At 48.6% G+C, this 233,738-nt stretch overlaps 7 protein-coding genes and 1 non-coding gene across 19 annotated transcripts; 5 read left to right on the plus strand and 3 right to left on the minus strand.

Moving 5' to 3' along the window:
* Positions 1-6,132: 6,132 nt before the first annotated feature.
* On the plus strand, positions 6,133-22,838 carry FAM131C (family with sequence similarity 131 member C). Its single transcript, XM_032303006.1, has 7 exons — positions 6,133-6,458; positions 17,050-17,165; positions 18,175-18,210; positions 18,462-18,555; positions 20,612-20,794; positions 21,041-21,151; positions 21,956-22,838. The coding sequence occupies exons 1-7, from the start codon at positions 6,437-6,439 to the stop codon at positions 22,237-22,239; spliced, it is 846 nt and encodes a 281-aa protein (XP_032158897.1). The 5' UTR covers positions 6,133-6,436; the 3' UTR covers positions 22,240-22,838.
* A 455-nt stretch (positions 22,839-23,293) lies between these two features.
* Positions 23,294-35,363, minus strand: CLCNKA (chloride voltage-gated channel Ka). 4 transcript variants are annotated; one of them, XM_032302914.1, is made up of 20 exons: positions 35,270-35,363; positions 34,579-34,731; positions 33,752-33,880; positions 32,859-32,987; positions 32,113-32,252; positions 31,752-31,829; positions 31,580-31,658; positions 31,014-31,139; positions 30,603-30,687; positions 30,384-30,485; positions 29,694-29,778; positions 29,257-29,430; positions 28,726-28,795; positions 28,448-28,555; positions 27,955-28,168; positions 26,913-27,046; positions 25,149-25,237; positions 24,914-24,994; positions 24,075-24,161; positions 23,294-23,722 (listed from the first exon to the last, which is right to left on the minus strand). In XM_032302914.1, exons 2-20 carry the CDS (start codon positions 34,676-34,678, stop codon positions 23,675-23,677), a joined length of 2,058 nt encoding a protein of 685 aa, XP_032158805.1. In that variant the 5' UTR covers positions 34,679-34,731; positions 35,270-35,363; the 3' UTR covers positions 23,294-23,674. The 4 variants fall into 4 exon arrangements, with proteins under 4 accessions (XP_032158805.1, XP_032158803.1, XP_032158804.1 ...); XM_032302912.1 differs by having other exon boundaries at positions 28,448-28,558; XM_032302913.1 differs by having other exon boundaries at positions 28,448-28,558; positions 34,579-34,724; positions 35,270-35,362.
* Positions 35,364-39,812: 4,449 nt separating this feature from the next.
* Positions 39,813-43,229, plus strand: HSPB7 (heat shock protein family B (small) member 7). Its single transcript, XM_032303011.1, has 3 exons — positions 39,813-40,102; positions 40,590-40,723; positions 41,940-43,229. Exons 1-3 carry the CDS (start codon positions 39,901-39,903, stop codon positions 42,117-42,119), a joined length of 516 nt encoding a protein of 171 aa, XP_032158902.1. The 5' UTR covers positions 39,813-39,900; the 3' UTR covers positions 42,120-43,229.
* Positions 43,230-51,608: 8,379 nt separating this feature from the next.
* SRARP (steroid receptor associated and regulated protein) lies at positions 51,609-53,716 on the minus strand. Its single transcript, XM_032302515.1, has 2 exons — positions 53,574-53,716; positions 51,609-52,446 (listed from the first exon to the last, which is right to left on the minus strand). Exons 1-2 carry the CDS (start codon positions 53,605-53,607, stop codon positions 52,019-52,021), a joined length of 462 nt encoding a protein of 153 aa, XP_032158406.1. The 5' UTR covers positions 53,608-53,716; the 3' UTR covers positions 51,609-52,018.
* Positions 53,717-64,699: 10,983 nt separating this feature from the next.
* On the plus strand, positions 64,700-96,041 carry ZBTB17 (zinc finger and BTB domain containing 17). 3 transcript variants are annotated; one of them, XM_032302510.1, is made up of 17 exons: positions 64,700-64,832; positions 66,738-66,824; positions 76,496-76,607; positions 89,434-89,640; positions 91,092-91,280; positions 91,917-92,057; positions 92,389-92,514; positions 92,881-93,113; positions 93,198-93,340; positions 93,437-93,737; positions 93,970-94,057; positions 94,167-94,283; positions 94,365-94,485; positions 94,729-94,859; positions 95,168-95,377; positions 95,475-95,564; positions 95,654-96,041. In XM_032302510.1, exons 2-17 carry the CDS (start codon positions 66,741-66,743, stop codon positions 95,935-95,937), a joined length of 2,577 nt encoding a protein of 858 aa, XP_032158401.1. In that variant the 5' UTR covers positions 64,700-64,832; positions 66,738-66,740; the 3' UTR covers positions 95,938-96,041. The 3 variants fall into 3 exon arrangements, with proteins under 3 accessions (XP_032158401.1, XP_032158403.1, XP_032158404.1); XM_032302512.1 differs by lacking the exons at positions 64,700-64,832; positions 76,496-76,607; XM_032302513.1 differs by lacking the exons at positions 64,700-64,832; positions 66,738-66,824; positions 76,496-76,607 and having other exon boundaries at positions 89,531-90,298.
* Positions 96,042-97,271: 1,230 nt separating this feature from the next.
* Positions 97,272-194,901, minus strand: SPEN (spen family transcriptional repressor). Of its 7 annotated transcripts, XM_032302503.1 has the most exons (17): positions 194,885-194,901; positions 194,058-194,778; positions 164,514-164,834; positions 160,927-161,403; positions 141,106-141,207; positions 128,648-128,808; positions 126,923-127,123; positions 123,127-123,278; positions 119,055-119,180; positions 117,837-117,950; positions 116,911-117,024; positions 115,653-115,753; positions 100,645-108,847; positions 99,735-100,244; positions 99,384-99,578; positions 98,928-99,086; positions 97,272-98,454 (listed from the first exon to the last, which is right to left on the minus strand). In XM_032302503.1, the coding sequence occupies exons 2-17, from the start codon at positions 194,138-194,140 to the stop codon at positions 98,323-98,325; spliced, it is 11,151 nt and encodes a 3,716-aa protein (XP_032158394.1). In that variant the 5' UTR covers positions 194,141-194,778; positions 194,885-194,901; the 3' UTR covers positions 97,272-98,322. The 7 variants fall into 7 exon arrangements, with proteins under 7 accessions (XP_032158394.1, XP_032158396.1, XP_032158395.1 ...); XM_032302505.1 differs by lacking the exon at positions 126,923-127,123; XM_032302504.1 differs by lacking the exon at positions 141,106-141,207 and having other exon boundaries at positions 194,885-194,900.
* Positions 194,139-205,283, plus strand: LOC116568241 (translation initiation factor IF-2-like). The gene is made up of 4 exons (XM_032303754.1): positions 194,139-194,166; positions 194,318-194,503; positions 204,473-205,090; positions 205,122-205,283. Exons 1-4 carry the CDS (start codon positions 194,139-194,141, stop codon positions 205,238-205,240), a joined length of 951 nt encoding a protein of 316 aa, XP_032159645.1. The 3' UTR covers positions 205,241-205,283.
* A 6,655-nt stretch (positions 205,284-211,938) lies between these two features.
* On the plus strand, positions 211,939-212,071 carry LOC116568383. The gene has a single exon (XR_004276590.1). It is a non-coding gene; the product is annotated as a small nucleolar RNA SNORA70 (small nucleolar RNA).
* The last annotated feature ends 21,667 nt before the right edge of the window (positions 212,072-233,738 follow it).

Below are 233,738 nucleotides of genomic sequence, written 5' to 3' on the forward strand. Positions count from 1 at the left end.
GAGGCCTGGAGAGGGTTGGGGCGAGCCCTGGCGTGCCTCCGGCAGATCCAGAAAAGAGTGTAAGTTTGTTTCTCCAACCCTCTTAGTTACAGATGAACAGACTGAGGCCCAGAGGGGCATAGACTTGTTCACACGAGTCCTGGGCCAGACCCCACTGTCCTAAATACTGTTTGGGGCTCTCCCACGACACTGAGATCTCTGCCCATGGCTCAGGCAGGGTCGGCCAAGTCATTAAACAGAAGGAGCCTCTGTTGTCCCATTTGTAGAAGGAACAGTACTTCCTGCTCTGTCTGCCTCCCCAGGGGCCCAAGAGATGGAGGACATGGAGGCCTTGAGGCCAGGCGAGGTCAGATAACGGGAGAATGAGGGCAGTGGTCCAAGCCGCAGACACCAACAGGACCCTCACCTCTGTCTGGCATAAACACAATCCTGGGGGTTGCTCCCATCCAAAATTTGACCTTCCAGTGGGCTGGCATGTCCTGCCCTGGATGACCTGGTCAGGGTATCAGGGGTGCAAGGTGAGAAGTGGTGGCCAGTCTAACCTTACATCTCAGTCCCCGCCCCGTTATGCCCCTCCTGGCTCTTCTCACAATTTGTCAATACATTCATTTCAGTGACTTGCTACTATCTCTCTCTCCACCAAACTAAGTCAGTGTTGGCAAGCTTTTTCTGCAAAGGGCCGGAGAGCAATTATTTCTGTCTTTGAGGACTGTACCATTTCAGTTGCAACTACAAGACTCTGCTGTTGTGGGGCGCCTGGGTGGCTCAGTAGGTTAAAGCCTATGCCTTTGGCTCAGGTCCTGGGATCGAACCCCGCATCAGCCTCTCCGCTCAGCGGGGAGCCTGCTTCCCCCTCTCTCTCTGCCTGTCCCTCTGCCTACATGTGATTTCTGTCTGTCAAATAAATAAAAAGGTGTTAAAAAATTTAAAAAAAAAAAGACTCTGCTGTTGTAAGGTGAAAGAAAGCCATAGGGGCGCCTGGCTGGCTCGGTCAGTAGAACCTGCAACTCTTGATCTCAGGGTTGTGAGTTCGAGTCCCACACTGGGTGTAGAGATTACTTAAAAAAAAAAAAATCTTTAGGGGCGCCTGGGTGGCTCAGTCACTTAAGTGTCTGCCTTCAGCTCAGGTCATGATCTCAGGCTCCCAGCTCAGCAAGGAGTCTCGTACTCTCTCCACCACCAACCTGCCCACTTCCCTGCTCACACTCTCTGTCTCTCTCAAATAACTAAATAAATAAAACCTTTTTAAAAAAGGTGAAGCTCTCAAATAACTAAATAAATAAAATCTTAAAAAAAGGTGAAGCAGCCATAGACAACAGGTTAACCAATGAGCATGGATATGTTTCAATAAAACTTTATTTACAAAAAGAGGCCAAGGGCCGGATTTGGCCCAAGGATCATAGTTTGCTGAGAACTGCTCTAATCTCCAAGACAGCTGAGACGTGCCTGATTACTCTCAACTGTATCCCGTTGTTTGGGCAGACAACGCATTGCAGGCACAGATTTGATCAGTATTTGATGAACCATGGAGTGAAACAGGAAAGACCTACGTGGTGAGACTCGAGGGACATGTGTGGTGCAGACTATTCAAGGTGGGTGCAGAGCTTGTGCGAACATCACGAAGAAGGAATGCAGGGCATGTTGTCCATCTCCGGGAGTCACCAGGCTCGGAATCACCCCAGAGGTCAAGAAAGAGGGGGCGGTGTGGCCACGACTCGGCCCCACCCTAGGGTTGCTGGGAGGACTGACGGAACGGGTCTCATTGGGTTAAGAAAAAGGCACCCCACATGGGGGCAGACACAGCCCAGGGTTTGCTGAGCAGAGCACCAGCAGGATTTTAGTGCCTTTCCCCTCAGCTGGGCACCTTTGTGCAGGTCGTACGATGTGGCTCGGTCCGAGTTGAGTTGCCAACGTAGTATTTTCTGGGTCAGTCGGCCAAGGGAGGGGGGAAAGGAAGATGAAAGTAAAGAATGATGCTGTCTCAGGCTGCCCCCTCGTGGCCACCTCCTGTATGACACTCACAGCTCAGGAAAGGCACGGCGGGAGTCTTACCTGTCTGCCTTGGTCCTAGCGGGGGGGGGGGGGGGATTGGGGGGGGGGGGCTCCTACCTGCCTGCCGAGAGCCAACACCCAGAAGGCAGAGTATCACCTTCTGAACCATGAGAAATGGATCCCGTCATGAAGCAGCCGCTGTGGACCAAGCCTGGGACAGGCAGTTAAGTGAGGAATTTAGTGTACCTGTTTACTCACCAGGCTGGAAGCTTCTCCAGGGTAGAGGCTGGTCTCTTCCCGATGTCCCCAGCATCTGGCACAGTGGCCGTGTCTCCTCTGTCGACTTAGAGCTCGCTGAGGACTTTGCCTCCTCCCCTATCAGACGGGGGCTCCCGCTCCTTGCTCTCTCTCCCGACCCCACCTACTTCACCTTGTCCTGGGGGCGGGGGTCGTGGTGGGCGGGACTCCGGCCTATCACCGCCCCCCAGCTAGAAACCCTGAGTCCTGAGCGTGCAGCTGAGAATGGGCACAGTCTGAGGTCCGCCCACCGCCTTCTTTCTCAGGCTTCCCCAGAAGGGCCTCGCCCTGGGGCTCTGGACCCCCACGCAGGGCTGGGCCTCCAGAGAAACAGGGAACTGGACTGGGAGGCTGGTGCGGGCCTCAACCGCCCCCCGAGGGCGACTGGAAGGAAGGAAGCAGAGGATGGGGCTTCCCATTGCTCTTTGGATAAAGGCCAGATCCCGTGTGAGGCCCCATGGGAAGCGGCTCCTGCCCCCTCCTCCTGCTCTGGGCTCCAGCCACTAAGGCCCTCTCTCCCTCCTGGGAGTCTGTCCCTCGTCCCGTCTCCAGACTGTTCAGACCGCTGCCCGTGCCCGTCTGGCTTCCAGACCAAATCCCGCTCCACCTTTTTAGCTGTGATTCAGTCACTGTCACTTCTACTGGACACTCCCTCCGGGCCCTAGGCAGGATAAAGGGCTTCTTTTTCACACTGTGCTTTCTCTCTCCTAGTGCTTTTTGGGGGTCGTGATTCTCAACTCACCCAGGTCGTTCCTGGATCAATACCCGCCTCCTGCCAGCTCGCTGCCCTTCCCCAGGGAGCAGGAACCTGGTGTGTCTCATCTATGGTTAACCAGCGCCGCACAGAGCTGGGCACACAGCAAGGGCTCCATGAACATTGGTTGGATGAAGGAAAGGTTGCGTCAGTCAGTCTTGGCCATAATCAGCTTCTACATACGTGACCTTGGACAGGTCTCACTTTCTGGGATGCAGTCAACAAACCCCGACTGAGCATCTGCCACGTACCGTTCTGGGCACTGGAGTCAAACCCAGGTCTGCTGGGCTTCCAGTTCTGCTCTTTCTGCTTATCCAGCTCTGCCTTTCCCGAGAAACCGGAGCTGAGATGCTGTTCGAGGCCTGGAGCTGGGCAACCCCAGCCAGAAGCCTTGTCCTCTCCTGCTGGCCCCCCAGACCTCAGATGCTCCGGTCCCCTGTACACCCTCCAGCATCCCTGCCTCCATGGCCTTGAGCACACAGAGCACTCCTCCTTGTCTCCCTGCCAATATCCCATTCAGCCCTCACATTCCCAATGCAGGGTCACCAACACCTTGCAGCCATCCCCACGACCCTTGAAAGAAGGGACTCTGCTCTTACAGTGCTCAGCCGGCATGGGGACATACCACGATCCTCACTGACCCAAACTATTTATGCGCATGGCTCCCCCCATACCATGCCTGCCCCCCTCCCAGGAGCATCTGGGCTTAGACTGAGTCTGATTCATCCCCGTAAGGCTCTGCTTGATTGATCTTTCTCCCATCAGGCCCCGCAGCATCTGCTCTCCATGCTCTAGCGCCCAGCCCAGGACCAGGCACTCGGGCCGGCTATGAATGTTTGCCACTGACTAGGAAGAGTGGGGGCAGGCCACAGGAGCGGGGGCTCTGGCTGGATCCCCAAAGTCAGGGTGGGAGAATGGGATTCAGGGCACTTCCTGGGCACTCCCACTCCTGGTCCCCTCATCCACAAGGGGCTCCTTCTCTTCCCCCATAGAGGGCTCTGGGAGAGGGTCATGGAAGGTCGCAGGACAGATGGACTGTGGGCTGATCTGGGAAAGGACAGCCTGCCCCTCCCCCGGGAAGGACAACCACACATCTTAGAGCTATCTGGGAATCTGGGAATCGTCAGCTTCAGCAGAATTCCAAGGACTGGAAAGGTGAATGTGGGCATGCAAGGGGGAGCTGCCCACCCCTGCAAGGCCCAGTCTTTAGTTAGTGCCAAGCTGGGCCGACAGGCAGGACACCTGGATTTGACTCCTTTAGCCATTTGCTGTGTGACCTTGGGCAAGCCCTTGCCCCTCTCTGAGCACCAGTCAGTACCAGGAGAAGATTGAGTCAGTGTGGAGCTGCTGAGCACGAATGCTGGAGGCAGGGAGAGCCAGAGCCACCTCACCCCACCCTGGTCCCTTCTCTGGGATGGTGGGGGACTGGGGGGGGCCACTGCCCAGCCTCACGCACCTGTCCCTGTCTTAGGCTGAAGGGGACATAGTGGGCTCCCCAGGCGTCCTCTCCTCTGTCAACTGCCCTGTGTCTGCCGGGGTCCCCCTCCCAGTCCCCCCTGCCCCCAGAGCTGTTAGGCTGCCAGCTGGGAACATCAGCAGCTGTGACAAGCGTCCTGCGTCATGGTGAGTCAGAGCCATCCCTCAGAGCCAAGTCCAGTCTCCCCACCACAGGAAGAGAAAGGACACCGGGGCTGCCCCTTCTCTCTTGCTCATACGGGCACATAGTAGGTGCTTCACACACAGTCATCGAATGGAGACTCTTCAGGCTTCCCGTGGGTGTAGGGAAGCTTGGTGACATAACAAGGCAACATATCTATGTTCACTGTCACTGTTATTTCTTTTCAGCCCTGAGTTAGGTACCTACTATGTGCCGGGCATTTTCACATATATTTCTCATTAATGTGTATAGTAATCCTGTGAGGTGAGATTTCCTTTTACCCCCAGTTAACAGATGAAAACACTTAGGCTCAGAGAGGTGAGGCAACTTGCCCAAGGTCACACAGCTTTGTGTGAACAGAGCTGGCACTTACACCTGGTCTGCCTAGAGCCACTCCCCATCTGGCCCCCACTCCAGAGAGGGTCAGCATGCGCCCCCACCCCCGGCACTGCCACCAGGCCTGACTCTGTCCTGCTGGAGGCCTCCAGCTCCACTCCACTTCAGGCTCCTGCCCCAAAGCTCATTCATCCCTGAAAACCCACCAAGTGGGTGTTTGAGGGGAGCCAGTGAACCTGGCTTCCTGGCCTGTAAAATGCACACGGGTAGGGGAAGGTGTAAAGACTGAAAGAGATGTGTTTGTGCACCGGAAGGTTTGCTCAGGAGCTGGCTGTGTGCACGTGTGTGTGACTGTGTGTCAGTGTGAATGCAGATGGCTGCGTGTGCACGAGCGTCTGCGAGTGTGTGTGTGTGTGGGGACACATGTGAGTGGGCTTGCAGGTGAGTCCCTGATAGAGTCGCTGTTACCGCCAGAGACAGGAGGCCCTGGCTGAGAAAAGGCGCTGGGCCTCAGTTCTCTCCACCCTGGGTAAGCCCAGAGAAGCGGGGGGACCCTGCTAAGGGGTGCTTGACTCTTGTCTGGCAGGGAACCCACTGGTACACTCGGGCCCCTCTGGACGCTGGCGGTGAGAAATCGCTGTCCCTCACAGCCAAGGGACATCAGGCAAGGCATCTGGCTTCTGTGAGCCTCAGTTTCTTCCCCTGCAAAATGGGCGTAATGGAATTAGTGTTATTGAGCTCTGGTTGTTAAATTAAGGTTGTGTACTCTGTGCCGCAAATGCTGGCCTCTCCGCGCCTCTCCCCTCCGCCCCCTTCCTCGACCTTCAGCCAGGGTCACCGGGTGGCGAGAAGTGAGGGCCAGAGAATCCCTCCCCTCTCCCCGGTTGCCTGCTCCCCACCCTACCCCTTCGGTCCCTCCTCCCAGCCCTCCTCAACCTGCCCCGGGGCCCCGCCCCCGCCCCTCACCCCTCCCGACCCCCCGCCCCTCACCCCTTCCGACCCCCCCCGCTCACTGACCCCGCCCCCCAGCCCGGGCTGCGGCCACAGGTGCGCAGGGCGGGCGGCGCCGGGGGCCCGGGAAGGGGCGGGGCGGCCTGCGCGCGGCTCGGGCTCCGGGGCTCGGGGCGAGCGCTCCCCCGGGTCCCCCCGCCCGCCGTGCTGCCCGCGGCTGGTAGGAGCGGGCGCGGCGCGGGAGGCGGCGGCGGCGGCGGCGGGGACGACCCGGCGGGAGCGGCGGGGAGCCGAGCGGAGGGAGGCGCAGCCCAAGCCCCAGCCCCTGTCCCGGCCCGACCGCCCGCCTGCCGCGCCGGCGCCGCGCGTGAGCCCCGGGCCCGCGGAGACATGAGCGCCCGGCGGCCCGACGCACCCGAGGCGCAGCGGCCCGGCCCCGCGGCCCCGTGATGGGCTCCTGCGTGTCGCGAGGTGAGGGGGCCGCCGGCCGGGTGGGGGTCGGGCCCCGGAGGAGCCTGGGGGTTGCGGCTGGGGGGCGACCCGGCCTTCCCCAACCGGCAGCACGCCCCCCTCCCGCCCCCACCGAGACCTAGGGGACACGGTGCCCCCGGGAGGACAGGGGACGGGGGTGGCAGCGCGGAGAGAGAGCGGACGGAGGTCGCCGCACCTCCTGCCGGGCTTGGAGCCACACCCAGGCAGGGGGCAGGAAGCGGGGTCGCTTCCAGCCCTGCAGCCACACGCCCCCTGTCGCGTGCTCTGGAGGGGAGGAAAGCTTCTGGCCGTTCCTGGCTTCTCTGGAGGGCAGGTGGCGGCCCCGGGAGAAGCAGCCGACTGTCCTTCCCACACTCCCCCGAGACACAGGCCTGACTTGCTCAGCGCCCCCACTTCTGTCCCCTTACCCCTGCGCTGTCTTCAGAGTCCCCGAACCCCATCGACAGCAGTGGGTTAATGGAGAGGAACAGGTTCTATGGAAGGTATCCCTTCCCCCACTCTCATCCCTAACTCCCACCCCACCCCCATCCTCGGTCAGGGGACAGGAAGGGACACAGAGAGCCGTGTGTCTGCCAACTTCTGGGCGTTTCTTTCTGCCTGGGGGCTTTCAACGGTGCCTTGCCCTGGCTCCCTCTGCTCTCCCCTTGTACTGCCCAAGGTGTCACCCCAGGAGTTGGAGTTGGCTGTCCCTTGGGAATGGCAGTGGAGTCCTACACAGAGCAGGGGGACTGGGGGTAGAGGTGACTGAGGCCTTGACCCCAGCTCGGCAAACCCACTGACCCCCAACCTTGGGGGCTGCCACCCCACCCATCACCCCCCAAACTTACTCAGTTGTGGAGGGATGAACAGGCCTGGGGGGTGCTGCACAGGCTCTGGGGGGGCGGGGGGCTTGTGCTGAGGGACACTGGGCAAGGAGCACGAGGCTTCCCCGCCCTCCTCTGGCCTCTCAGGGGCCCACCAGTCCCTGTGGGACATTTGGGTAAGTGGCTTAGGATGTCTCAGGAGGGTGTCGGGCTGGCATCATGGGTGGGAGTTAGGTTGTGTGAGGTTTGTTCATTTACTCATTCATCAGGCTGATATTAGCATGATACCTACTGTGTGCCAGGTGCTGTGTACATGCTGGGCATCTAGAGGGGACAAGTCTAGCACAGCCCCTGCCTTTGTGAGACCCACAGCTTGCCAAAGGGGAAGACAGTTTTAAGAGGGAATAGTATTTAGGGTTCTTTAGGACTGACAGGCTCTTAGCGTGTCTCCAGAAACCCAAAGGCTCTGGACAGGCTCTGGGTGTTGGGCATCTGGGATAGGGTATTTCCTTGGTGACGGTGTCCCTTCCCTGTCACTTGGTCATCCCGTACCGGGGGCCCAACCTGTGAGCCACAGACCCACTGAACACAGTACGAGGCCAGGGAGGAAGAGATGCCTGCCAAGGTCAGGCTGGTGCTTGGGTCCTTGGGCCGCCCCCGCGCCCCACCAGGGCCAGCATCCTCTGCTGTGCCTGTTTGAGGTCACACAGACTGAGAAGGGGGACTTCCTTCGTCCTTCCTTCTGTGGCTTGGGCTCCCGAGTGCCACCTCCAGATCTAGTTGTGTATTCGAACCTTGTCTCCTTCCTGAGGGGGTGGCACTTACCGTCCCTGCAGCAGGCAGAGCTGAATAAAGGTAAAGAGGGGACAGGACACTGGAGCAGAGGACAACCATGATCTCAGTGACTGGACCACTACGTGGAGGGCACATGCCCCTCTGACTGTCACTAACACTGTCAGAGCAATTGTCACCAGTACTGCTTCCGGCTTGCCAGGGACTGGTTGGAACGTTTTAGGCACAACCAGCCCAGTTGGGGTAGGTGCTGTCCTAGTCCTCGTTTTACAAACGGGGAAATGGAGCGGGGGCAGGGGGGGGAGCTGAGTGACCTGTAAAAAGCCAGGCCTGTGCCCCAAGCCTCTGCACTGCACCCCCAGCCCACAGCCGGGGGCGCCTGACCTGCTCCTCTCCAGCTGCAGGCTTCCAGGAGCTTCTGGGCCCGGTGCTAATAACCACTCCTTTCTCCAAGCGCTTCCCTGTGCCTGGTGCGCCGCCCTAAAGCCAGGCCAGGGACTGGGAGCCTCCTGCTGGTGCTGATCCCTGAGTCTGCAGCCAACTGGGGCCGCCCTAGCCAGACGCTGGGCCCCAGGTACAGGCCACACCTTGGAGAGCCTCCCCAGGCCAGCATGGGGTGGCAATTCGCTTCCCTGTGCTGGGCCTGAGAGGTTAGGGGTGCAGACTCGGGAGCCGGCCAGCCTAGGTTTCCATCTGCCATTCCCTAGCTCTGTGACCTCAGCAAGTTACTTAATTTTGAATGGGTATCTCAGTGTTCTCATCTCTAAAATGGGACCAATACCAGTATCGATGTCGTAGGATTGCTGGGCAGGGATTACAGGACTTAATTCATGTAGAGCATTCAGACCAGTACCTGGCATGTTTAGCTATTTCTTTAATTTTAAATTTGTTGCTATTACCCTTCTGTGCGGCAGCTAAGCCAGCCCCTTTCAGCTGGGAAAGGGGAAGACACGGAGGCTTCCAGCCCCATCCTGTCTCACGGATGCCTCATGGCAGGCACTTGAGGTCCTGAGGACTTGGGGAAAGTGACAGGCACCAGAGTAAGACGACACATGCTGTTTCCAGGAGCTATTTTGTGTTGTTGTCTACTTTTTTTTTTTTTTTTAAGATTCTATTTATTAGAGAGAGAGATCAGGGGGAGGGGCGGGGGGGAGGGAGAGGGCTAAGTAGACTCTGCTGAGCTCGGAGCCTGATGCAGGGCTTGATTTCATGACCCTGAGATCATGACCTGAGCCAACCTCAAGAGTCCGACGCTTAACCGACCAGGCACCCCATTCATTATCTACTATTAAGTTACCACCTGTCGGGGGCTTATCCTAAGCCAGGCTGAGCCTTTTTACTCTTCCGATGTAGTTCATCCTCATTCAACCCTGGGAGGGGAGACGTGGGGCTCAGAGACAGGAAGGGTCTTACCTGAGGTCACACAGCCAGGACACGGAGAGGCAGGATTTGGATTCAGCTCTGTGTTAGCCTAGCGCCTGAGCAGGGAGCCCCTGCCCTTTGCTTTCAGATGCGACCCCCAAGAGAGAGGCACGGAGTGCATGGCCAGTGCTCCGAATTGCTGCCCTCTGCAGTAACTCTCAGGGTTGGTATTTGATTGGGGCTTTGCTGCCACCGCAGGTAACAATGTGCACAGAGCAGGGGAATTAATATCTAGCCCCCTCTCTCCAGCTCCAGAGTCTCTCAGGGCCTGCCCCATGCCCCTGGCCCTGAGAACCTCTCCACCCGCCCAGGGTTGTCCTCCAACCAACCTATCAGCCTCCTGGCCTCACTGTGGGGGTCTCAGTGCCCTGGGCCCTGGGGAAGTCTTTTTTTCGGAAGGTCAGACATCTCTTATGTCTGGAAGAAGGCTCCAGCTCTGAGGGAACTGGGCAGAGCACCCCACAGAACACAGGGCCCACCGACTATGACGTCTTCCCAGCCGCCTTGCACTGTCTCCCCTTCACCCCTGCAGAACCAGTGAGCAGTCTGACACCGGGCACTGGGGGAGACTGAGGAAGGAGTAGATGGGACCTTGACCTTGGGGAACGCACTGTCTGAGAAGACAGACACAACCTTGTCCCAGGGGGTGGTCTAGTTGGGGAGGCAGGACACGGACATGGACACACACACACACACACGGAAAAACAGCCTGAAGAAGAGATCAGTACTGGCTAGTGGTTTGAGCGCAAGTTTTGGAATTTCAGACTGGATCAGGTTTGAACCCCATCTCTGCTGCTTATTAGCTGGTGACTTTGGAGAAGTGATTTAACTTCTCTGAGCCTCAGTTTCCCCATCTTTAAAAATAGGCATAATGGGGTTTAGTGAGGGTTAAACAAGAGATAATGGATGAAAAGGCCTAGGACAGTACCCGACACACAGTAGGTGTTCAATAAATGGTGGCAACAAATCACTGCAGGCTGGAGTTTGCTCATTAAGGCTGCTGGTGGCCTAATACAGCGGAGGCCAGTCTAGGTAGGCTTCCTGGAGGAGGTGAGGCTAGAGCAGGATGGGCTCTAGGATAGCTCGTCAAAGAGACTGAGCCCCAAGATGGCAAAGGAAGGAGAAAGGAGCTGAGGTATGTGGAAGGTCCAGGAGAAGAGCCTGTTGTCTCCCTCTATCCTTGGTTGGGGATAGAAACTGACCCCCATCAGCCCTCTGATGAAGTTACCACTGTGGGCCTGGTGACCTATAAACACGTGCCCCAGGGAGCAGGAGGGCCCTTTGTCCACTCGAGGCCAAGCCTCCGCCAAGCTCAGCGGGACGGCCTGCTGTCACGTCAGTGACTCACCAGGCAGAGAGGCCAAGGGCTCACTCTTGGTGGCCTCCCTCTGCAGGGCTCCCAGGGGGACTGAGATCTGTCCCGTGGTCTAGAAAGGGGACCAGATCTGGGAGCGGAGAGGGATGGAGCAGCTGCAGTTTCCAGAGCACCTGCTGGGTCAGGGGCTTTATCCTCCAACAGCTCCTTCCTGGGGCGGCAGGTTCATGGCACAGGTGAGAGCCCTCGGCGGCTCGCAGGGGCTGGGCCACACGCCCGCAGCCCGGGCTGGCAGCAGAAAGCTGGGATAGACCCAGGGCAGGGACTGTGAAAGGAACACTGGGCCCGCTGTGTTCTCCTCAGAGGCAGGGACAGGGCCTGGACCTCGGTGGGCCACCAGCACACCCAGGGCTGGGCGAGGGGCTTCAGACCCAGGCTGCTGCTCTGTTACTATGTGCTTTCAAGGAGAAGTTTACCCTGTCTGGGCTGCTGGGAAAAAACAGGGTTAACCTGGGGCCCTCCCTGCCCCCCCTGGGGTGCAGAGCCCTGGGAGACACCCTGGGGACAGATGGCAACTGCAGTGTGTCGGAGGGGCTGGGACTCCAACAGCAAAAGGGACTAGGTGGCCTGGAGGCAGGGGAGAGGGGACCGAGCTGTGGACTGACCCGAGGAACAGGGTGGGTGCTTTGCAGCCAGACGGCTTTAGGGGAGACATCAGGAGGAGCTGTCTGGGTGGCTGGGCTCTACAGCAGATAGGGAGCTGGTGTGAGAAGGCGGCAAGCATCCTTGGTCGGCAGAAGAGCGCCCTGCTTGGAGGCAGAGGGATGCAGGAGATGTCCCGGTGACAGTCCTCTCCTTGAAGGACCGAGAAGGCCTCCAAGTTGCCAGGGCAACCAGAGGCTTGTCACTGCCTTGGCTGGGGGAGGTGGGGGAGGGGACAGGTCTGAGAAGGGGCCTCAGGTCAGAGGAGTAGGGTGTGAACCTAGGAGGAAGGAGGTACCCGCAGGAGCAGTGGCCAGGGGTCCCCTCAGGGGACCCCCAGCCCCCAGCCCACACGAAACACTGTGTTTTTCCAGTTGCTGCTGGTGACGTGGCCGCCGGTCCCAGCTGGGCGAAGAGCAGCCTGTGATTTCACCCTGGGCTGCTCCATTACCTGACGTCTCCATGGCAACCAGCCCGTGACATCACGGGGCCCAAGTCCTCGGGGGAGAAGGCAGCTTTGGCGGAGGCTCCTGCACCCCAACTGAGGTGGTGGTGGGGGGCAGGAAAGCTGGAGAGGGGCTCAGAGCCAGCAGTCCTCCAAGTCCCCCTTGACCAATGACCTTGTTCAAGTCCTGTGTGCTCCAGGCCCTTGACGCTGCCTACCAGGCCTCAGCTCCCCTCACTCCCCAGCCCGCAGTCCACGGAGCTTTAGGGACGGCCAGGGGCCCTAGAAATATCCCAGCACCCGTCTGCCTGCACCCTGGCGGGCCCCGGCTTCTGCGCTGGAATCTTAGGAGTGGTGACTTTCAAACGTTTTGACTAGAACCCGTAGGAATACATATATTTTGCGTCATGACCCAGCACACGCTTAGAACATTCTCGCCGCACGTGTGTGGGCACACGCGGGCCTGTGTGGTTTAAACTGAAGTTTCGTGAAACAATACTTAACCTGACTCCTCGATAGATTCTGGTATTTTCTGTTCAATTCTATTCTATTTATTTATTTTTTAAGATTTTATTTATTTATTTGACAGACAGATCTCAAGTAGGCAGAGAGGCAGGCAGAGAGAGAGAAGGAAGCAGGCTCCCTGCCGAGCAGAGAGCCCGATGCGGGGCTTGATCCCAGGACCCTGGGACCATGACTTGAGCTGAAGGCAGAGGCTTTAACCCACAGAGCCACCCAGGAGCCCTCTATTTTATTTTTTAAACACATGACCTAGTAAGTGGCTAACATGACCCACAGAAGGACATCCCCCTCCCCTGCTGGAACCTGGTATTTGTACATCTGGAGACCCTGAAGCTCGGGGAGGGGCAGGACTCACGCAGGGCGCACAGCCTGGACTCTGGGTGAGGAGCCAGATGAGCTGAAATCCCCGGTGTGTAAGACACGGCTCAGCCCACACTGCTGTCGGTTCCTGGGTAACAGAGCTCCGAGTTCAGGGCATGGGGGCATCAGTCCTGGCTCTGCCTGCCTTTTCTCGCCCTGTTTCAGACAGGCTCATTCAGACTCCTTCACCTGCCTGCCGGTAAGAGTCTCCAGGCCCCTCTCAGAACTCTCTGGTCCCTTAGGGATCCTAAGCCCAGTCCAGTGTGAACAGAGACTTCCACCCCATACCTTGTTCAGTGTTCGCTTCGGCCCTCCGGCCAGGACTGCTGGCTTCCCTCCTCTCCGGGTCCCGTTCTCCTCTGACATCTTGGGGTCTGGCCTGAGGAACTTGAGAAAAAGTGGCCAAGATACATTTATTTATCTGGAGCTCTGGTGGTCTCTGTTAGCCACCACTGGCTCACTGTTGAAGCAAAGTTTCAACAAAAATGAGCAATGTGCCAGGCCCTGTGGCAGGAGGTGCTAGGGCTATGGTGGCGACTAAAGCTGACGGAGGACCAGCCCTCAGTGAGCTCATGGTTTGGTGAGAGATGGTGAACAAGGAAACAGACACATAATAACGTAAAGAAGGAATGTCGCTTTAGAGAAGGAATGATGGAAAATTAGGAGATAGGAAAGGACGGGTGCCATTAAACAAGGTGGCTGGAGGCCTCCCTGAGGTTCTAAAGTTTGAGTAGAGACCTGAATACAGTGAGGGAGTGAGCCTGCAGCTCTATGGGAGGATGGAGTTCCTGCTGGAGGAAAGGCACAGCCAGTGCAAAGGCCCTGAGGCAGGAGTGTGCTGGGCATATCTGAATGGCCAGTGTGGCTGGAGTGCAAGAGGGAGAGTAGTGGAAAATGAGAGGGCAGGGGGGCCACGGGCCCCAGGTTAGCATGTGTGAGTTCTCTCAGAGTCTGTTTGGGGGGCCTGCCTGCAGCAGGACCCCTGTCATGGGACCTCTGACCTGGTTTGACCTCTTCCCCTCCCTGCCCAACTCCCTTGCCCGCTAAAGTTGCCCACCCTCCAGCCTCTGGGATCTGGGGTCCCGTTGCCCTGCAGGCAACCCTCCTAGGGGGCACCCGCAAAACTCAAACACGGCCCCTTCCTTAGTGTCCCTTGAGAAAGTCACAGTCCTTGCTGTGCAGGGGGAGAGAAGACAGGCCGCTCCACTGCCCCTTTGCGTCCCAGCCATCTCTCCCCAGCTGTGCAGAATCCGACCCAAGGCGGGGTGAGGGTGTAGGATGCTGGCCTCTCCTTCCCAGGATCCCCTGCCTGCTTCCATGCTCAGCTCCTGCAGCTCTGCCCGCGGATTGTCGAAGCCGGGAAAGGGTGCTGGGAGCCCGCATCCAGGGCAGGACAGGCTGCTGGCTGGGACCAGTGCCCTGCAGCGGCCTCGCCTCCCTGCCATGGTGCCGACCCCCTGCTCCTCGTGTCTCCTGGACCTCACAGTTTCGTGCAAGCTGCACACCCCACCCTCCTCTGCCCTCACCCCCCTTCTCCTGGCACCCCCCCCCCCCGCCCGGCTAGCTCCCCCATCAGTGCTTCTGTGTGGCCTCTGACCCCCACAGAACTCATCAAAACTCCTTTTGGAGTTTGGAAGAGAGTAAGCCTGGGCATCAGGGTAACAGGGTGCAGACCCTGACTGCCTGCCACGGGCTGGGTGCCTCTGGGTAGTTTATGCCCGCCTGGGCCTCAGCTTCCTCCTCTAGAAAGCGGAGCCATGGATCCTTCCTCTTTAGGTCCGTCAGTCAGTATGAGGAGTGGGTGCCATCACACCAGGGGAAGGGGTGCTGCTGTCCCCTGGGGTCAGCCTCGTGTTTGCATAAGGGGCTTTGAGGCTAGTTTCTATCAGACTGGGAGCTCCTGGAGGGCCGGGGTGGTGTCTTAATCCCACCTCTGTCCCCACATGCTTGCACGGTAAAGACAAGAGACGGGTGCTCCTCAGGTGAAGGAATGAAAGGTGGTTTCGGTGAATGAATGACCTAGAATGTCACTCTCACTAGAATGTCAGCTGCGTGAGGGCATCACGCAGCTGACATTCTAGAGTCTCTTTCTCATTTGCCAGTGTTCCTCGTGTGCAGAACAGCGCCTGGCACATAGTAGGTGCTCAGCAAATACTTCTGAATGCCTCAGAAATAGATGCTTACTCCCTGTGCTATGGTCTCCATTCCCTCGGCCTCACACTCACCATGAGGGAAGGGACCGGACACTTCACAAAAGCTTGACCGTGTTGGGGAGTGACTGGTGCCCATTGTGGGGACAGGAAGGGCCTCTCTGAGGAGGTGACCTTGAGCTGAGACCTGAATGACACGGTTCAGGAAGGTCTGAGGATATGTTCCAGGTGGAGGGGAAAACAAGGACAAGGAACAAGGGGACCATCTGAGGAGCAGCACGGAGGCTGGCGTGCGCGCCCCTGAAGGCCTTGGTGGGGGGCTGGCTGTCCTCCTCCAGGGCAGTGGAAGGAAGCCAGGGGCCGGTTTTCAGCAAAGATGCAGTCTGACGTGTATCCTCCCTGTGTAGAGGGGTGGGGAGTGGGGGAAGCCTGTGGCCCATGGCCTCCAGGTGAGAGGGCGGTGCCCCCAGGTGGGGAGCGGCGGTGGGGACAGGGAGGGCGGGGTCTCTAATGGAGGTTGGAGAGAGCCAGTAGGACTTGCTGGTTGGGGGGGGGTGGTTGGGGGAAGGCAGCTTTCAGAGAAAACTGGATTTTTTGGTTGGTGCAGCTGGGTGGGCTGTTACATCATTTGCTAAAATCAGGGAAGAGGAGGAAGATGGACCTGGGTCTCCTCGAGACGGCGGTCGCCTGTTGGGCATCCGTGAGGGGAGGTGGCTCTTCATTCGGGGGCTCAGGCAGAGTCAGGGGCATAGGGGTAAATGCGGGGTCAGCCGCACGCGGAGGAGGTGTCCTGGGAGAGACCTGGGGGCGGGGTGAGAAGGGGCGGGGCTGCAGCAGAGAAGGGGCGGGGCTGCAGCAGAGAAGGGGGACCAAGGGGGGTGGTGGGAGGGAAGCTGGAGATGGGCGTGGCTTGAGGGGGAGGGAGGCCCGGAGGGGAGGAGACAGGAGATGTCCCTGCTGTCTCAGGGCGGTCTCAGGAAAGGCTGCCTGAAGAGGATAGAGGAGAAAATGGGGGGGGGGGTTGGGGGGTGAGGGGGGGAGTAGAGGTCGGGCACAACTCTGAGTGTGGTGTGGGAGGGGGCAGAGGAGCGGGCAGGGAGCTGAGGGGAAGCAGGGTTGAGGTCTTTAAAGGATGGGAGATGCTGGGGCTGCTGGGAGGTGAGGGTCTCATGGGGGGGGGCGGGGGGCACTGGATGGGTGGGGAGAGCAGGGATGCAGCTGAGAGTCCTGAGGGGAGAGACACCGCAGCACCTGCCGTTGGTGGCCAAGAGGGAGACAAGGGCAGCCCACCAGAAGAGAGAAGACAGGGGGCAGGGCCCCTGGTGGGGGGCGGGTCAGGCTGGGGGGTGGTCTCTAGGGTGTGGGGGCTGGTCTTGGATGGAGCAGGACAGCTCTTCCTTTGTCACAGGAAGGAAAGCAGATGGTGTGAGCAAAATGGGGGCAGGACAGTGATTTCAGGTAGAAGAATGGGGTGATGGGGTAAGGCCTGCTCTGGACCTCCGTGAGGGATGGGGGAGCGGCCGGCAGCAGGCTGTGGTGCCCGGGTGGCAGGTGTGAGAAGTAAAGCTGCGTGAGGTAGTTAGCCGGGTTGGAAGCAAACTTTGCGGGGACTGGAGACCTGTAGACGGTTCCCTGGTCCGTGTCCTGTGGGAGGCTGGGGACCTTCTCCAGCAACGCACAGCCCCGCGGGTCCCGGTGTGGAGCAGGTGGACGGTGAGACTGGGCAGGGCTGGGAGTTGAGGGCCTCTGTGAAGGCGAGCTCGTAGGCTGTGCCAGGGAGTGGGTGCTAGCTAACCAACCAAATGGAGGGACAGACAGATGGACGAGAATTCCCACCTCATGAGGGCACCAGGCAGGCAGTCTGGCAGGAATCCCCACCTGCCGAGGGCTTGCTTTTCTACAGAACGGTCTTTGTTTTCTACAAAATGACATTGGTGGCCATAAAGTAGAGCCCAGCGCTACTGGGCTGGGCAGGGCTGGCTTGAACAAGCCTGGTAAGTAGGGAGTGCGGGGCGGTGGGGGGGGGTTTCCTAAGTTCCTCCTGTCGTCATATTTCCAGATCTGTTCACAAGTGCCCACAAGGACTGCCCCATGCCCCAGGGCACGGACCCCCGGAACCCGGACTTGCCCTCCAGCCACCCCCACACTGTTACTGCAGACCATGTCACTGGCAAGGTAACTGGTCCCACTTGATCCTTTCCTTCACCTGCCACGCTGGTTCCTGGGACGCCCCCTACAGCGCTCCCCGGGGAGCCGCAACTGTTCCCATCTTCCCTCCTTGGATCAGAGCCCCTAAGGTTTGGTATGCATTTGGGTGAAAGTCTGAATCGGGCTGGGCATCCAGGGACTTGGACCCGGACCAGAAAAGAGAGTCCTGCTCTGGAGGTCTTTCCACACAAAGTACCTCAGCCTTGCAGATAACAAGTTCCCTGACCAGCCCACCACCTTCCTACTTAGCAGCCTGCCCTGCCTTCTGGAAGGTAAAGGAGTGGTACTTTTTTTTTTTTTTTTTTAAGTTTATTTATTTAAGTGATCTCTATACCCAGCATGGGGCTCGAACTCACAACCCGGAGACCAAGAGCCGTGTGCTCTGCGGACTGAGCCAGCCAGGCACCCCAAGAGTGGGATTCTTTGTCCAGATGCCTTAGGAAGAGCTTGCCAGGGGCCTCAGATCCTGGTGCATCATTTCCACCCCACCTCCAGAGGTTGTGGCTTGGACCTACTGGTTGACATAATCACTTTTTTTTTTTAAACACACACCACATGCTAAGCTTTATGCTGGACACTTTGTCTCTATCATGTCACTTGCATCACCACAATCCCTGAGATAAATGGCATTTATCACCATCTTACAGAGGAAGAAACTGATGTCCTGAGCTGTTAAGGTGCTAGTCTAAGGGTACCCAGGTAGAAAGGGCAGAGTCGAAGCTCGAACCCAGGTCCGATCTACCCCCCGCGCCTGCTGCCTTCCTGGCGGAGCCCCCACTGCTCCCCGCCGCCCCACAACATCTTTCTCTGCACAGTGACGGAAGGCCGGGGGGCCGGACCAGGGGTAGGCAGAGCCCGGACCTCAGACAACAGCAGAAGGCTGACCCCCCACCACCACCCGGGGCTCAAGGACTCGTGCCATCTGCTGGCACCGTCTGCCAGGCCCTGCCTGACCCTCTTCCTCCTCTCATTATAGGACAAACAGATGGATTTCTGTTGGGATCCTTGGCAGGTCAGTGCGCTTTGCCCATCCCGCAGTCCAGACAGCCGCCGCGGACACTGTGGCCCCTTGCTCTGCGACCCCAGCTCGGGCACACAGTCCTGCCACCCTGGGGAGGGGGCCTGATGACAGCAGCGGGTGGGACGGTCCTGTGGGTGTGGGCAGGGTCGCCTAGGGAGGGGGCTTCGTGGGATGGTAGTGGCCGGGAGATGTCCTCTGGCAGGTCTGCCCTGCCCTACTCCCCCCTCCCCTCCTTTCTGCAGAGGTGCTTCCAGACCACCAATGGCTACCTGGCCGACTCCAGGTCCTGCTCCAGCAACTACAACGTGGCAGCTCTGGCCACCTCGTCCCTTGTGGGTAGGTTCCAGGGTCCCTCCCCTGCCCCAGGGTTAGCACAGCCTGTCCCTTGCCCTTGCTGTGGCTGGAGGGGATGCAGCCTGTGGGAGCCAACATTTCCCGGACCCACGCTCCATGCCAGGTTCTGCAGGGACGAGGGACTTAGGGTTCCTGGCCCCCACCCCTGCTGTTAAATTGCTCGAAGCCGGGAGGGAATGGACCCAGTCTTTCGGAAGTCTGCCTGGCGTGGCCTCCCGGCCTCCACGGCAGGTGCAGTCTGCCCGTCATCCTGCCATGGGTGGGCTTCCCTGGAAGCAGAGCCCGGACGCGAATTGGGCGGGTGATTTATGGAGGGATCGTTCTCAAGGGCAGCTTGTAGGAGTGAGGGCAGCAGGACCGGGCAGGGGAAGGAGCTCAGCAGAGATGGGGCTACAGGAGGACTCTGTCTCCGCCTCATCCCTGGGAGCTCAGGAGCACGAATCGAACCTCAGAACTTCCGGTGGGCGGCGTTGAGGCTGGCGGCTGGTTGGGTATCACTACCGAGTTGGTCAGCGGTGACTCCTGGAAGGCTCTCCCGCCTCCCAGGCATCTCCGGGTGAGGCCACTCCCATGAGCTAAGGGCAAGGCTCCGGAGAGGGCAGCCGGTGGGAGGCACGCAGGCCAGCAGAGGGGCCTCCAGGGGCTGCCACCGCATCTGGCCCCAGTCACCCACGGCACACCCAGGCCATTCCCGTGCTGCCCTCCCCCCTGTTTGCCCTGACTCTCTCCCACCCACCACCCTTTCCCTCTGCCTCCCCTGCCCTGCAAAGGCCACTCAAACCGCCTCCTCCAGAGCTTCCTCTGGTTGCCTGTGCTCCTGGCTCGGGGTATGTGTGGCGGGTTCTCCCCCCCTTCTTCCTCATTCCCATCTTTCCCATTTTCTCAGTATTATGTCTCTAGCTTCCTTTCTTAAACATTGCCAGTCCTCACTTCACGGCTCTGAGACCCCAGTGATGATATGCTCAGCCTCGGTTCAGAGAGATGCTGAATCATTTCTGACAGTCTTCTCTGTCAGCTTCCACACCGAGGTAGTCTACTCCTAATAGCCCTTCAGGTCCCCCGCCCCGCTTCCCAGCTCCTGTCCTGTCTCTCGCTGCATCCCTTCAATCATCCCTCCTGATGGTGCCCCATCTCCACCCTTGGCCCCATCCCCTAATTGGGGTGCTCTAAACAACGGCTCTAACCTGCCACTCTTTTGCTTATTACCCTGCTGTGGCTCCCCATTGCTAGAAGGAAAACTCTGGAGTCCTAGGCTTGCCTCTCTCAGTCCTAAGTCTCACCCCTGATGGGCTCCCCAGCCTTTTCTGCCATCCCAGCCTTAGTATGGTCCCCATATCTCATCCCCGGCAGTCCCAGAATCATGCCAGATTCTGCCATGCCTTCCTCCTCGTCTCATCTCTGCCTCCATCTGCCCATCTGTCCAATACACCTGCAAACCACCAACCTACCTGTAAAGCTCAACCCCAGTCCACCTCTTACAGGAAGCCTTCCTGGCCTGCTGCATCCCACATAGGTCTCCCGCACAGCAGAGCTGGCACTGGCCTTGGCACAGGGGATGCTCTCTCGGAACTGGTTAATTAATAGATAAAGGGAGAGGGCTGGGTGGACCTTGAGTGGATCTTCTGGGACAGAAGGGTCTAAACCTGGTCAAAGGGAATGAGGGACGGGGCAGGTCTGGGAAGAAGCACCAGGTGGAGGGGGACATTGCTGGGAGTAGGATATTGGGAGGGCTTGGGGCCTCTGCATGGATGGGGACCTAAGTGAGGTGGGGCCTTGGGGCTTGGGGAGGGTGTGGGGTGCTGAGTGGGCATGGGCTCTTGTTGGGCAGGAGGACCTGCTGGGATAGATTCAGGCATTGTGAGTATGGGGCTGGGAGGACATGGGGCATGGGGTGAGTACAGAGCCTGAATGCTTGTGGGGTACAGGCCATTAGATGGGCCTGAGTTGTGGGGGGGCAGGGAGCTTGGGGTTGGGGGGGCAGGCCCCTGGGCAGGGTTTTATGTCAGAGCAGTCACCCAGCTGCCCTCAATGCTCCCAGGGGTGGTGCAGAGCATCAAGGATCACATCACAAAGCCCACGGCCATGGCACGTGGCCGCGTGGCCCACCTGATCGAGTGGAAGGGCTGGCGCGCCCAGCGGTCAGGCTGGGAGCTGTCCCCCGCTGAGGACGAGCATTACTGCCGCCTGCCCGATGAGCTGCGGGAGGCCCGTTTTGCTGCAGGTCAGTGGTTGGGGAGCCTGGGGACGGGGACTGGTCGGGGTTCTGGTCCTTAGGGGACCGAGGGTCGCCACATGGGCATTGTCGAGACATGGCCATGGGTGGACAGGCATTCGGGGGAGCCGTCTGGTCACCAGGGCCCAGATGGACAGTTGGGTGTTGGGTGCCAGCCCATCCTGGTGCTGAACGCCCCCGGCCCCCGCCGTGTCCCTGCTGAGCTGGTCTGGCTGTTCCCCCACCCCCTCACAGGGGTTGCCGAGCAGTTTGCGATCACAGAGGCCACGCTGAGCGCCTGGTCCTCGCTGGACGACGAGGAGCTTCACCTCGAGAACAGCCCTCAGGACATGGTCCAGCTCCAGGGTATGACCCGAGTGGGCGCCAGGGCGGGGTGGGTGGAACAGAGCAGGGGCTGGGTGCCTGCCTCCAAACCACGGTGACCTCGGACAAGCCCCTCCGCGTCTCAGCCTGGGTTTCTGCATCTGTGGGCGGGAGCAAGGGGTCTCCTCGCCCCGCCCACTGCCCACCGAGCGCATGCGCGTAAGCGTGGAGGCGAGAACGAGCGCTGTAACCAGTTAGGGGATGACGCGCTTACCCACTTCGGTGTTGCCCTGTGCCATTTCACTTCCTCCTCACCACGCCTCTAAGAAGGGGGCCCTGTTATTATTTCCTTTTACAGATAAGGGAAACTGAGGCACCGGGAACCTTGCCCTAGGTTACAGCTAGAGGCGTCAGAGGCTGGATCTGATCCTTAATACCAAGCACAGCCAGCCCAGGTTACTGCTGCGGCTTCACTGGCCCTGGGGCCTCGGTGACACCCACAGGCCCATCATTTTACTTAATCCTCCGCCTGACTGAGGGGAAGGAAGGGAGGGGAGGCCCAGGAAGAACAGCCGTTGTCCCAGCTGTCCCAGCGCCGGATTCGAGGCCGGCAGCGTAGCCTGCTGTTAACGTCTCCAGCTTTCTCCACCACCCCTGTAATCCCCAGGGAGAAACGGGGGCTCAGAGAGGTTCGGTGACTGGCCCAAGGTCACACAGCTCGGCAGCGACAAAGGATTTGGAGATCAGTCTTCTGTCCCTGACCTTCCCTCACGCACCAGGAGAGGGTGAGGAGCAGGGCTGGGACTCCGTTCCTCACGCTCCCTACCCCTCCTGTTGGTTTTCCAGACCTGGAGAGCGTCTACCTGCAGGACAGTCTTCTGAGTGGCCCCTCACAGGATGACAGTCTTCTGGCCTTCTCCTCCTCTGGCCTCTCCCCCGAGGGCTGGCCCTCACCCGACGAGCCCCCCATCACTGCTGTCGGCCCCCAGCCCCCCAGCCTGGAAGAGGAGCATCAGCGGAGGCTGCCTCGGGGTCTGGGGCCTGAGGGTGGGGCCCATCTGCAGGGTTCCCTCCCCTCGGTGGACAGCATCTCCCTCTCAGAGGAGGAGGACGAGGTGTTCTATAACTGAGGCGGGGGCGGCTGTGTGCCTCGGAGCCTTCTCATACTGTGACCTTGCCCGGTGGGCAGCCCAGGCGTATCAGGATGTTGGGGTCTGGGCCGGGTATTTCTGGACTCCTCAGGGCAGGCAGGGGTGGGTACAGCAGGGACGGGGGCCCAGCCCTCCCCGTGGACCAATCGGTGCCTCCGTGGACCTGCCCCAGGAGTGGGAGCCATAATCCCCCTTCTCCTTTCTTTACTTGGCTCAGCAGGGAACCTTCCCCCGTGGGGTTTCCGCCAGCGGTGAGCTCGAGGCCTCTCAGCAGGCATCAGGGCAAGCTGCCACGAGGAGCCAGCCTCTGGGCCCCTGGGCAGACGCTCTCAGAAGGACTCGGGAGACCCACTTGGAGTGGGGTCTGGGGACCCTGCCTTGACCCCGGGGCTCAGTCCTGCCCCCTCCCTCTGTGTTTGTGTCCCCATCAGAGGTGGGACAGCCTCTCTGGTAGCTAAGCTCCTCGGCTCCCTCCACGAGGATCGCCTGTCCCTGGTGCCCCTGCTCCCTTCCTTGCACCCTCCTCCCACCTTCCAGAAGGTTCTCTACAGACATTAAAGTGGTGGATTCACCCTGGATAAACTTGGCCTGGTCTCTGGGGGAAGGTGTGTCCTTGAGCCTGTGGGGTAAGGGGCTTATAGAGGGATTTAGGGGAGGGCCCCTAGCCACCCAACACACACGCAGGTAGTCAGCCTCTGCCACCCAGCCAGGAGAGACCCCATGGAAGATGCCTGAGGTTCTGTGGATCCCCCAGGAGCCATACCTAGGGACCTGTTTTATCAGCCCTGGCTCAGCCAACAAGGAAGCTGGGGGTGGGGTGAGGGTAACTGGGCCACAGGGTCCTCCTTATACCTGAGAACAAGCATCCTAAGACCTGATGGGGGACCTGCTTACCTACCAAGGACCTATCTCCCTGCCAGGAGGAGCAGTGGGAGGCGGGGGACCCAGGCTTGCAATGCCCACATGGCCACCAGGGGGCGCCAAGACCCCACTCAGGGCCAGCACTGAGCTGTCCACATCCTTGGAGCTGAGAGAGAGTCTATAGCTCTGGGAACCAGCTTTATTTTTCTCAGAAGCCTCTGGTTGGGAGTCCTAAACTCCCAGAGGGCATCTGTGCCTGCCCTTGCCGATAGCCCTACACCAATGTCTTGACTGTGAATTTGGTGAATTTTCAATGAGCACCCACTGTCTGCTGGTTTTCTGTGCTCTTGAATTCTGCTGGGTCCAGGGTGGGATTTGTCCTTTACAGTATGCAGTGCTTGTGTTGCCCAGGATGGAACACGGTGAGCGTGGGGCCCTGCTCAGTGCTAGGTTAGAGCCGCCTGCTTCACCGAGGAGATGAGCTGGGCTGGAGGGCTGTGTTGTGACGGGGGAAGAGAGGCAGGGTCTCGGCCCAGGGTCTTGCGAGGCTGGCTCACTTTGGAGCTGGTGGGTTTGTCAGGCTGGAAATTGCTTTCTTCAACTAGAACAGAGAAAGAGGGATTTGGGGGAGGGAGGGTGTAGAGGAGGCTGAGAGTGGGGATTCCGGGACTGACTGGCTGCCCTAAGGGTTGATTCGGGGGAAAGGGGGTAAATGTTAAAGCCAGTTCCTCCCCATTATACAGATGGCATCATTTAGGCCCAGAGAATGGCAGGGCTGGCTCCTGGCCACAAAACAGTGGCCAGGCTCTCTGGGCCAAAAAGTGGGGCTCATCAGAACCCAGTGAGGCCCCTCTAAGTTGGGATGGGAAGATACTGGTGCCCCCCCCCCAGCCCCGCGCCAGTCTGCTCGAGCATGGCTCCTCTGCCTTGCTTTGCCCCTGGGATCCTCATACCTCCACCCAAGACACAGAGCCCACAGCTCTGCCCAGAGATGTCACAGGCAGGGACTGAAGTTTCAACAGCTCGAAGAGGTTGTGTGCCTAGAGGAGAGGGGTTGTTAGTAAACAGTGGAAGATAGATGGTGCTCAGCCCTTCGCTCTGGTTTCAGTCTCTCCCTAGCCTGGGGCCTGTGAGCTGAGGTGGAGGCTCTGGCCAGAGCTCTGTCCCAGGGGTGCCCACCTCTCTATCTCAGAGCCTGGGAAAGGGGTGGGGCGCAGTAACAGTGGGTGGGACATTAGGGCCTGCAATGTCCACTATGACCACCAGGGGTCTCCAGAGTCCACACAAGGGACCAACGGGAAGGCCAAGTTTATAAGCATGCTCCAGCGTGATTCCCCCCCCCCCCCCCCCGCACAGAGGGGCTGAGGCCACCTCCGCGTCCCAACCTGCTTCTGCCCCTCTCTGACCCCATACACCAAAGCCCCTGTTTTGCAGGATGGGAAGGGATCAGGATTCAGAGGGATTAATTTGCCCGGGATCACACAGGGAGAATGTGGCGGACCTGCAATTGAGACCCATGTGTGCCTTGATGCAAAGACATATTTTTCACTACAGTCTCTCTCCACCCAGAGCCTTCTGCTCCCTCAAGCTCTCCCTCTTCCCTGGTCCATGCATCATCCCAAGAACCCTAGAAATGAGGGACAGAGAGAACAAGGACTACTGTGCTCATTCTACAGATGAGGAAGCTGACCCAGGAGGAGCAGAGAGCCTTGGCCACAAGGTGCCAAGAAAGCTGGAGCTTCCCCTCTATCCCACTGCCTGTCTGCCTGCATGCCCAAGCCCTCCCCATTACCTGATGCAGAGAGGTCTCCGGAGACAGCTGCAGGGTCACGGGCTCTATGGGACAGCCCCCAGCCAGGAGGTCCCGAAGACACTGCCAGCGATGCAGGAAGGCTCATGGGGGGCTGGGCCAGCCTCCGCCATCTCCAGGCTGTCCCTCTCAGACCCCCTTTCCCCGAGGTGCCCCCCTCACTTCCCTGCTGACCACTCCCCAGCCTGACACCACCCCCCATCCCAGGAGTACTTACCGGGTGCCCTGGAGTCCAGGAAGAAGGCTCAGCCCGGAGTGCCTGCACCAAGTCCTCCCTTCCCACAGTGCCCACCAGTATCTGAGACTCTGCACGAGTGGAGAGGGAGTGAGCCACATGGCATTTACTGGGTGTTCTCACGTCTCTCAGGAAACTACGGCAGCCAGTGGGTTGGGAGCTATGACCACCAATTTTATATAAGAGGGAACTGAGGCTAGGAGGCACAGAGAGCTTATTTATCTTGCCCAAGGTCACTGACTGCTGATGTGGAGGTTGGTAATGGAAGGCAGCTGGGGAAGGCTGCCCACCCTGATTCCCCCTGTGGCCGGGTCTCTCGAGGCAGGAGCAGCTCTGGGACATGGGAATGAAGATGTCTATGGGTCAGAGCTGGGCTTTGCCCCTCATTTCCCTCAGCAAGTTCCACATCTGACTCAGCCCAGTGCAAGTGTGAACCCAGAAGACCACCACGTTGGGAGGTTGTGCCGTGGGCTGAGGGCTTGGCACGCCTCCCTCCAAGCTGCCACTGGAGTTGGCAGGTGTTGGGTTTTGAGAGGGGTGCCTGGCATTTTTCCTTCTTGTCAAGTAAAATCAAAACTTTACAACTAGATACATAAATGCTCTCCCTTTAGACAACAACAATTAAAGCTATTTCTTAGGTGAGCAGCAGGGTCCAGCAGCCTGGGCCTGGGCTGGTTGGGAGCTCTTTGCTTCCCGTGGCTCTGAGGGTAGAAGTGGTCTTTTTCTTGGGGGCCAATTTTGTCTTTGTTCCAGGAGGTGGAGCCTTTTGGAGGAGTCATCCATATGCAAACATTTCCAAATGACATATTTGGTGTATTCTGTGGGATCATGTTAGAGATATCCCAATCTGAGTGGGGAGAGGGTGTGGCATTGGGGTTGAGAACCTCTGATAACTCCATGTCGGTCCCTAGTTTCCAGGTGGGGAAACTGCAGTTCACAGCGGGTTTGCCCATGGTTCTGCTGTTCACAAATGGCTTTATAGCCTCTTGGGGGTGGGTATGGTGGTAACCATACGGTTGTGCAGGTTGATAACTGAACAAGATACCTGCCCAAAGGTTCAGTAGGAGTCAAAATCCAGCTGTGCTATGCTTGCCAAGCGTGTACCTTGTCTCGTTTGCATATGTGTGCTGATGGGTGCCCCTGAGTGGACAGGGCTGCCTTCCGTTCCCTCCTACCCCCGTAATCTTTCCTACTTTTATTGTACTTGTGTCCCAGTGGGAAATGATGCTGTAGCTAGATCCTTCCCCAAGACTCAGCTTGTGTGTCTTTTCACAAGGTCAACCATTCATTTTTCTTTAAAAAGATACTTTTCTCGTGGCAACAGGGTTTCAGGAGAGGTGAGTTAGCTGGGAATGCTTGAAGGGGAGACTGAGATAAGGAGTCTTCGGACACCTTGTAGCGTTGCCGTCACTTACCCCCACTCCCAAGCACACCAGGCCTGGCTTCTAGAATTTCTAAAACTACCCATGGAGCGCCTTACAAGCCTCCTCTCATCTCATTTAAACATGTCAACCACCCCAAGTTAGGGAGGTCATTGTTTCCACTTTACCAGTGAGGAAATTGAGGCTCAGAGAAATGAAGTGACCTGCCCAAGGTCACACGGTTGCAGAGACAAGATTCAGAGTCAGGTGACGGACAGGTCCAATGCCCTGCTTCCCCTTTCCTGGGCCTACCCCTCCAAGGCCAAAGGTAAAGGTAGAGTGAATGTCCCCTCCACACCCATGCTCCCTCCTTCCTGCTGGGCACCTGTGCTCTCCACCAGGAAATACTTGGCCAGGTCTGTGGAGGTCACCACCCTGGCCACTTCCTCCAGCGGTGCGTCCTTGGCCAGCGTGGTGATGGCACAGTTCATGAAGTGTTCCACGATCACACGGTGAGAGCTGGAAGCAGAAGGGTGCTACCCTCAGGTCCTGGGGTGAGGGGACCTCCAGACCCCAGAACGAGGTAGGGGTACCTGGGGGGAGCTGGTTCTGGGGTGTGGGCAGGCACTGAGAGATTTCTAGGATGAACAGCTCCTAGAACCCCAAGGTGGGGAGGAACTTGGAGACAGTTCACCTATGGCCTGATTCTGGATTCCCAGCCCCTGAACCCTTATCCCACACCCCCCAGACTGATTCCATTTCAGTGTCTTTTACTCAGAAGTCTTCCCTGGAGAATTTCATCTGAAGAAAAGTTTTATGGCAGAAAGGAAAAAAAAAAAATGGTTTAAAGTTTGAAAATCACCAGAGTGGCTTCCCCCATTTTACAGATGGAGAAACAGAGGTCTGGACCAAGGTGCCAGTTTGCACATGTTTGGATCTGGGTCTTGGACCCAAGACTCTTAGAGCCTCTTAGTCCTGCTTCTCTGGGAACAGAAGCTGCTCTGGTCCTGTCTGGCCAGGGGAGATTCCAAAGCCTGATTCCAGTCCCAGCGTCACAGCGAGGACAGCAGGGCAGGGGTGGGAGAGAGGAGGGGACGTCCCAGATCTGGTGCTGACTCTCTGTGTGATGGGGAGCAAGGCACGGCGCCTCTCTGAGCCCCAGTTTCCAGCAAATGGGCAGCATCAGTCCTGTCATGCAGACAGAATGATGACTAAGAAGACACGGAGGCCCTGGAGGCCAAGCACTTGCCCAAGGTCATGCAGGGAGTGGAAGAGAGTGGAGATGAGGTGGCTGTGTATCAGCCCCTTCCACACCACCCACATCCAAGGTCAGCCACAGGGAGGGTTTTATATGGGGGTGGGGGATTTACCCCAGCCCACCCAGGCTGATCACCCCCATCAGCCAGCCCAACGTGGGTACCTCTCACCTGATTTTTCGGCCTCGGATCCACGGAAGGTATGGCAGCTTCTTGACAATGATGGTGCCGTCATAGAAGGAGGGTTGGCAGCTCTGGGCGATGGCGTTGGCCGCCAGCACGGCCATCAACACGGGCAGCGCATGCACTATCTGGCCAGTCAGCTCGAAGGCCAGCAGCGCCGTGGAGATGGTGTGGGTCACGGCCCCCGAGAAGGCCGCAGCCCCTGCAGGGGGTAGAGCCAGGGTGAGGTGGTTCAAGCCACAGGGGCCATCGTCACACAGAGGCCACACGCTGGCCACTGCTGGAAGTGCCCTGGTGCCTGGGCTCGGGGGGCGGGAGCATGTAGGGACAGGTTGGGGTGTCAGGGACAAGACGGGAGCTAGAGAGAATAACAGCGGCTCGGGGGACGGGGCTCAGGGAGGGGCTCTCTGTGCCCTGACCCTCCGGGTCCAGCCCAGCGCCTCCAAGGTCTGCCCACCGCGTGGGGACCCAGCCCACTCACCTGCCAGGGCGTACCCCCCAGGCATGATGGGGTTGGTGACCCCTCCGGCCACGATGCCCTCGGGGAAGGCAAGAGCGAGGGCCTCTCCTATGAGACGCCCGATGCCAGCTCCTGGCCAGAGAGAGAGGGGGGCGGGGGAGGCAGACTGACGCGGCCCCCACAGGCTTCCGTTCCTGGGGACCAACCTCAGTGCCATCGGAGGAGGAAGGGAGAGAGCCGGGAGCCGCGGCCCTGCCCCAGTAACCAGGAAACTCGGAGCCTGGGAACCCCAGACTCACCAAAGATGAATATGGGCATGAAGTACCCAGCAGGGATGGGGATGGTGGTGGCCAGAATCAGCATCCAGAACTGTGGGGGGTGGGGGGACCCGGAGGGGCGGAGGTTAGAGGCAAGGGGACGAGAATGGGCAGGGGACCTGGGCACTTCCCAGACAGCAGGAGGCAGCCCATGCACACGGCCATCACCAGCGTCTGGTGTTAGGAGGACACTGACCAACGGAAGGACACCCACCCTGACGAAGAGCCTACTACGTGCCTGGCATTGTGCCAAGGGCTTTCCTTTCTTCCTCCTCAACCTTCCCTTGGAGGTAGACACACAACGACTCCCCCATTTTAAAGATGAGGAAACTGAGGCTCAGAACTGAAACCACGTGGACTGGGGTCACACAGGGGGCGAGAGAGAGATCAGACAGTCTGGGTGGAAGGCCCGGGCGCTGTGCTGCACCCAGTGGGAGGCCTCGCTCTGCATCCCACCCAAGGCCAGTCTCCACTCTGCGCATGACCCCGGCGGGGGGAGCCCGCGGCACCCACCTTCATAACCAGAAAGAAGGCGAGGGTCCCAAAGATGGTGAACCGCGGGTGGTACCATTCAAACCACAGGTTCTGGGGGTCGAGCTCCTTGGGCCAGGGTGGGGATGAGTTGCGGGTCATCAGCGCCCACGAGTGGTTGTCGAACAGTGAGTCCAGATGCTGCTTCATGGACAGCTGGCGCAGGGGACAGGTCGGGACTCTGCAGCGGGGGACTGGGCAGCCGCTCCTGCCTCCGCCTCCCCCTGAGCCTGCCTTAGATCCTCCCACCTTGGGATGGGCTCTGACCTCCCAGAGCGGCAGTGTCCTCGGCTAGAGCTCGAGGATGACCCGCAGGCTTCCCCTTACAGGGGTCATGAGGAAGAAGTGAAATGACAGGCACATTGTGGGTGAGGGATGGGGGTGCCCCGCTCCCACCCTCCCGGCTCCGCGCCCCTTACCCGAGAAGCCAGAAAGCGGCCCACGCCAGGGGGGTAAGTGATGGAGGCGAGAATCAAGGCCGCCAGAGCGGCATACAGAGGCTTGCTGTGGGGCGTGGGGTGGCGGGGTGAGCTCGGGGGCTGGTCCTCCTCTTCCCCCACCTCCCCCACGGAGGGGGAGCCGGGCAAGAGCAGGGCCCACCCCCCTGAGGCAGAAACCGGAGGAATGGGGGACACAGGCCAGACCCCCTCCAGGGGAGGAAACCAGGGCTGCTACAGGAGTTGGGGACAGAGCTCCGCCAGGCCAGGGCGGGCCATGCATGGCCAGCCTGGGGCAGATGCCAATGCCAGGGGGCAAACAAGATCTGGGGAGCAGAGGGGCTCAGGGCTTCTGGCTCTGTGGGGAAGGAGGGCTTGTGGGGGGCCAAGCCCATTGATAGGGTGAGGACTCAGGGGGAGAGGGGAGCCCAGCAAGCTGGGGGTGCGGGTGTGGAGCGGTGACTGTGGGGACCTGGAGAGGGGGCTAGGAGGCAATAGAGGCTCCGTAAGTGGAGTGTGGGCTAGGCAGGTTTTGGGGGGCTCAGTAGGAGGATAACAATGCCGTCAGAGAGTGGGGTTCTCTATAAAAGGGAGCTGTGGGCTCAGGGGGCTGAGGAAGGGAGCAGGGCTGTCCTCCCTGAAAGTCCTCCCCAGTTCCTGTCCAGAGCCTACCTGGTGGCCAGCAGTTTGGAGATAAGCCGGTTGGTCTTGACAAAACCAAGGAATGTTCGCTGACAGAAGAGGTACGCGCAGCTCACGATGCCACAGATGGCCCTGGGGTGGGAAAGGGAGGCCAGAGCTCCGCCCCAGAAACAAGGGCAGCGGCTCAGGCCTGGGTGAGCCCCCCCCCCCCCCCGCCGGGCTCTCGAGGGACCCGAGGCACTCACTCACCCCAGGGCCACAAAAAAGAAGATCTCTGGCAGGTCGAACGGGACATCCACCCTGAAATTGGTCTTGTAGAGGGAGGTGATGGTCTCTGGGGCAGGAGGGAAAGATCAGGGACCACACCCTGGCCCCAGCCAAACCCAAATCCCAGACTTGACAAAGAGCAGTGGAGGTGATGCTCAGTACTGCCCCTGAATACCCTTTCCTGGCATTCAAGGCCCCGAAAACCAGCTCTTGCCTCCTTGCTCAGCTTTGCCCCCCTGTACTCTCGGGGGCGGGGTGGGGGCTCCCATTCCTCACGCCCAATACAGGTCAGCAAGGAAAGGAGAGAGGGAGAGAATATGGGAGGAGGGGGGATGGGGGCGGGCGGGGGGGTGGGGAGCCAGGGCTGGGTCCAGCGGTCTCACGGGGACTCACCCTGCTCGCTGTTGAAGACGGACAGGAGGCGAAACATGAAGGCTCCGCAGGTGGCCGCAAAAAAGCCCCTCCAGTAATCCCAGACAGAGAAGTGGGAAGACATGACCTCGATGCTGAACAGGATCCCTGAAGGTGGTGCTGAGCTAAGGGCAGAGCCCCGCCTCCGTCCACCCCAGCGCCCTGACCCCTCCTATCCTGCTCTCCCTGCAGCCAAAGTGAGAGAGGCCAGGCAGGAGCCCACGGAGGGCATCTCCATCCCTACAACGGCCCTGTGGCAAGGCGCGAGCATCCCCGAGGCTCAGAGAGCTGAACCCACTAGCCCAGGTCACACAGGGGAGCTGGATCTCCAGCCCAAGTCTGTCTGATGTGACCCTGAGGCGTCTCGACAGCCCCCTCCACCCACCCCCCCCACTGGGGCGGCTGTGCCCTCCAAGGACTGCAGTGAGAACCGAGACCTGTGTCAGCCCACACCTCCTCCAAGGCCCTCAGCGGGACAGGAGTGAGGGGGTGGTCCGCAGGAGGGGTGTGGGGGGGCCCCAGGGCGCAAAGGAGGGGCACAGTCTCACCACTGAAGGGCGCTGCGAACACCGTGGCCACGCCCACTGCTGCTGCCACCACCAGCATCTCGTTCTGCTTGCTCTTGTTCTGGGGGGATCCCGAGTCCGGGGCTCAGAGTCAGCCCCCACCCTCCCCTCCCTCTCATTCCTCCAAGGGGGGGGTCGTCCCTGACCCCCTTACCTCAGACTCTCCAATGGCCTTGGTGTGCACCCGGCCCAGGTAGGCAGCGATCATCACAGACAGGTGCACGAAGGGGCCCTGCAGGGGAGGTGTGGGCACCCGGCACAGGGCTCGCCTCACTCCTCCCCACTGGGGCCCGGGGCTGGGGGGCCGAGAGCCTCATCCAGAACCGCACAGCTGCCCCGCCACACCCTCGTCCTCTGTCTCCCCAGCTCTTTGGTCACACTCTGGGGACCTGGCCTGCCTCCTCCCCAGGCCAGAACCCTTAAAAGCAGGCATTGGCCTGAGTACCCACTGACCCTGCTTCTGTGGGGCAAAGTGGGGGGATGGTGTGGGGGGGTGCTCTCACGCCTGCCCGTACCACTTTGCCCAGGAAGATGGTGCTGCCAGCGGCCAGGGTGCAGGTGAGGCCGGCCACCTTGGCCCCAAAGTTCTTGATGTCCAGGTAGTCCTCCAGCACCACGCCGGTCAGCATAGTCTTCAGCTCCGGGATTCCAGAACCTTGGCAGGGGATGGACACAGGGCCAGACAGGGGCCGTCTCTAGATTACACTCTGAACTCCTCACCTGCCCAAAAATTTCACATCATGATCTGGTCAGGTTCTCCAAAACCCTCAGTTAAGATCTGTGAACTCATTTGCAGAGGAGGAAGCTAAGGATCAGAGAGGGGCCGGGAGCTGTCTGTGTCATTCCAGCAGAGCCTGGCAGACAGCTACGGCAAAACGGGGGGCACCCAGGATAGACTCTCAGACCACCCCTGGATGCACCCCCGGAGGTCCCCAGTGCTGGCCTGGAGCTGGAGGCAGAGCTGAGAGGCCTGGGAAGGCTGTGCGCCTCCCTCAGCCCCTCCCTGGGGAGCCTGCCACCAGGGCTCCCCATCACCGGCCAGAAGCACCCTCAGAACGGAAGCAGAGCCAGCAGTGACGCCAGAGTCAAGATCTGACCTTCTCGCAGTGTTGCTTCGGTGCAAGCCACACGAAGCTTCTGAGCCTGGCTTCGCTGGCTGTGACATGGGGTCACTGCTTCCCGCCTCCCCCCATCAGATGCCCAGAGGGGTATGAACAGGCTCCCGGCACACAGGCCCCCGGCACACAGGCACATGGCTCACCTCCAGAGAAGGGCGTGATGCTCTGGGAGAAGCCGGAGGAGAAGGAGACCAGGGCCACAGGGTACACGGTCCAGGAGAGGTACCGGAGCAGGTGGCTGTCCCCAATTTCCCGGTATAACCACTTGTGTGCTGGAGACACCCGGGAGTCAGGAAGCCAGTGCAGGCTTTGCAGCCCTCAGGTGTCCACTAACCCAGAAAGTGAGGCTCGAAGAGGGGAGGCCCCCCAGTGAGCGGCAGATGCCCAAATGGAGGCAGGACTAAGACCCTGGATCCACCTCCCAGTGTTGCCACACCCACTGAGTGACCTTGGGCAAGTGACTTAACCTCAGTGAGCCTCCGTTTCCCCATCGGTCAAATGGGCTACCGATGGGAGCTCCCTCATGGGGTCATTGCGAGAAAGCACTCAGATGATGTCCAATGTTTGAGGCGTAGCAGGTTCTCAGGATGGCACCTGACCAAGTCTACCAGGGGGTGTTAGAACCTTCCTGCCCATGCTCCCCCGTTCCTGGGAGAACTCAGGGTGCAGAGAGCCCACTGGAGCACAGGGAAAGAAAGTTCTATTTCTGGTGATCCAAGCAAGTGCCGTCCCTGGGCGTTACTGAGGCGAGAGCAAGGAGGCAGGAGGAGGAGAGGTGGGCACAGAGCTCAGGGCAAGAAGGGCTCTTGGGAACATTCAGGTCTTTCTTGCTCATTGTGCAAGGAGACCCAGAGAGGGGCAGGAACCTACCCAGCGTCACACAGCAAGTCAAGAGCAAAGCTTGGACAAGCCCCAGGCCCCCTCCCTACCCCAAGCCCTCCTCCACCCACGATGCACCTGACAGCCCATCTGGCATCCTGAGAGCGTGTGTGGAAGCCTGTGTCCAGAGCAGGTGTGTGTGCCCGGGAGGGGTTACCTCGCACCACGCGCCCGATAGCGAAGTTCATGGTGTAGCTGATCAGGGCCATGAGCACCCCGAGGGTCATCAGGAAATACCAGTCCTCCCCCACGCGGAACACCTTCTGCTTCAGCCACTCCAGGCCACCTGGGGCAGGGGCACGTGGTCATAGCCCAGGGCCCGAGATGGCGCATGGACAGCCCCTTCCCTGGAGACCTGCTGGGGCTCGGGGCAGGGAGTGCGGGGGCAGCATGGGACTGGGTCATGCGGCAAGTCCAGGGTGGCTGAGAAGGGGCTCTGCGCATGAGGGGCAAAGCAAGAATTAAGGCAAGGGAAGGCAGCAGCACGGTGGATGCCAGGCCTATGGGCCCCACTAGGGGACCGTTGACCTGTGCACCCTCCCCCACCCCACCCCATGCTGGATGCTCAGGGAAGATTGCCGGAGCCGGCTGGGGCCGGGGAGGGTGTGCTGAGAGCTACAGCTTTCTCCAGGGTCTCCACAGGGCACAGCTCAGAGAACGCAAGAATCAAGCAGAAGTCCTCCTTGTCTCCAGACCTGTGGGCCTGTGCTACAGGCCATGCTAGGGTCAGGCCAGGTGGCACCCACTGGGCGCAGAGCGAGGCCCCTAGCATGGCCATCAGGCTTTGGGGTTGCTTTCCCCAAAGGCAGAGAACAGACGAGGGACAGGCGGACAGGTCCCTTCCCTCCCTGCCACCCGGAGACTGTGGGCAGGTGAAGGCAGGGCAGCTCTTGGGTTTCAAGGTGGAGGGGGGAGAGGGAATCCAGGAAGGGGTGATGCCCTGAGGGGTCTTCGACAGGCAGAGGAAGGGGACCTCGCTCTCACCTCGAATGGCTCGGCGGACACGGGGACACGGGCCCCACAGCTCCCGAAGGCTCACAGGGCTCCCCGAGGAGCCCTCACGCAGCCCCACCAGCTCTTCCATTGGGTCCCGGAGCAGACGGACAGACAGCCTGTTGGTACCCAGCCACCTGGCACCTCTCAGATAAAAAGGAACTGAGGTGTTTTCCTGTGCACACATTTGCTTGCACGTGTGTGTGAAGCTATCAGGAGGGGACATGGGTCTGATGTGTCCTCATCACTGAGGGAGGGTGCCGAGGGTGCACATATCTGTGTGAGGGTACAGGGGTGGGGGCCGGGGTACCAGTGTCCTCCGTGTCCAGGAGCAGATTGGTCACGGCGGGGCCCCAAGCCTCAGAACTCCCTTCTCTGCTGTTGACATTACTCCTATCCTGCCTCCAAGCACCGCTGCCTCCCCTGTGCAGAGAGATCTCCTTGCCCAGCAGAGTCGCTCGCATCGTGGGGTCCCCATGGATGGCTCTGACTCCCCATGCCCGTTCCTGAGCCCCCTCTCTCCTGCTCAGGCCACAGAGGGCAGGGAAACAGCAGATCCATGGTGGTTGTAAAGAGGTGCTGGCTCCCTCCCGCCAAGCCTCCTGCTCCTGTCTGGCCTGCCCTGGCTCGGGCAGGTTCTACCCCAGTCCAGGCCCCCACTCGACACCCGGCAGCCCCTCACCTCTGTCCGTCGGTCCTGCTGTGGCCCCAGCCGGCCCTCCTCTAACAGAGACTCCTTTGCCTGCGGCCCAGGTGCGCCTGGACAGGTCTGTGCTCCACCAATCCACACCCTGGGTGCCCCCCCTCCCTCCCCGCCCTGCCACAGGGTTGACCCTGGCCATTAAGAATGTCCTTGACAAACCACCCAGAACTGCCCAGGCCGGTTGAGCCATGCAGGCCAGAGGAGCCACGGGGGACCAGGAGCTGGAGCTCCCTAGAACCCAGGAGAGCCACGCGGAGGGTGGCACTCGACCACGCTGGGGGCTCCCCGCTGCTGGCTGGCTCGGGGACATGGAGGGGCTGGAGAAGCTCCTGTACCCAGCAGCAGAGTGTGTGTCGGGGGTCCTCTGCGGGGGCTGGATTCTCAGAGCTGGACACAGAAAGGGTTTGAGGAAGCAGAGAAAGGAAAGGGACGGAAGCCCACGGAGCTGGAGGAAGGCCTTGGGCAAAGGCGAGGGCCCCCTTACTACCGCACCCTCGCTGTGTGCCAGCCTCTGTGCTCAGCCCTCCCCCCCCAATCGGTGCTTGCTCACCGAAACCCAGCGAGGTGGGAGGAACTAGATCCCGTGTTAAAGACATGGGGGTCTCTGAGGGGTGATGCTGCTCGTCCAAGGTCACAGAGACCAAGGGGCAGAGCCGGAATTCTCAGCCAGGTGTGTAGGTCTCCAAAGCCTGCACACGGCTCCACCACCCACCTTGCTCGGGGTGGGGGTGGGGCGGGGGGAGACCGACACACAGGAGCAGTGCGGTGATGTGGGGTGCTGCATGCCTCTGAGGCTTGGGGAGGAACTTGAACTTGATCCCCAGGTCCAGCCCCTCTAGCCTCAGGGAAGGACCTCTCAAACCACAGTGCTTCTCAGTCCTGCCCCAGCAGAGGGTAAGGGTGAGGGCATGAGGGGGAGGGAGCAAGCACAGGTTATGTGCCAGCCGCACACCAGGCCCTCTAGGTCTGCAACACAGTTCATCCTCCTGCATCCTTGTGAGTCAAGGGCAACATCACCATTTGTCAGATGACAGAGGACCAGGGAGGTGTAGTGACTTCTCTGAAGTCACACAGCAGAGGCTGAACCCTGACCTAGACTGTCTGGCTTTCCCCCTCCCTCGGGCTCCTCCAGCCCTTTTGGCTTTCATCAGTCAGGATAGGGGTTTGGGCACAAAGCAGAGGATTTGAGTCTGATGTCACTTTTGGAAAGATTTGGGATAACTGTCCTCTCTCACTCCCCCAGACAAAGCTCCTTTCTGAAAATCTTGATGACCCTTCGGTGACTTGCCAAAATCCTGGGACCCTGAGCCACCCTCTGCCCCCAAATGCCTGGCCAAGTCCATCCCAAAAGGGAGCCCAAGTGCCTGTGGTGGGGAGGTGGGCGGGGCTTGCTGCTCCGCAGGGGCTGGGCCCACTGTCACCTTGATGCGCCAACCTGGCGACTGCTACAGTAACAGGGTAACTGCCTGCCCTGTTGACACCCCAAACCCCAGCCTCTGGCTCCGGGCAGCCTTAGGCTATAATCCCAAGCCGGCCTCGGCCGCCGGGCAGGTGCTGCCTGTCCACACCCTCACCTTCCCGCCCTGGGAACACCAGGAAGCTGGGGAGAGAATAGCAGAGTCCCTCCCAAAGCCATTTCCCTGCATCCAGCCCCAGCGCCGTGGAGGGTAAGAGCAACCTTGGTGTTAGAACGGCTCTGTCACCCTGTCACTGTCACCACAGGGCTCTCCACCGCTCAGAGCCTTGGTGTCCTCTTCTGTCCCATGAGGAGAGCCGGAGAATCATGGACGCATTCCTCATTCATCATGACTCCCCCAGAGCCTAGAACAGCCCCCGTCCCCCACATAGCAGGTGTTCAGCAAACATCTGCTGAGCAATGAGCAGTTTCCAAACACTGGCCTATGGGCCAGCTGTGCAGCTGTGTGCGGAGCTGATGGGAACAGATACCCAGACCCTTCCCAAGAGCCCAAGTCAGAATCTTGGTGTGCAGAGGGAAGAGTCTGTGTGCATTTAAGTTTCCTCCAGGTGACCGGGATGCCCTGGCAGGTTTAGGATTCAAGGCATTGGATCATCTCGGAAGTTCCTTCTATCCCTGTGATCTGGAGGGTTAGCATGCCCAGAGACAGGGGCATGGCCTCGATGACCTTCTGAGGTCCCTCCTGGCCACAGAAGTCAGGCAATCCAGGACATTTATGGGCCATGTCTCAGGGACAGGGGGAAGGGGAGGAGGAACGGTGGGCGGGGGTGGGTAACGGGATCTGACGTCCAGGAGCAGTGACTCAGGCCCTCAGCACCATGACAGCGTGTCTGCATTTAGCCACTGGCTCCTGTTTCCCTGGCGGGCGGGAGGCCTCTGGGCCCCCCACCCCCGCCCCTACCCTCTTTCCGTCTTGCCTCTTGCTGGTCACTTCCTGGCAGCCCCATTGGAACCCCTCGGCCAGGATGGGTGACACGGGCCCAGCAGGAACATTCACTAGGATGCAGACCCCCTCTTGCTCTAGCCACTCCCCCCAGCTCCCAGCTCCACACTGCCCCCACCCACAGACCACCAGCACCAGTGATTATCCGTAGAAGGAGCCCCCCAAGGATGGTGCTCTGTGGGAACCCAAGAAAAGAACAGCCCCCACCTTCAGGAGCCCCTAATCTAATGGGGAAAGTGGGGACCCCTGCACCAGTTGAACCGCCACTCTGACCTCTGTGTGGCTGCAGCAATCACAGAGGCCTTCCTGGAGGAGGAGGAATCACAGCAGGTCTGGGCAGGAAGGGCAGGATTTGGAGAGAAGAGCAGAAACCCCACACTGTAGCCTGGGCAGCGCCCACAGCCCAGAATAGCCTCCCCTGCTTCACCCCTTGCCCCCCAACCCCATGATGTCAGTCCTGGCTCTGCTGAGCTGTGGGTGGCCAGAGAGGGGCTTCTGGGCCAGTCTGTCTCCATACGTGTATGGTCAGGTCACCCCAGGCTCCTGGAGGGTTGTTGTGTTTTTGTTTTGTTTTTTTAAATTTTTATTTATTTATTTGTCAAAGAGAGAGCGAGCACAGCAGACAGAGTGGCAGGCAGAGGCAGAGGGAGAAGCAGGCTCCCCACTCAGCAGGACTGAGCAGGGACTCAATCCCAGGACCCTGGGATCATGACCCGAGCTGATGGCAGCGCTTAACCAACTGAGTCACCCAGGCATCCTGGATTGTTTTTTTGTTTGTTTGTTTAATTTTATTTGTTTATTAGAGAGAGAAGAAATAAGCAGGGAGCAGGGGAGGGGCAGAGGGAGAAGCAGACTACCTTCCCCAAGTCTGAATAGAGAGCCCGATGTGGGGCTGCTTCCCAGGACCCTGGGATGTTGACCTGAACTGAGCCACCTAGGAGCCCTTCCTGGAGGGCTCGGAATCAGAGGCGCCTGGGTCTGAATCCCAGCTCTGCCACTTACCCGCATGCAAGCCCCGCCCTCTCTGTGAGGCTCCACTTTCCCACCTGTAAAATGGGAACAACAGCTCTTTCCCCAAGCCCAGTCGCGTGGGGATCAAGCGGGGCCTCGCTGGAAAGTTCACAGGCAGGAGGCACTCCAGAAATCAGAGCTAGAATAGCATCTTGCGGAATTCTTCCTTACCTCTCCCTGAAATCCTGCCCCCCACGGCCCCGAGCATCTACACGGAGCTGGAGCTCAAACAGACAGTTCCCAGTGACATAACCTTCTAGACTTTTAAGGACACTTATCAAATCATCTACCCCTGTCCCCAGTCCTGGCCCAACCCCCACCCCGGCCAAGGGCCACCAGCTTCCTCCTCTTGGGGCCCCAAAATGTTCTGAGAGTGGGGAGAGGGCAAGCACAGAATCTGGGTCCCCGTGGGAGCGGGCGGGGGCACAGCTGCACATTCTAGCCCCCCCCCCCCCCCGGTCCTCCCCAAGGGCTATCTCAGGCCTCCCTAAGACTCGGCTATAAACATTATCTGTCCTGAGGGAGGAGTCTCTCACATGGGGCCCAACAGGTGGAGGGTTTCCACCTGCCCCACCTTCTGACCTTGCATCTCCTGCTCTCCCCAGAGCCAGGACCTTGGGACCCTGCTGACCTGACCGTCCACCACCCAGATCCCCTCTTCCCAAGGATTGGAAGTTTGAGGGAGAGGGCACAGGAAGCAGAAAACCCTATCCTCAAGAAGCTTGCAGTCTGATGGGGGAGGCAGAGTCCCTAGCGAGCACCCCCACCCCAGGCTGATGGGGGAGGCAGGTTCACAGAGACACCACACACCCCCCCAAGGTCCTGCGGCAGGCACGCGGGTCCGAGTGGTGAGGGGAACAGGTTGCCCCCGGCCCGTCAAGCTGCGGAGGCCCCAGGCTGGACTTATCGGCCTGGAATGCCGGGCCATGAGCTCAGCCTGGGTCTGCGTGTGTCGGACTGTCAGCAGGGCCGCCTCACCGGAGAAGATTTCCAGCCCCCTCCGGGCCGAGGCGAGGCCTAAATTTAGCTCGGAGACAAGGGGCTGGCCCCAAGCCCAGGGCCGGTCGGGCCTTATAAAGCGCCGGCAGCCAGGGCCCGGCACGCTCCCCCAGAGCCCGCCGCCCGCACCCTCTCCTGTCCCTCTGCCCGCCTGGCCAGCGCCCGGCTGCCGGCCCGTGGATGAGCCACAGGACCTCCTCCACCTTCAGAGCGGAGAGAAGCTTCCACTCCTCCTCGTCCTCATCCTCGTCCTCGTCCTCGTCCTCCTCAGCCTCCCGTGCCCTCCCGGCCCAGGACCCGCCCATGGAGAAAGCCCTGAGCATGTTTTCCGAGGATTTTGGCAGCTTCATGCGGCCCCGCTCAGAGCCCCTGGCCTTCCCAGGCAAGTCGTCAGGGCTCGGAGGGGAGCTGCTCAGGGAGGGGACCCCCTGCTCCAGGGCACCTGTGAATGCTGCTGCCGAGCTGCCCAGAACAGGTGCTGCCCGACCGCAGCCACGTGTAGCCACCGTGACAGATGTGGCCACAGAGACAGATGTGGCCTTCAAGGAACAGCTGAAGGCCCAGGGGTCCGCTCTGACACCAGTGGCCACACAGGGCCCGGGGCCAGGTCCTCCCTGGAGCCCTGGAGGACTGGACGGGGTTGAGGGGTGGGAGGCACCGTCCAGCCTCCAGGCCCGGGCGGGCTGCCGCCCACGGGGTCACTCAGCTGCCCACGGGAAAGGTGGGCTGCAGGAGGCGAGGAGAGGTTGGAGGGGGGGGGCGTGTAGCAACAACAGCCAAGGCGGAGACCAGGCTTGTGGGGAGGAGCTGGAAACCTGGGTTCTAGAGGCAGGCCTGCCTGGGTCAGCTCACAGCAGATTTCCCCACAGCCCGGCCCGGGGGACAGGGCAACATCAAGACCCTCAGGGACGCCTATGAGTTTGCGGTGGACGTGAGTGACTTCTCACCTGAAGACATCATCGTCACCACCTCCAACAACCAAATCGAGGTGCGGGCTGAGAAGGTGAGCCTGCCCGCCCAGCCCGGACCCTCATTCCGCCGGACCCTCCGCGCAGTGTCCCCACCCCCTTGCCCCTGCTGGGACCCCAGACCCGGACCGCAGACCTTGCTGCTGTCACTTGGAGGCCGAGGGCCACCCCTCCCCACCCACCGCTGCTGCCCCTCCCTGCCCCAAGGCGTGGAGACCCCTCCTTTAGGAGCCAAGGGCAGCTGAGGGAGCCATGGGGAAGGCGTGCAGGGATGCAGGCAGGGGGCACCAGAGGAGGTGAGGAGAGGAGGCAGCCGAGAGCATGGAGATGGTAGCTGAGTGCGGACAGCTTTTCTGACAGACATGTGGGTAGGTGGGGAGAAGAGCCCCCCCACGTGACACCCTTCAAGTTCCTCTTTCCTCGCCCACTCGGAGGCTCAGCCCCTACCCTGGGATCCCAGCTGGACCCAAGGCTGGGCTGAGACCTTGCCGTTCAGGGTCAGAGGCACTCCAGACCTCACACTTCCTGCACCCAAGGGTCTCAGGGTCACTGGATCACCAGGGTCTCCGAGTCCCAGCTCCCAGGAGGCCTCTACTGGGAAGGAGGGTGTGGCCCGGCTCGCCCCCAGAGGGCCACAGCCACCACGGCCCAGCACACAGGGTCTGTCCAAGGCTTCCTGCAGATCCTCTGTGACCTGACTTCCTGTGCTGAGCACAGAGGGCAGGCCGCCCCAGCGCCCCGGCCAGAGAAGCCGAGGACTGTGGGCACCAGGACCAGCGGGCTGCACGTGCCAGCCGGCAACCCCCGCCAGTGACTCAGCCACCCCAGGCTCCTCTGGACACTGTGTGCTGGCCAAGCCACGGGGGGAGGGGCAGCCCGTCCAGCCAGGGCGGCGGACACCCGATGTGTCTGGGCATCCCAGGGGGCATGGCCCTGCTTTGTGCTGTCTTCTCTTTGCTGCTCAGGAGCTCCAGATTCCGCCACTCAGCTGCTTCCTCCCTGAGCTAGCCCCCCTCCCCCAGCCACTTACCCCCCCACCCCGGGGAGCGCTGGGGCGCCTCTGAGCACCCTGTTGTGCGAAGTCCCGGCCAGCCACAGCCACCCAGGCCAGCCCCTCTGCACCTGAGACTAGAGCCCTCAATGTGGACGCGCGGGGGCCTGGCTGGCGCGAGAGGAGAGGAAAGGGCTGTGGCTTGACCCGCACAGGACCGGGTCGGGGCACCCAGCCCTGACCCATCACCCCTTCCCCAGCTGGCAGCTGATGGCACAGTCATGAACACCTTCGCTCACAAGTGCCAGCTGCCTGAGGACGTGGACCCCACTTCAGTGACCTCGGCACTGCGGGAGGACGGCAGCCTCACCATCCGGGCCCGGCGCCACCCGCACACGGAGCATGTCCAGCAGACCTTCCGGACGGAGATCAAAATCTGAGGGTCTCCCCCTCCCTGTCCCCTCCCGTTTCCCCTCTTCTGCCCCCACTGGCCTGCCAGAGACGTGTTCCTCACCCCTCATGACAGCTTGCAGGACATCTCAGCTCAAGTTCCAGGCCCTGAGGTGGGTCACCCCCTACCCCCTCCCCCCCCCCCGCTAAACGGAGGCCTTCTGCTCTCCAGGGCAGGCCAGGGAAACTTTTGCCTCACCGATGGCCCCCAGATTCCAGATGTGGCCTCTTTCACTGAATCCGGAATAAAGGGATTTAGATGGAAAAGGAAGCTCCCAGAGAACCCACTTTGGGGAAGGGGGACAGGGACAGGCACGATCCCCAGGCAAAAAATCTGCAGGACAGACAGACAAATCCTTTGATCTCTGGAGTTGCAGGGCAGGAGCGGAGGGGACAGGGACCTGGGGTCCCCTTGGCCAAGGGGAGCAGGGGAGGCAAAGGCAGATATTAGGCAAAGCTGCTGATCCGAGCCAAATCGCACAGGGAAGCCGGAGGGGACAGCCACGGCGGGGACCCTCCCCTCTGCCATGCCCTATGCCCCAAGCCCCAAGTCTGCTGCCGGGCTGCCTGCCTGTTTCTCCCACTGGCCAGCTATGCCCGGGGGAGAGCGGGGGCACACAATGTCTGTATATCGCTGGGGTTTTTCCAATACACCTGGTCGGTGATAAACTGCACAACAGCCCCGCCCCCCTTACCTGTTTGTGCCCTCCAGCAAGGCCTCCCTGCGGGGTGGGGCTGCCTTCCTCCCGCTCAGAGACTCCCCCTGCAGACGGGTCACCCAGCTGAGGCGGGAGACAGCATGGACAGGGCCTTGGGTCTTCAAGGTTGGGCCCCAGCTTCTTGTCACCCTTCCCCTGTGGCCAGTCACCTCCCCCACCCTACCCCCTCTTTAATGGATGAATCTATAGGCTTGGTGTGTGTATATACCCCACACGGGCCCACGGCCCTGTCCTTCAAATACTGAGCAATACTGTTATCTAAGTCTGAATTCAGCACATTCAGAAATCAGATTTTGCCATCTCTACTTTTATCAAAAGGGAAACTGAGTCTCTGAACGGTTGAAAGCCCAGCTCCCTCATTAAAGGCTGGATTTGAACCCAGGCTGTGAAAGCTACTCTCAAACTGCGCCGCCCGCCCCCCCCCCGCCCCTCTGAGTGCCAGGGGGTGCTTCCCCTCATTCTGCCTCTCATGGCCTCTGCACCCTGCCCCACAGCTTCCTGCTGGAGAGAGCCCCGTCATAGGAAGAGCCCCCAACCCAGTTCCCCTCTAGTCTTCAGTCCAGGGCAGGGGACCTCCAGGCAGCTTTCATCCTGGGGAGTCCCACGTATGCTCAGTGGCACTGGCTTGTTCTCCAACATACAGAAGCAGGGGTGTGGGGGGGAGGAAAGGGTGGTTTGCCATAGGTGAGGCCTCCTGGGGCAGGAGGTGGGGCCAGCTTCTCACTTCTGCAGCTCTTAGGTCAGTGTCCTATGGGGTGGCCTCTCACCCCTGCCATTCTGGGGCCCTTAGGGGACGGCTGGGGGTGGTGGGAGGGGGCATGGGAGGGCCCTAGCATTGTACCCTGCACACACAATAAACAAGAGAAACACAGACTTCTGGAGATCACCTGCCTGAAGTTCTCAAACTTGAGATGGGGCTGGAAGCAGCCAGGGGGAGAAACCCCAGAACAAGCCGACATGCCTTCCCGAGACCTGGGGCCAGTCCTGGCAGCTCAAGGACACGTGAGTTTGCTCTGGCCTCCTCCCTGGGCTCCCAGACCCACCTGAGCAGGAATCCCAGAATTATTACCCTGAAAAACCTTGCAGAGACTTCTCTTTCAACTGCCAGGCACCGTCCCAGGCATAGGGACTTCGAAGGCGGGCCAGCTGTCCTGTGCCGCCTACCCGCTGGAAGCCCGTCTTGTGCGAGGACCAGACTGGCAGAGTGAGCCGCTCAGGGTCGCACAGACCCAGCGGCAGGCCAGGCTGGACCCTGGTTGGAGGACTGGCTGGTTCAGGGAGTCTGGGGGCGCTCCGGAGGGACCCCCCCAACACCAGGAGACGCCACTGAAACCCGAGTGCCAGGCGCTCCCCAGAGCAGCTCCCGCTGCAGGCGGGAGGGGGAGAGACCGGAGGAGACGGGAGGAGACGGGAGGAGACGGGAGGAGACGCGAGAGGGGGCGCGGTATTTCCAGCCTCCGTGACTCACTGATTCCACTGGGCTATTTGCAGCCCCGAAACTCATCGGCTCGGGGGTTGGGGGTGGAGCCGGGCCAGTTTCCCCGTCTCCTTCGACCCCCCACCCACGGACAGGCTCACCTTGGCTTCGAGACCCCAGCGATGTCCCTCCCTGGGTCGCGAAGGGGGCGGGGGCTGGGAGGCGGGCAGCCGGGGCTGGGAAAAGGGGCAGCTCCCCCTACGTGGGCGGTGGGGCCCGAATACGCCCTACCCCACCCCCCAAGCCCCAGCAGCCCTCTCCCCAGACCGAGGTTTGGGGAGATGACGATTTAGCAGGGCGCAGAGCAGAAGCTGTGTCGGAGAGAGCCCTCCCACCAAGGTGACCCTGCGGAGGAGGAGGGCCGGGAGGTGGGGAAGGCAGGCCCTCTTTCATCGGCCCCGCCCCCCCGGGCTCCAGGGCTGGCCCTGGCGCTTTGTCTCCCCGGGGGGCCCCCCCACCCTTTCCTGGCTAAATATAGGTCTGGCTACAGGCCCTGCGTCCCACCCCACCCCCTCCCCGTGAAGAATAATTTTAGCAGCCCCATTCATCGAGCGCTTAGTGTGCGCCAAGCATACTGCTCATCCCCACAATAATTCTGCAAGGTAGGTACCGGAGAGGTTCAGAGAGGTCAAGCAACTGTCCCAAGGTCACCCAGCTTGGAAATGGCATGGCTGAAATTTGAATCCTTGTCCTATGGCTCTAGGAAGTTCTCTGCTGAGTCTAGAAAGTCCAAATCAGCCCCTCCTCCCCGCCCCCCCCAACACAACACTACCTGAGGATTAAGTCAGCTCCCCTGCCCCAACCTGGTGGCATCCTGTACAGGGAATGCAAATTTGTACATCTTATATAGTTTTTGAGGCAGACCTGGGCAGGAGGGCAGGGGAAGTCGAAAAGATGCAGCCTTCCAAGGCTGGAGACCTGAGAGAAGGTCCAGGTCCCGTGGTGCCAGAGACCCGGAAGGGTGCCAAGGACCTAGAAAGTTCCGTCTCGTTCAGGTCCAAAGCTGCCTCCTCCAGAAAGCCTTCTACAGCTACCAGCTCAGGGGCACAGACAAGCCCAAAGAACCCTAGGTCCAGACTTTGTGTTCAAAAGAAAGTGAAACTCGGATGACGGGGGTGCTTGACTCAGGGTAAGGGCAGACCCTGAGACCACCCACTTGGTTGGCCGGCCTTGTCCCCTTAGGGAGTCACTCCAAACTCCTCCTGGTGTGGTGGGGAAACTGGAGCCCAGGGCGAGAGCCTTCCCCAGGGTCACACAGATGTCAGTGGCAGAGGTGAGATGAAGACTTGGGCCTCTGGAACCTCAGGCGGGGGCATGTCTTCCAGACCAACCCCCTTCATGCCCATGGCCACCTTTCCGTGTCCTAGAGGTAGCCCCCACCTCCACAGTGTGCCCCCCCAAGCCCATCTCCCTTCTCCTCAGTCTCCTCGGATCCCAGTTCTGCAGTAGCAGAAGATGCCTTTTTCTGTCTTCTTGCTCCAAGCCTGGTCTGGGAAGGGAGGGAAGTGCGTGTCTGTAGGATGTTTTGAAAAGCTAGCGAGCCTCAGTAAACAGTGGAGGGTCCGCGCAGACTCTGGAGCTGCGGCCCCTGGGTTCGAATCTTAGCTCTGCTGCTTCTGAGCTGTGTGATCCTGAGTAGGTAACACAATCCGCCTGTGCCTCAGTTGTCCCATCTGTACGTGGTGCTAATGAACTCCAAGGCCAGGCTTGATTTTTGATGCATGGAAAGGGCTTGGCACCGGGTAGCCAACTGGAGCTCACGTATGCCATGCTCTGGAAATGCCCAGTAGGGCTCAGCTACCGTGACTAAATCTAATTCAAATGTACCTGGAATTCCCAGTATCAGCCACACTGTCTGGGGCTCTCTCGAGGCCAAGGCTCAGGCCAGAGGGGCAGAGGGGCTGCCTGGGTAGCCGTCTCCTGTCTATGAAAAGCCGGTAAGGGCAGAGCGAAAAGATCCCCTGGCCATCTCAGAAGATCTTGTCTGGGCCCTGAAGGTGGAGGTGGGGGGGGAAAGAAGCCTCTGGAAGCTTTAGTTTCCTCATCCCACAAACAAAGATCAGGCACCATCCTCCCAGGGCTGCTAGAAGGAACCGGAAAGAGATGGTATTTTACTATAAGCTCAATAAATGCTAAAGCCGGGACGCCTAGGTGGCTCATTTGGTTAAGCAGCTGCCTTCAGCTCAGGTCATGATCCCAGCGTCCTGGGATCGAGTCCCACATCAGGCTCCTTGCTCGGCAGGGAGCCTGCTTCTCCCTCTGCCTCTGCCTGCCATTCTGTCTGCCTGTGCTCGCTCTCTCTCCCTCTCTCTCTCTGATAAATAAATAAAGTCTTTTAAAAAAAAATGCTAAAGCCTTATTAGAATTGTGCTTGTTTCCTGAGCAAGGAAGCCAAGTTTCCACCCACTGGGCACTGCCCTCAGGCCGCAGAGGGCCCTGAGGGGCACGGTCACCGGAGTCTGCAGGTGTCCCAGGTAGGAGCCTCTGGGCAGGGGAGGGAGTGATATTTACAGTCAGCACAGCTGGGCAACCCACCCCTGGCCTGGGGCTCACCATGACAAGCCAGCTGGACCAGTCCCCAGCTCCGAAGCCCTCCAAGGCCTCAAGACTCAGGGACAACTTCTCATGGGAGTCTGGGGGGTACTAGATTGGGTGTGGGCCCTCTGGGCACAAAGCAGGGCTGCAGGCCTTCGGAGCCCCAGAGGAGAAGACAAGACAGCAAATCTGTTCCTACCTTCCATCCTTCTGAGACCTTCCCTCCCTCCCCTCCTTTTAAGAAAATATATATAATTTTTAAAAAAGATTTATTTAGAAGCACCTAGGTGGTTCAGTCGGGGAGGCATCTGCCTTCAGCCTGGGTCCTGATCTCGGTCGGGGTCCTTGGATCAAGTCCCTCATTGGGCTCCCGGTTCAGCAAGGTGTCTGCTTCTCTCTCTCTCTCTGCCCCTCCACCCACTTATGCGCACTCTCTCAAATTAAAATATCTTTTTAAAAAATAGACTTCTTTAGGGGCACCTGGGTGGCTCAGTGGGTTAAAGCCTCTGCCTTCGGCTCAGGTCATGATCCCGGGGTCCTGGGATCGAGCCCCGCATCGGGCTCTTTGCTCAGCAGAGAGCCTGCTTCCCCCTCTCTCTCTGCCTGCCTCCCTGCCTACTTGTGATCTCTGTCTGTCAAATAAATAAATAAATAAAACCTCAAAAAAAAAAATAGACTTCTTTATTTATTTTGCAGGGGAGACAGAGAACCAGACAGGGAAAGGCAGACAAAGAGGCAGAGAGAGAATCCCAGGCAGACTCCGTGCTGAATGCAGAGCCTGATCCGGGGCTCGGTCTCGTGACCCTGAGATCATGACCCGAGCCAAAACCAAGAGCCAGATGCTCAACCGACTGAACCACCCCGGCCCCCATCTCCCCTCCTTCTCACACCATTCTCGACCACCGCGTATCATGCATAAACACTTTAAGGCACTGGAGACAGCCCTGGTGAACCACGGCTGCCAGGCTGGAAATACAGTCACTCATTCACACTTTAACTCACTGGTTCACTTTTCTTCTATTTATCGATTCATTCCCACAACAGAATTGTTCTGAGTTCTTGCGATATGGGTGGTAGGCAAAGTTCTGAAGCCTAACAACCTTAAGTTCCTTTTTTTCTTATAAGATTTTATTTATTTATTTGACAGAGAGAGATAACAAGAGAGGGACCACAAGCATGGAGAAAGGGAGAGGGAGAATCAGACTCCCCACTGAGCAGGGAGCCCGTTGCAGGGCTCGATCCCAGGACCCTGGGATCATGACCTGAGCTGAAAGCAGAGGTCATGATCCTGAGCCACCCAGGTGCCCCCCCAAATGCCCTTAATTTCAACCCTGATTCTGCCACTTGCTAGCTGTGTGACCTTGGGCCAGTGGCTTTCCCTACCTGAGCCTCAGTTTCCACATCTGTAAAATGGGACAGTGCCTCACAGAATTGTGGGTAGAGAGACTAACTGAGCTCTCTCCTCCCCTCCCTGAGTTCCATCTCAGTGAGGGCCATGCTCACCCATTCAGCCCCACACACTCTCTGGACACAGTCCTGGCCCAGGCTGGGGCCTCTGCCTATTGAACAAATGTGAACACAGTGCCGGCCGCCTGGCTTGGGGTCATGGTGGCTTATAGCTGCGGAGTCACACTGCCTGCGGTTTGGATTTGGGCTCTGCCCCTTTTCTTATTTGCAAAATGCCCATAAAAGTCATACCCACTGCTCTGGTCTGATACGAGAGGAACAGAGGCAGTGTGTGGTGCATATGAAAAAATACATAGTCATGGGGCACCTGGCTGACTCTGTCAGAGAGCAGGCGACTCTTGATCTCAGGGTGGTGAGTTCGAGCCCCAGGCTAGGTATAGAGCACTAAAAAATAAATACACTTAAAATATATATAATAGGGCACCGGGGTGGCTCAGTGGGTTAAGCCGCTGCCTTCGGCTCAGGTCATGATCTCAGGGTCCTGGGATCGAGTCCCGCATCGGGCTCTCTGCTCAGCAGGAAACCTGCTTCCTCCTCTCAATCTCTCTGCCTGCCTCTCTGCCTACTTGTGATCTCTCTCTGTCAAATAAACAAATAAAAAATCTTTAAAAAAAATTTAAAAAATAAAATCTTTAAAAGTATATATATAAAATATATTTTATATGTAATATAATATATTGTATATGTATATATGCATACGTATAGTCACTGTCGGGATGAAGGGGGTGTTGGTTAGAAGCAAGTTTGGCCTCTGGAAGCATGGACCCCATTGGGCGTCTGCCCAGGACTCTGGCCCCTTGCCCAGCAGTTCCCTCCCCTACCCGCCCGGCCAGGACAGGCATGGTGCCCTCCAGTCTGATGCTAGGGCGGCACCTGCTGTTACAAAGCTGGACCTGCAGCCACTGGCCCACCCTCTTCCTTGAGGGCCTTGCGATATGGGTGGTAGGCAAAGTTCTGAAGCCTAACAACCTTAAGTTCCTTCGCAGCGGCGCCTTCCCGCTCTTCCAGTCCGTGCTTCTCCTCCGGGGGAGGAGGGAGGTGGGGCAGACGTCGTCCAGATGACTCTTGTCACTACCCGTCTAGACCAAGCCGCCACCCCCCGTTCGTCTGGATTAGAGGCAGGCTCTGAAGCTTCCCAACCCCCTCCTGCGCCCTCACCCTTGCCTTCTGGTCCCAGCACAAGTGCGAGGGAAAGTTTTGTTTTGTTTTTCAGTAAACTCTACACCCGACCTGGGGCTTGAACTCACAATCCCAAGATCAAGAGTCATAAGCTCAGGGTACCCAGCTGGCCCAGTAGGAAGAACATGCAACTCTTGATCTAGGGGTCTTGAGTTCAAGCCCCACAATGGGTGTAGAGGTTATGTAAATAAATAAATAAATAAACTAACTTAAAAAAAAGAGTCACATGCTCTACCCATGGATCCAGCCAGGTGCCCCTACAGGAACTATTTTTTTAAAGGTAGGTCTGGGCATGTCACTCTCCGCTCACAATTTCCAACAGAACCTATCTTACAATAAAATCTGAAGACCTCATCACCGCCTGCCAGGCCTCACATGATGAGGTCCCTGCTGTGTCTCCGGCCACTGTTTCATGTGCACATGCACACGTTGTCTTCCCCCAACCAGAGAACGAGCTCCTTCAGGGTGGGCCCTTGTCTGTCTTATCACGGCTCCAACTGAGGGTCTTGCCCAGAGCACACAGTAGGTGCCCAGTAAACACCTGGTGAGTGAATGAACACTCCAGCCAGACTGAAGGACTCTGTTCCTTCTTCTGGAACACTCCCTAGCCCTGTTCCCTTGCCTTTGTGTGGCTCACTCTCTGGTCACATCTTAGATACCACTTCCTGCAGGAAGCCCTCCTGGATCTCTTCTCCCCAGAGTGGGCTGGACGCCCTCCTTCAGCCCCAGCATTATTCTGTATGCTTTACTGTTGCACTTATCAGAAGGCATAGTAACAGTCGTCTTCCTTTCTTGCCTTCCCCACCAGGCAGGGAGCTCCTGGAGGACGGAGTTATGGCTACTCCCTCTGGATCCCCTCTGCCTCAGAGGGATTCCGCGGAGTGGAATCTCTGTGTAATCTCTTAGCTCTGTGCACCTCAGCTCCCTAACCTGAGCTTCCTCACACAGGCACGCCCAAGGATGTCGCTTCCCTGGTACAGAGCAAACCGCCAGTACAACTTGGCTACTAGGGTTTGTAGGAAACTAGCAAAATAGTTGTTAAATAAGTACGTGAACATTTAGCGGTTTTGTTTTTCAGAGAGGGAGGGGATAGGGGCAGAGGGAGCGGGAGAGAGAGAAACTTAAGCAGGCTCCATGTCCAGCACAGAGCTGATGTGGGGCTTGATCTCACGACCCTGAGATCATGACCTGAGCTGAAATCAAGAGTCAGACGCTTCACTAATGGAGCGCCCCAGGGACGTTCAGCAATTTTAACAAGAAATCCTGGAGACGTGCTTCCTCAGCTGAGTTGATGAAGCATTCCGCACACCGCCATCCATCTTGGAACATACACACAACCTCACACACACGCCAGTGACCCCGCTTCCCGCTGGGTAACGTGACTGCCCCCGTGAGGCAGGGACCCCCCCCCACTCACCCCTTGTATCCCTATGGGCCTGGTATGCAGTAGCTGCTCAGGAAATAAGGCTCTTATGTATCTGATCAAACACGAAACCCCATTACCTTGCCGAGCCCCTCCCGTGCCCTCTCGACCGACAGCTCCCCTTAGCTCCCATTTTGGGTCACCGGGCCCTGCCTGGGGGCCTGAATTTCCCCACCTGGTGTCCGGGTCTCCCAGGGACCCACACACTGGCCCAAGAGCCAGGATGGCAGCAGACAACTCATTGGGCCACCCTGGGGCAGCCTGATGCCACGCAGGTCGCCCCGGGACAGGACGCCAGCCAGGTGGCGGAGGGGAGGGTGGATTTTCACGGTGCCGGCTCCTTCTCGTCTTCTACATCATACCTTGTGACCCGCTCAGAGGTCTTTCCCTCCCACCGTATCAGAAAATCTCCGTGCCTCCCATCACCTCCCAGCCCCGCACCCCACGTCGGGTCCTACACAGCACTTGTTCCATCACTGTTCAAAATCACCTTTATTGATTCATTTATTTTTTTTTTAAGATTTTATTTATTTATTTGACAGAGAGAGATCACAAGCAGGCAGAGAGGCAGGCAGAGAGAGAGAGAGGAGGAAGCAGGCTCCCTGCTGATCAGAGAGCCCGATGCGGGACTCGGTCCCAGGACCCTGAGATCATGACCTGAGCCGAAGGCAGCGGCTTAACCCACTGAGCCACCCAGGCGCCCTATTGATTCATTTATTTATTTAACCCTTCACCCACCCCCACCGCCCCGAGGATAAGCTCCGAGAATGCTGTGCTGTCTTTCCTAGTACTCTGCTGAGCCTGGCGTGCAGAAGATGCGACATTAGGATTTGCTGTAGGATGAACTAGTCTCTTTCCCTACGCAGGGGCCTTAAGGCGAACAAAGGTAAGTGGGAGGAAGGAGGAGGCCTTCGAGCGTGTACGTGACGGCTGCTTCGGATGTCCTTGATCGTTCTAATGTTGTTCCTTGGCTCGGGTACAAAGACTTCTGCTTGGCTGGGGAAGGGGGGCTGGGTTTTGGGAACCTCAGTTCGGAGCTCTCCAGCCTGCTGTGCCAACCCCTCCTCCTCCAGGGCCAGGCTCTTCTAGTTACTCTGCCTGCCTGCAGACACAGGAGGAGAGGGCTTTGAGCGAGCCGATGACCGTGCCCCAAGCTGAAGACCTTGAGGCCACAGCCTTCAAGGGATTCCCCTTGGCTTCAGGAGCCTCCTGGGGGACCTGTGGACTGGCTGGGGAGGAAGCTGGGGCCACCGGCCCTCTGTGGGCTGGCTGGGCCCCCCCGGGGTGGGCCAGGAGTCCCCCACCCACAGGGGCCTCCTGAGTCAGGTGGGGCGGGTTTTCGCCACAGAACAAGATATAGGTCTTCATTGGAGGAGTGACAGGTCCTGGATGAGGACCGGAGGCTCGGGGGGGCACCGGGGGTTCCACCAGGGAGAGCTGTTTGCCACGAGCACAGTCGATGACAAAAGTGAGGTGAACGGCAGGGATGGCCTTCGGACGGCAGGCGGGCTTCCCACCTGGAAGGAAGGAGACCGGAGGCTTGCGTCAGCACAGTCCGCCCGTTGTGGTTTCCTTCATTCACCTGTTCCTTCCGCCGGGGTTTCACTGCCCAACTGGCTGACACACAAAGATGGGAAGAGAGTGGGGTCTAAGAGCATGGATTTCAGCACGAGGGAGACCTGAGCTGAAATCCCGGCTTTCCCCTACTCAGCCGTCTGCCTTCTGGAACAGAGCCCCGGGGATCAGAGCTTCTGTGTGTAGGAATTTCCCAAGTGGACTCTGGTATGCTGGCGGGGCCGGGAGGGGGGCGGGGGGTGTGGCGCGTGGTGCTAAGGCTCTGCATTTTTTTTTTAAGATTTTTTTTTATCTATTTGACAGAGAGAGAGACATCAGAGAGAGGGAACATAAGCAAGGGGAGTGGGAGAGGGAGAAGCAGGCTCCCCGCTGAGCAGGGAACCTAATGTGGGGCTCGATCCCACACCCCTGGCATCATGATCTGAGCCGAAGGCAGAGGCTTAATGACTGAGCCACCCAGGCACCCCGAGGCTCTGCATTTTTAGCGATTCCCCGGGGAATGCCCATGCTGCTGGTCCACAGACCACACTGTTGAAGTGATGAGGTCCTTGAACAAGAGGAAGGTCCTGCCATCTTTTACAGATGAGGAAACTGAGGCTCGGCTTGTGCAAATGGTGGTCCTCAGGGAGCACCAGGCTGCTCTCCCCTCCCCTCCCCGAAACAACCTCATCCCTAGCCCTGGAGGCCACTGGTAGTGCCTGGGGCCGTCTTCCTGCAGTCTTACTTTTGTACCCTCCGGACTCAGCTCAGGGAGAAGCCATGAGCCAGTCCTTCCCCCTTATCAATGAAGTGAGGACCAGAGCAGCTCCATGCAAATCCAGAGCCTGGACTCTCCAACAGTGCACTTCTTGAGTTACCTAAATAAATTCTCTTTGCTATGTGTTTTTCCTCACGACACAGTCTTGGAAGGAAGCTCATGTTCTGGTAGGTTCGTTAACACAGGGAATCCACCAAGCCCACCAGCCTGGCTTGAGAATCCTGGCAGTTCCAGGGAGGGTGTCTGCCCTGCCAAGCCCCACCTCAGCTGGTCCTTCTGCGGTGCCGAGGACCCCTGCCCACCACCTCTTACCTGAGCAGGTCTCCAGATCTGTCTCAAGGCCCATGACTCTGGCGCTGGCTTGTTGGTCGCTGGGGGGTTTCGAGAGCGGGTGGTCACTGCTGCAGCCACAGTGGGAGAACTTCTAGCTCTGGAAGGAGCAGAACGTCTCAGGAGCTTTTTCCAGGATGTAGTTCCCCACCCAAGGATCAGACCTTTTATATTTACCGGACCGGATCCGGATCTGCTGAGTGAATTCCACCAGGAGCCGCAGGAACTGGCCTGGGGCAGCTAGCGGATCGCTTTGATGCTCAGGGTTATGTCAACAGAATTGTTGTCAGGTCACCACTGGGAGGCTGTTTTACCGAACAGACACCATTTCTCTCCACTCCAGCCACTTCCCACCCATTCTGTACATCAGTCTGCCCAGACTTCAACAAGTAAATGGATTTCTCAGGGCACCTGGGTGACTCAGTGGGTTAAGCCGCTGCCTTCGGCTCAGGTCATGATCTCAGGGTCCTGGGATCAAGCCCCGCCTGCATAGGGCTCTCTGCTCGGCAGGGAGCCTGCTTCCCCCCTCTCTCTGTCTGCCTCTATCCCTATTTGTGATCTCTCTCTCTCTCTCTGTCAGATAAATAAATAAGTAAATAAATAAAATCTTTAAAAAACAACAAAAAAGAAAGAAAATGGATTTCTCACAACCCTGGATGCTGGGGCCAGGTCAGGATTCACCAGGGATTGGAAACGGCAGGGTCTTCATGGGGCAAAGTGGGCAGAGGTGCTGCCTGGAGTCCCTTGTATCTGGGCACCAACCTCTTCACGAGGACTCCATGCTCATAATCTAATCACCTCCCAAAAGCACCACTTCCAAAACCCACCACACTCGGGAATCCACTTCAGTATATGAATTTGAGGAGGACACGTTTATCGACAGCCTCTTTTAAATCAACCGACTGTTTTTATTGAAAAAAAAGAAAGGTATTTACTTTATTAGCACCATTTTTTAAGGGGAATGTAGTTGACGTGCAATATTGTGTCAGTTTCAGGTGCCTGACAGAGACGTGATGATTTGACATTTACACATAGTAGGAAATGCTCACTGCGGGAAGTGCAGTTACCATCTGTCACGAAAAAAAAAATTATTACAATATTATCAGCTACGGTCCCCATTCCCACACTGCACTTTTCATCTTTTTTTTTTTTAATTTTATTTATTTGTCAGAGAGAGAAAGGGAGAGCGAGCGAGCACAGGCAGACAGAGAGGCAGGCAGAGGCAGAGGGAGAAGCAGGCTCCCTGCCGAGCAAGGAGCCCGATGCGGGGCTCGATCCCAGGACGCTGGGATCATGACCTGAGCCGAAGGCAGTTGCTTAACCAACTGAGCCACCCAGGCGTCCCTGCACTTTTCATCTTTGTGACTTCTTCATTCTATTTTTAAGTTATTATTATTGTTGTTTTAAGATTTTATTTATTTATTTGAGAGAGAGAGAGCATGCGAGTGAGGGGGAGGAACAGAGGGAGAGGGACAGGCAGACTCCATACAGAGCACAGAGCCTGATGAAGGGCTCGATCTCACGACCCTGAGAGAATGCTCTGAGCCGAAATCAAGAGTCAGTCGCTCACCCCCTGAGATCAAGACCCAGCCACCCAGACACCCTGGCTTATTCGTTTTAAAACTGAAAGTTTGTACCTCCTTATTTTTATTTTTATTTATTTTTTAAAGATTTTATTTGTTTATTTGACAGAGAGAGATCACAAGTAGGCAGAGAGTTAGGCAGAGAGAGAGGAGGAAGCAGGCTCCCTGCAGAGCAGAGAGCCCGATGCGGGGCTCGATCCCAGGACACTGAGATCATGACCTGAGCCGAAGGCAGCGGCTTAATCCACTGAGTCACCCAGGCGCCCCTGTATCTTCTTATTTTTAATTAAATATTTTATTTTTAAGTGATTTCTACACCAAAGGTGGGGCTCAAATTCAGAACCCCAATACCAAAACTCACAACCCTGAGATCAAGAGAGATACATGCTCTAGCAACTAAGTCATCCAGGCCCCCCAGTGTTGTAACTGGAAGTTTGTACCTCTTAATGCCCTTCACCTATTTTGCCGAACTGCCCACACGCCCCCAACCAACCCTCTGACAACCACCAGTTTGTTCTCTGTATTCGTGAGTCTGTTTCAGTTCGTTTGCTCATTTGTTGGAAATATACTTTGAAATGAAAATCAGTATTGTTTCATTAAATGTAACAGTATCACCTCTGTACATTACCAGTAACTCTGCATGGCGTAAGAATAGTGCTCCCCCAAAGAATAGTGCTCCCCCAAAGATAGCCCTAGGGCCATGCGCTAGGCCCCGGAACCTGTGAACACGTTTCCTGACACAGCAAAAAAATGACTTCAAAAAGTGATTAAGGGCATTCCACTTCTAACATCAATTCTTTTTTTTTTTTTTTTTTAATTTTTTTTTATATTTATTTATTTTTTTTAAGATTTTATTTATTTATTTGACAGAGAGAGAGATCACAAGTAGGCAGAGAGGCAGGCAGAGAGAGAGAGAGAAGCAGGCTCCCTGCTGAGCAGAGAGCCCGATGCGGGGCTCGATCCCAGGACACTGAGATCATGACCTGAGCCGAAGGCAGCGGCTTAATCCACTGAGCCACCCAGGCGCCCCTCTAACATCAATTCTGATGTGTGTGTCTGATTTCTCCCCACGCCAGCAAGCGATTAACTCTACTCTGACGCTGTCTACTTAGAGTCAGCGAGATTCTACAGATGAAGGGCTCATTCCAACATGACTGCCAGTCCCCCCACTGCTCATGCTAATTGTAATTCCACACTGTCCTCTGTGATTCTGATTTCTAGATCAGAGCTTCCCATGACCCCCTCTTATATGCTAGAGTGGCACACAGAAGTCAGTAAAACATTTTACTTACTAGATTACCAGGTTTTTGGTTTTTTTTTTTTTTACGATTTTATTTATTTATTTGACACTGAGAGAAAGCACAAGCCTGCAGAGCAGTTGGCAGAGGGAGAGGGAGAAGCGGGCTCCCCACTGAGCAGAGAGCCTGGTACAGGGCTCCATCCCAGGACCCCGAGATCATGACCTAAGCTGAAGGCAGACACTAAACTGACTGAGCCACCTAGGTACCCCTAGGGTTCTGTTTCATTTAGTTTATAGATTTTATTTATCTATCTGAGATAGAGTAGTAGCGAGAGAGATCACAGAGGGCAAGGGAGAAGGAGAAGCAGAGCACTGCTGAGCAGGGAGCCCGACACAGGGCTCAATCCCAGGACCCAGAAATCAGGACCTGAGTCAAAGCAGACGCTTAACCCACTGAACCAGCCAGACACCCCTAGATTACCATTTTATTATGAAAGTGCACAACTCAGGAACAGCCAGGTGGAAGAGATGCACAGGACAGAGGGCGGAGAAAGGGACGGAGCTTCTAACACTCTCTAAGGCCACCATTCTTCCTTGATCTCCCCCAGTCTGTTCATGGAGGATTAAATCATTACCCATTAGTGACCGAACTCCACCTCCAGCCCCTGCACCCTCCTTGACGTTGGTGGGTGGGGTTGAAAGTTCTAATTGGTTCCCCTGGCCACCAGGTCCTTAGGTGACTTAGGGTTTTTCTAAAAGCAAGGTAGGGGTTCCTGGGTGGCTCAGTGAGTTAAAGCCTCTGCCTTCGGCTCAGGGCATGATCCCAGGGTCCTGGGATTGAGCCCTGCATTGAGCCCCGCATCACATGGGGCTTTCTGCTCAGAAGGGAGCCTGCCTCCCTCTCTCTCTGTCTGCCTGCCTCTGCCTACTTGTGATCGCTGTCTGTCAAATAAATAAATAAAATCTTAAAAAAAAAAAAAAAAGCCAGCTCATGGGGTATCCCAGTGGCTTGGTCGGTGCAGCGTTTAGCTCTTGATTTCAGCTCAGGTCCTGATCTTGGAGCCCTGGGATTGGGCCCGTGTGGGGCTCCGTGCTCGGTGCAGAGTCTGCTTGTCCTTCTTCCTCTGTTCCTCCCCCTGCTCACGCTCTCTCTTTCTCTCTCTCAAATTAACAAATAAAAATAAAAATCTTTAAAAAATTTTAAAAATAAAAGTTACCTTGTTAATACATAACAAAAGGTGCCTTTTTTGGGGAAGGAAAGTAAATCATGTTTTTTTTTATTTTTTAAAAGATTTTATTTATTTATTTGACAGAGATCACAAGTAGGCAGAGAGGCAGGCAGAGACAGAGAGAGGAGGAAGCAGACTCCCCGCTGAGCAGAGAGCCCCATGTGGGGCACGATCCCAGGACCCTGGGATCATGACCTGAGCCGAAGGCAGAGGCTTTAACCCACTGAGCCACTCAGGTGCCCCAAAGATACCTTAAAAAAAAAAAAAAAAAAGATTTCATTTGTTCATTTGATAGAACATAAGCAAAGGGGCGTGGCAGCAGAGGAAGAGGGAGAGGCAGGCTTCCCGTTGAGCAGGGACCCCAATGTGGGGCTCCATCCCAGGACCCTGGGATCATGACCTGAGCCAAAGGCAGAGGCTTACCCGACCGAGCCACCCAGGCGCCCCCAAAACACACCTTTCTTGCTCTCAGCACCTGGGCAGTTTGAAAGGGTGAGAGGAGTTCTGTGCCAGGAATTGGACAAAGAGCAGATAACATATATTTCTTATGATAAATCACATTGTCACAGGTGTGCACTTTGAAAGGAAGAGATTATCCTGAATTATTTGAGCACAATTCAATCACACTAGTCTTTAAAATTGGAACACATTTCCTGGCTGGGTTATAAAGAGATGTGTTGATGAAAAAAAGGCCAGAGACAGGACGTGAGACTCACCTGTCATTGCTGGCTTTGAAGAAGGTGTAAAGGGGCCATGAGCCCAGGAATTCGGGCGGCCTCTGTAAACTGGAAAAGGCAAGGAAAGGGATTTTTCCCCCCCAGGACCTTCATGGAGGAACCTCCCTGACAACATCTTAATTTCGGCACAGTGAAACCCATGTCAGGCTTCTGACCAACCGATAATAAACACATGTTGCCTTAAGCCACTAGATTGTGGTACTTTGCTATAGCAGCGACAGAAAACTGATAGTCCCTGCAAAAGCCAAAGAAAATACAATTAAATTCTAGGTGGATATTGTTGCTTGTGTGATTTGACTGTGGACACCTGTGGACACCTGTTCTCCTACGATCGTGTGATGAGAAGGGGAAGCCCCAGCTTCCCACCAACGCCATCACCCAGGTCTAACCACAAGAAAAATATAGGGAAAACCAAACCAAAGGACATTCTGTCAAATACCTGCCTGGTGCTCCTCAAGCAGTCAAGATCATGAAAAAATAAGACGGAAAAACCATCACGGAAGGAAGGAGACTAAGAGGACAAGGCAATGAAACGCTTTGTGGGATCCTGGATTGGATCCTGGAATCAAGAAGGGATGTTACGGGCGCACCTGGGTGGCTCAGTCGGTGAAGCCGCTGCCTTCAGCTCAGGTCATGATCCCAGGGTCCTTGGATCGAGCCTCACATCCGGCTCTCTGCTCAGCGGGGAGCCTGCTTCCTCCTCTCTCTCTCTGCCTGCCTCTCTGCCAACTTGTAATCTGTGTCTGTCAAATGAATAAATAAAATATTTTTTTAAAAAAAGGAAATGCATCATTTTACAACCTCTAATGAAATCATTGATTCAGGCAAGGATCTTCAAAAGGAAGGAACTGCTAAATGGGAAGTTGATGGGAACTTTCCAAAAAAGGAATCGGGCTGCTCCCACCCAAACCCGCTATTGATCTTAGCACCACTGAAGGGGGCCCTGATGTGACTCAGCAGCATCTAGAACATGCTCTCACCGCAAATGTTGGACCTGAACCTACTTATCCCTCTCCCTTGAATTTGCAGGAAATGGAAGGAGAGAAGTGTTATTCAGATGACGCACGAGGAAGCAAACAGAGAAATGTGGGATGGCCTAGAGGATGTGATTCCAAAGGACATTCTTTAAAAAATAAAAAAAAAGATTTTATTAAAAAAGAAGATTTTTTTTTTTTTTTAAATCTTACATCATGGATACGTAAGAGTCGCGCGCTGAGCAATAGGAGGGTTGAATGACCTACTTGGGGTTTGCTTTAAAATACTTCGGAGCGTGGAAGGGGGTGCCTGGATGGTGCACTTGGTTGGCCATCTGAGTCTTGTTTCAGGTCAGGTCATGATCTCAGCGTCGTGAGATGGAGCTCTGTTCAGGGCTCATGCACAGGGCAGAGTCGGCTGAAGTTTCTCTTTCTCCCTCTCCCTCTGCCTCTGCCCCTGCCCCTCCCTGCCTCATGGCTCTCTCCCTAAAATAAATAAATAAATCTTTTAAAAAATAGTAAATAGATAAATAAAATACTTCAGTATTTTTAATTTTTATTCACCCAGGGGCACCTGGGTGGCTTAGTTGATTGGGCATCTGACTCTTGATCTCAGTGCAGGTCTAGATCTTGGGATCGTGAGTTCAAGTCCCACATTGGGCTCCATACTGGGCATGGAGCCTACTCAAAAAAATAAGAGAAAAGAAAGGATGATGTATTAAGTATCTATAGGCAAATAACTGTTGAATCTGGATGGTGGTCAAATAGAAAATATTTTGCTATTTGTATCTAGTTTAATATTTTATTATATTATTTTATATAGTCCTCTATTTTTTTTAAAAAAAGATTTCATTTATTTACTTGACAGAGAGAGAGATCACAAGTAGGCAGAGAGGCAGGCAGAGAGAGAGGGGGAAGCAGACTCCCCGCTGAGCAGGGAGCCCAATGTGGGGCTCCATCCCAGGACCCTGAGATCATGACCTGAGCCAAAGGCAGGCACTTAAACCCCTGAGCCACCCAGGTGCCCCTTTATTTATTTATTTATTTTTAAAGATTAATTTATCTATTTTAGAGAGAAAGAGACAGAGAGTATTGGGGGAGAGGGATAGAGAAAATCTTAAGTAGGCTCCACACCCAGCCCAGAGCCCCCTGTGGGGCTGGATCTCACAATCCTGAGATCATGACCTGAGCCAAACTCAAGAGTCTGACACCGAACTGACTGAGCCACCCAGGCACCCCTTCTTTCCTTTTTTTTTTTTTTCTTTTTAAAAGTAAACTCTGTGCCCAACATGGGGCTCAAACTCATGACCCTGAGATCAAGAGTCACACACTCCACCACCTGAGCCAGCCAGTATGCCCTATTCTATCTAGTACTTTATAACATTTTCAGAATGGACGTGAATTTAAAAAGTGTATGTCAAGGATGACTGTGAAGAGTGGAGAAAACCATTTCATGACGAACAGGCAAAGAAAACATCGTTGCATTTATAAGTTAATATATTGTTACATAGTTCATGATTTTCAACCTGTGTGCGATCAAATTGATAAGCTAAATTGCATAAATAGACATTTGTCAGTTTATCTACAGCCTTTCAAGTTTATAGCCACACGTTAGCCAACCACTGAAGTTCTCCTCTTTGGGAAAAGACCCACGTGTAAACGATAACTGAGCTTTGGGACATTAGGGTAGGGGGTGGGTGGGGTTTTGGCTGGAGACTCCAGAGACAGTGAGGGGCCCCGTGTGTCCCTCAGACAGCTAAGGGGAGAGGGGATTGGACCGGAGGGGAGGAGTGGGAGGGGGTGGTCTGAAGTAATAGACTGCAGCAACACCCCTCCCCACCTCCCAACCAGTAAGAAATCAGGCAACCAGCATCCTTCACTCATTTCAGCAGCAGGGTATACTGAGCTCCTGCTCTTGGCCACCTAGCCTGAATTTGTAGATTTCCTCCTTCTGGATTGTTCTAAGGAATTTCTGGCATCTCACCTTCATTTAATGAAGACCACTATTGGGTCTCAACTATCAATCAACCAACTGTGCTATTAGAACCATTCTCAGCTGTTGGATCTGGGATGTTAAAACCCCAGGGTCTCTTGGGTTCACTAATATTTATAAATTCAGCCAAGTTTAATCTTATGTTCCTTCCTCCCTGACTTAACATGTCTAAGTTACAGGTATATTCTCTATGTTTCAGCACACAGATTAGCGGGGGTTTGCTTCTTTTTTATTTCCCCTCCTTGCTTGCTTGCTTTCCTAAATCAGTAATTCACCTCTTGGTCAGACCACGTGCTTGTTCCCTGGGGCACTTTGGACTGGGGCAGATCTGGAAACCAATAAAGGATAATGATCTCTAAGCGGAATCAGCATCTCTTTGCAAAGGAACTTCCTCAGATAAGGACCTACGTGCTTTCCAAGGAAAGCAGGGTCAGTCTCACTCAATGAAAAGAGGGTGCTGCATCCAAGGTAAGAGTTTCACTGAATTTTGGATTTGGAGAGGTCAGGGAACTTAGTCTTTTGCCTCCACCCAAACACCCCCCATCTTAATTGCTAAGTGCCACTCTTCCCATTCAATGCACCTAGCCAGCCTGTGAATACAACTTCTATTGTAATTGTATTACAATTCAGCAGTCCACAGGATCAGCTCTGTCCAATTTTTGGCTACATAAGCCCTGTAGCTACAAGAGAGGAGATAACGTTTTTAGAGTTGTCAGGAATGGCCCTTGTTTCTCTGGTCCTGTCTTGAACTGAGAATTTAAACCCTAAATATTTCCTTTTTGAAAGTCTTCAGTGCAATTATAAATAGACAGCCTACGTGATAGTCCTTACGGTCCTCCTCCTCTAATGGTAGGTTGTAGCTACTACTCCATCTACTAAAGCCTATCTTTATTAGGCACGTTCCCCCAGGCAACAATACTTAACTGTGATAAGTGATAATATCTTTAATGCCTTGACCCCCTTGGAGGTCAGTTTCCTGCAGAAATAGAAACCTTGCTGGGAATTCTCTTTAAACTTTTTATTTTGAAAAAAAAAAAATGTAGGTTCACATGCAATTGTTCTTGTGGGTTTTTTTTTTTTTTTAGATTTTATTTATTTATTCAACAGAGAGAGAAAAAGAGCACAAGCAGCGGGAGTGGCAGGCAGAGGGAGAGGGAGAAGCAGGTCCTCTGCAGAGCAAGAAGCCCCATGCAGGGCTCTATCCCTGGGATCATGAACTAAGCTGAAGGCAGACTCTTCACCAACTGAGCCACCCAGGTGCCCATGTTTTTGTGTTGAGAAAGAGAGAGAGAGCGTGCTGACCGCAGAGCCCACAACCCTGAGATCATGACCTGTGCCCAAATCAAGAATCATAAAGAGTCGAACGCTCAACTGACTGAACCACCCATGCACCCCCAGTTCACAAGCCATTGTAAGAAACAATACAGAGCGATCCCACCACCCTTCTTCACCCACTTTCCTCCATGCTCTCATCTTGTGAGGCTATAGTACCATCATATCACAACCAGGATATTGACAGCGATACACAGTCAAGGTACAGAACATTTCCATTGTAAAAGGATCCTTCATGTTGTCTTCAGACTTCTTTTTAAGCAGAAAGGGATTTAATACAGAAAATTAAGTGTTTAACATTATCACGGGGGTTGAAAGAAAGGTCTCTAGAGGGTCCTCTAGTAATATGACTCCCAGAACACCATAGAACTCACCAACCAGAGGCTATTACTTCTGCCACAATCAGGAAGATAAGGAATCAAGAAGTTATCCCCGAGATTATTGCATTCAACATATCACCAGCAAGATCACCATGGGTCTAAATCTGGGACTAGAAGCTGGTTCCCCCACACTAGAATGCTGAGTTTGGCTTCACCATCTCACAGATGTGTCTGAACACTCATGAAGCTGGAGACTAGCTGCCACGTGCTGCTGCAAACCCTCACATCTGCATGACCTTGCTTGCCAGGGGCAACCAGCTGACGTCGGGAGGACAAATAGCTATTGCCTCCCTTCTTCCTTCCATCCAGTCTTACTAACTGGCAGAATCCATCTGTATCTGGAATTCTAACTGCACCTGAGTCTGGGAAATGGAATTTTACCTTTTTAGATTCTGGAGGAATAGACGTTAAGTCTGAGCTGACTACATCCAACACAGATGGACACAGAGGTGTATTTGTGTCCTTTGTGTTGGGAGGACAAGAGGGGTCCTATCAGATTTGCTATGATTTTCCTGTAAAAGAAAAGGGGGAAATCAACTGCTGCTGAGCTTTTTAGGGTCCCTACCGACTGTGAAGGGAAGAGGAGTGACTTGGCCAGACCGACATTTGTTGAAGTTCCTCTCCAGGCTAGCGATCATGAATTTGGAGGGAACAGTCTGTCCCTTAGGGTACTTTGTCCAACTGTGCATGGCTGTTTGGGTGCCAGCAAAGAGAAAAGGAGTGGTTGCATTAAGTGAGGGTTGGAAAGCTTACCAAATCCATGTCACAGAAAGACAAGAGACCAAAGAAGTTCATGGTGGTGGCAAGAGTGTTATTAAAACCCATGGGAAGGTGCCAGGGTTGCTCAGTCGGTGAAGCGTCTGCCTTTGGCTCAGATCATGATCTCAGGGTCCTGGGATTGAGCCTGCTTCTCCCTGGCCCTCTGCTCCCTGCACACATACACATACACTCTCCCCTGCCTGCGACCCCCACCCCCAGCCAGCTCACGCTCTTTCTCAAATAGATAAATAAAATCTAAACAAAACAAGCCCTCCTGGGAAATAAACAGGATCGGGAGTAAAGCAAAGAGAAAGCCCACGAACTGTGAGGAAGTAGAGAAGTCAATGGTGTAGAGGTGCTGCAAAGCTGGAAAGAGGACTGTTGGAGTCTGCAGACACTTTTGTTCCCAGCACCCTCCTCAGGCAGGCTAATCCTGGATCTGCCCTAAATAGGAAATGGGGCAATGTTTGGCTCAGGAGGCAGAAAAACATAAGCGGGGATCTGCAACTTGGGAGCCACAACTAGGTTCACGTCTGTGCTCCTCCACTTCTAAGACACTTAACAATGGACAATTCATTTACTCTTCCTGAGGCTCCGTTTTCCCTTCAAAAAGGGGGAGAAAAAGACGATCCATGGTTAGCGAGAAGACTTAATGAGATCATGCAGGTAAAGTGCTTAACACAGTGCCTGGCACACAGTAATCGCTGAACGCGAGAAAGCTGTTACTGTTATATTTGGAATAGAAAACCAAGGAAGGGTTACAATGAGGACAATTCTAAGTGCAGAAGTATTGTAATACAGAACTTCTGGATACGTGAGCGCATGCGCCTGTCCGCGGTCCTCGGGGTAGCGCAAGCGTTGCGCATGCGCCGGAAGTTGCAGCCGGGAAGCCAGCGAGGTCGGTTCCGCCCGACTCTGACATGGCGGCGCCCTTTGTCTGCTGTGAAGTGCCGTCCCCGGCCTTCTCGCGGCCGTGATGCACCTCCCTCTACAGTGGGGTCCGGGACATGGCAGGTGAGGGTCAACAAGCGCCCGGGGCTGGCCGAGTCCCAGGAGCTGGGCGGAAGCGGCGAAGGATGGGGCGCGGCGGGAAGCCGGGGACGGTTGTGTGGGGGAGGGGAGGGAAGTGGAATGGGAAGGGAACCCGGACTGGGGGGACCCCGCGGGGCAGGAGGGTGCGAGGCAGCTGGGGTGGGGGGCGCCGCCAGGCGAGCGGACGCGGAAGGGGCGAGCGGACCCGCAGTTCCTGGAGGGAGCGCGGGTCGCTTCCCGGGTTGGGTGACACCCCAGCTGGTAGCATCTCCGCCCCCGCCGCCTGGCTGTCACCGTCTCTTGACCCCCCCTCCCCCGCGCGCCGCGGCGGGTGGTCGTTCTGCGGCCACAGGGTGACGGGGTGCCGGGGCAGCTCACTTCAGCGGGTCGGGGCAGGAGGGCATGGGCCTGCCACAACCAGGAGGTGCTGGCAGAGTGGGAGGTCCACACTAACCCCTGTATGAGATTATTTCATTCATTCCTTCCTTCCGCAGACGGTGGCCTGGCACCTGATAGGTTGTGAGGATAGAGCTAGTGAACCGGACCGACTTGCTCCTGGTCTAGTGGTTTAAAGTGTGAACTGTGGAGCCTGGCAGCCAGGGTTTGAGTCCCGACTCTCTGCTTCCCAGTGGTGTTCTGAAGCACCTTGGGTTCTCGCTCTCTGCCTCAGTTTCCTCAGACCTAAAGCAGACATAGCAATAAAACCTGCCTCCTAAAGTTGTTCTAAAAGGCCGTAGGTATAAAGTGCTGAGAACATTTCCTGGCACAAAGTAAATGCTCTCTGTGTTCATTGCTGCGATTATTCGTTTCACGATCTGGCCGGATGGACAGAAAGCAGAAAAGTTGGAAAGAGTAGAGGCACCTCACTCAGTCTAGGCGAATCCAGGCAGGCGTCTGCTCCCCAAGAAGCAGAGACCAAAAGGATGCTTAGGAGAGTGGAGGCAAGAAACGGGGGGAGTGTTCCCAGTTGAAGATGGGGTTTGTGAGAAAGCTCAGGGGCCAGTGTAATAATTAAGTTTTTTGCCTAGAGACAGAGCTAAGAGGTAAGACTAAAGAAGCTGGCCAGTGGACTGGTCCTAGGTGACCTTGTAAACCTAGTTAAGGACTTGAAGTTTTAGGTTAATGGGAAGCCATTTAGGAATCAGAGGGGATTAGAATAATCACCTGGCTGTGTGAAGGATGTGTTGAAGCGAGCTGGCCTGGAGTAATCCAGGCGAGAAATGAGGGCGGTCTCCAGTCAGGTTAGAGGCAGAGGGTGGGGAGAGAGGTTTTGGAGAACTGACAAAACTTGGTGATTACTTAGATGAGGGAGTTAGAGGCAGAGAGGTGTCAGGATTGACAGGGAGCAGGTGTGAGAAGGGAAGATACATTTAGTTTTGAACATGTGGAAAGTGGTGCCTGTAAGACATTCCAGGGGAACGTCCAGTGGTGAGGTAGTAGTTCTCATTCATCAAAAGTCCCTAAAGTTGGCGGGGGGGGGGTGTGTGTGTGTGGTCACTGAGGGTGAGGGTATGAAATGAGAAGTGAGGGCATCTGAGACATCCTGGGGGTGATGCTAATGCTGTAGCAACTCGGGAACCTGGGCACAGTCTTGTTGCTCTTGCTTTTTAATGTTTCGTTATGTCTCTTGGTGAGCAGGTATTCTGAGTGTAGAGACTGGGAGTGGTTTACTCATCTTTATGTCCCTGGTGTCCAGCCCCGGGTCTGGCATGCAGCAGGCCAGTAACGATGCAGACAAACTTGTACTGAGTGCTTACATTGTGCCAGGCTCTTGGCTCAGGGCTCCGGGTTTGCCTGTGTTTCTTGGATGCGTGAAAGGGCAGCTTTTAGGGAGCAGGTGCCTTTCGGGTTCTCATCAGATTTTCTGCTTGGGTGTCTTTGATTCAGGTAATGAGCTGGAGGAAGAGAGCCAAGCTGGAGTTTACGCAGACACACTGTCAGAAAAGAGTAGCCTGGGCTACTTGGAAATCTGAGGTATGTCTGTAATGCTCAAGGATGAAACAAACCAGGAGGTCAGTTTGTTTGTCCTCCTTCTCTAGGCTCAGCGTGACTCAGATCACCCTTTCAAGATAGCTTTTTCTTTCAAGTTATATAGTAATGACAACATCTGAGTTTGGTTGGGAAATTGTGGCTACAGCTACATCATTTATGCTTGGTTTACCAACAAAGACCAGACTAGGGCAAATGCTCACACCTTGTTTTAATCACGTACAACCCAACCTAACATGCTCCAGCAAAGCAATTCTGAAATACAGTGGCCAAAACAAACTCGAAGTATATTCCTCTCCTCTCTTCGAATGTTTGGAGGGCAGCCAGAGCTGGTAGGGCCTCCTGCTCTATTCTGTGAAGTATCCAGGAACAGGGTTCTAGTGATCATGTGGCTCTCTTTGCTCAAACCCAGGCTTTCATCTCATGGTCAAATTTGGCTGCTGTAGCTCCTGCCATTGTGTATGCACCCCATCTGGCAGAAAGGGAAAGACAGAGTGGGGAGCACATATTCATACCTTTTAAGGTTCTAATGTTTAAAGATACATATTTTTGTGCAGCATGTCCCCAAACATAAGCATCTGGTGTACAACCAAAAAGAACGAATCATGACTGTTCAGGCTGGAGGGAAAGCTGGCTGAGAGAGCCTGCTGGGTCCCCTGTGTGACTAAATTGCTGTCTCTGAGGCTTGGCCCCAGCCTCAGGGGAAAGTCCACGGCATCGGTGGAAGAGGCATGCTGCTCTGGCTTTGGGTGGGTTGATGTTGCTTGGGCCCAGGGAGTCCAGACTCGTGTATGTATCAGCGTTTTCTGGGGTAAGTGCTAGGGATGTAGACTCGATGCTGGGAGCAGGGAGCTCTTAGCCATGTGGATGATCACAGTCTAGTGCAAGGAGCACTGCGGGGGAGGCACAAAGGAGAAGGATGCCTGATGCTGGAAGGCCCTGCCGGAGTCCGGAAGATTCAGAGTGAACAGCGTGTTCGGACTGACACCCATATGGGTCTCCTCAGACAGAGACAGCGAGGACTCTGGTGTTGAGTGCGAATCCCTGCCTGCCCGTGTCTTGACTCTCTGAGGGCCAGTTACTTCACTGTTGTACCTCCATTTCCTCATCTGTCTGACAGGGCCGACAGCATCTAGCTCACAGGATCGTTTAGAGGATCCTGAGAGATGAAGAGCGTACTTCACAGGGTTTGCCATGTAAAGGGGACTTACATCCTGCTGCGGGGCGCGGGGTGGTTGGAAGCCAGGGAGGCCGGCGAGGGCTGCAGTCCACGAAGGCCCGCACCCATAGGGAAACCGGGTTGTGGCCTCCCTGAGGGCAGGAATTATCCAGATGGCGCAGAGGGGATCAGCGACTGCTCTGTGAGTTCTACCGAGCTCTCCGATGAAAGGTGTCCGTCTGTGGATTCTCAGAGAGCATGCTCTGAAAGGTCTGGTGAAGGGTCCTTTGGGAAGGGAAGGATTGCCTCTGCCTATTTAATTCCCACAAGCTCAAATGCTTCTGGAAAGCCTTCTCCGGGTGCTGCCTGGCTACCTGCTGCTGCTGCTGAGGTCGGAGCTCCTCCTCTGTTGATTTCTTAGTACCCTGCCCTCATCTCCCAGTGCATTCGGATCTCCCTTTATAATCGTGGGTTCCTTTGTCTCCCTGTTGGCCCACCAGCATCTCGCAGGCAGAGACAGGGGATCATTTCTTCTGGTAGCCCCACTGTGTACCTCATTTCCCGGGACATAGCTGGTGCTCAGTAAACGTTGTTGGAGGGCGGGTGCTCAGCCTTGCTAGGCTGAAGGGGAACTGGCAGTTGGGCTGACCAGAACTCCGGTGTGATGTGCGGTTGGCGTGCTATTGCCAGAGGAGAGGATGGGTGATCTGGTGTCTGATGGTGGATCTCGTATCTGGCGGGAGTGTGGACATAAACTTGGTGAGCTGTGTGACCTGACGATGAGCGTTTACGTCGGGAGATGGTTTTTCTGTCTTTTTCCAGTAGAGCATGGTTTCTCAGCCTTGACATTATTGATCTTTGGGGCTGCATAAATCCTTGTTATGGGCTATCCTGTGCACTCCAGGATGGCTGTGGCATCCCTGGCCTCCACCCAGAGATGCCCGTAATACCCACCCACCCACAGCTCTGGTGGTGGAACGTATCTCCAGACACTGCCAAACATCTCCTGGGATCAGATCATCCCCAGCTGGAACCCCGCAGTACTTCTAAGTCAGGCATCCCTGGGCTTGGACTAGTTCTTGTACTTATCGGATGTGTTCCTTTGGGCAAAATACTCGGCCTCCAAGCCTCAGTTTTCCCAGCTGCAAAGTGGGGATACTGATGACTTCACCCATAACTTTACTGGCTGGAATTATCGAAGAGGTGATGGATGTAAAATGCTTATTGGAGGGGCGCCTGGGTGGCTCAGTGGGTTAAAGCCTCTGCCTTCGGCTCAGGTCATGATCCCAGAGTCCTGGGATTGAGCCCCGCATCGGGCTCTCTGCTCCGTGGGGAGCCTGCTTCCTCCTCTCTCTCCGCCTGCCTCTCTGCCTACTTGTGATCTTTGTCTGTCAAATAAATAAATAAAACTTTTTTTTCCCCCAAGATTTTATTGACCTGAGCCGAAGGCAGAGGCTTTAACCCACTGAGCCACCCAGGTGCCCCAATAAATAAAATCTTTTTTAAAAAAGTGCTTATTGGAGCCCTTGACCCATCATTGGTGACTGGTGTTATGTGTTAGGAGAAAAGGACCCTTGAGAGGGTCAAGCAAGAAAGTTTGCAGAGGAAGAAAAAGAATGTTTGGTCGAGGGATATGCACAAGGTGCACAAATCAGGAGGTTCTGAAGAATGCAGCGTGGAGGGGCATCGGGTGGCACCGCTGGTTAAACGTGTGACTCTTGGTTTCCACTCAAGTCGTAATCTCAGGGTCGTGGGTTCAAGCCCATCAGGCCCAGCGCTCAGTGCAGAGTCGGCTTGAGATTCTCTCCCTGTTCCTTTGCCCCCCGCCCTCCCAACTCATTCTCTCTCTCTCTCCCTCTCTCTCATGTAAATAAATGAATCTTAAAAAAAAAAAAAAACAATGCTTGGCTTCTGTGCCTGATGCAGTTCCCTCTCAGATAGCTGTTAGTAGTATCCGCGGGTCCTTCCAAAGCTCTTCTGTCCATCGGTCTGTCCCTGTGTTGTCCTGGGAAGACCATTTTTAAGGAGTCACATGGTTTGATTAGGTCGCATGGGCGGAGCCCCTGTGGGTCTGAGGGCAGCGGCTGTGGGCGGGGCTTCGGGGTGCGGCCAGTTTGCTGTGTAAAAGACTGGGAGGCTCACTCTTTCCCGGAATTCCTCAAAGGGTGGTGCCCGGGTGGTGGTGAGAAGGGACCCAGACTCCCAGACATCGTGTCTCGGCAGGGTGGCACCACAAAAGGGAGGGACCCAGCCCGAGAGAAAATGAAAAACTTCAAATACATTGTGTGCCCCAAACATGTTGTCTTCGAGACCATTATCTCCTTTTGCCCATCGCAGTTTCTAGATGACTGAAATAATAAAGGTCAAAGAGGAAGCCTCTCAGCACTGAGGGGTTTCTGGGTTGTCTGCAGGCGTGTGTATTGAGCGTCAGCACGGGGGCCTGGCCTTCTCAGAGGTGCTGGGGCCAGCAGCAGCTTGACCTCAAGTCCAAGGGCTACTCCCTCATGTCATCACCACCGCTTCTACAGGAAACCAGGGCTTGGGCTCAGGGAGTCAGGCCTACTGGTGGGGAACTGGAGACTGAAGCCTTGAGCTTCAAAGGAAGAAAGCCAAAGGTCTGTTTAGAATGGAGAGTTGCTCACTCCTGTCTACACAGCCGGCTGCAGGCAGAGCTCAGAGGTGGGGTTCCAGCTGAGGGTGGGACTGGCCAGAAAGCAGATGTGGTGGGTTTTGTTGTAGCATCAGAAACCTGCCAGAGGACTTGGTGAGGAGAGCTGACACTGCGGGACATCCAGGCGGGTTGTCGAGAGAGTAAATGCTGCGAGCCCTCATCACAAAAAATATGTTTTCTTTTCCTTTCTGTGTCCCTATGAGAAATGGCCTGAACCTGCCGCGGTCATCATGTCACAGCACATGGGAATTCAAACCATCCAAGTTCACCTTCAGCGGACACAGTGATGTGTATCAATTATTTCTCAGTAAAACTGGGAAAAAAACAAACCAAAAAAGAAAGAAAAGCACCGAGCTTCTTATCCTAAGAGCCCTGGCAGTGGAGCCCGTCTCCCCACCCCACCCACACCACTTCCCATGCTGGAACTGTTCAACCAAGAGGCCACCTTCCTGTCCCGAATGGGAGGCGCTGCCGCCCAGCGGGAAGCTGTGTCTCCACCGGCTCAGAAGCCTGGTGGGTGAAGCCCTTCTCATTCCGGTAGTCCCAGGGCGGCCGTGGGCCCGGTCACGGACTTTCCTGGTTCACTGTAACTCCGCTGCCCAAGTTCATGCTTCCAAACATTGTTTCAAGTCAGAAAGAACATTGTTTAATTTTGTAAGTTGTTAAATATTGAGTAGATACAAAGGAACATGCACAGTATAAAGAATAAAGATACAAGGAAACCCATGTGCCCAGCAGTCAGTTTACAAGTAAGAATGTTACCATTAGCTTTGGACGCCCCCTCTCTGATCCTGGTCGTCTCACCCCCAGGTCATCGGAGTTTTGCTTTTATTACTGACTTGCCTTTGTGAAGTTTGACCGTGTGTGTTCGTATTCCCAAACAATGTATTGTCTCATTGTGCGTGCCATTGAACTTAACATAATGGCGTTGTTTCCTTTGGTGTCTTATGTTGTTGGCTTAGCGTGTGTTCTGGAGGGTAATCCATGGTGCCCATAGTTGCACTTGCTTTCTCAGATGGGTATGTCCCATTGCAAGAGAATTTATTTGTCCTTTCTCTTGCTGACGGACGTTTAGATTGTTTTCGGTATTTGCTGAGACAGTGATGCTATAAACGTTTCTGGAACGCACGTGCCACGTCTGCAGGGTGTGGACCCAGGAGTGGGGCTGCATCACAGCGCCTGTGAGCTTCAGCTCAACCAAATAATGCCTGACTATTTCCAGAATGCTTTCCCCAGTTCACAGTTGAACTGACAATTCTGCTTGTTTCACATCCTCCCAACTCTGGTTTTACTTGACTTGAAAATTTTTAGCAATCTGATGGGAGTGATATCTCATGTGGTTTTGATTTGCATTTTCATGATTATTAGTGGGCTAAGCATCTTTTCATATACTTATTGGTCACTCAGGCTTCAGCTTCTGTGAAACAACTGCTTAAATCTTTTGCTCAGCTTCCTTTCCCGTTGTCTTTTTCTTGTATATAGACTTCTCGTTTGTTTTTGGTTTTTATTTTGTATACAAATCCTTCATTAGTTATATGTGCTTTAACTCTCTGCTTCCATTTTATGGCTAGTCTTTTCACTGGAGTTTTGTTTTTTTTGTTTTGTTTTTTTTTTTTTAACAAATTCTGAATTTTAAGGTTCATCACTGTTTTTCTTTTATGGTTAGCGCTTTACATTCCTTTTGAAGAACTTCATCTCTACTTCAAGTTTATAAAGGTAATCCCCTAAGTATTGTCTTCCAAACATTTTATGATTTTGTGTTTTACATTAAGGTTTTCAGCCCATTTAAGATTATTTTTGTGTGTATTATGAGGTAAGGAGCTCATTCTTTTTTTTAAGTAAGTGTACCAAATTGTCCTAGTACTATTTATTGAAAAAATGCATCCCTTTCTTGTGGATCTGTGTATGTCACCAGTAACCATTATAATATAGTGAGTGTCCACAAATGTGTGGATCTGTTCCTGAGCTCTTTACCATTTGTTCTCTATCTCTGTCCTGATATCACACTGACTTAATGACTAAATTTTTATGTAACAGTTTCTTGGCAGCTGGTAAGGTCTTGGCCCTTTGCTCTTCCATCTTCATTTTATTTTAGGAATTTATTTATTTGACAGAGAGAGACACAGCAAGAGAGGGAACACAAACAGGGGGAGTGGGAGAGGGAGAAGCAGACCTCCTGCCCAGCAGGGAGTCTGATGTGGGGCTTGATCTCAGGACCCTGGCATCATGACGTGAGCCGAAGGCGGAAGCTTAAGGACTGAGCCACCCGGGCGCCCTATCTTCACTTTAGATTATGTCAAATTCCATAAAAATTCTTGCAGTCTTTTATTAGCATTGCTTTCATCTTATTCCACATCAATTTGGATAGAATTAACATTCTTATGATATTGAATCTTCCATGAACATGGTATATCTCTTAGTTTATATAACTTACCAAAGTCTAACTTTAGTCTCTCACACCCTCCTCTCAAACAGTTAAGGATCTTAGCACACTTTAATTCCCATCACTCCTTCCTTTTATTCTGTAGGTGGGTATTTTAGTTCTTTCTAAAATTTTAGAAGACATCATTAGCTCAGTATTGTTTAGATTTACTCATTTATTATTTTTTTTTAAAGATTTTTTATTTATTTATTTGACAGAGAGAAATCACAAGTAGATGGAGAGGCAGGCAGAGAGAGAGAGAGGGAAGCAGGCTCCCTGCCGAGCAGAGAGCCCGATGCGGGACTTGATCCCAGGACCCTGAGATCATGACCTGAGCCGAAGGCAGTGGCTTAACCCACTGAGCCACCCAGGCACCCTACTCATTTATTATTGACTAGATCTCATTCCTTTTTGCATTTAATACTTTCATTCTGGCATCATTTTTTATCTGCCTGAAGCGTATCTGCCTGACTTAATCATTATGATGTGTGAATTTGGGCTCCCATCTGTTTGGGGGCCATCTAGGGATTTTACCCTCCTCCCATTTGATGCCAAGATTTGATATAGGCAGTTTTCTGTGCAGTCTTTTTTTTTTTTCCCCCCACTGACTTGTAACTCTCTGTGGCCCCAGCTTTATTCTGGAGGGCACTCCCATGAGACCTCTGCCCTTGGGAGGGAGAGGGAACCCCTGCTTGCTCCGTCCTGCAGATGGCTTTGACGCCCACCCTCAAAGCTCCACTTACTCTCCATACTCCAGCCTCTGCTTGACTTTGACCCTCAGTGTTCCTTACTGACTTGCCAGTTCTTTGGTGCATTTTAAAAGCTGTCTCACAAGTCCTCTTCAGCATTTGCAGATGTTTGCTCTGAGACTTGGCTTGGGTACCTGCTGTGCCATGCCTCCAGAAAATCAAGATGTTTCTGAGTCTTAATTTTGTGTTTCATCTGGAAACAGATTTGAATGAAGACTTAGTGATGTCCACTTAGGGCTTTTATGAGATGTTTTGTAACCTTATTAGTATAAGGAGAAGGTGTGGGTAAGTGCCAATTAATGAAAGAGAATTTGCCCTTTTGGGACAAGCTAAGGATCTGTAGAGCCTAGTATTCCATGTCTGTCTATTTGTCTATGGAAATTTTTGTCTTTTTCTGAAGTGGAAAGTTCTTATCTTTTAGAGTATCTGGACGTGGCCTTGAATCTGGTGTGTCAGTGCTACCTAGGTCTGCTGACAACCCCTTTAAGCTTGATTGGCTTATCTGCCAGGTGGGGGCCGTTGGGGAGCCTTTCCACAGGATCACTGCTGGGATGGATGAAGTAGCCTGTAGCCTGAAACCCTTTGCAGGCAGCCCCGGCAGCCATTCCAGTTACCCCTTCAGAAACAAAGAGCCTCTGATTTCTGTAACCTCCCGCTGCTTCACAGGGTGGCACTTACATATTAGCAAGGCTGTGTTTTCTCTGGGCACAGCCACACAGCCCCACAGCCCTTTCCCAGGACTCCCAGTTTCCCTCCAGCTGGGTGAAATCCTCAATCAGACTGGGAAACCCTAGCATCTGCACTGTGGGTTCTCGGATCAGTTACCAACATCCAAGCATTAGCTTTTACCCAGCGAACAAATGAATTCAAACTTTGCCTCATGTGGGCAGGCTGCCATCTAGACAAAGGTACCATTTCATTGAACACGCCCTGGCCCAGGGTGGAAACTGTCTTTTAGATTTTTGCCAGTTTGATCCTGGAAGTGGTATCTTGTACTTCTTTTCTTTTTTTAAAAAAAGATTTTATTTATTTATTTGACAGAGAGAAAGAGATCACAAGTAGGCAGAAAGGCGGGGGTGGGGTTGGGGAGCAGGCTCCCCGCTGAGCAGAGAGCCCGATGCAGGCCTCAAATCCAGGACCCTGAAATCATGACCTGAGCCAAAGGCAGAGGCTTAACCCACTGAGCCACCCAGGCGCCCCACTTTATATTTCTTTATTAGTCAGGCTGAACATCTTTTTCCCATACAGAATATATTGACCACTGATGTTTCTTTTATGAACTGCCTCTTCATTTCTTTGACTCATTTTGCTGTTGGGAGATTTTTTTTCTTACTAATTGTTTGTAACAGCTTTGTTGAGATATTCACGTTGTGCACAAGTCACCCATTTAAAGTGTACAGTTAAATGGCTTGCGGCACATTCGCAGAGTTGTGCAGTTCTCACCACTATTTTCAAGGCATTGTCATTATCTCAGAAAGAAACCCACCACCCATCTGCAGTCACTCCCCCCTCCTCTGTCTCTGTCAGCCCTCAACAGTTGCTTTCTGTCCTTAGGATTTGTCTGTTCTGAGCATTTCATGTAAATGGAATCATGTAACGTGTGGTCTTTCGGCTGGCTTCATTTAGCACAGTGTTTTCAGGGCTCATTAGTGTTGTAGCGTGTGTCATTACTTTTCTATGTCCCAGAATCCCCTTGCACGGACAGATCACGTTTTATTTACCCATTTGTCAGTACATGGATGTTTGGGTTCTTTCCACCTTTGACTATTACGAGTAACACTGTCACAAACTTTTGTGTACAAGCTTCTTTTTTTTTTTTTTTTCTTTTTTTTAAGTGTTCCCTACCCCCAACATGGGGCTCAAACATACGACCCCGAGATCAGGAGTCACGAGCTCCACTGACTGAGCCGGCCAGGTGCCTCCGAGTACAAGCTCTTCTGGGGACATCTCTTTTCATGGTTGTTTGTGCGAGGAGCCTTTTGTATAGCCAGACCACTCACCCCTATTTACAACATAGGCTATAAATATTCACGCCAAATTTGTATTTACTTTTGGGAAGGTGGGACCATGAGGGTCATATGAATGAAACAGAGCCAGGAGGGGCGCCTGGCTGGCTCAGTCGGGGGGCGCGTGTGATTCCTGATCTCGGGGTTGTGCGCGTGAGCTCAGTGTTGGGTGTAGAGATGACTTAAGGAAGGGAAGGAGGAGGGGGAGGGAGGGAAGGACGGAGAGAGGAAGAACATTTAGATTTCTTTCTTTTTTTAAGATTTTTATTTATTTATTTGACACAGAGAGAGAGATCACAAAGAGAGACAGGCAGAGAGAGAGGGGGAAGCAGGCTCCCCGCTGAGCAGAGAGCCCAATGTGGGGCTGGATCCCAGGACCCTGGAATCATGGCCTGAGCGGAAGTCAGAGGCTTTAACCCACTGAGCTACCCAGGCGCCCCATTTAGATTTCCGACCAGCCTTTCATACTAAGAATTAAGCTCAGGTTCCGCGCCTTCCTCCCTGAGGTCCCACCAAGGGGCCCCTGGGGGCTGGTCTGCATGTTACAGTCAGTCCATGCACGCACTCTTTCCGTCTCTGGCCCACTATACCTCTGTGTATCCATCTGTCCCTCTTTCTGTCTCTGTCTCTGTTTCTGTCTCTCTCTCAGGCTACCTGCGTTCGGACTGGGAATCGGGAGCCGGGCAGCAGTTGGGGGTGCGTTCCAAGTTTCCCTCAGACGCTCTCACTTCAAAGTCACTGGCTGAAAACCCGCCAGGGAGGCAAGTGGTCCGTTCCAAGGCTTCCGGCTTCTTTGCTGATTCACGGCTGTTGCCGGTGGAGGGGATGTGAGGGGCTGGAGGCCGGCCAGCACTGTTCGCTCAAGGGCAAGGGCAAGCCAGGGCCCTGAGCTTCCTTAATCTTAACTCCCAGGGCTCCTGTCCAGAGACTGTTCTAGAGCTGCACTGCAGCCGCTGCAGTTGAGGAGCCCAGCAGTTTTTAAAGATGCTGGGAAGTTGAGATATTGAGTCCCTGACTGCTCTTTACCCAGACCTAACGTGAGTTTGTGCGCTCTCCCCAAATACTCCTCCAAAATACCCTTGCACTCATTTAGTTTTCCCCAGTCAAGTCTCACTAAATATTTTTCAGTTTAATCCTATCAGGGGGTAGTCAGTATACAATTTCACGTTGGCTTCTGCTGTATACATCCTCCGTCCGTATAGATACACATTCTGTGTCAGTCCTGTTCAAAGTTTCCAGTACAGGGAAAGTTTTCAAAGAAAATGTGTGCTGGGTAAAGGTGTCGTTTTTATCGTCAGGCGCATGGGATCTGTTTTACTTCAGATGCGCGCATTTGCAATCTGGCGATCATGTTAATGAAATCGTTTATTTAACACTTACTATATCTTCCCTGGAAGGGAGGGGACTTAGCAGTCACCCATCCTGGGGAGGAAGCAAGGCCAGTCAAAGTCAGCCATGTGAAACGCGTGTGCTGCCTTGAAGTCCAGACACATTCACCTCCAAACAGCCGGTCTTCAATCTTGTAGGAAGCAGGAGGCTTTTGCCCTCCAGGCTGAGCACCTCTGTCTTGTGTTTCGGTTATCCCTGAGTAGAGTCAGCATTGCCATTGGCAGACCTTTGTCTGGTCTGCTTTTAAGCTAAAACTTCATTTGTCTTGGGGGACTGATAAGATTTCACCGCCCATTTTTAAAAGGGCAGGGGTTCCAGCATGCAGTTCCACTGTTGTCTACAGCTCACCAGTATCCCTAGTGTGGCTTCACACGTGACAAACAGGAGTGATGGTGACCATGGCTGCTTTATGCGGTGGGAACGGGTGTCATCACCCCCATTTTATAGCAGGGAAAGTGAGGTGCAGAGGGTTACATCCTCTTGTGCAAGGTGCTCGACTGGCTTTGGTTTGATGCCAAGGCAGCAGAGGTAACTGGGTCCAGGATCTTGTCAGCTCCCTGGGACTGCGTGCAGAGCCACATGTGTGTGTGTGTGTGCGCGCGCGCGCGCTCACACACGTGCCTCATCGCTCATTACATCCGAGCGGCTCGGCTGGGGCTGGCAGAGGCTGCCAGCTGCTCATCTAGGGGATTTTCAGTTTTGTCCCCGTAAGGAATTTCTGCTCATGAACATTTCTCTGGTGACACATTCTTTGTGCAAATTACCATAATTTTCCATTTCCCTTCTGAGAAATTTTTTCCTGTTGAGAAGTTTTGAGTCATCAGGTCTTGTAGAAAATGTCTTCAAGGTTTTATAATAAATAGAAATGAAGAAGCTCTGACTTTGGGGACAGTTTCGTTCTCTCTTTCTTCCCTTCCTTTTTTTCACTTAGTTTCTTGAATAGCTAACATTTATAAGTGGTAAAACAAAATGCAGAAATGGTATGCGTGAAAAGTAGAGCTCCGTCCTGTGCTTGCCCTACTTCTCTGAGCACCCCCCCCCCGCCCCCGCCATCTCTTGTATGTCCAGAGACATGAACTTTTTGTTTGCTTATGAGCTAGGGTTTCATGGCTTGGGTTTATGGTTTCGGACAAACCACCTGGCCCAGCTTCCCCTGGGAACGGTCGGGTACTGTTTGTTGTTAAGGGACTTTGAGCCACTCCAAGAAGAGGTACTTAGAATTTTCGAAGGATATTATCATAATTAATTGCTGGGCCATTAGCACAGCTGCTCCGAATGGGTCGTGTGAGCGTGCAGCAGATCCTGAGCCACCAGCCAAACCCTCCCGGTGCCAGCTGGGACTGACATTGTCCCCTTTTCCCAGCCCAAGGGTCCAGCACCGTGGGACTTTCTAACTTACTTTTTCTGCTTCTGATCCTTCCCCTTCCAGTCTGTTCTCCATACTGATGCGGCCGGAGTGACTTTCCTGAAATGTGAGCCTAACCATGGCCCTCTCCTGCCCAAGTCCCTGGCCAGGCTCCCAGCATGCGTGGGCTGTGTGGGGTGGGGCACATGAGGGGAGGTGAGCGCTGGGTCCTGGCGTGTGGGCGTGGCCCTGCGTGCCGGCTCCGCCCCGTGTCTCCCCACGTGTTCCGGTCTCTCCCTCCGCGTGGTCTCCAGGCTCACACGCCACCTTCTCTCACGCACGCCCTGAGGCTTATGCTATCCTCCGTCTGAACAGCCTTCTCACCCTTGTTCATGCGTCTTACTAGACGCGGCTAGGTGCCCTATCTTCCTGGGGGTGGCACCCCCTCAGAAGTCATCAGAAGGTGCTGACAGCATCTGGGACTTGCTCCCCAATGGCAGGTCCTGGCCGGGGGTGCACTTAGGCAGAGCTGGCCTTGTTGCTGGGGGAGCTGGGGCTCCCAGCAGGGCACCGGCCCCAGGCAGCGCTCCGCAGTGGATTGGGAGTCCGTGTCCACCAGGCTCCGTCCTGTAGCTCACCAGATGTGCAGCTGCGCCCCCTGAATCTAGCCATATTTAACTTGAATGGGCGACTCTCCCCAGGCTTTCTGCCCCGAGTGACACAGTAACAAAGGCCTCACAGCAGATGTTTGAAGCCAGATGGGAACAAAGTCCGAGGGCTGTGGTCACTTTGGACCAGACTGTGGCTTCCTCCTTTTCTCTCCACCTGCTGTGAAGAGGGGCCATGGATTCACGAGTAAAGGGGGTGCACTTAGGATAACCTGGCTTGTTTTAGTTCATTTTTTTTCCCGTTTTGATTGCCTGTGTGTCAGTCAGACTTCTGGTAGACAAGTAATGTGTGATTCCACTTCTGCCAGGATTCGTGCAGTACTTCCTGTTGTTTCGGTCCTCCCAGTTCTGGTGTGTGTGGTGGTTTCCTGCTGAACGGGTGAGCGGTCTCCAACTCGGAGAAGCTTGCCTGAGGCCGCCTGGCTAAGACTGGAGCCCCGTTCACGTGCGTGTCCTTGGATCGGAGTCTTTTGGTGTTTCCTCCTCTTCTTCGTTTTCTTTCTTTCTTTCTTTCTTTCTTTTTTTTTTTTTGAGAGGCCGGAGAGGGGTTAGGGAAGACGGAGAGAGAGAATCTTAAATAGGCTCCACGCTCAGTGCAGAGCCCGACGGACGTGCTGCTGCGTCTCGTGACCTGAGCCCGAATCGCCGACCGAGCCCCCGGATGCCCTTGTTTCCTCTTCTGGTCCAGTGTTTGCTCCCGTGGGGACCTCGGTCCATCTTGTGACCTCATCCACCAGCCCTGGAGACGTCTCAGCTATGTTGGCCCCACAGAACTCTTGTGCGCCCTGCCCTCCCTTCGCCCGCCATCATTCCTCACTTCAGCAAACGGCGCCTGTGCTCAGCCAGTTTCTCTGGCCGACAATTTAGTGTTGTCCTCGACTCCTTTTCTCATGACATGCCTCCGCTTGATCAGCTGACTGTTGGCTCTCCCGAGCAGCTTCCGGCTCTGACCACGTGCACCCCAGCGCGGGGCCTCCATCTCCTGCCCCTCCCGCAGTGTCCCTCTACCCCCTCCTGCCCGCTGGCCATCGCTCCTCTGCACCCAGTCTGCCAGGGCACCGCAGCATACTTGGAAAACTCCAGAGGCTGACTTGCCTCTAAGACCCGGGCAGATCTCAGCCTCTGGTGCTGACTCTTCTCATTCTCCTGCTGGCTTCCTCCTCTCCAGGCAGGCCAGCCCCTTTGTCAAGGTCACGCCAGCCCCACGGCCTTTGCATTTGCTCTTCTCGGTGCCTGCAATGGCCCCTGGGCTTATGGTGGCATGGCTTGCTCTTCATTCAGGTCCTTGCTTCAGTGTCATCTCCTCCGAGAGGCCTTCCTTGACTGTTTTCTGAAATATTAAATAGCCTCTGCCTCTTGACTCCACACTTTGTTTCACGTTCTTCACAGCGCCTAGTCTGTGAGCTTATGTATTATACTTATGACCTGTCTTCCCCACGACGCTCGTAGCTCTAGTTAGACCTAAAACCGGCACAGGGGAGATGCTCATTCAGCGCTTGGGAAGTGCTTTTGCCTTTTCTGTGTGTCTGTTTCCTGATTTAGGGCCCACTGACCCTGAGAGGGGACGGTGATGATTAGGAGTCCCTGCCCAGCTGTCTGACCCCACAGACCTTCGGTATATTGGAGGACATTTCTCATTCTCGTTACTTCTCAAGTACGGATAGATGCCGTTGTGATTAGTGGAATGGAAATGCTTTCTTTCATGGTGGTCTTGCCCATTAGTTTCTCAGTTAACAAGCACTCAAAGTACAATGATTATTTCATGAAGATCCGCAGAATATTTTGACCTTGAGTTAGTTGCACTCAGAAAGGCCAGGAATCACCACTCGCCAGGCCTGTTCCCGGACTTGATTTACAGCCCTGTGAGAGCAAGGTTGTAGGGTAGGTGCTGTCAGCGACCTTGACCGTGAGGAGCCAGTTAGTAAGCAGTCCCGCCCCAGCAGTGAGTTTATTGAACCTGATAGGGGAGGTGGGGCAACATACGGGCCTCCTTTCAGGCCAGGTCAGGGAGCACTGGGGTGGAGGGCGGGGTGCTGGGAGACGGAGCAGATGCCACCAAGTCCCACATATTCTGAGTTTGTCTTTGTGGAAGCAAGGCCCTTAATTTACCCTGTGTCAAGAGTTTAGAGTCCCCATAGCAAGTCCTGGCATAATGGGTCCTGAACTGGCGCGGGGACAGGGGACCGCCCTTTCCTCAGGACCGGCCAGCCTTCCCACTCAGCCCCGTTCCTGGAGCAGTGGGGGTTCATCGGGTGTCAGGGAAGGGGATGGCCATTCCCTCTTCAGAAGTGTGGTTACGTGTTAGAGGTCATGGTAGTTGTACAATTAGAAAAGCAAAGGCAGTATTACAATTTAATTTTAGGGGCTCCTGGGTGGCTCAGTCATTGGGCGTCTGCCTTTGGCTCAGGTCATGATCCCAGGGTCCTGGGATGGCCCTGCATCGGGCTCCTTGCTTGGTGGGGAGACTGCTTCTCCCTCTCCCACTCCCCCTGCTTGTGTTCCCTCTCTCGCTATGTCTGTCTGTGTCAAATAAATAAAGTCTTTTAAAAAAACAATTTAGGGGCGCCTTGGTGGCTCAGTGGGTTAAGCCGCTGCCTTCGGCTCAGGTCATGATCTCAGGGTCCTGGGATCGAGTCCCGCATCGGGCTGTCTGCTCAGCAGGGAGCCTGTTTCCTCCTCTCTCTCTGCCTGCCTCTCTGCCTACTTGTGATCTCTCTCTGTCAAATAAATAAATAAAATCTTTAAAAAAAAAAAGAAAAAAAACAATTTAGGGGCGCCTCGGTGGCTCAGGGGGTTAAAACCTCTGCTTTCTGCTCAGGTCATGATCCCAGGGTCCTGGGATTGAGCCCCACATCGGGCTCTCTGCTCAGCAGGGAGCCTGCTTCCTCCTCTCTCTGACTGCCTCTCTGCCTACTTGTAATCTCTGTCTGTCAAATAAATAAATAAATAAATAAATAAATTTAACTTTATACTTATTTATTATTAGTTTTAAAGATTTTTTTTATTTGTTAGAGAGCACGCACTGGCAGGGGGAGCAGCAGGCAGAGGGAGAAGAAGGCTCCCCAGTCAGTAGAGTCTGATGCCGGACTCTATCTCAGGACCTTGGGGTCTGACCTGAGCCAAAGGCAGTCACTCAGCCAACTGAGCCACCCAAGCATCCTAGTTTTATATTTAGGTACAATTTTTAGGTGTTTAAAAATCCATATTTTTTTGGTAGTACAAGCTTCACAGAAAATACAGCTGAATCTTGGCTGGTGGGGTTATATGGGAGGTAGCAGTGATTTTCAGAGTGGAGCCATTACCCAGTAGAGGATCAAGTATCAGAAATCTAGGGCTGTTGGGAAGGGCTGAATGAGTTTGTGTATTTACCCTAAAGGGGAAAGTGATGTTAGAAGTTTGAGAAACGGGCTCCTGGGTGACTTAGTCATTAAGCGTCTGCCTTCAGCTCAGGTCATGGTCCCAGGATCCTGAGATCAAGCTCTGCATTGGGCTCCCCACTTGGCGGGAAGCCTGCTTCTCCCTCTCCCACTCCTTGTGCTTGTGCTCCCTCTGTCAAATAAATAAAATCTTAAAAAAAAAAAAAAGTTTGAGAAACATGAGCTTAATATAAAAGCTGTATTTGCAGGGCCACGAGAACAGTGCCAGAAGGGCTGGTTGTTGGTACTTGCCTCTGTGGTGTTGCCCTGACAAGGGAGAAGGTGTCACACGGGGTGGATGGTGGGTTGGGCCGGTATGTGTCCCGGTTGCAAGGCTTAACCACACTTGCATTTGCTTGGCCTGAGTTTGTGTGTGCTAAGCTGGAGATGGGAACCACCTGCGTTTCCAGAAAATCTGGAATGCCAGGTATCTGGAAGCAGAGTGGTGATCCCTGTCCCTTGCCCCTGGACGTGAGGCGGCTGTGTCCTGCCCAGGCCTGTAGCTGGGCGCAGCGGTGTTCGGGGAGCCAGGGACTTCTTGTGTTTGTCAAATCAGCAGCTCCTTGTGCTGGGCTGGTTGTTTTCTGGCTTAATGGCTTCCCTCTGTGTGGCAGTTTGGAAACCCTGAATGCCGTGTAGTGCTTGCTAATAACCTGGGTAATCTTTCATGTTAGACAGATGCCCCTGTGACTCTGAGATGGGGCCATGCTCTGCGGACCCACTGAGAGCTCTGGGCAGGCGCTCTGGCCTTCCCCCGGGAGCGCCCTTGGGGTTTAACAGAACAGTTGTTCGATATAAAGTGCTTCCCCGACAGAGAAAATTGCTCTGAATGGTTCTTGCCCAGTGCCCCTGCTTTCCCTCCCTCCCTCTCAACGTTAATTGGGCTCTGGGATTTTTTCCAGATTGCTTTTAGAAAGAATAATGGGTTATGATTACAGTGTCTTAACAAGGTCAAGTCACTAAATAGTTACCCAAGGTACCCAGCAGGAAAGGATATGTAGAAACCATCTGATACGGTCTTCGGCCTAAAAATAAAGCTATAATTTGCATCTCTGCTTCCTGCTAACAGTAGTTTGAGGAATGTTTACCACCAGTCAGGCTCCGTGCAGGCTCTGTGCTTACGGTGGCAAACCGAAGCTGTGCCACACCTGGGAGGCGGTCCTATCGGCCCCATTTTGCTGGAGGAAGGGCTTTGCTGGGGATCCACTGCTGATGTGGTCCACTGCTGATGTGGGAGCGCGGCCCAGCTGGGGCCCGGGGTCCTCCCCAGGCTGACCCCAGGGGCTCTGCCGCCTCTGCACTCAGAGCAGAGCCTGACAGCAGAGTACCCGTGTTCTTAGATTTTAGGTGATCTGTGGTGCTGCGTGTGCCCCCTGTTGTTGGCCGTGTTGAAGAGACTCCCGTAAATGCCATTTCGTAGTTACTGGGAGCGGGGCTGTGGGGTCTGGGATTTCACCACCCAAGGGGAGCCCTTCCTTATGTCATCGTGTGCTTGCAGGTGTTCTGGAACTGAAGCATGGGTGGGACGGGTTGTGTTTCCCCAGGCCAGTGCCCCTGCCCCCAACTCGGTGACCCTGAAACGTGAGGCCTGGGCCCCAGCGCAGCCCCAGTGCGAGCGGTGGCAAGCATGCTTCTGCACAGCCCCGTCTCGGCAAGGTTGAGGTTGGCACCTGTTCCTCACTTTTTTCTTATTCAAAATTTTGTCAACTTTTGTCAGCTTTTGAAGCATGTTGCCCTACAAAAGTATATGAAATGTATATGTTTAATTTAAATTTAATTTAAATAATCAATATTTATTATTAATATTTATTTTTAAATTTAATTTAATAAGTAAGTTATAAATAATAAATCTAGGTGTATCTAGGACAAGAAATAGAGCACTCCCAATGTCTCGGAGGACCCCTCCTCCTCCCTCCTCCCCCCTCCTCCTCCTCTTTCCCCCCTCCTCCCCCTTCCTCCCCTCTCCTACCTGTCTCCCATCTACACAGAACCATCGTCCTGGACGTTTTGTTACTCATCGCCTTTTCTTTACAACTTTACCATCCGTATTCGTTCTCTCTTGCTGTGAGCAACCATCTCAAAACTTCGTGACTTAAACCGCCAGCAGTTTATTCTCCCAATTTTGTGGGTTGACTGGGCAGTTTCTTTTGTTCCACGAGGTGCTGGGGTCACTTGTATGACAGCATTCAGCTAGTAATTGGGCTGGAAGGTCCAGGAAAGCACCTCGCACGCCACTGTCCAGTAGGGCCTCTGAGTTCATCATGTGGCCTATGCCTGTGGCGTCTCCTCCAGGGCCCCAACAGGAGAGCCTGGGCATCCCTGCGGTGGGGTGGCTGGGTTGCAGGAGAGCCGCACGGAGTCTGCAGCCCTCTTAAGGGCCAGGCCTGGAGCTGGCACCGAGTCCTTGGCTCTGGTCGGTCAGAGCCGCCCAGATCCAGCCGGGATCCCCTAGCAGGTGTGCAGGATGGGGGTCTTGTCGGTGGCCGTCCGTGTTCACGTTGCTTAGTTCACACTGCAGGCTTCTCCAGGTCCCTCGCTTTTCTGTTCCCAGACGGATTCCTTGTGAGGCAGGCCAGGGCTGTGTGTCCGGCCAGACAGCTCTGACGCCAGACGTTGGCCCCTTCGTCAGGGATCAGCGCTGAGCAGCCAGCAGCGTCGTGGGAAGTGTCGCAGGGCAGGAGTGAGGAGTGCAGTGGAGAGTTTCTGGAAGGTCGGGCCGTTTCCGGAATGGACAAGTCATGTGCCAGTTTGGGGCTTCGTTTTCTGCATCTAACCTGAGGGCTTTGGGCTTGGTGGGCCCCGTGGTCTTGTTCTGTTTGCGTTTTCTGTAGTTAGGGTCTGTAGTAGCTTTAAGGCCACATGATCACCCTTAAAGCAGGACGAAGTAAGGCAGAGGGAACCCCTCCAGTTTCACTCCAGTGAAGGCCCTGCACTGCAGGGGCGGGGCTGGGAGAGTCGCACTTGATCAGACGTTAGGTGGCGGGGCTGTCCGTCCTACTGAGCTGCAGCGGCCCCTGGGTGCGTGCACTGACTGGGGTGGGCAGCTCCCGGCGCCCGCGGGCCCCCACGTCCAGCTGTGTGGTTCAGGCAGGTGCCCTCGCCTCCTCCCGAGCGCCTCTGAGCTTGGCCAGATCGCCGTGGGTTCCTTTCACTGTGGCGCAGAGAAGGAAACAGGAGACGGTGGGAGGATTGCGGTGATCTTCTAGATCTTCTAGATCTTCTAGATCTTCTATTGTTTCACCTAGCTCTGGCAGTGGGGCACTGCCCGGTTCTAGTGCGGCCTCTCTGACAGGAGGACCATGGCAGGGGGCCCCTCACCTGCTCACCCCCTTGCCTTAGGGAGAAAAGAGCTGCTGGAGCTTTCTAGTGGGCGGCCAGCTGGCGGAGGTGAGCGCAGGAGGCAGCTGGGGGGACCTCTGAGCTCCATCTGCCAGTTGGGGGGTTATAACATCCCCAGTGCTGCTGACAGCCTGAGGGGGGGACCCTGTGAGCACTCGGGGAGCCTCCACGGCCGGGACGGGGCCCGGGACCTGTGTTTCAGGCCCCTCTGCGTTTGCGGCCTCATCCTTCCTTCCTTCCTTGTGGTTCTGCTCCCGCCCTTTCCCGGTCTTCCGCCGCTTCCTGTCTCCCCCTCTCTCCTGTTTTCTCCCTTCTTTTCTTTTTTCTTTTTATTTTCTAAAAGATTTTATTTATTTATTTGAGAGAAAGTGAAAGCAAGAGAGATCACAGAGGCAGAGGGAGAAGCAGACTTGCTTCTGAGCGGGGAGCTCGACCCCAGGACCCTGGGACCATGACCTGAGCCGAAGGCAGACGCTTAACCCACTGAGCCACCCAGGCGCCCCTCGCTTCCTTTTCTTTCTTCGATTTTGTCAGACCAGATCCACCTTAGAAGTGTTTCTCCGTTGGAACAGCTTTGGGGGCAGCCTCGGGGGGCTCCGCTCCCTACACCCATGTCCAGGCCACAGCTCACATCGCAAGAACGTGGTTAGCGTTCCCTGCCGGCACCTGCTGCTGTCCAGGGGTGGGGTCTAGGGGGTACCCGGCCACCAGCCACACTCTCCCAGGACCTTTACTGGCCCCTCCAAGGTCTCTGAAAGGAGAGCTCCCCGCCGCGTCCAGCCACAGGAGGGCCAGCTCTGTGCCCTTCCCGCGGCAGCTCGAGGGCTCCTGGCAGCCCCCTTCCACTCTGGGGTCTCGTCTCGTCTTGGGGTTCGCTTCACAGCAGGCCAGATCGCCTTCCAGCTGGAGGGCTCTGCCTTCCCTGCCTTCCACCGGCTCCCGCCCAAGGGCCTGGACCAACTCTGTACCTTGGAGGGGGAGGGGTGCGGTTGTTGGGGGGACGCTCCCTGATTGTTTCTAGACCTGGGAGACACTTCTCCCCCTTCTTTTCGGGTTGGCTGCTGGGGAAGGTGGAGGAGCCGGGTTGCTGCCAAGTGCCGGATGGGCGTGTTCTGAAGCTGAGGGAGCATCTGGCCCTCCGGGTGCTGGTGGTTCTCCCTTTCTTGCATTTGGAAGGGGGTTCTGCACCTGGGCTTCCCGGGACATAGGGAGTGACCAGTGACAGGGACTCGGGGGCGGCCCGGGTGCACACGCGCTCACATCTTCCCCCCTGGCCCTGGCGAGAAGGCGGATCCGGGGGTGAGCTGGCCCGGCCTCTCTTTGCCTACCACTGTCATTCCGTGTACGCCTTGCCCGGTGTGTACTGCCTTTGGAACCCAGGCCTGAGTGGCCCGGCCTGGGGGTTTCAACCCATGGACTGGACATTGGTTCTTTTCCATGTTCTCCAGAAACATCTCTGTTTTTGTGTTTACCAGCTCAGGCACAGAGCAGCCAAGAATTCTCGCGTTCATTCCTTCAGGTCACAACAGGAACTTGCTTGTTCCGGGGACTGAAGACCGAGAAGGATGCCTTCCGGGGGGTCGTGTGGCGGTGGCGGCTTTGGCTCCGCCAGCCTGACTCCGGACTCTGCTCCCGGCCTGGCCCCGGCCGTGGCCCCCGCGGCTGCTCCTCTCAGCTCCCCCAGAGGCGCGGGGCCAGAGCGGAGAACCAAGAAGCCGTGGGAGTGTGGAGGGTGGGACTGAGGCTGAGCGCGGGGGTGCTCGAGGGAGGGAAAGGCCGTTTCTGGGTCTCCGGCGACGGCTGCTCTGAACTCGTGGCTCAGACAGAGGCTGGCATGTGGCTCACAGCCCGTTGTCACCCCTATGCTCCCACTCCCCGCCTGGAGCCCTGCCTGCCAGGTGACCACCCCCCCCCCCCCGCCCCGCCGCTCAGCAAACACCTAGCCCTGCTTGAAAAGTTTCCAGATACCACGGGGTGGGTGGGCTTTGCAGCGATCAGTGCCACCTAAGGCCCCCGGCGGGGGAGGCAGTCATGGCTTTCCTCGATGCTCATCACAGCCAGACCACCATACATGGTCAGGGCTCCCGTACGGTGACTCACCCCCAGGAGGCTGATGTCACAGAACAGCGGGAATCCATGAGGGGCTGCAGAAGCCTGGGGGCTGGGAGCCCCAAAGTGCCATTCCCACCTGCCCAGAAGCAGCCTGGGGCAGCTCTGAGCAGACCCAGGCCTCTGATGCCGGACCGGGGCCTGCCAGCCTAGCCCCAGGTGGGGGTCTGTGCAGTGCCATCCCGGGAGTGGGGGTGTTGGCTTTTACTTTGAAACTGGGTCTTTCTTGAACGAGGGCCTGCTGTTTTCCCTGTAAAATGCTGGTCCAAGCTGCACTCTGGTGTGTTGCTGGGGAGGAGAGAACTGTTTTAGATACTTATTTAGTCATGGCTTGGTGGTTTGTGATTATTTGGCACCAGGCCATGGAATTTTTCTGAGCATTTTCACTTGAGACAGTTGTAGGATTTGCAGGCATTACGTGAGGCCTTTGACAGTGAAACAGGCCAGCCCGGTGGCTCTCAGGGTCGGGGGCCAGAGTTCACTCTCCCTCCTGGGACAGCCTGGAGAGGTTGCTGGAGGCACAGGACACCCCAGCGTCATGCAGTTCCCTGAGCCTATGGATCAGAGAGAGAGAGAGAGAGAGAGAGAGAGATCTCTGCCCCCAAGGGCGGGAGCCAGAGCCCTGTGGGTGCCGCAGGAGAGGGCCAGTTCCTGAAACGATGGGAGGGAACATCCGTCTTCCCAGACACACATCTCACCTGTGCTTGACAGAATGAGGCAAAAACCAAAATAGAAAGGTTTACATCAAGCCAAACGTATCAAGTTGAAAGATCTGTCCTCCTAAGATTATGTCATGCATTCTTTTTGTAAACGATGTTAAACTGACCACGTCTTGTCTTTTTTTTTTTTTTAAAGATTTTATTTATCCATCAGATAGAGATCACAAGTAGGCAGAGAGGCAGGCAGAGAGAGAGAGAGGGGGAAGCAGGCTCCCCACTGAGCAGAGAGCCCGATGCAGGGCTCGATCGCAGGACCCTGGGATCATGACCTGAGCTGAAGGCAGAGGCTCCAGCCCACTGAGCCACCCAGGCGCCCCTCATCTTTTCTTTTTTAACAGTCGCCGTCATCAGGGTTTTGTATGTGTTTTTCGACTTTCTAATGTTGTTACCTGGCAAGACACAAAGTTGGCTGTTTTGTGTTGGTCCCTCAGTGCTTTTGGTTTTTGGAACTTTGCTGGCCAGTAAACCCAGGGATCTAGGAGCCGCTGATCAGCCTTGACTTGCAGAGGGAATCTGGCATTATCAACCTTCCATGGTTTTCCTTCTCCCATTCTCCATTGCGTTTCTCTGTGCTAACACGAAGGCCCTCCGGCTTTCCGCAGCCATGGATTTTCCCCAGCACAGCCAGCACGTCTTGGAGCAGCTGAACCAGCAGCGGCAGCTGGGACTGTTGTGTGACTGCACTTTTGTGGTGGACGGTGTTGACTTCAAAGCCCATAAGGCAGTTCTGGCGGCCTGCAGCGAGTACTTCAAGATGCTCTTCGTGGACCAGAAGGACGTGGTACACCTGGACATCAGTAACGCGGCAGGTACCCCGTGGGGTCCAGGGCCACGCTGGCGGAGGCTCGGAGGCTGTGGTCGGATCTGTACCATGCACGGCCCTCCTGACATTCCCGATGTGGCCCCTGCCCTCCCGGGGGGGGGGGCATCTTCGAGCTGTGGGCTGCACCAGGCCTCCCATAGGGGACCCAGGCCATGAAAGTGTGGGCACCGAGTTCCTTCCACCTTCGAGGGGCCTGTTTTGACGGGGACCTGGGTGGTCAGAGGAGAACAGACAGGAAGGACTCACGGTAAGCTCTGGGCTGGAGTGTACCCAGTATAGCTCATCAGGAGGGACAGAGAACAGGGGCGCTCTTCCCAGCCCCTGACCCCTTCCCATGGTCGAGTCCGTCCTGCACCCCTACCCCTGTGCTGACCATGATGGGGATGGCCATGGCTGTAGCTCGGAGGGGTGTCAGGAACACCTGGGGATTGAGAGGGAGAACTGGTCTTGGATTTGGCTCCTAACCCAGAATGGCAGGACCTGCCATGAGAAGGTTAGGGTGAGGTGGTGTTCCCCCAGTTTACAGATACGGAAATTGAGACCCAGACAGGTCTCAGTGACTAGCTTGGAGGTCGGATAGTTGTGACAGAGCCCTCGTGAGAGCCAGTGCTGATACCCTCTTGTTGGAGTGTCCTTCAGTTGGGGGGGCGTGGTGGCTGAGCAGCAGAGAGTATCCTTGGGGAAGGGGATGCATTCACACCACTCTCCTCTGCGGGGAGGGTGTTTACACTCTCATTCCTCCGTTCACACCTTCTGTGCAGAGCGGGTGTTCACACTGTCTCTGCGCAGAGCAGGTGTTCACACTGTCTCTGCGCAGAGCAGGTGTTCACACTGTCTTTGTGCAGGGTGGGCGTTCATACTGTCTCTGTGCAGAGTGGGTGTTCACACTGTCTGTGCAGAGCAGGGGTTCACACTGTCTCTGCAGAGTGGGTGTTCACACTCTCTCTGCAGGGTGGGCATTTATACTGTCTCTGTGCAGGGCAGGCGTTCACACTGTCTCTGTGCAGAGTGGGTGTTCACACCGTCTGTGCAGAGCAGGGGTTCACGCTGTCTCTGTGCAGAGTGGGTGTTCACACCATCTGTGCAGAGCAGGCGTTCACACTGTCTCTATGGAGAGCGGGCGTTCACACTGTCTCTGTGCAGGGCAGGCATTCACACTGTCTCTGTGGAGAGTGGGCGTTCATACCCCTCTCCTCTGTGTTAAGTGAGCATTCACACCTGCTGTCCTCCATACGGGGTGGCTGTCACCCCCTCTGCCCTCTGTGGGGGTACTTCAGAGGCTGTGGTCTGGGCCCTAGTACGGGAGAGGGGGCACTGCTGGCCTGCCACTCTGCTTTCCACAGATCCCCCGGTCCTGCTGCCCAGTGGGGTGGCTGGGCCAGCTGCCAGTGCCAGGTCTTGAGGCAGGTCCGTTATGGCTGTCTGTGTCCTTGGCAGGCCTCGGTCAGGTGCTGGAGTTCATGTACACAGCCAAGCTGAGCCTAAGCGCTGAGAACGTGGACGATGTGCTGGCCGTGGCCAGCTTCCTGCAGATGCAGGACATCATCACAGCCTGCCATGCCCTCAAGTCCCTTGCGGAGCCAGACGCCAGCCCTGGGGAGAGCGCGGTGGCTTCGGCCACGGAAGGTAAGAGGATTGGTGGCTGTTTCTGAGCAGGCGGCTTTGGGTGGCCTGTTGCCTCTGACTCTCTTGTTTCCTCTCTCTGGGCTTCAGTTTCCTTACCTGGCCTTGCTCGCCCCATGGGCTGCTAGTAAGAGTCTCGGGAAGGCCTTCAGAGGGGCCCGTCTGCCTCTCCCTTCCCCACCTTCCCCCTGCTTGCTTGCTTTGTGCTCTGCTGCCCCACAGAGCCGGGGGGTGTGCCTGGCCCAGGCCTCTGCACACGGGGGTCGCCCCTCCGGCAGCCCCTCCCCTCTTCTGCCCTTCCTCCTGACACTGGGTATGGCCAGATTCTCATGGCACCCTTTGCAGAGAACCCCGCTCCCCTCCTAAGTGTTGACTCTGACGAGTGGCATGGTTTTGCGTGTGAGGTATGTCCCCGACCAGCGTGGGAGCCCCACAGGAGCGGCGGCCAGGCCTGGTGATCCTGGGCCTGGCCGGCAGCCTGGTGTGTGGAGCAGGTGCCCAGGGAACAGATGGGCGAACCACTCCATAGCAGTATCCCCAGGGAGGATCTGGAAGAGCAAGCAAGTGTGGGGCCACCTCACCCCTCCAGGTGGTGGCCACGTGATGGGAAATGGCAGGTCTGTCCTGTTCCATCTCCAGGAGGAGACAAGAGAGCCAAAGAGGAGAAGGCGGCTGCCCCCACGCTGAGCGAGCTGGACCCCGCCGGCAGCGGTCCCCCCACAGGCCTGGGCAGGGAGCCCAAGGAGGAGCGGGGTGGCCAGGCCGAGACCACGGCCAGTGGTGAGCTGTGGCACCGAGGGCCCGGCCATCCGTCCCACCCGCTCCCCGCGGCCCGGGCCCTGGGGCGGCGAGCGGCTTCCTCGGGGGGTTCCTGGGGTCGGGAGGCAGGCGACACTGACCTCTGTTCCCTTGGAGCGCTCGTCACCCAGAGTGACATGTTTGCACCGGGTGCCTGCTCCAGCCAGAGCAGAGGCATAAGCAGCCCGAGTTGGGGTGTGCTGGGCCGCCATCCCGGGCCTTAGCCACTGCTGGGAACCTGGTCCAGGAGAGCCTTCCAGCCCCTGCATGGCAGGCCCTAATCCCGCCTCCGGTGTTCCCACGCCACACCCAGGGGCCGAGCAGACGGAGAAGGCTGACGCCCCCCGGGAGCCACCGCCTGTGGAGCCCAAGCCCGACCCAACCAGTAGCATGGCAGCCGCAGAGGCAGAGGCTGTGTTGTCAGAGAGCTCGGAGCAAGGTACCCTGCCCCCGGCCGGCCCAGTAGCTGGCACTCACCTGTCCCCCTGGGTCCCCCCCGGACCCCTCTAGCGGATCCCACGGTCAGTCCCGCTTTAGCTTTGGGCCCGAGTCTGGCCTCTGGTTCTCAGGGATGTACCCGGCCGTGCTTCTGCTAGCCCTGGGGACACAGGCCCCCTCTGAGCAGCCCAGAGCACCCTCCCTGGTGGGTGCCCAGCAGGCTTGTCTGCGGATGGGACCCAGCGGGCGCCCACGGTCAGAGGGCGGCGGAGACCAGACCCCTGCCTCTTGCTGGCTCTGAGGGCACCACGGGTGGAGGCCGGTTCTCGCCCTCCCAAGGCCTCAGTGTCTGCCCTTCTCGCGGCAGAAATGGAGGTGGAGCCCGCCAGGAAAGGAGAAGAGCAGGAGGAGGAGGGCGCGGCTGAGGTCAAGGAAGAGGGGCCGCCGCTGGAGAAGGGGGAGGCCCCCGAGGAGAGCGAGGAGTCGGCCAGCACGGACTCGGGCCACGAGCTGGGCCCCGAGGCCCGGGGCCTGCGCTCCGGCACCTACGGCGACCGCACGGAGTCCAAGGCCTACGGCTCGGTCATCCACAAGTGTGAGGTGCGGCCCTTCCTCCCCTCCCCCCAGTCCCCCTCCTCCGCCGCCCACTGCGGGTCCCTGACGCCCCCGCCCCCGGCCCTGCAGGACTGCGGGAAGGAGTTCACACACACCGGCAACTTCAAGCGGCACATCCGCATCCACACGGGCGAGAAGCCCTTCTCGTGCCGGGAGTGCAGCAAGGCCTTCTCGGACCCGGCCGCCTGCAAGGCCCACGAGAAGACCCACAGGTGCGCTGCGCCCCCTACCCCCGCAGCCCTCCCCCACCCCCCGCCCCCCCCCCCAGCCCCGCGACGCTCCCCTCCCTGTGGCCCTGTGCCCCGCAGCCCGCTGAAGCCGTACGGCTGCGAGGAGTGCGGCAAGAGCTACCGGCTCATCAGCCTGCTGAACCTGCACAAGAAGCGGCACTCGGGCGAGGCGCGCTACCGCTGCGAGGACTGCGGCAAGCTCTTCACCACGTCCGGCAACCTGAAGCGCCACCAGCTGGTGCACAGCGGCGAGAAGCCCTACCAGTGCGACTACTGCGGCCGCTCGTTCTCCGACCCCACGTCCAAGATGCGCCACCTGGAGACGCACGACACCGACAAGGAGCACAAGTGCCCGCACTGCGACAAGAAGTTCAACCAGGTGTGCGCGCCCTCGGGGGCGGGGCGGCGCCGGTGGGGGGAGACGTGCGGGGGGGTGGAGGGGGAGATGGGAGGGGGCTGGGGGGCTGGCGGAGGGGGTGTTGGGGCTGGAGGGGGAGACCCCGAGTATGGGCCGGGTCTCCCCGCTTCGCTGCTGGCGTGGGGTGGGGGGCGAAGGAGGTCTCCGCCCGCCATGCCACGGGGCGGCCCCTCTGACCCCCGCCTGGGCGCAGGTGGGGAATCTGAAGGCTCACCTGAAGATCCACATCGCCGACGGGCCCCTCAAGTGCCGGGAGTGTGGGAAGCAGTTCACCACCTCAGGTAGGGCCGCCCCCGCACCCCGCCCTTCCGGCACCCCGCCCTCTCCCCCCCTCCCCGCCCCACCCCGCCCCTCAGCGCCTCAGGCGGGCCCTCCCCGCGTCTCCCACAGGGAACCTGAAGCGGCACCTGCGGATCCATAGCGGGGAGAAGCCGTACGTGTGCGTCCACTGCCAGCGGCAGTTCGCCGACCCCGGTGCCCTGCAGCGGCACGTCCGCATCCACACGGGTGGGTGAGCGGCCCCGGGGCGGGGGCAGGGCGCGCGGGGAGGCGTGGGTGCCGACGGCCTCTCCTGCCGCCCGTCCCCAGGCGAGAAGCCGTGCCAGTGCGTGATGTGCGGCAAGGCCTTCACCCAGGCCAGCTCCCTGATCGCGCACGTGCGCCAGCACACCGGGGAGAAGCCCTACGTCTGCGAGCGCTGTGGCAAGAGGTCCCGCCCTGCCCTGCCCCAGGCCCCAACGGGTCCCCCCCCCGCCCCCCGCCCCCCGCCCCGAGCTTGGATGGGACAGGGGGCCAAGTGCTGCCCCGGCCCAGGCCCAGGCCCAGCTCCCTGGGTCCGCCCCAATCTAGAAGAGGAGGCGGGAGGTCCCAGCCCAGCTCCACGGCCCCCACACCCAACCCTCCCCGCCAGACGGGCAGTTTGGTGCCAGCCCCTCCCTCTGCCGCCCCGCAGATTTGTCCAGTCCAGCCAGTTGGCCAATCACATCCGCCACCACGACAACATTCGCCCTCACAAGTGCAGTGTGTGCAGCAAGGCCTTCGTGAACGTGGGGGACCTGTCCAAGCACATCATCATCCACACCGGTGAGCTCTCGCTGCCTGCCTTATCTGGCCCTTGTTGTTGGGGGTGGGCTGGGGGGAAGGGAGGTCCCTCCAGAGCCCAGCCTTGGGTGCCAGTCCTTGCTGCAAGGGGCCTGGGAGGTTCAGTTTCAATGAGGACCCCATTCTCCTGGTTTCCAGAAGGCGCGGTGGCCACTGGAGGCTCCTGGGCAGTCCCGGTGGCCACCCCAGAGCACTTGCTGCTGGAAGAGACAGGGCTCTGGGGGAGCTGGAGGCCACTGAGGTCCTCCCCCCCCCTCAACGGCAGGCGAGAACCTTGCCTTCCCCCCCAGGAGAGAAGCCTTACCTGTGTGACAAGTGCGGTCGTGGCTTCAACCGAGTGGACAACCTGCGTTCCCACGTGAAGACCGTGCACCAGGGCAAGGCGGGCATCAAAATCCTGGAGCCCGAGGAGGGTGGTGAGGTCAGTGTGGTCACCGTGGATGACATGGTCACGCTGGCCACTGAGGCACTGGCGGCAACGGCCGTCACTCAGCTCACAGGTGCGGGTGCGGGCCGCGGGCCGCTGGGGGGTGGTCACGGGCTGCGTGCCTCCCATGATGGGGCAGGTGCCTGAGGCCCCATGGACTTTGTCCGCAGTGGTACCAGTGGGGGCCGCGGTGACCGCTGATGAGACGGAAGTCCTTAAGGCCGAGATTAGCAAAGCTGTGAAGCAAGTACAGGAGGAAGGTGAGAGGGACCGCCTGGGGCCTGAAAATTGGTGCCCCCCCAACCCTGAGGGCTCTCCCCAGCCTGACCACGGCCTCTACCTCCCACAGACCCCAACACCCATATCCTCTATGCCTGCGACTCCTGTGGGGACAAGTTCCTGGATGCAAACAGCTTGGCCCAGCACGTGCGGATCCACACGGCCCAGGCATTGGTCATGTTCCAGACGGACGCGGACTTCTACCAGCAGTACGGGCCGGGCAGCGCGTGGCCAGCCGGGCAGGTGCTGCAGGCTGGGGAGCTGGTCTTCCGCCCTCGGGATGGGGCCGATGGCCAGCCCGCTCTGGCAGAGACGCCCCCCACAGCCCCTGAATGTCCGCCGCCTGCTGAGTGAGCAGGCGTCCCTCCTTGTGACTGTTTATTTAAGGATGGATGGCACCCTGGATCTGAGAGGGGTGGCCCCGTTCCCTAGAGAGAATAAATTTGATTATTTTCTAATGCCGCCTAGAGCTCCCTGTGGGGGTGTGGGGGGGAGCTGGCAGAGCTGTGGCCCACGCCACTGAAGGGCTGCTCCACCCAGGGACCGGCCGGCACCGACCTATTTCCCGGCCAAGCCAGGCTGTCCCTCCTGCAGAATGGGACTGGTGACTCTGGACCCGTCTGGAAAAAGAACTGGCTTCCTTGTCCCGAGTCGGGGTCTGGGCAGCACGCTTGGGGCCGGAGAGACTGTGGCTCCACGCACCCCATCCCCTCATCTGGTCTCCTCCTTGGGCTTCTCACCTGTTCAGCTTCAGGACCTGAGCTCCCCTCTCCGCCACGGAGCACAGCTGTGACCCTGCTGTGACCCAGTGGGGTTGGCTTACCAGGATCCAGGCACCCCAAAGAGAGCCCAGCTCAGAAGCCCATTCAGCCAGAGCAAGGTAGGCAGAGAGCCAGGCCCGCCAGGCCACGGGCCCAGTTCTCTTGGGCTTGGGGAAGCAGGAGGGCTTCACACTCACTTCACAGGATCGAGGCCAAGCCCGTACCCCACTCTCCATTGGTTGGCCTTGAATCGATGGGAGTCTACGACCAGCGGAGGGTCAGAAACGCGTGGCCAGGAGCTTTGATGGGGGAGGTGGGGGGCCCAGCTAGCAGGGGCCGTGGAACAAACAGCTCATCCTTGACCCTCTCGGCAGGGAGAGCGGACGCCGTCTCTGCCCCTCCGGTTTGCTCCAAGCAGCTGTAACCCCTCATAGAGCCCCATGATTATCTCAAGCGAGACCATCAACTCTGTGGTCCCTGTCCCCACTACCCCCCACCCCCAGCTTGTAGTAGGTCCAACTGCAGGGGAAGCCGGGCCTGGCAGCCCATCCTCCTTGCTGGCACTGGGCCTAGCTGTACGTCTGCTGCTGCCCAAGCCAGCCCGCTCCAGACCCGCCCGAGGAAGGGGCAAAGAGCCAAGACACCAAAGTTGGCCTATGAGGTTTCTGAGTTTGCCTGGCAGGTGATTCCTCCCCCACCCCAGCTCTGAAGTGCCTTCCACGTTACCCGAGAATAAGTAAGTTCAGTCTGCGGCAGAACCCTCTTGTACAAGAGAACACGGCGCTGGGGGAGGATGAAGTGGCAGGAAGGGAGCAGGTCCCGTGGACAGACTTGGGGAGGGAAAGCAAAGTGGGAGGAGGACCAGCTGTTCCCGTAAGCAAAGGACCCTTGGTCGTCCCACTCAAGTGACAATCACATCCACACAACGTGTTTTGTATTTTTTAATAAAGTTTGTAATCCAATGGACACACAAAACAAAACTGCGCTGAGAAAACCAGTTTCATAAATTAATAAGTGTTAGGAAGTTGGGGGGGGAAGAGGTCAAGGTAACAGGAAGAGGGGAAGCCAGTCTTTTTTGTACAGTCTTTTTTGTGTGTGTGACACTTCCAAATCGCGGGGGCAGGGCCCGTGCTGTAACGAAGCGCACTTATACAAATGAGTGACAATACAAAGTCTGAGTATGAAAATAAGATTTTTCTCTGAAAACACATTTTTGGCACAGATTAAAAAAAATGTATGTCAGGGGAATTTGATTTTTTTAAGTCAGTATTATATATATTTATATATATTATATATTTATATATACACACATCCCAAGTTCTGCATATCCCACCAGGAAAGAAAATCCTTCTGTTTGCTCTTTTGCGATTGTAAACTGTACATCCGGGTGAATCAAAGATGGTGGTAGGAGAATTAAGAAAGGTGACACATCCAAATGAGCAAGGGGAAGGGCAGGGTGGGGACAAAACAACCCAATGAAATGTTCCTTGACCCCAGTGTTTCAGCAGAAGCCTGAAGTCCTGCGCTCGAGTCCTCGATGTGTGTTTCAGGTTCACCAAGACATCCAGAGTGTCACAGCCTGTCTTCACTGTGCAAAAGTCCAAGTCACTAATTTAGTGCAAAGGCAGTTCTGTTTTGTTTCTTAAAAACAAAAACAACAAAAAATTAATTCCACTGCCCAGTTCCTTTTCTCCCAAAAGAGGAGAGAGAAACCCAGCCCCAAGGTGTCTGCAGAGTCCATCGGTTGGTGGTCTGTCCTCGGGCTAATGTCATGTAAACACACAGGTAGCAGCACCACTGCCCAGAGGGGTCTGTCCCCCGGAGCCTGGCGGGGAGCGGGCTCGAGGGCGAGGCTGGCGGCTGGCAGTGGAGGGTGTCCCCTTCAGCAGCTGCTTCCTCCACGCGACTGGGGGGTCCTGGGTTTACTTTTTGCTGCAGAGCCTCAGGGAAATACACTGAGTGGCGACCATTCAGTGGCTCACACGGAGGCGATGACAATCATAAGATGGGGAGAAATGTTGGAGATGCTGGCAAGGAGGTCGGGGGCCAGACGGGACAGGTGGCTCTCCGAGAACTCGCAGGGTGGGAAGATCTGCAGCACATAGGCAGGCTGGAGAGGGGGACGAGAGAGAAGAGTGGGATCCCCTGTGTCCACCTCAGCCACCCCATTACCATTCTTCAGCACTTCCAACCGGGGCCCTGAAGGGGCGCAACACACAGAGCCTGGGTGAGTCGGCTTCCCGGTCAGCTCGTGCCCTCAGGACACTTTCCACCCTGAGGAGCCTAGCTGTCCGCAAACGACTGTACCCCCCAATTCTCCTGGGAACCTGCTCCTCCGCACAGAGCTAAACACCGCTGCGGTCTCAGCTGTGTCTCAGCTGTCCAGGGGTTAGATCTGGGAAGGGCCACAGAGGCCCCACCTCTACACTCGAGTTCTCTCTTCAAAATGCCCTCCTGCCCACCTTTAAGAAACCTCTGGCGGCCTCTGAGTTGGCACCAGTAGCCCAGCCCACCCGATTAGACGGCCTGACCAGCCGTGACCGGCCCCCACGTGTGCGCCACAGGTGAGGACACTTGGCTGACCTGATTGGAGCCAGGGTTGGGGACGTTGATGATCCCTGCTGCCTGCTTGGCCTGCAGATAGGTGATGAAGGCTGCCTTGAGGGACTCGGTCTGGCTCACGACATCCTCTTGGTCACGGCCACAGGGCAGAGCCAGCAGCAGACAGTAATCCGTCTCCACCTGTGGCATCAGCAGTCGGCAGTCATCAGCGACCTCCCCTCCAGACAGCAGCCCCATGCAGAGGCCTGTCCAACCTCGGGGTTCAGCTGCGGAGTCCACAAAAGCCCCCACCCCACTGGGGTGACCTTAAAGTCCTATTTGTTGCCTGAAAAAGCAGTTTCTGAGCCTAGAGGCATGTGACGTGCCAGCGGGAGACACAACATGCCGGGTGGGCGCGCCAGGGAGACGGGCAGGTCGGGGCGAGCCACATCCTCCCTCAAGGGCACGGCCGGTGCTCGCCCGGGCCCCGAAGCTCACCGTCATCCTTCGGGCAACCCCTTCCAGCTGCGAGGCCTCTAGCCGCATCCTCTGGGCGATCCTCAGCGGGGGGCCGCCTTCAGAGAGGGGCAGAGACCGATGGGCCAGCACGTTGTTGCCAGAGACGAAGTGCAGCTGCACGGCAGCCGTGTCGTTCTTGAGGGCCAGGAGGCCCTGCCACACGATGGGGTACTTCTGCTCTCGGGGAGACACACAGAAGTAAGCTCACGGCTACAAAGCAGAGCCATGCTGGACATGGCCCCAGGCGACAGCTGACTAAGTGGGGACCTCAGGACAACACTCAACACGGCACAAAGCTGGGGGGAGCGGGAAGCCCCTGCACGGACTTACCTTCAGAAGCTGGACCATATCCACCGGCCTCTGGGAAGTCAGGTGTGGAGCAGAATCCGGTTTGGGAGCAGGCTGGGCTTCGGTGTGTGTCAGAGCCAGTCCTGGAGGGGTGCTGGGGCTTGAGGTTGTGGGGACGAACAATGGCTGCTTTGGGGCAGCCTGAGCAGGGAGAGGGGCCGGGAGGTCAGGCTTCATGGAGACGGACACGGGGGAGGGGTAGGAGGTCTGGCTCGTTTCCGCCTGCGCCCTCTGAACCTGCACATGCGGCTCGGCTGGCCTGCTCGCAGGGACGGTTGGGAGGCGAGGCTGGTCTACTCCTGTCTGGGTCCCCTTCGCCTCCTGGGAGACCTGAGGCATCTTGCCGCTTGGGGGTTGGCCCGGCTGGCTGAGCTGGGTGGGCTGGCAAGGCTGCGTGGGCTGGGCAGGCTGTGTGGACTGCACGGGTTGGGCAGGCTGTGTAGATTGTGCAGGCTGAGTGGGCTGCAAGGGCTCACCTTCAGGAGCTGGGCCCTGGAGTTCAGCAGGGGAGAGGGGAAGGGAGTGGAGCGCGCGTCACACACAGCACCCTGCCCCCTGGCCCCCAGCTGTGGGCTCTTGGGCAGGATCCGCTGCAGGCATCCCCGAAGTCAGGCCCACGCAGTGATCCTCTTGGGCACTCAGGATTGAAGGTTCCAGGAAGAGGTCACCCACCCACTCTCTCCCACACCCCTGCACACAAGAGGCAAACCCCCCCACCCCCAACCACGAGCACCATGAGATCCCTGAGTTCGTCCTCTGCATGGTGATTGGATTCCCGAACCCTGCAGTTTCAGAAGCGCCTCTTTAAACTCACAGAAAAGGGCACCACGTGTCTGGAATGGTGCCAGCAACTCAACCACCACAGGGAGGACGGCTGCTGTGTGGCACTTACCTGAGCGGGAGCCTTGGTCCGAGGAGGTAGACCGATGGAGGCAGCGGCAGGAAACTGAGTGTGCGTGAGCTGAGCAGGGCCGTGGTAGGTGCGGATATCTCCGTATCTGTACTCCTGGAACAGCTCCCCACTGGAGTGCACGATCTGCACGCCGTGGGTCACCACCACAGGCGGGGTCAGAGGCAGCCCCTGCAGCTGGTTGCTGGGGGTGACCGTGAGGATGCGGGCCTCCCCGTGGGGGGCGGGGGCCGGGGCAGGGGCTGTGGCTGCCTTGGCTTCCGCCGTCTTGGTGGCGTCCTTCCCGGGCTGCTGTGGGACCTTGCTGGCCGGTGGCACCTTCACCACCCCGTCGGCGGCCCGGGGCTGCTCGCTGACCGCCGTCACATGCGGATGTACCATGATCCTCACGTCCCGGGGCACGGTGTAGGGGTGCAGGCGGTACTCGGACTGCATGACCAGCACCTCGGACTGCACGGGGGCCGCAGCTCGAGCGACAGGGAGGTGGTAATGCACTTCCTCCTCGGGAGGGTGCTGGGGGGCCAGGGCCGGCACGCCAGCTGCGGCCGGCTGCGGTGTGCCCGCGCGCTGCGGGGCCCTGACCTCTATCTGCTGGGGCTGCAGAGGGGCCCGCGGAGAGTGAAGGGTCTCGGGCCGGATGCTATACGTGATGCTGGGTAGCGCGGGAGTGTTCATTCTCACCTCGCCCTGGGACAGGTGGCTCAGGGACACGGTCTGGGTGATGCTGTGGGGCGGCATGATGACAGACTGCTCCGGGTGTATGCTGGAGATGAACTGAGGCACGGGAATGCCCGCAGCCAGCATGACCGTGGCGTTCGTGGAGAGCGCGGCGGACGCGGTGCTGCTGGGGTGGCACGTTCTTGGGAACGGGGCCGGTGCCGGCCCGCTGGGCCGAGGAGAGTGCGCATCTGGCTTTGTGGCTGCCAAGTGGGTGACCGTTCGATCTGTCGGGGTACTGGGCCCCGAGGCGACATGGTTCACTTCTGCAGGCAGTTTGCTGGGCAGAGCAGGAGGGTGGTGGGGATTGAGGGCGGACCCCAGATTCGCTGGCTGGAGGACCTTGGTCTCTATTTTGAGGGTGACAGGGTCAGCAAGCTTTTTATTAGTGGTGACTATGCTTGGGGTGAGGACCAGCTGGTTGTGAACCAGCACTGGGGGTGTGTTTATGCCCTGGGTGAGAACCTTCACTGTGCCCCCCTGGGTGACAGGTGTGGACACAGAGAGGTGAATGGGCTCGGGCTTCTCCAAGGACGGACGGTCCGCCTTCACGGATGAAATCACAGGAGATGCGTTATACGTCTGCGCCGTCAGTACCAGAGTAGAGTGAGTGGCCACATTGGCATAGCCCGAAGGAGCCTGGGGGCCTTTGGGCGAAGGCTGTGACGGGGTGACAGAATCAGGCTTGACCTGGGACTTGGACACTGACTGTTGGAATTCGATGTCCATGGCACTGGCCGGGGGGATCTGGCTGATCTTGGCGCTTATCCGCTGCGGGCCTTCAGTCTTCTGCCCCGAGTAGCTCAGGAGCACGACCCCTTCAGACGTGTTCACACGCAGCCCGGCACCAGAGCCTGTGTCTGCCGGGCGGTCGTCGATCACGGACATAGACCCCGGGTGAAACCGACTGTTCTCATTAGTGCTGGCTCTGGGTTTGCACTTGGCCGACGGTGTGATCACTGCACCTGCCACCGTCACTGTGCCTGTTGTAGTGGCGGTCGCACTGCCAGATGCAGCAGTCACTGCCCCCGCTGTGACGGTCACGGCGCCTGCATTCATGGCGCCGGCGGTGGCGTTCACGGTGCCCACAGTGGCGTTGACCGTGCCCGCGGCGGCATTCACCGCGCCCACGGCGGCATTCACCGGAGCAGTGAGAACGTTCACCGGCCCCGTCAGAACATTCACCGGCCCCTTGAGGACGTTCACGGGACCCGCAGGAGTGTTCACCAAACCCTTCAGCGTGGCCACCGAGCCCTTCACGGGGCCCTTCAGGGCGTTCACGGGGCCGGTCAGGGCGTTCACTGGGACCAAGGAGACGTTCACCAGGCCCGTCAGAGCACTCACCAGGCCAGTCAGGGTTTGCGGAGCTGGTTTTGCCAGAGTTATCTTCTGCGAGTTCTCCAGATCAATGCTCACGGGCATCCGGCTAATCACAGAAGTGATTTTGGGAGCGATGACCGGAGCCACCTTTTCCTTTTCAGCCGCTACTGGAACCTCTGGGGCCTGCGTGTCAGAGGTGTTGGGTACTGGAGCTGCTGGTTTTTCTTCTACAAGTGGCTTTTTAGGCTCAACTGGAGGCGGGGGTGGCACCTCGTGCAGGCAAGGGGCAGCGCTGACAGGCTCCGCAATGGCAGTGGTGACACTCGTGGAAGTGATGCCAGTGGCAGAGACGTATTTGGGGTCCATGAGGATCTTTCTCAGCGTACTGGAGCTGGTGTCAATGTCAGAAGCTTTTGTGTCTGGGGGAAGAGCTGGAGATGAGGTGGACTGAGCCCGAGGCTCCTCCTGCCTGGTGATCCACTCCGTGACCTTAGGAGGGGGACTTGGGTGTGGCACACCACCAGAGGCAACAGGGGGTGGGAGCTTTGCTGCAGTTACCAAAGGGACCGTGGGGGTGGGTGTGCTTGAGTCACTGGGTGGGGTCACGGGGTCACTTTCGATGATGGAATGCACCTTGAATCTGGCTTGTGGCTCCTCCTCCACTGGTGCGGGCTGGGAGGGAGGAGGAAGGGCTGGGGGCGCAGGCGCTCTGGTGGGAGTCTTTGCTTCAACGCTGCTCTCCTGGGACAGATTCTCGATGGACGGAGTCTTGCTTGGGTCGGAAGCACAGGACTCGGGTGGAGCAGACTGGGGCTTTTCTCTCTGCTGCTCTTCCTGTGGAGTTTCTGGGGGTGGCACCGCGGTCCCCTCAGCTGTAGCGGGACTCTTGCTTTGTACTTGGTCAGGTTCGGCGACCTGGGTCTCTGTAGTGCCCCCCGTTTTCTTATTTGTATTCCGTTTGCGACGTGATCGACTTGTCTTCTGACGCCCTTTCTCTTTCCGAGCAAGAGGGACTTCTGCTTCTTTTGGTCCTCTGGCTTCTGGCACTGGCTGGGAGGTTTCACCACTATTCCCCCCAGCTTCCTTGGTGTCTGCTGGGCCTGCTGAGGGGTCAGGGGCACTGGCTGGTGGCCCAGAAGATTCTGTAGCAGCTTCGGTCTCCAGGAGGCCAGACACGGCCTCATTGGTCTCGGGCTCCATTCCTTCCCCAGGGGGCTGCGGTGCCTGAGAGCGGGGCTGCAGATCTGTCTGGGATTCTGCAGGGTAAGGTGCAGCTGCTGGGAAGCTCTCTGCCTCCCCAGAAATGTCATTGATGATGGAGCCAATGGCTGCAGCCAGTTCTGTCTCACTGGCCTGGTGTGCCGGCTTGTCCCCGTCCTCGGCGGAGAGACCCTCTGGTGCATCTGCGGCGGCCGCCTTGAAGGCCGCGGCGGCGCTTTCGGTGAGCTTTGCGATGTTCTCCACAGCCTGCTCCAGCTCCATCTGCTTGGCTAACTGGTTGGCTTCCGGGGAAGGCGCAGAGGCCGACACCCCTTCCTTCTCCTCCGCTGCCGTGTCCGGAGGGGCTGGACCACTGCTCAGCTGGGATGATGAACCCCCTTCCTTCTGCGGACTCTCGCTCTTCTCGGCGGGGCCAGCGGCCACCGCCGCTTCCTTGTCCGCCGCCAGCCCCCCGGAGCCTGCCGCCGCACTCGGACTGACGCTGGTGTCCACGTTTTTCAGATTTGCAGCCTTGTCCGCTGCCGACCTGGAGTTTCGAGATCTTCCTCTCTTGGACTTGGAGTTCTTTTCAGGCGCTGTTTTTTTCTCCACCACTTCAACTGCAGGGGCTTCTGGTGCATTTTTGTCTGTGCTAAGTTCCTTTTTGTCACGTTTTTGTTCACCTCCTGCTTCTTCTTTATCAGCTTTGGCTTTTGTGTTTTCTTTCACGTTTACTTGGGGACTCACCTCAGCTGCGGCTTCCAGACGTTCAGCATCTACTTTTGGCTCATTTTTTCCCCTTTTGCCTTGTGGGCCGCCAGCAGCTCCTGACTTTTGGGCTCGTGGGGACCTCCATCCCTCGGCTGGTCTGACGGTCTCAACTGGTTCTTTCACCTCGGTCTCCTCCTCTTCTTCAGCACGGCGGCGTGTTTTCGGAGGCCTCCCCCTCCTCGGGGTGGTGGGGACCGCCGCGGCCTCCTGCAGCTCTCGCTCCAGTCTCTTCCTGGTCACTCGTGGCTGCTCCGTGGGCTCCTTGACAGGAGAGCGGCTCTCGTGGTCAGCCATGGTAGCATAGACACTCCTCACGTTCCGGCGCCTTGTTCGGCTGAGGGGCAGACTTGGTTCAGGGTGTTCCGTGTCGGCGGCTGAGTTTTTAGAGGCCGTCCTGGTAATTTTCTCTGCCTCCATCTTCAACTCTAGAAGCTTCTGGGCTTCTCCCCGAGGAGAACTGGACCGCTTGAGTTTCTCCCGGTCTATGCGCTCGCTCTTCCTGGTGACCGGCTTCTCCACAGTACTTGCCGCGGCGGCCTGGACGGGGGTCTTGGAACGCTTGCTTTTGTTTGGCCTTTTATCTTTTGTAGCCACCGGAGGCTCAACCTCAACGTCTTCAGAAGCTTGAGGCTGAACCTCGGGGACAACTTCAGCTTTCTGATTTGCATTAGGTTCAACGTCAGCAGCGGAGTTTGGCTTTTCCACTTTTGGCTCATCGGCTTCCTCAGGCGTCTGGGTCGGTTTGGAAGGCGGCTGGGCACTATCAGGTTCCGGATCTGCGGGGACCTCCGCCTGGGAAAACGAGGCCCCGGGAGTCGGAGGCTTGGTGTCCAGGTAAGGCAGCGGGTCGGCGGACGAGCCCTCTTCCGCAGCCGAGGGAGGCCCAGCAGCATCTTTCCTGGTGTCCGCTCCTGAGGGCAGGTCGGCCTGTTCAGGTTGCTGCACCGCGGTGGCCGCCTGCTCAGACACGGGCTTTGCTTCTTCTGAGGTGGAGGCCAGCTCCCTGGGTTTCTCTTCTGTCTCCAGTGGCACCTCCCCTGCTTTTTCACTGGCTGTCGTCTTCTCCAGGGACGACGAGGCTGACTCTGGAGCTGCAGCCGTGATGGCAGGAGGCCCAGTCGGAGGGGGAGTCTTCAGTTCTGACTCTTTACTCTCAGAAGCCGGTTCTGGGGTCTCAGGATGATCCTCGCTATCTTCCTGTTTCTCAACCTCTTTGGGTTTTTGGTCTTTTTCCTTTTCTTTCTGTTGCATTCGCGTGAGTTCCATAAATCTGCTATGGAAAAGAACTACGGGCTCTTGGATCAAATCGGCTGTGCTGTTTGCACCATCGGATGTCTGCCGCCCATACAACCTACCAGAAATGAAGTCTGAGTCTTCATCTTTTCTCTCTAGATGCTGCAGTCGCTTGGAATCTTGTTCGAAGATCGAGCTGTGTAAAAAACGAGATGCAAATAATTCCTGTCTTTCCTGTTCTTCTTCTTTATGGTCCTCTTTCTTGTCATCCATTTTTCCTTCCGAATCAGTCCGAATTTTTTTCTTTTTCATGTACCAGGACGGAATAGGTCTTGGGGCAGAGTCAACCTTTTCTTTATCTTTGTTGTTTCGAAAATTAGCAAAACGGGAGTCCCAATCAAGAAAAGACCAATTTTCTTCTCGAGATGAAGACAGCGATTTAGCTCTCTCGAGCAAAGCCTTGGTGTCTGGTGTGATTGTCTTATCCAGTGCAAAAGAATAAAATTTGTTCCTTTCTAAAGAACTGGAGAGTCTTTCATCTCGCTCACGCAGTTTATCTTCTCTGTCCCTCAATAAAAAAGACAGCCGAGAGCTCTCATATAAAGCAGAGGCTCTGGGGGAGTGGGGCTTGTGCTCACCATCTTCATCAGAATCAGAAGGCACCTCACCAGGTTCCAAGTCACGTACACTCCTCTTTCGAAGGCTGTCTCTCTTAATTATGCTGTTCGGGAAACTCACGTCCAATCTGCTGGCATCCTGTTTCATTTGAGAATCCCACCGATTTAGTTCATCTTCAGAACTCAAGACAGAGAGCTTTATTTTGGCCATGTCTGCCATCTGTTCTCTCCTGCTAGAATCATAAGGATTAAACTTTAAGGACTCTTCTCTGACTGTTATGTTAGAATAGGGGAGACCTTTTTCATCTACTTTAGGAGACCCTTTTACTGACACGAGCCTCGGGGAGCCCACAGGGTCGTCCTCCTCATGGAAGGAACCATGCCGGATACTGGGAGAGCCGCCAGTCCTTTCGGAGTCTTCACTGATTTGGCGTGAACTCCTGTAATTCCTCTCTCTCTTGGTGCAGATATCAAAATCAACGTGGTCCATCCTTTTCTTTTTGCTGGGAGGAGAGTCATCTGTGACATCTTGGGGGGGTTTGCCCACCTCGTGAACCAGACTCCGTCTTTCATATTCATCTACATCTTTTTTAGGACTGCCGAACTTCTCAGACTTGGCAATTTCCATCTCCATCTGCTGTTTTCTACGACTCTGCTCCATTTGTTTTCGGTAACTCTGCGTGTGATCAATATCAATGCCAATTTTTTCTTCAGTATTTACTGACTGTGGTTTCTCTTGGCCTGATTTACATTCAAGTGTCTCATCGCGAAGACTGCAATAGTTTTTCCTAATATCTTCTCTCTCTGGTCCTTGATCATCTACTAACTGCAGCTGTTTGAGTTGTGGTTTTGAGGGAATGGGTTTTTTGGACTGGATTTCTTGATTTTCCACAGATTCGCACACCAGTTCTCCCAGCCTCGCTTGCAGGTCTGAGGTGGGCCTCGAGCCAGTCCCGGCAGAAACACTGGCAAGCTCCTGACAGTCTTTGGGGCTGGGAACAGCATTAAGTCTGTCTAGTTTGAGTTTTTTAGATTCTCGTTTAAGAATTTCTTTCCTCACGGGCTTTCTTTCTGATTCTCCTTCCCTCAGCAGAATGACATCTCTAGATGATAAGTCAGGCTGCTTTTTTAAAAGTACCCGAGTGTCTTCCATCTCTGGACTACTTTTCTTGACTTCGGATTTTTGCCTTTCTGCTTTCAGATTGGAATCGGCGAAACGCCTCTTCCTTGCTTCCAGTTTTTCCAAATCTGCAGCGCTGACCCCATCGGCAGTCTGCTCTGGTTTTAGGTGCTTCCTGGGCTTAAGCCTACCTTCCTTATCTACCACCTCTATGTGGCTTGACAGTCCCTTTTCCTTTGGCACTTTCATTCGAACAGATTCCAGTTTAGACAAGTCAGACTTAGCAGGCTCCGTCTGACAGACCTGGAGTTTCTGATCTAGGGCAGAAGACTTGGCAGTGTCATTATCAAGCTTGGCTTTCAGCTTTTCCAAAGGACTGTGGTCAATAACTTTCCCCTCTTTCTCTTTCACTCGAGTCAAAACCACACAGGGCATGAGCTCCAGGCGGTTTTTTGCTATTCCTTCTTTGTCAGCTTTCTCTCTGCTCAGTTTATTAGAACTCCTTGATTTTTCAGGGCTCTGTTCTCTCTCATTTTCTTGGTCTGTCTCTGAAGACTGAGAACTAGGGGAATGAATTTTACCTTTTCGTTTCTGCTTTTCGGTTTTGTCCTTTTCCACTTTTTCCTTCCTTATTAAGCGTCTCTCTCTTTCCACTCTCTCAGGATCAAAAGTCCTTTCTTTATCTGTCTTCTCATTTTTACTATAGCGTTCCAAGCGAGATTTGTCAAGTTTATCGTATCTTGGAGGAGAAAGTGAGCTACAGCTCCCACTCCGGTCTGAGGATCGGCTGTAAATCCTCCTTTCAGAATCACTTGGCAACCGCTCCGACTGTGAGGGGGATGCTCCAGGACTCTGTGGGCGCCGCAAGTGCACTGGGCTCTGACTGCGCTCAATCGGCCTCCTCTCGTGGTCTCTGTCCCGGTCAGACTCAAACCTTTCGCGTTCTCGCTCTCGTTCCCTTTGCCGGTAACTGTACTCCCGAATATCTTGTTCATAAGGGTCACTTCTGTAATCCCTGTACTCGCGAGGATCGTCATAGTATCGTGATTCATAGTAGTCTCCTTGGTAAGTTTCCCATTCTGAATAAAATTCTCGCCCTCGGGCTGGATAGTCCCGTCTGGAATCCTCAGGATAGGCGCCTGGAGTACGAACATTCTCATAATATGTACGATCTTGGCTATAGTCGTAAGATCCCCTTCGTTCCTCTCTACCAAATATGAAAAAGAATGTATTAGTCTTTTGTGTTTTCTTGTCACTGACACATTAAATATACACATGAGATTACAGAGTCCTAGGATCGAGCACATGGGGCTCCCTGCTCAGCAGAGAGTCTGCTTCCCCAACTCTCCCTCTGCCACTCCCCCAGACCCTCGCGCTCCCAAATAAATACAATCTTAAAAAAAAAAAAAAACTTTGCCATTGTTTACTCTTTAGTTAGACACGGACCATCCAATAACATCTGTAGCCAAAATCTATGCATGGCTATTGAGAACTTGAAATTTGAGATGTGAATACAGAATACACACTGAACTTGGTAGATTAAAAAAAAAAAAAAAAGAAAGAAATGCTTCAGTAATTTATTTAGCTTGAATATATGTTGAAATATTATTACTTTAGAAATACTGAGTTGAATAAAATTAGTTTTACCTTTTCATTTTTTTACTGTGTTGACTAGGAAATTTAAAACCACAAATTTAGTTTGCATTATGTTTCTACTGGACAGCACTTCAGCCCTTGCCATTCCTTTGGTTGAGGTGTCATGACTTCTAATGAGCACTAGTAACCAATATCACATCCCCACATTTCTAAGTCTCTCATAATTACTTTTCCATCAAAAGATTCTTACCTCAACTTGGGAAACAAATGCATTATTGGGAAATAACGAGAATAATTTAACTGAAATCCTCCTACCTAACGTGACCCATATGATACTGATAATAGTGCATTTTCTCAATTCGCAATTAAAAAACAAAAAAACGGGGCAGGCCAGTCTCCCTGAGCTGTCTCCTCACTTGTAAAACAGTGGTAACCTTTCCTCATTAAGGCTCTTAAGAGGATTAAATAAGATACCAGTTTTAAGAACTTTCCTGACATAGTGTGAGGCACATACTTGACCTTCAGGAATGTTACTTTTCCCCAAGCCACCAACTGAACACAAGCTTTGTGAGAGGATTCCTCAACTGTAAAGGAATTCACCATAGTTTTCTTTTATAGTGACCGATCCGGAGGCATTCAAGATAGGATTAAATGTACACACAAGAACATGTATGACAGATAAAAATTCACCCATAACAGAGATCAATTCTTTCACTCTTGTTCACCCTCCATTTCTTTTTTTTTTTTTTTTTAAGATTTTATTTATTTATTTGACAGACAGAGATCATAAGCTGGCAGAGAGCCTAATGCGGGACTTGATCTAAGGACCTTGAGATCACGACCTGAGCCAAAGGCAAAGGCTTATTAACCCACTGAGCCCTCCAGGTGCCCTCACCCTCCATTTCTGTTCCCTCAAGCAAGTCATACATTCTATGCAGTACTGCCACTAGTGGCTTACTGAAACATAAAAAAATCCAAAATTTAAGCCCCTAAAGTCATTAGCTTTTTTGGGGTCTTCCTGTAACAGTGTTTGGCTCATAGGAGGCACTGAAGTAACTGCTGAAAAAATGAACCTTAGAAAAATATGTCAAAGCTACTCCTAGGTGGTGTGCTAGCCCACTCTCCAAGAATGTTCTCTTAGATGAAGCATCTAAGACAACATTCAGACACTGGGAACAACAATAACACATTATTCCATGAACTCACACAGAATTTCTCGGTCCAAAGAGAACATTACAGTATATCTGTATCATTTTGTTTAACTGGATTCAAGATGATCTTTCTGAAGTTTCAGAGAAATCAGATTCTTTGCCTAAACAATGACCAGCTACCTTAAAATAAATGTTATAAGGCATGGAATTTGGCTAATTTAATTCATCACCAATGTAAATTCAAACTCCAAGGAAGCACGTTTTCATACATAAAGGTAAACACACTGTATGCTTTCTAATATAAAGTGATTGAGACACCTAGAATAGTCACTGGCTCACTGCCCACGTTAACAGTAGGCTTCAAATCATACTATAAAAGCAGTCTCAAGTATGTTTTAGATTAATCAAACTAAATAAAACTACATCCAAAAATACGAAGTTACATAAATCAAAGGCATACGTGTGAATAATTGATTTTGGACATATTTTGCAGGGCTCCCGACCACCTAAAGAAATGAGTGTTCCTGCCTTTAAAGAATTCAAGTCAAGCAGGAGAGTACAACTGCACACTCGTACCTTGGACAAAAAGGGTCTCCAAAGAACCTGGAAAAGCCAGGTTTTGAGAGAACTCTGTTCACATGACTGTACGATATCCCAACTCCCCTAAGTAGGTGGGAAATTCACCTAAAGCATAATAGGATTGGATCCTATAAATTCACCTTGAGAATCATTTTGGTCAAGTGTAAAGCTCAATGCACTAGCAGGTAGGAGCACTGGGCTTATCTCCAGCCCAACGTCTTAGCCTGTGACCTTATCAGGAAGTCATGGATCTTCAGTTCCCACCGAAGGTAACACAGGAGAAGAGTAACCGCCCTCCCTCTCTGACACAGTATTTAAGGGAATAAATGAAAAGGTACTTTTAAACTGCAGTGCCCTATGCAAACTGGTCCTGGATTCCTGAGCTAAGCTATCATTAGAGGGGAAGCATTTTTTTCATTCCTGCATTAACTATTCAGTGGGATGACTTCCTTCCACTCTACAGAAAGGGCAAAGATCCTCAAGTTCTACTGCAAGGAACGCATTCTGTGAGCACTGCCATCCGAAACGAAATGGGGCAAAACTGAGTCAGAGTTAAGTCCCACATCTGCCTGCTTCCTACATTAGGAGAAAAACTCCCCTCAGCAGGGATAAGTAACCACGGGTAAGAACCAAAGAACAAAGCCAGAGGCAGATCATCAGTAAAATGAGTGAATTTAAGTGTTAATTTAAAAGAAAGAAAGAAAAAAAAAAGGGAACACCCACACAGCATTATCCAACCCTCACAAGACACTAGTCTTTGAAAAATATTTAATGTATGCACAGAAGATTCTAATGGATGTTTTATGTCTTAGGTGCCACTAGAACACCAACAAACTTTCCACTAGCTTAAGGAGAAGGATTCCTATAAGCACTTAAAATGTTTTTTTTTTTTTTTAAATGGAAGGTTTTTTGTTTATTTATTTATTTATTTATTTATTTTTAAGATTTTATTTATTTATTTGACAGAGAGACAGACAGTGAGAGAGGGAACACAAGCAGGGGGAGTGGGCAGAGTTCGGGGAAGCAGGCTTCCCTCTGAGCAGGGAGCCTGATGCAGGGCTCGATCCCAGGACCCTGGGATCATGGGATCATGCCCTGAGCTAAAGGCAGCCACTTAATGACTGAGCCACCCAGGTGCCCCAGCACTTAAAATGTTAACAATGACTTCAAACTGCTACTTGGGGAGCCAGGATGGAAAATGTTTTCCTCTATCTACAGACCCACATATTCTCCAACATACGCACATGCACTCTCTCTCACACACATATACACAAGCTGACACAGGAAAGCCTTGTATCAAAACTAACTTTCCAGCTAGAGGGCTGTGGATTCATCTACTAGCAAAAAACTATCAAATCCTTAGTAGTTCAAGCTTTTGGGAACTGGACTATGGGGTACATTTTTCATTTTAAAAAACCACCCCAGGGTGCCTGGGTGGCTCAGTCGGTTGGGCGTTTGCCTTCAGCTCAGCTCCAGTTGTGGTCCCAAGGTCCAAGGATTGAGCCCCATATCGGGCTCCCTGCTTGGTGAGCCTGCTTCTCCCTCTCTTCCCTGCCTGTGCTCTCTCTCACTGTCTCTCTAAGTGGATAAGTAAAATCTTTAATAAAAATAAAAATTAAAAAAATTAAAAACCTCTCCAGGGTATGTGTTGTGGTGAGCACTGTGTATTGTGTAAGATTGATGAGTCACAGACCTGCACCCCTGCAACAAATAATACATGTTAATAATAATTTAAGAAAAAAAAATCACTATAGTACCTGGGTGGCTCAGTTGGTTAAGCCTTTGGCTTGGGTCATGATCCCGGAGTTCTGGGATGTGTCCTGCATCAGGCTCCCAGCTCCATGGGAATCTGCTTCTCCCTCTGACCTCCCCTCTCAAGCTCTCACTCTCTCTCTCTCAAATAAATAAATAAAATCTTTAGAAAAAATCACTAATAATCTAAACACCTTGAAATAGATACAAATGCTGCTATACATAAATTTCTGTATGTGTATAAACATATATGTAGTCTATGTGTGTGTACGTGTATACAAATCTCAGTCTTTTTTCTTTGCATATATGTGCACACATGTGCTTTTGTTTTATAAAACTGGGTCATACTATACCTACTGCTTCATAACCCACTTAAAAAACTTTCATTAAATCAGTACTGCATTATTAAATACTTTTAAAATATATATTATATACATAATATATATATTAAATATTTTTTAAAAGAAGAATGCAGGAGTGGTTCAAATACAAAGTTCAATCAACATTATCCACCATATTAATAAAGAAAAAACGTAATTTTAACTGATAATCCAGGGCCCTTTCATGATTTTCAAAAAAAGAAAAAGAAAAAACCCTCATCAAAGGAGGAATGAAAGGAAACTTTCTGAACATAGTAAGTGTATGGGAGAGCGCCTGTGGGGCTCAGTTAAGTATCTGCCTTCAGCTCAGGTCATGATGCCAGGGTCCTGGGATTGAGCCCCACATCCGACTCTCTGATCGGCAGAGAGCCCACTTCTCCCTCTCTCTCTGCCCACCACTCCTGCTGCTAGTGCTCTCTCTCTCTCTGTGTGTGTCAAATAACTAAACAAAATCTTAAAAGACAAAACAAAGCAAAAACAATTAAAAAAAAAAACAACCCTCCCCAGGGCCACCTGACTGGCTCAGTTGGTAGAGCATGCAATTCCTGCTCTGGGGGTTCTAAGTTCACTTCCACATTCAGGTGTAGAGATTAGTTAAAAATAAAATCTTTAAAAATAAATTAAAAAAAAAAAAAAAACTTTCCCAATATTCAATGTCTGTCGTACAATATTCCACAAGGAAAGGACTCAAAAAAAATATGTGTGTGTGTATATATATATACACACACACACATATATATACACATACCCCTTCTATGACTAGAACAGAAATAAAGTGCAAAGAACAGGCAGTAATTCTACAGGTTTCTGGCAACTGATCAGGATCTCACAAATACTTCCTGTAGACCCCCCTTTCATATTTAAACTAGAGTGTCTAAAGGCATTTTTCACACACAGCCTTGTAACACATGAACAGGGGTGGAGATCCAGTGGTGACATTCCAGAAGACTTAATCACGGAGGCATGCCTAGGCAAACAGCTTGATCATGTGGATGATAGCTTCCACTTTCAAATGTGATTGGCTATTGAAGCACTTGATGACACTCTGTTAGGGGGTTTTAATATATTCAGTCCAGAAAAGAGTCAACTACCAGTTTGGGGACAGTTTTAAGCTAACAGAGATATAGCCTGGTTCAAACTATAAGACCTAACATGATTCAGGACTGCAATGTTTCCTATAAGCAGGAAAAGAAAAAATCAAATATTACCATGACCCAAAAAAAATTAGCAAGAGGAAATAAGGTTTATTTTTTACATAGCTAAAGTTACCAATTTAAATATGCTTTGGCTCACTTATTCACAAATTATTTAGAAGACTCAATAATTTTTCAAAAGGGGCGCCTGGGTGGCTCAGTGGGTTAAAGCCTCTGCCTTCAGCTCAGGTCATGATCTCAGGGTCCTGGGACCAAGCCCCGCATAGGGCTCTCTGCTTAGCAGGGAGCCTGCTTCCTCCTCTCTCTCTGCCTTGCCTCTCTGCCTACTTGTGATTTCTGTCTGTCAAATGAATAAATAAAATGTTTAAAAAAAAAATTTTTTTTTAAGATTTTATTTATTTATTTGACAGATAGATAGTGAGAGGGGGAACACAAGCAAGGGAGTGGGAGAGAGAGAAGCAGGCTCTCTGCTGAGCAAGGAACCTGCCGTGGGGCTCGATCCCAGGACACTGGGATCATGACCTGGGCCGAAAGCAGCTGAGCCACCTAGGCGCCCCAACAGAAGATTCAAATTTAAAACAAGAAAGCTCCTGATAATCTTTTCAATTAAAACAAATTTTTTTTAAGGAAGGCTCCATGCCTAGTGTGGAGCCTAATGCGGGGCCCGAACTCATGACCCGGACTGAGATCAAGACCTAAACAAAGATCAAGAAGAGTCAGACATTCAACTGAATGAGCCACCCAGAGGCCCCTCAATTATTTTCTGACTAACCGTCTGAGTGCACGTACAGTTATAATCTGAATATTGTCATTACTAAATATACAAGGCACTTAACAGTTTGCAGTGCCCTTCAACATGTTATCATATTTAATTTAAAACTGTTAAGCAGGATGATTTGTATATAAAGTTATAATCTAGCAAAACAGTAACTTTAAAATTGTAGCAGCGTTCAGTGAGAAATGTATTTAGCTTAATCTAAATCCCACGAGCCACATGAAAACTGGATTCATAAAAATAAACCTGTGTTTCTGTATGAGGGGATAAAATGAAAGATTTGGGGGGTAAGTGTAGATAAAAGGGGGGAGGGGTGCCTGGGTGGCTCAGTCGTTTAGTGTCTGCTTTCAACTTACGTCATGATCCCAAATGAGTCCTGGGATTGAGCCCCACATCGGGTTCCCTGCTCAGTGGAAGCCTGCTTCTGTCTCTCTCATTCCCCCTGCCTGTGTTCCCTCTCTAGCTGTGTCTCTGTCAAATAAATAAATAAAATCTTCTGAAAAGGGGGCGAGTGAAAAATAAAAGTTAATCCCATCTAAGTTTGATATATTTGAAATTTTAAAATTCAAGCTATGATGATAGGTTTAAAATACATACCTTCTTACTTGGAAAAAAAAATACATACCTTCTTTCTGCTAACATTTCATAAAAGTCTCTGATATCTTGACCAGATTTTTCCATACAGTGATAAAACGCCAGCTGACTTTCTCGATTTGCAAAATCCACCTTAAAAAGAAAGAACAGAAGGTGTTTGATTCAAGTTTCAGGTTTCAAGATGGAAAGCATTACTGAATTTGAAAATCCTTCCCAACATAGCCCTCTGGATAAACTTCAAGTAAGAACAATCTGTCTCAACTAAGTGAAACAGTTCTAACTGAAACTGTATGTTGATAATGTGAAATCTCTCTCAAATTCAACAGAATTCTTGATAAAGAACTATAATTTAAACCTCCAGAACCCATACTGAAGGAGTGGAAAAGGCAAAATGGAAAACTGAAACACCACCTATGGAGATTCTAGGTTGCCAAATAATGAGATTGACTAAACCCAGGAATCTGTGTTGCAAATTTGCTGGAACCACAGTTAGAACATAAAGTGAAATATGGAAGAACATTCAAACTTCAGAGCTGGGCCTTAGTCACTTAAGCCGACGGTACCCATCCTCTATCAAGATCTCATTTCAAAAGACTCGTTCCAATTTAACCATTATAGGTATTAAGTGCATAAACCCCTTCAAGTTATCATGAACAGAGGTTTTTAAACAAAACAGCAGACAAAAGATCGACTGTTCAGTGGTTACCCACTCTTTAGGAGAGAAGGAGAGGAAGAAAGGATCATTCGAGAAGCTGGAATGAGTGACACAGGAATGAGCTCCCAGGTGTGCAGATACCCACAGGTGAATGTGGGCCAGCCTGCACCAAGAACCTGGGTGTAAAGAAGCACATTTGCTTGAACGACATGATTTTCAGGGAAAATTCTGTGGCTAATGGCCCTGTGGCCTCAAGGAGCCAAGTATACAAAGAGTAATAGTTCCTTTAAAAACAGGCCATACAGGGGCGCCTGGGTGGCTCAGTGGGTTAAAGCCTCTGCCTTCGGCTCAGGTCATGATCCCAGGGTCCTGGGATTAAGCCCCGCATCATGCTCTCTGCTCAGCGAGGAGCCTGCTCCCTCCTCCCTCTCTCTCTGCCTGCCTCTCTACTTGTGATCTCTGTCTGTCAAATAAATAAATAAAATCTTTAAAACAAAACAAAACAAACAACAACAAAAAGAACAGGCCATACAGTGCGTATCTTGTAAACCCCTGGCCCTGCCGGGCAACTACACAATGAGTTAGTAAGAGGGTGGGATCTCGGTGTGATGCTGCTGAAAGTCTCTCTGCACACCTTAATTTTATTTCCGCCGATCTTCCTCCCCTTGGTCTCTTTTACAGCTGCTTGTGCATATTCAATTTCATTGTAGAGAACCAGAGCCATGCCTTTTAAGCGGTCAAACACCACCTATAAAAAACAAAAACAAAAACAAAGGCAAAACAAAAACCAAGTAAGAGCCTCATCCACTAGACTCAGTGTCAATCCCAAGAAAATCTTAAGTCTCAAGGACAATGCCAAGAAAAAAACGTATTTATATATTGTTTATTCTAGAAGAATAAATTAGAATACATTTATAAAATAAAATAAATAATAAATTTCAGTGAATTCTGGTTATAAGTAGAATTCTTAACTTAAAGCTGGATGTTTTATTTACGCTAGCCGTCTTTATGGTGCATTTCTCTGAACAACAAAAGCTACATCAAAAGAAACGCTGATATTATGCGCCAGGCCCACCACAGTGTGAATCTGCTCCCAAGGAGTTCGAAGCTCTCCTTTCACTACGGGAATGGGGTCCAGAGACCCTCCTGCTGGCAAAGGTACGTACATTACCAACATCAGTTAGATGTGTGTACTCTTGTCCCCACTGCCCCTTTAAAGTCATCTTCTTTTTTTTTTAAATGAAATCTAATTACGTATTAGTGCGAATGTAAATAATTCGATAATTAGACTAATTTTAATGAGATAAAATTATAAAAACACCTAAGAAACGTTCTATTTACGAGTATTATGCAAATTAGTTTCAAAAATTAATCATCTTGGCCAGTTCAAAATAGTTTTCCAAAATACTTCCTCATAGCATAAGCTAATAGATACAGTTGTCCTTCTATGACAAGTTATGAGTTACTAAAGAAAAGAAAACGTCAACACTAAAACTTTGGGCTGACAGACAGAATCCGAGAACAGGGAGTCAGACACCAATACCAAAACCTCCCACCTACCTTTACCACAGGCCCATATCGGCAGAAATGTCGTGTTAAATACTGATCCGACACGTTTGAAGAAAGCCCGTCTAACCACACACAGTTTGTAGGCATGCTTTTTCCAAAACCCAGCTGGAGAGGAGAGGTGAAATTTCTATTAGTAAAATCACCAATTATTCAACTACAGAATTCTAAGAAAAAAAACCTGCCTTCTGTAGGAATCTTATAGACCATCATCCCAAAGGGCAACCATCTGGTTAAAATCAAATAAAAATTTATATAAAACTAATTCTGCCAGGCTGAGCAAGTATTTATTCACCAGATTTTAATTTATGGACTCCAGGCACTTGGCTTCCTGCCCACCCACCCCCAATTTTATTTATTTATTTTTTTAAAGATTTATTTATTTATGGGGCACCTGGATGGCTCAGTCAGTTAAGCATCTGCCTTCAGCTCAAGTCATGATCCCAGGATCCAGGAATGGAGTCTCCTGTCTGGATTCCTGCTCAGCGGGGAGCCTGCTTCTCCTGCTCCGTGTCCCCAGGTTGTGCTCTCTCTCTCAAACAATTTTTTTTTTAAAAAGATTTATTTATTTCTTTAGGGCCGGGGGGCAGGAGGAGAGGGAGTCTCAAGCAGACTCCATGCTAACAGAGCCCTACTTGGGGCTGGATCTCACAACCGTGAGATCATGACCTGAGCAGAAACCAGGAGTCAGACACTCAAAACCTAGTATGCCACTCAGGTGCCCCAAGATTCTATTTTTTAAGTAATCTCTAACACCCATCATGGGACCTGAACCCTGAACTTACAATCCTGAAATCAAGAGTCACATGCTCTATAGACTGAGCCAGGCAGGCATCCCAGCAAGTATTAATTTTCAGTTTATTTTTATTTTTTAAAGATTTCATTTACTTGACAGAAAGAGACACAGCGAGAGAGGGGAACATAAGCAGGGGGAGTGGGAGAGGGAGAAGCAGGTTCCCCACGGAGCAGGGAGCCCAGATGTGGGGCTCGATGCCAGGACACCAAGATCACGACCCAAGCCAAAGGCAGACGCCCAACGACTGAGCCACCCAGATGCCCCTAATTCAGTTTACAGTATAAGATGATGAGGATGCAAAGCAATATATCACCTTTATGGTTATCTAGCTATACTGCAATTTTGTTTAAACAAACAAAAAATCTCTAAATCATAACAAATCCTAACAGTATAATAACTTATGCAAAGTCCTTTACCTTGAGGCGGTTATTTCCAAGGTACTCCCCATCCATCTTCTTAATAGCCTTACAAACGCTGGCAATATCACAGTATTGCAAGAACGCATACTGAGGAACTCCGTTTACTTTCTTAATATCAATATCCTGAAAAAGCCAATAAGCACCCTCTTAGTGACATGCCAACAGAAAAAAATCAGAATAACCCAAACCCAGATGAAGTGCATATTTCTCAAAACAGTCATATTCCCCAAAATCATTTTCTTAGTTAAAACTGTACATCGTAAAGCAACTGTGAATAGCCAAGACTACATGCACAGCATTCTTTAGTCACAACATGAAAACCTTCCTATGTGAAGCTCTTTGCAAAAGAAAAACTGCAAACTCAAAATTTAAAATCCACAATACCTGTGTCAGGAGACATTTATGAATAAGAAAAGTTTTTGCTTGACTTAGTGGTACATATACTAAACACTGGAACAACACAGAGAAGAGTAATAAAGAAAAGGCAGCCTATTTAATAAAAACCTAAGAAATACAAGTTGACCCTTGAACAACAATGGGGTAGTAGGGGTGTTGTGGGGGGTACCTAGGTGCCAACCCACAAGGCAGCTGAAAATCCACCTACAACTACTGACTCCCCCAAAACTGAACTACTCGCAGCCTACTGCTGACCAGATGCCTTGCAGATAACACAATTAACACATATTTTGTATATATGATTATTACTGTACTCTTAAAGTAAGCTCAAGAGAATGTTATTAAGAAAATCATAAGGAAAAAAGTCCAAATATAAGTGGATCCAAGCAGTTAAAACCCATGCTATTCAAGGGTCAACTGTAATTCCCTTCTGCAATAATCTAAAATCCTTACTAGGGGCAGGCCACTGAAAATATAATACCTGAGAAGAGTAAGAAGGTAAAGAAATCAAGTTTTCAAAAAGTGATTTAAAATTCGCAGTCCTAAATTAGAAGACTTGTCCCACCAATGTATCTAACCATACCAAGCCTGGTGACTAATATGTATGGCAATGACCTCTCACATCCAAAATCAATCAATACATAAATACCTGAACTATTTTGTGAAGATGTTACTGAACACCATCCCTAGATTAAAGAAGCACTCTATAAAGGTAAAACCCCATCTCTTTATTTAAGTTTGTTTATTTTTAAGTGATCTCTATACCCAACATGGGGCTCAAACTCGAAACCCTAAGATCAAGAGCCCCATGCTTTTTCAACGAGCCAGCCAGGCGCCCCTAGCCCCATCTCTTTAGAATGCTTGAAACCTGTACTCACACCTGATGGTTCTGGTCCTGCCTACAAAGACAAGGTGGTGTAAAAATTTGGCTTACTTACAACATGAAAATGGTCCAGAGAGGCAAAACTTATACTTAAGAACAATAATGACCCATATGGTGACTATCTAAAGTATTCTGTAAATCACAATCTAAAGTATTGCGATGATCTAAGCCTCTTAGGGGTCATAAGCCAATAATCAAAAGCTGAAATAGAACAAAATGAATAATGCACTTAAAGAGCTGTTAGAGGAGTCTTAAAAAAAAAAAAAAAAAAAGCAGTAATTTAGGGGCACCTGAGTGGCTCAGTTGTTAAGCGTCTGCTTTCGGCTCAGGTCATGATCCCAGAGTCCTGGGATTAAACTCCACATGGGGCTCCCTGCTCATCGGGGAACCGGTTTCTCCCTCTCCCACTCCCCCTGCTTGTGTTCCCTCTCTTGCTGTCTCTCTCCCTCTCTCTGTCAAATAAACAAATAAAATTTTTTTTTAAAAGCAGTAATTTATATTCAAAATAGTTCTACTTAAGTAATGGTAAGGAGGAGCTGATTTTCACCATAATGTAGAAAGTAAAAACCCAGGATTAACTCCATTTAAGAGAAACGGTCTCCAACGAATACTGGTGGGTCGAATCACACATAGGTTCTTCTAGCTATAGCATAATCTGTTATCGATAAGCAGCAGACCATTTCCCCAGAGTTTGTGTGTCATTAAAATAGCTACTCTCGTGAGCAACTGCAAACATGGTGAGATGTGGTTTTCAAACAGAATGCTGATGTGGCCACCTTACTGAGAAGCATGGCTTTTAAAACACAATAATCACTCCACTTTCAGCAACCCTGTCGATGAAAATTTATCTGTGTCCAAATACAACTTATTACACTGCCCCAAAATACAAAGTAGCAGCCACACTCCAAAGTAGGTCTGAAAGTTTTTATCAATTATGAACTGACTCAGGGCGCCTGGGTGGCTCAGCAGTGGGTTAAAGCCTCTGCCTTGGGCTAAGATCGTGATCCCAGGGTCCTTGGATGAGACCTGCATCAGGATCCCTGCTCAGCAGGGAGCCTGCTTCCCTTCCTCTCTCTTTCTGCCTGCCTCCCTGCCTACTTGTGATCTCTGTCTGTCAAATAAATAAATAAAATCTTAAAAAACAAACAAAAACCCAATTATGAACTGACTCATAAATGCCAATCAGGAAAAAAATTTTTTAAGATTTTATTTATTGGGGCGCCTGGGTGGCTCAGTGGGTTAAAGCCTCTGCCTTCAGCTCAGGTCATGATCCCAGGGTCTTGGGATCGAGCCCCGCATCGGGCTCTCTGCTCGGCAGAGAGCCTGCTTCTTCCTTTCTCTCTGCCTGCCTCTCTGCCTACTTGTGATCTCTGTCTGTCAAATAAATAAATAAAAATCTTAAAAAAAAAAAAAAGATTTTATTTATTTATTTGACAGAGAGAGAGCTAGAGAGAGAGAACAGAAGCAGGGGGAGTGGGAGAGGGAGAAGCAGACTTCCCGCCGAGCAGGGAGCCCAAAGCAGGGCTTGATCCCAGGACCCTGAGGATCATGACCTCAGCCAAGGACAGCCGCTTAATGACTGAGCCACCCAGGCGCCCCCCAATCAGCAGATTGAATACTAGATCACTGTCTAAAGACAGAAAAAGCTGGAGCCCACACAGGCAGATGAACTCCAGGTCACTCATCTCAGCGGGCAGTATAGCTGGAATTAGAGTATATGATAAAAGAACTTAAATTGAAAAAGAAAGGAAAATGTATGTTTTGCTGTTTCTCTAAATATATATTTACAGAATTCTGTACAGAATACTTACAGAATTCTGTTTTTTTACTTTCTACCAACCACTTCTCTCTCACTCCTACTCTCCCTATAAGATGAGGTTTAGATCAGCTACAAGCACAAATGTTTTATTCTCCAGATTACACCACTAAACAAATAAGATTTTTGCTTACAACATCAGTGTGTAAATAAGGCCGTACAGCTGGATGGACAGAAGGGATGCGTGCAGCATGCACACGCACACGCACGCACCCCTGAAAGATTAACAAATTTTTTCTCTACCCAGCACATTTTTTTACTCTCCAAAGTCCAAAATTACACAGCAATTTCTTTGCTGTTATTAATACAGAAAAAGTCTAGGGGAGACAGAAATAATTTTCCTACTTTTTCAAACACAAAACAAAATAGTATACGTATCCCAAGGGTACAAAGCTGTAACCAAACTATTTTCATTAGAAAGTGACTCAAAACTTGAGTCACGAGGATTTGAGTCACGAGGAACAGAAAAACCCTCCAAATTCCTAAATTTAACAATGACTTGCATAATATAAAAAGTGATTCTAATTAAAATTTCCAAATAGAACTGAGCTTCCGGCATGACATCCACGTTCCAGTAATCCCCAAGGTAGTCTGATGTGCACTGTGAGAACACAATACTCACACACCAAGCTTCTGCTTCTTTCTTACAAACACATTTTCTCTTATTTTCCTTCCAACCCACAGGACTAGAGATGGCACTGAACAGCACCCCATGGACAAAGAAAAGTAAGAAAAATGGACAGAAAAATATGCATGTAAACAAAATAAAGACAAAGATCTCTTACACAGTTTTACATACACACACAGAATAGTTTTGCTGGGTCATCTTTTAGCAGGAGTAAAAAACACATAGGGCAAATGAGAAACATATTCACTACACCATCTAAATATCATCTTTCCAAATACACTCTGTACTCTGCTTTATGTTTTATGACAAAGATCTAAAACTGTTTTTAGTGTAAAAAGCAACATACCACAATTTCTCCAAAGCGCTGGAAGATGTTGCGAAGGTCATGGTAAGTAGTGGTTTTTTCAAGGTTGCCGATGAAGAGGGTTCTTGTTGCTTTGGGGTGAAATTCATCTATCCTTTCATCCAAAGGACGAAATTCATTTTCACTTTCCGTTTCTGTTAAGTGGGATGGCGGCAGAGTAAAAAGAGAAGAGTTTTGTTTGTTTGTTTTTCAAGTAATCTCTACACCCAATGTAAGGCTCAAAGGCACAATCAGAAGATCAAGAGTTGCATGCCCTATTGACTGAGCCAGTCAGGTACCCCAAGACAAAGTGTTTTAATGAGTATTTATGTATCATGGGAAAATCTACACTTAAGAAACTATGTCTCTGAAATACTGGGCTTGACTACCATACAATCTGAAAAATTATATACCTTCAGAAAGAGCTGCCTTTTGCTAACTGCAAAGGCTAAAGAAACTTGTCAACAAAACTTAGGGAGACGTAACACTTTCTTTGATCTTTAAAACAGAAAAGTAGACTGAATTTCAGTCTGCAAGTTGATTTGTTTTAAAAATAATCACTGACACAGAAATAGATTTTAAATTCCAGCAAAAATAGTAATTACTTAAGCCTAATCTTAGGTTCCAAAAATTATGCAGCAGGCTGTCAATGGGAAGTATAAAACTACAATCTGAAACACAAATAAAACTCAACTGAAGGGCGCCTGGATGGCTCAGATGGTTGGGCGTCTGCCTTCCGCTCAGGTCATGATCCCAGAGTCCTGGGATTGAGTCCCACAAGCCTAAGTCTCCCTCTCTCTCTCTTGCTTTCATGAATAAATAAATAAAATCTAAAACAAAACAAAACAAAACAAAAAAACCCAACTGAAAACAGCCAGCTTCATTACTTAATTTTTCAACATTTTAGAAAATATTTAGCATTTTACATTTGTCATACTAATTAACACAGCCCAAGTGCCTAAATGTAGCAATTGTTAGGTAGAAGAATAGTAACTGTATGAAAACGGACTGAAGCAGCACTTAGAAACTTGCTGCTGCAAAGTTCCCAATGACAAACAAGAAGAGACTCAATGACTCTTAAGTTTCTATTTCTTATGATCAAAGCCCTTGTTCAATGTCTTATTCAAGCATAGCCTTTCTCTGAAGCTCCATTTCTAAACTTCACCCAGGGCAGAACATTCAGTGTTTTGTCATAATAATTATAATGCAGCCCACAAAACACGTGCTCTCTCTTTTTTAATGTAAAACAAAGCCTTCCAAAAAAGTTAATCAGCCTGGCTGGAAGTGTTTAGGGTTATGTACTGAATACTACTGATGTCCACTACAACACTGACATTAAAAAGATTCAAGATCTGAGCTGCTGAGTGAACTCAGAACACACCTCACTCCTGATTTCAGTTTCACGGCTCTAATGATAACTCAGCTTAACCCTTCCGGCCTCATCAAGGACTATGTGCTTTCACTGAGTCCGGTGGACCCAAAACTGCAATCGCGCATGTACCTGTCTCTATCCCATCATATCTCCTAGGGAGAGATCTCATTTCAAGATTAACTAGGTTTGGGACACCTGGGTGGCTCAGTTGGTTAAGCAGCTGCCTTCGGCTCAGGTCATGATCCCAGCGTCCTGGGATCGAGTCCCACATCGGGCTCCTTGCTCGGCGGGGAGCCTGCTTCTCCCTCTGCCTCTGCCTGCCATTCTGTCTGCCTGTGCTTGCTCCCCCCCCCCCCCGATAAATAAATAAAATCTTAAAAAAAAAAAAAAAGATTAACTAGGTTTTCTTGAAACTATCTAACAAAGGGCACATATTTAGGAATATTTCATTTAACAGGGGAGGAAAAATAATGAAGAGACAAAATAATTCAGACACATCTTGAGATTTACATTCCGAAAGGCAGAATAAGAAGGATAAAGCATAATTTGCAATCATTTAAATCTATATTTCTATCAAATAGCTCAGTAAGCATTTCAAAACCAGAAATTCAGTTTAGCAAAAATTCTTTTATTTTAGCAAAGATTCTTTTAAAAGTGCACTTTCCATATGTGATCAGAATCAGTTTAATTCTTAATGCCTATATATCATTTAAAAAATTCTTTTCATGTTTATAGGACTGTAATGCTCTGCACAGGACTGAGAGAGCACAATCTAAGGAAGACACCAGGGGTCTATCTGCAAAATTGGCTTCTTGGATTTAGATCTTTTTAACTATAAGATATAAGAGGTCCTTGGCCTCAGGAAGTAATCAGCTCCATATGCTTCAATACCAAACATTAATCTTAACCATCCAACAACATAATTCCACCCATGTCTCCATACTCTATTCAACTGCTTTCAAATATCCCACTCAAGTGTTTCATGCTTTCTCATCTGGGAAAAGTACCTTTGAATTTTCCTACGCCTGACCCAACCAAACTTCTCAAAATCTTCAATGGCACATGCTTAAAGCCCAATTTACATCCGGGGTGCTAATTATGTAAAATGCATTTTTACAATAAAAATGTCAAGCTAGCCCCATGACTTGGAGATCTGAGGGCAGTATATTATAATGCTCCTAAATTAGGGCCCCGTTACTTAATAATTATATATGGTTCTAAAAACTTTCTACATAGATTATATGATATTCTAAATAATATTCCTCAGACCAACTGTGACCTGTTCTAAATGTGTTAAATAAGAATTCCTGAGTTGCGCTCAGCTCAGTATAACTTAGGTTAGTACATCTCAAACTTGGCAAAGGAGAGAATGTGAGGGCATAACCTATAATCCCTTTGAATTCCTATGTTTATTATAAAATTATGCACATTTTGCAGTCTTTCCTCTAACAACTCTGTGCTTATTTTAATATATACAAATAACATTTACACATTCTTTTCAGGGAAATTCTATTTTTTCCCTCTTAATTGCCAAATAAATGAATATTCCAAGAGAATGAGCTATGTTTACCTTATAAATTCCACTCAGAATCTTTCTTTCTTTTTTAAAAGTAGTTCTACACCCAACATGTGGCTTGAACACACATCCCTGAGATCAAGGGCCGCACGCTCCACGGACTGAGCCAGCCAAGTGCCCCTCAAACACTTAGTCTTAAAAATTGGTCTCAGTTACATAATGTGACTGCATAACTTAAACATTTCTGTTTACTCCTCCACAAATTTACTCACAATGTTGCCTTAAGTCAGGGGTTCCCAGACTTGAGTATGTGAATTCTGAACCATTGAGCAGGGATGGGGGAAAGAGTGTGCCTTTTAAACAAGCACCACAGGTGGTTCTCAAACAGGAGAAACACTGATCCAGGCGACACCTCAGAAGACTTCCTACCTTACGACAGGTCTTACAGGTAGGTTCAAACTAATAAAATGTCCCCTTGAAACTCTCAATGGGTCACACTCCTAAGACCTAGCCCTGATTTTCTTTGTCACTATTTCTCAGGGTCATGGAAGGTCATGGAAACTAGAACAACAGATCCAATTTGTGCTGGGCATAATAGAAATAAAACTGGTCTAACTAGTCCATCAAATCAGTGTAACAAGTAGTCTGTTTTCTAATTCAAGGTAAGTAATTCTGATGTCATTCTCCTAAGAACGATATCCTTATGTCAATCAACTCAATCCTTTTGGGAAGGCAGAGGACTCAACAAAGGGCTAAAACTCAGTCTTTCAGACTCTTCAAAGTCACCATTTCTCCATCACAGGAACAGAACTATATTCACCCTCCCTAACCAAAACATAATTTTATTAACTTGAAGCAATGTACCCAGTCTTTAAAACAGAAGTCACTGGAATTAGCCTCCTTTCTCTTACCTGGCCCTATCCATGCTGTTACTTCAATTTGCATGCCAAAGAAAAGTTTTCCTTTTGATGCAGTCAGTGCTTTTTCTTGGTCCTCTTGCTGCCGAAAGAATACCAGACCATACCTCTCTTCTGAAGCTCCATGGATCTGCACTGAAGTCACCTTTCCAAATTTCTTAAATTCATGGAAAAGGCCATCTTTAAGGCTTGTATCTAAATCCCCCCCCAAAAAAACAAGGTGCTTATTTTTCTAATTTAGTTACAACTCAGTAAGCAAGCTATGAAATCTTTAGCTTGATTTTTGACCTAAATTTTGTTAGCATTAAAACATTTCTCTTTCAAATAAAATAACCCTAAAAATCACATTTTAGAGACTCCTGTACAATTGTGAAAATAAACTGAGTATAGGAAAATATCACTGGTTATTTGTTAGGTAAGAATGATATTGCGGCTATGCGGAAAAACCACCCTCCTACTACAGACAACAACGAAGAATTTATGTATCTTTAATTCGATATGAAACAATGTAATTCACTTTAAAAAAAAACACAACAAAAACAGGAAGGAAGGAAAGTGGAAACATTAGATAAAGCCAAGTCTGGAAGACAGTGATAATTTTTAAATCTGGGGTATGGAGTAAGGGGCATTCACTCTGCTACTACTACTTTTGGCTAGGTTTAAAACTTCCAAAATAAAAATTTTATATACACGTATACATACATACATACATAAAACTTTAAAGACATGAGAAAGAAAGCTGTATTTCTAGCTTTCTAAGCACCATGTCAATGATAAAATTGTGTGGAAAGCAGCATTTAACAATGCTAACAACCCTAAGGTTTTCTACAGCTGAATCAAACCATCTAGAGGGGTCTTCTGTTAATTTCTTTCATTATAAAAATTGAAACTGTACAGAAAGACAAGCAAATTTTACCTCCATCCACTCCTAAACAACTAAGTATTCTAAATCAAAAGCTCACCAACATTTGTCCCTCAACAACTCTATTCACAAACCTGGTTTATGTAGGTTTTAGAGGCTGCTTTAATGAATAATTTAAGTAGTCACTAAAATGCACTTAGCTAAGAAGTACTAAGTTTGGTCTCTGTTGGTTTGACCATCTAGTAACAGTTGTTTACATACTCAATATGCCTAATGTAAACAATGACAGTACAGTATATAGACATTATATAATTGTCAATTTAAAATATTAAGAGTAAAAAAGACTTCAGTAGAGCTTTTAACCAGACTTTTCCATTACTCATGATTTTCCTCATTTAAAATGTTAGTATTTCGAAGCGGGTTTCCTATCATAGTTTAATGTTCAAAGTTTTCTCACAGAACATAGGACTCCAGGACAATATAATAAATGTAAATGAAAATATTATTCCTACAATTTCATCGTATCAAATTTCCCTTAATATCAAAATATTTAACCTAGACAGCGTATTTTAAAAAAAAAAAACATGCTTTCTTTACAAAACATGCACCATACAGTCTTCGTGTATGTATGTACAGCGTGTATAATAATATATATGTGTATATGTATGTGTACACAGTAAATACAAGTAACATGCCACCTTCATAAAGTTACCGTCATTGCTTGCTTTTTCTCACAGGGCATTATACATTAATGAACCACAAGAAGGAAGCTTGTCCCAGCACAGACCTTAAGGTGCTCCGTCTCCCATTCCCTCCAGTTGTAGCAGAGAGCAAACTACGGCGGTACAAATTGTTACCTGTAGAGCGTACTGGAAGATTCTGAACCTTGATCCCGAAACTTTTACGGGGCTCATCTTTTTCCAGGGATGAAAGCAACTGGGAAGTGGGTGCTGGGACGGCTGCTGACTGAACCGATCGGGCAGGAGAGTCATCACTTGAACTGCTGCTGGAATCAGTGCTGCGGAAGGGTAAACGAAGACAAACCAGAGAAATGAGCAGCACGTAAAACTTCTTAAAATCAACAAGTAGAAAAAATTAAAAGCAATCATCTATATTTCTGGGATTTCTAGCTGCCCTCCCCTCTCCACATCTACTTCACACTCCTGCCTTCCAACAGAGAAAACAACAGCCTAAGGGAGCAAAAGTGTTGATCTTCTACCACTACATGCCCCCTAAAGAAAATGTTTCATTCTGTACAAAATGGGAACAACTTTTTCCAAATCAAGTAGGACTAATAAATGCAATCACTGAACAGTAATAATAAAAGCATAATGGTAATAATGGTTTTGGATTCAGAGACCTCAATTCAAATTTTGACTTAGATGTACAGCACGTATCTTTGGACAAGTAACTTAACCTCTTGCTAATAAGCCTCAATTTCCACAGCTATTAAATGGAAATAATAAAAGCACCTATCTTGCAGGGTCATGAATTAAATAAAATAACCCACAGGTCTGAGGAGTTTGGAGTAGACAGCCATCAGGAAATGAAGTGGCACTGCTCTGTTACTCTTAATACGAATGCTGCCGCCACCGCCACAATCATCTCAGGGATGTGTCAATTTTGAGGAAAACAAAAATATCCAAAATAATTTCCTAGGTAATTTTAACTTTTAAGTATTTGAGGGACTAATGAGGAAGTATTATGTAAGTGACTCAAGTGTTGCTGATTTAGGCTCTTTTCTCTGTGAGCCATGTGGGAAATGAGTCAATGAAATTGAGAATTTATTACTCTTCAGTTTGATAGAATCCTTGAAGGGGGAGACGGTTGAAAGACAAGAAAATATTATACCTGTTCATATAAGAGAGAGATATATTTAAACAAGTTTATTATGCCTAAGAACTACATGAAAAATAGGAAAGTCTCTTTTTAGTACCAAATGTGCAAGGACTGCCACGGTTTTGTTCTGTTTTCGCATTCTCAAATATATTAATAAAAAGCTATTTACAAGGTCTGTCATTTATTTACAGGTTTCTGAAATTTTGCTTCACACTTTCCCCTCCCTGCTGTGGAAGGCTTATCTTTTAAGCAAATAACTCCAGGGGTGAGGGGACGTGAGAGGAGGTGGTTTAATCCACTTTAAGCATACATTATAGAGGGAAGACCTGACAGTTTTTGTCATTTGAGCTAACAACAACAGCTCTCATAGCCAAGATAATCTCTAAGACAGCCAGATAAATAAATCCAACTCAACAAATTAAGGCAAATTTGCCACTGCTTTTTAAAAAACACTATAAGAAAACAGGGTATTATAACTAAGAATTTACACAGCATTTTTATTGAGCTCTCACATGCTAGGGCAAAAGATGAAAACGTCACAAGGTTATCAGAGCTCTCTGAAGCTTGAAACATAGAGAAATAAACCTATACTAGTAAGATCCAAAAGGTCATATGTGAGTTACAAAATACAACTTGGGATAGAAGCCTTCAGAAAGGACCACAGATTGTCACTGCAAGGCCTCCTATACATGCTTAGGCATTGGTTTTCTCTTTAAAAATTTTTTTTCTAGGGACGCCTGGGTGGCTCAGCGGGTTAAGCCACTGCCTTCGTCTCAGGTCATGATCCCAAGGTCCTGGGATCAAGTCCCACATTGGGCTCCTTGCTCAGCAGGGAGCCTGCCTCTCTCTACACCTCTGCCTGCCTCTCTGCCTGCTTGCGTGCTTTCTCTCTCTGACAAATAAATAAAATCTTTAAAAAAATTTTTTTTTCTATATCACTCAAGTAAAGGGAGTGTTACCAGCACTAGGTGAACAGGATACTATGTTCATTCGAAATAAGGGTTTAATAAAATTAACTATGTTTAGCACAGAAGGGGAAAAATCCTTGTTATAAGTATTAAGTCCTCCAAGTAATACAAGATTATTGGCAAAGCCACCATATGATTACAGTATAGAATATGTTATAGGACTATCAACTTAATTCCAATGACTCACAAAATACCATTAAGGAAATTACTCTAATTACAATACTGCCAATATTATAAATACCAAACTTCCTTAGCAGCAATGGGTAAAGTAAATATGGGCAAGAGCAGAATTTCTGCTACTGAAAGAATCAGTGAGGCAAAAAACACCAAGTTCCGTATCAAGTGTGTGTCATGAAGGTGGAGAAGGTGAGGGGCACGTGGGTGGCTCAGTCAGTGAAGCAACGGCCTCTGGCTCAGGTCATGATCCTGGAAGTCCTAGGAATGAGCTCTCCATCGGGCTCCCTGCTCAGCGGAGAGCCTGCTTCTCTCCTCCCTCTCATGTGCTCACACCCACTCCCCAACCCCACTCTTTCTCAAATAAATAATCTTAAGAAAAAAACAAAACAAAACACGGAGACGGAGACCAATCAATAGTTAACAGTGATTTTGTGGCGCCTGGATGGCTCAGTTTAAGCCTCTGACTTGGGTTCAGGTCGAGATCTCAGGGTCCTGGAATCAAGCCTTGAGTCAGGCTCCCATTCAGCAGGGAGTCTGCTTCTCCCTCTGCACCTCCCCCAGCTGGTGCGCTCACTCTATCTAATAAATAAAATCTTTAAAAAAAAAAAAAAAGTTAACAAATTAAATTTGTTATAAATGCCACTGCACTCTTGGTTAATTCCCTACTACCACACTAATAAGATATTTATCTATCTATCTATCTATTTATTTATTTATTGGGGGGGAGGGGCAGAGAGGGAAGGGAGAGGGACAAGCAGACTCTAATACTGAGCACACACACAGCCCCACATGAGGCTCGATTTACTACCCTGACATCATGATCCAAACCAAAATCAAGAGTCCAAAGCTTAACTGAGCCACCCAGGCACCCCAAAGGGGGAAAGGTTTTAAAAATGAATTACAAGGGGCGCCTGGGTGGCTCAGTGGTTTGGGCTGCTGCCTTCGGCTCGGGTCATGATCTCAGGGTCCTGGGATCGAGCCCCGCATCGGGCTCCCTGCTCCGCAGGAAGCCTGCTTCCCTCTCTCTCTCTGCCTGCCTCTCTGCCTACTTGTGATCTCTGTCTGTCAAATAAATAAATAAAATCTTAAAAAAAAAAAAAAAAGAATTACAAAATGATAAAATGACTCAACTTCTGAGTTCACATTTCAATATGCTAACCTAACTGCAATGTGCATTTCCCTGTGTAGTGTATCAGATGTATTACAGATTTAAAGATCATAAATCAAAATGGGGGCCTAAATCCAGATCCCCAAATACTTCTCAGTCCTGTTAAACTGACAGAAAGCCCAAGTGCCCAGAAGAGCCGTGTGACTTTTAATTTTTAAAAATTCCTTTTTTCAGGGCGCCTGGGTGGCTCAGTGGGTTAAAGCCTCTGCCTTCATCTCAGGTCATGGTCTCAGGGTCCTGGGACTGAGCTCTGCATCGGGCTCTTTGCTCAGCCGGGAGCCTGCTTCTCCCCACACCCACCAACATCTGCCTGCTACTCTGCATACTTGTGATCTCTCTGTCACATAAATAAATAAAATCTTGGGGAAAAAAATATTTTTTTCCCCAAGATTTTATTTATTTCAGAGAGAGCAAGCACACAACGAAGGGTCCTGGGATCAAGCCCTGGGCTGGGTTCCCCCATTCATTTGCTCTCTCTGAAATAAATACAATCTTTAAAAAAAAAAAAAAATTACCAAGAAAACTAAGAGGCAGATTTTTTTGGGGGGGCGGGGGGAGATTTTATTTATTCGACAGAAAGAGATCACAAGTAGACAGAGAGGCAGGCAGAGGGAGAGGGGAAGCAGGCTCCTGCTGAGCAGAGAGTCCTATGTGGGGCTCAATCCCAGGACCCTGAGACCATGACTCAAGCCAAAGGCAGAAGCTTAACCCACTGAGCCACCCAGGCGCCCCTAAGAGGCAGATCTTATAGAAATTCCCATAATGGAAAAATATAATAAGCAAGTAGTTACTTAACAATTCTTTTTTTAAATGGTAAATAGCTTTATTTTATAGGAACCACATTTTACTAATAAAAGGGAAAATAAAATGCAGAAGTTACAAAAAGGCAATTTATTAGCAAGCAGATAAAAAGGAATAAACATAGGCGTGCCTGGGTGGCTCAGTCCGTTAAGCATCCAACTCTTGATTTTGGCTCAGGTCATGATCTCATGGTCATGAGATCAAGCCCTACATCGGGCTCCATGGGTAGTCTGCTTGAAGATTCTCTCTCTCTGTCCCTCCTCCCACTCACACTCTCTTTCTCTAATAAATCTTTTTTAAAAATTTAAAAAAGGAATACACATATAGCTGTACTAAAGGGCACCTGAGCTTGCCATGCAATTGTCTGAGCAATGAGGAGTACAGGAGACCAGGTGGCCTCCCAAAAGAACTACATGGAGGATACTGGTCAGTGCCTGATGAGAACCTGTGGCAGGGGCTCCCTGTCTTCTGCACGGCAGCCACAGCCTGGGGAGAAGCCCACCTCCCTGAACCCCGCTGGGACCCTAATGCCCTGGACCCCACAACTGGACCAGCTCCCCCCTCCAGTGCAAGTGTCTGAATCAGTGAACCATTCCTCTGGCCACAGGGAAAGGCACCTGCAGCTCTAGAGTCCCCATCTCCAGGTCTACTCTTACCATGGTCTACAAGAGCCCAGGCCGCCAGGGTAAGGAACAAGGCCCTCCCGCCAAGGGTAGCTCAGGAAATTCTACATAATAATTTTGATAAGAGAACAGAAATTAGGATGCCAGGATTCTCTCACCCCAAAATTATAGTGTCAAATAATCAACTACACAGAACTACAGCAAGCAGTTGACTCCTCACACTGAAAATGTCAAGGCACCGGGCATGCTATTTATAAGATGACTCAGGGCTAAATTTGTTCACACAAGAGTAGCATCCAATTATAGACATTAACACCTGTATCCCTGTAAACATTTGATTATGATGAATATTTGCTTTTTTAAAGTTGAAAGACTGAAATGCATCTCAACCAAGTTGAGAAACAAAAATCTGACATAAAAGGATAAGGGAACAATTAAAGCAACTAGGAAACTTTGCAATTAAAAGTTAAGAGGGCCCATTTGTTAAAAGCAGATACAATCTTTTCATAAAGCATTGCACAACTCATCACATCACTGAAAACTGGGTTTGTCAGCCACAGAAACTGATAGAAGTATATTAGAGGCTTATTATTTAAAATTATCTTTAAAAAAGCAGAATCTCAAGCGACAATTTTCCAACCACCTCTCTTCTAACAGGTAGCTAATAATTTTCTCTCTACATCTTATATAAGCTTCAGTGAAGAGAGAAAAAAGATGCAAATGCAGATTTTTCCATCAGGCTTCGGCAACTCAAAACATGCCCCATTGTCTTCATATTTCCATTAAATCGGGAGAAAATCATGTAATTTCTTAAATGGAATGTATCACCACACCAGGTAATAACTCCTCTCTATCCAATTTCTTACAGGTCCCAATTTTCAAGATAACCCTCTTTTTTGTGCAGGAGTTCTCTAACTGTGGCTTCACGGACCTTCAAGGACCAAAGTCCATTCAGGGGGTCTGTGAGGTCCTCATTTCAGTTACGTATCTGTGTGAGGCCGATTCTTCATACACGTCACACACACACACACACACACACACATTATAATGACAGTCTGAATATAGGAGCAGTTAGGAGAATCTAGCTATCTAATTAAACCAGACTTTAAAGAGATTAGCAAAAATAAATACATAACACAATGCCACTCGTCTCACTATTTTTGGTTTTAAAAAAGTTGTATCATACCAGCTGAAAATCTAAAGTTGGTTCCTCCCCAGAAGCAGACATCATGTTGAGGTAAACAGCTCCCCCAAAATCAGGGATGAAGATCTCCACCTCCAATATGAAACCTTTATTCCTTCTGCCTTTTCTTGCCTTTTGCTTTTCTCTCAGTTAATGCACAGGAAAAAAAATGTTCCTTAACTCTGACAACTGTCACTTAATCTATCGCTAAGGCCTCAGCTGCACAACAGAATTCCCTACAATTTCTTGCTAGGGTAGTTTTAGATAAGAGAATTGCTTCCCTCACCCCCCCTTTTTAAAAAAAGATTTTATTTATCTATTTGAGAGCAAGAGAGCACGTATATACAAGCGCCTGAGTGAGCAGAGAAGCAGAGGGAGAAGCAGACTCCCTGCTGAGCAGGGAGTCGGACACGGGGCTTGATCCTGGCACCCTGGGATCACGACTTGAGCCAAAGGCAGAAGCTTAACCAACTGAGCCACCCAGACGCCCCCAGAACTGCTTTAGATTACTTACTGGCTGAACAGTGTTATCATTGCAAATACTTCCTGCTGTACCTGGATCAACAGCTCTGGTAGCACAGCACATGTAAGAAATTAACAAACAGGCCACCTCACTAAAACAGGCTGACGCCCCTTCAGGTATGTCCTTTATTTACTTGACTTCAACTGGCTTGGTTCGCGGGGGTCCCAAAGAGCATACTGCAGTCTCGGCACTATGCAACTGACGGTCATTACTATCATCTCCCTAGTGGGCTACCTTGTCTCAAGGGTCTTAAATTTGTGTTTGTAGCCATCAGAAGCACATCAGATGGCCCTGCTGTGCTTGGAGAAACAGAAGTAAGATGCACAAAATGAACAGCAAAAAACAATTCTTTCACAGACTTGACATCACAACCCATGAGTTTTAGTGAGAGTGGCACTAATACCAAATTTTTGGTTACTCTCTTGTGTATGAGGATGACCAAAGGTAGGGGGCAGGGGAGGAGAGATGTTAAATTAAACAAGGAGGCCATTAGACTGAGGTGGTTCTAATACCTGAGAAGGCTATGTAAGCAAAGCAAAAATCAAGCCTATACATGCCTCAAGTTAAGAAAGGAAACCTGGAGGCACCTGGGTGGCTCAGTCAGTTGAGAGTCTGACTCCTGATTTTGGCTCAGGCTGTGATCTTAGGGTCGTGGAATTGAGTCCTGTGCCCAGTTCCACACTTAGCAGCATAGAGTCTGCTTGCAATTCTCCCTCTCTGTGCACCTCCCCTGGCACGCTCTTGTGCGCGCTCTCTCTCTCTCTCTCTCAAGAGCACTCCTAAAACCTTCTGGTCTGGCACTGCCCAATTTAAAAAACTGATTTTTTTTAAAAAAAGATTTCGTTTAGGGCACCTGGGTGGCTCAGTGGGTTAAAGCCTCTGCCTTCAGCTCAGGTCATGATCCCAAGGTCCTGGGATCAAGCCCCACATCGGGCTCTCTGCTCAGCAGGGAGCCTGCTTTCTCCTCTCTCTCTCTCTGCCTGCCTCTCTGCCTACTTGTGATCTCTGTCTGTCAAATAAATAAAATCTTAAAAAAAAAAAAAAGATTTCGTTTATTTATTTGAGAGAGAGAGCGAGCATGAGAGGGGAGAAGGTGAGAGGAAAAAGCAGACTCCCCACGGAGCTGGGATCCCAGGACTCCAGGATCAAGACCTGAGCTGAAGGCAGTTGCTTAACCAATTGAGCCACCCAGGCGCCCTAATTTTTTTTTTTTTTTTTTTGAATAGGCTCCAAAGCAAGGCCTGAACTGATAGCCCTGAGATCAAGCTGAAATAGAGAGCTGGACACCTAACAGACTGAGCCATCCAGGTATCCCAAATATTTTTAATTGATTTTCTACTCAGGGCACCTGGGTGGCTCAGTCAGTTAAGTGTCTGACTTTTGGTCCCCCGTAAGGTCATCATTTCAGGGCTGAGAGATCAAGTTCCACATCTGGCTCCACGCTCAGCAGAGTCCGCTTGAGAGTCTCTCCCTCTCAAATAAATAATCTAAAAAAAATAAAATGATTTTATCTCAAATTGCTGAAGGACGGGGCACCTGGGCAGCTCAGTCAATTAAGCGTCTGCCTTTGGCTCAGGTCATGATCCCAGAGTCCTGGTACTGACTCCTACACTGGGCTCCCTGCTCAGTGGGGAGTCTTCTCTCTGACCCCCATCCCCGTCCTCCCCTGCTCGAGCTCACGCACGTTCTGATAAATAAATAAAATCTTTAAATTTTTTTTTACTAATAAATAAGTCTTAAAAAGAAAACACAAATATAAATTACTGAGTCATATCAGAATAAACAAAAATTTCAAATTAAAATTTAACTTCTAATATGGCAAGTGTCTACAGATATTACTTACAATAAACTAAAGCTCATAATTTAATCAGATAAAGGGATCCTAAGCCCAGAAACAAAAAAAAAAAAAAAAAAAAAAACCCCAATAGTTAAATAGACAATCTGATGAGATCCCACTTCCATTTTCAACTCTATACCACTTCTAATGTAACCTATGAATTAACCTCTGTACTATAACTGTTTCTTACAAGAAAATGAGGAAGGAAATACTCAGCTGTGTGGTCTAGAATAAGAAACCTAATTCTGTCTCTCTTAACTTTAACTTCTCTAGTGAATTACCAGATCTCATGACGTTTAAAGGTCCTGCCAACACTAGGGTCTATGAGCCACTACCCACCTCTAACCACTCATTTCTGACAGCTCAAATGCATGCAGGGTAAAGTCCACACTCTTCCACAAGAGAGAGAAGACCCATAACAACTTGGCCCCAAACTAATTTTCTACCTACTCCTTCTCATTCCCTTGTCTTGACCTTCTTACTCCACCCACCACCCACTAACGATCTATCCACATAAGAGCAATATATCAGGGGGTGCCTGGCTGGCAGTAGAACCTCGGACTCTTGATCTCAGGGTTGTGAGTCTGAGACCCATGTTGGATGTAGAGATTACTTAAAAATAACTTTTTTTTAAAGAGCAACAGATCAGTTTCTAATCATGGACATCTTCTTTTTTAGACCTAAGTCCTGGATTAAATTACTTCCTAAGCCTTAATTTTCTTGTAATGTAAACGGTGATAATACTTGGGAGAGATGTGGCAAAGATTTAATAGGTTAGTGATTATAAAATGCTTAAGCACTTTGCCTAGCATATAGCAAGCAGGTAAAGAGCTCTTGCCCATACCCATTTCTATAGAAGACACCTTTCTGTCCCTCCTTGCCTGTCCTGTCTCTGAGAATTAGCTCCAATGTTAACTTTCCCTGTAGCTGGACATCCCCACCCCACCTCACAACATTCTCTGACTTCTCACTTTTATTACAATGTCATCTCCTACCCCTTCACCATGTACTGTCACTACTCATTTACCACCATCCTGAAAGGCCAATAATGAATTCACCTCTGCAAACAGAGAACCGATATGATGTGCCTATAAGAAATTAAAGACTTGAATAGTGAAAATTACTGAAATTAATACTTAGGAAAGTACACCAAGTTCAGTAAAATGAAGGTATTAACTGAACTCAGTATTTAAGAATAAAATGAAAATTTCTGACAAAATATTACTTTGGTGCAAACTGCAAGTTTATTTCTTTCTTTAATGTTTCATTAATTATACAAGAACACTAGTGGCTGTTCTAAGGTTTCAGAACGTTACACTAATAACCTGAGTGAAAAATCATGGGTATCTGTAAAAACAAAAACACATCTTGCATTTCATGCATCCTATTATATTTGCCCTCCACCACGGGACACTTCTGGCCGTCATAACTGTGGGTGGGGGTGACTTACTTCCACCTAGTGAAGAGAGGCCAGGGATGCTCTTAGACATCCTACAGAGCATAGGAGAGCACCAGGAAAAAGGATTATCTGTGAACAGTGCCAAGGTTGAAAAACCCTGCCTACGTTATCTGATTGCTTTCCCTTCTTTTTCAAAAGCAATATGCTAACTTTAAGATCTATTCATATGTAGGATCCTTTAAAGCAACAGCTCTTCCTTCATACTAATATATTACTTTATATGGGATGCCTGGGTGGCTCAGGTGGTTAAGCATCTGCCTTCGGCTCAGGTCATAATCCCAGGGTCCTTCCTGGGTCCGAGCCCTGCACTGGGCTCCTTGCTCAGCCAGGAGTCTGTTTCTTCCTCTGACCCTCCCTCCTTTGTGGACTCACTCTCTCTCACTCTCTCTCTCAAATAATCTTTAAAAAAGAAAAATGACGGGGCATCTGGGTGACTCAGTGGGTTGAAGCCTCTGCCTTCCGCTCAGGTCATGATCTCAGGGTCGTGAGATCGAGCCCCACACTGGGCTTTCTGCTCAGCGGGGAGCCTGCTTTCCCCTCTCTCTCTCCCTGCCTCTCTGCCTACTTGTGATTTCTCTTTCTGTCAAATAAATAATCTTTTCTTAAAAAAAGAAAGAAAAGAAAAAGAAAAATGCCCATACAGAGGTGCCTGGGTGCCTGGGTGGCTCAGCTGCTTAAGTGTCTGCCTTCAGCTCAGGTCATAATCCCGAAGTCTCAAGATTCAGCTCCACATCAGGCTCCCTGCTTAGTGGGAAGTCTGCTTCTCCCTCTGCCCCTACCCTTACTCATACTCTCTCTTGTTCTCTCAAAAAATAAAATCTTAAAAAATAATAAAATAACATGACAATATAGTAACAGCAAAAAAAAAAAAAAAAAAAAAACCCAAAAACAAAAACAAAAAACAAATTTAAACCAGATGCAAAAATGGGCACCTATGAACAGACATTTCTCCAAAGAAGATTACAAATGGCCAAATAGCACATGAAATGATGCTCAACATGACTACTCATTAGGGAAATTGAAATCAAAACCACTATGAGATCTATTTCACACTCATCGTGATGGCTATTATAGAGAAACAATATAAAGAACACTGACAAGGATGAAAAGAAATCAGAACCCTTATGCACTGCTGCTAGCAAAATAAAATGGTAGACATTATAAAAAACAGTATGGCAGTTCCACAAAAAACCTGAATTACCATATTATTCAGCAGTTCTACTTCTGCGTATATAACCAAAAGAACTGTAAACAGGCAGCCAAGTTTATTGCAGTGCTGACCAAAGGACGTATAACATTTTCTGCCAGACTCAGGGAGGAGAATGGAAGAAACAAGACCTTTCAATATTAGAAACAATTAAGGAATAATAATTTTAGATCATTTGCCAAAACAGCAATCAATGTACTTCCTACAATTTGACTTCTAGTGCCCTTATGTAAAGGAATTGGATCCCAAAGATTACGGCGGGGAATTTTTGAAGTTGTCTACATTCAAGTGGAGATCAAAGAAACCCAACCAAAAGAATTGTGGAGTGACAGTGACAACTGTGAACCAAACAAAAGTTCTTTTTAAAAGGACTATTTTGGGGGCACCTGGCTGCCTCAGTCAGTGGAACATACAAATTTGATTTGGGGGTGAGTTCAAGCCCCATGTGGGATATAAAGATTACTTAAAAATAAAATCTTTGGGGGCACCTGGGTGGCTCAGTGGGTTAAGCCGCTGCCTTCAGCTCAGGTCATGATCTCAGGGTCCTGGGATCGAGCCTCACGTCGGGCTCTCTGCTCAGCCGGGACCCTGCTTCCTCCTCTCTCTCTCTCTGCCAGCCTCTCTGCCTACTTGTGATCTCTGTCTGTCAAATAAATAAATAAAATCTTTTTAAAAAATAAAATAAAATAAAATCTTTAAGGATGCTTAATCTTTAGGTTACTTAGAAGGGCGGGGCTATTTTGAAGATTATGATTTTTTGACTTTGGAGGAACTAACGTGATTGGCAGTGGAAGGAATTACACGTAAAATTCCTTAAAAATTTATTGACTTAGGGGCTCCTGGGTGGCTCAGTGGTTTAAGCCGCTGCCTTCGGCTCAGGTCATGATCTCAGGGTCCTAGGATCGGGTCCCGCATCGGGCTCTCTGCTCGGCAGAGCCTGCTTCCCTCTCTCTCTCTCTCTGCCTGCTTCTCCATCTACTTGTGATTTCTCTCTGTCAAATAAATAAATAAAATCTTTAAAAAAAAAAAAATTTATTGACTTAAGGAGAATTGCGATGCCTGGGTGGCTCATTTAACCCACTGCCTTCAGCTCAGGTTATGATCCCAGGGTCCTGGGATCCGTCCGGCATCCAGCTCCTTGCTCAGCAGGGAGCCTGCTTCTCTCTCTGCCTCTGCCTGCCACTCTGCCGGTGTTTGCTCACGCATGCGCGCGCTCTCTCTCTGAGACAAATAAATAAATAAATAAATAAAATCTTTTTTTTTTTTTTTAAAAGATAATTGAAAACAGGGATTCCAACAGGTATTTGTACACCCACATTAATAGTATGCTTAACACCCAAAAGGTGGAAGCAACCCAAGAGTCCAGGGATAGACAACTGGATAAAAAAAGTATGATCAACATAAAATTGAGCCTTATTCAACCTTTAAAAGGAAGGTAACTGATACTACAACTTGAATGAACCTTGAGGACATTATGCTAAATGAAATAAGCCAGTCATAAAAGGACAAATATATTATGATTCCACTTACATAAGATACTGAGCAGTCAAATTCATACAGACAGAAAGTAGAGTGGTGGTGGCCAGGGGCGGGGGGAAGGAGAATGAGAAATCCTTGAATGGATACTGAGTTCTAGTTTGGAAAAATAAAAAAGGTTATGGAGGTGGACGGTGGTAATGGTTGTACAACAATGTAAATGTACTTAAAGCCACTGAACTATATACACTTAAAAATAGTTAAAAGGAGAAGGGCATATAGCTGGCTGAGTCAGTAGATCAACTGAGTCTTGAACTCGGGGTTGTAAGTTCAGGATCCATGCTGGAGAGAGATTACTTTTTTAAAAAGATTTGATTTATTTGACAGACACAGATCACAAGCAGGCAGAGAGAGAGGAGGAAGCAGGCTCCCCAAGGAGCAGAGAGCCCGATGTGGGGCTCAATCCAGGGACCCTGGGATCATGACCCGAGCCAAAGGCAGAGGCTTAACCCACTGAGCCACCCAGGTGCCCTGAGAGATTACTTTTTTCTTTTTTTAAAGGTTAAATGGTTAATTTTGTTATTTTGCCACACGCACACACAGGACTTACAAAGTAAAATACAAAGTGAATAGTTCTTCTCTTTGCCACCTAAGAAAAAGACTCCCAACCAGTCAATGAAACAGGATTCCTAGTGCTTTCTGTCAATAAGGCTCTGCTAAATCAAAGGATCTCAAAACTGGGCTTATCCAGGTAAAGATCCTCAGAAATGATTTCAGAGAAAAGGAATTAGCTCTAACTGGTGATTCTGCAACTATTGCAAAAGATACAGGGAAAACACTAACAGTTGTACCGTATAAACGGTAAATTAAGCTCTTTAGAGCCTAAGGTAATGAAAAGTTGTCTAAATTCTTTAAATCTGGGATCCTTATTCAAAGAAACAATTGATACATTAAAGAGTGGAATTTTAGTCTTTTTATTATGGAACCAATATTTTAACTTCAATTTATTTTGGTTAATAGATTTTATTAGACAAAGGTAGAAGGAGAAAGAGAACTGTATTCCACCAGGAGTAATTTTGTTTTTCACTGGAATCAGCTTTTATTGCTGACATAATTAATAATTTATTCCCTAAGGATTCCTAAGTTTAGTAGAAAGTGTACAGCTCAGAAGTTAACTTTTCCTGAGTTCTAGTATCCATCTAGTCTTTAACCATGAATGTTTATAAACATCAAGCATGTCTAAAGCTTAGACAACTGCGGGGTTCACTTTTTTAAAAGATTTATTCATTTATTTTAGAGAGAAAGAGTGCACGTGTGCGTGAGCAAGTGGGGTGGGGGTGGGGGTAATGGGAGTTTCAAGCAATCTCTGCACTGAGCATGGAGCCCAACGCAGGGCTTGATCCCATGACCTTGAATTGAGATCATGACCTGCTTAGTGGGGAGCTTGCTACTCCCCCTTCAGCTCTCCTATGCTTGTGTTCCCAATCTTGCTATCTGTCATAAATAAATAAAATCTTTAAAAAAAAAAAAAGTTGATACTTTTTTATACCAATGGAGCCACCCAGGCCCCCTCCCCCACGTCCACTTTACAGGTAGGTAAGATTAATACTAATTAGGTTTAGTGTTCATGGTCACTAAAGCAAATTCAACCACAATAATTAAAATAATTCATTTTATCTATCTTCCTCTTCTGAAATTCAAGAGTTTACATAAGTGAGGGAAAAACAAAATCATTAAAGACTACTTTAAAAGAGTTTGGCAGAAAATACTGCATTGAGCTTAAACATGCTGTATGTGGTTAGCTGTCTCACAAAGGATTAAACACAAGTAACTCTCTAGGATGCAATTACAGCTTCAATTCACGTTTCTTTAAGTTTATTATTTACTATCTTTGGATGGGGTTAAGTAAAAGGAACATGGAAACAGTTCATCTATAGGGTGTGTGCTGGATAATAAAAGTCCCGTCCCCCCCTCAAAAAAAACCCTGAAGGACTATTATTCAGTCTTATAAAGGAAGGAAGTTCTGTCATATGCTACAACATGGATGAATCTTTGAAAACATGTTAAATAAAGTTTAAGCCAGATGCAAAAGGGCTGGTACTACATGACTTCATTTATATGGGTTACCTTGAATAGTCAAATTCAGTAGAGACAAAAAATAAAACAGTAGTTACCAGGAGGCTGGGGGAAGTTTTGCTTGTTTTGTTTTTTCTGTTAAGTAGGCTCCACGCTGGGCGTACACACAGGGCTCAAACTTACCACTCTGAGATCAAGACCTGCACTGAGATCAAGAGGCAGAGGCTTATTAACCCACTAAGCTACCCAGGTACCCCTATGTTTTAATGAGTACAAAGTTTCAGTCTGAGAAGAAAAAGCTCTGGAGATGACTGGTGGCGATGACTGCACAACAAAGTAAATGTGCTTAGTGCCCCTGAACTGTACACTTAAAATTGGTGAGAACAGGGGCGCCTGGGTGGTTCCTGGGATCAAGCCCATCACCGGATTCCCTGCCCAGCAGGAAGTTGGCCTCTCCTCCATCTGCCTCTCCCCCTGCTCATGCTCTCTCTTGCTCTCTCTCTCAAATAATAAAATCTTTTTAAATAAATAAATAAATAAATAAAATGGTTAAAATGGCAGCTTTTACACTATGTATATTTTGCCATAATTTAAAAATCTGGCATTAAAAATATAATTTGAGGGAATCCTGGGTGGCTCAGTCAGTTAAGCTTCTGCCTTTGGCTCAGGTCATGATCCTGCGGTCCTGGGACTGAGCCCCGCCTCGGGCTTCTGCTCATTAGGGAGTCTTCTCCCTCTTCCTTTGTCCCTCCCCTGGCTCATGCTCTCTCTTTCTTTCAAATAAATAAATAAATAAAATCTTTAAATATATATTTGAAGGTTTCAAAAGTTATTGTTTTAATAAAAGCAAAAATTCCAAGAGGCTATGCTCTTATTAAACTAGGGGGGCACCTAGCTGGCTCAGGCAGTGGAACATGTGACCTCAGGGTTGTGAGTTCAAGCCCCAAGTTGAGTGTAGGAATTACTTTGGAATTAAAAACAACAACAACAACATTCAGGGACGCCTGGGTGGCTTGGCTGGGCATCTGCCTTCAGCTCAGGTCATGATCCCACATTCTGAGACAGCACTGGGCTGCTTGCTCAGTGGGGAGTCTGCTTCTCCCTCTGCCTGCTGCTCCCCCTGCTTGTAGGCATTCTCTCTCCCACAAATAAATAAATCTTTTTAAAAAGTGCTAAAAAAAAAAAAAATTCAAAAAATGTTCTTTTAAAAACAAATGAATAAACAAATAAAATAAACTATTATTAAGAATCAGGTGTGCTACAAGGCCCTAAAATTCCCTAGTTAAAATTTCATAATGGGTAAAGTTAAAAAACTTGCCTACGTATTGTCACTGTGTCTGAAACACCTTGCCTTAGAATTACTTTTGGCTAAAATTCCAAAGAGCCTGGGTTCATGGAGTTGTTATATTCTTGGCAAAACCTTAAGAGTCAGAAAAACTGCTGCTCAAGTAACTCAAAGCAAAAAGCATCAAACACGCATTATCCCTGAAAGTTGTAAGCAGACGTAACATGTATGCCTAAGGAACAAGAAATTCTGTATGGCAGCAAAGCCTTTAGAACATCCATGGGATGTCTTATTCAAGGGACAAACTGACAGGAAACCTAAACTGTCAATTATAATACAGTGGGATTTTCTCATTCCCTTAACCTCACGCAGTTTATAAAATCAGATGTACTTCTTGTTTGAATAACCAAAATGTTTCAGAACACATAAACCAAAAAAGCTTACAAATCAAGTGAAACCATGGTTCTTTTTAACTTCAAGTGGTTATATACAACGGCTGAAACCTTTACCAAACCCACAAGTAAACTTGAACCTTGAGTTCTGCCTTCTTCCAACTGAACTTTGGTGCTAATTACATCTCCTTCCTGGCCAGAATAAAAAAGAAGTCTGCTATTTCCAACTTCTGAGCTCTCTATTAAGGTAGTTCCAGACCCAAGAGGTTAGAAGGGCACCTAATTCCCCAGCAGGAAGCCTAAAGCCATCTCTTACTTGGTGCACTTGTTTATTTATTTATAAATGACTTCAAATTACTCACTACGACAAACTCCAGCCTCAAGTCCTGCTTAAACAACTCCCGCACTCTCTTCCAGTGGAAACAAACTCAAAGCTCCAGTCCAAATGGCTCTAACCACCATGACAAAGCACATTCAGGACAGGGCTAGTCTGCTCTTCCCTCTACCACCGAAAATGACATTCAAAGAATCACAAAACTCAACACTGAATTCTACTCCAGAAACCAACACTGTATGTTAACTAAAATTTAAAAAACAAAAACAAAAAAACAGTTTTGGTTACATAAATCATGTCTAGAAACAACACTATATGCAATAGTCTTATTCTAATTCCAACATCAGAATTCCACTGTACATATACACACACATTTCAAAACTCTACCAAAAGTATTAAACATCACTTAAAACTTACTTTCACTTAAGGAATTTTTTTAATCATTAAAAAATTACTCTGGTTAAAATGATTTAATTTTCTTCTTGGGGAATTAAACTAATTGGAGGCTTAGATATTTAAGTTTTTCAAAAGCTGAAATATTCCCTTGGCCACCCTAGAAATAAACATGCACTTCAGCCTAACCAAAACAAAATTTGCTGAAGATGGAATCTGAAAGTACTTCAGTCTGTATCTTAGGCTCACAAGTCCCAAGAACCTTTTCTATTAATCCATAACTGCAAAGAGAATATAAGGGTCTTGGAATTAAAATTAAAAGAATATTGTTTCTCTTTAAAAAAATGAAAAGCATTAAACAGATGCACAAATTACTTCATGACATTAGAATCTTAATAGAGGGACGCCCGGGTGGCTCAGTTGGTTAAGCAGCTGCCTTCGGCTCAGGTCATGATCCCAGCATCCTGGGATCAAGTCCCACATGGGGCTCCTTGCTCAGCAGGGAGCCTGCTTCTCCCTCTGCCTCTGCCTCTGCCTGCCATTCTGTCTGCCTGTGCTCTCTCTCTTCCCCTCTCTCTCTCTCTGATAAATAAATAAAATTAAAAAAAAAAAGAATCTTAATAGAGCTCAATTCTAGAACAGTGCTATCCAATAGAAGTTTAATATAAACCAAAAATTTGAAACTTTTAAGCAGTCATACTTTTAATTTTAGTATATGTGCTGCCGAAGCGAGCACAGGCAGTCATACTTTTAAAAAGTAAAAAAAAAAAAACTGGTGAATTTTAATGATATATTTAATGTAATACACCCAAAATATTAACATGCAGTCAACATAAAAATTATTAATACTTTTTCTGCTACATCTTCAAAATTCACTGTGTATTTTAATAGCTTTATTGAGATACACTTTTCACACCAGGAAAGTGACTCATTTAAAAATATACTATTAATGATTTTTAGTATACTTATGGAGTTATACAATCATCATAATACAACTTTAGTACATCGGCATCACCCCAAAAAGAAACCTCATACCTATTAGCCATCACTCCCCATTCTTTTCCACCCCCATTCCTAGGCAATCAATAAACTACTTTGTGTCTGTACAAATTCACCTTATCTCAATATTTCATATAAATAGAATCATATAGTATGTGGCCTTCTGTGCTGGTTTCTTTCACTTAGCATGTTTTTGAGGTCTGTCCACTGTATAGCAAAGATTAGTACTGGTGTAAAGACTAGCCAAATTTAAAGTGCTCAATAGCCACATGTGGCCTGTAGACCATACTGAGCAACCTGGCTATGGAACCAAAAAGCTCCTCAAGAAACAAACATTTTCACCTGTTAAGTAAGAGACTATGTTAAGAGGCACGTGGGTGGCTCAGTCAGTTAAGCCTCTGCTTTCAGCTCAGCTCGTGATCCCAGGGTCCTCGGATCAAGATCCACACTGGGATTCCTGCTCAACCAGAAATCTGCTTCTCTCTGTCTCCCCCCACCCCCACCTCGCCCCACTACTCATTTTCTCGCTTTCAAATAAAATCTTTAACAAAAACAAAAACCTTGGGGGGAAAAAAAGACCATGTGAAAGCCATGAGAATCCTTAAAAAGAAATGTCATTTATGACAGATAACAAAGGATTTGTGTTTTTTGTTGTTTCTTCTTTTAAAGACTTCCTTATTTGAGAGAGAGAGGGAGGGCGGGAGAGCACGAGTAGGAGGAGCAGAGAGAAAAGGAATCTCAAGCAGATGCCTTGCTGAGCTCAGAGCCCTGATGCGCTTGATCCCACACGTTGGTATCATGACCTGACGCAAAACCAAATTCAGACACTTATCCAACTGAGCCACTGAGTCTGCTTCTCCTTCTCCCCCTGCTTGGCTTCTCTCTCTCTCTCTCAAAAAAGTAATTAAAATCTTGAGAGAGGGAGAAAGAAAGAAAGAAAGAAAGGGAGGGAGGGAGGGAGGGAGGGAGGGAGGAAAGTACAGAATTAACAGAGAAAGTGGACCTTAACTCTATGGTACCTACCACTTCATACTTCAAAAACTATCTTTGCTAATGATTTGAAACAAAAAATACCCACCACCCCTTCCTTGTTTAGTATTTTACCAACAATTCACACAAGTGTATTTATTAATTTAGTGACATTAAGAAAAATTCAATGGTTATTAACTAAGCCAAATTCTTAAAATGTCCAACCCTATTTTAATGAGGTAGGTATATATATATATATATATATATATATATATATATATATATATATATATAGATATAGTCTTCCCACCTGAGTCTATGAACATATCTTACTACCCACATGGTAGCATATAGTTCTTCTTATCTCCTCATCTATACCAAGAAAAGTTTTTAGAGTACGACTCAGCTTCTTAGGAGAAACGAGCTCTATTCCGCAAAGTTAATCTTAAAATGTATTTCACTTAGGGACACTTAGGTGGCCCATTCGGTTGATCGTCCAACTCTTGGTTTTGGCTCAGATCACGATCTCGGGGTCACAGGATCACACCCCACATAAGGCTCCGAGTTCAGCGCCCAGTGTGCTTGAGTCTCTCTCCTCCTCTGCCCCTTACCCTGCTCATATGTGTGTACTCCTTCAAATAACTCTAAAATACAGATAAATTTCACTTATTATTCTATCTGGAAAGAGGAAATTCATCTATTCAACAAAGTGTGTTTAGGAAGATGTTCTATAGAGGTCACTTCATACAACTTCTAGCAACAGTAAACTCCAGTAGCATATAATTTAATGAATGACCACATGACTTAAGTAAACAAATCACCAGAGGGTGCTCTATATTTTCATAAGAGAAGCAATCACAAAACTATCCTTTGCAAATAAGGGCAATCATTTAGTTTATACTCTAAGACACAGATTTTTAAAAAGGGGGAAGGTACCTATAATAAAATCTCGGCTAATTCTGAATTTCAGAAAGTGGTAATGTTTAAAATAAGATTTTAACTTAAAAATACGATTACCACATTTTCCTTTATATCTGTGATGGATGATCCCTCATTCAGGACAGGTTGAAATTATATCAGGGTTTCTGAGAATGACCTCCAAATGGAAATACCTCACAAAAGATAAAAGAGAACACCAAAACTGCTCTGAATAAACTTCTACCATAAGTAAAAGAGGTTTCAATCTCATTCCAAAAGCCTGAAACATAAGCAAGGTTATGGAAATTTCCATTTTCTATACAGCCCTGGCATCCAGAAAGACAAAAATAAATGTACTCTTTTATTTGAGGCTTTAATTTGTGGCTTAGTGACTTCTGGGTGTTCTCTGATGAGGAATTAGGCCATGTTTAATCACTTAATTCCCTTATTTCTCAAAGAAGAAAGCTAAGAGGTTCTTTATATGCACAAAGTAGCCATGACACTAACAACTGGCAATTTAAGCATAATATTTTTTTAGAGTTTGCCTCCAAGTTAAACAAAATTTTAAAATTTGTTGTTTAGGATTTTAATCTGAATTACTTTTTGTTAATTTGAAAGCAACATTTTAAAAATTCACTTCAAAAAAAAACTTACTTCACATTAAAATTCACAAGACATGGAGTCACAAGCTTATCCCCAAATCTATTTTCATTTCTTCCATCTAACAATCAAACCAAAACAAACCTCAGCACAACCCAAATGGAAAGAATGAAAATGGGTAAAGGAGGGACAGTCTGTCACTTCAAAAAGACTATCTTAACTAAAAGCGCAATTCCTGAGGAACTCTGTAAATTAGTTACATTTTAACTTATCTGAGAGAAGGACAGTGGGGAAGGGAGGAGAGAGAACAGGAACAGAGAGAGTCTCTGGCGGACTCTGGGCAAAGGGTGGAGCCTGCCAGGGGACTGGATCTCACGACCCTCCGAGATCACGACTGGAGCCAAAATGAAGAATCTGAGACTGGAGCCAAAATGAAGAATCTGAGACTCAAGTGACAGAGCCATCAAGGCACCCCAAATTTTTGATAATAAATTCTTTATCACCATGTGCAAATCATGTTATTATGTACCGGAGCAACAGTACGGCAGACGCTGTTTTTTTTAAGCCTTGGTTTTTAAAGGATAAAAATCAAAAAGTTACAGGGAAAGCAAGGGAGTAACAGAGTAAAATGCACTGGAAATAGCAGAGTTCACACCAGCTTCTAAAACTCCTTGCTCTATCTGAAATGCCTCCGCCTAGGAATGAACCGGGGTTAAGCAGCAGCGGCTTTCACGGCCTGCCCCTCCCCACTGCCTGCCCAGTCCCAGCACAGACGCCTGCCCGGTCACCACCCCACCCCCGGGGCTGAGGGCTGGGCAGAAACTCTGGCAAAATAAGGAAGCCTCTGGGAGGTGGCAAGCGGCCAACTCAAACTGGATAATTCCAGTTTAGGCTGGTTTGACTCACAAACAAGCAGTTCTTAGCTTTCTCCGCAATATTCAGACACACTGGCTGCCCAGGCGGCACACAATGAGCTCTCCTCATTTGCTCTCAGCATTAAGTCTACCTTGCTCTCATTTCCCTCGCAGCAGGGGATCTCAAGTGAAAGCCGGATTCTCCGTACGCAGCAAATACGGATCAGCCTAGCACTTGTTTCCACAACTGCCTATTCCATACAGAACCCTAATGCTGATACCACCTATTAGGACAGCCTTACTGAAATGCTGGTACCCAACAAAAAGAAAAGAACCAGAAAGGAAATCAATCTATTTATAGAGCTCCACAATGGAAGTTAAGCCCATCAGGGCAGTCACAAAGCAAACACCTCCATTTTCCATATTCAGCATTAAAAAGGTTTGGCTAGCTAATAGGATTCCCAAAAACAGAAGATTGTGTATAGCTTATTCCCCCAAAATAAACTTCAAAAATGTAGGCTCTTCCATTGTTGGTGGGAATGGAAAACGATACATACAGAAATATACATACATAACTATACACACACACTCTCTCTCTTTCTCTCTCTCTCACTGGGGAGCACTCTCCAAAGCACAGACTGCGGAACATTTATTCCATGCTGCTCAAGAGCCCCCAAACTGATTTAAGAGGGAATGAACAAATGCTCAGTCTGCTGGAAAGTAACAGTAATTAAAGGAGCTACTCAAAATATGGGGAGACTTTGGGACACCTGGGTGGCTCAGTTGGTTAAGCCGATGCCTTCGGCTCAAGTCAGGATCCTAGGCTCCTGGGATCAGAGTCCCTTGCTCAGCGCGGAGCCTGCTTCTCTCTCTGCTTCTGCCTACCACTCTGCCTGCCTGTGCTCTCTCTCTGACAAATAATAAATAAGATCTTTAAAAATATATATATATGTGGGGAGACTTTGTGTATTTTAAATCTAACAGTTTTCTCCAGGAGTGCAGACACACTAACATGCTTGCTGTTCTCGTTTTTCCCCTTCTCCCTCCAAGCAGGTAGCTTTTTAAAGAACTTCAATTCCTGTCAACTGTACTGTATAAAATAAAGAAAAAATAAATTTTCTATGAAAAAAAGAGAACTTAGATAATACCAGTATTTCAAGGAGAAGAGTCATAAAGTCAATAAAACTATTAGATGGTTTTAATTTCCTCACAAATTAAGAGCTGCAGATCTCAAGACAAAAACTTTATTTAAGGGGCATTTGGGTGGCTCAGTGGGTTAAAGCCTCTGCCTTCAGTTCAGGTCGTGATCTCAGGATCCTGGGACCCTGCCCCGCATTGGACTGTCTGCTCAGTGGTGGGCCTGCTTCCCTTCCTTTCTCTCTGCCTACCTCTCTGCCTACTTGTGATCTCTGACTGTCAAATAAATAAAATTAAAAAAAAAAACAAAACTTGAATGGTTGAAAATAGAGCAATGAATACATTTTATTTACAACACTGACTTTCTGCGAAACAGTTCCATTCAAAATCTAATTTCAGGGGCTCCTGGGTGGCTCAGTCAGTTAAGCATCAGGACCCCAGGGTCCTGGGATGGAGCCCCACATCAGGCTCCCTGCTCAGCGGGGACCCTGTTTCTCCCCCTGCTTGTACTCTCTCTCTCCCGGTCAAATAAAATCTTTTTTTTTTTAAGTCTAAGATAATATGAGCTATCTAAAAAAGTAAAAATGAGGCAGAAGTACAAAATAATAAAACAGGCGAAGAATGGTTGTGAAACCCAGAAATAAATCAGCTATTTAAAATGCATTAAAATGGTTATTTTACTTAGGCTTAAAATAAGCATGCAAATATTTTCATTTTATACAAAAGGGGCAAAAATATAAACATCCTTCCTAAGAATATTTGTTATCTTTGACTTTGGCTTCTTAAAGGCTTAAATAAACCTTTACTGTTCTCCTTCAAAGTCCTCTGAATGCTCCCAAAACATACACTTCACCAGTTATCCCCAAATCAATAAACATCTAATCGTCTATTTTTACATGTTAGTTAGCATAATTTGTTTCAATGGTTTCTTCTCTTTACACAATCAAGAACCAAAAAAATCTCAAATGATTCATCTCAAACTGACAGGTATAAACACTAGCAAACAGGAGAAAGGTTGGTATTATTATGCAGTAAAACCAACTTAATTTCTATAATCCCTTCAATCCTACGCAACTACAAACAAAAGCTGGGAGAAAAGTCATGGTTCCTAAACACCAATATCCCAAATATTGTTTGATTCATTGTATCAATTTTTCTCCTGAGATTGAAAGTCATTACTTTAAGTGGTACTGACTTTCTTCTGTTAAAAAAAGAAATACAAACTATTTTTGTGCCCCTAAATATATCTGAGAATAAGAAATCATAGTGCAGGGGCACCTGGCCAACTCAGTCCTTAAGTGACTGCCTCAGGCTCAGGTCATGGAGCCCTCCCTGCTCAGCCTGCTTGTATTCCATCTCTTGCTGTGTCTCTCTATGTCAAATAAATAAATAAAATCCTAATTTTTATTTATTTATTTATTTGACAGACATCACAAGTAGGCAAAGAGGCAGGCAGAGAGGCAGGCGGGGGGCGGGGGGGGGCCCTCCCCACCGAGCAGAGAGCCCGATGCGGGGCTCAATCCCAGAACCATGGGATCATGACCTGAGCCAAAGGCAGAGGCCCAACCCCCTGAGCCACGAAGGCGCCTCAAAATCCTAAATTTAAAAAAAAAAAAAAGGAATCACAGAGCAACAAAAACATTTTACTTCCAACTAAATACTGAAATTATTTGCCTATTTGTTATTATAGATAAGAGATCACTTTGAGGATTAAAAGCTCAAATGTGTTTTTATGATTAAACATTTCAACAATCAGGGCGCCTGGGTGGCTCAGAGCGTTAAGCCTCTGCCTTCGGCTCAGGTCATGATCTCAGGGTCTTGGGATCGAGTCCCACATCGGGCTCTCTGCTCAGCAGGGAGCCTGCTTCCTCCTCTCTCTCTCTGCCTGCCTCTCTACCTGCTTGTGATCTCTGTCAAATAAATAAATAAAATCTTAAAAAAAAAAAAAACATTTCAACAATCATCAAAAAACTGCTAATTATTAATTCCTTTAACACCAAAATACTGACTTTTGGGGTACCAGGCTGGCTCAGTCAGTGCAGCATGCCACTCTTGATCTCAGGGTCATGAGTCAGAGCCCCATGGTTGGGCACAGAAGTTACTAAAAAATAAAATCTTTAGGAGGGCCTGAGTGGCTCAGTGGTTAAGTGTCTGCCCTTCAGTTCAGGTCATGATCCCATAGTCCAGGGATGGAGCCCCAGGTTAGGCTCCCTGCTCAACAGGGAGTCCGCTTCTCCACCTGCCTCTACCTCTGATCATGTTCTCTGACTCTGCAAACAAATATTTTAAAAAAAAAAAAAAAAAAAAAAAGGACTTTTACTTCATATATAGTATTGAAATTACATCCAAATCTGACAGTTTCCAGCACATTATACCTATCATAAGCAAACTGTATAGTCAGGTAATAAAATGAGCGTTCCTTCCTTTTCCATATCAGTATTCTATATAAGCATATTTGTAAAATAAGAGAAATGGAAGGTACACGGTCAACTTTGATACACATACCACCACCAATCCCAATGGCTTCCCTCTCACCATATCAGCCTCATCCATAATCTTTCACAAACCTGCAAGATGACAACAATTTTGGAAAATTTTTTCTTCTTCTTCTTCTTCTTTTTTTTTTTTTTTAAACTTAGTGATAGTAAAGCAAAGTTTAATGAATACAAAGCTCCCAAAGGGGTGGGGGGACCAGAGAGGGTTGCCTAGAAAATTTTCTACATGAACCTGAAAGTTCTCTCTCCTTAAATAAGTAGCTGCAAACCTCCTCTTGAAATCATAGACAAAAGGTATTTGAAAAAAACTCCCCCTCTCAGAAACTATAATGTCTTGATTGTTCACAAAACGACTAGCAGAACAGGTCTTAACAGAAAAAAAAAATGCTCACTACATTCCTTTTAACTATGTTGTTGTAAAAATCCAGAATCTGTTTAATATTGCTAATTACTGTTTAAATATAATTCAGGTAAAATAATCTTAAATGGTCTATCATTAAAAAATGAGTACGGTTATGGTCAACTTTGAAATAATTTACTAAAAATGTATAAAAGAAACATACAAATAAGTTCTACAAATAATACAAGCAATAAGAAGTGTTTTTCAGGGTGCCTGGGTGGCTCAGTCAGTTAAGCATCTGCCTTTCACTGGGATCATGCCCCACATGTGGCTCCCTGCTCTGATCCTCCCTCCTCCACTCATCTTCTCTATTGAGTCTGTCTCTCGCTCAAAAAAAAAAAAAAAAGAAAAGAAAAGAAGTATTTTTAATTTCCTCTTCAATAAGAAGTAAATTTTTTTTAAAAAGTAAATTATTCCAACTGCAAAGCTACGACATTAAACAAGAGAGGGGCTTTAGCAGAAACCACACCACATCTTAACAGAGCATCAGTGTTGAAAAGTCTGATTGCTCAAAGTTCCACATGCTTGAGGCGCCTGGGTGGTTCAGTGGGTTAAAGCCTCTGCCTTCGGCTCAGGGCAAGATCCCAGGGTCCTAGGATTAAGCCCCACGTCGGGCTCTCTGCTCAACGGGGAGCCTGCTTCCTCCTCTCTCTCTGACTGCTGCTCTGCCTACTTGTGATCTCTGTCAAATAAATAAATAAAATCTATAAAAAAAAAAAAGTTCCATATGCTTTTCTTGTTACTTCAAATAAACACCACAAAGGCTATTTCAAATGCCAGTTTTCCTGCCCTGGAAGTAAGAAGAGTGTCTCTCTCTCTCCCCCCAACTCTTCCTGTCCCCAAGTCTCTTCCTTAAATCTTCCAACTGTGGGGGTGCCTGGCTGCTCAGTCAGTAAAGCATGCAACTCTTGATCTCAGGGTCATGAGTTTAAGTCCCACATTGGGCATGGAGCCTACTTTTTAAAATCTTCCAACCATGACGGTATAGAAGAAATTCCAGTAATATAATTATACCAAAAAACATATGAAATTTCATCAAGTTTTTTTTTTCTTAAGATTTTATTTATTTATTTGACAGACAGAGATCACAAGTAGGCAGAGAGGCAGGCAGAGAGAAAGGAAGGGAAGCAAGCTCCCCGCCGAGCAGAGAGCCCCATGCGGGACTCAATCCCAGAACACTGGGATCATGACCCGAGCCAAAGGCAGAGGCTTTAACCCACTGAGCCACCCAGGCGCCCCATCATCAAGTATTTTCCAAATCAATTTATTCCAATTTTAAAAATCTGTATGTAGAAAGCTTGTTCTAATAAATTCTGATTCAGGGCACCTGGGTGGCTCGAGTTGGTTAAGTGTCCAACTCTTAATTTCGGGTCAGAATTTTAGAGTTGTGAGACTGAGAGCCACATTAGACTCCATACTTAGCAGGGAGTCTGCTTGAGATTCTATCTCCTTCTCCCTCTGCCCCCCCACCACGCTCACATGTGCTCTCTCTCTCTCTAAAAAAAAAATAAATAAAAAAGAAAGAAAAGAAAAAAAAATTCTGATTTATTCAAACAGGTAACTTAAGCATGATTTAATGCGATATGGTTTACCAAGAGCCACAATGAGACAATGAAATGTCACTAACTACAGTTATTTTCATGTAGTTATCTTTGCTTATTACTACTATTCATTTTGTTTCCACCTAAAGACCTATTTTTGTGAGAATAAAACTCTGTAGTTACCAGATGTATTCAGACAGACAAACCAGCAGGATTCAGAAGAACAAAAAGGAAAAGTCTGACCCTAGCCCAAATAGCTTTCAAGACAGATGAGGCTGCTTCTGGAAAGTAGGAAAGATGCACTAGCCACAGACACCCAGATTAATATAAATACATGTTAGCTCTTAATTAGACATATATGTAGTTTTCTGTTTTGGCTCAGCCATTGCAAATGTTTAATCTAAACTAATCTATTCTTGGGGTGCCTGGATGGCTCAGTCAGAAGAGCATCTGGGGGTGCCTGGGTGGCCCAGGGGTTAGGCCTCTGCCTTTGGCCCAGGTCATAAGCTCAGGTTCCTGGGATCGAGCCCCACATTGGGCTCTCTGCTCTGTGGGGAGCCTGCTTCCCCCCCCTCTCTCTGTCTGCCTCTCTGCCCACTTGTGATCTCTCTCTGTCAAATAAATAAATAAAATCTAAAAAAAAAAAAAAAAAAAGGAAGAGCATCTGACTCTTAATCTCAAGGTCAAGAGTTCAAGCCCCACACTGGATGTAGAGATTACAAAAATAATAATAAACTTTAAAAAATATTAAAAATAAATAAATTAGTTCTATTCTTGGGACTCCATACAACCTATCTTATTCCATAAATTTCGTGTGCACAAACACACAGTATTTGTTAAACAGATGGCTGAATATAAACTCAAAAGTTAAATTTAGACTAAATTTAGAGATTTAGAGAAGTAATCTACTGAATAGGAGGGAAAGGAATAGGAACAGGTTTAGGATTATCCAAATCTCAACTCTCTCCCTTTACCCTTTCATCCATTTTTTCCCCATGCATTCAGTAAACTCTTAAAGCATGTAGAATCAAGGACTAACTGCAAGGGTATCTTTTCAGCAATCTGGTGAAGCCTCTGCACTTTTCAGAATAATGTTTCTAAATGCATAAAGTAAAATAAACAGGAATAAAAATGGAAGCCAATTATATTGACAGTTATTAAAATATTTAAAATGTTGTGTTATGTTTTCTTAACATTAACTTATAATACTTAACACTGAATTTAGTAACTACGTAATTCCCCGTAGTCCCAGTAATGATGACTAGACACGGCATTTTGAGATATCTGCAACTATAATAAACTACCTGCGGATTTATACTGGTAACAAAGTAACCCATACTGTCAATACTACTTTTTATTTGTTGCCTACTTTCATAATGCGAAGCGATACTTAATTTCAGTTACAGATTCTAGTGAAAAGATGTAATTTTCCCCATTCAAGTTCAGGAACCCTAAACCAGCCCAATCATCTTTGGGTTCGATCAAAGTAAACCACTGGGAAACAAAACACAAAAACTATTTTAAGATATCAGGATGGAGCACCTGGGTGGCTCAGTCGTTTAGTGTCTGCCTTGGGCTCAGGTCATGATCCCAGGGTCCTGAGATTGGGGCCCCACAACGGGGACCCTGCTCAGTGGGAAGCCTGCTTCTTTATCTCCCACTACCCTTCTAGTGTCCCCTCTCTCGCTGTCAGATAAATAAATAGAATCTTTTTTTAAAAGGGGGGGGTGCCTGGGTGGTTCAGTGGGTTGGGTGTCTGCCTTCCGCTCGGGTCATGATCTCAGGGTCCTGGGATCCAGCCCCGCATCGGGCTCTCTGCTCGGCGGGTAGCCTGCTTCCCCCTCTCTCTTTGCCTGCCTCTCTGCCTACTTGTGATCTCTGTCAAATAAATAAATAAAATCTTTAAAAAAAAAAAAAAAAAGCTTTCAGTAAATTTTATGAACTAAATTCAATAAATTCTTCAATTCCTTTAACCTGTATTACAGAAAATTCACTAACATGACAGGAAAAAGAAACCCAATGATAGGAAACTACAGAAATCAGGTATGTTCAACTTCAATCTAGCCTTTTTTTTTTTAAGGAGATTGATTGATTTGTTTATTTATTTATTTATTTGGCGCCGCGCCGGGGGGGGGGGGGGGGGGGGGGGGGACGGGACGGGACAGGGAGAGAGGGAACACAAGCAGGGGGAGTGGGAGAGGGAGAAGCAGGCTCTCTGTGGAGCAGGAAGCCCAATGAGGGGCTTGTTTCCAGAACCCTTGGGATCATGACCTGAGCCGAAGGCAGAGTTTTAAGGACTGAGCCACCCAGGAACCCCTCAATCAGGGCTTTTAAAAGAAATACTTTTGTGGAATATATACATTTAAAATTTTCTGTTGAAAGGAAAAGTGACTCCCTAAACCACACAAAGAGACAGACAGCACCACAGAGCTGCACACAGGAAAGCTTATACCATTAAGTTCCAGTTCTCACCAGTTAAATACTGAGAATAGTTATGCAGAAACTGTAGGTGTGTCATTTATAAAGAGTTCACAACCAGACTGTTATCAATCCCACGTTTACTCATTGGAAATGCACTGTTAGGAATCTGTTCACCAAAGCTCCAACAATTAAGGGGGATGGAGGGCGATTAACTTCCCTGTCAGTCATGCAGACAGAATACAAGCTTGTTTCTATCGCTAGAACCAAGCTACATTTCATCTACTATAAGATGTTAATTTGTAACATTTTTAAAGAACTTGGAAGGTCATGGTTTCACAGTCATAAGGTTTTAAAGATTACAAAAAAGAACTTATTTCCCCCAAAATGAAATTCAACATTCTGAATCTATAAAACACCTCAAAATAATTACCCTCTGATGTCAGCAAAACAGTAAAGGAAAAAAGGACATCTGATGAAAGGGAGGCTGACTGGGTATTCTATGCACATCAAAAGATTTTTTTTCTCAGACTTGCTTGGATCATATATAATGACCAATCTTTCAGCTATTTACATTAATTCTACTTTATCCATTGTGTTAACTAAGAACTGTATCTAAGTATTTCAACTATTTACTGAACATGTACTTTGAGAAAGATGATATGCTAAGCTTTATGGTGTGCACAAAGGAAGACCTGGTCTTGTTCTTAAAGAATAGCACTGAAAGGCCTGTCATTCAGTCCCATTTCCAGAAAGTTCACTGTTTCTCACAATCAACATAATCTGATTATTAACACAATGTCTCTCCCACTTGTCCCAAGTTAGGCATTCTCAGAGTCCAAGACTTCCTTCTCTGAACTACTGAAATAGCCTCCTCACCACAATCTCAGTCTTTCCTACTCTAAGTCACCAGATGCCTTTCTAAATCTAAAGCACAGATCTCAACAAACTATCTCCCTTCTCAAAATCTTTCAACCACTCATCTCCGCATAAAGAACTAAACCCAAAATCATTATCATCGTTAAGTCATTCTAAATTACGTGCTGTTCACAAAACATTCTTCCATCTGTATCCTCCAGGTTGTTCCTTCAACCCACAGTGTTCCTGCCTAGCCTAAAACTCAGCTCTTCTTGTCGATGAAGTGCTACGTAACAGCCTTTATAGCCCTAAATCATAAAAGCTTCCAGCCCTAAGCACGAATCAGGTAGCTGACAGAAGAGGAAATATCTTCAACAACTGTTAATTTAGGGGCACCTGGGTGGCTCAGTGGGTTAAACCCTCTGTCTTCAGCTCAGGTCATGATCCCAGGGTCCGGGGATTGAGCCCCACATCAGGCTCTCTGCTCCACGGGGAGCCTGCTTCCTCCTTTCTCTCCACCTGCCTCTCTGTCTACTTGTGATCTCTGTCAAATAAATAAATAAAATCTTTTTTAAAAAATTATAGTTTAGTCCCCGTGTACATTTTCTAAGTTTATCCTGCCTTTGTGGCGTTATCTTTCTGATTGTAAATATTCAGAAGCATATAACCCTTCCTTTAGATTGCATACAGGCAGGGATTAGTGCCATCAAATTCATCAGACAGCCTCTGGGTTCAAGTTTTTGAGCCTACAATGCTAAGGGCCAGATCCCAAATCACTATCACTCCCATCAAAGTATAATGCCATCCTGAAGGCCCTGTATCATATTTCTCCAACTTCAACACTTCCACAATTGGCTGGCTTTTCAGTAAGTTTTGACACAATGGAATGCTATGGTGTCCCTTTAAAGAGGTAGGTTTAGAGAAAAAGGACTAAAACCTGAGTACCTTAATTCTATGTAGGAGAAAGTAGGACATAACAAGACTTCATAATCAGCTTATTATAGAGTTCAAATGAATCTTGTCAATTGTTTAACTTGACAATGTAGCAAAAAAAATCATGAGAGGCTGAGTTTTCACCCATGTCACAGAGCTGCAACACTGGAGCCAGTACATAATTTTTCCCAAGTACATGATCATTTACTTGTCTCAAATTAATTCGAAGCAGGCAATGCTAGAAGAAGAATAATTAATCTGGGCATTTTAATCAATCAAAAAATTTCGTATCCTATAAATTTAAAATACACAGCATTCAAATATAAAACTAGGATATTTGGCATAAACAGGATCAATAACAGTAGATGGAAACAAGGAATGGTTAAAGACCATTCAAATGCTTCAACAACTGAAACAGTAATAATAATAGCTAATAATTACTAAAGACAGCATTTAATATATATGGATATCGAGCTAAGCACTTAAACACTTTTTTTGTTTAATCTTCACAATAATTTTAAAGCCTGATTCTCACAGAAGATGAGAAAGCTGAGGCTTAAGTAACTTGTCCAAGGTTATAAAACGAGTAAGCTGTACTATCTACACAGATCTGTGATAAACTTCTAAGCGGTTTCCTGTTAAGATTACCTTCAAATTATTATTTTTACCTTTAAAATAAAATTTCTTTGTAAAAAAATTTCCAACTAATAAAATTAGCTCACTCAACCTTAATGAACAGCTAAGTTACAACCTGCATTTAAAGAAAGCTTTTCTACTTGAGATTATAAATTGGCTTTTACCTTGATATTAAAATTAGTTAAAATATACCCAAAAGTTGATTTGGTCATTTATAATAGATGGGTCAACAGTATATTTCACCAATACATCTTTAAACAAAAGGCTTTTATGAATTTTCAACCAAAATAATAAGTTAGCATTATACACCCAAGAAATTAAAAACTCTAAAGAGATACATTTTCAGCGGCACAGGATTTACTTCATTCAGCTAAAGTTACCGTTTTTCTACCTCTTTTGGCCATTTGAATATTGAACATCTGGAGCAAAAAACAGCATTTGCAAATCACTATTTCAGGTACTTGACAGAATGGTGAATTCCATGGCCACCCACTAATCACAGCTTCTTATATACACAATCCAAGATTACTTACTTTAAAAAATATTACTATGCTACAAATCATTACCACTGATTGTTGAGAATTTGTGACATATTATTCAACAGCTCGTCTGTGATAACAAAAGGCTGTTAACCTACCTGTCACTGCTGGTACTACTGCTGCTGCTGATTGAATCACTACTGGAGGATCTACTCCTAGAGCCGCTGCCGCTAGGGGACCTTGTAGGTCTAGACGCTTGGCTAGCCAGCCTCTGAGGAGACTGATTTCTAGACTGGGATGAATGTGGTGACCGACTCCTGCTGTGCTGGTAATTCCGCTCTGGCCTTCTGCCTCGTACCTCCCGGGTAATATCATCCCTGTAGATATCCCTGTGTACCACACTGGGCAGTGTAAACTGCTCCCGAGCCCTAGGTTCGTATCGGGGGTCATGAGCATCAAAACGGTTTGGACTTCGACTCCGAGAAGCATAATAGAGCCCATGTTGTAAAGTCCGCTCGCGAGGATCTCTATAGTAATCCTGATCGTAATGTCTTGTCCGATCAAATCCTCCCGTCCCCCGTTCATGGTGTCCATAGGCACTATGTTCATAAGCACGCTCCCTGTTATCTGAAGCCCTGCATTTAGGAGGGGGGGAAAAATATTTAATCAATCAGAAAAGGGCAAGCAAAACTAAAAGCAAGTCATGCAAACATTCATTTCAGCATTGTCTGTCTTTGCAACTGTCATTTTCTAAACAGCATTAACCTACTTAGTAAGCAAACACTACCAAGCTTAACATTTTACTTGACTCCAAATATTATTTTCACAGCTGAGCAATCATTGTGTATATTGGGCTTTCATGACTAGTGTTCTGCAAATCAGATGCTCTTTTTATTAGGGATTTTCTGGCTTATATGCAGAAATATACATATACCATCTCCTTTTCATTTGCAGTTTAATGGAACAAAAAGAGACTGTCATTTTAATATCAAAGTTTTCTATACTTCCATCTGATTAAGATACATACCAAACTTTTACTTACATGACAAATTTATTTTAGGCAAAATTTCCATGATACATTTTAACACAGACATGAAAGCCCTATTGCAATGTATGTCCCAGCAGTAAGAGGGCATTTTCAAAGAAGTCCAGAAAAAAATTTTAAGTATAATTTTCTCTCATTAACTTTCGACTTCTTGGGTAATTATAAAAACTACCAGATTATGTAAACTGCTGTGCCCAAACAATCACATTTAATAACAGAAATGGAATCTTAAAAGAAAAGGTTATCAAAATACTGGATTGACACAAGCTATTTATTCTACGGTAAATTTAACTAACTAAAGAATAAAGATTATTTCATCTACTGGTGCTATCAAATTCCACGTAATTTTTTAAAACAACTATTCCATGATCCCACTTGTTAATGTCTGTGCTTAATGTTTATAGGAAATATGCTCTTAGTCATAGCTAAGCTCAAATTGCCTCTGATGAAATTAGCCAACTTTGGAAACTGTAAGATATTTGAAGGTTGCTATTAGCAATGGATTAACCTAAAAAAATGTTTCTGTAGGACATGACTATTTGCCAACCTACGGTTACAAGAGATTGCTGCATGTTCAATTAAACATGCACTTATGTGTTGATAATGAAAACCAATGCTAATCCTACACAGAAATCTTAACATTTTCTACTTTTGTAGGAAACCAGAACTCATTTCCTGAGTTCCTAAAAGACCATTTCATCACTTGATTCTCAAGTTGAGACTGAATTTCTTTTCAACATTATCTTTGGATCTGATCTTCTATCAAAAGATTAAGAAATCATCAAAGACACAGAATTAGAATCTCTCTAGTGAAGAATATCTGGCAAAAATCTTACAACTAATATTATGTCCCCAGTAGATACATAAATCCAAATCTCTCCACTAATCTTCATTTTCACCCACCCTTTCTTTCACTTAGTAGCAACCATACCTTCCTAGGCTATACTTGCTTTTTGCTGCTATGATGTGAAGCAACTGCATGGCAAAAAATGTCAGTACTATCTTTTTCCTATTTAAAAGTATTAAATAGCTTTTTCCTTTTTAAATGTGCTACATTTCTGGCATTTGGATAGATATTTCAATGTCTAACAAAAAAACAGGGTTTCCTTTGAGACTTAAGAGAAAATTTCACAAATAATTTAATTAGCACCCTATCAAATGTTAATTGGTAAAAGCTGTTATTAATGATATAACAAGCAATAGGCAATAGTTCTAGGAGAATTACTGCTACAGCTGGTATTTTAGAAATATGCAAAGTTCTTATCTATTAGGAAGATACAGAAGGCAGGCACAAGAGCTAGCAGAGCTGAAATCTAATAGCTATTCTTTGATTCATCTATTAGTACTAAATACTTCTAGAGTTAGTGGGGGAAAAAAAGAAGAGAGTTTGACTTGGGTTAGGAGAGGGGCTAATATACACAGGTCAGGACATACCAACCTTTTCCAAGTGTGGAAACACGACCTATAATCCCAATTAAATCTAGGGAGAGAATTGTGAACATAACTTCCCCAATTTTGGCCCCTCTTATGGGGGTAATCCACCTTCTTAATGGGCAAGGGTGTCAAATGATATTTAGATGAACCACAAGGAAAAAAAAAATCTTAGTGACCAGATAAAATAATTCCACTGGAAGCAAGTAGTCCCAGACAAACTGTAACTCTCAAACCCCCAGACTTCTTTCTTGAGATAGTAGACAATTATAAATTCATCCACATTCAAAAAAATTTCCAGCCCTAAGTAGGAATCAGGCAGCTGACAGAAGAGGAAATCTCCTCTACGATTCCACCAAATGAGGAAGAACAGTTGCTCCCCATTAGTTCACCTTTGTAGCCATCCACACAGTCAATTTTGATTGCTGTATCCACAACTGATCGTCACCATGTGTTCAAGGCTAAAGTACCTTTAATTGGACAGCAACTTGCTTAAGAAACAAAATAGTAATCCTCTTCCCCTGGGCTAATGGAATCTTGACTGCATGACATCCCATACATTCCAGCAATTAGAAAAGAATGGCTATATTCCAGGATTTAGAAACATTCATCATCTCAAATTTCCCCCATTCCATCAAGGAGTATAATTCCAACATGGAAAATGTGTAGATCCAAAATGGAAAAAAATCAAACATTGCCTTCACTCTTCTTCATCCAAGTACAGATTTCCAGATTAAAGTATTGTTTGTAGAATCCAGGCGGTTGAATCATTATGGTCTGCTAGGTTTTTTGTGACAATCCAATTTGTTTGTACACTTTGTGTAGTGAAAATTGAGAAGCAGATATCAACTTCTAAAAGAATCTGTAGGCTCTAATATTCCAGAAATATTCCATATAGTACAACCACAAAATCTGTAGCCAAATAGCTCCATCAGATAGCAGAGATATATCCAAGGAAGGCCTTCAGATTATCCAACAGAAGGAATAATTAATTCTAGAAGATAGGTAACTCCAAAAATGATACTGCCATACAAAATCTTCCACCATTTTACATCTCAGGAGTAGATATCCAACCAGCTGCAGGAAATATCTTCTACGATTCCACAAGATACCAGCCACTGGGATAGAAATCACTTCCGTTTCCAACCCAAAATAGGAAACATTGAGAATGCCCAAAACTTTAAATCCATCTGGGGCCCCTAAATATGAGTTTCTGTTTCTCACCATATCAAATACAAAATACCTGCCTACAGAAACCTTGGAACTTACCCATCAAGTCTCCGCTCATAACGTCCTTCTCGTGCATGAAGTGATGGTGGAGGGCCATAAGCAGGCCCTCCACCACCTCCTCTGAACCCAGAAACCTCTCTACTACGAGATGCTATGGAAACTGTATCATCCAATCCCCGAGCAGCACTCGGAATGGTGCCTGGTTCATTATAATCCGTGCGTAGGTCTCTATCTCCCATTTTGTTGACTGAGTTGTGAGCCTTCTGTGCACTTTTGATGTCCACAAAATCCACAAAGGCGGCCACTCCTCCTTCAGATCCCCTCTTGGGGAGAATTTTGACACTTTCCACGCGGCCATATCTGGAAAAAATAAAACATTATTGTTGCATAACAATAATTTTCCAAGAATAGTCTGTGAAAATCTTAGACAATTTACATTAACTGCATATGTAGGAGGAGTTGCAAAGTACACAAGATGGCTTTTACACTCACATTTTTCTTGGGGCAAAAATTTACAAGGATTTTTTTAAAAGCAAGCTCTACACCCAATGTGGGGTTTGAACTCATAAGTCCTGAGATCTAGTCGCATGCTCTACCAACCGAGTCAGCCAGGTTTTCCAAAATTTACAAATGTTTTAACCATTACTCTCACTTCTTAAATACATTCACTGAATTACTTTTCACCTTTTAAGAACTTAGCTGAAATGAATCTCTGTTTTATGAATTTTTACATTCTTAAAAAAGGTTACTAAACCTAAGATGGTTCAATGTTACTTAGATATCTTTAAAGATGTTTATCAGGAGGGCCTGGTGGCTTAGTCCTTAAGTGTCTGCCTTCAGCTCAGGTCATGATCTCAGGGTCCTAAGCGGACTGAGCCCCGCACCCAGCTCCCTGCCCAGCAGGAAGCCCAGCTTCTCCGTCTCCTACTCCCCCCTGCTTGTTTCCTCTCTCGCTGTGTCTCTCTGTCAAATAAATAAATAAATAAAATCTTTTTAAAAAATTAAAATTAGGGCGCCTGGGTGGCTCAATGGGTTAAGCCGCTGCCTTCGGCTCAGGTCATGATCTCAGGGTCCTGGGATCGAGTCCTGCATCGGGCTCTCTGCTAAGCAGGGAGCCTGCTTCCTCCTCTCTCTCTCTCTGCCTGCCTCTCTGCCTACTTGTGATCTCTCTCTCTGTCAAAAAAATAAGATCTTTAAAAAAAATTAAAATTAAAATTAAAAAGTAAAGAAACATCTTAACTAAAAACAGCTACTTTACAGATTTCATTTTTAAATCATTAAGTGAAAATGAGCCTACTGAAAAAATGAGATGATTCCACAATCTTTACTTGAAAGTAATCCATATGAAGTGATAGTCTTAATTTTTTTTAAAGACTTTATTTATCCAAGAAAGAGAAAGCACAAGCCAGGTGAGGGGCTCAGCCTGCTGAGCACGGAGCCCACCACAGGGCTGAATCCCACGACCCTGAGACCATGACCTGAGCTGAAGTCAGACACTTAACTGACTGAGCCACCCAGGTGCCCCTCAAGTGAGAGTGAGATTTTTTTTTTTTTGAAGATTTAATTTACTTATTTGACAGAGAGAATGCAAGCACACAAGCAGGGGGAGCAGCAGGCAGAGAGAGAGGGAGACTCAGGCTCCCCACTAAGCAAGGAGCCTGACGCGGGACTTGATCCCAAGACACAGATATCATGACCTGAGTCAAAGGTTGACACTTTACCAACTGAGCCACCCAGGTGCCCCAACAGTCTAATTTTTTAATGCAGTTTTCTGCTATTTAATTTTTTTCAGGAGGTTAAAACTACTAAAACTTATAATTTAGGTATACTTAAAACTGTTTTTCATATAATTTGAGAAAATCTTTTGATAGACCTATGTTCCCATTTTTACTCCCCCCCACACACCCAAAAAAAAAAAAAGCTTGAGATGTCTATAAAGAAAAATTTTAGGGCACCTTTTATATTTGGAAGATATGTGTAAGAAATATAATGATTCAGAATTTTAAAAGTCATGAAATTTTATGAATTTCATTAGGAGTTAACTATGCTTTATGTACTTATAATCTGGCATTTTAGAAAGAAAAAGCACAGCAATTTTAAATATAGCATTCTTATTTGCTGACAAACCAAAATCATAATTTTACACCTCTCCTGGAGCTAACATTATCAGAAAGCAGAACTCTTCTCTTTACATCCTCCAGTATGATTTAAGTTCTACCTCTCACAAGGGAAACCTAATCCTAAAATTCTGTTTCATCAGACAACTGAACTAGAAGAAACAAAATTATCTGTTTATACTGAATTAATGAAAGGAGCTTCTTAATTTGGAAAAAAAATTGTGAGAAATTGGAATAGTTCTTTTCTTTCCATACAAACATTAAATACCTTCCAGTGTATCTGACAAAGGACTTGTATCTAGAGTACAAAACTTTTATAATTCAAACAATTTTTTTAAATAGGCAAAACACTTCAACAAAGAAGATACACAGATGGCAGATAAACCCAGAAAAATAGGCTCAAAATTAATAGTCATTAGGGAAATGCAAATCAAAACCACAATGAAATACCACTTCACACCCATTAGGATGACTATTTAAGGCAGGAAAAAAAAAAGGAATAAAAAGTGTTGACAAGAATGCAGAAAAATTTGAAATCTAGGGCAGATCTAGTAGAACTATAAAAACGTGGAACCACTGTGGAAAAGTTTGGAATTTTTCTCAGTAAGTTAAGCACAGAATTACCATATGACGCAGCAAAATCCACTCCTTATCTGGGGTTCAAATAGCTATGTGTACACCAATGTTCAATGTCCACTGCAGCATTATTCATAACAGCCCAAAGATGGAAACAACCCAAGTGTCTACCAATGAATGAATAAACAAAATGCAAAATATATTTATAATGGGATAGTACATTAAAACATAAAAAGAGGGGCGCCTGGGTGGCTCAGTGGGTTAAAGCCTCTGCCTCTGGCTTGGGTCATGATCTCAGGGTCCTGGGATGGAGCCCCGCATCGGGCTCTCTGTTCGGCAGGAAGCCTGCTTCCTCCCCTCTCTCTGCCTACTTGTGATCTCTGTCAAATTAATAAATAAAAAATCTTTGAAAAAAAAAAAAAGACATAAAAAGAAACAAAGTTCTGATACAAGCCACACATGGATAAAAATTAAAACATCACCCTAGGGGCACCTGGGTGGCTCAGTCATTAAGCGTCTGCCTTAGGCTCAGGTCATGATCCCAAAGTCCTGGGATCGAGCCCCGCTCAGCGGGAAGCCTGCTTCTCTCTCTCCCACTCCCCCTGTTTGTGTTCCCTCTCTCGCTGTCTCTCTCTGCCAAATAAATAAAATCTTTTAAATAATTAAAAAACAGGGGCACCTGGGTGGCTCAGTGGGTTAAGACCTCTGCCTTCAGCTCAGGTCATGATCCCAAGGTCCTGGGATGGAGCCCCGCACTGGCCTCTCTGCTCAGCAGGAAGCCTGCTTCCCCCTCTGCCTACCTGTGACCCCCAAATAAATAAATAAAATCTTTTAAAACATATATATACATATATAAAATCAAAAAAATAAAAAATAAAACATCGCCCTAAATGAAATAAGCCAGACACAGAAGGAAAATTCGTTTGTGATTCCACTTATATGAGGTATCTAGAATAGGCAAATTCATAGAGACAGAAAGCAGAACAGAAGTGAGGAGGAGCAGAGACAAGAGGGAAATGGAGAATTACTGTTTAATGGGAACAGAATTTCTGTATGGGATGAAAAAATTCTAGAAATAGTGGTGATGATTATATGTAACACCACTGAATTCTATGCCCCAAAACGGTTAAAATAAATGTTTATATTATGCATATTTTACCACACCCACACCTACAAAGATTCTCAATAAATGGAAGGTTGCAAAGGTTTTTCTATTAAAAAAAAAAGAAGGGCGCTTGGGTGGCTCAGTCATTTAAGCATCTGACTCTCGATTTCAGCTCAGGTCATGATCTCAGGGTCGTGAAATCAAGCCCCGAGTGAGCCTCAGCACTCAGCGGGGAGCCTGCTTGAAAGTCTCTCCATCTCCTGCCCCTTCCTATGCCTGGATGCATTTGTGCTCGCTCTCTAAAATAAATAAATTTAGAAAAAAAAAAGCAGTGGCTAACTCTTCATATCCATGAAAACTCAACAGGTAAAGGTGATGTCCTGATTTTGTCTACTCTTTCCAAAACAACGCATTTCCGACAGTTTTCAAGTATCCTTCAAGTATTCAAGATTAAACATTTATCTGAAATTTAGTAGTTAAAAAAGAATCAAACCACAATTAGGTAATATTTCCTTTTCAACAACACCAAGCCTTAGATACAGATTTTCAGAGAACTTATGGAATATTTTCCAGTAATACACGGAAAACATCAGTTTCTAAAATTACATGGTTACTAGTTATATGGTTAAGTTAATGCATTTATAATTTCTCAAGAATTAAGAGAGCCTAGAGTTGGGGCACCGGGGGTGGTTCAGTGGGTTAAAGCCCCTGCCTTCGGCTCAGGTCATGGTCTCAAGGTCCTGGGATAGAGCCCCACATGGCGGGGGGGGGGGGGGGGGGGGGGGTGGTCTCTGCTCAGCAGGGAGCCTGCTTCCTCCTCTCTCTGCCTGCCTCTCAGCATACTTGTGATCTCTGTCAAATAAATAAATAAAATCTTTTAAAAAAAAGTTAAAATAAATGAGAACATAAGCTAAGAAACTGTGTTCGACTGCTACAAACTGCAGTATGTAACTATTTAATAGGTTTGTCTTCAGAAACAACAGTCAAAAAACAATACTAAACTGGTTTCTATTTGGTCAAAATGTTCAACATTAAAAAATACTAAACTGATCAACATACACTGTATTGTAAGGGTTTTTTTGGGGGGGGGTAAGTTTTGAAGAGTCAATTTAAAAATTATCCAAGATAAGGGTGCCTGGCTGGTTCAGTCAGTACTGTATTCAACTCTTAATCTCAGGGTCCTGAGTTCAAGCCTCATGTGTGGAGCCTACTTAAAATTTAAAAAAAAAAAAAATTTTTTTTTACCCAAAATAATGCCAGGTTTGGTGAAATGTTTGGTCTCCTTTCAACAATAGACAATTTAGGGACACCTGGCTGGTTCATTTGGTGGACCTTGTGACTCCTGAAGTTGTGGGTTTGAGCCCCATGTTGGGTGTAAAGATTACTTTAAAAAAAAAAAAAAAAAAAAAAACCCAAAAAAAAACCCACAATGGACAATTTATATACGTACTGACAGTCGTTAGCGTTCCCTGAAGAATATAATTTCAGTGAATTAATGGCCTCAGAGTTCCCATTGGAAAGCAATGTTGACATAGTGGAGGAAATGCATAAGTTCTGGACTAGCATTATGATCCTAATTCAATTATTAATTATATGGTTTTTAACAGGAACTGTTCTAGGCACCTGATGCATTATCAAGGAACAAAGCAAAGATTCCCTAGTCTCAGGGAATTTAATTACAATTTAGGTGAAGAGTAGACCTAAACTATTTTTATCAACTCCACAAGAAACATACTTTATAATTTCCAAAGCAACACCATTACATAAAGCTAAAGACATACCCCTCAATACAAACGTACCTCTCAATACCCTTTCTTTCCAGAAGGCACTACACTCTACCATTTTTGGCTGGGTTTTCAAAAAAAATGCAAAGATTACTTTTAATCCCTAGTTTTTGCAACTGACTCTACTAATAAGCAATAGTAAAAAAATAGCCACATACAGTACTTGCTTTTCACAAAAGGCCTCCTACTACAGAAAACAATCCTCCCAAGTCATTTTTTTTAAAGAGAGGGAGGGAGAGAGAGGTTGGGGGTGGGGGGGACAGTGGTAAAAGGAAAGGGAGAGAACCTCAAGCAGGCTCCGTGCCCAGCAGGGAACTCAACCTCACAATCCTGAGATCATGACCCGAGGCAAAATCAAAAGTCAGATGCTTAACCCACTGAACCACACAGGCGCCAATCCCCAAGTCATTTTTGAAACGACAGATCCACTCTGCTTAGACAATACACTCAAATTCTACTTCTACCCTCCCTTCTTTGCCCCATTAACTCCTAGAGGCAAAATATCTCATCTGAGTTTTTTATGATTACTAACTACTGCTGCTCTATTTCCAAGTAAAGAGATTCCTTCTAAAGCTTCAATGTTGCCCGCTATTCTAGGTAAGAATTAGAGGATTGTACACAGGGAGAATATCAGTCTTTTTGAAGGGGCATGCAATTAACCTACACATTTACTCTGTAAAACCCAATATATCACCTTCCAAAAATTGCGTTTTTATCAAACTATCACCCACTCTCCCACCCTTCCATCCCATAATGGCCAAGATGCTCCTTATTCAAAAGTAAATAACCAATAAGCACGGACAGAAATAAGTGAAGAGCAAATGAATATGTCTTAAGGGATAAAAAGGCCTAAGAGATATATATTAAAGACAAGAAATGTTTGTGTTTGTTCTTTACATTATAAAAAAGACTCAAAATCGGGGCGCCTGGATGGCTTAGTGGTTTAAGCCTCTGCCTTCGGCTCGGGTCATGATCTCGGGGTCCTGGGATCGAGCCCCACATCGGGCTCTCTGCTCAGCGGGGAACCTGCTTCCCCCTCTCTCTCTGCCTGCCTCTCTGCCTACTTGTGATCTCTCTCTGTCTATCAAGTAAATAAATAAAAATCTTGGGCGCCTGGGTGGCTCAGTGGGTTAAGCTGCTGCCTTCGGCTCAGGTCATGATCTCAGGGTCCTGGGATCGAGTCCCGCATCGGGCTCTCTGCTCAGCGGGGAGCCTGCTTCCTCCGCTCTCTCTCTCTCTGCCTGCTTCTCTGCCTACTTGTGATCTCTCTGTCAAATAAATAAATAAAATCTTTAAAAATAAATAAATAAATAAATAGAAATCTTTAAAATAAAATAAAATAAAAAAAGACTCACAATCTTTCCTCTTTCAAAGTCAGTCAGTCATAAGTATATCCATCACAACTACCAAACTACCTGAAATAATGCAGTAACATCAACACTTATCTTTTCATAGTAGTAACTTTTCATGAGGGAATTACTTATATATAAATCAACCCATTTGATCTTTTTAAGATTTTATTATTTATTTGACAGACAGAGATCACAATTAGGCAGAGAGAGAGGAGGAAGCAGGCTTCCCACAGAGCAGAGAGCCCAATGTGGGGCTCGATCCCAGGACCCTGGGATCATGACCTGAGCCGAACGCGGAGGTTTTAACCCACTGAGCCACCCAGGCGCCCCAACCCATTTGATCTTATATTTAGAAGAAAAGGCTGGTTTCCCCTCTTGTGACAGACCTTTATTTTACACCCTACACCAGTGACTAGAAATACTACAGGCAGACTAAAAGGCAGAATCCTTAGCAACTTAATATGTTATAACAGTGTTTAAATTAGAGCTGCCCAGGGGTGCCCAGGTGGCACAGTCAGTTGAGCCAGACTCTCCATTTCTGCTTGGGTCATCATCTCAGGGTCATGAGATCAAGCCGTGTGTCAGGCTCCACACTCGATGCAGAATCTGCTTGGGGTTCTCTCTTCCTCTCCCTCTACCCCACTCCCTCTCACTCTCTCAAATAAATTAAATAAAGAAATAAATGAATAAATAAATAAATCATCTCACACACACACACACACACACACACACACACACCCCGAACTCATGGTCCTGAGATTAAGAGTTACATGCTCTATCAACTGAGCCAGCCAGGTGCCCCTGGACTGTACACTTTAAAAGGATGAGTTTTATGCCATGTAGATTGAATCCCAATAAAACTTATTAAAAGAAAAAGATATGGGACACCCGGGTGGCTCAGTCGGTTATGTGTCTGCCTTCAGCTCAGGTCACAATCCCAGGGCCCTGGAATCGAGTTTGGCATCGGGCTCCTCTCAGCGGGGAGCCTGCTTCCCCCTCTGCCTGCCTCTCCCCCTGCTTGTGCTAGTACTCTCTTCTCTGACAAGTAAACAAATAAAATTTCTATTTAAAAGAAAGGGAAGGGAGGGCAGGAGAGGGAAGGGGAGGGAAGGGGAGAGGGAAGGAATTTATAAACATTTTAAAATAATTCATATATTCCACCTTTAATCATCTTATCTTTTGCCTAAGTACAAATAATCACTGAAGATGGCAAAAGACAGACTAAGGATCCCTAACGCCAGCAAAAGGCAGTCAACCACAAATCCCCAGCGTCACTGGAGAAAAAGCTAATACTCTGAGAGATGTTTTTCTACTTGGAAGGACAGGGGGAGGAGTGGAAAAAGATGAAAGGAGAAATGATTTGTAATAGTTTCACGATTTGTGTTCTCTCTCTGCCAAAAATAAACAAATAAAAATTATTCATTTGTTATATAATCTTGGATCTAGGAAAGACCCAACACAGAAGGTAAAACCTCTAAATCATAAAGAAAAAGACCACATGAATTCCATTTTTTGTTATTTGTTTCTGGAATGTCCATGTATATATATACCTACTAAGTACTAATTGCTATGTGATTTTTTTTCTTTTTTTAATTTTGTTTATTTGAGAGAGAGAGAGAGCTAGAGAGATAGAGCACACAGAGGAAGACGAAGAGGCAGAAGCAGGCTCCCCGCTGAGCAGACAGCCCATTGTGGGGGCTTGATCCCAGGACTCTGAGATCATGGCCTTCGTTTAACTGACTGAGACACCCAAGTGCCCTACTATGCTATTTTTTTAAATGTTTTACTGTAGAATCCTTCTACAAATTCAATAAAGCTGTAATCTGAACGATTCTGTATGATCTCCAAAAAAAAAAAGGAAAGAAAGAAAGAAAAAGACCACACAAACCATAGAAAAATTATAGCCCCTAAATAACAAAACAGTCAAAAGATAAATGGGGAAAAATAGCTGTAACACATAAGAAATAAAATGTTTTCTGAAATATACAAACAATGCTGTCAAATCAAGGGAAACACAGGTCCAAACAAAAACAGCTAAAATATCTGAAGTTCTTTTAAAATATGCACATACTAGGGTGCCTGGGTGGCTCAGTCAGTTAAGTGGGTGACTGACTCAGGTCAGGATCCCAGGGTTCTAGCATTAGGCTCCCCAGTCAAAGGTGAGTCTGCTTCTCCCTTTCCCTCTGCCCCTCCTCCCACTTATGCCCATGCTCACTCTCTCTCTCTCTCTCTCAAATAAAATCTTTCTTAAAATTAATTAACTAAATTAAAATGTGCACATACCCATAGAGGGTGCCTGGTTGGCTCAGTCGCTGGAGCATGTAACTCTTGATCTCAGGGTTGTGGGTTTGAGCTCCACACTGGGCATAGAGATTACTTAAAAACAAAATCTTAAAAATGAATAAAATAGGGGCACCTGGGTGGCTCAATGGGTTAGGCCGCTGCCTTCAGCTCAGGTCATGATCTCAGGGACCTAGGATAGAGTCCCGCACCCGGCTCTCTGCTCAGCAGGGAGCCTGCTTCCCTCTCTCTCTCTGCCTGCCTCTCTGTCTACTTGTGATCTCTCTCTGTCAAATAAATAAATAAAATCTTTTTTAAAAAATGAATAAAATACACACAAATAGTAAACAAAAAAATACACTCAAAAAATGCTGTTCAATTTTATTCAAAATTTTTCAAATCTAAATTTTATTTATTCTTTTTTAAGGTTTTTTTGTTTGGTTTGTTGTTTTTTTGGTCAGATATAGAGAGTGAGCACAGACAGGGAGAGTGGCAGTCAGAGGCAAAGGGAGAAGCAGATTCCCTGCCAAGCAAGGAGCCCGATGTGGGGTGTGGGACTCGATCCCAGAATGCTGGGATCATGACCTGTGCCAAAGGCACTTAACCAACTGAGCCACCCAGGTGCCCCCAAAAATCTAAATTTTAAAGAGGGTAAAATAACACAAAACCCAAAATTCTAATAATACCTAGGTACAGTCTAACGTAACAGACACTTTCATAAATTCTCTGAAGAACAAATCAGAAAAACCTCTTAGGAAGATAATTTGATAGTACTGATTAAGAATTAAGTACACATCCCTAGAAATTCCACTCACAGAGATTGATCACACGTGCAACTGCAGGCATCTGCAAAGAGTACACAACACTGCTTACTGCAACACTGCTTGTTCGGTGTAACGGGATAACCATTCCGCTTTCTGCCTATGTGAATTTGACTGCTCTAGGTACCTGCTACAGGTAGAATAACACAATACTTAGCCTTTTGGGACCTGACTTATTTCACTTAGCATAAATTTGTTTAGTTTTTGCTTTTAGAGTAGGCTCTCCACTCAGTCTGGAGCCCAATGCAGGGCATGAACCCAGGACCCAGAGATCAACACCGGAGCTAAGATCAAGAGTCGGATATTTAACTGATTAGGCCACTCAGGCACCCCAGCATATTTTTTTTAAACAGGAAAAAAGTAAATTTAATAGGCATGCATACAGAGAATCCACAGAAATGTCAAATTCCCTCACTGAGCACAGTTTCTTCAAGGTTCCTCCACGTTGTAGCAGGAGTCAGAATTTCCTTCCCTTTAAGAGTCAGAATTTCCTTCCCTTTTTAAGGCTGAGTAATATTCCATTACATGAATTCTGTTTGTCACAAATCTAATTAGCACATTCTGTTTATTCACTCATGGGTCACAACACTGGCTGCTTCCATTTTTTGGCTATTGTGAATAATACTGCTATGAACATAATAGATGACTTTTTTATATGAAAAGCTACTTACTGGTTCTGGCTCTACTTCAGAGGGTTTAAGAAAACGTGAAGACTGGCAACAAGCTTAATCCAACCAACAAAACTAAATTCATCTGTTTACTGAATCTATGATGAATGCCTAGAATCCTGTATGAAAATTTGATGACTAATTCTTAAGAAAAGCAATGTTTTGGGGCGCCTGGGTGGCTCAGTGGGTTAAGCCGCTGCCTTCGGCTCAGGTCATGATCTCAGAGTCCTGGGATCGAGTCCTGCATCGGGCTCTCTGCTCAGTGGAGAGCCTGCTTCCCTCTCTCTCTCTCTCTGGCTGCCTCTCCGTCTACTTGTGATTTCTCTCTGTCAAATTAATAAATAAAATCTTTAAAAAAAAAAAAAAAGAAAGAAAAGCAATGTTTTCAGTAAAGCCTCAAATAACAAAATTCTTCAAACTATTATAGGCATCATTACCTGGGGGGATATATATATATATATATATATATATATATACACACACACACACACACACACATATATATATACACACATACATACATACATACACACACACACACAAACACACACACATCCATTATTTTATACCAATCTAATGAGAAACTATTTATTAAGTAAAATTAATTTGAGGAGTGCATGGCTGGCTCAGTCAGTAGAGCATATGACTCTTGATTTCAGGGTGGTGAGTTCAAGCCACGTTGGGCATAGAACTTACTTTAAAAAATTTTTTTTTCATTATTTTTTAACAAAACGATAGTGCTCAACTGACATATAAACCTCTGAAAGATTATTCAATTATGAGAAAAAATGGCAAAAATCCTATAATCTTTAGATCCTACTGGTGAGATCAAACAGGAAGACTGAGTATTTTAGCCAATCTTAGAAATAATTCATAAAGTACTCCTCTAGAGAACAGGAGAGATGACTTTGTACTGGAAAAATCAAATCTATAGTATAGGAATATGGTAACTACTAAGTTAACACTTGGACATTTGTTCTCACAATAATTCATGAATAACTTCATAAATGTGTCTGATTTACACAGTACTTTTCTGGGAGAAGTTCAAGTATAATTAACTGTCAATAGAATGCAATTGATGATTATCCATTTCTTAGAGTAATGACAATAAATAAAACAGATGGAGAAAAGAGGAGCAAGGCAAGCTGATCAAAAAAAGGGAAGACTGGAGAGAACAAAGTGGAAGTAACAAAAGCCTAGAGAACAAGAGCGAGCAAAAATCCACATCAAGAGTCCCTAGTATGAATACAAAGGGCTCTTTGAAAACATGATTCCTACCTGGTTTACCAGAACTATTATTTACAACTACTGAGAAGAAATTCTTTTTTTTTTTACGATTTTATTTATTTGAGAGAGAAAGAATGAGCGAAGAGAGGGAAGGGCAGAGTGAGAAGCAGGAGGAGATTCCCAGCTGTGCAGACAGCCTGATGGGCCCTCCCATCCCAGGACCCTAAAATCATGACCTAAGCCGAAGGCAGATCCTTAACCGACTGAGCTAACCAGGCGCCCCAAGAAATTCATTTTTAACCTTTTAATTTCTTAGTAAAATGATAATTTAAACAATGACTCTGGAAAACTTACAAATACTTCTAATACTTCCCTTGACTACTGACTTTTATCCTTATTTCATACTATATAGTTGCTAAGATAAGATAGAAGACAAAAACATGATCCCATCTTTTTGTAATGTACATAAAGTCCATATTCTTTTCATATTCCACTCTGAGTTTTTTTTGTAAAATCTCTGAAGACTACCTCTACTCCTAGCTTTAGGAAATGGGTTATCACTCCTCAATCTTAAAAGTCTTTGGACTTTTTTTTACTGAATTCCAGTGTTTTATAAACTTTTAAGTAAAGGTGCTTCCCCATAAAGAACCTTGGTATGGCATTAACCCCATCCAATTAAAAAATAAGTTACAGGGCACCTAGGTGGTTCAGTCAGTTAAGTGTGACGTGAGACTCTTGATTTCAGCTCAGATCCTGGTATGAGGGTAGTGGGATCAGGCCCTGTATGGGTCTTCATGCTCAGTACAAGAGTCTGCTTATCCCTCTCCCCCTCCCCCTGCTCAAGCTCACTCGCTCTAAAAAGTACAAACTCCTAAAAAAAAAAAAGTCACTGGGGCACCTGGTCGCTCAGCCAGGAACCTGCTTCTCCCTTCTCTGCCGCCAATTCCCCTGCTTGTGTTCATCTCCCTGTCAAATGAATAAAATCTTAAAAAAAAAAAAAAAAGAAGGTCACTAGTTTCTAAGCCAATCATTTTATTAAATATGCAAACTTCCGCAGTCAACATTTTAATCTGATTAGTTATAATCTCTAGAACTAAAAAGCTTTTTTTTTTTTTTTAGGAAAAATAAAACATTCAGAAAAAACACTCAGAAGAACATTTTTAAAACAAAATTTCCTGTAAGATCAACACAAAGGAAATCAAATGTCATAACCCTGTGAGACCCAAAGCTGTGATGAAAGTTCCTTCTATACATCTACTTTTAGAATGACAAAGCAAATATATGCTAAAAAGGATAATCTGTGTCAAAAACCCCTGTGGAAAGGGTTACTTCACAAGAAAAACAGAGAGGAGTGAGTGTAAAAAAAACTATATAGAGTACAGCCTTACACACTTTACATGTAACAAAACATATACGCTTTTTTTTTTAAATTAACTGCAACATGGAGCACCTGGGTGGCTCAGTGGGTTAAGCCTCTGCCTTCCGCTCAGGTCATGATCTTGGGGTCCTGGGGAGCCCCGCATCAGGCTCTCTGCTCAGCAGGGAGCCTGTTCCCCCCCCAACCGCCTGCCTCTCTGCCTACTTGTGATCTCTGTCAAATAAATAAAATCTTTTTTTTTTAATTAACTGCAACATGCTGTTAAATTATTTAAAACTTTACAAATACCACTTAAGTCTTGACCCAGAAAGGCTACTTTTGACTGAAGAACATAGCTGGTTAGCAGAATGATTCATTTCAAAGTGATACACTATGTTTTGTATGATGGCTACAGTAGTATTTCTAGATATTAAATTCTCTTATAATCCAACTGAACATTAATACGTACTTTTAAAAAATTTATAGCATTCCAGGGGCCTTTAGGTCGTCTTACGAATGACAGCTATAACAAGGATTTCTTAAACTGGAAAGACCCTAGGAATCTTATAACCCAACCCACTTGGTTTCTGGGAGGAATTACATGTACCCACTTTAGGTAATAAATGTGCTATGTAGAGTTAAAGCATCTTATTTTACGTACAGCATCACATAACTAACTGAATTTTAAGAGCTCTCTATAAACTTGAGATTTTCGCACGTCTTTTTTCTTCTGATTAAAGCGTGGCCTACAGAGGCACCTGGGTGGCTCAGTGGCTTAAGTGTCCAACTGATCTCAGCTCAGGTCTTGATCTCAGGGTCATGAGCTGAAGCCCTGCACTGGGTGTGGAGCCTACTTTAAAAAAAAAAAAAAAAAAAAAAAAAAAAAAAAAAAAAGGTCAGTACTTACTATGGAGTTTAATTCTAACTATGGATGTGCCTGAAATTCCCGTCATTGAGAGAATTCAAGCTGACTAAAAGGAGCAACATTAGAAATATAAAGACTCCAAATTTCTAGAATAAGACTAGGAGTAAGAGGAGGAGAATGCAAAACTTAAAAACAACAAAAAATCCATGGGGAAAAAAAAAAAGCAGTTGTTTTTTTTTAAAGATTTTATTTATTTATTTGACAGACAGAGATCACAAGTAGGCAGAGAGGCAGGCAGGCAGAGAGGAGGAAGCAGGCTCCCCGCTGAGCAGAGAGCCCGATGTGGGACTCGATCCCACGACCCTGAGATCATGACCTGAGCCGAAGGCAGCGGCTTAACCCACTGAGCCACCCAGGCGCCCCCCAAAAAAAGCAGTTCTAACCACTAAGAGTACAATGAGTAAAAAAGAGGGGCAGGAATCAAGCTATTCACCTACCACTATCTTTGTTTTATTTTCCAGTCCAAGTCTTTTGGTGATTTTAACTTTTTTACCTCAACATTTTTTTTCTTTTTAAAGATTTTATTTACTTATGACAAAGAGATAGCAAGAGAGGGAACACAAGCACGGGGGAGCTGGAAAGGGAGAAGCAGGCTCCCTGCTAAGCATGCAGCCTGTATGGGGCTCAATCCCAGGACCCTGGGATCATGACCAGAGCGAAAGGCAGACGCTTAACTGACTGAGCCACCCCGGTGCCCCTCACCTCAACCCTTTTATGTCAAAGCTAAAACTAGTACATAAATTAGATGCTACTATTCTATTCTTAACCTAACGGTTTGTTTAAACCAATGGTTCTTAACTTTTTCGTGCCCTGGACTGACAGTCTGGTGAAACCTATAAACCCTTCCTCAGAATAATATTAATAAAATAAAATGAACAAGATTACAAAGAAAAGCAATTATACTGAAATACAATTACCAAAATACTTTAACATGGTTCCACTCAGCGGCACCTGGGTGGCTCAGATGATTAGGCATCTGCCTTTGGCTTGGGTCATGATCCCAGAGTCCTGAGATCAGCCCCTCGTTGTAGGGACTCCCTGATTGGCAGGGAGCCTGCTTCTCCCTCTCCCTCTACTGTTCCCCCGGATTGTGCTCTCTTGCCCTGCCAAATAAATAAATAAAATCTTAAGAAAAAAAAAAAAATCAAAGGACAAAAGGTGATATTAACATACATCATAGAGAAAAAGAATTTTTTCTTTTTTCTTTTCTTTTTTCAGAGAGGGCATAGGGAGGTGCAGAGGAAGAGAAAGAATCCCAAGCAGGCTCCAAACCCAGCCGGCAGCCCAACTTGGGGCTCTTATCTTATGGCCCTAAGATCATGACCTGAGCCAATACCTGACTGACTGAGCTACCCAAATGCCCCATGGACAAGAATGTTACCAGCAAAATTCACACAGTGAGAAACCCTATAGAACAATCAACCTGGTTTGCAACAAATTAAGTTGTAAGGAGAGAGGGAGATTAAAATCTATAGATTAAGAGACTTCAATAGCCAAAATGTTCATCGATAAGTAAATAAACAAACTGTAGTATCTCGACTAGGGTGGTGGTGGTGGTGGTGGTGGTGGTGGTGGTGGTAGTGGTTACAAGATGCCTACATTTCTCAAAATTCAACAAACTTCACACTTAAAATAAGTACATTTTATTGAATGCAAATTAAACCTCAATAATTCTTTTTTAAAATTTACTAGGGCTTTAACTCACAACCCAATACCAGTCTCATGCTCTACCAAAGCCAGCCAGGTGCCCTCCCCCCAACTTTTTTTTTTTAAGGTTTTCAATAAAATTTTTAAAGAATTACATATCACCAATTATAATTGGTGTACCCAATAGAGCCCGAGTTTTTAAAAAAACATTCTTAAGCAAAATAAGTCAATCAGAGAAAGACAACTATCATATGATCTCCCTGATACGAGGAAGTGGAGATGCAACATGAGGGGGTTAAGGGGGTAGGAGAAGAATAAATGAAACAAGATGGGATTAGGAGGGAGACAAACCATGAATGACTCTTAATCTCACAAAACAAAATGAGGGTTGCTGGGGGGAGGGGGGTTGGGAGAGGGGGTGGGGTTACGAACATTGGAGAGGGTATATGCTATGGTGAGTGCTGTGAAGTGTGTAAACCTGGCGATTCACAGACCTGTACCCCTGGGGATAAAAATACATTATATGTTTATTAAAAATAAATAAATAAAAATTAAAAAAAAAAAACATTCTTCAAACACACACACACACAAAATCAATTACAAACTTGAATACTGACTGGGTATATGAAATAGGAATATATCTCTTTAAACAATCCTTATCTTCTAGACATAAATACTGAAATATTTATGGATAAAATGTCTGGAATCTACTTCAAAATATTACAAACTGTACAAACTCCAGCATTCCAGGGCTTGTGCTAAAGAATAAGGGTCTTTTTTTTTTTTTTTAAGATTATTTATTTGACACAGAGAGAGAAAGATCACAAGTAGGCAGAGACACAGACAGAGAGAGAGGAAGGGAAGCAGGCTCCCTGCTGAGCAGAGAGCCCGATGCAGGGCTAGATCCCAGAAACCTAGGATCATGACCTGAGCTGAAGGCAGAGGCTTTAACCCACTGAGCCACCCAGGCACCCCAAGAATAAGGGTCTTAACTCATTAAGGAACCTGTTGGATAGGGACCAAGAATATATACAGGGAGGAGAAAAAAAGTTGAGTGCAGCCACTTTGGAAAATAGTATGGAGATTCCTCAAAACTTTAAAAATAGAATTACCATATGATCCAGCAATTCACTTCTGGGTATTTATCCAGAGAAAGTGAAAACACTAACATGAGAAGATAATGTGCACCCCATGTTCACTGCAGCATAATTTCTAACAGCCAAGACATGGAAACAACCTAACTGTCCAGGGACTGAAGAACAGGTAAAGAAGATGTGTATATACACAATGGAGTATTAAACAGCCATGAAAAAAGAAGTCTTGCTATTTGAGACAACATGGATGGACCTTAAGAGCATTATACTAAATGAAGTCAGAGAAAGACAAATATATGATCTCATTCTGTGTAAAATCTTAAAAACAACAAAAACCATAAGCTCACAGATACAGAGAAAAGATGGGGGTACAGTGAGAAGGGTGAAATGAGTGAGAAAGGGGGTCAAAAGGTACAAACCTCTAGTTAGACACCAGTCACAGGGATGTAATGTGCCACATAGTGATTATCAATACTGTATTACTTACCTGAAAGTTGCTAAGAAAGTAAATTTTAAAAGTCCTCAACACAGGGGCACCTGGCTGGCTCAGTAGGTGAAACATGAGACTCTTGATCTTGGGGTTCTAAGTTCAAGCCCTAGACTGTGTGTAGAGATTACTTAAAAAATTAAATCTTGGGATGTCCAACTGGCACAGTAGATTAAGCATCTGCCTTAGGTTCAGGTCATGATCCCAGGGCACTGGGATCGAGCCCCGAGTCAGCCTCCCTGCTCGACAGGGAGTTTGCTTCTCCTTCTCCCCCTGCTCCTGCTCTCTCTCAAATAAATTAAATCTTTAAAAAAAGTGGGGGGGCAGCTGGGTGGCTCAGTGGGTTAAGCCTCTGCCTTCAGCTCAGGTCATGATCTTGGGGTCCTGGGATCGAGTTTCGCGTGGGGCTCTCTGCTTGGCGGGGAGCCTGCTTCCCCCTCTCTCTCTGCCTGCCTCTCTGCCTACTTGTGATCTCTCTCTCTCTCTCTGTGTCAAATAAATAAATAAAATCTTTAAAAAAAAAAAAGTCCTCTTCACAAGAGAAAAAAATTGGGGGCACCCAGGTGGCTAAGTCAGTTAAATGTCTACCTTCAGCACAGGTCATGGTCCCAGCATCCCAGAATCAAGCCCCACGTCAGGCTCCCTATTCAGCGGGGAGTCTGCTTCTCCCTCTCCCTCTGCACCTCCCCCTACTCATGCTCTCTAATAGATAAAATCTTTTTTTAAAAAAATAAATAATAAGGGCGCCTGGGTGGCTCAGTGGGTTAAGCCTCTGCCTTCAGCTCAGGTCATGGTCTCAGGGTTCTGGGATAGAGGCCTGCGTTGGGCTCTCTGCTCAGCGAGGAGCCTGCTTCCCCCTCCCTCTCTGCCTGCTTGTGATCTCTCTCTCTCTCTCTCTGTGTCAAATAAATAAATAAAATCTTTAAAAAATAAAATAAAATAATAAAAGAACAAGAAAAACATTTTTTTAAAGATTTTATTATTTATTTGACAGACAGAGATCACAAGGAGGCAGAGAGGCACGCGGAGAGAGGGGGAAGCAGGCTCCCCGCTGAGCACAGAGCCCAACAGGGGGCTCGATCCCAGAACCCTGGGATCACGACCGGAGCCGAAGGCAGAGGTCTTAACCCACTGAGCCACCCAGGCGCCCCAGAAAAACATTTTTGTAACAATGTATAGTGACAGGTGTTAAGTAGACTTACATGGTGGCCATACTGAAATATATACAAATATCAGATTATGTTATATAACATTATTAGTTTCAAGTATACACCAATTATAACTCACTTATTTTTTAAAGTTAAGGTCAGTAAGGTTTGGGGGAAGGTAGGGCAAAGGTAAAATTTTGCTGAGATACCAAAGTGAGTGACTGACAACCAAATAAATAAATGAAGCAATGATGATTCCCAATATTATTCCTAAGAAACAAACTTCTTTCTCACTATCTCCTCTTCTGTGTGACTCAGCATATAATAAAGCTCAGACAGATCCAGTGATTATATTATACTCATGTCACCAAGTCAGTGGTGGCTTAGAACCAAAACTACAATTTTAAGAATCATCAGGTAGCTCTGTATCTGATTTTGTTTTGTTTTGTTTTCATTTTTATTTCTTTGACAGTGAGAGGGCACAAGTAGGGGGAGCCGCAGGCAGAGGGAGAAGCAGGCCCCCCGCTTAGCAGGGAGCCTGACGTGGGACTCAATCCAAGATCCTAGGATCATGACCTGAGCTGAAGACAGACACTCAACCAACTGAGCCACCCAGGCACTCCATATCTGCTTTAAACCGAGACAGGTGAATGTATTCATCCATTAAACTATCTCCTAGGAGAGGAAAATATTGAAAAAACTTGCAAAAAATGCAAGTCACTTCCAGTCCCATCTTCCTTTCCTGTTCCTCACCCTCAAATGTTGGTTTCCAAAGAAAGTAGTTGAGAGGAAGGGAATGAGAAACAGAGGCAGCAAGGTGACAGAGGTGGGGGAAGTAGAGTGGTGTAGAGCTACTTCTTAGTGTAGAGCTACACTAAGAAGAGAACTGATTGGGCAAAGAGAACTGACTGGGCAAAGATAGTGAGAATAGCAGTAGTCAGGTTTCTCACTAAGAAAAAAATTTACAAACATAAAAATGCAGAGATTATGGGGCGCCTGGGTGGCTCGGTCGTTAAGCATCTGCCTTCAGCTCAGGTCATGATCCCAGAGTCCTAGGATCAAGCCCCTCAACAGGCTCCCTGCTCAGCAGGAAGCCTGCTTCTCTCTCTCCCTCTCCCTCTCTCCCTGTTTGTGTTCCCTCTCTCAAGGTCTTTCTCTCTGTCAAATAAATGAATAAAATCCTTTAAAATATAGGTATTTTTAAAACTGGAGAGGTTAGAAAAAATCTTCAGGTATTGGAATGTAAGTGAACTTTTTTAAAAATGGGACACAGAGGTACAGATAATGTATATATATGGAAAAAATATATATATATATCTCATAGTTAGGTACCCACATGACACACATTTTCTTAGCTCTGTAGTAATGGGTACACTGAGCATCCAGGTGTTGGTTTCTAAATACTATCCTACACTAAAAGGAACTAGAATTTCTTAGAGAAATGACTGATTATAGGACAAGGAAAGTACATAAGCCTTTGTTATGCCTGAAATAAAGAAATGCTTAAACAGTGATGGAGAGATATCAAAAGGACACAACAGCCAGTTTGAAAGAGCTCCAAGTGGCCAAACCTAGGACAATTTGGGTATCAATCCCTGGACCAAAGCTCACTGAAAAAAGTAGAAATCCTAAGTATTACACACATACACAGAAAGCTCCTACCTACAGGAAACTAAATATAGAAGGAATCACAACACTATACTTACAGGCAAGAGTTAGCACTGTTAAAGCTGGTGACTGCAGGCTTGATAAAAGAAGAAAGACTATAATATTAAGATATCTCCCCATAAAATGCTAATCAAATACAAAGGGGAAAATAGTAAAGATTTAACCTGACTAGGTGAGCAGTTAAACTAGTATCACCAGTGGTGGCACAGATCCATACTGTCTGCCTCCTTATATGCTACTCTTTAGAAGAGCAAAGAATCACTTCTGTGGTATTCTTGCCAAGATGCATGCTCTGATCTGATCATGAGGTAATACTGGACAGATTCAACTGGAGGGTTTATCCTGCAGAAGCAAAGGCCTATCCTTTTTAAGATTTTATTTATTCAGTTGAGAGAGAGAGCACGTGCGAGTGAGCAAGCATGAGCAGGGGGAGGGGCAGAGGGGGGAAGCAGACTCCCCATTGAGCAGGGAGCCCGACACTGGGCTCAAACCCAGGACCCTGGGATCATGAACCCCGCTGAATGCACATGCTTAACTGACTGAGCCACCCAGGTTCCCCAAAAGACCTGTGCTTTGTAAGACTACCAGGCACATGAGAATTAGCATAAGACTGAGAAAGTATTCAGAATGATGAGACACAGCCACCAACAGCAATACATGACCAAGCTCCTGGACGGAAAATGGAACACTGTGGGGATGGCTGGCATCGGGTGAATGGGGTCTGTGGACTGGGCAGTAGGATGGCACCGATACAGACTTCCTGGTTGGGAAGACAAGAGTGTCAACAACTGAGGAATCTGGATGAAGGGAATGTGGGAATTCTTTGTACCATTCATGAACTATATTCCAAAATAAATTTTATTTTATTTATTTTTTTTTTTTAAAGATTCTATTTATTTATTTGACAGAGAGAAATCACAAGCAGATGGAGAGGCAGGCAGAGAGAGAGAGAGGGAAGCAGGCTCCCCGCTGAGCAGAGAGCCCGATGCGGGCCTCGATCCCAGGACCCTGAGATCATGACCTGAGCCGAAGGCAGCGGCTTAACCCACTGAGCCACCCAGGCGCCCCCAAAATAAATTTTAAATGAGAAAAATATTACTGGTAAGAAAGAATTGGGTCTAAACGTGGTCAGACACTCATTCTGGTATATCAAATACCATTTTATCTTCCCTTTTATTTTTTTAAACTAAGGAGAGTTAGTGTTTGGGTTTCTGTTTTTTTAAGATTTTATTTATTGGGGGTGCCTAGGTTGCTCAGTGGGTTAAAGCCTCTGCCTTTGGCTCAGGTCATGATCCCAGGGTCCTGGGATTGAGCCCCGCTTCGAGCTCTCTGCTCAGCGGGGAGCCTGCTTCCTCCTCTCTCTCTCTCTCTGCCTGCCTCTCTGCTGACTTGTGATCTCTGTCAAATAAATAAATAAAAATCTTAAAAAAAAAGATTTTATTTACTGGGGCACTTGGGTGGCTCAGTCTTTAAGCATCTGCCTTCGGCTTGGGTCATGATCCCAGGGTCCTGGGATAGAGTCTCACGTGGGGCTCCCAGCTCGGCGGGAAGCCTGCTTCTCCCTCTCCCACTCGTCCTGCTTATGTTCCGTCTCTCACTGTTTCTCTCCGTCAAATAAATAAATAAAATCTTTTTTTTAAAATGTCTATTTATCTATTTATTTGACAGAAAGAGAGAGAGGGAGAACAAGTAGGCAGAGCAGCAGGCAGAGAGAAAGGGAGAACGAGGCCCTCCGCTGAGCAGGGAGCCCAATGTGGGGCTCAATCCTAAAGCCCTGAAATCATGACCTGAGCCAAAGGCAGCTGCTTTAACTGTCTGAGCCACATAGGTGCCCCACAATACCATCTTTTCAAAGAGGCCTTACTCATTCCTCCCACCCCCATGACTCTCTATTCCCTCCTTTGCATTAATTTTCTTCATAAATCAAGACAGGCCACAATTGATAGTTGTTTGGGCTAAATGCTGGGTACACAGGATTCACTTACTATTTTTCTCTTTTTATATGTGTCCAAAATTCTCCAAAGTATAATTTTTAAACTATAAAACAGTAATACATATGCATCTTTATTAATACATTAAAGTATCTAGCAGCAAGTCTAATAGCTACTTTAGTTTCTAAGTTGTGATGAGCATGAATTATTTACAAACATGGAAATGAGGAAGTCAGAATCCTCTGCAGGGTGCCTGGGTGGCTCAGTCCACCAAGCCTCTGACTTCTGCTGTCATGATCTTGGGGTCCTGGGACCAAGTCCTTCAATGAGCCACTCCTTGGGCTCTGTGCTCAGTGGGGATCTGCTTGTCCCTCACCCTCTCCCTCTGCCCTCCACCCCCCAACCTCATGTGCATGCACTCTCTCAAATAAATAAAATCCTAAAAAAACTAAAAAACTAAAAAAAAAAAAAAAACCCCAAGGTGATTTTTAAGAAATCTTGAATACAAAAGAGCCTTTACTACAGTGTAACAGCGTCGTTTTTAAAAATTAACGCTTGAGACAAAAAAAATTTACCACCTACCAACTTAATGATGACACAAATCACTGCATGCCAGATGTCATTTTGTAAAATACAAAAAAAAATTTTTTTTTAAATACAAAAATTTTTTAAAAGATTTACTTATCTGAGAGACAGCGAAAGCATGTACATGCTTGTGTGCACTCAGGAACAGGGATAGGGACAGAGGGAAAGAATCTCAAGCAGACTTGGCTGAGCAGAGAGCTGAAGGTAGGGGCTCAATCTCACAATCCTGAGCCGAAACCAAGAGTCTGAGGCCTAACCGTCTGAGCCACCCAGGTGCCCCTGAAATACAAAATGTTTAAAAAGAATACAAATGTCCTAGTTTTTGAATGAAAGGAATAAAATGAGGTGAAGGTTAAAAAAATCAATTTTAAGAATTTATAAATGTGTATATATATGTATTATGTTATATATATTATATATACATAAAACTACAAATGCATTACACACACAAGTTCATATACCGCATGTAAACATGATAGGAATGTAACCATCAAAGTCTATACAAGGTACACTCAGAAAATCGCCATTCCATTTGTCCAAATTCTCAAGTAAGCCAAGTCTGCACTTAACAAAGACATATATTACTCTAGAGGTTTGGTATGCTGTACTAAAAAATCTAGCACCAAAACAAGCAATAGGACAAACAACTGTGTTTCCCATTTGAATTTTCCCACAAATACTCCTTAAATGTAAGAACTAGAGTGGTTCCTTACATAATAAAAACCTTTATGCTAAATTTCAGTTTATCTCTATATTCAAAATGAACTCCTAAGTAATTAAATCCAAGAATTCACTAAATTTAGTTAGCATTTTACAGAGACATTTCTTTGTGGGTTTCAGATGTTTACAATTTTCAACCTGGCAGATACAGACGCGGGGGGGGGGGGGGGTCTGAATACTGTAATACTGTACAATTGTATCAAGAACATCTCTTCACAGCAAAGCGTATTTCTGCACAGCGAAAACAGGTAGAATACAAAAATTATATGGTTTCTATGGGGCGCCTGAGTGGCTCAGTGGGTTAAGCCGCTGCCTTCGGCTCAGGTCATGATCTCAGGGTCCTGGGATCGAGTTCCGCATCGGGCTCTCTGCTCGACGGGGAGCCTGCTTCCTCCTCTCTCTCTCTCTCTGCCTGCCTCTCTGCCTACTTGTGATTTCTCTCTGTCAAATAAATAAATAAAATCTTCAAAAAAAAAAAATTATATGGTTTCTAATAAAACGATTAAACATCCTAACTGGTTTCCACAACAGAGTATGCTATTTTCCTTTCTTTTCTTTTTTAAATATCTTATTTGACACAGAGAGATAGAGAGGGAACACAAGCAGGGGGAGTGGGAGAGGGAGAAGGAGGCTTCTCACAGAGGAGAGAGCCCAAGGCAGGGTCGATACCAAAACCCCAGGATCATGACCTGAGATGAAAGCAGACTCTTTTTTTTTTTTTTAACATTTTTTTTTAAAGATTTTATTTATTTATTTGACAGAGAGAGTGATCACAAGCAGGCAGAGAGGCAGGCAGAGAAACAGGAGGAAGAAGGCTCCCTGCTGAGCAGAGAGCCCAATGTGGGGCTGTATCCCAGGACCCTGAGATCATGACCTGAGCAGAGAGAGGCTTAACCCACTGAGTCACCCAGGCGCCCCTGAAAGCAGACTCTTAACTGAGCCACCTGGGCACCCCCAGAGTATGCCATTTTCACTCAAAACATGAGTAGCTCTAAGGCAAATAATAATAATAATAAATTAAGTAAAGATAGCAGTAAACTTTAGAAATTTAACTATAAAAAAGATACTTTATTTTGTCTCCTTGTTCAGCAGGCTAATATAGGTCTGTTTCAAGGGCTTGAACATTTATTACAAAGCATCCAATAAGGAAATTCAGGAGCCCAATTTTAATAACAATATATACTAACGGTATTTGCAGACCACAATGCTTACTCTAAATAATGTGGACTAGTTAACTACAGCTCAAACACCACAGATTCTTATAAGTAAAAACAGAAATATATCATCTCCAATTGTATATACTAGTTCTCACGAACTATTTCAAACATTTTTTTTAATTTTTATTTTAAGATTTTATTTATTTAGGGGAGCCTGGGTGGCTCAGTGGGTTAAAAGCCTCTGCTCAGGTAACGGTCCCAGGGTCCTGAAATTGAGCCCCACATCGGGCTCTCTGCTCAGTAGGGAGCCAGCTTCCCCTCTCTCTCTGCCAGCCTCTCTGCCTACTTGTGATCTCTCTGTCAAATAAATAAATAAAATCTTAAAAAAAAAAAAAAAAGATTTTATTTATTTGACAGAGACATAGCGAGAGAGGGAACACAGGCAGGGGGAGTGCAAGAGGGAGACGCAGGTTTCCCGCTGAGCAGGGAGCCCGATATAAGGCTAGATCCCAGGACCCCAGGATCATGACCTGAGCCAAAGGCAAACGCTTAACGACTGAGCCACCCAGGTGCCCCTCAAACTTTTTTTTAATTTAAGCAACATTTCAAAGTGAGGAGAAAGTAAGACTTAAAAGACTATCTGGAAAAACTTTTACATTACCACTATCTTTAGAACTTCTATATAAATCTTCCTCAAGCATGAATGTTCACAGGATTAGAAGTGCCTCATAAATCAAGCCTGAAATCTCTTCATAAGCTTACCAAACAATACAATGCCTGAGCAATCAAGACGGTGCCCTCCACCAGTCAAACATCACCAATCTTCCTGGTGGCACCTATTTTCCCCCAATCTGCCAGAGGCATCCTCCTTAGGAAATAAAATACAGTATTTCAAGCATTCTGTATTAATTTTTAATGCTATTTATCACAATAACTGAATTTTATTTTTTAAATGTACAAAAGCCCAACACAAAAATATCAAAATTATAACACTCAAAACCAGAGCTGTTTCTACATAGAACTGGCTGGGCTCTAAAAAAGAAACGATGTAGCAATGATGTAAGGCTAGGGTGAGTCAAATTTGTTTGAAGTCTAAAAATACCTCCAGTTATAGAATACTAAAGACAAGGAAATTCTTCCACTATATTTTTACTGTGTCCCCAAAGTAAAGATATCCAAATACATGTAACATGTATTCCAGCTATTTTAACTCAGAAAACCATTGTAATATTTAAAATTAGCAAAGCCAAAAATACATTTTTAAATGGGTCTCATTCTTTGACAGAATTTTTACATAAGCTGCTACCTTGCTCTACCTCTGCACAATCTTTAACGTCTTCTCTAAAACTGGGGATGGATGGGAAGAACCTGAAAATGTGATTTACTTAAAACAGGCAAATAAAACAGAGAATTTTATATTCTTTAAAGGGCTCTATTCGTTCGCTCATTCTAATTCAGGGAATCATCTTTGCACACACCTCTCTCTCTTACAACTAAAAGACAGCAACCAATTGTTGTGTAACTCCTCCCTTCCCCCTTCAACCCAGCTAACATACAAAGGAAAGGACTTTCTCTATTGTGCAAATTCAGTCCCTGCAACAGATCTTTGTTAACTAAAATCTGATTCAGAAATAGTCCTCATTTAATTTTTTCAGCGGTATATTAAAAGCTGTAAAGAAAATGAACACAACAAATATATTCTATTGCAAGAAGGTAAAGCCAAATTTTGAAAATGCTCTGATTATATTTTAAAGACTGGGTCTTTCTTTAGTTCGAACGGGAAAAAAGCCTTTATCAGCATCCTTCCCTCCATCTATTTTCCACCAAAAATACTGACCATTGTAAATAATAAAAATAATACACTGTAAATAATACAAAAAAGATCTGGTTCTGACCCCTCCCCCAAACACACACAAAAGTGCCCTCTAAGCTACCCTGCTTCCAAAACCGGTTTAATCTTTAAAAAACAAAAACAAAACCCCAAACACTTACTATAATAGCCTAATCAGTGTTACAAGAATAATTCTGAAAACGTTTTATGTAATATATTCCCAATATACACCTCTTAATCCTGTAAAACAGTTATTAGTTAATGTGTAATTAGCAAGGGAAAAGGGTAAAAGCTGGTAAAAGGTATTAGAGAGTTTCTCTCATCTTGAGTTCTAGAAAACACTAGAAGTGTATATCCTTACATTTTCTTACACAGCTATCATTCCGGTACAACTACCTTTTTATTTTTATCCCTTTCACTTAAATTACTCAAATTTCGCCTTCCCCTAGTAGCAATCACATATTTTACAAAACATTTTCTACAATAGGGATAAAAGGCTTTGAATTCCTTCAAACAGGGTCCATTTAACTCCACAGCTGGAAAAGCAAAAACATTTCTTATACATATGTAAGAATAAACAAGAAACCATAAATAGAGATTACCTGTCCCGGGGATTGGGTGGGAAGTGGGGGATGGGAACTGGGAATCCCGAGGTCAGGGGTGAAGGGGAGATTTTTCTCTGTAAACCCTTCAAACTCTTTAAACCCATAAGAATGCACTGCCTTTTCAAAGAGCTAAGGACGTTTGTCTAAATTTTTTTTCAAAATCGCTTTTAACATAAAGGAGTGTCATGGACACACGGTCTGCTTAGTTTTAACAGAATCTGCTTTTGGTAGCATCTGCTTGTGCTCTGCAATAGGTGAGATACCCCTTTAAACGCAGTGTGCCCGCTAAGCCCTGTTTAATACAGTAACGTTCCTCCAGACCTCCGCTTTCGAAGGCAGCTCGCATCCTCCGCCCCCTCCTCCCTCTGTGCATTCTGAGAGCTGCTGCTGATTCCCACATAAAGTGGGTCCTGGCCGCCATTTTAGAAAGTCATTCACACAAGCCGGACCGCAGCCCCATCCACTTAAAAATCTCCCAAAACTCCCGCGGACGATCTCCTCTTCCCATACCCTCTCCCCTTATCTTGAGAGGAGTCAAACTCCCTGCAAGAGGTATGCAATGTCTCTGGAATGTGCATAATGCGAAGTGACACGTCTGGCCACAGAACACTGAGGAGCAACGCGAATGCTGCAATGCACGTGTTTGCACGTCGGTACAGCCGAATTTCCCAGAGACCTACAGAGAAAGTCCATAGGAGTTAAAAGTGAGCACACCTAAAGTGGCTTTTCCACTCCGATAATCTGCGTCTACAGGACTTTCCCACCAAAGCACTGAAGACGGTGGGGCGGTGGGTGGAGGTAAAGGGTGGAGCCGCGCCAGGGAGGGAAAAGTTCCCATCTGCTTCCCCACTGAGCCCGGGGTCTCGCTCCCCTTTACCACCGGGGTAGAGGTGAGCTTTTGCTCCCTGCCTGCCCTTGCCTGGTTTCTCAGCACAACGTAGTAAACACCGGGAGAGTCCCTGGAAGCGCGCCTCCCCCAGCCCTGCCGAGGACAGCCTGAGCAGGTTATGAATGGCCTCACTATTGCCGGCTCCTTTTCACACGCGGACACGCGCAGACGCGCGCTCCAGCGGTGAAGATTTAATACCCCAGTAACAGCAACCACCAACAGAATCAATGATCCTCCATTTAAAAGACGGAGTGGATCCAGCTCTGCTGCCTCTGCTTCCATTTCCCTATCCAAGCTGCTCAGGAGCAAGCGACGCAATCTGTTTTTCCCATGGTGACTCACTAATAAGGGCGCTCCATAATTTCCTCCACTCACTAGATAGTAAGAGGAATTAGGAGTAAACCCAACTGAAGATCGTTCCGGGTCTGGAATATCGCAAGGAACGGTAATTTTCGAGGACGAGCGCGGATCTGCTACAGTCCTCCTCATTCTGCACCAAGCTTAAGCACAGCGTCACTTTCAGGATGTTCTAGCGAGGACGCTACCCGTCACGGTACGCATACGTTCCACAAAGAAAGCAGGCGCTTGAATGCTACCGTAGCAGAGGTACCACAACAACAGTGATCCCACCATCTCACCGAAAAAAAAAAAAATATTCTGGGAAGTTTAAAAAAAAAAAAAACTACATCTCCTGATCTTAAAAGACGTGCATTCTTCCAACGACCGGTTCAAGAACTCTGGGCGGGAGGGAATCACCGTTCTTTCAAAGGCGGCCCCTCAGCGCTAACCCCGCGCGGCCGCGGAGGTAGCGATCCCGAGGCTCTCGGGCTCCGGCGCCCGCTGGGCACCGTCCTACCCGCCGTGGGGCTTCCAGTGAAAGCCCTCGGTCCTCACCAGCGTCCTCACCCAGGGACCCCGGAGGGCTGAGGCGGCCTGGAAGGCGAAAGAGCCGAAACAAGCGCACCAACTTATTTTCAGACACCATACTCGCTAGCCAACCCCGAAAAAATAATTTAAAAAAAAAAACAACCCACAGGAGAAATGTGAGCTTGCCATTTCCCTGTAGTTTCTAGGTCTGTAAGCCGTTCGGGAGAGGTGCCCAGAACCTCGCAGCTGCCCCGGTTCCGAGCTGCTCCTACACCACCTACCGAGCCGTGTGTCTGGGTGAAGCCTCTCATGTCGCACAAACCCCTCTCCCGGCTAGACATTTCCAAGCGTCGGCAGGGCGAGGAGCGGGACTTGCGGCGGGACTCCGGAGTTGGCCGCGCCGGGACGGGGGTCCGGGGCGGCGGCGCGCAAGGACGCGACCCTACTCCTGCCCCGCCGGCTGGCGGGCGCCCTCCGGGCGCCGGTTCCGCGGAGGCCGAGCGACAGCCTCCTCCTCGCTGGGGCGGGAGAGGGCGGCAGCCGGACCGCTCCGCCGAGGCCCGAGGCCCAACGCCGCGACGCGGGCCGAGCGGCGGCCAGACAACCGCGCGCCCCCCGCACCAGTCCGCGGCTCTGGCCCGGGTCCCCTCAGCAGTTCCGCGCACGGGGAGGGGCCGGCAACGGGTCGGGCGGGCAGCAGCGCCCGAAGGGAGAGCGCGGCCCCGGGCCGCGTGTCACTCACCGTTTGAAATGCTCGATGATCTTCTCTTCCCGCACGTTCTCCGGTAAGTTGCCCACCCAGAGGTGCCTGGTTTCCCGGACCATGCTGGGCGGTGTGCCGGCGACCGCTGGTGCGGGTTCTCCCTCGCCGGCTTCGTACGAGCCCGTCAGCGCCGGGAGGCGGGCGCCGAGGCGGCGGCGGCGGCGGCTGCGGCGGTGGCGTCGGCAGCGGCGGCGGCTCCTCCGGCTCCCCCCCGTGCAGAGACCATCCCTCTCCCCCAGGTTCTGACTCTCGGGCCTCGCAGCTCCGCTCTGCCGCCACCACACACCCGAAGCCGACCCTCGCGCTCCGGCGGCGCATGCGCCCGGGCGGCGGCGGGCGGGGGAGCGGGGAGGAGGGGCGAGCGGGACCCGGGCGGCAGCGACTACGACGGAGCTGGCGCTGTGGCAGCCGGACGCTTCCCACCGGTGCGCGCGGCCCGCCTCCCTCGCCACGGGCACGCGCGCGTCCGCCCGCCCGCCGAGGCTGAAACGCCGAGTTCCTCCCAGCCGGCGCGCAGGCGCGCGGGGGAGGGAGGAACGCGGGGCTTGAAAGGAACGCTCGCGCGCCCGATCCTGATGCGCAGGCGCGCAGGCACGCAGGGAGTGGGCCGCGGGGCGGGCGCTCGGTCAGACCTGGGGCGCTGAGCTTCCAGGGACCGGGACGGTCTCCAGCCCCTCAAACAGGGGTCCCAGGCGCGGGCCTAGAGGAACAAAAGAGAGAAAGGGAGTTGGTTTTGATAGCCCCGCGTGTCAGAGAGGCTGCCGGTGCCTCTCCCCGGAGAAGCCAGGACTCCTGACCCTACTCACCCTTCGGCCAGGAGCTGGCCGTTTCCGGGCACCAGGATCCCCGCCTGCTTGGGAAAGTGTCAGAACAAGGCCGCCCTTCTCACTGCCAAGCGAAGCAATGACGGGATCAGAAGCCCATCCCTCTCAAGAATAATTAGCCCTAACGTAAAGCAACTATTTTATATAGGATCTTACGAAATGTTTTGCAAGATACGTTACGGTATATCAGGAACAGAACTGAAAGAAGACGGCTACATGTCTAATACTGTTAAAAGGATTTATATAAAGGATTTACTGTAATTTAATATTTAAGCATAGGAACAGATCAGACCTCTGGCCTTTCCAGGCCTAGCGACCTTTAAAGACCATAGCTGAACTTTCATATAAAGGCCAGTTTACAGAACCCCAGAGAAAACCGACAAAATTAAGGCAAACTGTATTGAGTCCAGAAAAATGGAATCGTTTAGAACAGTCAGCAACTCAATTTTCCATTTTTTATCTGCAGAAATAAAATATCAAAGGTGCGGTACTTCAAGTACACACCAGATTTTAAATATTTGGTCTTATTCACGGTATCCTTAAATACAGCCGATTTATCACCAGACTATATTGTGAACTGGAAAATATGGTCACCATGATCAGTGGCACTAATACCTGGAGTCACCTGTGCACAGCAGTTTTTGTTCCACAGACAGTAATGCTCCAAGTAGTTTTTTACTTTGTTGTTTACCATATAATGTGACATAAGCTAATTAATTATTGTGTCTGGCTGAGAGTCACATCAGCTTTTCTTGTATTTGGTCCAATAGTCCATACTATAGGGGCGCCTGGGTGGCTCAGCCCATTAGGCCTCTGCCTTCTATGCAGGTCATGATCCCTGGGTCCAGCCCAGCAGCTGGCTCCCTGCTCAGTGGGGAGCTTGCTTCTCCCTCTCCCTCTGTCCCCTAGCTTGTACTCTCTCTATCCCAAATAAATAAAATCTTAAAAAGAGAAATAGTCCATGCTATAAATCTGAACAGTTGAGATACTCTCTCTTCCATTGACAAGGCTAAGCAAGCCCCAGGCTAACACAGTTGCAATGATTTCAGTAAAAGATGAGCTAGCTGAGGGGCTTAGCTTACCCTCCATTTGAAATGATTTTTGGAATTTTGACTAATTATTTCTAAAAATTCTAGATTCTGAGCCAGGTAATTTAACCGATTTAACTTCAGTAAGAGTCAGAAGAGGTAGAGAAAAGCTAGAAACAGAAAAGCCCCACTACAATAGTGGCATTCATTGATAATTTACTTAAAATATTTAGTGCCACCCCACAGGCTGTCCTCGTCTTCATGCAAATCAGCCATTAAATGAAATGGAAATTTGTGTTCTTGAAAATATTATGAAATGGATTCCTCAGTAAAAGCAAACAAACCACAGATGTAGGATCAGCCATTTACATGTGGCCATTTCTTTGTCCTGACACTATCACTTAAGGAGTGTCAAGCCAGCACACTATTAACCTAAACTCATGAACTATATAGCTGTTGTTGTTTTTTTTTAAGATTATTCATTTATTTATTTGACAAGGAGAGAGAGCACAAGCAGGGGGAGCTGCAGGCAGAGGGAGAGGGAGAAGGAGACTCCCGGCTAAGCAGGGAGCCTGATGCAGCGCTCAGTCCCAGGGTCCTGGGATCATTCCCTGAGCTGAAGGCAGCCACCTAACTGACTGAGCTACCCAAGCACCCCTGAACTATATAGCTCTGCATGCACGGCTGCAGTTAACATTGAACTGACATGCATTTTTCCATGAAGCATGAATTTCAATATAAGCAACCACCACAATTTGAAACACACTTTAAAATAGGATGTAAACTCCTCATTTAAAACTTGATAGGCTCTGTATTAGCTGAAACCTCTTGGAAAGACCAAAGTGTCACCATGAAGAACAGAAGAGATTCAGCTCAGTTGCACTAAGAGGGACAACTGACAAGAGGATTCACAAAATAGTGTCTTGCAGTTACAGAAGTAAAGGGGATATCTGACCTTGCATGCAGACTTCAGTTAAAATCAGTCTGAGGAAAAAACTCAAGGACTGAAAAAAAAGGGGGGGGGTAGGCTTTTAGAATCAAAATCATTAGAAAAAAGACTAATTAGAGTAATTCTTGAATGCAGTATTTGGTATCCATCTAGGGCTCCCAAAGAACAATAAAAGGATAAAGCAGAACAAAATAAGAAGCAATTAAGATATTTTTTCTAATACTTTCTCCATGGCACAAGAATGAAGGTACATTAAGTGAAAGTTAAAGCAACATCCTTACCAACTAAAAATTTTTTGAACTAGTTCTTTTCAGTTAGCCTAAAAGTCTTGTTACAGCAGTGCTGTTTTTCCATGTAAAAAGCAGAATAAGTACTTAATTGTTGTAAATTAATTTAAAATGGGCAAAGTTATTTACAAATACTACACAAATACCTTCAAGTCCCCCACCTTTGGGAAGTAGTGGAGGAGAAACCTGGTAGAAGATTACTAACACATAAATTATTAAGTTAAGTTGAGTTAAAGTTCTCCCAAAGACCAAAGAGCTCACAGAATGTCAAAAAGATTAGAGGCAAATATCAAATTAAGAATATCATCTCATCGGGCGCCTGGGTGACTCAGTGGGTTAAGCCGCAGCCTTCGGCTCAGGTCATGATCTCAGGGTCCTGGGATCAAGTCCCGCATCGGGCTCTCTGCTTAGCAGGGAGCCTGCTTCCTCCTCTCTCTGCCTGCCTCTCTGCCTGCTTGCGATCTCTCTCTGTCAAATAAATAAAAATTAAAAAAAAAAAAAAAAAGAATATCATCTCATCGAGCCAGAGATCTACCAAACAACTGAGAAACAGTCTCTCTTTAATATAAAGCCTAACAAAATCTCATCAAACCAACCTTTATACTCAGATTCGCTTGAAGTTTTGTCAAACTACCTGTTTGGCACCAAAAATAGCAACGAAAGTATTCATTTTAGTTTCTTGGTTTCTTAAAAATCCGATATATATTTCTCAAGAGAATTCTCAGTTTATAAAATGTCAACAGACATCAGCCTAAATAAATTTAATGAGTAAAACAAATTTCAATTATCTAACGTGCTCCTATGATGCCAAAAGAAAAAAATATGACACTAACTTCAATTGAACAGATTCATTTAAAGGAAAAATAGCTCACATATAGATGCTGGGTTCAAATGAGCAATTCAGGTAGGAATTCTATCCATCTTTATTAAACTTAATAGTTGCAGATTAAAAATGCTGTCCATGTTCTTTACTGATTCTTTTAGCATAACAAACACTACTTGGCATGAACTCTGTGTTATACTAAAAAAATAAAAAATAAAAACAAAACAAAAACAATACTGATGATACAAACAATAGACAGTATGTATAATGGAATACCCCTGGGTTACTGGGTTAAGAGTTAGAAATTCCAGTTCCAGTTTTGTCACTGGCTGTATGACCTAGACAAATCAATTAAATCCTCAAAGTCTCAATATCGTTATCTGCAAAACGAAATATCTATCAAAAAAGTTTCCTAGAAGTATCAAAGAAGATGATATATGTAAAAGGATTTGGAAGTAACATACCGTAAATATCACAAATACTATTAAGTTGGCCACTAATTTCTCATTAATATCAAAAGTAAGTATCAGCTGAAATTAAGAACATATCATTATCAATTTTCAGGGTTTTATAGCCTGCATAGGTCCTATAGTCAAATCAAAATGCAGTGATTCCATATTAAGTATGCCAACATTCCGTTTGTTTTTGCAAAGCTCTTAATAACAGCAAAACTGATAAGTACATGCCCTTTGGATAGCCCCAAATCAAGTATTTGATTTTTTTCAATGCCTTTCATTTTTATTGGCAATGTATCAGAAAACACTGGGAAAGCTTTTCTCTATTTCTGTCTTTGGTACAAATATTTACAAAGGCAGAATTTCTTCAGCAGCATTTATCTTAGTATGTTTTCAATAGCAAGGCAACCCACTCTGTTATTCTGATTTTTAAATTTATTTTAACAATAAATAATTGATGCTCATTGAGAAAGATCAAAAGTAGGGTGTGATCTCTCCTTTCTTCTGATAAATGGATGGTGAAGTGAATTTCCTCATTTGAGTCTTAATGATAATTCGGAAAGGTAACATTAAAAGCAGAACCATTTGCAAAGGGGAATTAAAATAGATGTGTTTTTAATCAGGTCTTATTTTCACACTGTGAGGAGCTCCTGTATTTAGCATGCTAGATGTGCTCAAAGAGTTCAGTCATGCGTAACGGAAGCCCAATGGGAAAAGCATTTGAGCCGCAAATTTGGACTTTGAATGCTAACCTAGCCAATAGAGCAGATAAATTAATATCAACATTTAAACAGAAAGACAGAATCGTTACCAGATATTTAACATGAATTTGGTTACAAATCTAGTCTCAAGCTATTAAAATTAAACTATTTCATGACAAAACATATACTTAAAATATAAGCACCTGCTTCTAAAGGCATCATATAAAAACACATTAACTAGCTCTAAAATGATCAAAGCCTACTTGACAACTTGACAATATAAATTCTATTTTTATAATCAGATTTTTTTTAACAGTAGAAAATAAAACAGGCAACACTGCTATATTATTCTCAAAGAGTGTTTTACATATTGTTAGTTTTGAGGGAGCAAGAAAGACCAGTCCATTAACAGATCTATTTTGATATAGAAGGCAGAGTCTGGTGGAATTACATAAATTATAACTTATATCAATTGACCATCAGACAGCCAGTCCTCTAAATCATACTTTCAGCAAGCTAACATTTCATAATCTATTTTACTATTCAACGCTCTATGTAAGCTAAATTATCCCACATTGTTTTTTGCATTCCAGAAATGAATGTAATGGCTGATACATTTTTTTAAATAAATTCTTATGTTTTTACCATTTCCTTGGAAAGTTGCTTAAGTTTTCCCCTCTATAAGGAAATACTGCTAATGTATCTAATATTCAGAATTACAAATTAATGTTTAGGGCATGGGGAAAAGATGGATTGGAAGGATATTTGCAAATACCTTAATCACAGCTGTGCCTATATGGTAGAATTTAATTCTTTTCTTTTTTAAATTTCAATTCTAGTAAAGTTAACATACAGTGGTAGTTTCAGGTGTACAATATAGCGATTCAACAATTCTATACATTACTGAGTGCCCATCACCTAACCCCCTACCCACCTCCCCTGATATGTAAAAATTTTTTAAAGTTTTTATTCATCTATATTTTCTAAAAAAATTCCATCTATATTTTCTTTGGTTAACATATATCGTTTTTATAATTAGAAAAAGTATAATAAAATGACTTTTGGAAGTCAGTATCTGTGTTTCTTTCAAGGTTTCTCTGAAATGTTGGTGCTGGACTATACTAAATCAACATATTTATGTTAAGAGATCCCATGTGAACAAAGTATTATTCGCTATGTTAATTCGGATATTTCATTCAACCCTTTAAACCTCTATTGTTAATCCTCATGTAAGAAAAAAATTAATCTCTTCACTAGAAGTAATATACATTAACCGAACACCCCATGTAGATTGTAACTTTTGAACATCAGGAAGTAAGCAGAATATAATAAGGCTATTGATTAATTCGGGAGACACTACCAAAGTACAGCTGACACAATCTCAAAAACATTAATGCCAAATAAAATGTGTTTAGTAACTTGTTACATATGTCTTGAAATTTTCAGACTTAGGGTCTTGAGCTCCGTGGCTCTAGTTTGAAATAGAAAATTAAAAAAGAAAATTATTTATGTACTTTTGAAATGTTTTTAAAACTGTATCCATCTTAACTCAATTATTGCTATTTAATAAAAATGGCTCTTTAAATCACATCACTGCCTCAATAATCTCCAGGATGGTAATAATTGATAATTTTCTATAGTATTCCATAATTAGACACTTGAAACATTTTGGCTTAAAATAAAACCACCCTATTTAAAGACTACATAGGACTGATACCTTTCTAAATTAATGATGGAATTATTTTTAAAGCTTCAAAAAGTTAAATTTCAGTATTTTGATGGAGCTCATTGAATTTTTTCAGGCCATATACTACAGAAGTCATGAGAACCATCGCTTACACTTTTATTTGAATGATACTCTGGCTAAAACAAAAAACACAAAAACAATGCCTAAGTATAACTGTTTTTGAGGGTGCTAGATTAACTTAAAATGATTTCTCTGAGAAAACAGAACCATTAAGTGTCATAACTAAAGATTTCACTGAATACTGTCAGCTGGTGAAGGGACATGGTGAGATGAATTAATAAAAGGGGTCTGTGTTTCCCCCACAATACCAGATAATTTAAACATACACACACACAAGCATAAACCTTTCCCTTAAAAAATTCACTCAGAAAAGTGGCTTCAGGGATGCCTGGGTGGCTCAGTTGGTTAAGCATCTGCCTTCAGCTCAGGTCATGATACCAGGGTCCTGGGATCCAGTCCCGCATTGGGCTACTTGCTCAGGCGGGAGCCTCCTTCTTTCTCTGCCTCTGCTTGCCTCTCTGCCTGCTTGTGCTCTCTCTGTCTCTGACAAATAAATAAAATCTTTAAAAGAAAAAAAAAAGTGGCTTCAAACAGAGAAACTGTTGTCTTTCATAGTTTTCAGTTTAAATATATCGTACCCCTCAACATCAGTTTCCAGAGATTCTCATTGTTAGACTGCACATAAGAACTTTGTTTTTATGCCTATTTAAAATTTTAAAACATCCAAATAAATGTACAACTTTAAAAAAAATCTGGTTTGCCTATCTGGCTAAGTGGGTAGAGCCTGCGACCCTTGATCTTGGTTGGGAGTTTTGCATTCAAGCCCCATTCTGGGTGCATTTACTTTAAAAAAAAATTTTTTTAGGGCGCCTGGGTGGCTCAGTGGGTTAAGCCGCTGCCTTCGGCTCAGGTCATGATCTCAGGGTCTTGGGATCGAGTCCCGCATCGGGCTCTCTGCTCAGCAGGGAGCCTGCTTCCTTCTCTCTCTCTCTCTGCCTGCCTCTCAGTGTACTTGTAATTTCTCTCTGTCAAATAAATAAATAAAATCTTTTTAAAAAAATTTTTTTTAAGTATAAAACATAACAAACACAAAATTTTCTTCCCCTTATTTAGTGGTGTTATCCTTACTTTAGGAATTTTGACTCTGAAGACACTCATTAACCATAATTTTTTAGAACAGAATCTATAACCAAAATTCTAGCAATTTTCAAGGGACAGTTGATTTGGTCGTTTCCAAGCTTCAAATTACAGTCTTGTTAGCAGGGGGAGAATTCTATTGCTGGCTAGTGCTTCAACAGCCTCTAGACAGCTTTTCATATACTAAGAGCTCCTAATAGGAATCTGGCACCAACTCAAAATTCCCACCAGGAAGAAAGATCTCCCTTCCTTAGGACCCACTGCGTGGCTCCGCCCAGAGCCTTGACCCGACCTGACCTCAGACTCTGCGTGGTCAATGGTGCACTCGCACCTGCGGGCAAGTTAGCACTGTCCAACAACTTCAGAGCCCAAACGCGGGTCGCGACCATAAAATGTGAAGCTGCAAGTGCCACGCCAGTCTTTAGGAGCCCCCAAGGTGCCTTGTTCGCGAACAAGCTCCCTCTTTCAAACCTCGCATCTGTAAGGATCTGAAGGTACATTACACGCTAAACGAATATAGGAAGGCAATTACTCCACCAGCGAAACGGTGGTCCTTCAAAAGGAAGGAGGCAAGGAAACAAAGCTCGGACTGGAGACGTGGCAGACCTCCATGCCCTGCCAAGGGACCCTTACTTAACCTCCACCTGCTGGATTTCAGAAACGGGCTCGCATGGAAGTGGATTACACAGCAAGTTAAAAGAGCTGGGGGGCGGGGGGGAGGGTGGCGCCGGCTTTTTAAAGAACCCACAACCCTGGCAGTAATTTCCCCCACACTCCTAAGGGAAGAGAAAAGGAAAATAAAACCAAAGGCACCTTGAGAAAGGGTAAAAGCTGTTGCTATGGTTACCACTCCCCAAGCTGAAGTCAGCCCAGGGAGACCGAGCTGCACGCCCAGGCCCTTTCTTTGTCCGCAGCCACACACCGAGGACAAGCCTAGCGGCCAGCCCCGCCACCCCCAGCAGAGGCTTGCCTCAGCGGCCCGGGCAGCGTTCCAAGTAAAGGACACCTCTATTTTGGCTTAGTGAGCAAGAACTGCGGGCAGCGCCTGACGGAAGGCAGCCCGGCCACCACCCGGTCCCGCGAACAGGGCTGTACCCCCCATGGCTGGGTGAAGGTGCCACCACACGGCAGGCACCCGATCCGGGCAGGAGCCGGGCCAAACATGGCGCACGCAGGAAGGGAAGGGAGCCAGCCAGACACGGCCCGACCTCATCCCTTCGGCACAAAGGAAGGCTAAGCTCGAGGAAACCCCTCAAGAAGCTACAGTTCCCCCGAGTGGGAGCTGAGCAAACAGTGAGTAGGGCGCAGTCGAGATGCTCAGACGCACTTCATATCAAAGACGCTACCGCAAGCAGCGCGGAGGACACAGTTCGGCAGAGACGACCTGCTGCGCAGGCGCGCAGAGCAACGATTCGAGCGCTACGGACCTGCCCCTCCCCCCTTCCAAAGGCCAGGGGAGTTGCCCCAACGCGCCGGCGCGACGACGGAACGTGGGGGGAGGGGAGAGAGGAAAAAAAACAAAAAACCTGTTCCCTTCATTGTGAGAGCGAACCGCCCCGCCCCGCACGGCGCGCGCGCACGTCCCACTCTCACACTTGCACACGCGCGCGCCGAGCTTGCCGCCCTACCCGGCGCGCATGCTCCGGGAAGGAGGCGGTGGCTGAGCCTGCGGCTTTTTTTTTTTTTGCTGGTTCCCTGAGAAGTTTCTGGAAAGAAGGAGGCCAGGGGAAGCTGGGGGATGGGAATCGCAGGGAAGCGAGCGTCTAAGAGAAAGCGAAACGTCCAAAACACACCGCCACCTCCCCGCGTCCATCCATCACGCCATGGCCACAGCAAAGCCCAAGACCACCGAGACCCTCAAACGTCGGGGGGAAAAGCATGGGAACTGCAGCAGACGCTCCTTCCTCTGCCTGTGCCTAGCCCCGAGGCCGCTAACCACGGGGAGAAGGGAAAGGGCAGGGGGAGCGATGAAAACCCTAAAACGCTCACTGGAGGTTTGCGTGGTGGAGTGAAAGCCGACATCCGCCCTCTGGAGCTGCCCGCGCACTCGTGGGCCGCCCGTGGTTCTTCTCTGGCTCTCGAGCGTGGGCTCTGCATTGGGATTCTACGCGGCTGCCGAAGTACTACTCTGGGGCTCCTTGACCCGTTTCCTTAATTTCCCCCCGTTTTGGGGGGGGGGATGTCCTTTGCTTCCCCCTTCCTGTCTTCACTTTGGTGGCCAAGAGCTAAAGCTGCGGGTGTGGAGACCCTAGGAAAGGGCTGCTCCCTTCCCGCGCCAGCCCGAGAAGCGTCCCGGGCGGGCAGGGGTCGCCCGTCCCTTGTGCGAAGCCCAGGTCTCTCGGTTTTTGTACCGTTCAGTGTGAGCCTCTGGCAGTGGGGCACGTTTGGTAGCGCAAAGGCAGCGCCCGCACAAAGGCGCCGCGTCGTTTGCGGACTTGAGGAGCGGCCGACGCGGAGAGGGAAGGCGTGGGGCGTCAAGGCGCGCCGGTGCCCAGGGAGGGTCACCCGGGCAGCTACCCTGGGAGAGCCCGAGAGGGCACTGCTGTGCTGCAAGGACCGGTGGGGGGGGGGGGTGTCCGCGGCGCCTTTTATTTCCCCGCAGGCGCCCGCTCTCGGACAGGCGCGGCTGCCATTTTGTGGCGCGGCCGCCATTTCGCGGAGCCAAGGGGGCAGGGCGGCGGGGGAGGGGCGCGCGCCGCCGCGGCCTGCGGGCTTGGGGGGCGGGGCGGGCGGGCGGGGCTGGCGGAGGCGCCGGGGCAGCCCCCGAGCCGCGAAGGCGAGCGCGTCCCCTTTGTTCTTCGCCTCGGCTCTCGGGCGCCGCCGCCCCGGAGCCGCGCTGAGTGCTCGCGGCGTGTGCCCCCGACCGGCGGCCGAGGGCCGTGCGCACAGTCCCAAATCCCTTCTGGCCTCCGAGCCTGTCCAAGTCGGCGCTCGTCACCCCCACCCCCGCTCTGGGAAAGGAGTGCATTTTATTTGGCCGTGCCCCCGAACGCCACCGTGGGAAGCCGTATTCGCCCTGAGAATGAAGGCGCTTTCTGCGAGCCTCGCGCGGGAGGGGGGCGGGGGGGGCGCGGATGGGTTTGGACGGGCTTGGACGGGCTTGGACGGGCTTGGACGCCGCTACCTGGAGCCGCAGAGGCGCCCTGCAAATAGCAAAATGCCGAGTTTCGAGCGCTGGGAGACCCGACCGAGGTGCCGAGCACCGGCGTAACCGAGAGGTCGGGCTCTTTAAAAAAAAAAAAGAAAGAAAAAAATGTCTTTGAAGTGCTGTCATCAGTAGGAGAACCGAGATGTTGGTGTTCATTGGCTGGCTGCGAAGCACGCACTGCGCAACTGGTTTCTGATAGGTTTTATAGCCCATTATTTCGATCTGAGCCATAAACTGGAACAATAGATTGGAATATTTTATTTCTGTCTGTTGAGAACATCTTCCATTTAACTTCTTTTTGGAGCCCCTTATGAGTATGTAAATAGCAAATTGACTCAATAAAATAACTATGTGCCTTCCAGGGTCATTTCACATCCTGAAAGAGCTATTGTTTTTCTGATTTCAAGGGAATATTTAAATGTGAATCTTGGCAATTTAATGTTAACTTTGCGGCTGGAATCAACAAAGCCAGGAAATTCAAGAGTAATGTTGCTATATTTGTCTTCCAGCCTTGCTTTTTGTGCAAGGTATTTTTGTTTAATGTGGGGCTTTTTTTTTTTTTTATTCTGGAACATAGAAAAAATAAAAAATAATGAGGTGGGGTGGGGTATTTTGTTTTTGTTTTGTTTTTCCTAAGTTTTGTTTTTCTTCACAGCAGCGTGAGTTCATAACCGAGCCAACCTTTTCTGGCTCAAGTCTTTTTTGGTGCTGCAGCTACAGTAGGGCTTTTTTCTCTCCCCTTACTATGTATAATTACAGGGGGTTGGTTATCTATTTCAGTAATAGGGGCGTTAAGCTCGTAATGATAGAATGAAGAGTTTAAAAAATATTTTTTCGAGGGAACGGATCAAGATTTGATCGCTTCCAGATGAAAGAAACATCTGAGGAGTGGCTGTTAGATCCCAAATTTTGTCTTAGTTTCAATATGACTGAAAGCACTTTCTGGAATTTTTCAATTTTTTAAACTCATCTCAATATTTTATAAAGAACAGTATTGTATATTTTTGGTATGGAGAGTTTATGAAAATTGTTTTGAAAATGCTGTTACTTTTTGCCTGCACAACCAAAATTAAGTAGTATGAAACTATTTTATTGGGAATTAGGACAGATTATCCTAATAACACAGACAAAACATTATGCCTTCAGCAGCCAGGCAGCTGAAACTAGAGAAGGATTGCACAATCCTTTCACTTTGTACAGATGTAGAGGATCTATTTAACAATTCTAATTCCTAGAATTTGTTTTTATTTATAAAACATTCTTATTTCACACCTTTAACTGTTAAACTTAATGCTAAAAGCACATCCTTTTTTTGTACAAAATATTTTCAATTTGTATTTTCTTTAGAGTGGGTGGTATTTTGCACTGTTCTCTCCCATATGATCAATGGCAAACATTTGCAGAACAGTTGAACAGAAATTCAGGAAAACTCCTTTCTGACCCGAATGTTGGCCTCAAAACATTTTCCAGCTTCCTAAGCCAAAAAGCCCAAACAGTATTAAACAGGTGGACTTTAAATATGTAGAAGGCCATGTTCAAATAAACATTCCGAATTACAACAATTTTATGATCTGCCCTTGGAGTAAAAATGCTTTGTATGTAGTCCTAGGACTGGTTTCCTTTTGTCAAACAATAAAGGACTAGAGAATTCCACGATCATCAACCCATTGTTCCTGTAGTTTTTCTTTCTTTTTCCAACTGTGCTTCTGAACTAATTTGTAGCATTTTGTGTTCCCTGAGAGAGACTGGATGTTAACCGGAACCTTTAATTATACCAAGATCCTTTAGCCAGGGCAGCATCTACGTGGCATGTGCTAGGCCCCTTGGGCTTGTTTTTGTTTTTTGGGTTTTTTTTTGGCATTTAGTGAAGATTGTGTGCAGCCTTTCTAAACAACGTAGAAATACTGAGGATCTCTAGCCATTATTCCAGGAAAGGACAGCTTTTCATGCCAATTCTAGCATAGGAGGGAATTTAAAACAGTAACCGTAATGACCTTTTCCTGGTAAGGATAATTTAAACTCTTTTAGAGACTTTAGTAATATGGGAAGTTCTTCAAAAGCGGTGAAACACTCGCACATGGTGTAATAGCCTCTCTGCTTTGAGGCAAAACTCAGAAGTTCAGCATTTCAGAAATATTGGAGTTCAAAGAAAATCTTTGCAGCCAATAGTATGTTTCTTAAAAAAATAGAAACACATCTATGAAAATAAAAAAGACTCCTGGAACAACCCAACATTTATCTTGTCCGAGTATACATGGTCATCCCTGTAACAAGATTCTATCCTGATAATTGTGCAGATTATATGAAACCTGTAGATTTATCGTTTGGCATCATGGTTTAAATGGCCTGTATAGACATCAAAAAGACGTCTAAAAAGTCAAGATCTTTATTACTTTGTTTATTTAACAAATAATTTTTGAGCATCAACTTTGTGCCAAGTACTTGGGATATTGTATCACTGAAGAAAGTAATCAGATCTCTGTTCTCATGAAGCTGAATTGGCTTGGGGAGGGGAGTGTAGGGGTGCCGGTGGGAGGGGGAGAAAGACAAATAAGGCTAGAAGCAGGAGCCGGTGAGGAGAAAGGGTTGGCTTCACTGGCTAAGGGGATCCTGGATTTATTTTGAAGGTAAACCCAGAGGGCCTTGATGATGGATTGAACAGAGTCGATAAAAAGAGTCAGAGACGAGCCTGAGGTATTTGACCTGAGCAACTAGAGAGATCAAGTTGCCATCAACTGAACTAGGGAACACTGGCTAGAACCATTTTGCAGAGCAGTATTAAGATCTCAGTTTTAAGTATGTTCAGTTTGAGGTATTAGATGTTCAGTTGGAGGCATCAGGTAGGCTGCTGGATATGAGTTCAGGAAGAAGTCCTGAAGATCTATATTTTTATATATTATTTAGGAGATATATTGTATATGTGTATATTGTATCTATGTGACTGTGTGCACTTGAGAGAAAGGGAGAGAGAGACAGCAAGTAAACCAGAGGGAAGGAGAGTTAGGAGTTGCCAGCATGTGAATGGAATTTGACGTCTGAAACTGGATGATGTCACCAAGGGAAACCAGCAGGGGAAAAAAAAAAAATACCCAGGAAAACCCTGGGGCACTTTGACACTGAAGAAAGAGGTCTCGGCAATTATCATATGATCCCTCTGATATGAGGAATTTGAGAGGCAGGGTGGGAGTTTTGGGGGTAGGGAAGGGGAAAAAAACACGATGGGAGGGAGATAAGCCTTAAGATACTCTTAATCTCACAAAACAAAGTGAAGGTTGCTGGGGGGTAGGGGGTGTGTAGGGATAGTGGTTGGGTTATGGACATCGGGGAGGGTGTGTGCTACGGTGAGTGCTGTGAAGTGTGTAACCCTGATGAGTCATAGACCTGTACCCCTGGGGAAAATAATATATGTTAATAAAAATAATTTTAAAAAAAGAAAGAGGTCTCAGAAGTGAGGAACTTGCAAAGCAACTGAAGGAACGAACGCGTCGGGGAGGAGGAAAACCCAGAGGGGGTAGTGCCCGGGAAGGCAGAGGAAGAAACTGAAGAAGGGCGTGATCAGACTTCTCAACTGTGGAATGCAGCCAAAAGGTTAAAATGAGGAAGGAGGGCTGACTGTTGGAGCACCGCAGAGGTCACTGGTGACCTTGACAAGAGACGTTTGGGTGGAGTAGTGGGGCCAGAGTTGACTGGACTAGATTGAAGGAAAAAAAAAAAAAAATCAGTGACTCTGAAGTCACTTTGGGAAAATTACTGCTGTAGACTTAGAGGGGAAGGTGCCAGGGCTGGTGATGGTAGAAAGTACATTATGTTTCAGAAAGTTCCTGGGTCAGTGCAAGAATCAGGAACTCAAAACCTTCAGGCTTCTGGAAGAATTATTACACCCTCAGGATATGGTCTGCTTCTCACCTTGTATCTGTTCCATAACAACATGAATAATACACAGTTTCTTTGGAAAAAGACTACTACTTTTCTATAAAGTCTGCAGATCCTTATTTTTAAATTTATGTTTTTATTATGTTCAGTTAGCCACTGTATAGTACCTTAGTTTTTTTTTTTTTTTAAGATTTTATTTATCTATTTGACAGAGATCACAAGTAGGCAGAGAGGCAGGCAGAGAGAGAGAGGTGGAAGCAGGCTCCCTGCCGAGCAGAGAGCCCGATGCGGGGCTCTATCCCAGGACCTTGAGACCATGAACTGAGCCAAAGGCAGAGGCTTAACCCACTGAGCCACCCAGGCACCCCAGTACTTAGTTTTTGATGTAGTGTTCAACTGATTCATTAGTTGTATATAACACCTAATGCTGATCACAGCACGTGCCCTCCTTAATGCCCATTACCCTGTTATTCTCTCCCCCCCACACCCCTCCCCTCTGAAACCCTCACTTTGTTTCCCAGGGTCCGTAGTCTCTCATGGTTCGTCTCTCTCTCTCTGATACACTCTGCAAATTCTGAACGTGGAGTTTAGTCGGTACTTGAAAAAATTTGGTCAGTAGGACAAAGAATGTAGCAGAGAGCTTTTCCTGGAATTTATATAACCATCAGCGCTCACAAGTAGTCTGAGGTGATTCAGCCAGTCATGCAATGCTTAGAGATGCAACAAAGCAGACTTTGGCCTGGTTTCTCAAGTGTGTACCCCAATAATCCCTGATGACTCTGCAGATTTTGTTGGACTTCCTGTAAATGATGGCAAATTGGCTCTGTCACAGGAATGGTAATGTCTTAAGAGCGAACTGCCCTGGTGTTTCCTTTCAATAGGTTTCCCTGCACCTGTCTCCTCTGAACCTGCTCTAGTCACGGCAGTCCCCAGCGAATGACAGTTAACTAGATTGGCTGCTTTATTTGAAGACGTATTTATCATCCTGGGCTTGAGCTCCACTGTTAGAATCCTGTCCATGGATAAACATAGATCAGTTAAAAAAATTTTTTTAAGATTTTATTCATTTATTTGACAGAGAGCAAGAAGGGAGAGCAGCAGGCAGAGGCAGAGGGAGAAGCAGGCTCCCGCTGAGCAAGGAGCCCGATGCGGGGCTTGATCCCAGGACCCTGGGATCATGACCCAGGCCAAAAGCAGCGGCCTAACCAACTGAACCACACAGGTGCCCCCAATTTTTTATTTTCAATCACATTACCTTATTTCTTAGAGGCGCATGTGATAAAATACAGATATAAAGTATTATGTGTACTTTATTCTGAACCATTTAATGCTGAATAGTCACTGAAACCATCTCTATTTGGAAGTATTTCTCAATTTGGGTGGCTCAGTTGGTTAAGCATCAGCCTTCGGCTCAGGTCCTCATCCCAGGGTCTTGGGACTAAGTCCCCAGATTGGGCTCCCTGATCGGCTAAGAGCCCAGAGCCTCTGCAGCCCCCCTTCCTTGAACTCTCTCTCTCTCTCTGTCAAATAAATAAAATCTTAAAATGGAAGTATTTTTTAATTTGGATGCAGCCTAGAATATCATACAGTTGTTTGTGTTTCCTAATACTCATGAAATGATGCACTGGCCAGCTTATGTAGTCTTAAACTGTTTTTCCCTTGTCCCAGAACACACTGTGCTTCTGTAGTTCCCCTGATTTTTTCTGTAGTGATTCATTTGGCGCCTGCATTCTCCCTACAGCAGAATGTCAGAATCCTAGGGCATTCTGGTACATCTACCTTGTGGAACTTTCTCATACCTCCTGAAACTCACTGATGTAGAACTTAAATATAGCTGAGGAACAAAAGGCCATTTCCTTCGAAAACCAGTTATTTGACGTGAGATTTATTTCCGGCGATATGAGGGCATCCGTAGCTGGCACAGAGGATATATCATGAATATTTGACTTCCTTCAGAGGTCCAAGAGTACTACATTTTTAAAAAGACATATCTCCTTTCTTCTTATTTATTTATTCTTTAGTAGGCTCTATGCCCTATGTGGGGCTTGAACTCATGACCCCAAGATCAAGAGTTACGTGCTCAACCATAGGGAGCCAGCCAGGCACCCCCATATCTCCTTTCTTATTTTGAAAAAGTGTAACATCTATTATATTGGAGATACTGAAATTATTTGCACAAATATCATGGTAGATGTTGTTTTGTTTTTTAAAGATTTCATTTGTTTATTAAAGAACGCACATGAGAGAGCATGAGCAGGGGAGGGGGGGGATGCAGAAGGGCAGAGGGAGAGGAAGATGCAGACTCCCCTCGGAGCAGGGAGCCCGATGTGGGGCTCGATCCCAGGACCCTGGGATCATGACCTGAGCCGAAGGCAGAGGCTTTAACCCACTGAGCCACCCAGGCGCCCGCCATGCTGGATGTTTCTAACCATTGGTCATATTTCTATGTTTTGGAGAAAAACAGAACAAGTTTTTGGGTTTTTTGTTTTTCTTGACAAATCCTCTGAATATTTGAACTTTTTATTAAAAAAAAAGAGAGAGAGACTTTATTTATTTATTTGGCACAGAGAAAGTGTGCACGAGCAGAGAGCAGCAGCCAGAGGGAAAGAGAGAAGCAGCCTCCCAGCTGAGCAGAGAGCCCAACATGGGGCTCGAACCCACGACCCTGAGATCATGACCTGGGCCAAAACCAAGAGTCAGATGCTTAACCAACTAAGCCACCAAGGCACTCCTACTATACTTTTTTTATAACTCTGCTTATACAATAGACAATTGATGTGGGCAGGAGAGTTTGACTGGATCTATGTTCTTAAGTAGGGGAGAAGGAATGAGTGCCTGCATACAGGAAGGAACTGGCTTTGGATGGACATATAAAATGGTTCATCTGTCTGCAGCCAATTAAGCCGAATGTGCTCTTTCCCCATGGGGCCCAGTGTGCAATGGCTGCAAACAGTGCCCTCCTTGGTAGTATGTGCAGCCTGTTGCCTGTATGAGTTGCTTCAAGGGACCTTGGAGACAGTGGACATTCGTGTCTGACCTCATGCTCTCCCCCGTCCAGGCCCCAGACAGTAAAGCAGGTGCCTTTGGAAAGCCTTAGGGCACAGTGATCAGGGTCCACATCCACCAGGTCATCACGTCCATCCGTGTCAACCTGCAGAACAAGTGACTGAGCTACCAAGAGGCATGTGATTGAGGCTCTAACCAGGGCAAAGTTCAAATTCCCTGGCCACAGCAGGAAGAGCCACATCTTCAAGAAATGGGGTTTTACTGGGTTTATTGTGAATGGATGTACAGACATGGTGGCTGAAAAGCCCATCCTGGGTGGCCGTGGAGTCAAATACACCACTAATGGTGGCCCCTCTGAATAAACGGCATGCCCTGAGCTCATGAGAACCTCGGCATCGCCCCCCGCTTATTCATGCCCATCAATAAATCCTACTTCTGGTCCAAAAACAATAGATAGCTAGATCGCTAGGTAGAAAGAAATAGTTCACCCAGTGGAAGACCAGAAGCCAGGATACAGGCATGCAAATGCCACGAGCTATGGTTGAACGAGTGTGTCCAGGAAATGCCACTTAGGCTGAGACAGCATCAGGAAACACAAGTGATCCACGCTACATTTTCCCAACTTAATAGGAGACTGATGACAGAGTACACCAGCCGAAAGGTTTGGATTTACTTCCTGTGTTCTTGGGCATGTCCCTTAAACGTTTTTGGCAGGATCTTGGTGTGGTTTATATGCCACCAAATGGTCATTACCTAAAATAGTGCCTGGCAAACAGTAGTTGTCCAATAAACATTCACCAAATTGGTTTCAGGAACTATCTATCAAATATCCATACCACACATGCCACATCTATCCCACAGGGCTGTTTTGAAGATCCCATAAAAGGAGAGAACGGATGTGAAAATGTTTTGTCATCTGAGGAAAGCTCTTCACATCGGATGTGTTTTTGTTCGGGAGAGTTAGGATAAAATCCACAGAGGTTTTTTGTTTGTTTGTTTGTTTGTTTGACTCCTTAAATGAGAAATATATAAATGTGGAAACAGAGTCATTGTTACTTAGGACTTTTTTTTTTTCCCTCAGCAGGTTATATCAAAACCTACAGGGTCTGTCAACTGACTTAAAACTCAAGGGCAGACACAACATTAATACAGAATAGGATTTGGCTTGTAATCCACATAACATCACAGAACTGACAAAGTAAAAAAACAAAAAAAAACCCCACCACCAACAACAAACCATGTAAGTCAGCTACCTTTATATGAATGTCATAAATTAAGTTCCAAGTTACATTTATTTACTTACATATTTTTATTCAAGTGATTGGGGCACCCCACATGGGACTTGAACTCACAACCCTGATGGGGCACCTGGGTGGCTCAGTTGGTTGAGCGTCTGCCTTAGGCTTGGGTCATGATCCCAGGAGCCTGGGATCGAGCCCTGTGTCAGGCTCTCGGCTCAGCGGGGAGCCTGATTTTCCCTCTCTCTCTACCTGCCGCTCCTCCTGCTTGTGCTCTCTTTCTCTGTGTCAGATAAATACATCTTAAAAAAACAAAAACAAACAAACAAAACCACCTCATGACCCTGAGAGCAAGAGTTGCACACTCTTCCCCCTGAGCCAGCCAGGCACCCCTCCAGCTACAGTTGTAATACTGAGCACATAACTATTATATTATCTCTCCTTTTCTTTCCTTTTTTGCTTTGTTTTCTTGTGGATTATAATATCCAAAGCAAATACTGTATTGGAGATGTGGATTTACTTTGCTAGGTAACAATAAAACTTCAAACATATTGATTTTTTAAAAAGACTTTATTTATTTATTTGACACAGAGAGAGACAGCACAAGCATGGGGAGCAGCAGAGGGAGACGGAGAAGCAGAGCAGGGAGCCTGAAGCAGCTCTTGATCTCAGGACCCCAGGATCATGACCCAAGCTGAAGGCAGATGCCTAAGAACTGAGCCACCCAGGTGCCCCCATATTGATGTTTTTCCTGAGAATTTCTTTCTTTTTTATTTTTTTTTAAGATTTTATTTATTTAGGGGCACCTGGGTGGCTCAGTTGTTAAGCATCTGCCTTTGGTTCAGGTCATGATCCTGAAGTCCTGGGATTGAGCCCTACATCAGGCTCCCTGCTCAGCGGGAAGGCTGCTTCTCCCTCTCCCACTACTCCTGATTGTGTTCCCTCTCTCACTCTCTCTCTCTCTTTTTTAAAAAAATATTTATGTATTTGAGAAAGAGAGAGAGCGAGCTCGTGCGTATGGGGCAGGGGTTGGGGGGGGGCAGAGGGAGAGGGAGAGAATCCTGAGCAGACTCGCTTTGAGCAGAGTCCGACACAGGACTCCATCTCACAACCCTAAGATCATGATCCAAGCAGAAATCGAGTCTGACTCTTAATCGACTGAGCCACCCAACTGCCCTTCCGCTGAGAATTTAACACACCTCAAGTACACCAGACTGTTTATTTTCTTGATAAATCTATATGATCTTCCCACACATTATAGGACTGATCTGGACAAAGTTTTAGCTGATAAGAATAAATAAGAAAAAAAAAATCCCACTCAGTGCATTTCCATTTACTTGCATTCCAGGGACTAGAGTAAGTAATACACTTGACCGTTGAAGTTTGAAAGCAATTTCCCATATGCTAAGATGTGTTTTGTTTTGTTTTCTCTTGTTAAGTAAACTCTACCCCCCAACCTACGGGTTAAACGCATGATCCTGAGATCAAGAGCCACGTGCTCTAAGCCAGCCAGGCATCCTACGGGAAGGTTTTATTCCTAGAAGCCCTTATCTATGGTTCTGATGACGTATCTACAAGGAGAAGTCAAACGACTCATGCCACCATTTTCCATTTTTCATCATTATCGCCAGTGACTCAATATTACATAATTAGCCAAGGATATACAAGACAATTCAATGGAGCAATTTAGGATTAAATCTAGGAATTAGACATTAGGAACTCTCTGGGATTCCCCCAAGTGTTTTTAAGTATTGTAATGCGGGGAATGCTTAATTAGACTTCCAGTCTAGTTCCTGCTGTTACCCAGCACCGGGCCTTGTAGGATTATCTAGAAAAAAATCTTCAGTTCTCAGAAGCTCTCAGAAGTCAAGCTCAGGTTGAGGAAATGCGTTTGCTGAGTAATGCAGCCGAACCCCCTTCCTTGTAAAGCTGGAAGAGCCATCTGTGTTTCTCCAGCTAGCCCCACCACATTTCCTCCAGGCATGATGATTAGGTGTTGGGAAGCGAACCATTCCGCCTCTGGGGATTTGCGCATTCTCCTTGAAATTTCTCTACATCATCTGATGTGATAGCCTCCCTATACAGGTCTCCTGTTCTGGGTCACGTTGAAGGATTATGCCACATGGGCTTAACCTACTTAGTCCCCTTCTGCCTTAGTAAACAACAGTGGTGACACCCACGGAATGCATCTGCCCTCGACGTAATACCCGTCCATCTTGCACGTTGCACAGGGCACCTTTTAATCCCAGAATCCCCAAACCTGCAGCAAACATTAATTATACTTCATAAATACCTCCCTGATACTAGGCTGCGAGCCTCACTAGCCCCATTTTATGACTAGCCTTCCTCAAATGAAGAGATGGAACCTCTTCTCCAGCCCACTCAGAACGAGGACAAATCTGGGTCATTAGCACAGCTCCACTCACCTACTTAAAACTGTCTCCAGGGCTGTGGGAGAACTAATTTCCTCTCCACGTTCCCCCAATACTCAGAAAAGTGTGTGTGTGTGTGTGTGTGTGTGTGTGTTTAATGTGTGGGAGTTTCGCTCTGAAATGCCTACCTTTCTTTCGCTGCTGATTTTGCCTTCCTGTGCCTTCTGTTCTAGCCAGATGTGGGGATTTTTCTTGTGCTCGAATTCTCCTCCGGCAGCTGGTTTAAAATAAAAGGAAACTCTCTTAAATTTCTAATCATATGTAAGTAGATCGTTATCAAAACCAATTCAGGCCCTTCAGACCCATTTTCTTTCTTTTGGGTGGGGGTTGAGGGACAGGACAATATAGTGATTGGATTTGAGGTTTTGGTTCTCCCGGATGAGACTGAGACGGTGCACTTTGGAATGACCTTGGTTAGCCCGGGCTGCCCTCTTGAGGTCGCAGATGCAGCGGGCTCATTCTTAAAGCCTAGATCAGGCCTGTGTGTGAGAAAGCGTTGAGAGAAAAACGCACAAAAGGACCAAGGACCCAGCGGTCATTGTCATGATAAACCGAGATGCTTCTTAGGCGCTTTGATATGGTAGTAGTTGAAAAGAGCCCTAACGGGGAACCAAAGGGTTCCCATCTGGCCCTTGGCAGACTCTGTGATCTCCGGGTGGTCATTTTCTCTCTCTGTGCCTCAATTCCCCATCAACAGAAGAGGAGCTGCTGGTCTCGTCCAGGGGTCAGCCAATTTCTTCTGTAAAAGGCTGGACCATACCATGTTGGACTGGATGGGCCACATCTTCTCTGGGGTGGCCACTCACCTGCCATTTTAGCTCAAAAGCAGCCACAGACAAAATGGAAGCTGATGAGCGTGACGGTGTATCAATAAAACTTTATTATTACACTGCATTTTGAATTCGATGTAATATTCCCATATCATGAAGCATTACTCTTTCTTCAGTTATTTTTTAACTACGTAAATATATAAGAACCATTGTCAGCTCCCAGGCTGTCGAATAACACAGGCAGTGAGCCTGGTCTGGCCCAGGACCGAAGTTTGCTGTCTTCTAGACCACAGAATCTCAGAGAGCCCTTCTAGTTTAATCTTCCACAGTTTTTTTAATTATTTTTTTTTAAGATTTTATTTATTTATTTGACAAAGATCACAAGTAGGCAGAGAGGCCGGCAGAGAGAGAGGGGGAAGCAGGCTCCCCACTGAGCAAAGAACCCAATGCGAGGCTCGATCCCAGGACCCTGGGATCATGACCTGAGCCGAAGACAGAGGCTTTAACCCACTGAGCCACCCAGGCGCCCCCCTTTTTATGTTTTGAACGTGGCTACTAGAGAATTTTTAATTACATGTATGGTTCACATTACATTTCTTTGGACACTGCTGCTCCCCCAAAATTACTTGTGTCATTGATTTAAGATTTATCCTCATGCAAATGCAATATTCTCACATTCGAAATAATACATTTAACTTTGACATCAGTAATTTTTTTTTTTTTAGTAATTTTTTTTTTTAAGATTTTATTCAACCATTTGACAGAGAGATACAAGTAGGCAGAGAGGCAGGCAGAGAGAGAGGAGGGGACACAGGCTCCCCACTGAGCAGAGAGCCCGACACAGGGCTCCATCCCAGGACCCTGAGATCATGACCTGAGCCTAAGGCAGAGGCTTTAACCCACTGAGCCACCCAGGCGCCCCTATCATCAGTAAATATTAATGAGGATGTGAGAGAAATCTGAAGAGATTTGGAGAGGAATAGAGCCCCCAGAAATTGCATCTGGAAATGGAAATGGCATATTTCTACTTTAAAATGCAAAGGTGGGCTGAGAGAAGAAAGGAGTGGGCTTCTTCCCACTCAATCGGCTTTTCAGAGTTCTGACCCCAGCATCTTGGGGTCCATGTGGCAATCTTGTTTGAGGAAGGAGCGCTCGATCAGGCATCGGGAGAACTGGGTCTCAGCCTAGCTTGTAGCTTACTGTGACACAGGTCATTTTTCCTTCCTCTTCCTCGCCATGGGATGATGCTGAAGACACCCACGCGGGTCGCGCACATCTGAGAATGCGAGCGTGCCAGGGCCCGCGTTCCCGTGGGCCTCGTCAATGTCCAGAATGGAAGGAGAATTTGCCAGGTCGGATTAGCCACCTCCCATGGACCAGCAAACCCTACTCCTCCTTCCCTTAGGCTGCAATGTTGCTGCCCTAAAATCTGTGCATGTCGATTGGCAGTTACAGACCAAGGACCCACCCTTCCTTCAGGGACAGCTGGTCCAAATCTTCCAACTTGAGTTTTCCCGGGTCATGTAGGCTGACCTCTGAAGCCATGCCTATCCTATGGTCAGCTCCAAGGGAGTGCCTTGCTGGGTTAAACCCACATGCTTCACATGGTTAAAAAAAAAAAAAAAAGCCAGCATTGCTTGCAGTGCTCATTCAGATACACGATGCTTATTGCTGGCTCCTGGCTTTATCTCCGCTGTTTCCTCTGCCTCTGCTGCTTTGCCTGGAGATCTGTGCATGGGAGCTCCCTGCACATCATCGGATCTCAGAAAGTACTTCCTAACCCAAACACAAGTGGGGGAATGGGAGAGGGAGAAGCAGGCTCTCCCGCTGAGCAGAGAGCCCGACATGGAGCTCAATCCCAGGACCCCGAGATCATGATCTGAGCAGAAGGCATATATTTAACTGACTGAACCACCCAGGTGCCCTCCCCTTTTTCTCAAAGTAAACACTACCCCAGTTCAAGTGGGGCTCAAACTCTCCACCCAGCGGTCAGGCGTCTCACGCTCTACCAACTGAGCCTGCCAGGTACCCCGAAATGGAAGTGGTTGTTATGTGGGTAATGGATCGCAAAAGGGTTGTGAGGGCTGGAGGAACAAATGGAGGAATGAGCCCAGAAGCCCACTCCTGTCCCGATGCCAATGTGCCATCCTTGGGTCAGGGTTCCACCTTCTTCCAGTGGATCGCTGCCCTGAAACAGACAACCACCCACCGCGTTGCCACAGAACCAACCGGTTTCAGCTTGAAGAAGTAGTCATGTGACTGACACCAAGAGGTATTTCAGGATTTCTTCAGGACTGAAATTCCTATTTATGTTTGTATCTGCCTTGGAGATGTGCTAAGTTAAGTGGTGGTTGGATTGGATTCCAGCCGTGGCTAACATGGTCGGTGCCTCTTCCCCAACTGTCTTCTCTCCTCCCTTTCTCCCTTCCCAGTCCTACGCTTGTGAGTCAAGATTCACCTCCAGGAATGCATCGCTCTCCAGTCCGCACTGGTCTCGGAGGTCTCAGAGTCATTACTTCATTGTCACTCCCGTGGGCCTTTTATCTACACATACTCATGCACTTTTCCGCATCTAACTTCAGAGCTAGAAGGAATCTTGCTGTTAATCCCTTGGTACATCCTCTCGCTAATGCTGAATCACTTTATGACATCTCTGACTTCTGCTTTGGTCTCCTGAGGACCGCTAGTGCTGGGGCTCTCCTTACCTGAAGCATTCTGGCTCAATGTAGGACTATAGGAAAATGCTATATACGGGACACCTGGCAGGTTCGGTCGGAAGAGCGCTCAACTCTTGATCTCAGGGTCATGAGTTCAAGCCCCACGTTGGGTGTGGCGCTTACTTAAAATAAATAAATATACTTTTTAAAAAAGATATTAAATACAGTGTTGTTGAATTCAAGCTACTTCTCCCTTAAGGCTGAGTCAGTCCTTGGCTGGGTGTGGGACGCAGAAGAGGGAGAACATTGAGGAATGAACAATGTTTTGGCTAAAAATGTTGGGGAATGTTTCCAACAATTTTATGTCCAGGCTATAATTCATGTGCTGTGATTCAGCTCTTGCCCTGTGTTATTTAGGGTAAGTGAGTTACAAAATGTCAACTCAAATACCTCTTTTTTTCTCTCCCTTCGGGGAGGCTGTGAGCGGAACTGTTCCGGTTGACTTTGAATTAGGGGCTAGACGAGCATCTTATCCATCCAGCTAACACTTGGCAGGAGCTGTGTGGCTTACAAGGCCTTTTCCAAGACTTCAGCTCATTAGAATTTTTTTTTTAAGTATCAAAGTTTTATTTATTTAAGTAATCTCTACATCCAACATGGGACTCAAACTCAGGACCCCGAGATCAAGAGTCACACGTTCTTCAGACTAGAGCCCGCCAGGCGCCCCTTATTAGAACTTTTTGGTGGAGGCAGCATTACCTAACTTTATAAAGGAGAAAACGGGAGACCTGAATTCAGTTCTGAGGGTGGCAGACAGAGCCAGTGCTCGAACCCTAGTCTTCACGGTCCAGAAAGTCTAGTGCTTTGTTTTCACTAATGTAGACCATCATTCATCTGAAAAAATCCTGACACTCTAATTAGAGTTTACTCTGTCTTCCTTTGGCCCTGGAAAAAGGATCAGGGTCAATGCCGAGGTATGGATGCCGATTTCTCTGATGCCAGAAAGCCCAGATAAGTGGCAGGGGCCAGCCAAAGAGTCTTCTAACCCTCCTCTCTCCAATATCCCAATCTGTCCCCTTAAGAAGGAAGAAAATTTCCTCAAACTCCCCCTGCCCCAGTTCTGTGGAAATGTTTACCCGTATGCTAGGGTTGGCCTATGGGTCCAACAGGGGTTGCTTCGCGGATGTCGTGATGTCCGGGGGCTCCTGGACGCTGCTGGCCTCCTCCCCCAGTGCACCCCACTCAATGGCTAGCTCAGCTGAAATGTCACTTGCGAGAGCTTCTCTCCTTTTGCTTGAAGTGTGACGCCTGTTAAATTCAGGACCATGTTGGGAGTGGTGTCATTTTAACACCATTAGCAATCACAGTTGTGGGTGAATGAGTTTCAGAGTCTTCCCTAAGAGTAGTAGGATTGGTTCGTAAGTGTTGTTTTTCATGGAAAAATGAATCAAATCACACCAGTCATAAATATTAATTGCAGAGAAGGAAGCCTACCGGACAGATCAGGAAAGAGTCCCAGGGCAGACCCACACCATGACGAATGGGAGGCAGTGCCATCTGGCACAAAGGAGGGACTGGCCAGGGAATGGTCCTGGGATCCTCTGCTGCCCATTGGAAAGGCAACGGAGCTTATCTCACTATGCACATATGAAAATCCATCCAGATATTAAGTATGAAAGCAAAACTTTAAAAGTTTCAGGAAAATAGGGGATGATTGTTATGAGCTCAGAGTAAAGAGGGTTTCTTTCTTCCTATTTTTTTTTTTTTTTAGGATTTTATTTATTTGGGGGGGTGCTTGGGTGGCTCAGTCATTAGGTGTCTGCTTTCGGCTCAAGTCATGACCCAGAGTCCTGGGATCGAGTCCCACATCGGGCTCCTTGCTCAGCAGGAAGCCTGCTTCTCCCTCTCCCACTCTTCCTTATTTTCCTTCTCTCGCTGTCTCTCTGTCAAATAAATAAATAAAACCATTCTTTAAAAAAAAAGGTTTTATTTATTTATGAGAGAGAGAGAGAAAAAACACAAGCAGGGGGAGGGGCAGAGGGAGAGGGGGAAGCAGGCTCCCCACCAAGCAGGGAGCCCGATGCGGGCCCTTAACCAACTGAGCCACCCAGCTCAGAAGCTTTGTAAAAATCCTAGTACCCCATCCCCTCTGGGAGTAGGTTCTGGGTACAACCTCACCCAGTTTGGGTGGCTCTAACTGGCCCTAACATTTGCAGGGCCTAGAGCAAGAGTACCAGTTGGTGGGGGGAGGGGGATAGCCTGGCTGGCTCAGTCGGTAGAACATGTGACTCTTGATCTTGGGGTCATGAATTTGAGCCCCATGTTAGGAGAAGTGTTGAGTTTACTTAAAAAAAAAAAAAAGAGTACTAGCCAAGATTCACAGAGGTCTAAAATCCTTAACAACTACCAATCAAGCTAACAAACTGTTAAAAGAAATATTTTTCTATGGTTCCATCTTGACAAATATACCAATAAGAATTTGGGTACCTGGAGGGGCACTTGGGTGGCTTAAGTTAAGCTCCTTTCGCTCAGGTCATGATCTCGGGGCCCTGGGAACCACTGCATGCCAGGCTCTCTCTCTCTCTGTCTCAAAAAATAATTAATTAATTAATTAATTAAAAATAAATAAATAGGGACGCCTGGGTGGCTCAGTTGGTTAAGCAGCTGCCTTCGGCTCAGGTCATGATCCCAGCGTCCTGGGATCGAGTCCCACATCGGGCTCCTTGCTTGGCAGGGAGCCTGCTTCTCCTTCTCCCTCTGCCTCTGCCTGCCACTCTGTCTGCCTGTGCTTGCTCTCGCTTCTCTCTCTATGACAAATAAATAAATAAAATCTTTTTTAAATAAATAAATAAATAAATAAATAAATAAATAAATAAATAAAATCTTTTAAAAAATACAAAAACAATTAAGGTACCTGGAGTACTGTGAAGGAATAAGGCTATGCTTTGCGGCGGGGGGGTGGCCACAGCCTTTTGGCCGTGTGGACCCCTTACCGAGCAGGGTCTTCTAAAGCAGAACCCAGGGCGGGGTCCCTCCAACTCTGGTCTTAAAGTGGAACTGCCCAAACACCTGTGCATTTTTTGTTAACTTTTCACTGATGTTCATGCATACAGATACATGTTTAGAAAAGTAGACAAATTACAGGTATACAGCTTGATGAATTTTCACAATTATATTGACTAAGGATATATGTATTTATCGTAAAAAACTTTTTTAAAAAAGATTTTATTTATTTATTTGACAGACAGTGATCACAAGTAGGCAGAGAGGCAGGCAGAGAGAGAGAGAGGGGAAGCGGGCTCCCAGCTGAGCAGAGAGTCCAATGTGGGGCTCAATCCCATGACCCTGGGATCATGACCTGAGCTGAAGGCAGAGGCTTTAACCCACTGAGCCACCCAGGTATCCCTATCGTAAAAAACTTTTTTAAAAGTAATTTCTCTACTCAACATGGAGCTCAAACTCACAACTCTGAGATCAAGAGTCTCAAACTCTACAGACTCAGACAACCAGGTGCCCCTCAAAAATAATTTTTAAGGGTGGGACACCTAGTGGCTCAGTCAGTTAAGCGTCTGCCTTCAGCTCAGAAAATGATCCTGGGGTCCTGGTATCGAGCCCCATGTCGGTCTCCCTGCTTGGTGGGGAGCCTACTTCTCTGTCTCCCTCTGCCTCCTGCTCCCCCTCCTTGGGCTCACTCTCTCTCTGTCAAATGAATAAGTAAGATCTTATTAATTCATTTGACAGAGAGAGAGTTAGAGAAAGAGAGAGCATAAGCAGCCCGGAGCATGCTTAACTGACTGAGCCACCCAGGCACTGCTAAATAAAATCTTTAAAAAAAAATTTTTAAGGGAAATAGTAATAGAAAGGACTGTTAAATACAATTTAGGATAGTGGTTTCCTCTGGTTGGACCCAGGTGATGGGACAGAGAAAGACACATAATCAGTAACATTGTAACTCCTAAACTGGGCAGCAACTTCCCAGTTGATCATGTCTTCTAACTTAAATATGTTACATATATCCTTTTGTACATGATAAGGTCAACTCAAGGTCCTGTCGTTGTCTAGGGGCATTCAGCTTAAAGACAAGTGAATCCTGCATATTTCAAATGCTCCTGGGAGAATTACTACAACTAATTATCTTGGCTCATCCAAAAAACAAAACAGAACTTTCTATAAAGAAAGGAAGAAGGAGCATGTATAATAAAATTCAAAACAATTAAATGTAGGGGCGCCTGAGTGGCTCAGTTGGTTAGGCATGTGACCTCTGATTTTGGCTCAGGTCACGATCTCAGGGTCATGATCTCAGGGTCATGAGATGGAGCCCCACATCGGGCTCCTTGCTTAGTGGGGAGTCTGCTTCAGAGTCTCTCTCCATCTCCCTCTGCCCCACCCCTCGCACTGAGCACACGCACAGTCTCTCTCTCTCTCTCTCTCAAATAAATACATTAATAAATCCTTTAAAAAACCACACTCAGGGGCATCTGGGTGGCTCAGTGGGTTAAAGCCTCTGCCTTCGGCTCAGGTCATGATCCCAGGGTCCTGGGATCGAGCCCCACATTGGGCTCTCTGCTCATCGGGGAGCCTGTTCCCCCGCCTCCTACCTACTTGTGATCTCTGTCTGTCAAATAAATAAATAAAATCTTAAAAAAAAAAAAAAAACGATTTCAGTGGGCACCTGGGTGGCTCAGTCTTTAAGCATCTGCCTTTGGCTCAGATCATGATCCCAGGGTCTTGAAGAGAGATGACATCAGGGTCCCCTCTCGGTGGGGAGTCTGCTTCTCCCTCTGCTCCCCTGTCCACTTACAGGCACCTGTGCACTTTCTCTCGTGCAAAAATAAATAAAATCTTTAAACAAATAAAAACTAAAAAATTAAAAAACCAATTCAATGTAAAGGTTAATTTTTTATCTTGTAAAAAAAAACTGATTACAAATGAAATGCACAAAACAAAATTTGAGCACTATAAAAATCCAAAGCGTGAGACGTGAAATACCCCTAAAATGCTCTGCCTTGGAGAGTCAACACTGTCCACAGTGTGGTGTGTATTCCCCAACCTTTTCTCTCTGTAGTAACATGATTACTGACTTTTGCAAAAATGAGATCTTTCTACATAAATCCTTCTGAACCTTGTGGTGGTCTCTGGAACAGATTTTCCCCTCCTAATGCCACCCTCTAGAGAGATGAGCAGTTGGAGATGGAGAACATCTTCCCCTTTCTACGTACACACTCATCTCTGAAAACCCAGCCCAGTATCACCGCCATGAATCCATAGGATGACAGAGTCATGGGGACCCCGGTGATCTGCCCATCTGTCTCTCCCCCATGTTACCCATAGGGAAACCGAGCCTTGGGGAAGAGCGACATTTGGCTCAAGGTTACTGTGCAAAGAGCAGCTGAGCAGGGACGGGAGCCCTGGTGGAGGGCTCTGTGCTTCTGCCCTACGAGCTGCTTCCCTGGGAACCATCACGCACTATTTCTTATCACGAAATTCCATTGCGTTGGTGTGTGCACCTGATCTCACATAAATGAGGATATCATACATGTACTCATGGAACCAACGTTTATGCAGCGTCCCCCATGTGCCAGACAGTGGGGACGTGGCCGGGGAGAAGGCTCCCCTCTCGTGGCACTTATATTCTAAAGGGGACATTCGGCCAATAAAGAGACAAGACGTTTTCTGGCGGGGCTAAACGGAGAGGTGAAAACAAAGCAGGTGTGTGCCGTGACACAGAATGAGCAGACGGGGCACCAACCACCACACCTGGTGGCTCACTCACAGTCCCAGACCAGAGAGAGAGGACACACCCACCCGACAACTTTAGCTGTGTGTTCCCTAATGAGGCCACAAATATTTTTATAATTCCCATCTTCTCACTAGCATAATCACATTGTGATCAGTGTGGGTCTTAAAAGGGTCAGGTTGCTAGGGTGCCTGGGTGGCTCAGTGGGTTAAGCCTCTGCCTTCGGCTCAGGTCGTGACCCCAGGGTCCTGGGGTCGAGCCCCGCATTGGACTCTCTGCTCAGCAGGGAGCCTGCTTCCTCCTCTGTCTCTGCCTGATGCGCTATCTACTTGTGATCTCTATCTGTCTGTCAAATAAGTAAGTAAAAATCTTAAAAAAAAAAAGAAGAGGAAATTTAAAAAAGGGTCAGGTTGCTTAACGGAAACACTTAGAATGTTCTGTACTTTCTGTAAAGCTCTTTTAGCATTACTCGGTTTGGTAGCGTGCTGGGGGCACGCCCCATCCCACCCCCAGTGGAAGCATTCCAGGGTCCCCTTAGTCTCCATGGGACCCTAACTTGGAGGTACTTGTGTCTCCTGGACTTGTAAAGTGATACATTGTCAACTCCTTGAAGGCAGGAGGAAGTCCTAATGTTCCCACAGCTGCATTGATATTTGCTGGCAGATGGTTATCAAAGAGAACTGCACCGTGGTGACCTCTAGCCTGTGTGGGATAATGAGGCGGATAAATCACCCAACAGGCAGAGCTAGACCGGGGACTTAATTTCCCCACAATGCACGGAAAACATACCCAGCTGTCTGTTTACCTTGTCCCGAGTGCTCCGTCAGTAGGAAGTCCGAGCCCCGGACAGAGACCCCAGCTTCCAGAGACAAGCCCTTGGTATCACTGGGGCTTCTGACCTGTCCCTAAGGAGACTGCAAAGATAGCAGATTGCCTATTTTCTGCTGCTGGTCCCCCTTGTCAGACACAGTTTCCACTGCTCATGTGGCACGTGGGAAAAGAAAACCCAGAATAGGCTTGGTCAGGTACGGAGGTACCTGGACCGTGGACCGGAGGGGGCCTCTGGCTGGCTGCTCTGGGTTATACGCCAGCGAGCCTACATGTCGCCCTCTTATCTGCTGTTTGTTTTCAGTTACACAAACACATGTTGGTCTTCGTCTGGGTTGCTGTAACAAAATACCATAGACCGGACGGCTTATAAGCAACAAGAATTTATTTTCTCTCAGTTCTGGACATTGCGAAGCGTGAGACCAAGGCACCAGCAGATTCAATGTCTGCGGAGGACCCGCTTCCGAGTTCAGAGACAAGGTTTTTGTTTTATTTTGTTTTTTTCTTTTATGCTATAACCTCACATGGCGGAAAGGGTAAGGGATCGCTCTCATATGGGCACACATTCCATCATGAGAACTCTGCCCTTGAGATCTGATCACCTCTAAAATGCCCCACCTCCACACGCTGTCACACGAGAGGTTGGGATTTCAACACATAAATTTGGTGGGGGTGGAGGGGGGATGTAACCATTCAGTCCATTGCAATGTTCTTCGTAAAAAAAATCAAAACAATTCATATTTTATTTTAATTTTTTAAAACAATGTAAATTTTAAAGTGGGCAAGTAATAATCTCCAATTTTTGCTATGATAAATAATGCTGGAATAAATGTCCTTATATTTCCACCCATCTGTATATACATACTAGAAAGAGGGGCACCTGGGTGGCTCAGTGGGTTAAAGCCTCTGCCTTCGGCTAGGGTCATGATCCCGGGGTCCTGGGATTGAGCCCCGCATCGGGCTCTCTGCTCAGCAGAGACCCTGCTTCCCCCCTCTCTCTGCCTGCCTCTCTGCCTACTTGTGATCTCTGTCAAATAAATAAATAAAATCTTTAAAATATATATATATATATACACATACTAGAAGTGTGGATGATTCTTTTGTTAAGGTTTTTTTTGTTTTTGTTTTTGTTTTGTTTTGTTTTTTGAGAGAGAGAGAGACAGTGCACGGGCTTATGGGGAGGGGCAGAGGGAGAGAGAATCCCAAGCAAGCTCCGTGCTCAGTAGAGCCCAACTCGGGACTCGATCCTATGACCCTGAGATCATGAAGTGAGCCAAACCCAAGAGTCAGATGCTTAACAGAGTGAGCCACCCAGGCATCCCAAGATTTGATTTGATTAATTTTTTAAAGATTTTTTATTTATTCATCTGAGAGAGAGAGAGAGGGAACACAAGCAGGGGGAGGGGTGAAGGGGAAACAGGCTCCCTGCTGAGCAGGGAGCCCGATGTAGGGCTTAATCCCAGGAGCTGAAGACAGCTGCTTAACCATCTGAGCCACCCAGGTGCCCCCAAGACTTTATTTTTTAAGCAATCTCTACACCCAACTTGGGCCTCAAACCCCAATTCCAAGATCAAGAGTCACATGCTCCACCAACTGAGCCAGCCAGGTGCCCCCTGGATGATTATTCTTTAAAAAAAAAAAACACTTTTTAGGGCACGTGGGTCGCTCAGTGGGTTAAGCCTCTGCCTTTGGCTCAGGTCATGATCCCAGGGTCCTGGGATCGAGCCCCGCATCGGGCTCTCTGCTCGGCAGGGAGCCTGCTTCCTCCTCTATCTCCACCTGCCTCTCTGCCTACTTGTGATCTTTCAGTGTCAAAAAAATAAATTAAAAACTTAAAAAAAATTATTACTAAAGAAATTCATGCTCATATAAAAGAGAAAAGAATGAAACAATGGAAAATGAAAATCAGCCACACCGAAACCCCAGTTCCAATCCCTGAGATAATTAATACGCGGCCTTACAGATTGTTCTCTACTTGCGTTCAAACATTTTCTTAACAAAAACGGAGTTGTTCCCTGCATACCATTCTGCAATTTGCTTTTTTACCTGCTATCTCCAAATGTTTCGGTTCATTCATACAACCAATATTTATTGAGCTCCCACTGTGTGCCCAGAAGTTAGGGACCCAGCAATGTCCTTCCCTTCAACAAATTTCCATTCTAGAGGAAGGACAGACATAGAGAAGAAACAAATACACGAAAAGGAGGGATGAAACCCAAGAAAGAAACGGCAGGTAAGAAAAGCTCACAGGGGGACGCCTGGGTGGCTCAGTTGGTTAAGCAGCTGCCTTCGGCTCAGGTCATGATCCCAGCGTCCTGGGATCGAGTCCCGCATCGGGCTCCTTGCTCCGCAGGGAGCCTGCTTCTCCCTCTGACTCTGCCTTCCACTCTGTCTGCCTGTGGTAGCTCTCGCTCGCTCGCTCTCTGACAAATAAATAAATAAAATCTTAAAAAAAAAAAAAAGAAAAGAAAAGCTCACAGGAAGTCAGTTTGTATGGTTTTATGTCATCTTTTAGCAATTCCAGGGTGTAGACAGAAGGAAGAGGGGAGCTCCAGGGCAGGGGAGCCAGCACCAGGTTTGGAGTCAGACTGGAGGACAAACCACAACTTGGCCATCTGCCTGCCCCTCTGTACCTCCCCCTGTGCGAAATGGGGATAAGCTTCTGATCTCACAGGGTTATCACAAGGATTACATGACATCAATTTTCCCCACGTTCTTCCTCGAAAAGGCATAAGCATTTTGTTCTTACGTCCATTGACTCATCAAACAGCGATCAGAATCCACCAAAACACATTCAAAGGGCGGGGGAGCACCTGGGTGGCTCAGTCGGTTAAGCTTCTGACTTGGGCTCAGGTCATGATATCTCAGGGTCCTGAGATCCATCGCCCCTGGCGCTTAGCGGGGAGTCGGCTTGTCCTTCTCCCTCTGCCCCACCCCCTTCTCATGCTGTCTCTCTCTCAAATTAAGAAAGAAAAATACATTCAATAGGGACTGGTTCCCTAATGAATAAATGGAGAAATTTGTAAAGTGTGTTTCCTTCCCATGCATAGGAGGGGTAGAGCCTGGGTATTTAAATTGTGATTCTGGGGCGCCCGGGTGGTTCAGTGGGTTAAGCCTCTGCCTTGGGCTCAGGTCATGGTGTAAAGGTCCTGGGATGGAGCCTTGCGTTGGGCTCTCTGCTCAGCAGGGAGCCTGCTTCCCCCTCTGCCTACCTCTCTGCCACTTGTGATCTCTGTCTCTCTGTCAAATAAACTAATAAAATCTTTAAAAAAAAAAAAAAGTTGTGATTCTGGGACCAGCTGTGCTGACTTCACCTGGGAGCTTGTTAGAAGGACACAATCAATGGAGGTCCCGCTTCAGACCCATTGGTTCAACATTTGCATTTTAATGAGATCCCCAGGATTTTGTAGGCACAATTTAGTTTGAGAAGCATTGGTTTAAAGTGGAAGATTAAAGGGTGCCTGGGTGGCTCAGTGGGTTAAGGGTCTGACTACTTTGGCTCAGGTCATGATCCCAGGGTCTTGGGATTGAGCCCCATGTCGGGTTCCCTGCTCAGTAGAGAGTCTGCTTTGATCTCTGTTACTATCTCTGTCTGTCTGTCTCTCTCAAATAAATAAATAAATAAATATTTAAATAAAATCTTAAAAAAAAAAAAATAGGGGCACCTGGGTGGCTCAGTGGGTTAAGCAGATTATGATCCCAGGCTCCTGGCATTGAGTCCCTCGTCAGGCTCCCTGCTCAGCGGGGAGTCTGTTTCTCCCTCTCCCTGCCGTTCTCTCTGCTCGTGCTCTCTCTCGCTGTCAAATAAAAAATAAAAATAAATTAAATAAAAATAAAGTGGAAGATAAGTGGCAGATGGAGTTAGCTATCTGCTCACTTTTCAATTAGAGATTGGAAAGGGTGTGACTTAAAACATTCTGCTGGGTTGAATCTGGTCTTTATCTGGACCACCAATTTTAGGGCACTCATCCTTTTAGGAAGAGAACCCACAGATCATTTCCCTGATGTGTTTCTTGAACCGGGTGTGGGAACCTAGGCTGCCTTATGATCTTGAGCTGTCAGGGCAGAGAAGGGCTGGAGATGTCTTCATCCCAGCTCAGCTGCTGCCCCGCCCACCCCTGCCCCACCCCCGTGTCCCCATGAGGCCCTGAGAAGGGTGATAATTTGCTCTCAGTTACATGTCCACCTGCTGGTGGCCTCAGTCCTGGCTCCCAGCCAGACCTTCCCTGTCTCAAAGTTTGGTCCACTATTTTTTTCCCCTATGAATTCAGCTCATCCTCTTAGAAAAAATAATTATTAATTTTAAAAAAATATTTATATTAATATTAAAAATTAATTTAAAAGATTTTATAAAATTTGTTTGAGAGAGAGAGAGACAGAATCAGGACCTGAGCCAAAGGCAGATGCTTAAAGACTGAGCCACCTAGGCACCCAGTGAAAAACTGATTTTTAAAATATTCATTTATTATAAAAGAAGTATGTGCTTATTGGGAAGAATTCAAGCGGCATAAAAATTGCCCCAACAACTCTGCTCACAGGTTTCCTTTCCCAAGAAAAAGGAAAACATGGGTCCCACCTGTACACGAATATCCCCAGCAGCACTATTTGTGATAGCCAAAAAGGGAAATAACCCAAGGGTCCGCCAGCCCATGAACGGAGAAACAAAAGGGTATACTCATACAATGAATATTTGCGAATACAAAAGCTACGGCAGGGGTCCAAGTTGAAAACATGAGGAGGGCAAGAAGTCAGCCATAAAAGACCACATGGGATTCCATTTATAGAAACCTCCAGATTAGGTAAACACAACAAAACAGAAAGTAGATTACTGGTTGGGGACGGGGAGGCTGTGGGTGGGGGAAATGGGAAGTGACTGCTGGGGGGGTTGCTGTAGGGTTTCCTTTTGGGGGGGTGTTGGGTTTCCTTTTGGGGTGATTAAGATGTTCTGATATTAGACAGCGGGCATGGCTCTACAATTCTGTGAATACACCAAAAACTACCTGTGAAAAAAAACCTTTAAAAGTGTGAATTTTATGGTATGTGAATTATATCTCAATCAAGCTGTTCTAAAAAAAAAAAAAAAAAGGTAGACGGAAGAAAGTAAGATACCCTTTAAGTCACCCTGCCCCAAGTAGCTAACACTCACGCCATCAGTAGTCACCGAGGGCCTGTTCCAGCAGCCTGAGAACTTGATGTGAAGGGAACCTCATCCTAAGCCCTCATCAAGGGCTGCCCCGACAGCCAGAGCCCCACGACCCGAGCATGTAACCGAGAAAGCCGTGTGGCTTTAGGTTCATGACATGGGTCCCCAGCCGGCCCTTGGTGCCGCCGGACACCACGGTCACGCATTGCCCAAGACTGTCGCACAGGCCGTCTGTAAAATGGGGACAGTGATGGGTGGGCCTCCCAGGGCTGTTGGCTGCGTGAGCCCCTGACAGGTGGTAAGGCACCCAGCCGGGGACGGCCCCCGGGGCGTACCGTCTCTGGTCTGCAGAGACCCTGTCTCTAAGGAGACCCCCCCACTGGCTGAGCAGCCACAGGTCCTTCGCCTCGTCCCGTCAAGCCTCCCGGAAAGAGGAGGGGGCAGCGAAACGCATGGTCAAGCTCAGCAGGAGAGGGGAGGTCAGAGCTTCCTGCCACCAACGTCCCACATGATGTGTCAAGCCTGAGTCACACCACGGGGCCAAGATGGAAACTTACCAGGGTGTGTGGAGGAGTTGGGGGTGCAGACAGCCGGCACCCCAGTCTGGAGGGAGGAGGACGGCCGCCCCAGGAATCTGGGCTGCACCCCCCTCCAGGGAGCTGGATGGACGCCCAGAGGAAGGAGGAAGTGTGAACACGGCTCCCCAGTGACTCACTTCACCCATCTGGGGCAAGTCGATTCTCACCCTTGCCGGAAGCCTGCTCCCGGGGATCATCCCCCTGGGTCTGGGTCAGCCCGTTCGAAACACTAACCCCAGTCCGCCCGTAGTCTTCGTCCATCTGCCGAGGTGTGGAGGTGTTGAGATGAATGCGGGTGCCTGCCTGGGTCTGAAAGGAGGTCTTAGCAGAAATAGAGGTGGGGGAGCCACGGGAAAAGCCTGCTCTAGAACTCAAGACACCTGGGGCTCTGCGGCTAACCAGGTGTGGGTCTCACAGCCTCTCTCGGCTCCAACCAGTCTCTGCTTCTTCGAGAACGGGAAGCTGGGCTGCACGTCCTACCTACCTGTCCCTTGGCTCTGGAATTCGGCCGAGGCTCGGGCTTCCTCCGTCCTCAAGGAAAAAGACCCACTGTCTCCACCAAACCAAGAGGCCCTTGCTGATTTGGTCCGACCCTTGGGCACCTCCTCCTCCCTCTCCCCAGGCCCCCAGCAACAGTCAGCTGTGCCCAGTGCAGAGAGCGAGCGCCTGGGAAGCTCTGGGCTCTGCACCCAGGGCTGGCTGACTCCCACTCAGCCTTTGGGATTTTGTGAATGAATGAATGAACTAATGAATGAAGTAGAAGCTCCAGGCAAGGAACCAGGAACCCTGGTTTGCTTCCTCCGCCCAGGGCCTCTGGGAGGCCGCCCCAGAGCACGGCCCTGCCTAGGAGGGGTGCTGGTCGGAGGAGTGCAGATTTTCGAGGGCGGTTCTAGCTGGGCTCTGGCCTTGGCAGAGCCCCAGGTAGCCTGACCCATGACTCAAAGGCCCCAGAGTTTTCTCAACCCTCCCCAGCCTTCTTTCTGATCAGGCCTTCAGCGATAATACTCCTCGGCATCTCTTCCCCGTAGACTTGTGACCTGCACTAGCTTTAAAGGACCAGCTCAAGAGTCCTTGGCTATATTAGGTTTTCCTGAGGAATCCTTGCTTTGTTTATAGAAAGGGCAGCATCTGCACCCACGCTGGCTAAAGGTCACCCTGATTTTCTGGGACCCCTCACTCCCACCCTCTCTTTGACATCTGTCTCCCAGTTGTGGGGGCAGAGGGGAGCCCCAGCACTTTCCCCACCCTACCCTTAGCACTAGGCTCTGGAGGCCTCCCAGGTTAGGGAATGCCAGCTCCAACGCACTTGCTTACACTGGTTGCCCGGCCCTAGCCATCTGGGGCCACCTGGGGGGGTGCAGGGTAGGCTCCAGTCCTGAGAACAACTGGGAATCCACATACTGGATTGTGCCCCCCGCCTCCCCTTCTCTGGCCAGTGCTCCATCAGTGAATGCCCTCTCCCAGCTTAGGACATGCCCCATTGCAGAGCACCTGATGGCCTTTCCTGTTCATCTTATCCGTGGTAGGCAGTGTCCAGGCCCCCTCCCCAAGAACTCACAGGGTCTCCCCCTTTTTTTCACTTACCTTGTCTAAGAAGAAACTTTTAATTAATTAATTAATTTATTTATTTATTTTAAAGATTTTATTTATTGGATGCCTGGGTGGCTCAGTCGTTAAGCGTCTGCCTTCAGCTCAGGTCACGATCCCAGGGTCCTGGGATCAAGGCCCGCATCAGGCTCCCTGCCCGGTGGGAAGCCTGCTTCTCCCTCTCCCACTCTCCGTGCTTGTGTTCCCTCTCTCGCTGTGTCTCTGTCAAATAAATAAAATCTTTTAAAAAAGGCATGTGGCAGAGCAGGGAGCCCAGTGTGGGTCTTGAGCCCAGGATGCTGGGATCATGACCTGACCCAAAGGCAGACGCTTAACGACTGAGCCCCCCAGGTTCCCCAAGAAGAAACTTTTAAACTGGGAACAGTTTTAGATATACAGAAATGCTGCTAAGATCATACAGAGTTTCCTCACACCTTTCATCAGGTTCTCTTCTGTTAACGTCTTAAAAAACCACTGCACGTTTGCTACAGGGAGGAAACCAACCCGGGTTAGATGCTGTTCACCGAACTCCAGACTCGACTCGATTTCACCGGGGTTTCCACGAATGTGTTTTTTCCATCGCAGGATCCCATCCAGGGAACCCCCGCTGCATGTAGTCACGTGCTACTTAATCCCCTTAAAGGTGATGATGAAGGTAGAGTTATCTCCATCCGACAGATGAAGGAAGAAGAGATGGGGGCACTTGGGTGGC

The sequence above is a fragment of the Mustela erminea genome, chromosome 10 (assembly GCF_009829155.1).
Source record: "Mustela erminea isolate mMusErm1 chromosome 10, mMusErm1.Pri, whole genome shotgun sequence".
NCBI lineage: Eukaryota > Metazoa > Chordata > Mammalia > Carnivora > Mustelidae > Mustela > Mustela erminea.

Excerpts from the sequence above, each read along its gene's own strand:
- FAM131C (XM_032303006.1), top strand. The coding sequence starts at position 6,437 with ATGGGCTCCTGCGTGTCGCGAG. Across the intron at positions 18,556-20,611 it reads GGCCACCTCGTCCCTTGTGG|GGGTGGTGCAGAGCATCAAG; the intron begins GTAGGTTCCAGG and ends CAATGCTCCCAG. Across the intron at positions 20,795-21,040 it reads GGAGGCCCGTTTTGCTGCAG|GGGTTGCCGAGCAGTTTGCG; the intron begins GTCAGTGGTTGG and ends ACCCCCTCACAG.
- CLCNKA (XM_032302912.1), bottom strand. The coding sequence starts at position 34,678 with ATGGAAGAGCTGGTGGGGCTGCGTGAGGGCTCCTCGGGGAGCCCTGTG. Across the intron at positions 29,779-30,383 it reads TCCAAACTGCTGGCCACCAG|CAAGCCTCTGTATGCCGCTC; the intron begins GTAGGCTCTGGA and ends CACGCCCCACAG. Across the intron at positions 27,047-27,954 it reads ATCCGAGGCCGAAAAATCAG|CTCTCACCGTGTGATCGTGG; the intron begins GTGAGAGGTACC and ends TTCTGCTTCCAG.
- HSPB7 (XM_032303011.1), top strand. The coding sequence starts at position 39,901 with ATGAGCCACAGGACCTCCTCCACCTTCAGAGCGGAGAGAAGCTTCCAC. Across the intron at positions 40,103-40,589 it reads AGAGCCCCTGGCCTTCCCAG|CCCGGCCCGGGGGACAGGGC; the intron begins GCAAGTCGTCAG and ends ATTTCCCCACAG. Across the intron at positions 40,724-41,939 it reads TCGAGGTGCGGGCTGAGAAG|CTGGCAGCTGATGGCACAGT; the intron begins GTGAGCCTGCCC and ends CCCCTTCCCCAG.
- SRARP (XM_032302515.1), bottom strand. The coding sequence starts at position 53,607 with ATGGGCCTTGAGACAGATCTGGAGACCTGCTCAG. Across the intron at positions 52,447-53,573 it reads AGATCTGGAGACCTGCTCAG|GTGGGAAGCCCGCCTGCCGT; the intron begins GTAAGAGGTGGT and ends CCTTCCTTCCAG.
- ZBTB17 (XM_032302510.1), top strand. The coding sequence starts at position 66,741 with ATGAGCTGGAGGAAGAGAGCCAAGCTGGAGTTTACGCAGACACACTGT. Across the intron at positions 66,825-76,495 it reads GGGCTACTTGGAAATCTGAG|GCTACCTGCGTTCGGACTGG; the intron begins GTATGTCTGTAA and ends TCTCTCTCTCAG. Across the intron at positions 94,486-94,728 it reads TGCGAGCGCTGTGGCAAGAG|ATTTGTCCAGTCCAGCCAGT; the intron begins GTCCCGCCCTGC and ends GCCGCCCCGCAG.
- LOC116568241 (XM_032303754.1), top strand. The coding sequence starts at position 194,139 with ATGCTGGGCGGTGTGCCGGCGACCGCTG. Across the intron at positions 194,504-204,472 it reads CAGCCGGACGCTTCCCACCG|CGGCCGACGCGGAGAGGGAA; the intron begins GTGCGCGCGGCC and ends GGACTTGAGGAG. Across the intron at positions 205,091-205,121 it reads GCCTCGCGCGGGAGGGGGGC|GGACGGGCTTGGACGGGCTT; the intron begins GGGGGGGGCGCG and ends TTGGACGGGCTT.
- SPEN (XM_032302503.1), bottom strand. The coding sequence starts at position 194,140 with ATGGTCCGGGAAACCAGGCACCTCTGGGTGGGCAACTTACCGGAGAAC. Across the intron at positions 115,754-116,910 it reads TCGGCGGAAATAAAATTAAG|GTGGATTTTGCAAATCGAGA; the intron begins GTGTGCAGAGAG and ends TTTCTTTTTAAG. Across the intron at positions 99,579-99,734 it reads ATATGGTCCAGCTTCTGAAG|AAGTACCCCATCGTGTGGCA; the intron begins GTAAGTCCGTGC and ends CCCCGAGAGCAG.